Source organism: Orbicella franksi, chromosome 8 (assembly GCF_964199315.1).
Source record: "Orbicella franksi chromosome 8, jaOrbFran1.1, whole genome shotgun sequence".
Taxonomy (NCBI): Eukaryota; Metazoa; Cnidaria; class Anthozoa; order Scleractinia; family Merulinidae; genus Orbicella; species Orbicella franksi.
In genome coordinates this window covers 7394646-7610793 of record NC_138152.1, presented here as the reverse complement: position 1 = coordinate 7610793, position 216148 = coordinate 7394646, and the positions used below count along the sequence as shown (strand labels likewise).

At 38.9% G+C, this 216148-nt stretch overlaps 9 protein-coding genes, 1 non-coding gene and 1 pseudogene across 20 annotated transcripts; 6 read left to right on the top strand and 5 right to left on the bottom strand.

Moving 5' to 3' along the window:
- Positions 1–1076: 1076 nt before the first annotated feature.
- On the bottom strand, positions 1077–1158 carry Trnal-uag (transfer RNA leucine (anticodon UAG)). The gene has a single exon. It is a non-coding gene; the product is annotated as a tRNA-Leu (tRNA).
- A 1712-nt stretch (positions 1159–2870) lies between these two features.
- LOC145495474 (dyslexia-associated protein KIAA0319-like protein) lies at positions 2871–27085 on the bottom strand. Of its 2 annotated transcripts, XM_081475099.1 has the most exons (29): positions 26728–27081; positions 26340–26639; positions 25044–25074; positions 24815–24865; positions 23385–23782; positions 22657–23036; positions 21894–22062; positions 21095–21127; positions 20331–20372; positions 20092–20196; positions 19588–19685; positions 18373–18466; positions 16557–16649; positions 15796–15940; positions 15078–15142; positions 14672–14772; positions 14092–14151; positions 13386–13550; positions 12881–12972; positions 12244–12392; positions 11181–11332; positions 10762–10900; positions 10373–10443; positions 10080–10171; positions 9121–9257; positions 8335–8457; positions 8011–8101; positions 5770–5864; positions 2871–5283 (listed from the first exon to the last, which is right to left on the bottom strand). In XM_081475099.1, exons 1-29 carry the CDS (start codon positions 26834–26836, stop codon positions 5153–5155), a joined length of 3711 nt encoding a protein of 1236 aa, XP_081331225.1. In that variant the 5' UTR covers positions 26837–27081; the 3' UTR covers positions 2871–5152. The 2 variants fall into 2 exon arrangements, with proteins under 2 accessions (XP_081331225.1, XP_081331224.1); XM_081475098.1 differs by lacking the exon at positions 2871–5283 and having other exon boundaries at positions 5290–5864; positions 26728–27085.
- A 586-nt stretch (positions 27086–27671) lies between these two features.
- LOC145495577 (meiotic recombination protein REC114-like) lies at positions 27672–30128 on the top strand. The gene is made up of 5 exons (XM_081475216.1): positions 27672–27977; positions 28087–28176; positions 28600–28683; positions 28954–29235; positions 29870–30128. The coding sequence occupies exons 1-5, from the start codon at positions 27867–27869 to the stop codon at positions 30035–30037; spliced, it is 735 nt and encodes a 244-aa protein (XP_081331342.1). The 5' UTR covers positions 27672–27866; the 3' UTR covers positions 30038–30128.
- A 7192-nt stretch (positions 30129–37320) lies between these two features.
- Positions 37321–76211, top strand: LOC145495481 (uncharacterized). Of its 2 annotated transcripts, none has more exons than XM_081475107.1 (16): positions 37321–38090; positions 44049–44257; positions 44851–45161; positions 46061–46203; positions 46297–46385; positions 46729–46911; positions 47638–47945; positions 48507–48649; positions 48748–48836; positions 70013–70320; positions 71334–71476; positions 71571–71656; positions 72241–72450; positions 73578–73885; positions 74715–74851; positions 75324–76210. In XM_081475107.1, the coding sequence occupies exons 2-16, from the start codon at positions 44059–44061 to the stop codon at positions 75436–75438; spliced, it is 2772 nt and encodes a 923-aa protein (XP_081331233.1). In that variant the 5' UTR covers positions 37321–38090; positions 44049–44058; the 3' UTR covers positions 75439–76210. The 2 variants fall into 2 exon arrangements, with proteins under 2 accessions (XP_081331233.1, XP_081331235.1); XM_081475109.1 differs by having other exon boundaries at positions 38004–38094; positions 75324–76211.
- LOC145495551 (uncharacterized) lies at positions 64209–68213 on the top strand (annotated as a pseudogene). Its single transcript, XR_014050433.1, has 4 exons — positions 64209–64809; positions 65503–65812; positions 67716–67858; positions 67943–68213. The product of XR_014050433.1 is annotated as an uncharacterized LOC145495551 (transcript).
- A 1820-nt stretch (positions 76212–78031) lies between the features above and the next one.
- LOC145495545 (enoyl-CoA hydratase domain-containing protein 3, mitochondrial-like) lies at positions 78032–85605 on the bottom strand. Its single transcript, XM_081475185.1, has 9 exons — positions 85136–85605; positions 83724–83830; positions 83250–83382; positions 82801–82872; positions 82382–82415; positions 80403–80487; positions 79783–79892; positions 79000–79165; positions 78032–78830 (listed from the first exon to the last, which is right to left on the bottom strand). The coding sequence occupies exons 1-9, from the start codon at positions 85187–85189 to the stop codon at positions 78716–78718; spliced, it is 876 nt and encodes a 291-aa protein (XP_081331311.1). The 5' UTR covers positions 85190–85605; the 3' UTR covers positions 78032–78715.
- A 3319-nt stretch (positions 85606–88924) lies between these two features.
- LOC145495505 (endoplasmic reticulum-Golgi intermediate compartment protein 3-like) lies at positions 88925–105576 on the top strand. Of its 4 annotated transcripts, XM_081475139.1 has the most exons (17): positions 88925–89315; positions 91009–91079; positions 91671–91758; positions 92388–92428; positions 93000–93078; positions 93223–93263; positions 93662–93796; positions 95967–96050; positions 96696–96753; positions 99169–99216; positions 100622–100653; positions 101591–101687; positions 102358–102422; positions 103159–103237; positions 104029–104086; positions 104337–104392; positions 104854–105576. In XM_081475139.1, the coding sequence occupies exons 1-17, from the start codon at positions 89219–89221 to the stop codon at positions 104931–104933; spliced, it is 1209 nt and encodes a 402-aa protein (XP_081331265.1). In that variant the 5' UTR covers positions 88925–89218; the 3' UTR covers positions 104934–105576. The 4 variants fall into 4 exon arrangements, with proteins under 4 accessions (XP_081331265.1, XP_081331267.1, XP_081331264.1 ...); XM_081475141.1 differs by lacking the exon at positions 99169–99216; XM_081475138.1 differs by having other exon boundaries at positions 104337–105576.
- Positions 105577–105764: 188 nt separating this feature from the next.
- LOC145495562 (uncharacterized) lies at positions 105765–118204 on the bottom strand. 2 transcript variants are annotated; one of them, XM_081475202.1, is made up of 7 exons: positions 118130–118204; positions 114060–114100; positions 113107–113194; positions 110148–110279; positions 108728–108871; positions 106847–106989; positions 105766–106316 (listed from the first exon to the last, which is right to left on the bottom strand). In XM_081475202.1, the coding sequence occupies exons 3-6, from the start codon at positions 113183–113185 to the stop codon at positions 106847–106849; spliced, it is 498 nt and encodes a 165-aa protein (XP_081331328.1). In that variant the 5' UTR covers positions 113186–113194; positions 114060–114100; positions 118130–118204; the 3' UTR covers positions 105766–106316. The 2 variants fall into 2 exon arrangements, with proteins under 2 accessions (XP_081331331.1, XP_081331328.1); XM_081475205.1 differs by lacking the exon at positions 114060–114100 and having other exon boundaries at positions 105765–106316; positions 118130–118195.
- An 8123-nt stretch (positions 118205–126327) lies between these two features.
- Positions 126328–147781, bottom strand: LOC145495482 (potassium voltage-gated channel subfamily KQT member 1-like). 2 transcript variants are annotated; one of them, XM_081475111.1, is made up of 15 exons: positions 147321–147781; positions 143109–143211; positions 142421–142547; positions 139649–139718; positions 138708–138804; positions 138221–138346; positions 136833–136943; positions 136152–136247; positions 135450–135573; positions 131807–131858; positions 130961–131036; positions 130529–130623; positions 130121–130158; positions 129495–129553; positions 126328–128297 (listed from the first exon to the last, which is right to left on the bottom strand). In XM_081475111.1, the coding sequence occupies exons 1-15, from the start codon at positions 147653–147655 to the stop codon at positions 127308–127310; spliced, it is 2499 nt and encodes an 832-aa protein (XP_081331237.1). In that variant the 5' UTR covers positions 147656–147781; the 3' UTR covers positions 126328–127307. The 2 variants fall into 2 exon arrangements, with proteins under 2 accessions (XP_081331237.1, XP_081331236.1); XM_081475110.1 differs by having other exon boundaries at positions 135255–135573; positions 147321–147780.
- A 33296-nt stretch (positions 147782–181077) lies between these two features.
- On the top strand, positions 181078–185919 carry LOC145495520 (tribbles homolog 2-like). Its single transcript, XM_081475161.1, has 2 exons — positions 181078–181982; positions 184969–185919. Exons 1-2 carry the CDS (start codon positions 181462–181464, stop codon positions 185432–185434), a joined length of 987 nt encoding a protein of 328 aa, XP_081331287.1. The 5' UTR covers positions 181078–181461; the 3' UTR covers positions 185435–185919.
- A 5050-nt stretch (positions 185920–190969) lies between these two features.
- Positions 190970–215580, top strand: LOC145495475 (arf-GAP with SH3 domain, ANK repeat and PH domain-containing protein 2-like). 3 transcript variants are annotated; one of them, XM_081475102.1, is made up of 36 exons: positions 191746–193461; positions 193492–193590; positions 194371–194443; positions 194813–194899; positions 195174–195208; positions 195972–195998; positions 196447–196521; positions 196776–196825; positions 196974–197049; positions 197426–197479; positions 198141–198226; positions 199144–199219; positions 199596–199679; positions 199989–200086; positions 200666–200735; positions 201974–202021; positions 202895–202934; positions 203034–203082; positions 203508–203580; positions 204014–204052; positions 204371–204443; positions 205198–205331; positions 205444–205532; positions 205649–205736; positions 206221–206313; positions 207482–207567; positions 208125–208246; positions 209027–209094; positions 209931–209999; positions 210459–210554; positions 211064–211413; positions 211915–212418; positions 212705–212763; positions 213285–213394; positions 214128–214256; positions 215002–215580. In XM_081475102.1, the coding sequence occupies exons 2-36, from the start codon at positions 193504–193506 to the stop codon at positions 215074–215076; spliced, it is 3372 nt and encodes a 1123-aa protein (XP_081331228.1). In that variant the 5' UTR covers positions 191746–193461; positions 193492–193503; the 3' UTR covers positions 215077–215580. The 3 variants fall into 3 exon arrangements, with proteins under 3 accessions (XP_081331227.1, XP_081331226.1, XP_081331228.1); XM_081475101.1 differs by lacking the exons at positions 191746–193461; positions 193492–193590 and adding an exon at positions 190970–191342 and having other exon boundaries at positions 196447–196512; positions 196788–196825; XM_081475100.1 differs by lacking the exons at positions 191746–193461; positions 193492–193590 and adding an exon at positions 190972–191342.
- The last annotated feature ends 568 nt before the right edge of the window (positions 215581–216148 follow it).

Sequence of the window (216148 nt, the reverse complement as noted above, 5' to 3'; positions counted from 1 at the left end):
AAACAGCAAGAAGATCTGTCATCCATTGCGACGCTCTTTTAACACCGTTAAGAAAAGTACGCGAGGCACAACTAGGACATTGCCATAACGAAGAACAAATATAAGCGACAAGCAGGAATAACGACATTAGCTGTTCAACTTCCGGCCTGTCATTATCATTTAATTCATATTTTTACGCATTTATTTCAAGATAAAAGAATCACTTCTATGAGTGCAATTGTAAGTGCACAGTAATAGCCAAGGAGACTAGAGATACGTAAACTAACTTTAGGGAAACATTCAAGTCGATGAGTCCTTACTAGGATGAAACAGCTGCCTTAGGGGCCGACACTATAGCTTTTCTTTACAGTTTTAATACAGTTTTAAGACAGGGGACGAGAATAAATGAAATTGTCCATAACCTACAGACAATGTTCCCGAAGTAACACAAAATTATCAGAAAATTACTCAAGAAAACATGTGTGAACCGGTAAGGAGAAGATATATTATGATAAACACTGCTATTGTTACTGACCATTTTGAAGTTGTATCTGTCAGTTGAGACAGATAAATTAACTTCCTCGTTTTTGCCTCTCATTGGTTGCGTAGGAACGCGTGTTCGTAGAGCAGCAACTCGTGACAGCACGTATAGGAGGCGTGGCACTGACGCGGGACACTGGATCGAATTATTACTACGGTAGTAGAGTAAAATCCCGCATGTGTAGTAAGAACCTGGCCCGTCTGGAAGTTTAAGAACCTGCTGGCAGAAATTTGCCATTTTAATACCCCAAAATACCCAAAATACCCAAAGGAGGTGTTTCAATAGTGTCCCAATTATTTTTTTTTTATTTTTTTTTTAAGCTAAATACCATTGAGACTTAAATAATTCACTCATTCATTCAATAGGTACCTTTTTGTGCAAAATTTATGCATTGCAGCAAAATTACGACGCTGAGTGCGAAAAAATACTACTTAAGTTTCTAAAGTCGATCATTGCATTTCGCTGCTGTGTATCTTACGACAACATTTCTACAGGCCTATCGGATTTTTGCAGATGAGTTTAGATCCCGAACGACTTTTCATAAAATATGATTTTGTGGTAGCGGTGGGATTCGAACCCACGCCATCGAAATGACTGATGCCTAAAACCAGCGCCTTAGACTACTCGGCCACGCTACCAGCTCTTTTCACAATTTTTTGATAATATTTAACAATCGTGCTACGACCCCGAGTTTTCTAATAGAAAACGAAGGCGAGTAGTATAATAGTTGAAGTACGCACTCTTACGGATTACAGCACAAAACCTACAGTGCGCTGCTCTTGAAACTCTTAAAATACACAAAATTGCAGGTTTGTGCTGCAAACCTTTAGTCTGTTGTCACAAGAGGCTGGCGCGCGTACGGTTGTATATGGACAAAGTGAAAATCACAACTTTTTGACTCGATGGAGTGCCAAATTTTCTTAGCCATGGGGCTCTGCTGTAGTAGTTAACAATAAGATTTTGTGCTCGAGATTTCTTTCGCGTGATGGTTGACGAGGGCGCAGTTCTTAAACAAATCAAGTTAGCCCGATAAAGAAGATGGAGGGCTTATATGTCGGTTTTCGGAAAACATTTGGAAGAACAACTTTCCAGTCCCTATAGGCCCCTTGCACTGGCCACTACTATTTTATTCTAATGTTTTTTTTTATTAATATTAATATTATTATTATTATTATTATTATTATTATTATTATTATTTTTGTGAAATGATGACGAAATTGATAAACGATTCCAAACCATTCTGAACACAAGTAAATCAGCCAGCCAGTGTAATGCTTATTTCCTAGCCGTTCATCATTTTTTTTTAGTCCCTGCAACCAATCCTCTCGTATAAAATCTTCAAAGGACATGTCGCAAGGACTAGTCCCGCAGAATTTTACCCTCGTGTGTGTGCATACCTTCACAAAATGTAGTCGAGGGTTGATAAACTGAATTTCTTCCATGTTTATCCTGGAACTTACAGGGAGGAAGGGCGGGAAGAACTCCACTTCCTGTTATACTGTTTGGCGTGGGTCTCCCTACTTCTTTGATCATATCCAATTACAGAAACTGCATGCGCTTGGAACGTTGGTATTTTTATACCGCCAAGGAGGCCTGGTAATTGGTCACAAACAAAGGTGGGTACATTATTGGCAAAAAAAAAATAAAGACGATTTTAATTTCGGACAAAAATGCCCGAAAATAAAACCGTCCGAAATTTTCAAGCGTCCGAAATATTTAGTGCAGTATATATCTTGGAAGTAACCCCAACGCTCTTACTTTCCTTCATACTGGGCTTTAGGGCGCAAACTCTAGTGGAGTAACGGCATGATAACATTTGTGTTGTTTTCTCTTCATTGTATTGAGTCGCAAAACCTTCAAGGTGCAGTAAAACTATTATTTTCACAGATGCTGTTTCAGTCTAATTCGTGTTTCGTTTCGCAAATTTCCTTAAGCTATGTTTCAGCAAAATCTCCGAAATTGTTGTCCGAAATTTATCCGACATTAGATAAAAAGTACCGCAAATTTTACGTCCGAAATAAAACGTCCAAGAATTTTACGTCCGAATTTTTTTGCAAGTAACAGCAGACGACAACAGCGAAACTTAGGGCGTCTTACAATTATGAACATATGTTGTTATTGATATCTCCTAACGATGTTTTAGTAACATTAATTTTCCTTGCTGCTTAAGAGTTTCTTTAAAACTAAATTTTTAAAAAAGATAGACGATGGATGATGTTTCATCCGAAACATGTCTTGTTAATACTGTTTATATGAATTTCAAACACATCGTGTGGTTTCCAAAGATCTTCCCAAAATGGCATACAAAGCTTTGAAAATGAACAAGACATGACAAAATGCTAATATTACAAAACTCTACCTATTTATTCATTCATCTTTGCTAATTTATTGTAGCAAATTATCTTGAAATTGTCCCGAGACAAGAACAATACATAAATATATGCTTGCCTATATCCTGACATGCACAAAATTTCCTTCGTGTATCCGAGACGCTTAAGCCTGGTTTTCACCAGCGACGCTAAGCACAAGCGCAAACACGATATTTAGTCTTATTTCACCGTGAAAACGGCCTTGTCACAGGCATAAGCACAAGCGCAAGCACAAGGACAAGGTTCAAAATGTTTCCTTTTTCTTGTGCTTGCGCTGATGCTTGCGTTTGCGCTGCAACAAGTGAAAACGAAATACCGCTCAGGCATAACACAAGCACAAGGATGTTTACTACACGTGGTTGTGTTTGGTCACTGAAAAACACTGGATCCGGATTACCGCGCGCGCCTAAACCGGATGATTTTGTTTGTACTTGTGTTTGCGTCGAACTTCGTTTTCACTATAGGGTCATCCCTATTGCTTGCGTTTGTGTGCTTGTGCTTGCGCTTGTGCTTGAGCTTGCGCTTGTGCTTGCGCTTGTGCTTGTGCTTGTGCTGAAAACCAGGCTTTAAAGTTCTCCTTGTTTCATCTATTTTACGGATATACCTTGTTCTATAAAACGAGTTTTAAAAGTAAGAAAATGCGTACTTTTATATATAAACAGTCGAACTAGTGATTATTTTAGCATACTGAGTAAACTTACTTGGTAAAATTTTAATGAAACACCATGACAACTCCTCCTTGGTTATCATTCACTTAAATCTCACTACCGCTTATGCTTCGTACGTATTGTTCTAAGGGCTAGCTTCACTGTTTCTTTAGTTTGTTTTATTATTTTCTCAGCCAATCCGGCTTACCCTTCTGAGAAGTGCGTGACGCCTCAAACAAGTTAAACAAAACAAATTAATTCCGTCATTTTAGTTTTAATGCACGGCTATGAAATGAAAAATGAAAGTGTATGTTACATAAAAGCCATGTGATAAGAGCAACATTTTCCTACAACTTGTCGCACAACAATGCTTCACTGTAAGTTGAAAAGCGTTGTTGTGCGTATTGCCATTCGTGTTGCATGTTGTGTAATAACTACTCTTGTGGAATAATTACTGTCTCTACGTTAAGGAGCTACGTCACGGTTTGCGCACCTTGAAACGTTTAGCCTAAATTTTCCAAGTCTGTCGTTTACAATCCGTGTTAATCTTCTCCATCCTTCTCCATCGCTGTTTCTTTATGATTTATTATTATCTCTTTGGTGTTTTTTCATCTTAATAAACTACAATTTTCGTTTTTTTCTTCAATTAAAAGGTAATTTTGTACGTTGCCCAAATAACTCAAAATGCCGTGACTGAGCCCCTTCAATTAATTTCCATGACTGTTAAAAACACGGAAAAAATGTTTGCAAATGAATGTAAACGTTCATTATTATCATTCTTGCCGCACAACAAGAACCACTTTATGCAAAGGTACAAGACGTAGGTAGAGAGTTTATAATATTACAAACAACATTATCCTTGCTGTGTTGCACACTAATAAATTAATAATTTCAAACTGCTGTTTGTAATACGGCGAAATATCTCGCTGGACATTTCATAGGTAAAATTTGTATAATTATAATAAACATTCCTCTCGTTATGTTGTGTACAATTCAACTCAACAATTCAATTCAACACTCTTAGGATACGAAATTTGACACATTTCTTAGGTTAAAACAGTTTACCAAATTTGAGAGTAGTATACCCACAGCAATGGAACAACGCTTTAAGTAAACTGTTCATTGTGGTTACTTTTCTTCATCCGTACTTTTAAAATCATTCATTGTTCAGTGTTCAATCCCCCTAGAAGTTAAAATTGTTTGAACAACGAGTCGTAAAATGTCCTCTAATGCAAGACTTTTTAGGTGCAAAGAAAAATGTCTCATTTAAGATACGCGGGGGGTGATTTACAAATTTGAATGCATACAGTGAGTGTTTGCGGTGAAAAGGGCCAAAGATGTTTTACCATTATCGGCCAAGTGATCTTTCCCAGCCTTCTTGATCGAGGTCGCAGCATATTAATAAAATTTTCTACGTGAGAAACACAGCAATGTTTGGTTCTTATGGTGATCTCTCTTTAAGTTTCTTTCTACAAGCCAGGCAAGTCTGTAAACTTAATGATTAAGTCATCACTGCCGTTAGATCTTGCACCACTGTCAGAATGCGCGTTCCTCTCGTGCTGGGATGTTCACGCTGACCACTATGTTATATATAGGATGCCCGTATGTACTCTATATCACGTATCTTTCCTTATATAACCATTCACCGAGCCGTTCATGTGCCGCTTTTTAACTTCAAAAACAGTCGACTCCGCATCGCTGTCCTCGTCCGTATCGCTTAACATCAAGCTTGTACTCAAGTATTTACCTGGAGGAAAAATAACTAAAATTGACGGATGATCTCATACCAACGTTATTACTGAGCCGATAATTATGGCGGCAATGACGTGATTGACAATTCAGAACTCAAAACAAGCATGAAAACCAATGGCAGGCACGAGAAAACATGAGACTAGAGGCAAGCAAGCGCGGGAAAACGTCTCAATGGTGCTAAGCGCGGAAAACACGTCACGGATGGTGAGCGCGGGAAAACGTTGATGAAGAGGGCGGGAAAAGTGCAAAATCACGCATGATTGGTCGAGGGAAAACAATCGATACTAAAAATGATTTTTGAGGTTGAAGAAGTGATCATAATGCGAAGCCCAAAAATAAAAATACTATATGGTTATCTTAAGAGATTCCCGTGAGATACTCTTAGCGGTATTTGCACAGGCTGGCTCTTGAACATATTTGAGAGTGAGGTCAGCAAACGAAATTCCAGCAGCAAAAGGGACAAACCCTTCGAGTCGCTTACCTCCTTTTGGTAGCATCTCCATACTCTCAAGCTTGTCATCTTCGTCCTCATCAATAACAGCGTACCGATGGCGCCTCTTCCCACGACCACGCCTCCTAAACAAAACCACATCAAAAAGTAAGCTCCTCTATCACAACCCAAACAATAACTTCTAGTAAACCTTTAAGGCACTCAAAGCGCAACTGATCTAAGTAGGCAACTCTGTTCAGTTTTGGAGACTACAATTTGCTGGTTCTCTCGGAGGCGTGATTCACATTCCCAAGGCTTTTAAAATCTTTACCATTCCTGCTTGTTTTTTGTTTTGTTTTATATTTTGTTTCATTTTTTTTTTCTTTTGTTTATCACAACCTGTTTGGGGTTTTCTTTCTTATTGAAATAACAACTTGAGCTCATCTGTACGAAGCCAAGAACGACAGTATCATTATTAACAACAACGACCAAGAGAAAACAACAAGAAAAGGAAAAATGGAAAGACTTGCAAAAATAAAAGAAATGCAAGGGAAAAAGAAATATAGCGGATAAAACAAAGTGACAAAGTGCAAGAAAATAAAATATTTATCACGAGAAACAAAGTCGGAAATAACACAAGAACGGTTAGAAGATAACCAAGGCATACAAATCTAACTCGACCTCTAGATGGTCTAAGGAATAAAACAGAAAAAAAATCAAATGGAAACAGAACTGTGGAAGAAGTAAATAGCGTTATATTTCATGCAAGTTACAAGATTAAGTAACACCATTCCCCACGAGAGCGACGTTGTTGGAATAAAGCTGTTGTTGTTGACGCCAAGACTGCGGTCCAGAAGGGCAAGGACAAGGACACAAGACATTTAGTCTTGAAGATGATTGTAAGACCTAGTACACCAAGCTAGCGGCGTCATGCAGTTTAGTTCCCTTTATCCAATCAAGTCAGCTTATATAAATTCCCAGACGGCGAGGGTAGAGGACTAACACATCAAGCCAGTTTTGTCATACAGTTTATTACCCTGTACCCTGTGCTCAAGTAAGTCTTTAAGTAGTTCCCAGAGGACGAGGGTAGAAGGAGCTAACATTCTTAAGGACGTTTAGAGCATCTGGCACACCAAGCCAGTTTTGCCTTACACTTTACCACCCTGTACCCAAGAAAGTCTGTAAGAAGATTCCCACAAGACAAGCGTATAAGAGGCTCACAATCTTAATGACAATTACAAGGTTTCGCACACCAAGTCAGATTTGTCATGCAGTTTACATGTAGTACCCTGTACCCAAGCAAGTCTGCACATACATTCCCTGAGGACAAGGGCAGAAGAGGCTTGCATTGTCAAAGACATTTCAAGCCAGTTTTGTCATGCAGTTTACATGCAGTACCCTGTCCCCAGGCAAGTCTTCAGCATACCTATGGTCAGTTGAAGAGGCATCCTCTGTACTAGCAGGGTTAACAGAGACTATAACCTTCTTACGACGAAGTCTAAAGATAGAAAGAAACAGATACAGGAAAGAAAACAAGGCAGACGACAATGGAGGCGTTGAACAATGAAGGCAAGGAGAGGAGACACGTTGAATGGAATAGAGTAGAATAGAAAGGAATGACCATGACAAAATTTGGATCAAGGGAATCCCATTTGTGACAGAGTTCCTAATTCGGGCTCTAGTAGCAAGACGTCGTTAATATCACAACTGGATGTTCTAACAGGCGAAAATACATCATTTTATCACTTCAAAGCTAATCAAACATTACTTGGGCAACGGTGATTTATTATGCTAGGAAGATTCGTAGAATTGAGCTTTTGTTTCAAGCACAGTATAGATAGGTCTAAAGAGTGATTTGAGGACTGTGTATGTACACTGTATGTTAGGATCCCAAGCAGCGTGGACTGTAAGAGTCACAGAGAACTCACAAGAACAACAAACTACAATTAGTGTCTACATGCCAGCTAAAATCGTTTAAGAGATGGCAGAAAAAACAAAAACAATGTACTAACAGAGAAGAACGGCAAGGAAAACTGCTTCGTTTAAAGACTGGAAACTTGCGACGCCTACCATCATAAAAAGGAGAAAGTTTTATGAACATATAAGACAACAATTACTCAGTAAATGCATGCCAGGATATAATTTACCTTGGAAAGAAAATGAACCAAGGGTGTTTGTTAACAGGGTAAAAATTGACCTCCTAAGTGATCTATCGTGAGCTTTGATATAACCGCAGTCATCTAAGGTCACACTCATATGAAACACATTACTAGTGTTGCATGTGATACGTACCTTCCCATGCAGAAACATATTGCCCACACTATTCCGCCAATAGCCATGATGATTCCAAAGATAATCACAGTTACATACAGTATACTCCAGTCTGCGAAAAACACAATCACTCTTAACAACAAGGAAAATATTGTGCAAGGCACTTCTTACACAAACATAATTTTGTCACGCAGTCTCACGAAAACAAGAGGGAAGGCGTTGCGTGACACCGAACGGCTCACAGAAGAGATAGCATACGACAGAAATTCTAGCAGTGATGTTACCTTTAGGAACATGGTTTACACCAAGCTTATTCTACGAACAAAAGACAACAAAACGTCTTACCACAATTGCTCTCTTTAGTGCCAAAGTGAACTTTGAAAAAATCCTGCATCCAGAAACTCTCACAGACACACAGCTTGGTGCTACGATCACAGTAGCCATGACCTGAGCAGTTATTCCTGCAAACTGAAAACATAGGAAACAGTGAGAAACTAGAGAGCGACATACAATATGACTGTGCAGTACAGTGGAAACATAGCTCTGGGCCACGGAGGTCCATCTGGAAACGATCTGTTATTCGTTATCCGGCTCAGTGTTTTTCAACAGTGACCATCCCTGTTCTGTTTTGGTTTTCTGTTATCACTGCGTATTGCCTTCCTTTGTAAACGGAAAGGAGAAGTGGGGGGGGGGGGGGGGTAATTCTCTTATATAAACTAAAGAAATATCTGCGGAGCTAGAGGGTATGGTTTTTTAAGCTGTTTACTGTGAAATATGGCATAAGCTTTAAGCATAATTTTTGTGTGAAATAGAATCTGCTCTGCCCTCTTGCCTGAAATTGGACATGATGTTTGAAGCTCTTCTCAAACGTTTATGCAAATGGAAGCTGATCATGTATTAAGGAAGGAATTCGCTCTCGAAAATCGCATAATTTTCGACTGAAAGAGGATAACAGGGTTAAAGAAGCAGGCTACACACCCCCACCAAACACTTTAAAGTAATCCCCGCTTCGCCTTGGTAAACCTTTACTTTGAAATTCAGTTTGATTTGAAGGAAAGTGTACGATTTACGTCCGAAAAAAAGAGACTTTGGGTTGCTGGCCATAACGAAGCTTATAACGTGGACACTTACTGTAAGGTTCAACTTTCAACATTCCAAATTCGAAGAAGCCTTCCTCGTTACCAATCTTGTCTTTTAACATTCCAGCGACTTCATAACCGTCCTTAGCTTCGAAAACTTTGTCCTTAACGTAAAACATCACCATCATACTGTGGGGACAAAAAAAACAACAACAAAAATTAGGAATCTCTTTTAAAAAAGTTGGCACACAATAATCCAGGCATTCTCAGGTACACTGCTGAAAAAAATAATTTCTGAAACTGGCCAAACGAACATGAATCGTTCTTAGGCCTTGTCCACACTATGCCAGAGGAATTTGAAAACACAGCTTTATTTCTAGCGTTTGGCCTACCGTCTACACTAATCCATCACGAAAACGGAGCTTTTTGGTTTTCCGTTTTGGCGTGGGCGGAAAACATTTCGAAAACGAAGCTCTTCGAAAGCGATGGCATGTGATTTCCCTAACCGAGTTTTCCTCAAACACAAATCTAAAATGACCGGTGATTGTTGCGCTTTCAAATTTCTCTGGCGCAGTGTGGACGGAAAACATTTGATGCGTTTTCAGAGTGAAGCCTCCGTTTTCAAATTCTTCCGGCGGAGTGTGGACGAAGCCTTAAGCATAGTCACAGAAAACTGGCGCTGCAGCTCCTTTCACTAAACCAGTTCCAGGTTGCATTTGGTCTCTGTTTCAAAAACATTCTTATGAAAATGTGTTTCGCTCACAGATTCATTCTCACGCAAATCAAACTCATTTTTCATGTGAAAAGTTTTGCACGAGAATTAGTTTTGAAACAGAGGTTCAAGGCAACTCGGACTGAAATGCCCCATTGCCTGAACGCTTCAGTACACGCTTTGTCGATCTCTAAAGGAAAAATACTCTGCAAGTCAAGAATCATTGTCAGATCTCTTCGCCTTGAAAAGCTTGACTCCTTTCAGGGATTTTTATGTGCTAAGTGGTGCTTGCTGTTTACCTGTGTCCAACTCCAGCTTCTTTCAAATGCTCCACTATGATGTCTTCATCCTGAACGTCAAGTATCACCGCCAGTTTACGAATCAACTGTTCCTGTCGAACCGAAAAAGATAAACCGAAAAGAAATTAATTTAGTGGTAAATAAATGCTCAGTTACCACGCTTCAATCTGGTTTCATTCTAAATACATGTGGGTTCTAAAGAGGCTTTAATTCTTTACAGTAAAAATCCACGCCCAGATACAAATACAAGCACAAGTATTTATTGTCATCTCGGAGTCTCCTGTGTCTTGTACCTTATTCTCCTCTGTGAACTTGGTGATATCCACGTCCAGATATAACTCCACAAGATGAGCACTGTTTTCATCTGCAAAGTGAGAAAATGTTAAGCTTCCAGGCATGAACAGTCGGATTACATCGAAACAGTCAACTTGGAGAAATGGACTTGGTATGCGTGAGGTTTTATATGCGCTCTTACTTGGACCAGTACTTCAAAACTTTGTTGTGCCGCTTTCAACAGCCAATAACCGCTTGTTCAAGAAAGCGCCTAGCAAACCCTTGGTCAACGTAACGTTCTGTCTTGATAACAAAAAGTTATAAATCTGCATGGGGAAAAACGCACTTTCTCTTTCGTGCAGGTCTATCAAACCTTTATCGTGTAATAATATCGAAATGAGCCTCGTACCTTCCTTGACAGTAAGTACCACGTGATCATTTCCCTTGAGACCCTTCCCATCAGCCACAGTGAGCCTAAACTTGTACATTCCTTCTACTAGGTTGGACAGGCGCAACACAGCTTGATGGTCGCTGTTGTTTATAACATCCTACAATGTGTCGACAAAAAAAAACCGAATCAATAGTGGACAATGTCTTAAAGGAGTTCAGTCACGTTATGTGGACTTATTTTAACCTTATACAAAATTAGCTTTAAATTGAAAGAAACTTGAACTTAGCGTTTTCTTAGGAACAAAAAAAACACTAAGGAGATAATAGTAAATCATAAAGGAAGAAGGATGGTTAAGGATGGAGAAAATTGACGCGAACTTAAAGAATTTAGTCTCAACTTTTCAATATGTGCAAACCGTGACGTATGCTAACACTTACACCAGCTGCAGGACTCTTGGGGTCACGTGACCACTCGTACTCGACAATCCCGTGATCATCATAGGACTTGGAACCATCCAGTGCAGCAGCTCTGTTTGGAAGATGCACAACAACATCTGGGCCGGCATTGGCTGTGGGCGGCTTATTGACATCTGGAAAGCCAATGTAGGATGTTGCAGAGTTAAATATCGTTTACATGAAGTAGGAAACAAAGATAACTATATCGCCTTGTAACTTTTGTACAATAACTTGCTTCAGAACATGACAAAATTTGGGGATACGTCTTGCTCGAAACAAAGTAATTGTTCACAACAAGATTACCAATTAAACTTCCAGCGAATTGAAGGTATTGTAACAATTTTTTGCCATCTAAACACTTTAGCCTGCATGGAAGGTACATACAGCGCGGGTAAAAAAGTAAATGCGGGAAATGCAACGAAAAGGCATGAAGAAAAGAAAACCATTCCCAGTATGTCGAAAAGAAAATTTGCAAAAAAAACGCAAGGATCTGTAAATCAGTGGTTTTAAATTTACGAATACCACGTGAATTGAAAGAGCTCAGTGGCCAAACGTGATTGTTCGGGTAAAGGCAGGCCTAAAAGAGTACTACTGAAAAGGGCTATTGTCAGTGGGTCAACAAAAGCAGTTGTTATACCTCCCAACTCAAATACGTTTTTCGACTGGAGGAGAACGTGTCACGTGTCATGGCTCAAAAACTCCTAAGGGCGAAAAAAATTCACTAACTCCCTAGGGAAACAACAACTTGCACTTTCGACTCGCACGTGATCAGGCCCTGTACCTTGTGATACCGCTGAAAAATTGTGTACTAGCCAGTATGAAACGAATAATTTTTTAGTAGTTTGTTCTATTTTTTAGTTGGGAGGTATACGGGAAACAGTGAGTTTTGTTTCTCTTCGACACTCAATGACTCGGGGAAACAAAACTCAATCTTTCCCTTGGGGCAAGTCATTAAGTGCTTATCAATCACTGAGTCCTAGTCAGGACTGCCATCCCTTAGACCATTACAGTAGATTAACTACCGATGCTTTATTTTGAACTTCACCTTTTTTAACATTAACAGCCACTGTATCACTTCCTGTGAGTCCTTTGTCATCAGTAACTGTCAGTTTAAACACATAGTGACCCTCCAGGAGTTTCTTTACTGTCACAATTTTCTCGTTGACTCCTGACATCTCAGCTTGGCGTGGACCGCTAGACGAATAGAGAACTAAAATTTAGTACAAAGACTTCTAAATCTGTATTACTTCTGGGAGTTTCTATGTACTACATTTTCAACAGATCTCATCAACTTGTTCGACCAGTATCATTGCATCTGTGTGATGTTGTAATGACATGATGTACATGTACTGTGTTCTAGAGGATTTGTTTAAATTTTGTCTACTTTATGACATTTCAAAGTTGTAATTGTTCCTTTGCATTACCGACACAAGTAGAATGTAGACAATGATACAGTGAGCTGTGCTAACAGTGTGTAATAAAAACAAAACCATGGATTATAATGCCTGTAAGCAATTAAACCCAACTTCTTTGAAATCCTGGTAGTTACATGCATGATTTGAAACATCTAAACAACATTCTCAGGAAGATATACAGCTGTAGATGTATCTGTAGGAAGTGCTCAGTAAGCAGACTGCAGTTACGTCAAGCATCAGACATGCTCTCTATACAGTTATAGTCACCTTGACTGCTCCCAGTGGTAACTCACAATCTTCTGATCATCACGACTTGCCGAAGCATCAAGGACTGTAGAGTCATCAGGAAATACCAGGTCCTAATCAAACATGGAGGAATTTGAACGTAAAGCATCTTCTTCCTTTTCCAAGTATATTACAAATAAAACTGGTCGTACAAAAATATTTGAAGCAGATGGCTTAATGGGCAATTCCTTCAATTAGACCCACCTACTGGGAATCATGCTACAAAACAAATATCCAGTCTAAGTTGATGAACACAACTACCATGATTCCCAGCAGGTACGTCGCAAAGAGGGGATTGGCCATTGTTAGAGAAGGCAACTGATTGTGCTATCTTTTTAAAGAATCTGGTGAATAACCCAGAAGAGTACCCAGTCCCAGTCATGAAGTGCATTGCTGTAGATAGTGATTTTTGCCAGTTGTTGCTGGCTACGTTTTTAAAATCCTGAATTAAACAAATCCATAAAGACCATAGGACATCCTTCCTTACCTTATCTGAACCAGCCACTGCCACGGGTGGTGCATTCTTCTCAGGTTGAACTACCACTGTCACACTGGAACTGGCTGTCTGTCCCCCTGTATCTGTCACTTTTAAAACAAACGTGTAGTCACCCACCACCATGTTGGACACCTTAAGAGTTGGCGAACTTGTACCCTAAACAAACAGAATTCATGTAACCATCATCATCTGTTCATGTAATCACACTGTCCACGTAGGCATGCAAGGCTTTAACCTAATTTACACAATACAGTAATTAAGATAGGAAACGTGTACCGTGTTTCTACCGAGCTACATGTATTGAAACAGGAGTGGAAGTTTGGGAGAGTGAGAAATGTTGTGGGAGTACGGGCTGAAAGGCAAGGATTTCCACAGCTTTCTTGAGTTCTCCCAAACTTCCACTCATGTTTTTATAACTCGATAGAAACACAGAGAAGAGGTTTTCTATTTCTTTTAGAAAATTCGGTGACAAAAAATGAAAACAACTTGTTTACTTTGATCATCAAAATGTAAATTGTCTTTCCTCATGCCATCATTATGTCAACAGCTCACGTACGAGTTCACTGTTTCTATCGAATTATTATTAGATTAAACATAATTTTAAACCAATCAGCATTAGCATTTTTTTTGAATGGACTATTTTTCTAAACCCATTCGGATTATGATGTATACTTCAACTTGATGGTACTGTGCATACCTGCATGTCCCCAACTGCTGGACTAGAGGGGGTCTTGCTCCACTCATAGCTGACAATCCCCTACAAAAAAACAGCACAAATGGTCCAGATCAAACAACAGTGGGATTATACAGTGTACTGTGTACATCAGTATACCAGTACTCATGTACAGTGGAACGCTGTTAATCCGGTCACCAACGGGTCACAAAAATCTGCTCGGCCCCTGGACATACTGTTCATGTATTAAAAGTATAAATTAAATACGAAAATGACTGACTGAGGTTTTGGACCAGAATAAACTGACTGTAATACATGTAACAAGTTGGCGCTTTTAAAAGGATGGCCGTAAGGCATGTAAGAGGCACAGTAGCCTGCATGACGTGCCCAACGAGCGTCTGTGTAGGAGGTTAAGGGCCACTGTGGCCTGATGGTTCATGTGCTGGACTGATGTGCCTGATGGGCCACCAGGCTCAAACACAGACTTGACAATGTACATACTTTATCATTGCTCATAGCTCACTGCATGTACATGCACATGTATTTGAATTTGTAGATTGAAACATAAAAACTGCATTGCAACAAATCATTTCAATCAGTCTACCTTGTCATCAGTACTTCCATTTCCATAAAGTGTCACATGATCCACAGGGAGTACAATCACAACATCATTCCCTGCACGTGCAACAGGTGGGTAATCTTTCTCTGATAAGAAGAAATATGAAAAGCGACATTTGTTCAATGTGGATGTCTGGCAGGCCTTTGCAGATAAATTCCAAGCATGACATCAAAATAATTATAAATTAACATATTTTCCAATTATCAAAGTAATTTCTAACTATTAACAGTCATGTTAAATACATCTTCCTATTTGGATAAATTCCTTTTTAGTGTTCACCTTCTCCTGAAATGACCAGATCCTTCTTTCTCACAGTACACCTGCTTGTATTTGTCATAAAAGAGCTAAAGAGAAGTTACTGTACATGCAGGAATCGGAGACTGGTCCTTACCATCATTGACAGTAACTGTCGCTGTTGTGGAATCTGATTCACCATCTGAGTCGGTAACAGTCAGCCTAAAATTGAAAAGCACATTTAACACTGAAATTAATTTGCAGTAATTAAAGCTTGCAAGTAATAATATTTTTGTCAAATTGCAGGCACTTGAAAACTATTACTCATTGCGTTCTGGACTGGAACCAAGATTCATAGACAAACCCCAGCAAAACCTCCATGCACGATGAACATCTAACTTACAGACTGTGGTTAAAGGGTTTGGGTAGGAAAACTGTGTTTCTTAGGAAAGATACTTTACCATACCCCAGTACATCTCTCCACCCAAGAAAATAAATGATAACTGGCTAGCAGTTAGGAAAAGTAGACAATTTTTTTTTCCCCAAGAGCTGTAGGGGAAGGTGAGATTTACAGTCAAGAAAAGTACATAGATCTACATTTGTACACGTAACACTGCAATGTGCCATTACTCGTAACCATCCACTCTTAGAAGAAAACAACGTACTGCACAGCACTGTAACTATTTTTTGTTAATTTGAGATAATTGCTGCAGTTGTTCTCATTTTACGTCTGTCCTCAAACCTACACTTTTTATACATGTACACCACATGGACATGTACATGTATGGCAACCACTTGGTGAGCACGGTTTTGTATTAAACACCATACAGCTAAAAGCTAAATAGCCCACTTGGTTTACCAGAGAAAAGACCTACTTGAATGTGTAGATTCCAGGCACAAGGGACTTGAGCTGAAGCACAGGAGTGTCCACTCCAGAACTCATCATCTTTGTCTTGTCATTAAGAGGACCTTTCACTTCTTCCCATTTGTACTGAGTGACTTTGTCATCATCAGAACTCTCTGCAACACATACATGTAACAGGGAATTTAAAAAGTTACAACATTTGCAGTTAGTTAGTCACTTAAGCATTTTTTTCAAATAGCCTAAAAAAATTCAAAGTTGTGACACATTGCTCTAATTTTTATACCCATTTTCCCTGGCTACCAAAATTGGTCAGTAAAGCACATTATTTTCATGTTGAGCTGCACTTACAATGCTTTTCATATATATTTACTATGCTACTACACTGTATGTTTGCAAAATGTGTGCCCTCAGAGAGGGAAAAGGGCAACAACCATCAGAAAACCTGTTCACGAGTCTACAATAAAATGCACCTGCAGTACATGTACATGTAATGTTCACTATATTATTAACATGAGTCTGCAGAGTCATACAAAACATGTTCAGCTATGATACAATGCATCTGCAATACTAGAAGTGTTCACTGTACTTGGGAGTCCAAAAGAATTTGTAACTTACATGAAATGACTTTAAAATTAGTTCAGTCTAGCATCATATAACTTAATGCGGTCCTGTTTTAATACAACCAGATGTACCGTACAATGAACATGTTACATATATGATTAAAATTGCAACTACAACAATGAAACTGCTTTATTAAATTAATACACTCACTTGAGCCATCAAGAACCACCTCGTTAGTTGGGAGAGTTATAGTCTGTTCCTTGGGTGAGATGTCAGCACGAGGTGGCTTGTTCACTCGAGGAGCTATAAAGAAAATCACAAAAAAAGTTGCAGTGATCTGACTCGATCCACATGAAGCTATTCGAGGAAAAGGTTGTTGTTATTCATCGTAGTGGATGCAATAATAAAGTGTATTATCGTTTGTCTCACGATGTAGTCACTTGAGATGTAGATCATGACGTTTCAACTGCTTACTGCTAGTCTTCTTCAGGCGATAAGGTCGACTGATTGCACACTATCATTCATATCACAAAGGTCGGCTGTGATTGGTGCATTTCAATTCTCCTATTGTTCCATTGTTCCGGTGAGTAGCTGTTCCCTCAGTGGTCCGCTGAGGGAACAGCTACTCGCCGGAACAATGGAACAATAGGATCAAAATGCACCAATCACAGCCGACCTTTGTGATATAAATGATACCGTGCAATCAGTCGAACTTATCGCCTGAAGAAGACTAGCAGTAAGCAGTCGAAACGTCGCTATCTACATCTCAAGTGACTACATCGTGAGACAACTGATAATACACTTTATTATGAAGCTATTCTCTAAGTAGACATTTACATAATCCACGCATACTGGAATGCAATCCATTTCAAACTCAACTCGTAAATAACAACTTTGACATTAACACCTCAGTCTTCAGAATGATGCTTGATGCATCAAAACATCAGTTAACAATATTTTTAATAGATTATTACCAAATAATCAGAATCCCTCTGTAATATAAGTACGGTGTGTATACATTGCAAAAATGTGAAAATGCATCAAAATGTTAACACAATCATTTGATAGTTCACAAGCATTCATATAGTAACTTAAGTCAAACAGACCTTTTTACCAATTCAGCGGTCATTTTGAATTCCATTGTAAGTTTCAATTAGCCATTACTTACATGTACATGTATCGGATACTAGCAGGGCAAATACATACTAATTTGCACCCTGAGCATGCCATAATGTCTCTCAAAACAACAGAAATCAAAATGGCCCCAAGTTCAAATCCTAGGTCACACTTTGTAAATAGCCAGCTGGTCTGCCTACTGCCAGTTGGGATTCTTAACTATGTTACGTTTATTAATTTTGAAATATTTGTTCCCTTTGTTTTGGTGGCATGTCTGTAAATTAGCTAAGCTTAGTGCTTGTATACAGTAGCTAAGTGCAGGACCAAATAAGATTTACATTTACATTTACAATGGTAAAAAAGTCGTACTATTATTTTTTTTAATGGTTCTAACTTATGATCTATTGAGTACTGTAGATCTACATGTATAATTTCTTTTAGATACATGTAGACGATATCATTAATAATGTTTTTTGTTGTTGTTGTTGTTGTTGTTTCTCTAAATATTATATATAGTAAAACAGGTTCATTTACATGTACATGTATGTAGATTCCTTGTTGCTGTGTATCTGTTCAGTAAAAGATCACAGTCGTAAGATGTCAAAATGTGGTAAGAACATCAGTGACAGTGGGCTATTGCTTTGTGTGCCATATTTTGTTCTTACCACATACAATGTCATCTGTGATCTATTACAGAAAAGATGCATGTCAACATGGAACCTATTTGTTAAGGGCAGTACATGTAGATGTACCGTACATGTATATCTGACAAGTACTGGCAGCATTACCAAAACTAATGTGGCTTCACAACATCACCAAAATGTATGTACAGTAAAGATGACATACTGTCAGTAACATGTACATGTATATATGAGGTATTATAGCATAAATCATTCGACTCAAAACCCACCTGGAAGAACAGTGACATTGATGAATGCAAATCCATAAGCTTGATTTGTTCCTGAAACCTTCACTTTGAACTGGTATGTTCCTGACTGATCAAGCTGTTAAGAATTAAGATAATTAATGGATTAATTAAATAACATTTAAGAAATAGAAAACATGTACCATGTTTCTGTCGAGTTTTGGTATAAATCTACTAGCGTTCTATCACGAATGCCATCCTCTGATTGGCTATGCTACTCACGTTCTATTCTGTGAAAGATAGTGAGTTGCGTAGCAGCGTGCGCTAGGGGCCGCTTCTTTGTGTTTTCGTAGTGTCTGTGAAGAGGATTTAGATGAAAGTTTTGAACGACTAGTAGATTTATACTAAAACAATTAGATTATTTGCTTTCGGTTTCTATGCGTGATAGTTGACTCAGTCTGCACCCTCATCAACTATCACGCGATAGAAATCTCAAGCTCATAATCTAACTGTTTAATAGAAACACGAGTGGAAGTTTGGGAGAATGAGAAATGCTGTGGGAACACAAGCCGCAGGCGAATGTTTCCCCAGCTTTTTCAAGTTCCCCCAAACTTTCACGAGTGTTCTATAACTTGATAGAAACACACAGAACATGTTTTCTATTTCTTTTAGAAAACACTGTTATGAAAAAAAGGAAAAAACTTGTCAACTTTGATTATCAAAATGTAAATTCTGTTTGCTCGCACCATCATTACGTCAACAGCTCATGCTACAATGTAGTTCTGTGTTTCCATTGAGTTATAGAAACACGATTTTTAACCAATCAGTGCACATATTTTCTTACGACTGTTTTCTAAAAATAATTAATAATTGTATATAGTAGAATGCTAGGTATAGTTGTAGCAGGGTATGTTTTGTAAAATACAAAAGAATGTAATCTCTTTCCATAAATGCATGACAGCAGTCGTCCCTTTGTACATAATATCATGTAATATTTGATGTTCATGCACATAATTAATTTTGTATTCACCTAATGTCTGCTTATTATCTTTTGTCAGGAAATTTTCTCCAAAAGAATATCATCTTCTTAAAACAAGCCCAATTTACATACATGTACACCGTACATGTAAAACTACCACATATGCTCTTGCATACATGTACATCACGTGAATGTTTTGGTTTCTTGTAAATATGTGTTTATTTGCTTGTTTGTTTTTCCATTTGTTTGTTTTCAATATTTTCCAAATAATTATTATGTACCTGACTAAGTATGACTCTCCTTGAGTCCTGTCCTTCCATGTAGCCATGACTGCCTTCAGGGGCTGAAATTTGCTGCCAGTGATACGAGTATGGATTGTCTAATGAAACAAAATCAATTAGAGAAAAAAAAACTTTCAAACCTTATTAAAATGTTCATCCACATTGTGAAGGGTTTTAAATTAGTAATTTACTACATGTAGGTACATGTATGATTTTTTCTAAATTCATTTGAGTTAAATATTTCTCTTTTACATGTACATGTAGTATTTCACTTTATGATAAATAACACGAGAAAACACCCAAAGATTTAACTGCTCTGCAAATCTTCTAGCACTACACATACATGTGCAGGTCAACCAACAGAGAGAGTGATTTTCAAAAAAAAATGATAAAAATGCACAATTTACTGTAAAATGCTTTTTGTGTACTATACAGCTATATATTTTATTATTATTATATACATTGTACAGTAGCCAAAAGCATTCCTCTCAATTTAGTTCTCACCTGAGGTCTCCTTGGGCCAGGCACTTGCATACAAGCTTACTGTGTTCACAGGCAATGTTAACACTTTGTTGTCTCCAGCAGAAACTTGAAGGGATGGCCGTGGTGCTAGGGGAAGAAAAATTAAATCTCAGTTCAAGATATGACAATAACTAACATGCACATAGTACATACGTGTACATAAATTTATTTAAAGCTGATGGACAAAATTTACTTTAGAACACACCACAAATTTAACTGACCTCCAGTGGGTGGTTTTAATGTGTTTTTGGACAAAGTTGTTTCTGTCAAAAAAAAAAAAAAAAAAAAATGGATCAGTAATCAGAACATGTGTACATGATTTTACAATGTACTTAAAGATAGATTTAAACTAAGTTCATGACTGATCATACTTAAATGTACCACAAGAAATTAATTGTCCAAGGGAGACAGAGTAAGAAAAAACATACACAGCTCTGCACTTTTCTCTAGCATGCACAAAAATAATTCTATTTCAACGACATGTTCAATAAAAGGGTTTCAAACAAGTCCTGTGGTTGTACTAACTGCCAATAAGCTAACAAAGATAACCAACTTGCATCAAACAAGCAAAATGTTTTGAAGATCAGAAAAGGTATACATATGTATATCGTCACTGATTAAAATGCATGGTAACCGTTTTCAAAAGAGCTCTTGAAACGATGTATACATGTACATGTACATGTTTACTAATGTTCCTAATTTCTACTTTTTTAATATACATACACGTACATGTAGTCTCAGACGTCTCATGCAGTGTGAAAGTGGTAATATTTTAAAGCAGTGTTCATATAGCAATGAAATAAAATAAATGGGAGCTTCCCAATAATTATAACACCTTACTGTTTGTATAAATGTACAGCCACAGTAATATATTTTTTTAAATATTTTGCATTCATGCTAAATGTTACTAACTTACAGTAAACACTTACAAATAAAAGTACATGTACAACTGTCATGCAGCTTAAAAACAAGAATGACTTCTTACCCAAATTATTCTCAGTGTGATTAGTGATCGGCACTGAAATCATGTAAAGCAGTGTTAACAGACAACCCTCCTATATTACTTTACGTATGGTGTATGTTGTACATGTAAACCTTAAGCTAAGAAAAACTTGTACAAAAGGATGCAGTTTTCTTATTGTTCTTCTTAAAAAAAAGAAAGTTTAGTAGACCTGTACATTAACTAATTTATTAGCTATTTACAAGTCTACGTGATCTGTATCACAAAACTTGGCCCCCCCAGGGACCAGTCAGAATGCTGAATAATTATTTTAGCTTATTAACCATGTGTGAGGTCTGTATTGGGAAAATATCTAACCTACAGTATGTGACAGTCTTGACAGCAGGGGTCAAACAGTGATTAAGGTCCATACAAAAAACACAGAAGGCCAATAAGAAATTACATGTATTATTCTCTCAGTATGGTCCTGCACGGACTTGCTCAATTGCAGAAACTTACATTAAGAAAGTCCAAGATCTGGATAACTTATACGTGTACTACAATGCAGTGCTGTATGTACCATTCTGAATAGCCTTACATGTACAGGGTGTTCATTAGGCATCGGGGATCGGAGAATTCTCCGGCTACTACGTAGAATTCTCCGGCTAAATTTCAAAGGCCTGTAGCCATTTTTTTATTTTTAAAAAATCATTCTCCTGTTACTTTACACTACTCTCCTGCTATTTCAAATATTAATGAAAACCCTGCATGTACGTGCATTTAAAAATTGCCCCCACTTCCCATGTTGTAATAGCAGAGATAACAAGTACATCTGTACACTTGCCTGCAGTAACAACTGGAGGAAGTGCTGAAGATACGTTGTCACTGCTTTGAGCCAAGTTAACATGATCAGTGTCACTAGTGACGTTGACAAGTGTTGGCTGGTTCACTGCACCTTGCAGTATGGAAGAAACAGTCGATACAGGGCTGGCTGGTGAGGGCAGTGGGCCAACCTACAATAAAACACACCAACAAAAATTTATACATTCAATAGGCCACTTTCAATACAGCAATTAAAATTTCTAACTTGGCTACAAGGCTTGGGGAAACAAAACAAAGGAAAGTAATTATTTATCCCACAACCTTGATGTGCTTTCTTTTGCTTTATTACCCCCAGCCTAGGAGCCACGTTAGAATTTTAATTAATACATGTATATCAAAATGCCCTATTACAGTATTATAGAAACTGTATAGCACAGGAATATAATTTACAGTACTGAGCTAGATGTAAATGTAGAGTAGACATGTACGGATCACCTGAGCTTACAAACTTTGATGAACATGTACATTACATGTACATGAACATTTTTTTTCTTTTTTGTTACTCATTCCTCTCTTTAGAAGCTAATCTATTTTACTAGGGCATTTTTATAAGAAGAAATTAATTTTTGTGTTTCAGAAAGTTTGGGGCTATAATTAATAAAATTAAACAGGACCAAATTTGCATTATCCTAAATCATAATAATTATTATGTTACAGCACTTGTGCACTTATAGCTAGGTACCACAATAAAATAAAAACATTCTTGAAAATAAAATGTCACTCACTTTTTCTGTAACATTACTTTGTCCATCCTGAGGAGGTGTTAGAGATGTGTTTTGAGGAGTAATGTCTCCAATAACAGATGATAGCTGAATTTGCTGCTGTTCTGAAGGGCTTATCTCTCCTAAAGAAGCTTGCAGAAAACTTTGATTTTGCACGGCTTCATTCTGCGTCATTGGTGTCAGTGATGAAGACCTGACTGTATTTACAGCACTTGGTGGCCTTGTCACTGAAAGTTCTTTTGAAGTGTTTTGTAAAGAATAGTTTGTTACAGGTTTAGCAGTTGTAGTTGGTCCAGATTCATCATCGCTATGGGTGAGTAATTTCTTCAGGTCTTTGGAGCTGTTAGCATCCAGTGATTTCGTTTGCTCTTGTGTACTTGATTCTGAAAGAAATCCGTAACCAAAATGACTAATTAATGCAGATGTTTACAACACAAGAGAAAAAAGACATTCAGCATCAAAAAAAAAAGAAAGATGTTTTCTCTTTCCTAAATTTTCAAGCTGTTGTTGTGCACCTCTTTGTCAGAATGGGAAATTAAATGATAATAAATTGTATGTACATGTTTTTCATAATTTAGTAATAAAACAGAAAAAGTCTTTAATCTCAAAGTTTGACTGCATGACTTGTACATCATACAAGTATTTAAAAACTTTTTAAGGAGTTTGTTGTCACAAAACTTTCCAGAAAATGGAAAATTTCTTTCTTAATGTACATAGTAGCTTATACATACCTAATTCAGAAATACCAAGCTTGACACATCCTTTTGCTTCTGCAGATCCCTTGGGTGGTAAAGATGTGCAGTTCGGCAAAATAACAGCCAAATAGTCAAACTCTCTTGCGACCCTAAAATCTGATTCACATACAGTACTTTCCAGCACTTCACAGTCTTCTCTACAAAGCCTGATTGGCTTAGGTTTATTTGAACTTGAACAATAGGGGTACGTACTAAGGCAAATAGCTTTCAGCGCATATTTTGCACAGACTTCCAGAAGTCGTGGCTTGAGAAGACTGAAGGGACTTCTAAGGCTCTCCTCTAGTATCTTGGGATTTTTGTTTATGTACAATAGTTTGTTTTTATCTAAATAATTGTTGCAGATGTGACCATGGTAGTGATGGCAACTGGCTTGTCTGAGGAAAAAGAAAAGAAAGCTTTGATTCAAAAACTACATGTACCCTCAATTGAAAATGTCTTATGCTATGCAGGGCAGGAAAAAAAAGCTGAAACAACAAATTTCAGTCTTCACTTGTCCTCACTTACATGTAAATATAATTACTAGCCTGATATATTTGCAACAAAGCATCCAAGAAAGCAGCTATTATATGACAATCAGAGGAGAACGCAAACAAAGTACACTTGGATTTTAAATCCATCCCTGCTTTCAATTCATTGTTTCGCTCATCTGAAAGTCTAAGTTTTTCTAAGTTTTTGTTTTTTCCTGACTGCGCAGGACCCAGAAAAACCAGACTGATATAATGTCTACAGGTTACTCAGTCTATGAATTCATGTATTATGGACAGCTCCATAAAACAGACACTGTCCGTTTGGAGAGCTTAGACTGTACTGTAACTCTACCATTCTTCACTGATGAAATCCCTACTTTATGCATACATTGTACAAGTTGTACACTGCATGACACAACTTAGCATTTTCATTTGTTTTATATTACTACAGTTTTTTAATATATAATTAACACCATACCCCAAAACTAAGGAAATTACCAAATTGTACCAAGGGTAAAATTGAATCACAACCTGTATAAGTAGGATTACTGCAAAATGTAAATAAATACTTATAACTATAAATACAGTCCAACTTATAGCAAGCAGCCACCTACATGTATTAAGCGGCCACCCCTTACTAAGCAACCGGTTATCAAAGTCCCAAATTTATTGTCAGTAAAATACTGCCAATAAAATCCCCTACTAACTGGCCACCTTTGGGTCATACCAATGAGTGAAGACATATAAGCGTCTGTAATAGAAGGTGACGAGTGATAAAAACATTCAAATGCATGTTTATAATGATTGTCTTAAAGTGACTCAATGTTCACTAAGAAATTACCCTGATGTTGAAATTATTCAAAGTAATCAAACCTCCATTAAGTGGCCACCTCCCATTTCCTGGAGGATGGCCACTTAATAAGGGTTCATCTGCAATACCTTTTCTCTCTAATAAGTTCCTTGTCTGGATCATAATCCAGGGCGTTCCTACTATAAACGAAACAAAAAAGTAAATTTAAAGTACATAGTAAATATTTTATGTATGCAGATGTCAATTCAATTTATGATCAGAAAAATGGAAACACTAAAGAAATTATGTCTTGTTGGTAGAAAAACCACAAATAATTAAGGTGTGTGTTGCATAGAAAAGAGAATGTGCAATACCAACCTTTCACGGTCCCTTTTCTTTAAAAACTTGGCTGAAAGGTAAACCAGAATTAATTACTTGATATTTCATATCAGAGGAAAAAACAAAGATCACTGCTACCAAAGGTATCATAGATTACACCTTTGTGGTAGTGGGGGGGGGGCAGCTATATAAGGTCCTGTGTGTTTTAGTAAATTTAAAGAGTTAAATGAGTTATAAATACTTGTAAAAAACAAATAAATCTTGGTCTATGTGCACGGGACTTTTCTGAGGTTAGAATGTTTTTCAAATTTGACATTTTCAGGCACCATAGTATGGCAGACTTTGTTCAAAATGCATTGAACATGAAGGTTAGTGAAAACAAAATTCATGATCAGGGGTGTTGAAAATGCAACAGTGATCTGCTGACCTTCCAAAATGATTTGAAACTCAGACAGGCGACAAGCCTACAGCAGCTCAATATTACTGCCAGTCATGTCAACATTCAATGATACAAACATGTCACAACTTGTCCCTTAAAGTCAACTATATAAACATACGGCAATGAAGAAATATGAGACTTCCCATTCATAAAGAGATAATGATCTGATGATAGGTTGCTGCTTGCACAATACTTCTACATTCGATTTTTTTCATTTTTCATTTGCTTACTGTCAAATCTTCACCTGAAACTTAAGATTAATAACTAGCTCCAAGGAAACCTTTCTCCCTCAAGAATTTAAAAGAAATAAATAATTAATTCTCTTGTTAAGCCGTGATCTTTCAAGCATTTCCTTAACTTGAAACCACACAAGCATAAAGTCTATTTAAGTTGACTCAGCTGCTTTTAAGATTTAGATGAAGGCAACCATAAATTATAAAGACAAAATATTTGATCAACTGGCTTTTGGATCGCTTACAACAATTGCAAAAAGCTATAACGGAGATTGTCTCCTATACAGGTACCAAGAGTACAACGAACAAATATGAACAGGGCTTTCAGCTGACCAGACAAAAGGCGCTATATTATGAACTTTTTAGTCTTTGATCACTTCGATTTTCTTCCAAACTAAGAAAAGTACATAGCTCCAGTAGAGATTAACAACCTGATTGCAACAGAGGTGTCAAGAAGCTAAAAACTTTCCATCAGAATGCCACACTTTAAGTAGCTTTTAGTTAATCGGATTCAAGCCTACGTTGCAGGAATTCAGTTGTCTCATACAATCAAAACCATTGTGATCTCTCGCAATTTCCAGCGCTGATGTGTGAAAACAGCACTTTCGATCGCTACTTTCCGTGGGATATTGCTAATCTGAGACAAAAATAAACTCAACTTACCAATGTTCCGCACGAAAATTCGAGGAGCCACAATCCCCGATCGCTTTACAACTTTCTGCGGCATACACGCATCAGCGCTTTTACACTGAACAGAAAAGCAACCACCATTGACAAGCAAGGCTAGTTCGCATGAGTCATTTGCACAGCATAGTTCTTTGCATGTTTTCATACTCGTAGTGTGTTTGAGAATTGAAAAATCGCCAGCCCTGGCGCCTTCTCGAAGAGTAGCTCTGTACCATTCGCGGCCATCTTTGGTACACTTTTTCGCGTCGATGTTACTCGACTTCGAAGCCACAATTCCTGCAATAAACGTTAGCTTGGGTTAAGAAAACTGCACCAGAAACACAACGAATCAACGAATTTTCCATGAACACAAATCCACACTAACCTAGAAATATTAAGACATATAAAAAACGTAGACCAGTTTCGTGTCGTGACTTCCAACAGAGCGCGCACTCCACAGAAGCCATTGCATATCCAACCAAGCTGAGTTTCATTCGAATTTATATCGCTAGAACTCCAAACGACACTGTGTAGCACCAAAACTGTTAACTTGAACGATATAACGTTCAAACGCTTCCTTGTAACTGATATCCATCGTTGTAACCCGAAGAATGAAATTAACAGTGCCACATAACAATTCAAATTCCCGCAAATCTTCACTTCCTTCAATACACGGCCGCCATCTTGATCGGAAGCTGTTTATGGTTTATTGATAACGATGACGTCACCTATACGGGAATCTGTGGATATTCGAAGCTCATTGGTTTGAAATCAGCTGAGTTCAGACGCAGAGTGAAATATGATTTTTGGATTTCAGTGGTGCATATTTCAAAGCATAAATACATGCTAGGTAACGTGCTAAAATAGTAAGATTTTTCTTTCATCGGTCTTGGTTTTGGGAGAATAATTTCTAAAGAGAATATTTATAAAGAAAGTCACGCTCTGGTTGATCACGTGACACTGACGTGGTCAAATCGAGCACGATTGGAAAATTAAGAGAAATTTGTGCTCAAATTAAATATTCTTCAAAAGAAACACCAAAAAAAGGCTTCTTATTTTAATCGTTCTAGTTCCCAGAGCCTTCGGTTCTTTTGGTCACGTATTTTAAAAAACGTAGCACTGGGGACAAGAATCATCCCCAGTGATCCAGGTACGGTCGCTACGGTCGCTTCGAAAAAAGGTTCAGCGGCGATCGTTGTGAATAGATATGACGATGGCAGCAATTATATATGGAAACTGGTAGTCGTGATTATAAGGATCGCTCAACATTTTTGGAGCAATCGCTACAATATATATCGCAGAGATCTTTGCAGTCTAGCTCGGCAGTCATGCGTTTTGCTTTCAGTACATTTTGGCGGCAAAAAAGCCCGCCAAAAGTTAGCAGACGCGCTCAACAGACGCGCGCCGGGGACTGTAGAAAACAAGTCGCTCAGAAATAAAAAAGAAACCTTGCAGAACTTGCGACTAGATTAGCTTACTGAATGCTAGCTGATCTTTGCATTATTAAATTGATTTTCAAACAAGATGTTATGTGGAAATAGAACTGTACAATCCTGGCCCGTGGATAAATATGCTAAGTTTATTATGACAGGCACAAACCAAGGACAACAGACAAAAGATCAGGGTCACTGGAAGGTTAGTTGTTCGCGTCGGTGAGGTGTTTTATAGATGTACAAAAACAGAGTCAGTGAAAGTTGATTTCACTTAAATTGTATTTTATTTTTCTTTAATGTACTCTTTGCAGCAATTTTTGCCCGCCGAAGATGGATCTAGCAATTTACAAGTGTCTCTACTAGAATCAAACATGGTCGTAAGCGATGGAAAAGTTATTCACGTAGGTTTTCATTGATCTCTCTTTAGTCTTACTAAGCAAGTTATAAATCTTGTGTTAACTTAGCACAGTTTTGAGGCCCCATTAGGCGTGGGGGGGGGGGGTCTGAATATCCCGTATCCCATTAATTTTTGCCCCAAATGTCCCGTACCCCATTAATTCCTGTAGTTTGTATCCCTATAATTCAAGTTCGATATCCCACTATCTCTTTTCTAAATATCCCGTATCCCTATAATTTTTCCCCGAAATATCCCGTATCCCTATAATTTTTTTCGCAAATATCCCGTATCCCTAAAACCCCTAATGGGGCCTCAGTTTTTATGTTCATAGTTTCACATTTTGCACTATATGAGCTTAGTAAGTACTCTTTGAAGAGCTTTAATATATGACCTGTAACTCTGCTGTTTATTCGTGTTTTCTCCATAGGAAAGTTTCTCTTTATTTAATGCCAACAAGTGGTTGAGAGCTGTGGTTAAAGGTGACAGTATGCTGTTCATGTACAAGATGAACGTAAGTTTTATGTAGTGTCACTGCTTGTTTGTCTTTAGAAGAGTGAGAGACCGTATTAATCGGGGGTGGGGGGCAATTTTAACTACCAATGAAAATAATAAGAATCAGAAGCTCCTTGCACCAGCTTAGACTTTCCTCACTTAATATTTGTTTTCGCAACAGGAGTGCATGTCTTCATCACTTCGGTTTTTGGTAATGCTGCTTTCTGACTAATAACTGGTAAACACTTTGGCCACTATCATTTGTCTCTTTGTTGTCTTATTTCAATAGAACGACTGCCGAAGATTCAGAGTGAAATTCAGCAAAACCTCTGACCGATCAGCGATGGAAAACTGCCGTCATTTCATTTCCGCCGTCTCTCCCCGAATCCCCGTGCGAGAGATGCCAGTAGCTGCGGGACCCGAGTCCGACTCCCAGATGCAGATGGAGGATTCACAGGTTATTTCTCCCGACTCGCAGCAAGTCAGTAGAGGAACCACACGCGGGGCCGGCTGCAGCTCTATAGCAAGCGCTGCTGCGAGTGGATTGACACTGTCTGACTTAGCGCAGAAGGTAGCCTATCTCCTTGATAGTCGTGATAGAGAAGGAGGAGGGTTGGGCGTTTGTAAGGGTTTTGTGCAATAATTGGCTATCCCACAGTCGCTACTGACGGCCGAGGTAACGTATTCGAAGCTCAAAATTCGGCCTTTCCGTTTTTCCTGCATCTATAGCTACCCAAATAGCATCGATATTGCAAAGAGAACACGCCAAGAGCTCTTGAAAATACATATCGTCTACCCATAAAAATTCAGATTTTTAAACATCGCAAGGGGCGTTTTCCATTCGACAAAATTTCTAGTTTGAACTCCAGGAAATTTCTAGGGGCATTTGGAACATTCCAGAAAAGAAGATAACCCAGCGAGGTATACCTAAAATTTAAAAACAATTTTGCCTAGAATTTCCTGTATTTTCTGCCAAATGAATGCTTCGCATCTCGGAAATTCAACAATATTCAAATTTTCCGGAAACTTTTCCAAAACATTTCTACTACATTTTCCTAGATTGTAAAAGTTATAGAATATTTGGTCGAAAAGCACCAACAGATTGACAAAATGATATCCTCATGCATATTTGACGATAATCAGACTTATAAAAACTCAACAGATTAAGTAATCAGTCTCATTCCCTGAATGCTTTTGTATTTCAGGTTACTTCATCAGAGTCACACAGGGATACCAACCAGTCCAGTAGCCATATTGATATACCACAGGATCAGCTAAGTCTGATGATAAGACTTTGTTTAACCGACAGTAACTTCCCAGCCTTTGTTGAGGCTGTTGAAAAGGAGCTGACAAACTTGACCTCTTCGGAATAAAACTAAACGTTTGAGTGTTGCATTCTCCGTGTTTTACATAAGCTAAGTGTACCACGCGATAGAAAATATGGCCTGCAGTGCAGACGGATTCCAGCTGTTGATTGTCTCTGCAAAAAATAACGTGTTATTATTTTCGGCGGAGACAAATGACAGCTGGAAATACGACGGCGTTCGCAGGCTATAGAAAACACAGACAAACAGAATTTAGAAAAGCCGTTAACACTCGTCAAACAATCGAGAATACAGCCGTTACTGAAATACTCGCACAGAGAAGCCCTTGAATCATCAAGAGCGTAGGCGTTAAGTACTCGACAACAGTATTCTCCATTCTCCAATTTTTGGTTATATAGTTACGGCAAACAGATCGAGAAGAGGTCACACTGCCAAAATAGCTAACTAAAGTTATCGCTGTCTTGACTTTAGTCATAGCCTTTTTGATGTGATCACAGCCAAGATCACGTCCATCCATTGAAGCTAGACAAAACAAGCTGTTGTAGATTCTTTTACCTTTCGTGCGTTAGGCTCCGTCCACACTACGCCGGAGGAATTGAAAACGGAGGTTTAACCCCGAAAATGCATCACGTACATGTTTTCCGGTCCGTCCACACTACTTTGGAGGAATTTAGAAACTCAACAATCACTGGTCATTATGGATTTGTGTTTGAGGAAAACTCGGTCGGGGAGATCACATGATTATCGTGATGTTTTCGAAAAGCTTTGTTTTCAAAATGTTTCCCGTCCACATGAAAACGAAAAGTCGTCGTTTTCAAATTCCTCCGGTTCGAAGAGCGTTTCAGAAAGCTCCATTTTCGTGACTGATTGGTGTGGACGGTAGGCCTAATCGTGGTTTTATAAAGCTGCGTTTTCAAATTTCTCCGGCGTAATGAGGACGCTGTCTTAGAATTCGAAGAAAACAGAGATAGTACTAATGCACGGTTTTAAAAGTACAGAAAATGTTTGCAAGGGAAGTTAAAGAAATACAGCGGTGGTAGAGCATATTTTGAATTGGGGGGAGGTGGGGGGTTTACAAGCGAGCGCCAGCGGCGCTAACTTGTAGGGGGTGTGGAGATATTTGTATTTTTTGCTTGAAATTTGGGGGGCTAAACTCCACCCCACCCCTCCCGGCTCCTCCCTCCCTGAAATAACCGTAAACGAACTTTACTGGATAACTCGGAAATAATATCAAGGTGACGTGTAAAAATAAAATACAATTAAGTTATTAAAATAATTAACAACAATAACAAATCAGGAAAGTGGTGCAAATTTTCAGAATATATAACTTTCATCACTTCATGGTCAGAGATATCCACCTCCTTTCAAAATATATACAGTTCTTGATCAATATAGTAATGTTTGCCAAATATAAATAAGTTGCAACTTTATTTAAAATCAGGATGTGTCATTGTTTTTTTGTTTTTTTTTTTTGTTTTTTTTTTTTTTCGCAACCAATCATGACCATTGCCATATGAATATGATATCATCGAAGCTGAAATCAAGTCCAATATTGCGAATCTAAAAAAACTAATTTTACAATCTATTATTGTAAACACGGAAAACTTTATATATCTAAGTCTCTTTTAAAACCATCATCTCAATAGACCATTTTACAGTTGTCTGCTCTGTGACCTGGCCTTTGTATGGCAGCGAGGCTAGAGTTGACCTTGTTTTGATACAGACCTCACTGCTTTTGTCATGTAAATGCACCTAGTTAGCATCAGAACAACTTGTTTTACGCAACAAAAGCAGTGAGGTCTGTATCAAAACAAGGTCAACTCTAGCCTCGCTGCCATACAAAGGCCAGGTCACTGAGCAGACAACTGTAAAATGGCCTATTGAACTTATTTGAAACAAAAAAACCTGCTGCTGCCGGAGGTGAGTGAAATTTGTTACATGAGACCACCAAGTGAATGCTCTTCATGATTCAACTGAAAACAAAACGTCGAAAAACTTGAATTGAAACAAATAACATGGCTGCTGTATGTAAAGAGACACTTGTACACTCCTTATTAGCGTATTGAAACTTAGACAATACCATGTGCACTAAAGGAAAGTTGTTAAGTTTCAGTTAGTGATCAGAAACAGCGTGATCGAATCGAATAACAGAAGTACTGAGTTTAACTTCTTTACGATAAAAACGTCTTTCAAATTTGTCTCGTGAAAACCAGATCAATACACAGCAATCAGCACATCGAATATTGTATGTTTGTCCACAATGACAGTGCGGAAGTTTTTTTGCTAAAAGAAATCTAAATTTAACATTGTAAGTTAGTTAAAACAGTGTACGCATTGTCTTTAACTAACGGTTTGAACTTACACCTTTAATTTTTTATACTTGGCAAAAAATAATAATTTCACTTTAGATATATGAAATCTCGCAGTCGATTTTTCGAACCTCCAAGTGAAACAAAAATTGGTTTTAAAAGTTGGGTAGTTCGAGAATTCGAGGGTTTGAAAATTACAGCGTTTGATTAGCGAGAATTTTGATTTCAGTTTTATTATTTTTCGATGAGGTTTTCGGTTTATATTGTTTGGCCTTCAGTTTAAGCCGAAAAAAGCATTATGCAAGAAAAATTAATTCCTCGGTTAACTTTTAATCCTGGGCAGGAGCCTGGGTTAGCGTTAACCGCTGAACAACCTGGCCCTGTAATTGCGCGAAAAAATCACCCCCTGAAACTTGACCGAAACTCCTCGTTGCGTTCTGAACAACGCACACAACCGTTACTACAGGTAAGTTAATGAAGAATGGCGGTATTGCGTGGTTCTAGGGTGTCAGACATCTTGAATAGTTTATTTGAACTTAGTTGTAGCCCTTTTTTAACAGTTGGCTATCAAGAATGATGTACATGCACATCTTTTGTACTTTTATCGCCCTTTTTATCTGCTTAAGCGATGTTTCACGTCAACGGCGGGAGTGCTTGGGCAACTCCAACTATTGTCCTGGCCAACTTGGAGCCATGGGCTCCATCTGTAGGGACAGATATTGCCTGTGTACTGGGTTTTAGTTCCTACTCCTCGCTACTCCTCCTTTTCGGGGAGTAGCGAGGGCCTAATTTCTAGAACAGCGGTTCGTAATCAAGCCGACGAGCCGCCCTGCTGTTGTATTTTCACTGGCCGTTGTGTGTTCATGTGGTCGGGCCATGCTTCTTTCTGCTATAGCTACGATGACACATTTGCCAGGTGAGGACATTACAACAGAGCTAGGTAAGGAAAGACAGATCAAAATTAAAGAGTGGCTAGAGAGTTATAGACCAGTACGCCAACGGACGGTTAGGAGCGAGACTGCAAAAGATATGAGGCTGGGGCCTTGCCGCCAGCTGTCTCCGCTGTTCATCGCACCGACAACGTATCTGAAAAATTTGAATTTGAATTTGAATTTGTGAGTCTCGACATGTGACGATAAGAGGTAACAATAGTTGTAAAATCATTAAGAGCCATTAAACGGTGTAGATTGATACGCATGGCAGCGAAAAACCCAAAGAAACCCTAAAGTAAAGCCACGAGAGCCGTTGAATAATATTTGTAATAAGTGTTCGTGGAAGTCTTGGGAAAAAAAAGAGACTTCATAGCTGACAAAATTACGTATCCTAAGGGCTAGAGTGGGCTTTTCATTCTTTGCCTAATTTACCTCTCTTGAATTACTTCGATGCCCTGATATCGACAGGAAAACAATTTCACATCTAGAATAAAAGGTTTGGAGTTTATCGGTATACTAGATTTGCAAAATAAGTGGGGTAGGCAATCATGCACGTTGCTAAAAAAATAAGAGTTAACGAGGTTCAAGTGTAATCAAATAATGAATATTATAAGTTTTACACTTCGTCTAGAGTTTAGTCTTAAAAGTGCGCAAATTACATAACAAATTTGAATAATTAACTTCCATTTTTAACTATTAACTGAGATTTACCGACAACCGACAAAGTAATGAAATTTTAACCAACAACCGACATATGGACTCCCCAATTCAGACCCTGAGCGTGTTTCATTCGAAACATAAACCACGCATTTCTATGGTTCATAATTCTTAATATAGAGACGTTACACACGGCGAAACGAAGATATAGATATGAATTTTATTTCTGAGTGGTAATAACAGTATTTTACGAACGAGCGCTGCGTTGAGCTGCGAGTGAGTAAATTGTTTTACTAAAATATCTTTTAAGACGAGAAAATAAAATTTTTATCTTTAAGCCATCGAGTAATTTTCTCTTTATTACATAGACAAACTGACTGTTTGCACGTCATCAATATCCTTAATTTCGAATGAATTTAACGAGTGTTGTATTTCCTAGTAAAACACTCGTATAGTAAAAACGCTGGATGTTGGATCGACGAGCACAAGAAAAGACCAAGTTGACCACTTGATACCGGGTGTGTCCCCTCAAAACATTGTGACGTCCTTCACCTCCACTCCACCATGCATCTCTTCGGCTAATACGTTATACACTAGTCAACTTATTTTTATTTTATTTTAGCTGATACATACGGATTTAAAATCGTTGAGAATAGTGATGCAGCCTTTGCCAAACCACAGTATAACAATCAACAGCCCCAGGCAATCTACAGCTGCGCGCCTGCTAGCAGTTCCACACAGTACGAAGTGCACGTACTGTCTGTGTACGAGGTTATTAACACACGTCCGCCATCAGCCGGTGATGCTAATGGAAATATTGTCAGCAGCGGCCAATCAGGCCGACCTATTGTACTCGTGTTTGCCAGTTACGAGCCTGTTAACTGGATTCTTAATGTATTAGCAAACATTACCATCAGTAAAATTATCTTGGTGAGTACACCACAGGAACTTAAACCGACGAAATCGTTTCAGATTTTAAGAGGGAATGCACCAGAAGTTCGAGTAACGAGTGGACAAAAACTTTGTAACAAGATTGTTTACATTCTGTTGCAAACTTCTGTGCGACTGTGTTAAATATCTTCTCAAAAGGAGTAATTTTTAACAACACCAAATGTCGAAAACCAATTTTGAAGTTCATTTGAAACGCTTGAAAGTTCTAGTTAAATAAAGACGATGATGAAATTTTATCTGTGTTTCCAAATGTCTCTGACCTTTGAAATTAATTTCCTCGAGTTCCCATGGGTAATTGGTATTGGTGTTGTTTCAAGCGACTATTCATATATTGAGCTCTTAGAAATGCAAACAGGACTGTAATATACTTGACATTATTCCGGTATAAAATTTTTGTCCGCTTAAAACTAAAATTGCTCGATTTCCTATCGGATTTTGTCTTGATTAAGACTTGAAGACATTGCGCAATCATGCATAATAAGCAGAAGTATTATGGATCTCTGACGCAATAAATTAGATAAAAGTAAAATATTTAACAACAAACAAACCTTCTGCGGAATACTTCAGAATTTGCGGTTCAATAACCAATAAAATCAATAAATCTACTCTTACTTTTCTTAACGAGATCTATTCCTTTTTCAAGTCTTTCTCCAATTGGCTCAACCAGTGATTTTAACATTATTAGCCTATGTTCACACTTGGTGCCTTTTGGTGCCTGAGTACAACTTAAGCTGGGCACTAATGTGAACACACCTCTCTTCCAAGTAATTACACCAGTGATAATTCGGGTTCAGACACGGACTGTGTTTTTCCTCACATTAACTTTGAGTAGAGTTCTCGTTAGTAATCCAGAATACCGTGAACACTAAGTAATCTTGCTAATCAAAGTCCTATGTGAGCTAAAAAAGAGTTGCACTCTACTTTTAGGTTGCTTACTACATAGACGAAAGGTCTGTTAGTGAAGACGTGAACCAAGTGTGAGTTGTTGACAGTAGGGGAACCCGTACTTCGGAATGGAGCTGAGCCGGAACATGGCAGCGATTCAGGGGGAAGAGATACCGTGGGACTTTTGCAGTAAGTAGATAGCAAGTGTGTTGGAGTTTGCGCAAAGGACTGCAAAGCAGAACAAAGACCGTAGACAAAGATTCCATCCATCCATCCATCCATTTATCTATTCATTCATCCGTTCGTTCGTTCGTGCATTCATTTATTAAATCATTCTTTAGTGGAAAAGGTTTAGATGGGTGCGGTAGCAGAAGACGCTGTATATCATTCTCCAGCAGCTTCCAGAACAGCTAACAATTTTTATTTCAATCCATACGGCCACAAATACCATAGCGGCTAACCCTGGAAGAGCTGTGGTAAGCATGATTAAAACATGACGCACTGATAGTCGTATTGATGTAGCTCTCCATGAACAATATACGTGCACGCATGTATTTTCTTTTTTTCCTGCGTTCTGTAGACAAGTGTATGACAGGTAGCGACGTTATTTACAGGAACATACAGAGCGGATAAATGGTCCCTGATGGTATCTTCACACACTGGTACATGTACATAGCTAACAATTTATTTGTTGCCAACTTATCAACTTTGTTAGTATAAAACATATATTTAACGTATTTTTTTAAAAAAAACATATTTATGTTACAGGATGTATCTATATCTAACTGAAAAACAACCCAGTTTCTAACCTGTTACTCACATTGTGCAACTAACCAGAAGGAGAATATGCCCTTGAACCAAGTTAATCACGTCATTGGTGCCTGGTATGTATTATTTTTCAAGGCCTATACTACCTCCAAAGACGAAATCAGCTGTAAAAGTTTACTTAATATACATGTAGTTGTGTTAAATTGAGTACCTTTACCTGATCTCAATTTCATTAGCGTAACTTCATTTCTTGCTCGCTAAGATCTTCTTAAAATAACGAAAGTTTCTAAAAATGCGGCGCCTTATTTCGAAAACGAGCACGGTGGCCCCACATTTGTTATGTACTTTGTCTTATTACAGGTTCTCAGACGTTTGAAGACCTCAGTAACAGCTCCACCGGCAACAGCTCCACCGCCACACCCACTGCACCGGAGCGTCACCAAATGCATTCCACTTTCTTGAGCTCAAGCTAAGACGGCGATTATAAAAATGTGTGCTTTCGTAAGTAGCTTAATCATGGTCGCTTGCTGTGCTAAGTTAATAACAAGTCTGGAAAGTAAAAAAGTTATCTCCTGATTCGACCTTAAAACGTATAAAAGTAACAAGGGAGACTGCTTAGCTTATTACCTAAAGTGAAAGATATTAAACAAATATAGCTATTTTATCCAAAGTGTTTACGGAAAACCAACGTTCGTAGCTGCGGAGCGGAGCACCATGCTCATAGGAACCCGTAAATTGCTTTTCTCATGATCATCATGGCTAGCGGTATTACCCGAAATATTGCTTGTTGAAGCTATTTGATCCAAAATGTTTACAGAAAACCAACGCTCGTAGCTGCTGGTGTTGTAGTTAACTAGAGGACTAGGTGTTTATTCTAACCGGTTTGTTGTTATTTGTCGTAGTATCCTATTCAGCAGCACAAATGAGAAAATACATGCATATTTCCTCATGAGCTGCAAGTTGCAAACGAACACGGAAATTTCCCGACGTACAATTATAAAGATGTTTTAGCTGATGTAAAGGTACATGGAGATTTCCAAGTATGTTTAGTCAGCCAAAACGTAATTTCAGAAGCGAAAACAGTGATATAGAGAACCACGGAACTTTCCACTGAGGTATTTTTCGTCCGCCCAGATGTTAAGTATTTTTACATTTCGGCAGTGACTGTAGCGAAGCGAAGATACATAGAATTTGTATGTATCAGGTAAACACAATTAACACTATGAATCGAGAGACGTGCCTCAACTTTTAAACCACGAACTAGGAATACTATATCGAGATTCCCGACCTGGGGTTATTCGAACAAGGTTAATTAGAATTTTAAATGCGGTAGCACATGTAAGCGATATTGTCAGTATCTTGTGGTTGCCTTAAGGACAAATGTTATTTTACTTGCGTCATGGATTTTCACGCAGCCAATCAGAGCGACGCGGAACTGTCGAGTTGAGTATTGCGAATCTTGAAACTGAAATTTTGCGCTATTCGTTTGACTTGTTTGATACATTACCTAAAAGTTTGGATGTTTCATAGCCAAAAGAAGGACATTTTCTCATCAGCTGACTCGACTAACTTATCTACCGAAGCTTGGTACTGACTCAGGTAGGTGAGTAACACACCGTTCACTAGCTAGCGCTTAACGAGCTTAAACGCTGTTCTTAAATTTAAGACCACAACATGTAAACGCTTGCCGTGTAGACATCCCATAGATAAGCTAATCAAAGTGGCTATGAACTACTCAACTTTGAAAACGAATCGTCTGTAAACAGCGTTGTGATGCCACTGAACTGAGTTTAATCCGTAGGTCGTATGTATCGAGCTAGCAACATAAACAAGACGAGCCCGAGGATTTTTAACATAATTGAAAACCAGGTTTTGGTTTATCAGTATTACAATACAAAAAGATTGTTACAATATTCTGGCTCTCTTTCAGAGTCATGCCAAGTTAGATCAAAAGAAGTAGACAGCTTGTATATCAAGGCTAATTACGCTATAAACAAGCTATGACATAACATGAGCTATCGGGCTGGAAAGGCGATAAATGAAATTAAAGACCACTGGCACTGTTAACAAATAATTTCAAACGCAACAGTAAAAGAATAATTGACACCATTTAGGACATTTAAAGCATTCATGAAGTCATGCTAGTCCGAGACGTTACAACAAAGAAAGCACTGCTTCTATCTGCCAACGTAGTAGATTAGTACTCTACGCGTGACCAAGTGAAAATCCCTGCATGGCCATCCCTGTGGCTCTCAGTTTCCTACTTTAAGCATAAAACCAGGAAGTACAAGTCAATTCTCAACTCCCTTTTACTAAAGATTCCGTATCGAAAAACGTGACATTTCCCAGGCTATTTACGTTACGTTACCCGTTATTCATTCATTCATTATTAATTCGCGTTATTTATCAATTCATCACTTTTCAAAAGGTCGAGTGCAAACTTAACATGCATATAAATTTTGTCAAACGTTTTGTTCCTTAAAACTCAGAGAAGTAATCAAATAAAAGCTTTTCTTTTTCCCGTTTCTCTGTTGCATTAGCTCTTTCTTACTATCCAAACGTGTTTAAAATCTAAACATACTCACTCGGTGACCGGATTCGCAGAAAATCTTACAGTAAACGAAGGAACGATGTCGTGCAGGATTTTTTCGAAATTAAAAGCTACGCGTAAAAACTACTGCATGAATACCTTGAAATACTGAATTCTATGTATCTCCGCGTACGAAAAGGTCTTTCGATCAAATGCATTTGTCTGCTGAAACACATTTTAATGGACGAAAGTAAAAAATGTTGCAGTGACATGCCAAAGCATTTTGCTCACAGACGAATTCATCGTGACGTTGATGATCGATTCTTTAGAATACTAAACAAAATAATATTTATAGGACTATAAAAAAAACTTTTTTTAGACTTTGTCACAACAATACAACTGTTGTAGGTTTCTGTCCTGAATAAGTTGTAGGCCTGACCTAAACAACAAAACAATTTAAGATTTGTGTTCTTCTACTATAACTTGTGTCAGTTGACAAGAGCATTATACGAGTTGACATCTTAGCTTGTTCAATTGTGCGAATCTAGCAGGATATTCTTTTTTTTTCGTCCTTTAAAACGCACGTGCCTGACGATGTTGTCGAAACTTTACAAATTATTCTTTGATTCCTTCAATTAAAGTTTCAGTATATAAGTTAGTCGCACTGAAGGGTTTATCACGATCTACAAGCTCTTCCACCCGACCTGATCAGCGTGGTTAACAATTGAAGGGGTGAGTGCAAAACCATGCTAAGTGACGATTTGGGTGAAAAAAAAAAAAAACTTCGCGAAAGGGCTTGAATTTTTGCATGTGCTCTTCAATGTAATAGAAAAACGTGGTTCTGTATTTTTCCCGCTGGGTTTTGCTTCGCTTTATAAAGACGCCGCCAGGAAAACCGAGTGGTTTTTTGGCATGCGCAATATCTCGAAAACGAAGCGAAGCTTAGCGGAAAAACTACGGGACATTGCTAAACATACCTAAACAAAACTGCATGCGAAATTTGGAGCGTTTTCGACAAAGTTCACTTTTGATTAAAATACCTAATGCCCTTTACCCGCCGAGTCCTTCAAATAAACGAAGCCGGGCCTTTGTTATGATAAACAGAGCCGATCCTTTGTTATAATAGCCAAGCCAAGCCTTTGTTATAAGTCGAAGTCTCGCCTCGGTTTATCATAACAAAGGATCGGCCCGCCGCGACCGCAAGGACTTTGATTTCACTTAGAAACCAGCAAAATGTCAATTTCACGCAGCGCATAAGCTCAAAAATGTTGATTTTAGGTCAAAAAAGGTTTAAATGTTGATTTCACGTTAACGCGTGACGGCAAGGAGGTTGATTTCTCTTAGAAACCAGCAAAACGTCAATTTCACGCAACGTATAAGCTCAAAAATGTTGATTTTTATAGGTCAAAAAAGGTCTATATGTTGATTTCACGTTAACGCTTGACGGCAAGGATGTTGATTTCACTCAGAAACCAGCAAAATGTCGATTTCACGCAGCGCATAAGCTCAATGATGTTGATTTCAGGTCTAAATAAGGTAAAATGTTGATTTCAAGTTAACGCTTGGCGGCAAGGATGTTGATTTCACTCAGAAAACAGCAAAATGGTAATTTCACGCAACGTATAAACTCAATGATGTTGTTGTTGTTAGGTCTAAATAGCTTAAAATGTTGATTTGACGTTAACGCATGACGACAGGGATGTTGGTTTCACTTAGAAAACAACAAAATGGCAGGAGCCCATGATGGGCTCCTGAAAATGGTAATTTCACGCAACGTATAAGCTCAAAAATGTTGATTTCAGGTCAAAAAAGTGTAAATAAAAATAAAATAAACATTTCAATAAGCACTTTTCCAAATACGGCAACGCCTTAAATGGCTAAAAATCACGAGATAAATGCATAGTTTTCGACAAACGCGATCGTAGCTTTATGTCACGCACCGCCATAACTTCGAAGTTCAAAATGCGCTGGTACCTCTTATGCCTGATGAGGATAACAACTTTGGTGGCTGTTTAGTTTTGGATTTAAGAATTTGATGACTTCACGTGAATAAAATCAACGCAACGTGGATCACAGATCTATGTTACAATCGATCGCCACTTGTTGGCCATTATTATGTTTAAACAATCTAGTTACCAGTTCGAGAAACGTCCGCAGAACGTAGTCGCAATATATGCCGGGAAGGGTCTTTACACCTCGTGCGCGGAAAAACATGGCGGTGACAGTGATATGTGTATCCCCGTGATATGTGTATCCCCGCACACATATCACTAGTGATATGTGTATCCCCCGTGGGGATACACAAAACACTGATACGCGCCTGGGCATTCAACGAACAAAATGGCGGCTCGGTTGCGAGGTTCCAGCGAGCACTGTAAGGAGTAGGCGAAACCAGAAATGAATTCACGCCCAACGGAGCAGCTTAGGATTGCTTGAGTTTGGTCGAGTTCCAACCGACTCGATTGTATATCTGACTAAAACTTCGAACATCGGATACACATAGCACTAATTATTTCATGGCGCAGTGATATGTGTATCTCCTAAACACAGCCGTTACATTGGCTATCTACCTGATCGAAAAAAGGGCCAATTATCGCCGAAACGTGCTGGCTGCTTATTCGCGACGACGTTTATACCCAGGTTGAGGTTTGCGGAGTTTCCAACTCGAACGTCTAAATATCTAAACTGAAATCGCGTGCAGGGGATACACACATCACTAATTATTTCATGGCGCAGTGATATGTGTATCCCCATAAACACAACTGTTATAATATAGCGCATCAACCTTGTCAAAACTGCAGGCAATATTAGCACCCGACGTTTTTACAGGGCTTGGGTTTACTGGAGTTTGAAACTCGATTATTCCACTAAAAACGCGTGCACCCGTGCACGGGATAATAAGGGTTCCACATATCACTGATTATTTCACGAACTAGTGATATGTGTATCCCCATGGACACAGCTGTTATATTGGCTTTCTACCCAAGAAGAAAAATGCCCATTACATTTGCATTGTCAAAACTGGCTCGCTAGAAATATTCACACCAGGCATTTATTCATAGCTTGGGATTTCTGGAGTTTCACTGACCTCGTTTGTATACGACGGCATGCAGGGGGTACACATACCGCTAATTATTACATGGCGCAGTGATATGTGTATCCCCTGAAGACAGCCGTTATCTAGGCTATCTACGGAAGAATAAACGTCGATTATTATGAAACTTGCTAGCAATATTCGCAGTATAGCAATGTATACAGCTTAAGACTTAACATATCTTACAAAACGTCGAACTGAAAAGCGGGTGCAGGGGATACACGAGTGCCACTAATCATTTTATGGCGAGCGGGTCGAAGCAGTGATATGTGTTTCACTCCACGAATAATTCAGATGCAAACAAGGCGATGAACAGTAGAGAATATGCGTTACTCGAGGGGTGAGAATGCACCGCGCAATTAATATCGTCCTAGAAATCCCGTGCCGTGAAACTCAAATTGAAATATATTTATTGTAGATCCATTTGCTGTTCAACTTTAAATTCATCATATCCTGCTCACAGAAAACCAGTTAGGATCAAGAACACAATTCCAGCAGCAGATACGTAAGCTCTTTCAACTACAAAATTGAGATTTGTGTTTAAAGTCTGTTTGGGTGATGAGTCGTTCGTCCAGTAAGCGACCGGACGACGACAGTGCTTTCAAGGAGGATATTGCTATTTAAAGTAGAGGGGAGGGGGATGGGGGATACACATATCACTGGTCGCCATTTTGGAGGGGATACACATATCACTAGTGATATGTGTGCGGGGATACACATATCACGGGGATACACGGTCGATACAAGACAAATTTTATAAGTCTTAAACCAGTTCTCGCTTTCCAAACGCTAGCAACGCCTGGTAAATGGGCCACAACTCATGAGAGGGTATTTTTCTTGGGCAAGAACTGCTCTTGGACTTTGCTTACTGGCTCGATCTGACTTCGAACGCCGATAACACGATTACGGTATATCAGCTGCCTTCCAAGTCTCAGAACACATTTTGATTCTATAAAACGTGCTAATGACTTACGGGTTTATCGAGACTTTACGATGCCTCTCAACGACCAGGCAGGCATACAAGGTACTTTAAAACAATGCTTAAGATATTAGTTGACAGAGCTCTAATGCGGCACATCTCTTTTTTGTTAGATGTATTTCGTTTGACGCTCGATCGATTCACGTGTTGTGTTCACGTCACAATAACCGATGTAAACTATCTGTTCCCAGATTTCAACTCTATATATGCTGTGAGATTTGATTTTGACTTCATACACTATAAACAGTCTGCCTGTTTGCTGTTCAACAAATTAACTCCTAAAGACATGGCTAGGAAAAGCCAAGTATTTTTGCATACGTTATAACTCGAAACTAAAGCAAAAACCAGCGACAAAAATACAGGACCACGTTTTTTTATTACATTGAAGACCACGTGCAAAAATTCAAGCCCTTTCGCAAAAATTTTTTTTTCACCCAAATCGTCACTTAGCATGGTTTTGCGCTCACCCCTTCAATTATCCTGAATGAGGTACGTAGGTACTGGTAAATCCAGTAAATGCATGGTCTTTTGTAAGATACAGACCAACTAAACCCAGTGATAACTTTGCCCAGATCCATTTTTAACAGCTAGTTCCTAGCTCTCTGAAGTTACTGCGTTTAACCATTTAGCTTGCCACCCAAGGGTCCAATAGTGATTGTTCTGGTTGTTAGACCACAATGCAGAAGTTGTTTACTCGAAGAAAGAATATGTATATGTAAACAGTAGCCTCCATTTGGCGCGAAAATATACTTGGATATTTGTTCGCGGACACTATCTGTTCCGAGAAGTGAACAGTTTTCCCACAGCGCAGCTCGAGGAAAACTGTGAGCATTGAGGAACAGATAATGTCCAAGGACGTGGGAGCGTCAGGGTCAAGCTCTCACCCCTGCCAGGGCTTGATTCTTAGGGACTGCATGGTATTGTTCCTAAACTTAAGCTTTCGTTTCTTCAAAGCAAAACACCAATGATCATGCACTTGAATTCCTTTGCCCTTGGTATTTTGATCGCCCTAAGTTTGTGTCTGGCCAACGTTGCAAGTCAGCGGGAAAGGTGCTTAGGCATCCATAACTACTGCTCTGGCCAATTTGGAAACATGAAGGCGGTCTGCAAAGGTGGATACTGTTATTGTACTGGACAGGACTACGACTATAACACTTGCTTGCGTAAGTTGTTTTATGTAGAAATCTTGGTCAGATAAAAAGCATTTAGGGTGTCTCGAAATAAATGCTTGTAGATAAATGCTTGCTGGGTCGCATGGAGTTTAGAAACTTAAATCTAGGGCAAAAACAAGGCATTTTTATGCGTTACAATTCCGTTAAACATGTTAGAGTCAACAAAGAGAGAAGAGGGTAAGCCTGTAATTTATACGAGCTAAGTGGCCCATCAGGCTGGAGCTTATCCCGACTTCTGTAGCATGAAGCGGGGATAATCCCCCCTGGATGGGATGCTAGTCCATCGCAGGATTTCCCCCAGCATTAAGTTCGCTGTTACCCGTTTGTACACCTGAGTGGAGAGAGACACTGTGAGGGTAAAGTGTCTTGCCAAAAACACAACGCAACGTGCCCGACCAGGGCTCCAACCCGGACTGCTCAATCCAGAGACGAGTGCACTAACCATGAAGCCACCGCACCTGCCACAACTAAGTGCCTCTCACTAAGCGCGAAAAGAGTACTGCCAACAGCTCATGGCAATCTTTAGATCACGCCATGGCCTCTTCGCCCAGTCAGCTGAGGCATTTGAACTTTCTAATTTTCAGCTAATGTGCATGGTTGTCGAATCAAGGTCAATGCTGATACAGCTCTTGCAAAACCACAATATAAAAATCAACAGCCCCATACAATCTACAGCTGCACGCCTGGCAGCAGCTCCACACAGTACGAAGTACACGTAATGTCTGTCTACGAGGGGAATAGGCACACACGCCCTCCATCAGCCGGTAATACTCATGTCAATATCGTCAGCAGTGGCCAGTCAGGCCGACCTATTGTACTCGTGTTCGCCAACTACGAACCTGTTAACTGGATTCTCAATTTACCAGCTGGCATTACCATCAGTAAAGTCATCTTGGTGAGTATACGGCGGGAACTTAAGCCTACGAATCATTTTCAGTCTTATAAGTAAGAGACTTGAGTCATTTTAAGCGTAAATATGATTTGTTTCTTTCAGAGTGCAGTGATAAAGATTAGGAGAAAATAGTTAGCTTCAAATCACAGAGACGGATCCAGGGGTGGGGTTGAGGGGGCTGCACCCTCCCCCCTCATTTGAGCAGCTTTTTTTGTTATTTGTTTGACTGTGCATAAAAATAATAGAATAAAATTGTTTTATACGTAGTTGTTTCACTCTCACCAATTGACTGTCAAGTTAGGAAAAGAAAATGTACATTTCGCAACCGCATTACTGATTATTTTTTGTTTTCTTTTAAGAAATGAGGCATACTCCAGATTTTATACCATATCTTCACAAACACTTTTCAAATGTCAGGAATATCCGAAATGGTATTTTAGAGGGTAAAATCAGATAAATATTTCCGGGAAGGGAAGGCCTCGAACTCCACCAAGAAGGGCACGTGGAATCGCGTGTGCGGCGCTCGTCATCCACACCAATTAAGGTGAACAACACGCCACCCCCCACCCCTTTCAAGAATTCCAGGATCCGCCCCTGAAGAAACCTGGTGTGTACCTTCTGCGATGTACTTTCAGAATTTTCAGCTGTATAATCAAAAACTAGAAAATAAAAGAAGTCATACCTTTTAAAAACGACTGTTCAATTTAGGCACTTTTTTTGGCTCACTTCGCCACCGCAGCCATATTTTAAGACTTTGCTGCCCACCTCTGAATGTGAGAGAAGGACTGTTTAAAAAACTACCCAGGGTGTTAGAAACCGGCTGAATATGCATACTGAAATGTGACTAATTTCACTGTAGTGTTTTTGTCAGGTCTAAATAAAGAATTTTTTTCCATTTTTAGGTTGCTTATTACATAGATGAAAGTTCTGTTAGTGGAGATGTGAACCAAGTGCAAGTTGTTGAAAAACAAGGAACCCGTAATTCACAGTGGAGCATGGGATATGGTTCAGATACAGGCGGGGGAGATACAGTGGGACTCCTGAGGTATGTAAACAAAGAAGTTCTGCTTTCTGTTAATTACAGTTATTTCGCACAGGTTTGCATGTGTGAATTTATCGACACTTGTCCTTTTTTTAGACGAATACACAACATTTATGGTGCAGTGACGTCATTTACCGGCACTTACAAAGCAGATAAATGGTCACTGACGTTATCTTCTTCACAAGGTAAAAATTCTTTAGTTAAATTACCAACAAGAAGCGGCACCCGGCAACATTGCGAAAATTATGACGTCAAACGGGAAACAGCTCGCTGTTACCCGCAAAATGTTGACCGCTGTTGCACGTCATTTTTCAATTAAGTACTTATTTTCTTTTTCCACCGGTTTGACCGATTTGTTTTTCTACATAACAAATCGCTTTTGTTTCCCTCGAATCTCAATGAGAAAACATTGAGATTCTCGGGAAACAAAATTCACCGTTCCCCAAGGGACCAGTCATTAAGTGTCAATTATGCCCGGGCAGTATGTAATATCTACGGTTTAACTTGTTCTTCTACTGTCAATTTAAGGCCTAAGTAACAACTACAGCAGCCTCATAGTCACTACCACAACCACACCCACACCCAAAGCAACTCCTCCCAGACAGAAATGTCTCTCCAATTATTGCCCTGGAAGTTACAACATGAAGTCTGTCTGTAAAGACGAATACTGTGTTTGCACTGGCAAAGGCTACGACTACAATACTTGCTTGCGTAAGTTGGTTTTTTTTTTTTTTTTTTTTTTACTCTCCCAATAAATTACTTGGTTCTCTGGCTGGCTGGCTGACTTGCTGGTTTGCTGGTTGGTTGGTTGGTTGGTTGGTTGATTGGTTGGTTGGTTGGTTGGTTGGTTGGTTGGTTGGTTGGCTGGTTGGCTGTCTAGCTGGCTGCCTGTCTGCCTGCCTGCCTGCCTACCTGCCTGCTTGGCTAGCTGGCTAGCTGGCAGGCTGGCTGGTTGGTTGGTTTGTTGGTTGGTTGGTTGACTGACTGACTGACTGACTGACTGCCTGATTGGTTGATTGATTGATTGATTGATTGATTGATTGATTGATTGATTAGTAGCGCAGGTCCACATCAGCCAACAGCTGCCAGATCTTTTCAACCTGCGAAACCAAATAAAGTATGTATCTATGTATGTATGTATGTATGTATTGATTGATCAAATCCCTTTTAATAACTCAAAGTGAACAACTCAAGATAAAGTGCAGATAATACCTCGCTTGAAGATATAAAGCAAGTTCCATTGAAAACTCTAATAACCCAACTCAAAAGGCTGGTGCTGTTACTATACCAGACAAGACTGCGACTGCTATGCGTTATAAACTCGAATGTTGAATAAGCACTAAAAGAATAGGTAATCTCTGAGCACTGCAGGCTCCACATACCTCACACCAATTTCGGTCTTCGCCATGCATTTATACTAAGTTTCCTCATTTTTAGCTGATGCATATGAATGTCGAATCGAGATAAATACAAATAAAGCCCTTGCCAAACCACAGCATAACAACCAGCCCACAGGGACAATCTACAGCTGCACGCCTGGGATCAGTTCTGTAGAGTACGAAGTCCACGTATTGTCTTTGTACGAGGTCATCAACAGACGTCCGTCATCAGCTGGTAACGCTACTGTCAATATTGTCAGTGGAGGGAAATCACACAGATCTCTTGTACTGGTGCTTGCCAGCTACGAACCCGTTAACTGGATTCTCAATTTACCAGCTGGCATTACCATCAGCAAAGTTATTCTGGTGAGCACACCACGCGAACTAAAACCAACGAATCATTCAGACATACCGTTTAAAGACTTGAAGACTGTACACATCGTGTCATTCCAAGCAGGAATATTATGGAATTCGTTTATAGTTAATAATATTGAGAGAAAATACAATGTGCATATTTTTTGAAGAAGCCTTAACAATCTATAGCTAGACCCTTTTTGGCCAACTTCACCACCTCAACTATTTTTTAACATTTTGCTGCCCACTTCTTGGCTAAAGGAGGGGGAGGATTGTTTAGACGTAGACCAGTAGCGTGTTCACGAATGCAGACCACGAGTACAGATTTTGAAGTAAGAAGTAGCATCCGGAAGATATATAATACTGAGGAAACAAATACTGTATTATGTATTGTCTGCTTCACAACTTATTACAGTCCTTTCTTAAGGTCCACTGCAAAATTTTCTTAAATATGATTAATTCTATTTTAGTAGAAGTTTAGTCAGTGACTATAATGAATCCAGGGAATCGCCTTAATAATTATGAAAAAATAACCCTTCCAGATATAAATGAAGGCCTGTGTTCTATTTTTAGGTTGCATATTACTTGGATGAAAGTTCTGTTAAAGGAGATGTCAACCAAGTGCAAGTCATTGAAAGAAAAAGTACCCGAGATTCACAATGGGATGCTGGAATTGGAAGCGATTCAGGGGGAGGTGATACAGTAGGACTTCTGAGGTAGGCAAACAGAAAATTGTACGTCGTCGTAAAAGTGTATGGTTATCACTCACAGTTTTGCATGTACGCACTTATCTGCACTTTTCCTTCTTTTTCAGACAATTACACAACACGTTTGGTGTAGTGACGTCATTTACCGGCACTTACAGAGCAGATCAATGGTCACTGACCTTATCTTCCCCACAAGGTACAAACTTTTTAGTTATTGCAGACTTCAACTGTCATAGTATTATGGACAAATAAAGACCAATCAATCACACTCCGGTTCACCGCAAGACAGCCGCAACATTAGTGACAACATTTCTTGGCTTCCACATTTAAGTCGAAGGATAAAGGGTGTATGGCCTTACCGTAAGTTGTACTTATATGTTATTTGCCGTCTGGAAGGTCCGTAAAGTGACAAACTGTGAGCGAGGTCTTGAAAGTGCTGCTCGAAGCTAACGCCGAGGGCAGTATTTTTAAGTCCGAGGTCACAGTTCTTCTCTATACAGACCGACCCTAGTCCGGTAGATAACTTTTAGTACTGGCCAAGACTATGATTAGAATATTTGCTTACGTAAGTTGTTTTTCACTCTCGCAACAAATCAAGTGAAAAAACCTTGCTCGAATTCAACACGAAATGTTTGAAGAACAAATAAAAGGCGAGCAAAGAACACAAATTGCTGCAGTTATTTTGTTTAAAATGTTCAAGACAAAGTAGTTGTGAACATTTTAAAACTATCAATTCTGATAAGTTTAGACTGTAATTTTTTCTATAGTTGCCTGTCTCGGATTTTGCAGGAAAAGAAGGGCTTTTACAGGTGTTGTTTGGAATCTGGTCCCTGTAGTTTTTTAAGAGTAGACTCTCAGTAAGTTACCTGAACTGACCCAAGTTAAAGGACACGTGATATGTCGCCTGAAAATACTAATAACTGAAAAATATATATGCAAAATAAATGTACGATCTAAAGTATTAAAGCTGAGGTCCCGACCACACTGTAGCGTGTTGTTTTCTTCTATAATCTACACTAAAACGCCCGAAAACGCTGATGAAAATGGAGGTTTTCGGAAACGGTTTCGAAAGTGGAGCGTTTTGAAAACGTTCCGTTTCTAGTGTGGACAGTTAAAACGGAGGTTTTGAAAACGGTGCCGAAAAGAACGCCAAATACTGTCATTTCCATCAGCGTTTTTGGGCGTTTTCTAGTGTGGACGATAGACGAAAACGTATTAAAAAGTATCTGTTTCCGAATGAATAAGTGTGGACAGGTGAAAACAAAACGAAAATGCTGGTGTGGTCGCAAATATTTTCGTTCGTTTTCGCATTGGTGAGTTCGTAGCCTAAGAAGACAGCGTAATATTGTTATATCACGTGAAATGTTCGGTCTTAGCGCTAGCTTTTTGACAACTGCACACGTACTTCTCTTTAGCTGACGCAGATGGGTGCAAAATCTTCCTGAATAGTGATAAAGCCCTTGCCAAACCATGGTATAACAACCAACCCGCCCAGACAGTCTACAGCTGTACTCCTAGGAACAGTTCCCCACTGTACGAAGTGCACGTCCTATCTGTGTACGAAGTCAGCAACACACGCCCTCCATCACCCGCTGACGCCACTGTCAATGTCGTGGGTCGAGGAAGTTCAGACAGACCAATTATAATCGTGCTTGGAAGTTACCATCCTGTCCACTGGACTCTCAATTTACCAGCTGACCTGATTATCAGTATAGTTATCCTGGTGAGTAGCAAATAACTGCGAGGTATAGAAATAATCTAAGCTGATTCCAGACTTGCTGGCGACTCCGAATCCCTTCTACAAATAAGAGCAAGGACGCCACATTCTGCCTTACGTTAATTCCAGAGTTATTTACAATACAGTAACTATGTGTCCTCAGTTATGTAGTAAAACATGTTACCACGAGTTCTTATACTCAGGCCCAGTCACATTCATCAGATCCCACAGGTGGTATTCATTTACACGCGCTACGCGTAACTTGTCTTTGAATACAGAAACAATTTTAATGTTTCAGTGGATGTTTTCCTTTTAGTAAAAGTTAGTCTGCTAGCAGGCTCACCTCTGAGTCACGCGCGCGAGCGGCGAAGAGCAAAGCAATCCGACGGGAGGGATTTCGCACTCGCGGCCACGCCGCGCACGCTTGTGCTCCAACGTGAGCTTACTCGCAGGCTAAGTAAAATTATATTCTAATTATCCTGGGCAATCGCGAGGAATATCGGCTGATACTAATTTGCAGAGCCACCGGGATTAAATCAGAGGATATTCTACAGAAATGAGTAGGATATAATTGTTTTGTTGTTCAAAAATTTGTCAATGTAGAGCACGTGTACCGAGGGATGAACAGTAGTAGTATTCAGTGCTGTGGAAGTTGTCCGACGATTCTTATTAGCAAACTGCGAATATTGCAGAACATAGACGGAAAACAAATACCAGGCCCGTCCACACCACATACTGATGTGCTGAGTTTTAACGAGAGATATTGAGGAATTTTAGCAATGACGATGACGACGGCGAAGACGACGCCTTGTAAAAACTGTATTAATATTTTACCCTCGAATGTCGCAACTTTGTAGATCTGTTCAGTACGCGAATGGCTCTAAAAACTTGCTCAGGTTAAATATGCAATGAAAACGTTCAATTCCAAAGGAAGAAACGAAGTATTAGCCATTGAGGTACACGTTCTCCAAAATACGTACGACTTTGTCATTTCACGCGTTGTTGTTTTGCAGACGACGGCAAAGATACGTTCAAAGATTCAAAACGCACGCGCAGGACCATTGTTTTGTTCATTAAACCTTTTGTTTGGTGACGTTCTCGTTGCCGTCGCCGTCGTGGTTTGCTAAAACTCCCTGTCCTCATTTTGCGCGTTATTTGTACCGTATCAAGAAGAATTGGATAATACGGGCAAATATTTCATGAGAGATTTACAGTATTGTTTATTCAGTGACCCTTTATCCGCCAGTCTTTCAAAACCACAAATTAAAATTATTCTCTAATCCTCCAAATAAAAGAGGGAGCTTAAACAACGACGACGACGACGACGACGACGACGACGACGACACCAAGAACGACGCCTGGTAAATAATGAATTTATATTTTGCAAGCGAAATTCGCTATTGTCTAGATCTTTGCAGTACGCCAATGGCTCTAAAAACGTGCTCAAGCTAAATATGCCACGACGGGGTTCAATTCTAAATGGAAATACGAAAAATTAACCGTCGTCGTCCACGTTTCACGTTAGGGAGCTTACTTTCGCACGACGGCGCCGTTGGGTCATCTTATAGTCTCGCGTCGTCGTCCTGTAGAAATTTGAATTTACGATTCGCAGTAAAGACGACGACGTTTATGCGCGACCTGCAAATTTTTTTTTGTCTCAGAAGATCGAGAAAAAAAACTACACAAGACAGACCAACAAAATGTGCTAGCATGGCAGAAAAGAAAGTACAGCTGCACGTTTAGAGAAATTTGTGTTCTAAAAGATTAGGCTGGCTATAAGACCACTCAAAACAACAGAGGAAAAATCGCCTAGCTCTGTAGTTGAGCAATTTAGTCCTTATTTGTAACTGTCGACACGAATGCTAAAACTTATTAGTCCTTTCAAATTCATTGTACTCTAGAAAATGTCTTATATTTCAGTGAAGCGTGATTAAAATGGAAGATTTTTCATACAGCAATTTGCTTTTCATTCATACCGTGTCGTGCTTTGACCGCTTTCAGTGTTGGTTGAACTCATAGCGTTCGCCATGGCACTGTAGAAGGTCGTTTCCTGAACGAAAACAGCTCAGGCAAATAAAATTAAAATCAAACATCAATTAAGGACATGCCCCTAATGTGATACTTAAATTATCTGGCAAAAATACCCGAAGTATCGAGGGAAAACTTTGAAAACTAATCTCACGTCCTCCTGTTTCCAAGACGCCGGCAAATCGCTCTCACCAACGTCGTCGACTTTGGCGCGAAGCTGAGAAGTGCTCAGAAAGGCATGCGCAGTGAGCATGTCACGCAATCTAACGGCGGCGTCGTGCAAAAAGTCGTCGATTCGTAAGCTCCCACAGCTATTGTTTTACTCATAAAACCTTTTGTTTGGTGACGTTCTCGTTGCCGTCGTCGTCGTGGTTTGCTTAAGCTCCCTATTTGTATTTGTAGGTTGCTCCTTATGGCAATCAAGGTCTCATCAGTGGAGACCTGAACCGCGTGAAAAAAGTGGGACACAATTGGCATTGGGGTGTGGGATATGGTAGTGATTCTGACGGAGGAGATACAGCAGCATTTTTGAAGTAAGTCAGTTTGAACGTTCAGTCAACCATCCAGACTTAGAATTTTCATCAGGGTTCCAGATTTTGCAGATTCAAGTCCTGCTCTGACCGCTTCATGCAGTTGTTTCACACTTGACCCAAAGCTCCTCAACCATGCTGGTAAACAGCCAAGTGCCGCTACCAGTTTCAGTACGATCTCTTAGCTTGCCATGAACTATAAATCACTTACAAAGAGTAAATAATTATGTCTCTTTGTTCTTTCCCGGTACTGTACGTAATACTGAACCAACTGGACGTTATTTGAATTTCTAAAACAAAACTTATAGGAAACGGCATATAATTACGTTCTTTTTGTTTTGTTTTTGTGTATAGACAAGTGTACAACAGGTTTGGTGAAGTTACATCATTTACAGGCACTTACAAAGCAGATAAGTGGTCCCTGGAGTTATCTTCTCCACAAGGACAGAGCAGTCCTAATTGTTTGTCCCAGGTTAGTCCGTCTTGCGAATTACACTAGGACAAAAGCAACGCGAGCGAATTTGTTTCGAATTCTGGCGAACTTTCAGCGAACGTTTGCTAAAATGCCGGTTACATTTCCATGATACTTCGCTTGGCTAAGTGAAAAGAGTGCTGCTTAATTTCGCGAAGTTTCGTTTGACTAAACACGAACTTCAGCTTGGACTAAACCGAAGTTCTACTTGGCCAAATGGGAGTAACGAAAGCTCGCATACGGTGAGAGAAAATTATAGTTTACAGATGCCAAGCGCAAATTTGTCTCTATACTGAACTTCCATGTAAGAGTACCTCTTATAATGAGACACAAAAACGTTTTATAATATAAAAGTTTCATTTGCTTCTTGGACGTTGCATCAGGAATTCTAAGAGCAGCAGTTTACATGTGTATCTGCTTCAATTTCATTTCACTGTTTTGATGATGTTGCTTCAAATAATACCAAAATCAAAGCTTACCCAACAAATTATTATGGGAGTGACCTTAAGAAAAAGTCTCATCGGTGAGATTACCAAAAAGAATACCAACGAAACTTTCATGACATCAAAACATAACTTCAATACGCAGTTTGGTGTTATTTGAAGCAAAGTCATCAAAATAGTGTTCAACTGTAGGTTTATTTATTATTATGAGGCAACAAGTATGATTTGAGATGTTTTTACGATTTACTCGAGATCAAATTTACATAATTTTTTAATTCTTGCATATTCTACTTGCCATACACAATAGTTTAAGGCACTGGTATTTGTTTTTTTTTTCATATCACGTGCATTTGGTTGGGACAAAATTCATAGTTTTCGATTCTTTGGTTTATTGTTTTCATGGAAATATCGATTGCCTTAAGAAATACATTATGCCAATCTGCAATCCATTTCCAATTATTGGTGTAATTTTCCTATCGATCTGATTAAGGCAAGATTGGTTAAAAGCTGTTTGAAAATGCTTGGGATGGTCCAGAAATAGCTGTATCGGGAAAATGAAGTATCATTTTGTCGCGGGTATCCAGGTTTGTAAGTGGTTTGTTTAGAAAGTAGTAACTCATTAGACTTTTTAGCTAGTTTCGCAAATATCACAATCAAACTCGCCACACATCAAAAATATCCAGTTTCTATGGTAATCACTTTTTTCTCCTATCGAGTAACCATTTAATAACCTCAGGAAATCATATTCAAATAGACATAGCAAGTTCCATTGAATTATTTTGTTGTACGCTTTTACGTGTTGTTAACAATAGCTCACTTGATTCTTTTCACGTCTGTTTCAGGAAATCGATCAAAGGTGTTCCGGTGTATCCCCGCACAGGACCCTGGAGAAATTGTTAGCCTTTCTCGTAATGCTAACAGTGATAACAAATACCCTGTATATATGATAAGCTTCGATTCCCACTTAACCAAACTGTAGTCACACAACTCAATTCCAGAGATTGCTGAATTAGTTTTTGTTCAGCGACTTTTGGTTGCATACATAGTCATTCGAGCTTTAGATTTAATAACAGTAGTTAGTAGAATTCTACTCGTATACTAATGCATATGCTACAATCTGATTGGCTGAGCTACCGGATCTCTATCTCCATTTTACAGAAACCCTCATGATATGGACGCTCAGCTTCACCAGTACGGTATACCTGTATTAAACAGGTTATAGAACGTGTACCTGGTTATAAAACCTGCACCTGTATTAAACAGATTATATGGCAAAAAATAATAATTTTAATAAGTAACAATACTGAGCTACTGCATGACTTACACTGCCTAGCGTATACTTAGAATTCTTAATTAGGGACTAGGATGCGAAGGAAAGTCAAGGCGTCTTTTTTGAATGGATCGAACCATGGCAAAGGTACTAAAAATCCTTGTCGGACAATCACTTTTCATTTCCCTGTGCTAGCAATATATGTGTAGCGTAAAATGCTGTTTATGAGCTCCTCCTTTTTAAGCTTGGTCATAGCCGGATTGCTTGGTTATAGATTGCTTTATATAACTTATACATGAAAGTGCCCTGCGGGAATAACCTGCCCCCACTGTAGGCTCACTCGAACTGCGCTTACGAGGTTGTATAAGGAAAGTTTGCGTACGAGCCAAGTGGCCCATCAGGCCGGAGCTTATCCTGGTTTCTGTAGCATGAGGCGACTAAGAGTATTACTACACCCCCTGGGGCCCGTTTCTCGAAAGCCCCTGAAACTTTTCGGGCCCAGAAAGCCATAGTAAAATCTCGAACCCTACGATTACAGAGCTGTTTTATTCGCATTTTCTTAACATGAACATAGGTTCCCTTCATACAAGAAGTTTCAGGCTTATACACTTCTCCGTTTTTAGATACGGATGAACAAAGAATGGCTTTACGGGCCCGAAAAGTTTCCGGGGCTTTCGGAAAACGGGCCCCTGGATGGGATGTCAGTCCATCGCAGAATTACCCCCCAGCATTAAGTTTGCTGGTATCCATTTATACACCTGGGTGGAGAGAGGCACTTTGAGAGTAACGGGTCTTTCCCTAGGACACAACGTAATGTCCCCGGACAGGGCTCAGACCCGGACTGCACGATCCGGAGACCTAGCGCACTAACCACGAGGCGATAGCTGAGTGGATCCGCGGACTACTTTGACAATGTTATGACGAAATTCATTGTCAATAACAGGACAGACGCATGAAGAACTGACGTCAATTTGTTTTTACAATAACAAATTGTTAAATTAATTGTGCGCTCTCGCTTGTTGCGTGAACATTTCATAAATTATAAATTCATGCGTCTGTCCGCTTATTGACAATAAAAATTATCAAATGAGCGCGCGAGTATTTCTGCAACTCTGTAAAAAAGTTATTTTCATGATAGTATTGTATTGTAATGCATGGATTTAAGTTTTTTTGATTGTGGTGCATGTGGGCATGAAGTCAGGAGAAAAGATCATTGTGAAAGTATACTGTTAAAGTCACTAATTTTCTTTTAAAGAGGCTTACGTTATTGCTTACTGTAAGTTTTCCTCTTTAAAGCACGGGTGACTTTGTTTTTATGAAGAGAGTTATATTTCGCGAAGGTCAGCACATAGTAGTAGTAATAGTAGTAGTAATAGTAATGGCATTTCGGGCAGTATATCCACAGGGTGGCTCTTCGCCTGCCCGATGCTAACTAAATTTACAATTGTAAAAAGGTTAAAAGATATCTAAAAATTTATATCTATATGTAAACGAGATAAAATTGTGTTTTAAGATGTACAAAATAAATAAATGAATAAATAAATAATTAAAATTATGCCAGATGTTCTAAAGCTCTCCTTTAAAAATATTGTTTTTGGTGTCTTTACAAAATTTAATATAGTCTTGGCAGCACCTCACGTTGCTGGGCAACGTGTTAAATAAACTTGCAGTCTGGTCCTGTAGAGTATTATTAATTAAAGATCTCTCTAACTGAATGCTGTTACTAGATCTTAAGCATCTTTCGTGTTGAAATACATTAAGTTTCAGATAACTTGGCCAATATGGGTTGTGAAGGGCTTTGTGAGTTGCCTTAAGTAGGTTCCATTCGCGTTGTTCCTTTACGGGAAGCCATTTGAGTTTCGTAAGGATGTCTTCGGATGACACAAATCTACCAAGCACAAAACTAGCTGTAACCTTTTGTACTCTCTGGAGACGTTTGATTAAATAATCCGGGAGTGAGTGGTATATTATGTCATTATAATATAGCTTGCTTAGAACCAGTGCCTGTGCCAGATTCTTTTTGATATGGAAAGGCAGGATGTTCTTTAACTTCCTTAGGGTTGTTAGAGTAGCATAGCAGGACGCGGCTACTTGTCTGACATTTCCTTCCCAGTTCAGATGCTCATGGATGTGAGACCCCAATAATTTAGTGGTGGTCACTCGTTCCAAGGTGATGCTGTTGATTGTGATGTCGAACTTTTCAGTGTTTAAATGATGGACCTTTGATAACTGCGGAGTAGATAATAACATCAGCTTAGTCTTGGAAGGATTAATGACTAAGTTTGCTTCACGTGACCACACTTCCAATTTGCCTATGCTTGCAGAAAGTTCAGTTAGAGTTGATTGAAGATCTGCTGGTTTGCAGTGTGTGTACAATGTGGTATCATCAGCATATTAATGACATTTAACTCCGCGTACATATGACTGAAGGTCAGCCACGTAGAGATTGAAAATGAGTGGCCACATGATAGAACCTTGAGGTACGCCGAAACTCACCATACAAAGCTCTGACGTTTTGTCGTCGACTTGCACAAAGTGTTTCCTTCCTGTAAGATATTGGATCGTCCATTTAAGATATTCCTTGGAAAAGCCCAACAGGCTAAGCTTTTCAAGAACAGTTTTGTACTTGATGGTATCAAACGCCTTAGAGAAATCGGCTAGTACCATGAGGGTAACTTCTCCTCGCTTCATGGCGCGAATAATGTCATCTCTAATCCCTAATAGAACAGTAGTCGTTGAGTGTCCTTTCCTGAAGCCTAAGATATTCTCTTTTAACAGGAAGTGAGAATCAATGTAATCGATGACTTGGTGGTGTACGAGTCTTTCAAAAACTTTTGAAAGGACCGGAAGTATTGATATCGGTCTCACGTCTGATACACTGAAGGTAGGGCCACTGGTCTTAGGGATTGGGGTTATCCTCGCAACTTTCCAAGCGTCGGGAAATGTTGATGTGACAATACAGGAATTTATCACGTCTGTCAAAGGTGTTACAATCAGGTCGGCTACAGGCTTTAGGAGCTTAGCTGGTATTTGGTCAGGTCCTGTCGATGTATCGGAACGAATTGATTTGACTTCCTTGAGGACCTCTTCATATTTAACGTGGCGCAAAGTGAATGATCTTTCCCCCATCAGGCATGGCTGCAAGCTATCAACAAAGTTCAGTAGGTCTTCTTTTACGTCAACGTCTGCATTTCCGGTGGTGCGTTGGGCAACTTCGGCAAAATGCTTGTTAAGCTCATTGACATCCAGACGTAAAGGCTGTGGACATGGGTTCAAAGTACGGTGTATAATACGCGAGACCTCTTTCGGTTTCGTTGATGATAATGCCGTATTGATGAACGATCGTTTCGCCTCTTTGATCGTTGTTTTCAGACGATTACGGACGTCGCGAAAAGCTTGCCAGGCATCGGGTGTTTTTAACGAGTGTGCCTTGTGTCTTAGTACATTTCTCTGATTTTGAAGACCTACAATTTCCTCATCATGTAACCAGGGAGCTGGTGGCCGTGTGACCTTTGTGCGTGTCAGTGGAGCGTGTCGCTCAATACAGTCAGAGATGAGTGTAGTAAACATCTCTAGCTTTTCTTCAGGATCATCTGTTGCCTGAATGACACTAAATGGAAGGGATGTAAAGTCGCGAACGAACTCTTCTTCCTTGAACCCACGCTCTTTTCGAATCCTTTTAAACCTTGGAACAAAGCGCTCAGCACGAATGTTGAGGCACGCGTAAGGTGCATCATGGTCGCTCACATTTGAGCAAGGAAGAACATCAACATGTGTAACACGCTTAGGATCATTTGAGATTATGTGATCAATCAAGGTCTCACTGTGAGGTGTAACTCTTGTTGGCTTTTGCACGTGCTGTGTTAGGTTAAATGTGTTCAATAAATCTGTATACTGTTTTGTCAACGGCGCATTTGGCTTCAGCACGTCAATATTTAAATCCCCAGTAACAAGCAATAAACCGTCCCACGAAGTTGACAGATCCGCCAACATGCTCTCCATTTGGGACATCCACTGCGGTTGGGTATCTAGTATTCTTGTGGATCTGTATATGGTTCCCATTAATAAGTGACTATGTTTATTGCGTCCTTGAATTTCAAGCCACAAGTGTTCTAATTCAGGGTATCTGAATTCAGGGTGGCACATGTAAATCAATACGGATTTGCTCATAGAGCACTTTGATTTTTTGTTTCTGCGTGTTTAGAATCTCGACTACGTCACGATCAATAAACAGGCAAAAACGAACTCGGCCAATACCAGCCATCTTGACCTCACGCTGGGGCAATAACCTAAATTTCTCAGAATGTTTTGATATTAATGCATCAAGTAGCATAAACAAAAAGATACATGAATATTTTCTTACCAGTTGCAAGTTGCTAAGAAGCAGGGATATTTCAATGTGCAACCGAAGAGATGCAATAGCTGATGAGGAGGTAGATGGTGGAAATTTCCACATATGTTTAGTCAGCACGAGTGTAAAGTAAGTAATTTACTGTTCGTGAGCAAATATAGTGATAAACAATGTTAGAGATACTCGGAAATTTCCATGTATTCTTAGAAAGAGCTGATGTAATGTACTTTCACATTTCAAGACCAGAAGTTCGAAGAATTTGTTTTCTATTATGAACGGATACAAAGATACATGACCATTTTCACTTATTTTTATGCAACAAAGAGCTGATAGAAAGTAAAGAAGAATGGAGAGTTCCTTGAACCTTTATGCAGCACTGGAGTAATTATACGTACATAGGAATTTCCAAGTGTTTTTCTCAGTGGAGTGCAGATATACAGATACGTGGAAGTTTTCGTGTATTTTTAGGGAGCAGTGATGCAGCGCCGATAAAAGGAACACAGAAATTTCCCAATACCTTTTATTTTATGCAGCACAGACGCCCACAATGTCAATATCATGAAGTCACTATCAATATCGTTACTCCGGTAAAATATTTAATAGGTAAATAGCTACGAAAATTGTATCAAGCTATTTTCGTATTCTCATGCAGGCATGAAATTGAGCTAGCCTGCGGAAGAGATAACGAAAAAGACCGACTGGGACCGCAGTTTACCCACAAACAGTACAATTAAACAGCGCTATCACCTTCTAAGTGCAAAACAAGAAATAATGAAAATCAACTAACTCTATATTTCTTCATTATCAGTTACTAGATCAGTATAGATAGCCGCGTTCATTTACTGTAAAAAAACCGTCGCTACTCAGAATTTTTATTGAATCGCAGAATATTTAGTTTTAGTTTTAGTTAGTTTGCTTGTTTGTTTGTTTGTTTGTTTTGTTTGAAGACACCTAAGTTAATAGCATACAACATTTACAAGCCTCTACCGTCAGCTTTCAGCTTTATTTACTGGTAGTAAAGTAAACTAAAATTTATTTTTAGTATGATTTTGTAATGAAATAAATACGAGTACTGAAGGAAAATTTATACACGCGCACTCACGCAAGACAGAAACAAAATATTCCTTTCCTTTAAAGAATATTGAGTTATGTAATAAAATCTCTAGCAAATAGCCGGTATTGAACCGGGCACAGAATATTTAATTTACGTTTTTTGTTTGTTTGTTTTTTGAAGACACTTAAGTTAATAGCATACAACATTTACAAGCCTCTACTTTCAGCTCTCAGCTTTATTTACTGGTAGTAAAGTAAACTACAATTTATTTTTAGTACGATTTTGTAATGAAATAAATATCATTACTATGGGAAATATTTATAAGCACGCACTCACGCAAGACAAAAACAAAATATTCCTTTCCTTTAAAAAATATTGAGTTATGTAATAAACTTTAAACAAAAAGTAGTTTTGAACCAACCGAGGCGTTGCTTCTGCCGCAGCGTATAAGAGCCTGGTGGCAGGCTATATTGAACAAGTGCATTATGTTTCATACATGCTGTTCTCGGAGGCTAAGGGGCAGGTACACGGATGACGATCCTGAAGAGGTCAAACGAGCGAAAGCAGTACGGACGAACGTTAAAGTGACTATCTGTCCTTGGTTCTCTCGGAAAGGATACCTGAGCGCAGTTGTCAATTATCTATTAAAGATTTACATTGCCTTAAGAAGAGTGATTTCCTTTTTGTTATCCACTGGAAAGCTACCTTTTCAACAAATTCATTTAAAGAGAGTTTTTTTTTTTCAAAAGAATTTTAAGCATAAAAATATAGTGTTGGACTGATGAGTAATCTGCGTGAAGTAATTCATCTGCGCGGGAGAGCGGAAACCAATTTGTCAGTTGACGTATATTTAGTTTTAGTTACTATTTTTATATTTTTTGGTTATGTATTGAGCGTGTTACTAAATTGCCCTGCTGCGGGTATATTACGTAATAAAACTTATCTGTCCACACTACGCCGGAAAAATTCGAAAACGCAGCTTTAATTTTTTGGCTAGGCCTACCGTCCACTAGTAATCCGTCACGAAAACGGGGCTTTTCAAAATCGCTGTTCAAACAGGAAGAATTTGGAAACGCCGGCTTTGCGTTTTAGTGTGGACGAAAAAAATGCATTTTGAAGACGGAACTTTTCGAAAATTATGACACCAAGATGATAATTTGATTTCCCTGACCGAGTTTTACTCAAACACAAATGCAAAATGACTAGCGATATCTCAACTTTTTCCGGCTTGGTGTGGACGGAAAACAGTTGATGCGTTTTCAGAGTGAAAACGCCGTTTTTAAACCTCTCCGGTGTAATGTGGACGGAGCAATAAAGTCCGGTTTATTCCACGATTCCAATAAATCATGCTGTATGTATTTTCGAGATGATGTGTTGTACGTTAATCGTGTTGTGTTTCATTATCGTTATCGATGATATCGGATGGTGGGAAATCTAACCACGAGGGCTGAGAGGAGCACTCCCAGAAATATTGGGTGCGACTCAAAGTCGGTGTATGCGCCCTGACAAGCCGTTGCGGCACGTGCATGGTTGGAGTCATGTAGCTGTCTTGAAACATACCCAATTAATTCACGTGCACGATTGGCGTAAAAATTAATGATAAAGAAATAGCTTCTTGAAACAAGACCAGAGCGCAAAAACCATACCCTATTTCAGATTAAAATGGCTAAAACCTATACTCTATTCAGACCAATATAGCTCATAAACCATAGCCTTTGAAGCCATACATACCTATATAACCTATATATAAAGCGGTTTTCAATTGAGTGTCGAAACTAATCAGGCAATTAATTTGGTTTTGGTTCTGGTTTTAGTGCGGCTTGAGATTGGCTGAGTGGTCTAATTGGTAAGTTATTGGTTTGGCGTTCGTTTTACAACACTCAATAAAAAACCGTTTTATAAAGGTAACAACCATCCCGGTAGGAAACTATGTGGCTGAGAAAATAAATGAAACGCCACAATTCGTGAGGGACGTGCCACGAAACTAGAAACGCTATATCAGGATCGATTGCGGGATTCATGTTTATTAGAGTTCTTATCAATGCGGAAATAAGTTATATTGTCAGCTTGTGGCTGCCTTAAAAGTGAATGTTATTTTACTGACCTTAGTCATCGTCAGCGTTTGTTTTTCGTAACCAATCACGCGGTACAGAAGATTGTCATTCATCATTCTTCATGCTATGTTGAGCCTTATAAATCTCGTGCGTTACTCGTTTGGTGCAAACTGCACAAAATAACAGGGCTTGTCACTGACTGAGGTAAGTGAGTTTACGTGCATTTGAGTAACGAAATGAGTTTAAACGCTGGAATGACAAACTGCAGCAACAAGTAAACTCTTTCTGTGTAGACATTTCATGGACCAACTGGAAACTGAAAAGTTTTCAGTCCTCTATAGACACGAACACCTGGAAGTCAGTGCTAAATTCTATGTATTTATAGCGCGTGAACATCTTTTAAATGCATTTATCTTCTGAAACCATTTTCAGTGGACAGAAACTGAATTGAAAAGCTTGTAGAGACATGATGCAAATGTTTAGCTTATGAGCGAATACATCGTTTATGATTCTGCAGAAAGCTAAACGAAACTGTAGGATTATAAAATAACCCTTTTGTTTTACATAACAACGTGGGTGATACTAACGTTAAGGCGTAAAGGAAAGGTATCCCTTACAATATTTGATTGCTAAGGTTTATAGATATTACGCCAAACAATTTGTAAGTTGAACCTAAATTGCAACAATCTAAGTTGTGTATTTTTTGTATTAGGCTAATTATGTTAAGTTTTGAGGGTAGTAGTTTTAGACAAACAATTATTTTTTTAGAGGGAAGGTTGGGATTAAGGAACTTCTTAGTAGAATTTTCCGGTAGATGGCAAACGTTAACGTTCTCATGTGTTATTGGTTTCTATGCAACCAATCAGAGCTATTGAAGAAAACATTATACGATATGACGTCTTGTTCAATCTTGCAAATCTAACTCAAGTGTTTTTACATTCTGTAAAACGCACACTAGGCTCGTCGAGTTTGTTACAATTTGCATTATTTGTCTAATGTAAGTTTGCTTCTAGGTCTGATAGGAAACGAAAGATTCCAGTCTCCAAGCTTATTATTATTTTTTTATTTTAAATATTTTATTATTATTATTATTTTAAGTCGTAAACGTGGGGTGTGGTTGCCCAATCTCCCGAGCCAGGGGATGATTTCTCCATCAGACCTAACGTGCCGTAAGCTTGGAGTACTCCTACATAAGGCAAGAGTCAAACATATTGTTTGAAAAGAGACTTGTATTCGTCTTGACAACGAGCTCGAACTCAGTGAAATTCAACACCCAAATCCTGTTTAAGTTTCACAGGAAGTTTTAACCATTAGGGTAGAAAACACAAGGTCGAATATATGATTGTTAGTTGACCAAAATATAGAAATAATTTGCTCGAATAAGGACAATATAAATTGCCCAATATCTACTGAGTGTGGTAAAATGGGGGTCGAGATCAGGTAAGTTCTAGTTAGCAATATCTTTCTTTTTTTCATGATATATACAGCTGAAAAGAATGATATTTTGAAACTTGATGTCCAAAGCTTCTTTTCTGTGGCAAGCAGCAAAAAAAAATCGCGTTCCACTGAAAACTAAATGCCAAAGGATCGAAAGAATTGGTTCTCGCGATTATGTAATAACGGGCGCAGAATAATATATAAAGCATAATTCATGATGAATTAAACTTTTATTTCTCATTTCACAACAAAATCTTCAGTTTGAAAAATCGTGTTCTTGGCTTCTAACGAAATCACGATTCATGAGAAAACAAATTAGCTGTTTCGCATTTCACGGGTAAAAAAATAAGCACCAGATGATTACGAACCTTCATTCTTGAGCAATGTTTATTACCATAGGAATTCTTAATCCACGGCCAACTCTAATTCTTAGATCTGGGAAACGACAGAGCCATAGCTTCTAAATACCCCACTGTGGTTCAATTTAACTCTAACTGAAAGCATGTACAAGGATCTGCTTTCTGACAAGCGTTGACTTCGTTCCTTGTGCAGTGCATTGTGTTGTTTCTAAACGTTAACGTTCGTTTCTTCACAGCAAGACACCTAGGATCACGCCGCAGAACATGAATTCCTTTTCCCTCGGTATTTTGATCGGCCTACTTTCCTGTTTGACCGGCAACGTTTCAAGCCAGCTTCGGAAATGCTTGGGTAGCTCCAACTACTGTCCTGGGCAATATGGAGCCCTGAAGGCGGTCTGCAAAGCCGGATACTGTTTCTGTACTGGACAGGACTACGACTATAACACTTGCTTGCGTATGTTGTTTGGTGCAAAAATCTTCGTCAGATAAAAAGCATAAAAGATGGCCCTTTGGTGCGGGATTATATATAAGTTATTAACCAAGCGTGAGGTCAAGATGGCTAGAGATTGACCAAGTTCTTTTTTCCACTCATTTTTGCGTGTTTAATGGCCGAGACGGGGTCGAGGTCCAAAAACAGGAAAAAAAAAACAAAAGAACGAGGCCAATATCCAGCCATCTTGACCGCACAGGCTTGGTCAATAAAGGATTTGTTATATGGGATAAAGAACAAGTTTTTCTTGCGGCACACAGCACGTAATCCCGAGCGGACAAGATATCGCCATTTTGCCCGCCCTGGTAGCCAATCACAGCGCAGGATTTGGTTTATCTTGCCCGCTCCGCAAGCTACTAGCTATATAATAATAGTTACTATCACCTGTAGAAGTGTGGAAAGCACATCGTTGAAATATTTTAGTTTTAATTGCAGTTACACTGTACTGTGAGCTGATCAAAGGCGATTATCTCGGACTTTGTTAAGAGAAGAAAAGTTTTACTGTAAATTTCTACCGCCTGCCGGTAAAATATGGAATCAAATGGAAACCACGTCATCATTATTGCGGCCTATGCGCGCATAAAAAGGGGCCTTGTCCCTGCATCGAGTTCCCTTGTGTGTGCCGACCCTAATTAAGACATGCCTTTTGATTTTCAGCTGATGCGTTTGGATGTCGAATCAAGACTAAATCTAATACAGCCCTTGGCAAGCCACGTATAACAACCAGCAGCCCAGCGTTATCTACAGCTGCACGCCTGGCAGCAGCTCCACACAGTACGAAGTCCACGTAATGTCAGTGTACGAGGGGAATAGACACACACGCCCTCCATCCGCCGGTGATACTAATGTCAATATCGTAAGCGGCGGCCAGTCAGGCCGGCCTATTATACTCGTGTTTGCCAGTTACGAACCTGTTAACTGGATTCTTAATTTACCAGCTGGCATTACCATCAGTAAAGTCATCTTGGTGAGTATACAAGACGAGAAACTTAAACCAACAAATCATTTCAGATACAATTTAAAGAAGAACAAATTAATTTCGGACAAGACTATTGCTGTATATTCTCAGAATTTGCAGCTGAATAATCAATAAGTATCGAGAAAAATAAAAGAAGTCATATTCTTTTAACATCTGAGTTTTTTGGTTCACTTCATCTCAACCATATCTTAACATGTTGCTGATTCCTTCTGAGTAGAGGAGCAGAGTTCTTCAGTCGTAAACCAGTTTGTTTTTGTTTTTTTATTTATTCCATTCTAAAATTACAACGATAGATATAAAGTAAACAAGTAGAAGAATAGAAATGGAAAAGGTCAAAAATATAGCAAGCTAATTAGATGCCCTTGTTTAGATGACAATAACAATTAGGATGAAAAAGTTAACTTAACATAGGAGAGGAAGAAGTATGAATTAATTAACACTGAGCAAAATAATACTGGTAGAGTACTTTTTTAAAACGTTTTCTAGTTGCCAAGTTACGTATAGATAAAGGAAGGTCATTCCAATAGTAACATCCAATAACAGTGGGGCAAAATTTCCTTATATTTATTCTGGCAAAACCGGGATTTAAGTGTTGTAAGGATGCACTTCGAGTAGCGTAGTTATGTTGCTCAAATACCAGAGATAAGGTGTGATTAGACGGTTTTTCATCAGTTAAGTGGTCATATAATTGCTGGCAGGTACATAATTTAACAATGTCAGGAAGCTTAATAAGACCAAGGTTTACATAATGGGGAGTAATATGATCACGAAGTGGCACATTGTTAATTATTCTAATAGCTTTGTTTTGTAGTCTCACCAATTGTGACGATGGAGCCTCGTAATTATTACCCCACAGTACGCAGCCATAAGTTAAACAGAGATATATAAGTGCATACTAAATACTTGTTAGGGATTGGGATGTCACATAGGGTTTTAGGTTTGCAATAACATTTACACTTTTGCTAATTTTATTACTTATATAATCGATATGGTCGTGCCAAGACAGTGAGCAATCAATAATGAGTCCTAAATAGTTAACACTGAAAGACTGTTCTAGGTACCGGTCTGCTAGTTTAAGAGGGATATGTAAATTATAATTTCTTTTTTGTCGTGGTTGAAAAACCAGATATTTTGTCTTACTTAAATTCAAGGTCAATCTGTTTGAGCATAACCATTCATAAATAGCAGGCAATTCAGAGTTTATTCTCTGTAAAAGTACGTCTAAATCTTTACCAGTCGCAGTTAAAGAAGTGTCATCAGCAAATAGTCTTACGGAAAAGTAGTTGGTTGATTTAACAATATCATTAATATAAATTAGAAAAGAAAAGGACCTAAAATCGACCCTTGGGTACACCTGAGCTTATTAAAAGAGAACGTAAACGAAGAGTATGTGTAACGTGAATCAAAGAGTCGTAAACCAGTGTGATGTTAAAACATGTCTAGCAGTGGGAACGTGTAAAGTGTTCATGATCATTAGAATATTTGAAATATCACGTTTCAACCAGAAGATATACAATGTATAATACTGAGGAAACAAAAATTATATCAATAAAGTACTAGGTACTCGACCACTGCACGGTCAACAAGGCAATAAGCCTTTCTAAAGACCGACTGAATATAAAAAATATGATTAGTTTTCAGTGAAGTTTCTGTCAGTGCTAAATACTAAAACCACAAAATCATCAGTATTACGAATTACAGCTCTTCAAAATCTTGTCAAAGAGTTGTATTTTACTTCGTTGAACATCCGGCGTTCTTAAAACTGATGACGACACGTCTTTAGTTAATGTTATCTATAATACATGAGTCGGTGGCACAACTGTTACAAGGCGGATGTCCTGTCCTCACTGTCTCACTGTAGCTCTTCCATATTTGTGTCTTAATTTTTTAGGTTGCTTATTACATAAGTGAAAGTTCTGTTAGTGGAGATGTGAATCAAGTGCAAGTGGTTGAAAAACAAGGCACCCGTAATTCACAGTGGAGTAGGGGATATGGTACAGATACAGGCGGGGGAGATACAGTGGGACTCCTGAGGTTGGTGAACAGGAAATCACTTAATTTTCGTTGAAGTTATTGAGCGCAAATGTGCATTAATCTGTACTTTTCCTTCCTTTGCAGACAAATACACAACACTTATGGTGTAGTGACGTCATTTACTGGCACTTACAAAGCAGATCAATGGTCACTGACGTTATCTTCTTCCCAAGGTACAAGCTTTCTATTTATGGCCGACTGTTATAGTATAGATATAAAGTAATAAAACAAAAGTTGAATGATTTAAAAAGAACCGTAGCCCGCCGGAAAAAGTTTTAAAATTTGAAAGAAAGATTTTGCAGCTTTGTAATCCAACAAATACTTTTTCTCACACGCGACTGGTCTGAATGCGACACATGACAGAATATGTCCACCTCTAAAACTGAGAAATTTCCAAGTGGTATTCTTCAATTTTAAAAACTCTTTGTGTTAAGAAAAATATTTGAAGCATAATAAACACAAAAGCCCGCATTTGACTATAAAAATATGCTCGGATATATGTCCTGTTATCTGTTCCTCGATGCTCACTTATAGGTTCTCGGAGAAGAAACTTTTCGCGACAAATTAATATCCTGGCTTATTTTGGCGTCGAATGAAAGCTATTGTTATGTGTGCTTTGACCTGAAAACTGTTTCACCTCCAGACTGCAACACCAGTGACAACAATTCTTAGTCACTACCCTCAAGTCGAAGTATGAGGATAGTTTTTAGCATGTATTTTTTTGCCGTGAGTTTTATAATCATGTGTAGTTTGCTAAAGTTCTCTCTGTGTTTTTTCTTTTAATTCAAGGGCTTGGATTCACAACCACCGTAGTCACTACCACAGCTACTACAACCCCACCTCCACCAATACCTACAACCACACCCAAACCAATTATTTCCCAACAGAAATGCATTGGTAGCATTAATTATTGTCCTGGGAAATATGGAGCCCTGAAGGCCGTCTGCAAAAGCGGATACTGCTTTTGTACTGGACAGGACTACGACTATACCACTTGCTTGCGTAAGTTGTTTTACTCTCACAACAAATCAGGGGCTCAGATGTCAAAGGCTAAAAATAAGACACAATCAGTTATTATCATCATCCAAAATGACGAGAAAAAATTTTCGCCATGTGGTCTTTATAGTTTAGATAAAAGTAAAGATGGAGTTCTGACTGAAACAGAGCATCAGCTGTTAACTTTAATTTGACAAGCTAACACTGTACATAGTTTTCACTACAGTCGCCATTATTGCCAGAGAGAAGTGTGTTTTTTTATAAGTTCTGTTCGCAATCTAATCCCTCCTAGAGCTTTCTAAGGATAGGCACTGCGAAAGTGATTAAAACCCAGCAATCCAATATGAAAGGCATAAGATGCGCCGCCTGAACAAAGAGAAATTGATGAAATACACTAACCTTTACCGAAAGACCGATATTGTTTCTGTAACGAACAGGATTAAAACTGTAACACTACCTTTTGTAAGTTCGTTTGTGCAAAAATTTTTGCCAGAGAAAAGAGTGGCTCTTTGATGAGGCAAATTATCACACTTTTCCGCTAGAACAGAAAAGCACATCGTTGAAAATTAATCAATTAGTTCATTTTACCCTGGCTGACTAAAATCTTTTGGGGGAAAAATAAGCCCCAGTTTTCAGGCTTTGGAATCAGAAATCTCCTCTGGTTAAACATTTATGTAAAATATAGCAAAAAATGTACAAGACAAGTTTTGAGCTCTTTTTGAGGTAGGGAAAAATTCATATTTTTTTAGTTTGCAAAAAACTGATTTTTTTTTTTTTTTTTAAGATTTTATGCTATTTTGCATAGATGTTTAATCAGAACAAATTTCCAGTTCTTGAAATTTTGAGGTAGTGTCTTGAATTCTTGCCCCAACATGATTTTGTTTTTGTCTCTTAACAACAATTTTTTTCAAAATAAACATTCGAAGATAGAATACTACAGGTCGTTCGAAGGTAAAGAAAGTTTTATCTGATGAATAGAGCACGCAATTTTATCTAAACGTCGACGACGCAAAAACACGTAAAGAGTGAGTAAATCACTGTGAACTGCAAGCACTCCGGCATTAATTAATACGCATAAACTCAAACACCAATACCCCGTTCCCACCCTTGCCGGGGCTTCTTTTGCTGATGCATTAAAGCTTCCTTTCTCAATTTTAGCTGACGCATTTGGATGTCGAATCGAGGTTTCTTCTAATACAGCTCTTGGCAAACCACAGTATAACAATCAACCGCCCCGGCAAATCTACAGCTGTACGCCTGGCAGCAGCTCCACACAGTACGAAGTGCACGTACTGGCTGTGTACGAGGTTATTAACACACGTCCCCCATCAGCCGGTGATGCTGCGGTCAAGATTGTCAGCGGCGGCCAGTCAGGCCGACCTATTGTACTCGTGTTTGTCAGCTACGAACCTGTTAACTGGATTCTTAATATTCCATCTGGCATTGCCATCAGTAGAGTCATCTTGGTGAGTACAGTATACAGCGGGAACTAAAACTAACGAATCATCGGCGATGTGATAAATTAGAGACTTAAGACAGCAAGTAGTTATGACAGTTGCAAAGAATACGAGATAATATTTATTAACAAACTAACCGGGTTTGTACTTCTCTGTAGTACACGTTCAGAATTTGCAGCTGAATCATCAATCAAATTCGAGAAAATAAAAGTCATACCTTTTATAACTGACTGGAAGAAAAGAATGTTTAGACGAAGTTGTTAGACTAGAATTTTATAAAAATAACTGAGATACTACGCGCGCGCTCATTGGTCGATAGCTGTGTTTAGATGAGAGTATGTAAACATGTATGAAATTATGAAAGTATGAAATTTCTGATTCGGGCTTATTTTTGAGAAATATTTTATAAAAGCAGTAGAGCACATTTTCTTCGTGTTCACATTGCGTCATCTAATTATAGACACTTGGTGGGGTTGCGAGAACTCTTAAACGTTATGCAAACCCTCGACTGCATGCGTCTCAGGCTTGAGTAACTGTCTCGAATTCTTCGAACTCCCCTCGTGTTTAGATGAGGCCATGAAGACAAAAGAAAAGTGCTTTATTGCTTTTATAAAATATTTCTCAAAACTAAGCGCGAATCAGAAACTTCATAACCATATTTACATATTCTCATCAAAACACATCTATCGACTAATGAGAGCGCGCTTAATAGCTCAGTTATGTTATAAATTCTAGTCTAAAACCTACGTCTAAACAATTTTTTTCTTCCAGTCACTGAAGCAGTGGGAACGTGTGCGTGCAGCGTTCATGATTGCAGATCATTAGTGCATATTTTATAGCGAGAAGTTTAATCCAGTAGATATTCTATACTGAGGAAACAAAACTAATATCGCGCATCAGGTACCGAAGCAAGTTCAAAAATATACTAAAATTAAGTGAATTTTCAATAGACTTTTAATCCTTAATAAAACCACAGAATCATCTTAGTCAGGTCTAAATAAAGAATTTTGCTCAATTTTTAGGTTGCTTATTACATAGATGAAAGTTCTGTTAGCGGAGATGTGAACCAAGTGCAAGTAATTGAAAAACAAGGAACTCGTTCCTCGCAATGGAGCATGGGATATGGTAAAGATACAGGCGGAGGTGATACAGTAGGACTTCTGAGGTAAGTGAACAGAAAGTGTAGGTCATAAAATTATATAGTTATTGAGTACATATTTACATGTGTATACTTATCTGCATTTTTCTTTCTTCTGTAGAGAAGTGCACAACAGGTTTGGTGTAGTGACATCATTCACCGGCACTTACAAAGCAGATAAATGGTCACTGACGTTATCTTCACAAGGTGCGCCAATTCGTTTGTTATTGCCGACCTGAAATTTCATAGTATGGACATAAATAGTTAATAGAGGGGAATAGCTATCAGACCTGACCCAGTTCTTTGTTGTATGTCTTTTTGGTATTAACTGTCCACAAAGCACAATAATCATTTACTACTGACTCGGAAATAAACATGATATAAACGTTTTTATTACGTAATTCATGCGAAGTCCGTGAGCGCAAAACAAAAGATTGTGCATGGTCGCGGACCTTCCGACATAAATCCTGGCATCTTTGTTTGCACATTTTGATGTTTGCCGGGTTCATAACCAGTCTCCTCAATCAACAATGGTATGGATCAATTAAAATAAATAAATAAATGAATAAAAAATTAAGAACCGTACGTAGCCTGTAGAGAAAATGTTTGGAAGCGTTCTCTAGCTATGTACTTTGACTAGACAAGTTCACCTCAAGGCGGTGACACTCATAACATGATTAAAAATTATTGGCCGCTACCTTCGATTTTAGGATGTATTGTATCGCCCTTAGTTGTATAATGTCATTATTTAACATGTATAAGTTGACAGGTTCTTTTATTTTGACTTCAAGGACTTGGATTCACCACCACCGTAGTCACTACCCCAGCTACTACCACCCCACCTCCACCAATACCCACCACCACACCCAAACCAACTTTTCAACGACAGAAATGTTACTCCGGATCCAACTCTTGTCCTGGAAGTTCTAAAATGAAGTCTGTCTGTAAAGACGGATACTGCGTGTGCACTGGACAAGATTACAACTACCATACTTGCTTACGTAAGTTGTTTTTAATGCCCACGACAAATCAGGTGTTGCTTGTAATGTATGCGCTTCGGTTCCCGCCTTCAATAATTATGTGCGCCTCGTTTTGTTGTGTGTTTACAGGACCGCCATTTTTGAATGTTGTAGTTTTTGAGATATGTTACAGAAAAGTAAAGGTTTAATTGCAAGAATACTTTACACTGATCAGAGGCAACATAACGTGCATCGGTCAATAAGACATTTTCATGTACTGTCATCCAAAGACTAGTGGAAATGACATGAAAAGTAGCAATTGAGTTCCAATTTAAAAAGAACATTGATCGACTATCAATTCTGGCAAGGTCATCGAATTGCGGTTACGTTTTGAAACAGATGAAGTGGGTTATTTGGGATGTTGCAAGGAAACAAGGGTTTCTTATGCATATGAGTGCTGGTTTGGGATCTGGCACTTTTCCGAGAGCTTTTTAAGGTCAGGCTCTCGGCAAACTTACTAAACTGAGCAACCCAGGTTAAAAAGCATGTTATATACATCTCCTGAAAATAGAGTTTAATTAATGAAAAATGTAAGAGTATAAAAGCTAACAAGTAACGCGTAATTTTTGTTAAATCACGTAAAAAGTGAAGTTAAGCTCATTACTTGCATATAATTTCGGACGTTGAATTTTCGGACACTTTTATTATCATTTCGCACAAATTTCAGACAAGATTTTCCGAAATTTTGCTAAAACATAATTAACGCAAATTTACGCCCACAAAACACGTTTTAGACTGAACCAACATCTGTGAAAATTAAAGTTTTACTGCGTCCTCAAGGTTTTACACACGCATCGACGAGAACTTAAAAAAATTCTGTCAAGCCGTTGCGCATCTCAAGCAGTGTCTTAATTAACTAGGGTTTTCTCAAAAAAGGAAACTAGCGGCTTTGGAGCTATTTCAAAGTTTTATACTGTACTGTAAATATTTCGGCACTTAAAAATTTCGGTCATTTTCATTTCCGGACACTTTTGTCTGAAATTAGAATCGTCCGAAATTTTTTGCAAGTACTGTACCACTGTCCCCTTTTTAGGCTTTCATACGTGTTTCCTTGATAGATATATATATATATTCTTGATGCATCAATATAGCAACTTTCTTATTTTCAGCTGATGCATATGAATGCAGAATCGTTGCGAATAATGCTAAACCTCTCGCCAAAGCACAGTACAACAAGCAGCGCCCCCAGACAACCTACAGCTGTAAGCCTAAGTTCTGCTCCCCAGAGTACGAAGTCCATGTACTGTCTTTGTACGAAGTTATAAACACAAGTCCTCCATCCGCCGGTAACGCTACCGTCAAAATTGTCATCCGTGCAAGCCTAAACAGACCTATTATACTAGTGCTTGGAAGTTATGAGCCTGTTAACTGGATTCTTAATTTACCACCTGGCATCGTCATCCGTAAGGTCATATTGGTGAGTACCAAGAGATCTCTTGTGAGTACGCGATAGCCAAAACGTGTCAAGGAAATCATGTAAGCTTATTCCATGACATTCCAGACCTATCGACAGGTCCGAGCATTTTCTTCAAATACGGACGTGGTGTAACATGTTGCTGCAGGCTGTTAACCTTCCAATGATTGACTATGCAGCACATGGAGTATGTCCGTTCAGTTATGTAGATAAATTTGTCACCCTTACTTCATAAGGACTTTTTCTCAGACTGAGTTGTATCGGCTAAACCAGCGTACGGTTAGGAACAGACAGGTAACGTTCGCTCACATAAGTTACGGATAACTTTCTTTAAAACACAAAACCATTCTTACTGTTTCAGTGCATGCAGTTTTGAATGCCATTTAATTAGTGGGAATGTTTAACAATTATCTTGCCCGCGAGTCGCCAGAAATATCACCGAATATTTAGTCTACCAAGCCGTAGGCCCACTGGAATAAAATCAGAAGATATTCTTCAGGATTGCAAAGATAATTACTTTTGATAATTATTCAACAACGTAAAGAACATTTACAATGGAATATTTGAACAGTGGATATGCGGCCGGAGCCTTGCAAGACGTCGAAAGGGAGGTTAAAAAGCCCCATGAATACGGCCGACCCGTCACTGATGTGCCCAGATGTTTGTGGCCTGTTTGTGGACGGGACGGCTATCCATTGTATTTGGTGATCCACCCATCCTTAGAACGGAGGTTGCACCAAATTCAGAATGTCATTTACATTTTCCACCGGCATTGTCGATTAAATCTAACAAATTCTTCTTCAATCCTCCAAATGAAATTTGTCTTTTGTAGGTTTCTTATTACGTGGATCAAAGTTCCGTGAGTGGAGATCCGATGAGGCAAGTAAAATCAGTTGAAAGACACAGTTGGCAGTGGGGTATGGGATACGGCACTGATTCTGGTGGAGGAGATACAGTAGCACTTTTGAAGTAAGTTTGGTTAAGTGTCCATATCTAATCAATTCTCTCCTCCTGAGAGGTTCCAAGCGTTCGTTGTAGAAAGCCGCTGTGGGTGGTGAGTGCAGGTGCCAAGTCGATTCGTTCAGCGATTTTTCCCCACTCAAAAAAAAAACACCTTTGAGCCTCCGCAGAGGAAAGAGTCCAATCAACCATTCGAGCTTAAAGTTTTCATCTTGAAACCCGAAGGGTCAGGGATTCAAGTACCCTTTTGGCCATGAAGTTAGAGTCGTTTCACAGAACATTGACTCGAGTTCAACTCCACTATTACTAAATAGCCAAATGGTACTGCTATTAATCTTGTTACGTTTATGCTTTTGTTTGCCAATTCTTCCCTGGAAAATTATTTGTGCACAATATTGCATGAAACAGACGTTATTATAGAAACTCTTGTACATGTCTGAGGTGACATGAAATTAATTTGTTTCTTTGTGTTTGTTTGTAGGCAACTGCACAACAGTTATGGTGTAGTGACGTCATTTACAGGCACTTATAAGGCAGACGAATGGTGGCTGCCGTTGCAGGGATATGCATCTCATGCAGTTCCTTCTAATGACTGACACCTCCCCAGTCGGTCTCCTTCCCGACATCACGGCAGCCATATTTGTGTACCAAAACAATGAAACGGCGGCCATGTTAGTGTACCAAACCAATCCTGTGGGAGTTAAACTCTTTTTTTATGTAAACACTTTTTTTCAAACTAATAAATTTGCATGGCTGCTCGCCACGTGAGTGAAAACGCCCTAGATTAAGTTAAAGCCGTATTTTCTCACACGAGACTGCTAGGAACGAGTCAGTTTTTGCGTCACGTGTCCCTCGCATGGATGAAATTGAAAGACACCTGCAGAAGCACCCCAAGTTTGACGACATTGTCATTATTTAATTGAGAATAACGAGTACATCCCGTCAAGTGCAAAGTCTGGAGAGCGACAAGGATTAAGGATTAATAATTTTACATGAAGTATCATTTCGTCGAGGCTCTTTAGACGCCAAGGTTAGTTTAGAAAGGATAACTTCTTTAGGCTTTTCATCTAGTTTCTCGATTTTCAGTTTAATTCAACTAGATTTAAATTAATGGTTATTAATTTCATCTCGTCAAGTGCAAAGTCTGGAGAGCTTTTATAAAGCGACAAGGATTAAGCGATAATGTTACATGAAGTATCATTTCGTCGAGGTAGTCCAAGCTTCTTTTTACAAGCCAAGGTTAGTTTAGAAAGGATAGCTTCTTAAGGCTTTTCATCTGGTTTCTCAATTTTTGTAATTAAACTTGCTGTAAATTACCGGTAATTATACTTTATGAATAAGAATTGTCAAGCTTGGTTTGAAAACCAATAAAAACTCTTTTAAAAAATCTATTTTCTCAAAAAGAACGGCGAGAATCGCCATCCTTCCAAATTTCCTTTGTAATTTCTTTTCGTTTTTCTCGTATCAACTTGTCTCCCATTGAATAACCCCACAAAATCATCCCCAAGTTGGCAACAAAAACTCTATCGATCTTTTGCATGCTGTGAACAGTAACATCCGCGCTAAATTAAGAATATATTTATTTATACATCTACCAGTGTGCAAAAGTTAATTTCAATAGACCATTTCTAAGTTACCTATAGCCTCTGTCTCAAAACGAGTCTTGATGTAAAACCTGTCGTATGAAAATGAGTTTGATTTGCATGAAAATGAACCTGTAGCTGGAGCTAATTTCCATATGAATGGTTTAGAACGAAGACTCATTTTGACACCGGCGTCGACAAAAGTTGAATCGGACCGGACCGGACTGGATCACGGACCGGATCGCGGATTGGATCACGGATCGGATCACAGAAAAAAAAAAAAAAAAAAGTTTTAAAGAAAAAAAACAATCAAATCGTTTATAAGATCATAACAAATAAAAAATAAAAGTAGAAAACTAAAATATGTTAAATACAAATAAGAATCCCGAATTTGAGGCAATGACATGTTAATTACAGAGAATGACAAGAGGTCATTTAAAAAGCCACATAAGCGCCTAATTTAGGACAAATTTAAATTGTAATGAACAGGCAGCTGTAGTTATATTTGAACGTTAGTTGGCTCGAAGCTTGGGTGAACCTCCCATTCTCGCTTTTGAAATTGCTGTTAGTATCAGTAGCTAATTCTCGACTACTTTTTCGTGTCAGATGTGAGTTACAGTTAGCGTTACAGTAAATGAGAAAGTTTACGTACGAAAGCTTAGGGACATGACTTGCTTTAGAGGAGCTACGTCACGATTTGCGCATCTTGAAAAAACTAGCCTAGTTTTTCAAGTTCGTCATTTGCAGTCCTCGTTAATCTTTGCCATCCTTAACGATCCTCATTCCGTTTTGATTTGTTCTTGCCTCTTAAGTGCTTTCTATCCTAGAACACGATCATTTTAGGTTTTATTCCACATAAAGGCAACTCTTTACGACCCTAAAAATGACTCTAAAACTCGTGACGTAACTCCTAAAATGTTGTTTATTCTCGGGTTGCGTTATCGTTCACACTATCGATGTTATTCCTATAATTTTTTGTAAAACAGGTATATTTCCTTGAAATACAAATGGTTTGTTTCATTTTATTCCAGTACGAAATATCGCATTCCAAACTCACATCTTGTAAAAGTATAGACCTGTCTCAGAAACGGACAGGAAATTGTTTGAAATCATCAGGTGTTTAATTTTTTTAGTGTTTTTAGTTTTTGTGTTTCGATTCATACGTTCGTCCTATTATTACCATGCTGACTCGTTTCATGACAGTTTACCTTTGATCAAAGCGAATATACGAAATATCATTTATCTGAACTGCGGAGAAAGCTATGAAGACATGATTGATCATCGCAATCAAAACCCAACAGCCTGAAAAATATTCGTCTGTGACCAGCTCCCAGTTGGCTTGATATTATAAAAGAATAAAGGAATATCACAGCTGAATTAAATAAAACGTTCTGCTCACAGTAGTCACTCTAGTGTAATTTGCTCAACAAAATTTTGAATTTTGAATCTTGAATTTTGAATTTTGAATTTTTTTTCCTTGATCCGATCCGTGATCCGGTCCGGTCCGGTCCGATCCTGGTTTTGTCGACGCCGTTTTGACACAGAGACAAAAGGCCACTCGGAAATGGTCTATTCAGTGCTTATCGTGAAAAACCAAACACCGGGCTTAATTAAAACATATTTATTAATATAGACGTATTTATTATTAATACATTTACCAGCACGCAAAATTAAAGTTAAAAGGTCAAACCTCTTCAAGCGGCCTGTTTTCTACAACGACCAAGAGCAAGTCAAAAGCGACGAGCAAGGATGACCCTTACAATATTTGATTGTTAACCCTAGAGCTGACACGAGAACTAACCCGGTAACCTAAATCTAATTGTCCGCCTAACCCTAAACTAACCCTAAATTGCTGAATACTGAATCCACACTCCATGTCCGTGAGGTAGTATTTCCGGAGCATTTTCACTTATTCTACGGCTCTTCAGAACGACCGCTTCATTCTACCCGTGACAGCTGTTTGAGAGTTTCAACTGCACTCTAAAATTAATAGCAAAGGTACATTTACAGATTAAGATGTAGCGGTGATGAAAGTGTCTTAGAAGCATATAGCCAACCTATTGGAGAGCAGGAACTTCTTTTTGTCCCCGGGCAAAGAGAATAGACAAAGTATTTTATTCCATTTAGTACTCCTGAGAAAATACAAATTTCCTTAGGGCAACTATGGTTTATGGTTTACGGACGCGTCTGCATTCACTGTAACTGTAACGAACTACCATTTTCAATTTCTACTTCTCTGTGAGGCGTCTTGAATCATTTAAAACATTATTCTTAATATAGTTATTGTAAGCTAGCGACAGTCCGTTGTATGTGTCCAGGATGGATTCCTTTTCTGAAGAAATGCATTGATTCCTTCCTGTCCATCGTGTAGTTTCAGATTCTCGACCATTACTGACTCAGCCTCCCTGAGGAATAAAAATCAGTATATTGATCAAAATCAGTATATCCACAGACCCCCACTATGGACCGGGTCAGTGGCACATGGCAGGATCATGCGGGCTGGGGTTAATACTCAGTTAATACTGACAGCTTTACAGTACTTAATGAACCTTTTTGTGTTGATTTGACACTCACACGTAAGCCTCATCACGTCCCTTCACAGTTTGTGAGTAGAAACAGGTCTTCCCCAAGGCTACAACAGGCTGGCTTAAGGAAACAATCTTATTTGCAATTGCATCGACTTCTTGCTCCAGTTTATCCTCTGATACAACCTTGCTGAGGAGGCCATGCTTGAGAGCCTCTGACAAGAAAGAAAAACACGACAAGGTAGGTAAGGTAAAAACTGCATGCAAGCCAAGTGGCCCATCAGGCCACTTGGCTTGCATGTTCATCTCTGGTTTATGTTGCAGTGCTCATCTCTGGTTTACGTAGCATGAAGTGACTAGTAGTATTTCTACTCCCCCCTGGAAGGGATGCTAGTCCAACACAGGGTTACCCCCAACATTAAATTCGCCAGTGCTCATTTATACACCTGGGTGGAGAGAGGCACTGTGAGACTAAAGTGTCTTGCCCAAGAACACAACACAATGTCCCCTGCCAGGGCTCAAACGCGACCGCTCAATCCTGAGGCAAGCGCACTAAACATGAGGCCACTGTGGCTCCACAAAACACAACAAGAGGAATCATTAATTTTGTTAAAGAGCAAAATTTATGAATAGGGTTAAGTGTATTTACTTTGAGTGAGCATAACTGATGCTATTTGTTTAACTTGTTTAAATGGCAATTCTATTTGCACCAGTCCATTTAGCCTGGACCAAACAATTAGTTAATACCTTTTCAGTTTTTTTTTTTTCTTTTAATACCAACATTGCTACAATGAGATTTTCATGCCATGAAATGTGAGTCGGGATTGATTACCTTCTGCACTGATGGGACTGCCAGTAAATAACATTTCTAATGCAACTTTTCTTGGTACTGCTCGAGCCAGTGCAACTCCAGGAGTTGAACAAAAGAGGCCAATATTAACTCTGGTAAACAAAAATTAATAACAAACGCTTTGAATAACACACAACGTTGTACCTGGACCAGCCTGTTCTAAGTGTTCTTTTGGTCTGAGCAGCACAAAAAGCGGCAAGAGCAAAACAAACTGTTCAGAATTGCAGAGGACCCTAAATTTTTTCTTCCATGTGAAATCTCATTCCAAATGTCATGACATTCTGCCGTAGTAACCCTAGGCAGCAATGCAGGCATCTTATCTATAGGGAGTGCAAGCTACCGTTCTGACCTCCCAATCATTTACCAAGCTGCCATTTTTGATCTAGGGTGAGTGGGAATGGGGTGGGGTAGGGGAATTATTATTATTTCTTATTATTTCTTCTCCACCTCCTCCTTCCTCTACTACCCTCCCACTTTGTAGAAATTCCCTTCTCTCCCAAACCTTCCTCTGCTTCAAAAATTCAAGATGGCAACCAAGCATTTCGCAAATAGAAGTACTGAGCTCCAGCTAAATTAATACACACGCACTGCACTGCACTAACCCTGGAGTAGCAAACTGTGACTTGGTGGAAGCTACTGCAATATCACAACTAGCCACCAGTTGACATCCTGCAGCAGTCGCAAGTCCTACATGTGTAAAGAATTGATAGACGAGTTTTGTTTTGATTTATTTACTTAATACTACACATAAGAAATGAGCACCTAAAATTGCCTTCGAAATTTCAGAAGATCAGAGGAGACTAAGCTGTCGAGAAAGAAGAGATTGGGTACGTAGTATAACATAACATCCCATGTTAAAGCCCCCTCGTTATAGCACCACCCCCCTCCCGGATATAAGCTCTTCTGTTTGGTAACAAAGATATTATTCTGGATATAAGCCCATCTAATGTTTAAGTGCGTTTCTTTTAAGTTTCTTTACAAACATCAAAATTTTTAAATTAACCGAAAGTTATAGGCTACTAGGGCAATAAGGTATAAATAATAGGGTAAGTAGGGTAACAGCCCTAAATGTAATGGTATGTTAGCTTTAATTTGTTTCTCGTATACGTTTTAAGTTGTTGTTCCACAACATTTTTTTCATTCCGCTTAATATATACTCCCCCCCCCCTCCCCGGGTATAAACTTCCCCCATTTATAAGCCCACCCAAAACCCCTCATGAAGTCAGGGCTCGAGACTAACGGTAGCCAACTAGCCACAGACTAGTGAAATTCCATTTTGGCTAGTTTTTTTTTGCACTTCACTAGCCATTTTGGCTAGTGAAAATGAAAATTTGTGAGCACTGGAGGCCCAGAAGAAACCAATTAAAAATTAATTTCAAATTTTTCACAAAATGAAATCCAGTCAAAGCGTGCAGAATTTAAAACATCGGCTGTAATAAATATCATATATAATTTATTGGCCCAAACAAGAACTTTAAATTACTAAAATGCGAAAGAATGATTGATTTTTTTGTTTGTTTTTTACCCTAATACATGTAAAAAGCAACAAACGGCAAACAAAATGCCAGCCACTAATGATAAGTCATGTGTGAAATCATGTGGAACTCTAGGGATCGTGTTTCATGCACGCAGCATCTGGAGGTCGCGTATGCTTTCAAACAATTAAAAAATTCGCAGTTGTTCAAAAATTTGAATGATGCCTAATAGATAACATCAATGCCTATGTTTGCAACTTGTACATAAAGTTAAGATGGAACGAATTGTTGTGTTCATGAGAAATCATGAATCGACATTTTGAAAGCAAGGAATGTTTTTCGGTGGCGAGTTGTGAAGTTCTGTGGGAATTTCTCACGGAAGCGGAAACTTCGGTTTTCATTGTTGAGCGACGCCTAATATTAATTATAACAGCGATGCCTGTGTTTGCAAATGTGTACATCTGGCTAGTGAAAAATTTGTTTGGGCTAGTGAATCAAACCTGTCACTAGCCACTGGGCTAGCAAGCTGAAAAGTTAGTCTCGATCCCTGTGAAGTTACATGTATATAAGTCCAGTGCTTTAATGTGGGATTTTATGGCACTTTAATCAGTCAGGAAATCAGTGCAACTTGTACATATCTGGTAGGTTGACTCAGGTCAGTTGGTTACATATAAGGACAAGTGTCCTTTCAAATTCTATTTTGATGGACATTATACCAATTTGGTCCGATAAAATTAGCATTTGCATGGACAAATACATTGTATACTGATGACTCAATTCATCGTCACACATGAAATGATGCTTAGCAATTCATTATCTGCTGCTCAGACATGATGTCAAGCCATATTTTGTAAAATTAACTAGTCAGACAATAGTAAAAATTTGGCCATGCAAATTCCTGTATTTATTGCTCCTGAGTTAGCGGACAAATTTGCCAGCAGCTGGATCATAGCAGCATCCCTGTAGTCGGCTGGGGGAGAGCCAGGAAGGGGGGGAGGGGAGGGAGAGCCAGGAAGGGGGGGAGGGGGGGTGGGAGGAGGGTAAAAATATATGAGGTACCATATAGCATAAAATGTGGTCATTGCTAGTACATAATGTAATTTTACCATTCACTTGAGCTATAACTGGCACAGGGATATCCTGAAAATTTCAATCAAAATAGTTAAGAGAAGCACTTGTATTTAATAATTATTGTTATTATTTATTCAATAAATAAATTTATAAATGAAAAACTATCACATGTACAGGTTTTTTGCTTCTTTAGAAAGTAATATACGAGATACTGAGTCACAATTTACACAGAGTTGCAGCCCCAACTGAAAGCATTCCAAGTCCCATACACATATTTTCTGTTCTAACTTTTTACTAAATATTATGAATCTTAATATTCATCCATATTGCATGCATATACTTTGTCTTGACTTCTGACTATCTCTACTTAAAATAATCAACTCGTGAAATTAGTGCAATAAATTAAATATTGTTAGTACTTAAATAGTCAGGTTATTTAAATAACACAATTTACCTGCACAAGTTTCATAACCTCTGTACAATGATGAAATACTTTAGTATGGTATTCTGTTCCATCCTCCTCAGTCTGCAAAAGATAAATTGTGGCTGTATCACCCTTGCTTGCAAAATTATACTTATCAGATAGTGTAACCACATTTGAGTGATGGTCGCAATTCTCAAATACGAGTGATGTTAAACCAGGGGTTTCACTATATAAGATTTTCAGCAAGAAGGAACTTTCCTCCATGTGGTCGAAGTAGGCAGGTAAAATCGCCCTCACAGCTTCCAAATTTTCCTGGTGCATAGCCCTAAATAATAAAACAGCTTGGCAACTCAACTGTACCTGAATATATGCTGACTCATAAACAACTTTAGCTCATAATCTAGTATCATAAGAGGTAAGTTGCTTTGTGTCACAACCAAATTACTAACAACTACATGTATAAGTACTAGCTGCCTTACCAGTTCTTTAAGGTCATGCCCAGAGGAAAAAACTCCTCCATTAGCAGACAAGATGATTACTCTTAAATCACAGTCAACATTGTGAAGCAAGTTTGACCTGATTGCTGTTAGCATTGACAAAGAAAGGGCATTCCTGAAAAACAAAAGGCTGGATTTAACAAGCATTAGATTTTAATTAATGGTTTTTTTTTTCCTCCTTTTCCTTTACTTGGATGTAACTTGCAAAGCACGAAAATCTTAATATATCATTGATTTTTCTGAAAGACTGTAAAACATTTGCCACTCTATATGAAGTGTTTTAATTTGCCTTCATAATAAGCATAACAATTTATCAAAAGCATCATTTACAATCAAGGGTGTAGAGGATTAACAAGTCCTTTCTCACTAAGCACGCAGTCTCAGTCTTTGCTGAGCAAAAATTAAAATTAGCACCCAGCAGGCTGTTAAATATTATTAATTTATCGCAATTTTTACCTTTTCTTGGGATTGTTCAGCACAATTCTCCTGATGCCATTTTCTTGGGTACAGATAGTAAGGCCTTCATCTCCTTCTTTTCCTTGACTCAGAAATCGACTGCATAGCTGAAGGGAGCCGTACAAAAGTTATTATTATAGCAGATCTAAACACCATACATTTGATGTGTATAACCCAAGGGGAGGGGAGTACTCCCTCATATGGGCTATATAGACCTGTGCATGTGGTCCCATAGGGTATGGTATTCAGCTGTTTTAGTCATAAATAGGGTATTGATTTTGGCCATTTTGGACTCAAGTAGAGCATGCATGGTTGTTACACTCTAGTCTTAAATTTGGAATGTTTTTAAGAAGAAGCTACTTTTTCATCATTATCGATAAGACATATCTGAAATAGGGTATTGATTTAAGGGTCAGGTCTTAAATTATGGAGCGTCAAATTTTTGGTCAGCTCATAAATTATAGGGTAGGGAAAATCACAGGTTTTGATCTTAAATAAGGTAAAGGTTTTGGGAAGTGGGCCGCACACTCCCACCCAATTTTTCTGGGAGTACCCCCAGGGTATATAACATTATCCATAACCAATGCAAGGTAATCCCTAATAATAACATGATAAGAATATGCTGCTGGTTGGGATCACATTTTGATTAGTGGATTCACAGACAAAAGCCCAGAGGGGGGACTCCAATATGAAAAGACGGTGGAAAAGATTTGTTATGCACACTGGATAATTTGATAATTTTCAAATGCTCCCCTCCCACCCCCTCCCTAGCAAAAGCTCACCTAAGACCCCTACCCTTCCTCTTTGGAGCAGGGCAAGGGGAAGGAGAAGCCAATAACACACATTAGTATATGCTAGCTCCATGAGCGGGAAAGATGAACCAAATCCTGCGTTGTGATTGGCTACCCAAGCAGGCAATACGGTACTGTTGTGCCCACCCGGGATTACGCACTGTGTCCTACAAGAAAAAATTTCCCAACTCCATGTCATAAATCCTTTATTGACCAAGCTTGTTAGGTCAAGATGGCTGGATACTAGCCAAGCTCTTTTTGCAAAAAGGAAAAAGAAAAAGAAAAAAAGAACGAGTCCAATATCCAGCCAAGTTGACGGAACAAGATTGGTCAGTAACCCATACGTATATGTCTAGAAGTATGATGGTTAAAGGTTTCTTGAAAAAGACTTCCTTCGATGTTCGCTAAAAACTTAAGAGAAGAAAACTGAAGAAGAGGAGTGAGTGGAGGTGGCACGGGGGACGGAACATGTTAGACGTTTGGTTCAAGCCAACTAGGATCGGGTACGCAAATAGGCAACATTCTCGATCGGAAATCATGTTAAATGAAATTTTATTCTAAAAAGAAAAACTAAGACACTAGCTATTTTTATGGAATGAAGACAAATGTGGATGTAATTACCTGAGCCGATGGAGTTCTTTTGCTGTAAACTCGTCTGCACAAACTCTGCAACATCTTCGTGTAAATTTTTATAATGTACGCTGTGTACGCGCCATAAACTTTCCATCCTGAATGTTCTCCTACCCAGTTTCCCAGCGCGTCAATTTGAACTGCTTTTTCACATGCGCCAAACAACCAGTCACGGGCACTTGCTCACCGGGCCCCTCCACGTGTACACCCGATTTCTCCAGAGTTTCAACACAGTATTGAAGAGGGGAGGGGGAGACAGCAACGCATTTTGAAAAGGATAGCAGTGCTTTTCCAAACTCCGTTTTTAAAACACAGATAATTCATGCTATGACACAAGTGTTCTCCACCATTGTAGATCCATCATCTTATTTGCACTTTACAACCACCTGAAAGCGTCGAAAGTTGGAATCACGCAAAACTACCTGACTAGGTGGTTAGTTATCGAACTGATAAAATAAAGATTCAAATAGCATAAGTTTCAAACAGCCTCCTTCGATTGTGACGTACATCGGAAGAAGGCCTTTTTTTTTCTGGCTCACAGATGGAAGGCTTTTTGTATCTTTGATAAAAAGCGTCCAAAAGATCTGTTTTAAAATTTCATGTGGACAGCTAAGAACCAGTTAAGCACTTACATTTTATTCTTTCGTCGCATACGTTTGATCATATTTTCAAGAGGATGGCAAAGGTGGGGTACCAATCACGTATCACGCTGAATTTTTCTATTAAATCAAGCATCACGGAGAATTTTTTTCGCCAATCACGCGTCACGTAAAAAGAAGTAAGTACATCGTCAATTTTACTTTCTCGACCCTTAAAGCGTCGTTAAAAGAAGAACTCTCCCGATTCAACCACAAAAATGCATCGGCAAATATGTGACCTCTCACGCGAAAGGGCAGTTCAAATTCATCGACAACGTCTACCGTCTACGAATGCCTACGAGCAAAAACAACCTCCGGTGCCTCGCCGCCTAAAGCATCACAATTTTCAATGTTATTCCACCAGATATCATTGTCTCCGCAACATTTAGATTTGAGGTCAATTAAGTGGCGAGATCCTCGAGAACTGGAAGCTATGGAAAGAGAAATACTGTAATAATTACCTAGTTTGGAGCGGCAAAGCCCCGAGTATCAACTCGCCATGTTCAAGGACGTTATTGACGACGACGGCTTTCAAGTGTTCAAAGCCTTAAGCTATCCTGAAGAAGAAGATGCAAACGATTGCCGTGTAGTAATGGGGAAGATGAAAAGGTATTGCATCGGCGAAGTAACGAAAACGAGATTAATATTGTTTCAGCAGGAGGGAAAAACTTCCTACCAAAACGCTCGACAACTTAATCGCTGAATTAAAAAGAACCTTGACAAAGAGCTGCAATTTATGTGATTTTTTTTACGGTTTTTACACGATACTCTCATCCGCATTCGATTGGTCTTGGGATAAAACATCATGCAAAGCAAAAAGTAGCCACAAGACCAGTGGGTGCCACAGATTAGCCAGCAAGACCAGTGGGTCCCTCAAATCAACCAGCAAGACCAGTGGTATAGACCAGTGGCTATTGACCCGTAGCTCGCAAGGCCGTCTAATCGTTAATTATTCCAATAACTTCCCCCCGAGAATAAAAGTGGCAACCTGTACGGGAGACCGGGAGATTTGGTCTGTATCTATGAGGCTCCTGGATAATCTGGAAGCGTTTTCAACTTCTGTAAGTGAACAGGCTCCCCACGAGCGCGAAAAACATAAAATAGGGCGAAACGTACGGCGTTCAGACCTTTTATACGGTAGCCGGATTCGGATATGGTATGTCATATTCTCTTGGTCTGATGCACTGCCAAAAATGATCGGTCGACAAAATGGACAAAAATAACACTGAAGCTCATAGTCCTTTAATGCAAAGTTTAACTATTTTCAATTTGGCTTAGTATAGGTAATCATACGATTTCGAGTTCACTTTGGAATTAATTTGCACGAGTGAGTTTTTCAAAAAGCTGAAATTGTACGAGCCGCTTCGGCGAGTGCAATTTCAGCTTTTTGAAAAACTCACAACTGCAAATTAATTCCAGATTGAATGAGAAAAACCGTATGATTACTTATATATTAATAATATACACATGAAAAAATTCGCGTGGAGGAAGTGCCGGAAGATCTTTCAAAGTTTTTCAAAGTTTCCGCACAAAATTCTCGTCACCATTTTAAGTGATATCATTGGCTTAGAAAATTTCCTATTGTATTTCAGCCAATCATAATCCAGAATTTCGATGTGTAATTTGCACTGGTGTTACAATTTTTGCACTGGTATTACACTTGAACTGCACTGCTCTCAGCCAATCAGAATTGAGTAATTTTTTCATGTATATTGTTATTTCTATAATTTATATTACAATTGTTTGGACCTATAGTACCATGAAGATCCACGAAGACCAAAAACATCAGAGGTCAAGAAAAGGAAGAAAAAGACCAGAAAATGGTGTCACGTCTCCCACAATTTGATGATCTTGTTTAAGACTTTATTTACTATTTACTTTGAATGAATGCTATCCTTCTAGTTCAAAGAACGTTCACTTATCACGGAAATCTAATTGGCAAATCACGCATCACGTGCTTGCATTGTAAAGTAGCAAATCACGCATCACGTTATGATGTCCTGTCCCGCGCCACGCGGATAATTTGGTCTCAATCACGCATCACGTGCACGCTGCTAATTTTGGGGCGATCACGCGTCACGCAAAAACCCTTTGCCACCCTCTTTCAAGAAATTAAATTTTTCATGAAAATCGCCATATTTTCGGGTACCATTCCACCTCAAGGCTCCATTTTTGCCGGTCCTCGAGTCTGGTCCACTAGAGCGGGATCCTTTTCTGAACAGCGACTGGTAATCGCGCCTATTCCGACCACACCCAGTTTGGTCTCCTTTAGGGATGTAATTCAAAATTTCCGACGAGCATTCCCGACCTTTTCATATGGAAGTCTCCCCCAGGGTGGTCGCTTCGGCTTTTAGCCATGACATGTCTCAGCTGTCTTTTCATTTCCTGTCCTTCTCATTGCGTCCGTCGCCAGCTGGTTTCTTCGTTTTTGTTTTACGTTATTTTTAATGGGAAAACGCTAAAAGGCTAAATAACGACGTTTCGATGTCATCTTAACATCATTATCAACTTTAGAAATAAAAATAACGGTTGGCCTGTTTATATACTGTACAGGTGAGGTGTGAATAGTTTCGTGAGTTAAATAATAATATCGGAATAAAAATTAGGCGCAACGGGTGCTAATTACGACACATAGAGAAACGCAAACAGACTGGCACGACTGATGAACTCTTTTCGTGCCAAAGCCATTGTTTGACATTTCTCTCTGTTTTGAAGTTAGCACCTGTAACGCCTTAGTTTTAATCCGATCTTTTATTTTTTACTATATGTATTCATAAATAATGTATTACTAAATTTTCACTTATTTACTTAAAAGAAAAATACGAAAAAATACAAGAGAAAAATGATTAACATGCTAAAAGAGTAAAAAAGAGAGAAAAATAAAGAGGATTCCCCAGCCACGTACAAACTAGGGAAACCTAGAAGACGTCTTGTCTCACACCAGACCCACCCCCACGGTCCCTAAACCTCCGAAAAACAGACCCCATCGTAAACGTATCTCCTGCGATTGCTGAATATGTAAATAAATTGGTAGCCTACCTAACAAGCGTTCCCTTACAAAGAGCTTTTCCGCATTCTGACCGCGCTTATTAAAATTGGAGCAAGAGCAAAAATTCGACGAAACAGGGGGTAGTGGGGCGAGAGAGGGAACGTTTGCCCGTAAACCCCTCGATTTTTGGCAGCAACTAACTTACTTCCAAGGATGGTTCCTTATTGGTTTTTCTTGGCTATGGTCCCTACCGAATTTCAGAAATAATTGATTTTTGCAATTCTGAAGATAGTCAGTAGGGAGGGCTGAGATGATCTTTTGACACGGAAACGAGATAAACGGCGCATGCGCACTAAAGTGACTCATCGCCGGTGAATTTACATTTCGTACGGATGGATAAAGCTACGAAAAACAGCTAGAATTTCCCACACAAATCGACGAAGCATAATGCAAACTAAAGACTTAGTCAGTACGTTGAAGAAATTCGACGCCTACCCCAAGACACTTGAAGATTTTCGAGTGAAAACTTTCGGCGGTGCTGCAGGTAAGTTCACGCTAATTTAGACGTTGTGGCTGTAATGAGATTTGTATAATAGTGACAAATTTATTATACAGCCTGGCTAATGGACAAAAGACAAGATCGGTAATCTGTTTAGAGTATGAAGAAACTTCAAAAATAACCTGTAGTGTAAAAATAAACTTTGTTTCATTTGTGGAGAGGCTATGGGCATTGTTGTTTTATTGTGTAAACGTGGCAAGATTTTCCGGTAAATTTGCAGGATGCATGTGTAATTAAAATCTTGTCACTTAAGAAAATGAAGTTTTTAACTCGGGATCATTTCCTGTGACTTTGTTGTAATTTGAAATGCATTTTCAATGTAGTTTATTGTGGGCATGTTTCGGTTGATGACTCTAATTTTGAATTTAACCTCTAAAATGCCCCTAAATTTGTGACAAGTACGATTGTCCAATCACAGGCATCCATGTGTTTCTTGGACGGTTTTATGTTGTTGTGGTGCGTTAGAGGTTGTCAAAACAGGCGTCTTTTAGTTTTACAACATCATGCTTCTTGCCAGACATAAAATGACAACAAAAGATGAAAACATGCTAGAGAAACAGGCCTCTTAAAGATTTATTTACATGTACAACTTGTGTTGTGTTTTCTTGTTCTGTAGCATCAAGCTACAGTGGGTATGCTTCCATTAACCATAAGGGTTTATGAGAATTTTAAGTTCTTGTTGTCATTTATTGGCCTTCTCTCTTGTGTTATAGTCAACTTGTGCACTTTTGTCGAATTTTAACCTCCTCACATTTTTTGATGATCAAACAAGATTTTCTGCTTGAGTAAAACATATAGTTAATAGAGGGGACTGGTTATGAAGCCCGGCAAACATCAAAGGAGCAAACAAAGATGCCAAGATTTATGTTGGAAGGTCCACGACTGTGCACAATCTTTTGTTTTGCTTTCATACACTATGCATGAATTATGTAACCAAAACATTTCTATTGGCTAGTTCCTCGGTCAGTAGTAAACAACTATTGTGTTTTGTGCACGCTCAAGGCCAAAAAAAGAGAACAGAAACATACAACAAAGACCTTTGTCTAGTTTCATAACCATTCCCCTCTATTAACTATGAGTGAAACAAGAGTTACTTGACAATTTTGGCAAAGACACTGACTTTAAAGTTAAACTGAAGTGAAATTTGCATATAAAGTAATCCGTTTGGTACCCATGGTTTCATGGCACTCAGTCTCAAAGCATAATGAACTATTATTCCACAAGTATGCATTAGATGTATGAGATGATACTGTAAATCGCCAATGTGTAACGCTGAGTTGGCTATAATCATCTCATATCTAACAAGCATGTGTGGAATGATTGTTTTAACAAAACTATCCCACAATATAGAAAACCAAAATAAAATAGAAATATAAACATCCTCCCCCCCCCCCCCAAAAAAAAAAATGCACACGTTTACCATATTTGTAGAGCATAGTATAACTGCTCATACATGTATAACATGATAGCTAAGCCAATGAAAACCCTTGAACTGCATTATCCAATGATCCAGTTTTTAGTAATTAATTTTTGTAATGATTCACTAGCCTGACCCCAAAATAAGCTTGCCCCAGGCTATCGGACATGGCTTTCTTTGCACATTGTGTACATGTAGCATATTATTTGTACAAGAAGAGTTCTGCTTATTTAGTGACTTTCTCTTTTGTTTTCTTTACAGTTACAATTGTTAGCGGACTTTTGATGTTTCTACTATTTGTCTCAGAATTAAGTTTCTACTTATCAACAGAGGTGAGTCAATGGATTGTAGAGTGAATGTTATAATTACTATGAAGTCAACCCTCCCTCTGCCACTAAAATCTCTCACTTTTAATTTTTGAGTCAAACCTTTGGTTCAATGTGCAGGTTAAAATTTTTTATTCCGTGAAGAGAATCCTGTAGCAGCTGTGACCATTTAATTTGAATCATTATCTTGTGTGCGGAAATTTACTTGTAAATTAATGCAGTAACTGTTGGAATTATGTTGTATATGATACAGATGAAATTCAATTCAATTTTTGTGAAATTAATTTTAAAAATGTTTCAAATTAAAACTTGCAACTGTAGCCCTTTTGAAAGACAAACAAAAGTTTGCCAAGAGAGAAAATCCTCCCCCTCAATCTCCTCACTTGACATTAAAGTTTATTTTCCCCATGAAATTAAAAGGTGCAATACTTACCATTAGTATAATTATAATGATGTAAACATAAATTTTATAACAGCCAAGCTAATAATTATGACAGCACCCAACATATCCATACTCGTTGCCTCAGCAACATACAACTGTACAATCATGTATTTCTATCAGTTTAATGATCATCAAAATAATGTTTTTGTTTTCAGGTCACACCTGAACTCTTTGTCGACACAGCCAGAGGAGAAAAGCTTAGAATTAATGTAGATGTTATTTTTCCAAAATTGCCCTGTGTTTGTAAGTATATTGTCTTTGATTACATTATTAAAAAAAATTATAATATATAGAACATGTACATGTAGTTATTAGATACAGGCCAGGTACTGAAAGTCTATTATACCATACATGTTTATTATTTTCAGGAATCTGTGATGTAACTATGTGAAGAACTTTATGAAATTGGTTGACTGGCATTAGTTTTATTTTAGTTACAAATAATTATATCTTTGGTGTTACTTTCAAGTAGACACGTAATTACATGTATAAGAAAGAAAATAGTCGAACCTCTCCTTACATCTGTTACATACAGTGGAATCCCAATTTTGGTTTAAAAAATCTGGATCTGAAATCTGGGGTAAAATTACGGTGTTTGACTGAGGAGGGGAAACGACAGTTGTTGGTTCAAGTTATCGAGAAATTGGAATTCCGCTGTACGGTTCTCTTGTTTTCAGAGAAACCAGAATTCTCATGATCTGGACCTCCATAACATGGACATCCATCTTTGTCTAATGGGTGTCCGCAGGAGATGTTGTCTTGATCTGGCACCAAATCTCCGAACTAATATAAAAAGAAATGTATAGCATTCAGTGAAGAGAATTTGTATTTCAAACTTGCAACTGAAAATGGCAACATCAATGTTCTTTCAGATTTAAGTATAGATGCAATGGATGTCTCTGGAGAGCAACAGGTTTGTACATGTATATCTTACAGTTATTCATAGTAAAGTTAATGTGGATTAATAGTAATAGTGTTATACAAGTTAGTTTTGGTAACTTGGGACGACAGATTCAGCAAAGACAACACAACAACAAAATTAATAGCAACACAACAGCACATGGAAATTAGTCTGGAGAATGTAGCAACTGATTATTATTTATATGGGTTTTGAACATGTAACAGTGGTATTTTGTGAGTTTCATGACATAACGGGTCAGAATGTGACAGCTTTCTTAAATTGTAGACGTATGACCCATTGGAAGGACATCACATTGTGATGGTCTGCTAAATCTGACTACAATGTACATGTATGACTGATTCTGCAAATGAAAGATTGATGGAATATGATATTGATTGCATTGTTTATTTCAAGTGCCATTCTCCAGTGAATGAAACCAAGATTGAAACTCTGACCTAAGCTCTAATTGAAATAATGGCGTCTGGCTTGACTTGGTCATTTTAAATGGCCAATTTCTCAGAGTACGCCAATTACAAGTTGTAAAATGTATACATAATTATGTGATTTCCTTGTTGTTTCTTAGATTGATGTGATGCATAGTATATTTAAAAAGAGAGTGGATCTAGATGGGAATCCAATTGATGAAAATATAGAAAAAGGAGGTTAGTCAACAACAGTTTGCAGTTTGATGTAAGTTACTATGAATCTCAGTTGTTTGTAATAAATAAATACAGTATACAATGTACATACTAACATTATTATACATGGTAAGTGTTTCTGAGTTTTGTTTTCTTTGTTCTAAACAGATCTAGGTGATAAGAGTCATGAAGCTAAAGAATTACTTGAGGTGTGTGTTAAACAAACAAACTTTCATGTGGATTATGAAAAAAAAGGAAATAGTTAAAGCCGTCTGCAGATACTTGTCACAAGTAATTGGAGACAGCTTTAACTAAGTCAGTAAGGGCTCTTATTAAAGTGTTTAAATGCACTTTGAACCCTGTTCATACGGTCACCAATGGGCCATGAAATTTGGCCATGTTTACAGGGTGGCTGTATTAATGGGGTAGGATCAAATTTCATGACTGTTCTAAGCTGAGGAATTTAGCAGGGTTTTCTTACAAGAAAATGTATCCATGGCGTTTCGCCATGACATAAAATGTGGCAGTAGTAACAAGTTAACCGCATTAGCAAGGTGACCATAAGGTGGGGTATCACCGTAACAATCGGGTTTTTTTTCTTCTACAGCTTGATCCCAAAAGATGTGAATCTTGTTACGGTGCTGAGACACCTGAAAAGAGCTGCTGTAACACTTGTGAAGATGTTAGAGAAGCTTATAGAAGGAAAGGTTGGGCTTTATCTGACGTTGATGACATCAAACAGGTACTAATGAGCAGCTTACTCCTAACTTGGAAAATCACTCATGAATCATGGTAGTCTTTTTTCTTTCTTACAATTGGTTAAGAGACCATGACATCACCTGAGAGTTTAAGGTTACTTCCCACCCTCAGAGGCCAAAAAAATCATTTTTTCTTTTATTTGACAAAATTTAAGTTTGTCATTTTATCTTAGTGTTTCCAAACGAAAAATGTTAAAAATCTCAAAAAGCGGCCAAGTTATGTAGGAAAAAACGTATTTTCAAATGAAGTTAATTAACTAGGAAGGTGTCATAATCTAGTCAACTGGCGAGAACCCTGGGGAAATTTTCGCGGCAAATGCTCATCGCTCGTGTTTCATGTCATTTGCATATTTTTATATACGTCACGCACTTGACAAAAATTCCCACATGAAAGCTCTTTAAGCTAACTCCTATGGAAAAATTAAAAGCAGAAAAAAGTCATTGGGTAAAGAAAACGAAAAAAAACTGGCCCAAAGAAGAAAGAAAAAGCTCCATATTGTCAAGGAAAGAAAAAAAACCTTGGCGAAAGCGACAAAGGCTCTTGGTTTGGCCAAACGCCTTCGACAATCTCAGCATCTGCTGAAGATCCAGAGCATTCAAATATCCTTGGAACAGGTGGCTTAAAAATCAAAGTAAATGTCAGTGCAGGCTGCGAACAAGATTCTTCGTTGGAATCTGGCGGAAGCGATGAAGAAAATGAAACCTACCCAAGGGAACTCATTTCAACAAACAGGGTATTCATCGATACCAATAGGCTGTCCGTCGATTCCTTAACATCTTGTTTTTCAGCGGCAAGTGTTTCATTTTCCACCTTTAACATTTTTGGCACAGGTTTTGCCTTTGCCTTTGCCTTTGGCATCTTTGCCCATTATATTACATCGCCATCCTAAATTGAACTCCACTGAGCGAGATAAAAAAACATGTTGCAATGCGATGTTTTTCCCGGGAAATCTTGATCTATTGTCATAGACACTAGGAGGTCCTGTTGTTCCATTGGTTTGTGGTTTTATTAGGCGTGATAATCTCCAGGCGTGGCCCGAGTTGTTTGCAAACCTTTACAAGCTAAAATCTCCCATTTGATTTTTGGAGGAATATATCCACTTTGAGCGAATTTATAGGGTATGCACATTTGACGGATTTTCATGAAATTTCGCCAGAACATTCCAGAGATAATGACAAACCAAAGTGTGTTGGGAAATTTTGATATTTAACACATTTTTCCCATGGCGTCCATTTACGCAACACGTCTCGCATATTTATAGCTACTCCAACTTTAGATATGGATATCTAGACAGTACCAATCAGAATATCGAAAAAGCCTGACACACTTTTGTTGATTGATGCCTTGTGAATAAGACTGTGCAGCCATTTTGCTCATACTGTGGAATCCGATACAGGATAAATTCAATAGAAGAAGCCTTGGTCGTTTCACGCCTTACTGCCTCCTGACACTTCCTAAAAGAAAGTATTTCTGAAATTGTATTTTTTTGTCTTAAAGTACATTTATTAAGCTTTCTCATGGTATATAGTTTGTTTGGGTTTTATTAAAACTGGCGCGTGTAAAATTTTTTTTTCCCTGAAGGGCACCTGCCAAGGTGGGAAGTAACCTTAAGCCAGGATTTGAGAAGTGGGTGTGTCAAAATTTTCCACAGTGCATTGCATTGTGCAGTACAGCTGTACATACATGCACATGTACAACTCTGTAATTCTTTTAAGAGCCTACATGTACATGTACCCTCAAGGTTCATGTGTTATGGGTTAATCTGGCATCTGGGGAAGTGCTACCCACCCTAAAACAATAATTGCAGACTTAGAGCAATTGAGGTGCAATTCTGTAGTTTTCAGATCTATGAGAACAAATTTATGTTTATTAGTGATGACTTCCAAATTTATTATTAACACTATGCCCACCAGAAATTCAGCAATCCAGATGTCAACAAAATAATAATTTATTTTCTATTCATAGTTTAAATCTTGTGGACTCCCATTTGGCTTTGCCTGTATCACCTGCAAATACATATGGACTTGAATGATTACATACTTGCTGCTGCTGCTGTTCACATGCAACTGTAAACCTGGCATATCAAATGTTGCCGTATCTAATTTTCATGCATGTACAGGTAGTAAATAAACATGATATTATTGTTTTGTCAGTGTTTGAGAGAGGGCTGGAAGGACAAACTTCAAGAACAGAAAAATGAAGGTTGTGCTGTAACAGGGCACTTGGAAGTTAATAAGGTTTGTCATGAAATACAGTGTATGCCAGAAATTCAAAATAAAATGTTTCAGCTACTGCTAACACACTTCACTGCTACCTCCACAACTACATGTACATGTATCACCATCATACATGTATATCAGGGACATTACGCATGTACGATGGCGACAGCGAGGATGGCGTATTAAAAAGTGTATTATATTTTCCTTTGGAATTTTGCATTTACTTAGTTTTAATTATTCAGTGTGTTTGTCCATATTAATTAACTTGCCCCTGCTGAATATGCTACAAATTACAAAAAATTAGTCGTGGTGAGTCCCATTGTCAAAAAATTGGAAAATTGGTCATTTTACGTTGTTGTTTTGCCGGGGATGGCAAAGAAATGTACCAAGAATGATAACACATGTACACAGCTATTGTTCTGCTCATTAAACCTTCTGTTTGGTGATGTTCTTGGTTCTGTTGCCATCGTGTTTTGCATAAGGTCCCTATTGTTTGTACCTCATCTGTGCTCTAAAATACACCTTTCTTGTCTTGAGAAGATCAGTTGTCTTGATTAATATTGCTTTAATTTACTGAACCTGCAATTTAACTATTGGTTAACTTTTAATTACATTTAACACAGGTTGCAGCACAAAACTCAGTCAGGTGTTTTCTTGTTGTAGGTTGCCGGAAACTTTCACTTTGCTCCAGGAAAAAGTTTTCAACAACATCATGTCCATGGTAAGGTTAAAATTCATGTACAGGAAGTAGCGAATTGATCATTATGTAGACCATATAATTTTTGGTGTGATCTTGAAATGGGATGTTCTGATCAGTTTCAACAGAGCACAGTTCAAAAGATTAAAATTAGATACAATACTTAGTTTACTTCAAGTTACAAAATTTAAATGAAAGTTATTTGGTTATAGATTTGGATTGCGCTAAAGTGGCAGTATACATGTGTGTGAATTTAAAGGTTGTATTTCACAACATCTAATTAGTCAAGATTGCATTTTTTAAACTTTTCTGTAACATGCAGTACTTGAGTGCTAATTTTACGGAAATTGAATACATCTATGAGGTGAAACCCAATTGCAGTTTCTGGGGTGAAAGTGAACTATTAACAGGGATCAAAGCATGCTCTCTTTCACTAATTATCAGCTCCTGTTGTATGCCGACTCATTGTTTTGCTCTTCACACATGACCAAAATACGAGCCTGCTCACTCACAAGTGTTTCAATGCATCATATAATCCATTATCAATAACTATACTGTCTCGTTAATAATCATTAATAATTAATACTGGCTTAAAACACTGATAGCTTTTAAATAGATCTTCATGGACTTGATAAAATAATATAAAATAACAGATCAAAGTTTTAAATATTTTAGACAAGTAAGTAAAATGAGTAAATAAATTTTTATATTAAAATTTATATTAAATAATTTGTAAATAAACAAATAAGTAAATTATATTGTGTAGTTCCAGAAAATATCCATACCCTCCCCACAGAAGGAATTTTTTCTAACACCTCCCCACCCCTCTGGAAATTCCAGTTAAGCTTCATACATTTCCTTAAATTTTGTTATCTCATAGAGCCCCCCACCCCCCCAGGAAATTCTAATCCCTTCTATGGAGGGAGTATGGATATTTTCTGGAACCCCACATTTAAATATATATAAATGAAGGTACTTGTGTACATAAATCAGTAAATATTGAATGTTTTATGAATGAATAACAAAATAACTGCATGTCAAAAACGTTTTGTCTGACTATTGTAAGCAAGAAATGTTTGACACTATCCCACACATTTTTATTTCATATGATGCTGTATGACCCCTCACAGCATCTATTGATTACATGTGGTGATCAGCTCAGTCTGAGCAGAACTCAATAAAACTTTAAATAACGTAGTTGACTTGACAGTGTTCACTTTATAAGAAACCTACATTACTGTACATACATGTACCCACTCATCAAAATATTAGGCAAATTGTTTTGACCGTTTTGTGCAAGATTTACCTGTAGAATTGAAATTGTCCCATTCCCATTTGTTTTCTCAGTTGCACTACATGTATTAATACATGTAACAGCAGTAATAATTACGCTTGAAGCAGCAGTAATTTATGTGCTAATTAATTTAAATTAATATTTAAACACTGGCTTTAAACTTTAAAATTGCATGCCAACTGTAAGCTTGGAAATCTTGAGTATTTTATCACTTCTTATATGCTGATACCTGTCATGATGGATTTACTTGCATCACTATGTCATGCATAATTGTTTTTAAAAACCTTTTTTTGCATTGTTGTGTTTTTGACTTTTTTCCATGTCAGTGTGTCGTTGTACAGTGGTTTTCTAATGACTGCAGCCATAAATTAAACTTAAATCAATTTACACTGTATAGAATCACCACAACAACTAATCAATGTCACTAACTTATAGTTAGGACTTGAATATCTAAAATGTAAGCACTAAAACACCACATTGAATAAGACAACTTCAATACTTCTTTACAGTCAAAACCGGTGAAGTGCACCTCTCCACCCGATAGTGGAGTAAAGAATTTACAAGCAGAAATTTGATTATTCCATTTTGCTTTCCAAACTTTGACTCTTCAAGTGAGACTTGACAGAAAATCTACATTTTGATTTCAGTATTAATGTCTGGCTGAACCCTTTAGGCTGTTGATGGTGTACATCAAAAGCTATGTGCTACATGTATGTGCGCAAGTGTGCTGGTCGGCATGCATGCAGAAAATTCTCAAATTTCTTTTCACCACTGGCCATTTCAAGTACACTAACATGTCTTGCCTCTGTCTTTATGTTGAGAGTAAAACGTGGTGTGTTGTAGTCACTGATATTGGTAGCCAAAGTTGTTCAAATTGAAGGCAAGTTTATGCATGTGTGATCACGTAGAGTCAAAAATCACATGTAGACCAATCACTGCTAAGTCTTGTATTTAGTCTTCAAATAATGAACTCTTCATTTAAAGGTGGAAGTTTAAACAATTTAATCATTGTAGTCGCTTTGTTGATTTAGCCCATCATTTAATTGGCAGGAAAACCCTTTAATTTAACTGGTTTTGACTGTGAAAACTTAAACTTCTTTGCAATAAATTAATCACCTCTCTAACTGCCATTTTGCACTTTTCAGTCGCCATTCTCAAGTTAAGCTCAGGGGGAAATGTTATAAGAGTCAATAGTAAGTAAAGGAGTTAATGTCTTGTTAGCCTGAGGTGAAGGGCAAATTATCTTTTTGTGCCGTATAGCCGTTGAAAACACATGCCTGTTTGCATTGACCTTTGAACGAAGAAATATGAGAATTTGAGCAAGTTGGCTACATGTATAATCCCTTTTTCACCTTTGAACTTGCTTAATTCTCTTTGCTCTTCCACGATTGATGCAAACAGACTAATTAACTCATCCCTCTTTGGCACTCAGCACTGTAGTATAGAAGAGACTCTTTTCACAGAGCTGCAGAGTGTGTCAGAAAAGACCAGATTCTTAGTGATTGCTGGTCATTACGAAAGGCCTTCACAGCAGGTTACCTACACCTGTATAGTAAATTAAATTAAAATCACATCACTGTAAGGTGCTTTTGTAAACTTAAAAAGCTTGTTGTGATGAGTAGCTAAACATGTGATTAAACCATAAACTTGAAAAGAAATTTTAAAAAAAACCTTTTTTTAATGCATCACCATGTAATGAAAGCCCAAGTTAAACTAAAATCTGACATCTGTCTTATTGTTCTGTTATAAACCTGAAACATGTTACCAAGACTTTATTGTAAATTTTGTAATATTATTTAATTTCTACGTACATGTAAGCAACCGTTTTCTGCTCAGACTGGGTAACCTTGTCGTTAAGGCGCATTAACTTGTGTTCTAAAATCTCAGTTTAAAACAAAAGTTAAGGTAATCAATCGTCTGTATGCATATCCTCGGCTGAACAGTCCTCACTGTTCTTGGTTTGTTTTGTGTTCCCAAAGAAAAGAAATGTATGAGCAACATGCATTTAAGTGATAAACCAGAACTGACCTTGTACAGCTTGTGTGCAGTACTGAAGGTTGAAAGCCATTAAACTACTGTTCAACAATTTTTTTTTTTTTTGTATAATTTCAGAAAACCAAGCGACTCACATTAGAGCCTTTCTTCATGCACTGTCTTTCAAATGAATAGTGTTTAGTGTTGCGTTTCCCTAGCTCTACAATTATTGGTTCAAAATTTCTAACCAATCATTTGATCTCTTTTGACCAATCAAACTCAATCTTTACGTGGCTTTCACTTGTTTTCCCACACTTGGCACCAGTGGCACAGTTATGCTGTCAAGTCTGATTGGCTCATTTTCTTTTTTCCTTGTGTGTGTGAACACTATGACCTTATTTTTTATGGCAGTCTTTTAAAAAACTGTTCTATTGGTAACTGGAAAACAAGTGGAATTGTTTTAACTATTCCAAGAAACAAGCCATAGTGGCTGTTTTCTGTCAGCTAACAGTTTGAGACAAAGTATTGAAGATTGAAGGGTCAAATGTGAATCTTTTTACAAGTATGAACAATTTTTGTTTGGTTATTTTCATTAATTGTTCACTATTTTTTTACCGTTAACAGTGCATGATCTTCAGCCGTTTGGATCTACTCAGGTAAGCTGTGTCCTATTTTATGTCGTTGTGGCATGATGTGCAGAAAAATCATTGATTGGTCTTGTAGTGGAGGGCAAAATCAATAATCACTGCGTTGAATCAAGAATAAAACACATAAAAGTATGCTGTGTTGCTTAGCGACATCTCAAACCAATCGTCGCCTCGTTCAATAATTATTTGTGACAGGATCTTGCCTTTTCTTTAAAAAAAAAATCAAATTTATATTTACGGTGTCTTTCAATAACGCGCGAACTTCCTCAATCAATGGTTTCGTGTTCTGCTGCCGTCAATCAACGTAGCGGACGTCTCGGGAAGCAGAAGTCCAGAAGGTCACGTCTGTGGCTTGTGATTGGTAGATTTCGATCCATTTTGTTTGTTTCTCTCTCTCATAGTTCATTGCCTGTCATTGTAATCATGATTGATGTCAGCCAAAAACGTAATCCTTAGGTTTTGAACGTCAGATCGAGCGGTCCGGGTTCGAGCCCTGTCCGGGGATATTGTGTTGTGTCCTTGGGCAAGACACTTTACCCTCACAGTGCCTCTCTCCACCCAGGTGTATAAATGGGTACCGGCGAATTTAATGCTGGGGGGTAACCCTGCGATGGACTAGCATCCCATCCAGGGGGGAGTAGAACAGGCTTTTAGCCAGGATTTGAGAAGTGGTTGTCCAAAATGTGCTAAAAAGTCTGCGCAAATCAACAATTTATAAGGCAACAAATGAAAGATTAAACAATTTTCTTTAAAAAGTGGCGTTCCACAGGACGCCTGGACACCCATCTGGCTAAAAGCCTCAATAGAAAGACTCCTAGTCGCTTCATGCTACAGAAACAGGGATTAAGCTCCGACCTGATGGGCCACTGGCTCATACAGTATGTAGACTTTAATGTAACTTACCTAATCTTCCGTTTGTCATAACCGTACTATGTTTTACTTGCAGTTTAATCTGACGCATCATATTCGCCATCTTTCATTTGGTCATGAATATCCTGGCTTAAAGCATCCTCTGGACAACACTTATGTTGCAGCGGAAGATGGTAAAATGTTTTTGTTTGTATTCTGGATGTGCTTGTACACTCTTCGTACTTGTTTCATTCATTTTCTAAAACTCTTCCGTGGAGAATGAGGTTTTGCACCACTTATGGCCTGGTCTTAAATTCTCATGACCCCCTTTCAAGATGGAATGTCTGATGTGAACTTGTTTTTGAACAAGAAAATTCAGTCACTATTGTTAGTAAAGGGGATGTAGGAGTAGAAATTGTCCCTGACTGGTGATTCCCTTTGTAATTCCTGGCCTTGTTCTCCCAAGGGGGCTATGGAGAGAGAGAATGTTGGTCTCTTTTGCAGCCATCGTTTGGGGTTGTCACGCAACACGGCCCGCAGCACCCTAAAGCAATGGCTACAGACCAGACTTGTTGGTGAAGTAGCGTTGCGGGACGAACCCAAAAAAAGGCTGCGAAGGAAGACTAAGACAATGCGAGCTTGAATTATAATCAGAAGTCGGCTGAGTGCATTTTTTGCGCAGCGGTTTTGAAATTCGCTTCGTGGTTTTAAATAAAATGCTCCATGTAATTTTCCTTTGCAGAAAATTGTTTGCTTAATTCTATCGAAAAAAGAGTGGGCTAAATTGTTGTCATCCATTTGAACTTGTAACGTTTATTCTGAATAAGATCTGTGTTGTAACTGTGTCGTTATTGTTATTTCTAGCCGGGAGTATGTACCAATACTTTGTAAAGATTGTTCCAACAATGTACAGAAAGTTAAATGGCGAGGTGAGTCCAAAAAAAACACGCCGCTTAACAGAAGTTGAAGAGCGCTGTAGCTCTTGTTACCGTCCGTGTCGGAGATTTGAGCTGTATTTTTTGCAAGATGTTGCTTCAACTTGCAACGTGGATGGTAACGCGCACAGCAATGCTTTTAAACTTGTATAGTACATATGCATGTAGCAGTGCAAGAAAATGTTTGCCGTATGTCAATGAGTAGTTCATTAGTTCCGCACGTGCGTTGTATACCTTGGTACGGTATATTTCTTTTCTGTCCACTGAAGCACAACATGAAATCACCAAACGATCACCTTTGCTGAAAATTTCCAGTAAACCTTGGCTTTTTGTTGGCTGATCAGAAAACGCTGATTCAGGCGACGATAAGCATACTATTCGCGGCAGTCCCTTTTACGCTCGCTGAATAAGAGATGGAGAAATGCGGCCGCGCTGGAGCGAGTTGGAAGTGTAGAATGATTGGGAAAGGGAGGGACGGGAAACGAGAAGCGCAGTAGTGTGTAGAAGCAAGCGAAAAAGAGAGACAGTATGTTACGACTGCCAACAGCCAAAAGATTCTTACGCGAACTGGACTGAAATGAGATGCAGAGCTCGCTAAAAATGCTAAAGTAAGGGACTGGTGCGAATATAACTGTGTTTTGTTTTTATCCCCGGCCGCTTCATAAACATCTCAGTCTTACCAGTGTGTTCAAACTTGTCCTCATACTTGCTTGAATTTGTTTGTCTGCAGGTGGTAAAAACGAATCAATTCTCGGTCACAAAGCACAAGAGGGTCATCAGACAAGTGTCTGGTGAACACGGTCTGCCAGGTATCGCTTCGCTTATTCTATCGTCAGTAAACTCTCTCTTTATCCAACGATCAACCCGGCCACCAAAATCCAAATTTGCTCTGAGTTAAGAGTTGAGATTATTAGTTTAGTGAAGCTTTGTAGAACTCAATTAGAATGATTTTCACCAGTCAGTGATACAAGCTTCCTTGTAAAAACAACCGGCTTTCTAACAATAGACCTTGAATATCTGAATGTAAGCTCCCGCATGACTTGTAAAGCTGGTAACCAGGCGTTTCGCACAATGTCAGTTTGCCCGGTCTAAAAGTCCGTTCGTCCGGACTTTAACTAAGTTCGAAGAAAGATATGCTTAAAATTTATCATTCTCTAACCGAGCGAAAAAGACAACATTGTGGGCAAATGGAAACAAAATTGTTTATTTCTCGTTCTTTACTCCATTGACCACGGAGAGTGTGCACTGGCATCGGGCGAAACGACCGCAATTCCTAAAGCTCAGCCGAAGACTGTCACGCGAGTGGAACGCCTGTCAGAAAAGCTCGCAATTTTTTCCCGAGTATATTGCGTTGCTAACCCTCAAACTAACAGGGTCGCCATAGGTCAGGAAATGGTCAAAGTGAAAAAATTCTTCAAGGTCAGGGAAAAAAAGACATTTTGAAGAAAAGTCACGGCAAATTTTATTTTTACCAGGGAAAAGTCAGGAAATAGTCAGAATTTGGATAGTGATGTCTGTGGCAGCCGTGTCGAAGTGTTTTCAATTTACCGTCGAAGTAGCGTGACGGTTTCATTCTGTTGCTATTGATTTTTCTTTGTAGGTGTCTTTGTATTGTATGAATTCTCTCCGATGGTCGTGCAGTATACAGAGAGTAGAAGGTGAGAAGCGTGCTACATTCGCTGCTTTTGTGTGTTTGTTTGTTTGTTTGTTTTAATTTTTGATCTTGTGCAGAAGAGAAAGAAAACAAAAACAAGACATATCTGTCTGCTGTGATCGGTAAAACTTATCTCACGTGACGAGTTTCAGTTTTAACCAACAACAAGATCTCAGCGAAACAAATTTGAGCTAGTTACTGGCGAGAGTAAGTGGTATCAAGTCTGTTGATCTCTGTTCTCTGTTGAATTTCAGATCCTTCATGCATTTTCTCACTGGTGTTTGTGCAATTGTCGGCGGTATTTTTACAGGTAGGAAGTCATTTGAGCCGATTCTGGGTCGTGTCCTGGTGTACCGGTACACAGAGGGAATAACCATTGTACTCCTTTCTTTACAAACCTTTGTTTAGCTGTTGAACATTGTTGGGTCTTTTGTTATCGGTTCTTGTGAACCGGTACACGAGGACAGAACCCGATTCTGTCTACATGTTGTTCACAACAAAATTAAAGTAACTCCCGATGAGCGCAGCTTTTTTACGCAGCTTTGTATCCTTAGCTATCGCGAAGGCTACACCGTGTATTTTCCATCGTTGTAAGAACCCAGTTTTTTATGAATTTTTAGCTACATCCCGCCATGTGACGGAAATATAATATATCGCGTCTCTGTTTCAAAATTTCATCCCGAGATAACGGCTCAGTTTATATAAGTTTATGTAAGTCTTTACTGTTTCCTCTTTAATGCTAAATGCACATTTCATTTTTGGTCTTTACAGTGGCTGGCCTCGTAGACTCCATGATTTATCACTCCGCTCGAGCACTTCAGAAGAAAATAGATTTGGGGAAAGCGAGCTAACAGGGAGAGACGAACTTGCGTGACTGGCTGATGCATATCGCGTGACTTCGAGGTGTTCGGTTGCGTTACGCGACACTGGAATGTTTAAATGCCTTCTGGTACACCTTTAAAACTCAAGGCTGCGGGTTTTAGAAAGATAACTTAAAATACAATTATCAACCTAGGAACAGTTTTACAAGCATACACAATTCGCAATTCTTTCGCTGGTCCTTAAACTGGTCATGTTTATTCATGACAAGACAGTTATGAGAATCAACAAAATCGATGAACAACGAATCATATTGTAAGAGCGTTCAATTTTTCTTCAACACGGCACTTCTGTTTTTTTTTTTTGTTTTTTGTTTTTCTTTTTTTGCTAATGTAGCCGGCCTACGTGTGTGTTCTACTGTTTTATTGTGGGAAAATTATTTTAGTATATCTATGGTCCACTCCAAGAGCACTGGTAACTACTTGAACACAGGACATAAAACTCGATTTTCGGCACGCATCGTCCCCAAGAACTTTTTGAAACGGAAAGCGTTCGTCGATATCAATAGAGCAGTGACATTTTTCGCCGCTTGGAGCTGGCACGAGACTTTCAGGAACATGTATTTGATTAAATGTTTTCCCTTTGTATTTGTTAATAAAGGGTTCCTAAAACGGTGATGAGATTTCATCTCTGCTCGATTAAACCACACCATTTAGAACATGACTCAAATGCTCTCATTTATCCCCTTCCCTGTCAAGTTAATGGGGTACGTTCCTTTGGGATAATGTGGATCAAGATCCGTGATCCAAGATCACTCAGATCATGGTGCATCAAAGCAACCGGTGAATCCACTCTTGTCAGGGATTCATCCGCCTGATCTGAGTGATCTTGGACTACTGATCCTGATTCAGATCATCCCAAAGGAATGGAGCCAAAAATATGCAGTTAAGTTCTAGAGCAAGTTTTGTTTTAGACCTGTTCTGGCATCACCAATGTTCTTTATCTCTTTTCCCATGTATTATTTGCCATCTCCAGTAATTCGAGAAAATCCATAGAGTTTGACCTGGTCAAAAGCTACCAAAATAGTGGCCGCCGTGTTGAATTTAAACTCGCACGCCCTGGCTACGAACAGTTGCCGGGCTCGGTAGAGATTTAAGACATGCGCAGCATGCCCTCAAAGGTACTGCCTTCACAGCTCGCAAGCCCATTATGTATCCAACGGGATATAACTGTATTGTACGTAAATTTAATTCATTAAGAAAGCAAGAATATTTCCCATCGTAGTCTTTCTATTTTATTTCTTCCCATTCACAGCATGTTACCGTTTAATCTAAGAGTTAACGAACTAATCTCTAATTTAAGTTTTCCACTTGATGTAGGGCAGCTGTTTAATAGTTGGTATGCTCAGCCTTGATCTGTAAGGAAAACACAAACATCGATCAAGAAACGATGCATTTAAAATGATAATTGATATTCTGGGTTATTTCTATTATTATTATTATTATTATTATTATTATTATTACTATTACTATTACTATTATTATTATTTTTTTTTATCGCACAGTAGACTATTAAAAATATAAAACTCAGATTGGGCTGCTTTGCAAATACGGATGCTCACTCGATAACTACTTTTTTAGAATGCTAATCAAGGACGAGCACGGCATTTTAGACATATATATTTGGCGGTCGTTTTGCTGTTAAGAGATGTTGGCCAACATCTAAACGTACTGCGCTAGAGTTCTTGTAAAGTTTAAAGCTCAGTTTGCAACAGACACCGTTTTATTCGAGTACTAGCTACTTCTAAAGTTTGATGCTAACTGTTTTTAGCAGACACCGTTACATACAGACTTCAAGAAAAGTCATTCGTCCTCAGCTTGCCTCTCTTGCTTAGCTATTCTTCCCTAAAACTTTTACGTTAATACAATGAAAAACGTTTGCTTACTCATTTTGATGGGTAGCCATGGTAACAGCAGATGCGCCCCTGGCACGCTCCCATTCCGTACATTTTTTCCTCGTCCGGATCACACACGTACTTACAGGTGCCGTATATACCATGATAGATGGTGCATCCCAGTGGCTTCTCCTCTGACAGACACAAAGGATTGCCAGATTTCAGTAAAAACAAAAAGCTGAACAGCACAAAACATAGCATAACCTCAATGCTTGGTGTGTCCACTGATGAGATTCTATGAACGTCCAGGGAAACATAGTTAATCAATGTAGCAATTTATATCACCCCTGTGGATTGTACCTTAAAGTACAGTATTGTTGTAGTATTTAGCACTGTGTTGCGACCTGGTCCCCAGGGCCTTCGATTCTCCAGTTTTTAAATTTAGGAAATCGTCGAGGAGAAGGCCCTGGGGACGAGGTTGCACTGTGTTGCTAATGATGAAGGCAACCATGTCAGGGTTTAGGGCTGTTTATGGGTTGAATCTTAAATCCCTCCATTCACGCAATGCTGTTTAATATAACCTTTGTTTCCAAGTATGCATATGCTGAGAGACGTGAAATGACTTCCACAAACACTTCCGATTTAATGTACAGGCTATTAAATAAGATATTGAAAGATATAACAGCTTTCAATTCAACATTAGTTCTTGATCACATATTTTTCCTGGTTTTTATGTTTTGTTGCTTTTTTAAATTTAAAACAGACTGTGAATTAGTTAAAAAGTAAAATTTTGCTTGTCAGACAGCGTAAATCTAACGGGTTTTTTCTTAACTTTTCCTAAAAACTGGGTAGATCGGGCGACTGGAAACGAAACATTCTATGGGGATGGTATAACTTTAAAAGTAGCTCTCTAAATTACAAATTGTAACACAATAACTTACTGAAAGGCTGATCACCAACTTGATTCGTGTTAAAAGTGATCTTAGGCCACGTTTACACGGGTCCGGACAAATTTTTGCATGGACAAAAACTTGCACGGTTCTACCATGCGTTTACACGGGACCGGCGGAACTGGACGAATTTTTGAACGGCTGATGACCACCAGTGTAGGCCCGGCTAGGGAAATGGGATACCAATGTAACGCGCGCGGGCGAAAACAACTTCCAGTCAAAGAGTCCAACGGCCAACGGTTTAATTACTCGACTCTTAACGTTTAGCTTACTTGTACATGGCAAGTCTACTAACACACACACAGGCCACTGCATGACGTGAGTCCCCTATATATCCTGTATTACGAGTACATTGCGCATCCCGTACTCACCATATAACCGTTTCTTAGTTTTAGAACTCTTGCGAGTATACATTCAAATACAACCGTTATACATCTTAGCGCGCACATCATAGCTCGTGCCATCACTATATCAATTTCATTACACCAATATACCCAATTTTTATTTCCCTTAACATACCATTATACCTCAAAATAATTATGATAAATATTTAAAATAAACTTGACCAAACTTATACGTTTAATTAAAGTCTGTATACCGAATACGTAATTAAAATTCAGGGAAAACAAGATACTTTATACCCGAATATATCGTGACAAAATATACCATAAATCCGAATTAAAACGACTCTGGATACGACCGTATACCCAAAACCTCTGGCCGAGCCTGAAAATATTAGTTTTTGAGAGCAATTTTTACGTTTTTGCTATCACCGAAATCTGGCTTGATCCTAGACGTCGTACAATTCAGGGAATATTCGTGCTTTAGTGTAATTTCAATTCGGCTTTGGGCTGTACGTTCGTCCGATTTTGAAATGAACCCGGCGCCAGATTACTCCCTGAATTGTTTATATACTAGGCCCAGTTACTATTACTTATCAAAAAATTAAATATATCGTGTAGTATATTAGTCCTATACTCACTTGGCTGTTTGAAACACCACTTAGTGTTAGGAACTGTTGGGTCCCAACAACAAGATTTACCCAGACACTCCTCCTTTGTTATTCCATAATAACCGCATTCCTCGCGTTCAGAAGGAGCAACGGGGCAAAGTCCATCAGGGAGATCTGTATTAATTGTAATGTTTGAAACGAAGTAAAGGTAAAGACAGGTACAATTGTAATATTTGATGAATTCTCGTAAACCTAGACTGTTCAAAGCCCTCTATTATCTCGTATTTTTATTCGATCGTTGAACACGAGGGTAGAATCGCCAGAGAACTGGAGGCCAGCGAAAAAACGAGAGATTTGACAGGGTACCATTCTTAGTTTGGCTTGCTTCGCTCACCTTCCCGCCCCCACCTCCACGTGCTTCGAGCTCACTTCACTCGCTTTTTCTTTTGCGTGCGTTGAAACATAGAGAGGCTGCAAACAGTCTATCTTAAACCACGATTTTAGGATTGTATTGACTGGGGAATATTGATTATATGTAGTGAGAAATATCCGGTTGATGTCAAGAATGGTCCTGCTTCCAACTGTACCATTGGTCTAACAGTAGATACAAATACAGTCAACTTTCTCGTAATCAGGCACCCTCGGGAACTGGAAAAACTGTCCGCTAGTAGAGATGTCCGCTTACGAGAATTATTCCCAGCGGACACCAAAGAAAAATAGGGTGGATGTCCCCATTACATGTTTTATTACGTAGCCAAAAATAACAACCGAAACTCTTTATTGATGTCAAATGTTCAAACTCAAAATATATATATATATAAAGTTTAACTCCTCTATGTTCATAGCCAAGAGTCAATTTTTATACATTGGGTGTCCGCTCACGAGAAAGCGTAAACAAAAGAAAAATCCAATTTTTATTTTCAGAAGTGTCCGTGTCCGCTTACGAGAGTGTGCGCTCAGTGACGGGTTTGTGTAAATACAAAGTTCGACTGGGAGGTAAAACGGGAAATTTAAATAGTGTCTGTAAGTAGAGCTGTCCGCTTACGAGAGTGTCCGTTAGCGGAGAGATGAATATACTGCAAACAAAAGACATTCTATAGAAGGTAGAGCATGGAACTCTCACGAATTGCCGTGACCAAAACCTTCACATATGTTTTTTCTAGGTATTTCTTTTCTTCTGCCACGTTTGAGAACTCCTCTTTGCAAGGGTGCTCGTCGGAAATCTTGAGGTACCAAGATCCTGTTCTGTGGGCGTGGCTTCAATTTTTTTTTTTTTTTTTTTTCACTACAAAGAGGTAGCAATTTTTTAAAAACCTATTAACTGACACTTTCATAATTACTTTTTTTAGCGATAAATACCACTGAAGGGTACGACGAGTACTTCCATCCTTTTCATATAGAGTGACAAGAAGAGAACCAAAAATGTACATGTAATTTAAACAACTCTTACGTGTGCCTTTCTTAACGAAACAAAACTTCTTGGATGGATCGCTGTTATCCCAACAGCAGTTTCTTGCCAAGCAGGTTTGTTCATCTATTCCGAGCCACCCACACTCAAATCGGTAATCTTGATCACAACTGCCTGTAAAATAAAAACCAATCATTGCTAAATCCCCGACGCGTTGCATTAACCACAAGACTGTGATGTTAACCTGAACTGCTTGGAAAGATCCATTGCTGAACTCAAGCTTAGGCTTCTTCGGTTGATTAATACATATATCTAACCGAATTCGCAAAAACATGCCCGCATTGACTCAAAGACAGTCCCAGCGGCCAGAAGTTCTCTGACCACCCCCCTGGCTAGTCTTTCTCGACTGGGATGTTGCCAGCTGACTGGAAAATAGCAAACATAACACCGATTCACAAAAAGGGAAACAAGCATAAAAAAGAGAACTATCGTCAAATTTCCTTAACATCTATTGTCTGTAAAATAGCCGACAAGATAGTACGTTCTAGAATTACAACCTTTTGGTCCACCCACCATGTCTTAAACCCAAATCAGTTTGGCTACTTGGAAGGAAAGTCGACGCTCGCACAACTTTTAAGTTGTTTCCACGACTGGTGCTTATCCAGAAACAACTCGAAAACAACAGATGCCATTTTCCTAGACTTGTCGAAAGCATTCGACAGTGTGCCTCACGAGCGCCTTCTACTTAAGCTTAGCCGCTACGGTATTGATGGGCCACTGTTGCGATGGTTTAGAAACTTTTTAACAAACAGGCATCAGAGGGTCGTAATACGTGGCACCTACTCTAGTTGGTCCCAGGTAACATCTGGTGTGCCCCAGGGCACAATTCTCGGACCTACTTTGTTCCTGATTTATGTCAACGACATACCAAACGTCGTTACATCTACTATCAAACTGTTTGCTGATGATACAAAAGATCTACCGTGAACTCAACAATGTCGATGATATGTTTGCACTACAGTCTGACCTGGATTCCCTAGAAAACTGGACAAAGAGTTGGCAAGTTAAGTTCAACTCTGAGAAATGCGAAGTAATGAGAATAACGCATAAGCAGGACAAAAGTACACATCCTTATTACCTGTCAAATACAGGATTAAGATTTGTTGACTCATATAAAGACCTAGGTGTTAACATGTCAAGAGACTTATCCTGGTTGAATCACGTGGACGTAATTGTGAACAAAACAAACAAAGTGCTGGGCTTGTTAAAGCGTACAGTTGGCAGTAAGAACAAAGAAATTTTCTCTATGCTTTACAAGTCATTGGTGAGACCGATCCTAGAATATGCATGTCCTGTATGGTCACCGCACCTAGTCAAAGATATACTAGCTATTGAAAAAGTACAACGAAGAGCATCAAGAATTGCTCTTGGGCAAAAACTCCGTGAGATGCCATACGAAGAACGATGCAAATTACTAAATTGGAACTCACTTCAGCATCCACGAGAGTACCTGTCCTTAGTAGAATGTTATAAAACAGTGTTCGGATTAAATGGTTTAGACTTTAACGATTATTTTGAGTGTTGTAGAAGCAAAAGCACTAGAGCTAACCATGCGTTTAAGATCCAAACGAAATCAGCAAGAATTAATGCCTTCAAGTATTCCTTCTTTGTTAGAATTATTAAGGAATGGAATAATTTGCCAAACCACTTGTTCGGACACGACATCAACAACATTAATGCAAACAGGTTCAAATCAAGCCTCAAAAAGTGGATGAATATTCATTAATTATATGCCACAGTACCTAGATTATAGATATCATAGATATTTTAGATTTTAAACTTTGGACTGTTAATTATTTACATAATAGATATTTCAAACTTTTAAATTTTAGATTGTCAATTATTTACTTAGCAGATATTTCAAATTTTTAAATTTTAAATTGTTAATTATTTATGTAATAGATATTTTAAAATTTTAAATTTTAGATGGTAATTTTAGTTAGGGGACCTAAATAGGGATAACCTCATGGTCCTCCTTTTCAAATACTCTTTGCACTCTGTATTTGTATAAAGTATTATTATTATTATTATTATTGTTATTATTATTATTATTATTATTATTACTATTATTATTATTATTATTGGCCCCTCACGCATGCACGTGGCATGGACCACTCCAGCAGGGTGCCATGTCAACACAGAACCCTCAAACAAGGTCAAACAACTGAGTAAAATACCCAGAAACACAGTCAATATCAAGCTTATTTAACACTGAAAACACAAATTCTAGCTAGTTGGGGGGGGGGGGGGGGGTCAGTAAAACAACTCAGTGGACGGAAGCCAGCATGGTTGTGTGTTTTTTGACGTTTTTTTTACTTATATTTATTCCAAATACTGTAAACACCCGCATATAAGAACAAATGGATTAAAAACATCAGGCTGAAATTTGGCACATAAAGCACCATATATATGAGATCCATTTAAGCCTGGTGAATAAAACATGTTCTTATATAATAAAGGAAAGGATGTCGGAATAAGAAAGCAATGTAACAATGGTTGCTGCCAGACAATCACAAAACTGATTTACTGATTTACTGATTTGTTTACTTACTCATTTATTTATAATAAAATATGCTAACTAAACCTCTAAGAACATGTTATGTGTCGTATTTCTGAAACAAAGTTTCAACATCTTAAGAATATCTTCAGGCTGATTTCTCACTGAACACCTTATAAACAAGAACTAGATCAGCCTGAACCCCTGTAGTTGCTTGGTACCATTGAGTACCATGCCTTGCCTGATGGCATTGATCTCAATAAATGACCTGCTCATTGTATGATATTTACGTGTTTTTATTATAATTCTTTTAGGATTTAACTGTAGTGTCCTGAAGCTAGCATAATGTCAGTTTCTCCCTAGTGATCATGATCTCTTGATCCACACTTTAGTCGTCACTTTGAAAAAATACTAGTTTATGACAAGCCTGAAGTCTATAAATACCTTCATCATCTAATGGTGAGTTTCCCATCACAGCAACTGCACCAAAAAGTAACATGACAACCACGAATTGTCCTTCCATGTTGTTGTGCTATTGATAGAATAAAAGCATTTATTTCTGTATGTTTATTTTATTGCGTGCAAAAAAAAAAGCAATTATAACATAGAGTGCGCGCGGGTCCCACTTAATTCCTATTGATCTATCATGGTAAAAATCTCTTTATAAAATAACTAACATACTACGCGAGCTCTGATTGGTCAATAGAGTTGCAAAGCCTATGTTCTATTGTACCGGTAAACCACGGTTAGCGATTGGGAAGCTATACGCGGGAACTAGAGAACTCAGAGCAACTGTAATAATCAGTCTCGGCTTTCACTGGCTGAGATATCAATAACGCGAATATCTTTTCATTCAACATTAACATGGAAATTTACAAGGAAAAACAGAACCAGGAGTTGGTCGGCACATAGTCTTAAAGCTTTATGTTTTTTTCCACAACAAAAATTTTACACTGACTCCCGTTACGCTTGAGTTTAAAATTAAGGACGTTTTAAACGTTGTTTTCGGTGCCTTCCACGGTCTGTGGAGGACCAAGTCAGCTGGGCTTGACTGATCAATTTGGGTTGTTAGAAAAGTTCTTTCGATTTAAGTGTCATTGTCAGAGAAAACAGGGCAGGACCAAAAGATCGAGGTCGGCCGTTTACCTTCATCTTTTCACAGTATAAAAGATATCCGAAAAGATTAACTACCATGGCGTTTGGCGAGATAAGCGTTCGTTTTTCTTCAAGATATCATATCATGATCCTGGCCTCTCAAGCGGTCTAAAATGGCCGAAATTCCGGGCAACCTTAGGTGAGCCTAAACGATACTTCCTACAAATTCCAGAAATTCTTATTTTCGGTGCGATAATGTTTGTCCCCTAATTAGTTTTACTGAGATATATTTTAGGCCTTACCTTTTGGAATTTTTGCGTTAGATAATTGTGTAACAAAATACCTAAAAAATCAAATAAGAAATGCCAGTGAAAAAAAAAAAAAGAATTTAAAAGAAAATTTTAAGAAACCGTACGTTACCCAGTCAACAATCTTGACCTAGGTAGTGAGTGCAGACCAAACACAGTAAGGTCTGTACTAACGACCTCGGTCAAGGTTCTCCCATACAGATCGACCAAGCACTAAAAACTAAGAGGTGGAACATTTGAAGTTTGGGAGGGCTCGAAAAAGCTGTGGAAATACACACCTATCGTCTCATGTTCCCACAGCAATTCTCGTTCTCCCAAACGTCCACTCGTGTTTCTATAACTCAATAGAAACACGGAAAATGTTTTCTATTTCTTAGATAGTATACCGTTCAAAACCAGTGTATAAACAGATCTTCTCATTCACTGCAGGGAAGTGTGCTTTTGAAAACTTGCGCAACTGATGTCACGCCAGAAGAAAAAGTTTCGTGTTAAAGACGTTAAGTGATTATTGACAGAATGACACGTCATTACCAAAAGAACAATCAACGACATCACCAAATAATTTTTAAGGTCATTCCCCAGTATTGCATTGCGCATCCCTACTGCGCATAATTTCGCGCGTAATTAGTGCGCCCGCATTAAGAAATGGCGGCTTTTTCTTTACGGCTGGACCTCGCCATAGAGGTAAATCGTCATTTTCTCTGAAACGAGTATGGTGATCTATCATTTTTTTTTTTTTCTGTTGTTTTGAATTGAGTTATAAATTGCTCTGTGTAAAATAGACTGATATGGACCGATTCTCAGTGTAGAACAAAAAACAATCGTTGGAAACGTGAATTTAGCAAGCAATTGTGACTACAATCATGGTGCTATTATAAGGATTATTGGGTATAAACAAGGTGCTGTTGCTCCTAAACGAACACGGGGACCCCTCATTTTTATTTCAAAATTTAAGTTCCCATAATATAAACAATCATTAGGCAGTTTCACAAAAATCTCAGTGTAGGTTCTATTTCAGTGGAATGACCTTAAAAGACTTCTGTTATCTGAACCAGATTAAGAGATAAGCCCTTGTTCTAATAAGGAGTCAGTTATGTATGGCTCAATTTTACGGAAAGTGGTTTCCGGGGGGTCGGTTTCTTACTGAATGTTAACAATAGCTCTGTTTCTACCGTTTAAAAATATGTATGAAACAATTAAGAATTGGTTCATGCTTAGCGAGCGTATATCGAGTTATGGATGCACGTGGGAAGTTTGGAGAGCACGAAAGAAGTGTAAGAGTTGCTCGAGGCGATAGCCGGGAGCAACTCTAGCTTCTTGAGTGCTCTCCAAACTTCCCAAGTGCATCCATAACTTGATATACGCACAGCTAAAAGCATGTATGAACCAATTCTTTTATAACATGGCGACAACAACTTGGGTGCTAAAACATGTTTTATTTGTGATTGACTACAAATGCAATCACGGGAAGATAAACATAGTTCATTGGGATCCTAACACGCCACAATCAGTTGAACAACGGTTGAGCGAAAACGCTTAACCTGGTTTCTAAAATTGTCAATGAAAAATTGGCTTCTTCGAATTAATTATAACGAAAATGTAGGCAGACAAAGTCAAAAATACTCGATGGAAATGTAGACAAACAGTCAAAATACTCACGTTTAAGTAAACATCTTAGCTTGGCAAAAGTCAAAGGCTCGAAGTAGAGTTTGGATTGTTCAGAATAATTTTCACATTACCGAAACTCGACGGAAATTTTGCAGCTAAATTGAAACTGCACACGTCATGTTATATACGCACGGCTGTGCGCACATAGGGATTTCGTTCATGATGGCTCAATAGGAATTAGATAGGACTACCGCGCGCTATGTTTTAATGGTTTTTGTTTTCGCGCGTTTTTCGTGTTTACTGAAAGAATACTATAAGTCACAACAAAATTTCAATCTTTCAAAAATATATTATCTTGGTTAAAACAACCAGAAAAGTACAGCATGAAAAACGTTTGAATACATTCTCTAGACCTGCCAACCTGGCAACCGTTAAACACACAAAAATGTAATGGAAACGGCTTACATAAAGAGTTCCAAAATCTTCGAAAAGTACAACGATTATACAGAAAAATAGGAAAGTTAAATATGTTTGGCGGTTTAGATATATCAATTTTGCTGTTTCTACCGTTAGGAGTTGCTTTTTTAAAGTCGTTTTGTGGTTTATTCGAAGAATAATTAGCCATGTCTAATCAACTTAGTTTGTAAACAATTTGGACATTATATTACCATAACCTACCATGAAATGGGCACGTAAAAGGAATGGAAATCCTACTGTAAAAATTTCAGTCTGTTGATAATATTTTTTATATCTAGGTAAAAACAACTTGAAAAATCAGCTTGCATGTTAAACGTTAGGATATATACTTTAGCCGACAAAACCTGGTAACGGTTGAACACAAGAGAAGAATTTAATGTAAGCGGTCTGCCAAAAGAGTAACTGGTTTTATCAGTTATATCAATTTCTCTTCTTGTACCATAAAGGATAAAAAGGCGCTGAGTAAAAGAATCATTAGCCAAAGCTAATCAAATAAATTTGTAAACAACTTGAACATTGGGTTGTTTGTCATGGCCTAACATGAAATGCCCCCGTGAAATGATGGGGTTTTTTTAATTATTTTACTATAAGAATTTCAGTCTTTTAATAATATTATATATGTGTAGGTAACAATAAGTGGAAAAATTCAGCATGAAACAATTTTGTATACTCTCTTAAGAAAACACACTAGTTTTCCCTGGTAACGAATTAAACACATGAAAAACCTTTTAATAGAAATTAAAGGTCTGCTCAAAGACTTTCAAAATCGTTAAAAGTACAAACGCTATACAGAAAAATAGGAAGGTAGAATATATTTGACGTTTAGATATATCAATTTCGCTTTTTCTACCGTTTAATTAAAGAATGGCTTTAAATGTTTTCAAATCGCTTAGTGATTGTTCACAGAATTAGTAGAATAATTATTCCACGAGCGTGCGTTGCATATGCATAAGTTAGAGCTTTATTCATCTCATTTTCAACAAGCGGGTGTGGAATAATTGCTTTATTAAAAAAAAAGACACCAAAGTAGAGAAACCTAAAATAAAACAAAAATAAAAACGCAAAAAAAAAAAAAAAAAACTGATTGTAGGCTTACCATATTTGTAGAGCATGGTGTGATGGCCCGTATACCATGATAGCTAAGCCAATGAAAACTCTTGAATTGCATTATCCAATGATCCACTTTAATAATAAGCCATAACTAATCAACTAAGTTTGTAAGCAATTTGGACATTATATTGCCATAACCTAACATAAAATGCGCACGTAAGATGAATGGAAGATAGGCTTCAGGTTCTGCTGTAAAAATTTTAGCCTCTTAATAATATTCTTTATATGCACTAGAAAAGTCAGTTCAGTATAAAAAAAAAAAAGTCTGTAAACGTTCTTTAGACAAAACCTGGCAATGGTTAGACACAAGAAATTATTTTAATAAAGGCGGCGTAGCTGGGTAACGGTATGAACTACGAAAGCTTCAGTTTTAATTTCTACCATGCAAATGCATTTAAAATGCGGTAAAATGGAGAAAATGTTTGTGGTGTTGTGTCAGTCTTAATGAATTAAACGAGCTGCATGCGAATTTCGATACAAATACTGACTGTTGATTTTCTGCCATATGGATCAGTTTATTGTCTGGAAAAACCGAACAGTGAAAAACGAACTGCGAACAGCTGTGACGAATAGTTATGTTACACATGAATGGTGGCTGAAATATCGTTTCGGATAACCTAAAAACGGTGGTTGGCTTTCAATAAGGGTGACACCTTTGAACCAGGAATGTGAAAATATAAAGTGGCTCTGACCGATAGTTATAAAATTTCACAGTTTAACCTTGTGGAAAGTGAGCTAACGTCTTGGTTTCTTTAAATTGTATTTTATGTGGTTATTTAAAGTGCAATTGCGTCAGGATAACATTGTTTTCGTTTCTTGTTTCAAATATTATTAAATTCCATGGTTTATCAATATGTGATGTAGCTTACCGTTCAAAAACAGCGTGTCAACAGGTCTTCTCACTCACAGCAGTGATGTGCTCTTTGAAAACTTGCTCAAATGAGTCACGCCAGAAGAAAAGCTTTTGTTTTAAAGGCGTTAAGTGATTATTGGCAGAATGACACCTCATTACCAAAAGAACCAATCAACGACATCACCAAACATTTAAGGCTTCTGTTATCTGAACCAGTTTAAAAAAGCTCGTGTTCTAATAAGGAGTTATGTATGGCTCAATTTTTCAGAAAGTGGTTTCTCGGTTACGGTTTCTTACTGAATCTTGTTACTATCTATAATATATAGATATCTATCTGCCGTTTAAAAATATGTATGAAACAATGCCGCGTTTTTGTTTTCGCGCGTTTAGTGTTCACTGAAAGAATAATATAAATCACAACAAAATTTCAATCTCTTAAAAATTTCATCTTGGTTAAAACAACCAGAAAAGTACAACATGAAAAACGTGACAAAACCTGGCAACGGTTAAACACAAGAAAATTTTAATGAAAGCGGTCTGCACAAAGGACCACAAAGAGTTTCAAAGTCCTCAAAAATACAAATATTACATAGAAAAATAGGAAGGTAAAATATATTTGGCAGTTTAGTTACATCAATGTCTCTGATTCTACCAATGGAGGTTTGGTTTCAAAGCTTTTGGTAATTATTAAAAGAGTAATAATCCATAACTAATCAAGTTTGAAATTCCGCGAGGAAAATCAAATCTTTCTAGATCTGATTTTATCGTAACAAATTTCAGTCTTTTAGTAATATTATATATGTGAAGGTAAAAATAAGTAGGAAAGATTAGCATGAAAAAAGTTTGTAGATATTCTTTAGACAACACACTAACTTTGCCTGGAAACGGTTAGACGCAGGAAAATTTTAATGGAGGCGGCTTTCAAAAAGAGGTCCAAAGTCGTCAAAAAATACAACGATTATACAGATATATTTGACTGTTTGGTTATATCAATTTCGCATGTTTCTACCGTTTTTCAAGTCGTTTAGCGATTATTTAAAGAATTATAAGCCATAACTGATCAACTAAGTTTGTAAACAATTTGGGCATTATATCACCATAACCTAACATGAAGTTCGCTCATAAAATGATGTTTCTGGTTTTACTGTAAAAATTTCAGTTTTTGAATAATTTTATATCCCGCAGTTAGGAAAGTTCAACACTGGTGAAAAACGTTCGTCTACATTCTTTAGACAATACCTGGTAACATATTAAACACACACACAAAGATAATGAACGCGGTCTGCGCAAAAAGTTCCAACGTCGTCAAAAAAAAAATACAAAGATTATACAAAAAAATGGGAAAATAAAAGATATATTTGACGGTTTGGCTTTTTCATTTGTTTTTTCTCTTTCTACCGTTGAAATATACGTCGGGAAAGAATGGCTTTTGCATTCCAAGCGTTTAGTGATTATATTGGAAGAATGGTACTTGTCAACTAAGTTTGTAAACAGTTGGTACTCTATAATGCCCTAACCCAACAAGAAATGCCAAAGTAAAATGTTTCTCTTTCAATAAAATGGGAAGTAGGTAAACACAACTACACGAAGAGATGTTATTCATGAAAAACGTTTATATACATCGATTTTTCACACCGTACAATTCTCTGTTACGTTTTGCCTGGTTACGGTTTAACACGCGAAAGATGTTGATAGAGGTGGTCTGCGCAAAGGGTTATAAAGCCGTCAGAAATAAAAAGATGATTCAAAATATACGGAGGTAAAATAGGTTTGTTATTTCTTCGCCGTACAAGAAAAATACATGTACAGGAGCAGTGAAAAAGAGTTATTGTTACAAACTATTCCACTTTTATTCTTTTCTTCAGTGTCGTTAAAAGAAAAGGGTGAGATATTTTGGAAAAACTAAGACTGTTTGACATTTTGGTTGTAACAAATGATAATAAGGGCTTTTCATTAGAATAATGGGATTTAGTCTGCATGCGAAAACCTTCTTCTTGAGAGAGTTATTTGTAAGACGCATACGGTGACAGTCTTTATAGGTTAATTAGAGTTACCTTAAAGAAAAGAGGTTGTCTTAAAGAGAGGTTCAAAATAAAATTTAAACTAAAATGTTTAATCCTCATCCAACACAGCTAGATGATTTCCATTTGACGTACAAATAGTATTGCGACCAATAACAATTATAGCGAAATTTTTGCCTAGGAAGGAAAAGTTAGCTTTTGTAGCGACAAAAACAATCGAGTATTAAGCTCACATCAAACTGTTTTAACTTAAACTTTATTTTATTAAAGAGAAAAGCCTACTCCCAGTAACGGAATCCTTCACGTCTTAGAAACAACTGATTTTCTTAGAAGGTTTTCGGGTGAAGACTGAGTTCATTATTCTAATGAAATTCTGTCCTTCATACAATCGCTTTTAAAAACCTGAAGTCTTATTGACTTTCCCAAAATCAAAGCTGACCTTTTTTGGTACCCAAGACGTATTTTTATTAAACCGAAAACAAAAAGCTTCAACATTTGTTAAAATTTCTCATATCACGAAATTAAGTTCGAACAGAAATCGGAGCAGGATTAAACGCCTTACGAGCAGATAATTTACCAAAACGATCCGTTGGGTGTCCCTGATTGCTAGAACCACTCTCTTTAAAACGGTTGCGGGGCCCGTTTCTCGATAGCCTGTGAACAGGCTCCCAGCGAGGACGGAAAGAAAATTCGGCCAACAAAGTGAGCCGAAGGGCGCGAAGGCTAGTTTCTCGAAGGTCGCGAAAAGTTTTCACACTCTATAGCCAGAGCAAAGTCTTAAGCCTTAAGATTACAGAGCTGTTTTCTTCACGTATCCTTACTGCTAACAGAGGTTTCCTTTATACAAGACGTTTCAGGCGTATACGCCTCTCTTTTTTTAAATACAGATTAATTAAAACTGACTCTTCGGGCCCGAAAAGTTTCCGGGCTTTCGAGAAACGGGCTCCTGGTGTGTCAAACCGTTACCGGGCAAACCTGTGTGCTGTGTGAAAAATCAATGGATACAAGCGTTTTTCATGTAAAACTTTTGGTTTGCTGTATTTACCTAGTTATGAAAGTTGTGAAAGAATGAAATTTTCAAGGTTGATCAGAAACAATTGTACGTCGGCATTTCATGTCAGGTGATGGTCTCCGGGTTAAGGCAATATTGAATTCGGATTGTTTTCAAACTGAGTCAACTTGTTATGTTTTATATATGCTTTATTATTTTCTCAATAATCGCTAACAGCGTTCTAAACAAAAGGCATTCCTTCAAACGTAACCTCTTACAGTAGAAACAGAGAAATTGATAATTGCCAGTCAGAACGCAATTTTCTTCCAAAAGTTTGGTTAAAACACAATCTAATATCAATGCCAGGACTGGAAATAAAAAGATTTCTCATTGATGTCTGAAAAAATCATCCACATAAGTTCTTAATGGAGAGCTCACGTTGGACAAACTGATATTATATAAGCATGGCAAAAATGGTTACTGCAGTAAAACTACAACCATGCCGATTGCACGTGGGAATCAGGCGGAGTTGGAACTTAGGCACGCGCTGTTGATCTAGCACATGCGCTCTTTTACTTGGTCCAGAATTAAATTGTTAGCTAAGGTCCTTGATTGGCTCCTTTGGTAATGACGTGTCTTTCTGTCAATAATTACTTAACCCCTTTAAAACAGAAGCTTTCTTGTAACGTCACGGTGCCATCAGTTAAGCAAGTTTTTAAAGAACGCACATCTCAACAGTGAGTGAGAAGACTGGTTTTGAACGGTAAGCTGTGTCACATTTTGACAAACCACGCAATTTGACATTTTAAACGAGAAACCGGGCCAATATTATCCCACAGCGATGGGACTTTTAGAGCTTCATGGAATAATCAGTCGTAAAACACAATTTCAAAAAACCCAGATATTATGTCCTATTGTATGAGGTTAAAAGGTAGCCTGAGAAATTTGTAATTATTGGTCAGAACCACTTCTAGTAGCCCTCAGCTTTATGAGAGCTAACCACTGCCGGGACAGTGCATTTTAGGCCAACCGGAACGCTATTTAAGCTGATATTAATGACAACCGTAACCATTCGTCTCTGTTCGCAGTTCGTTTTTCACTGTTCTGTTTTTCAGGCAATAGAATCTCAGAGCTATCGAAAGAAAATCAATAGTTAGTTTTTCCATCCAAATTTTCCTATAGCTCGTTTAATTTACCACTGACGTGGACACAAAGCAAAGAAAAAAAATGTTAACCAATATTATTTCATATGCAGGTCATAAATTACCTGGCAAAGCTGCATCTTACATCTTTTGTTTACGTGGTATGTTTTAGAGCCTGAGGGTTTTGCGTGTCCCTCTCTTAATTAAAAACTGAGGAGCGGTTAATTTTAGAAAACATTACAGCAGCGCCGTCATAACACCGCAGAAACATGCAAAGAGGCTTACCTGAACAAATTGATAGCGATAAGAAAAGTAGCTTTTTATCCACTGCAGAGCCGCGACACGGATACCATAATGTTCCAACTTGGTGAATAAGATTTGATCGATGGTATCAAAAGCTTTAGAAAGATCCAGAAAGATACCTACAGTGGTTTCATGTTGGTCAATTGCAGACGAGATTTTATCAAGCAGATGAATTAATGCGTGTGATGTCGAGTGATTTTTACGAAAACCAAACTGACGAAGATAGAATACTTCGTTTGTTTCGGCAAATTCGAGTAAGCGATTATGCATGACCTTTTCAAAGAATTTTGAGAAATTTGGCAGCAAAGAAATTGGTCTATAATTAACAAAAAGACTCGGATCCTCTGTTTTGTAAATTAATGGGAATTACTTTACCTGTTTTTAGTTTTTCTGGGAAGATACCTTTTAGGAGGGAAAGATTTATAATGTTTGCGAGAGGTGCGGAAATCAGGTGAAATGAATGCTTTATCACGCATAGAAATATTATCATAACCAGAGACCTTTCTCGGCGAAAATAAGCTACAAATGCTTTCCAATTCACGAGTATTGGTGGGTTTTAGAATAATTGGAGGATGATCTTTGCTACCAAGAAATGAGCGAAAAGTAGCCGAATTTACGGTAGGTATAGCACTCGCTAAGTTGGGGCCAATATTGGTAAAGTATTTACAGAATCTGTCAGCGATGTCCATGGGATCCGTGATTGTATTGCCATCGGATTTAAATGACGAGGGCAGGAATGAATAAATACTGCACATTAAGTAAAAAGGCAAAAAAAAAACAGAATGAATGAATGAAAAAAAAAAAAAAAAAACCATTCATGTTGCTGCCGTCCTGAGAGCACCAATTAAGTCCCGTATCTTGCCAAGAGCTTAAGGGTGTCTAGTGAACGTGTTTCATATGTTTTGTTACTTTACTGTAGTGCCCTGTACAATAAGACACAGAGCATGTTTAAAATTAAAGTTTGTCGACCTCAATTCTTGCGCAATGCAAGACGTTTACCCCTCCTAACTCTTGCAAAAGTTCGCTTGTGTAAGGCTTTCTATTGTTCCTTTATATTCTATATTAATAATATTACAATTTAATATTATCCTTTTTTTGCACACATCAAAATAGACATATAACAGTAACCCTTATTCTCTCATGCAACAGCCAGCAACATGGAAGGAAAATTCGTGGTCTTCATGTTAATCTTTTATGCCGTTGCTGTGATTGGAAAGTCAATAATGGAAGATTATGGTATTTCAATTTTTCTTTATAGCTTTTATACTTTCACAAGATCAGTTTTTAATAGCAGTTAGGTTCGGTGTTGGTTTTTTTGCAAGTTAGAGATACACTTTATAATTTGAAGTCATCTTCGTTAGTAAGTAAACACGGTCACCTATATATTCAACGTCAAAGCAGCTCTAATATAAATAGCCAAGCAACACACTGCGCTAGGGCTACGAGGATACTGTACACTAACAGACAATTTACAAGAGTGCTATACGTTAATACATTATACACCTTTTTTCTTATCTCTGGAATCCTTTATATCTGTCAGAGGAAGAGTGGGATACGTGCTACATATATCATGGCATATCTGGGGTCTGCAAGCCCGAGTGTGATTGGGGCGAGAGAGAAATACACGGAATGGGAGAGTGCCATGGACTAATTTGCTGTTACCATGGCTACCCCACAAAATGAGTAAACAAATTGGCATTCTTCTTTTCGTTTCGTGTGTCTTACGTCTGGTGAAAACTGTTAAATAAAAATAAAAATAAATAAAAATTACAATATTTACAGAGGAAGCCAAATCAGCCCCAGCTGGTTTTCACGAAAATCTTTTATCCTGATCGAATTGGAATTGGAAAACGATAGTTCCACAGGAGGCAGGAAAACCGGAGTACCCGGAGAAAACACCTCAGAGTAAGGCGAGAACCAACAACAAAATCAACCCAAATGTGGCACCGGGCCAGAATCGAGCCCGGGCCACATCAGTGAGAGGCGAGCGCTCTCACCACTATGCCATCCACACTCCCTCGGCTTTCAAAATTTGCAGAACCCGAGCGGAGTACGGTTGGCCATAGCATTCCAAAAAAAGTAGTTATCGAGTGAGCTAGCATCCGTATTTGTAAAGCAGCCCAATTTGCGTCTTTTTGTTATTTTTGTAGTCTATTTTGCGATAAAATATCCCAAAACATCAATCATGAATACATCGTTTTTTTAAATCAATGTTTGTATGTTACTTTACAGGTCAAGGCTGGGAAACAACAACCATTGAACAGCTGATATGTCCACATCGAGTAAAGAAGAACTTAAATTGGCGAGTAATGTGTTAGCGCACTTAATTAGGGTAGTATGTTGGGAATGGAAGAAACAAAGTAGCGACTATGACCAGAAACGTTCTTGTTTGCTTTATGAATTCATATTCAATGCAATACATTTAAAATACCGTTAGATATAAAAATTTCTTATAAGCTGTGATTGCATATTCGAAGGGGAGAGGTAGTACTAGAAAAATTGGGTGGGGGTGGGGGTATGCGGTCCGCTTCCTAAAACCCTTACCCTATTTAAGGCCAAAATCTGCAATTCTCCTGCCCTATTTATGACTTGACCAAAAATTCGATGCACAATTTATGACCTGATCCTTAAATCAAAACCCTGTTTCTGACCTGCCTTATAATTAGCTCCTAGGTCAGACCGATGTTAAAGGTATTGTAAAGGGTTTTTGTTAATTGTCTTATCAAAAAGTGATGAAAAAGTAGCTTCTTCTATAAAAAAAAAAAAAAAAAAACCCCACACAATTGAAGACTAGGGTGCTAAACCATACCGTCATGTTGAGACCAAAATGGCCAAAATCGATACCCTATTTCTGACCGAAACGGTTAAAACCATACCTTTTGGAGCCGCATATACCTGAATATGCGCATATACCCCGGGACTGCATGTCCGCAATGTCTCTATGAGGACAAATGCTAGGAACAACTGGTTAAAAGCTCAAACTGTTTTAGAACTGCAGTCTATTTGAAACTTGACAGTGAAGAGGACGAATGAGATTATTTGAGAAAATATATAAATTTCTAAATGGTTTGGCTTCATTCCGCAGATCGATGGAGAGAATTGCTCATCGCCTTTTTAAGCACCCAGCTTTGTAAAGAAACACAAAGGGATATATTCACTTAAACACGTTCCTGAAGGTCCAGTGGAAGCTCTATTGATTAAGCGGTCGCGGCGAAGAGCATCACCGACTCCTCTAATGAGAACTATGGCGCGGGCAAGTTCCCGACAACCTTGGCGGCCATTTTGTCGGATGAACGAGTTATATGCATTGCGTAATAACGTTGATACTGCGGGCGCAACGCAGAAATCCGGAAATTGGCCATTTCCACTGGTAATTTGCGGAAATACAAACTGGAACTTGGAAAGCACCCCATGAGATGAGTCGGAGGGTAGGGGAAGTCTGGGTACTAACATGTACTTTTTGTCGCCATTGTTTTACATTTTTGCTCATAAACATACGACGTTGATGCAAGTTGACTCCAGAGCTTGTGAAACTTAGTAATTGGTGAAATGTTTGGCTCTTTCTGGGTGCCACAAGCGCTAATAGACTTAAACATTCTTTGTAAAATTTTGAGTTTTTAAACCCGCGTCGCACAAAAAGTAATCAACACATCGCGCTACAGTTAATCGTGCTGTGCCCTTTCCATATTTAGATATAACGTTGTGTAGCTCCTTCAGAAATGTTATCGCTTATGCTAATGAGGCAAATATTGTAAACAAAGATCCTCCTATTCACAGTCGCTTTATTTAACTGTACATCTCCATCACTATTATACAGATAAGTTTCTATAAAAATACACCTTTAACGAGAAAAATCTCAGTAATATTGATAAAACAAGCCATTTGGTAAAACAAATAAACAATCCAGCTTGCACTTAAATAAAAGATCTGCGAATTTCTCATCAATACTCCCCGTCAAGGGACAAAACTAACGCAAACGTTCTAACGCAACAGCGTTCAAAATTACTGCCCTATAAAACGCGCGCAACGGCGGCCATGTCAACTCCTTCATAGCGATATTTTGTTCGCGAAAAGCAATGCTATCCACAAGCAATTGTGCGCCAAAAATCAGTGCCTTCAAAAAAAAAAAAATCATTAAGAATCGCACCACCTAAGAGTCCAGCTTCAGAGAAATCTTTCATCAAGAAGATTTCTTGTGGTGCTTTAAGTCATTGCTAAAATTACTTGGAGCTAAGAAATTTTTTGTTTGCGAAGAACTTTTGTCTTGTTGCGTGTCGAGGCAATACTCGATCTTTAGCGGAATTTGTTTTCTTGAAATTTACTTAAAACCTGAGGTGTTCCTTTTTCTACATAAAAGAGTGAGTAGATATTGAGCGATAAGGAAAAATGGCGCGTTATTATTCTCCTTATTCCTCTCACGTTTTCTTTCGACCGGAGCAGGCAATCAGGGGAAGAAGTACTAATCATCTGCGAGAATTGTCGAGCCCAGTTCCCTTTGTAACAGTCGGAATCCCGGCGAAGGAAATCCCGTAGGGCTCTTGCAATTTCTTATTGGACGACAAAACAATCGGAAACTCTTCTAATCTAGTCCTCGACTGGGCTTCGCGAAATCACTGTTGGAGTTGATACTCTTTAAGGCGCAGTTTCTAAAAGCGGGATAATTGCTGATGAAAATCCCTGGATGATCATTGCCCAAGTCTGGTCATATATTCTTGGCATTTTGAATTTCAACGCGTTCTAGACCTCCACAGGATTCGATTTCACCAGAGGACGCCTCTTTGCCGACATCCTCGTCGGCGCAGACCTAACTGACGAATCATAATGTCCTTCTTCAACCGCACGAGAAGAAGGCTCACCGTCAGACTGTCCTTGGGCATTCTTCCGTGAAGTGCCCTTGTCTCCGCTGGGAGAATCTCTTCGCTCTGGTGTCCCTGTGTACAGTTCTGCAACATTCCATGTCTCTGGATCTTTTTCTTGGCCTGTATCGGAGGGATTTTTGGCGTCCCATGTCTCTTCATCATCTGGCAACTTTGTCTCCGTTTCTCCTAAATTTAAAAGACTCCTTTTCCGCCGTCGAGATTCTAAACCTGTATCTTGTTTTTCCCAAACTGGTTCTTCATCTTTTTGTTCAGTCAAGGAGCTATCTGCACTCCCCGGACCCGGCTCACAATCAGACGCGGTCGAGTTCTGTTGAGATATTGGTCCGGGGGGTGTCAAACCGCCTACATTTTCTTTCGAATCACCAAGACTCTCTTCAGTCACGTCAGACAACTGTCTCTTGTCGTTAATAAGAATGCGTGACAGAAGCGGTGCGCTAAGAGCGCCGGGATCACTGAGGCAAACGTTGTCTATCTGGTCCACGTTTTGATGTTGCTCTCCGCCAGAAACACTCCCGTGTAACGACTGCGAGTGCACAGAACTCAGCGACAGCGGCCGTGAACCCGTACTTGGAAACGATTCAGGATCGCTAAGAGTCACGCAAGGAATGTCTGAGTTGCGCACCACGTGAGTAGTCACGCCGTGCGCTTCTGAGCTTATTTGCGTTCTGACGTCTAACGGATCTGAGTGCGCGCGTGACACAGATGAACGCCTGGAAGATACGCCGTCGCCGTTACCGCGAAAATGCAAGTCGTACGAGTGGCTACCCCCTGAAGGAGAGCCTCGTGTGTTCTGAATATTCTGTAACATCTGCAGCACTAATTCCAGTTTCGAGTCAATCACGGTCACCTGAAAAATTAAACAGAATGAAATGACAACAAACGCACGTAACATGTAGTAAGAAAACCTGAGCAAACATACATCTCTACTTGGAAGCTCATCTTTCCCTCGCTCGAGATCATGGAGCTATCTCTGATTAATTGCTGCCGTTGGCTTTGAATTTTTGGAACCAGCCATCTTCGTTCCCAGGATCTCTCTCGACGGCGGGAAGAGAGACCCTGGGAACGAAACTGACATCACGCAATCAAAATACAGTACACGTTTTTTTGCAGAGCTGTGTCAAACAGTCGCTTGGTGCTACACAAAACGAGATGTGCTCCGGCTGTATGGGCCCTTACACCACCTTCTTATGGGGGAAACACTTCCAGTCTCGGTTGTTTCTTTCGAGCGAGGTAAGAGTCGACTTGTTTACTCAGGTTTAAAAGACAGTTGCTGTAAGCTGTCGACTTGGTGCTTTTGTCAAATGTCCAAAATGTCACGTTACCATACACATACCACTGCAGTATTTAACTAGATGTAATTCGCATTTTCCACTTTTCAATAACTGAAATACAAATTTATTACGGTTATTCCCGGACTCGTACGTGTTTTAGATCCAACGAAAAACAACAGGCACAAAATTCACGGTCCACAGAAATCCTGGTTTACCTTTTAAGCGAAGAAACCTGTCCGTCAACGGTTTGTGCAAATAGTAAGCAAAATCCCTGGTGATACGTTTCGTCCGGATTGGCCATTGACCATTTACTTATAACAACCCCCAATTTACCGAAAGAGCCGAAGATGTGTTCGACCTGATCATAATTTAAAGATGGCGGCTGGAACTGGTGAAGAACTGCAAATGGTAACGACATTTTTCATTCGGAAATTTCGGTTGGAAATTTTTAACTGACATTCCGTATATTGCGGAAATTTTCCGGCTGGTCGTGTCAAAATTGTCTTACCATTTACATTCTGACCGAAATTTCCGGAATTAAACATGGTTAATGGTAAACAACTTTTGTCTACAAGAATGAATTGACGTCAGTTAAGTTGTCAGGGAACATGACGCAATGATATGACGTCATGCCGACGTAAAAACTTGTGGAGTAGTCGCGAATGCTCGGGCTGTTTTTACTGGTTAATAAAAACCGGTGCTTCAAAGAATTTGCTATGTGGACTTTTTTTACCTGAACGATACTCTTCCCATAAATTTATCTGTTTGTTTACCTGATGTTCCACCCGGGTGAGTCTGTGGCTTATTCCTTGTTTCCCCGAGCTTGCGTGGTCTGCAAAACAAAAAAATTTATCAAAGGATGCAGATACATGTAAGTCTGAGGCCAGTGAAAAGAGCAAACCAGTACGTAAAAGGATCATTGCAGCACGGGCAAGGTTTGGTTGCGATTTCTAGTCGACCATGAAATGATGGATTCACCGCGTCTCGAATTTTCAAAACACTGTTTAACTCATTACTGAACAATAGATGGGAAGGTGGAGCCACGAGAAATCTGAGCCGAGCGCATAGGGTACCCATGAAAACCGTGTGATCAGCAACCACCAGACAACATCGCACTGAACAAACAGTAGAAAGAAAAATACTTATGAGAAGAGGGAGGGGTGAGCAGGGAGAAAAGCTCTACGAACACAGTCCGGCAGCGAAAAACACATGAAATGAATTGACATCGGCGGCAGAGCTGTAAACTACAAGAAGCCCTGCACAACTCCCTTCCACCCGGCCACCCTACATACAACCCTGCGGGAAACTGTTGACCTGCAATATTTTCTCGCGTTTAATTTAGCCTAACTAACATTTATCCACATTAAAGTCTTCATGCAAAATTAGCGTAAAAACCTACCTCCTCCCTCGATCGTGTTGTTAAAAACTTTGTCCATCCTAGAATGAAAGAAAGGAGACAAACATGTCAACACAGACTACAAAAGAATATTAATGTGAAAAACACCAATCCCGGTAGTGATATTTTAGAAATCCTTCGGAATTCGCCGGCTGATAATCAATGTCTGCAAACTTATTTCTCTTACTGGGCGCACGGCCTATCCATTCCCATGCTTGAGGTACGCCTGAAAATTCAAACTGATGACGTCGAACTAAAGAGATCGGTGATTGGTTGTTACCACCTGTAGTGGTCAATCAAAGACGCTAAACAATACACAAACTGTCAAGCGGCGCGGAATGGAACGAGCGACAAGAGAATGGCTGGTTATGTCAGCTCGCATTCACACAGTATAGCTGAGTACTGACTTACTTGGCCTGTAGATTCTTCACTCTTGCTAACATCTCTACATGCCCTGCTGAGTATTGCTCTATCACATCCTTAACATCGTAAGGTCTTCTTGCTTCCTGCAAAAACAGTAAATAAATTCAAGATATGAAAGGAGTTGTATTTTGTTATTTAATTACCTTAGCGTGGCTGAGTGGTTAGGGCGCCGGACTTGAAAGCGGAGGTCGCGGGTTCAAGTCCCGCTCTGACCACTAAGCCGGAGTTATTTCTCGGTAGATTCTGGTTCAGCTCCTCGGTCACGCTTGTAAATAGCCAAGTTCTTTCTTTCAGTTTAAGTGGCATGCCTGTGAACTATCTAGGTGTAAATTCAACATTTGGCGATTATGCACCACTGTATCGAGTGAGGTAGAAAACTCGTTTATTCCGCTGCGCAATTATAAAGAAAAGTTCTCTCACCTTGAATTTTCTAATCGCTACCCTGAGCTTTAAGATACGAATGAGACGAATGGCCAGTTTTTGAGCATTAGTCAACCTGTGAAATACAAGCAGTAAGTTAATTTAGAGTAAAATCTGTATGAGTTAAACGTATGACGGCACAAAAGAGACAAGTGCGAAATTCCTCGCAGTTCGGAATTTGACAAAACCTCATCTAACAATTAGCAACTCATTCAGCAGTCTTGTGTAACAAGAGTTCTCATCGATCAATGATTTTTTCCCTTTCTCTTAGAGTTTTTCCACAGACTTCCCAGAAAACTGTAGATAACTTTAAAAAATATATCGTCTGAACGACAGACCTTCGTTGCAGCAGTACGACAAAAAAAGGATTGCTATACATTTTTGAAGAAAGTTTACATGTAGTTCAGGTAGCTAATATTCTGTACCGTTTATGTGACGGCTAAAACAGTTTTTAATAAAGGGGTTCATTCAGCCGAATTCACGATGACAGTGATAACACTGAAATTAAGATGAAGGAAAAACATTGGGGATTGAAGGACAAGTCATTAAATCAGTAAAGATCGTGGGGAGCGAGTCGCTCAGTCACGGTATTTTGAGTTATTCTGTCCACGAAAAAAAGTACCTTTTCAGGGAAGGAAACCTCAAAATAATAGTTCACTAAGATAGAAAAACACCAAAGAGATAATAATAAACCATAAAGGAACAAGGATAGTTGAGGATGGAGAAAACAAACATGGATTACAAACGACGAACTTGAAAAAATTTAGGCTAAACTTTTCAGTTAATCGAATGATCGATTGTGAAACTTTTACTCATGACAAAAACAATTTAATAATCACAACTTACGCAATGCAAGGTCTCTCCCCGTCTTGCTGTAAAGCTAACAGTGCGTTTTCATCTGCAAATAATGCAACGAAGGTAACTACGTTAGTATAAAATACTCACTAAACAAAGCAACGCCTTCCAGAATAACTTTAGAAAACACATCTCCCTCTTCCCGCGATTCAGTACTTTCCCGCTCGAGAAACGTCTGAAGACTGGGCCCGAAATCTTCAATTCTGATAACGTGGCTCTATAGAGGTCCATGTGGCGTCTCTGATTGGTTAATGCTCGATTTTGAATTTTCCCGCGCTAATAACAACCAATCACTATACGTCACTTTGTTGAGTACGTCATCAGGGAGTCTTACTCGAGCGGAGGAAAGTGCTAAGCCTACAAACAGAAAAGCCTTCTTATGTAGGCTCTGCGAACTATTTATTATAGAAACCAACACAAGTCCTGTTCATATTTTCGATTAATTAAAAATTGCTGCAGGCTCATTTACTTATAAACTAACTTCTGTGCTTTGTACAATGTTTGTAAAGACCTAAAGTTGCCTACTTACTAAGCGGCGAGAATTACAAAGTTTTACGTTTTTCATTATACAATTTTGTAGCTTATTACATTTAACAAATATTACAACTGAATATCAAATTCTCTCAGGTTAGTAAGCAATTAATTATCCCTTTTTGTGACTTTTTAAAGTTAAAACTAAGCAATTACTTCCACTTTAATTTAGTCATTATATTTGTTATCTCCATAAAATTTGCAATAACAAAGAATCTCACGCTGGCCAGTTTTACAAGTAAGAATTAAGGTTGACTATTAAACGTTAACTTAATAAGTTTACAAAATTAGCTGAAATGCCTTCATTCTATATTTGTAATTAATTCAAGTTTAGAACTTTTAAGGTTGTTGATGCTCCCCACTTTCACTTACCACCCCAAAGCGAGGTTGAATTAGCTCGTTTTCTTGGATGCACAATAGAACAGTGAATATTACTGGATGAGAACATCGTCACAAGAGCGTCACTACTGCTGCACGAGCCATACCTAGGTCGACCGTCTGCTAAAGACAGAATTATCTCACACGTTTATTTACCTGCAGGTTTACAATACTACATTTCCTCAATTAAAACCCACGGGTGGTTATTTCAAAAATTCACATCTTCCCTTCCAGACTTTCGCAAAAAAAAGTTTAAGAAATAAATTTGAAAGGAAGTCACATCAGCGCTAGTTAGTTTTCATGCAGGTCCTCTATCAGGGTCAAAATGAAATTTGAGACTTTTACTTGAAACAATTTATTTTAGAGCAATTTAAAAACTCTATAGAATTTCTTCATTCTTCAAACTCATAATTACAGTTATGCTAAAGGAAACTCGGGGGGGGGGGGGAGGGTTATATTTCAATTTTACGCCTCTAACGCGAAATTATCAAAGGGGCTTTATATTGAGGAAATACAGTGTTAACTTAAAAGTGCCTTGATTAATTAAAGTCATGTTTAAAAAATCTAAGACCTTGTATCAACATTCAACATGGTTACCATTCATAGTCATAATTTAATATTGAAGTATTATTACTATTACAGCATTGTCATTTCATTATTAGTGTGCCTTTTTTAACACAATTCGCAATTCGATTTTGTTAACTGGAATTTATGCCATTAGGTTAACAGGAATTATTTCTTAGAGAAAAAGAACTGTATAAAAAAATATATTTCATAAATCAGTGACTTTAAAGTCCTGCAACACAATGTTTACAGCAATATGACTTGCGGTAAGAAATAACACAAGTAACAACATTTTATCTTACACAGATTAACATCACTTGAGACATATTAACAAAACTTAAGAGCCACTAAGAAATAAACAGTACAGTATTTTGTTTGGAGTTGGTCAAACTTCCTCCTTTAAATTGAATAACATTTACTTTGACACGATTATAAATCTCTTGATTTAATGGAAAGCATTATTAATATCTCTGCCTACAGAAATCTGGTCTAACTATACAGGGTTATTTTGGACTGCTATCAACTGCTACTATAAGCAACTGTCGTAATAAATGTTTTAATAAAGTCCATGACTATGATGAGAGATCAAGATTCCTTTGAACAGATTCTTACGGCGTAAGTTCCTGAGTTTTCCAGGAACTTGAAAATGTTTTCCAAACTTTTTTTCCGACTTGATCTAACCCTATTATTAGTATTTGTACCACTGAGCAGTAACTATCACAGTACAGCCAAAAGTTTTGTGCAAGTTATGGGTGCCTAAGAACACTTTTTGTTCTAACTGTTACTCCTTGCAAATACCAAAGATTGTGTAAGTGCTTAACATCAGAGGTGCAAGGTTACTGACAAAACAAAAGTAAAGAACACAATATGAGATATAATTAATTAGTATCAACATGTGTAATAACTCAATATTGTTGTTATTATCATATGTTAACTCTTCCATTGCAAATCCCTGATTGCAAGCGACTGCGTCTAGTCTATTAATTATCCAGTGGACAGTTATTTAACCAGTCGATAGCAACATTATCCACGACTCAGGTCAGACAGTTTGAGAGGAAAGAGGCTTAAACACTAGTAGGTTTTTTCAAATGGCAATGTTTTAAATAGTGATACAAAATATTGACATAAAACTCACATTTAAACCATAAAAGGAAACAATCTGATGCATAACAGTCATTTCAAATTGTAAGACTTATTTCATTGAAAACAGAACTAACAAAAAGCATTGAAAGCTCTGCTGTTCTCTTAACATGACGATATCAAACAGACTTGTCACAAAGTGTTGAAGTAGATGGAGTAGGACCTGATTTTGCCTTCTTTTTCTCTTGAATCAGAAGAGTTACACAGCAGAGTAGATCATGAAGGTGGTAGATGGTCATAGGTGATTTTCGTCTCCAGCCAACCATTTTTGATAATGTAACTCTGATGGCACAATGTTCTAAAAATACCCACATCACTTCATTCTTGCCTTAATTCTTTTCTTGAAATGTCTTATTAACACCAACACAGTGCAGCGGCTGTTATCTTTCAAAATGTTGCCAATATATTTTCAGCTAATTCCTAGAACTGTTTACTGCAAAACATTCCTTTCTAACTTAATGCCACTGTCTTAACCTATATGTAAGCTGTTTCTGTTGATGTTCTCCTGGTTGTTTGCCAGTCTATTTTCAAACAGTATATAATAATTGTGTTGTATGTTCATAAATGCTTACAATGAGTAAATTCTTTGCCTTCCTCTCTTAAAAAAAAAAAACGGTTTTTCACTGCAAAATTTTGAGCTCAGAATTTCAGACAATGCCATTTTAAAACCCACCACTGTGTACTGTAAGTCTCTTTTTCAATCACAAGCATTGAAAGAGTTAAATATGATTTATGTGATGTGCTGGGGTTAGATTTCTCAAAACCCATCAACATGCAACAGTGGTTTCCCTCTGCTGTGATGAGTATTAAAGTAATGACATCTCACCAAAATAATAATCATGATCTAATGTGCTTGCGGTGCTAGTCTTTCTGTCAAAAATGCCTGTCAAAAGGGACTCAGATCTACTGCTTCGCACATCATATGATTCCCGTCTCAAACCCTTCTGCTTTGACCACATTGAACGTTTCCTTTTACGCTGTGTATCTGACAGCTGAGGACTGTCATCTTCCATTGCCGTACCTGTGGTCCCTGTTTTCTCCATGACAGTTTTCAACAGGTGTTGTTGACGATTATAGTAGATGGATGGTAGCCATGTTGCTACCGACTTCGAGTCAAGATCAGCACAGAACAAGCGCCAGTATGACTTCAGGAATGTACATGAAAACAAAATAATAAAGTCAGTCCCCCACACTCAATCAAGACCATGGATTTTAACTTCCCACCCAAAACGGGGATGTTTTTGGCACGTGACTTGGTCAACCCAAGCTCACATGACAAATAGATTCCTGACATTTCTTCACTTGAGAAAGATGCTGTGACAGCGTCAAAAGCTTGTGACTGCTAAACTTGTTGACTCTGTTTTGATATCTCGTTTCTTATTATGTCTGCCACAGAGTCGGCAAACAATATCTGTAATCAAAAAGAGTAATAGAGAACTTAAAGAAGCTCAGTTAAGCTTTAAAACATCATAATAAAACAGCTTCAAAACAAGGAAAGCAAGAGGGGGGCTTAATTATCTGGAGGGGCTTTTAACAGGAGGAATTTTTTTGGTTTACAAGTAGATGGCCCTGTGGGGGGGGAGGGGGAGCTAATATTAAAGTGGGGGGCTTATAAGCGGCAGTTTACAGTACTCCTTTGTAACATGCAAAACTAGACATCTACAGCCTTTTCTAAGAAAAAAAAAGAAGAGTTGCAATCTATATACATTGTACGTGTAGTTACCTGGAGGAGAACTGCTGCAGGCCTTCTTCTCCTGTGAAAGTGTTTCTGGCGCTGTTGTTGAGTGACTTTTAAAGCAAAGCCAGATCCTAAAATGCCCTAAATTGAGGAACATGAATTAATGCAGCATTTTGTTAAAAAGAGTTTTGTCAGCCACATGTAAGTTGAGATAATATTCCGCAACTGGCAATGGACTGCAACACCATGTGTGTTTATCACTTTGTTTCAGTTTTAACAAAATAAACTAAATTGTAAACTAAGATTGACATAATTTATTAAGTTGAAGAGAATATCACAAAACCTTTCATTTCATTGTCATTGACATTATCATTATTGTCATCATCCAGCCTTACTGAACCATTGACATACACGTAATCTTCTATTTCTATCTACCATTCAGGCTTGAGAAAAGTGTTATCCAGTCATGCGGGACAAGTAGATTTTCCTGCCAGGCAACCAACTTTTCATTCTCACTTGCCCAATGGGCAAGGGCCCAGGCCAGACTTCTGCCAATTACTTAAGTCAAAAAACGTACACTAAGATTTGCTCTGGACAAGCAAATTTTGCAAGCTGCTCGTCCAAAAGGGGCCAAGCTTGAAATAATTTCTTTTAGCTCTGCTAACCATAATTTCAAGACCAACAGCAAACAATTATATCAAATGATCCTGAAAAAAAAATTCTTACCGCAGGCAGCGCAAAAAACGAGATTCCACAAAGAGCAAACAAGGCAGCACAACACTTGCCATACCACGTGACAGGCACAGCGTCACCATACCCAACTGTAGTAAGAGTGACCTAGAATGGAACCAAATAATAATTTATGCTCCCTCACCATAGGTCTGCAATGCGTGCAGAGAGCTAGATAATAAAGCTCTGAGAGAGATAATTTATGCTCCCTCATCATAGGCCTCCAATGCATGCAGAGAGCTAGATAATAAAGCTCTGAGGGAGATAATTATTATGGTAAGTCTTCACAGGCCGTGTGTTTCAAAACAGTGGGTGCTTACAGCCAGCTCCAGTTTCTCAACATGTTTTGGGAAAGGGATATTGAGGGCTGTAAGTATTACAACTATGCCTTATGACCACTCCATTACTACTGTACATATAATCAAGTTAGGCACTTTTTTGGCCTCCTTGTTAGAACCCATTAAACATGACCACAATTTCAGGTGTGCAAGGTGCAGGGGTCTAATGGTTAGGTTCAATGCCCTGACCAGGGGTACGGTGTTGTGTTTTTAAGCAAGACACTTTGTATGGGTTATTGACCAAGTGTGAGGTCAAGATGGCTGGATATTGGCCAAGTTCTTTTCTTGTGTGTTTATGGACCGAGACAGAGTCGAGGTCCATAAACTCACAAAAAAAAAAGAACGAGGCCAATATCCAGCCATCTTGACCGCACAAGCTTGGTCAATAAAGGATTTATTATATGGCTTTCGGGGAAATTTTTCTTGCGGGACATGGCAGGTATTCCCAAGCGGGCAAGATGGGGCTATCTTGCCCGCTCGGGTAGCTAATCACAGTGCAGGATTTGATTCATCTTGCCCGCTTACAGAGCTAACCATATAATAAACTCTCATAATGCCTATCTCCACCCACGTGTATACATGGGTACTGTCAAATATAATGTTAGGAGGTAACCCTGCAATTAACTACGTGCAGTAGTTTCTGAAGGGGAAGTAAAAACACCCCTAGTCACTTAACGCTATGGAAACTGGAATAAGCAGCAGCATGGACCACTTGGTTCAACAGACTTAATAACTTCAATCTACTTTTACAATGCTAGGAGCCAAAGGTGACAGGGTTCTGCTGCACATGTAAACAGCAAAGGAAAGAAGATAGGAAGAAAGTAGTACAGACCGAAAGAAGGATTGATGGTGGAGGGAGGGAGGGAGGACGGATGGACAGACGGACAGACGGACGCAGGGAGGATGGACGGACAGATGGAGGGAGGGAGGGAGGGAAGGAGGACAGACAGACTGACAGACAGAGAGAGGCTGGATGGACAGACAGATGGAGGAATGGACAGATGGATGGAGGGGGGCAGTGTATTGTACTTATTAGTGAGTACTTACAATTCCCCACCAAAAGGAACTAGGCCAGCTTTCAAATTCACTATTTGAGTCTTTTTCAACCATGTAAAGTACAAAGGATGCACATATCAAACTGATAAAACCAAGGTAAAATGTTGTAAGAAGTTCCTGAAAAGAGTTAGACAGAAAAATGGCAGTGTTAATCATATAAAGTAAATTTGAAATAAATAAATATTATTACTAATTAAATATTTGTACAATTTATCACAATTTTGTACACAAATGTACAGAAGATCTTAAATTTGAACCAAAGAGAAAGATGTTTATGTAAAGACATGACTTATTATCACAGTTGTGTTCACAACTTATTATTGTGAAAACAACGCCTGAGAAAAATTCAGGCTTGAACGGGATTGGAACCCACAATCTCTGCAATACCAGTGCAAATGAAAGTGCCTATCACAATTTTGTGACAACTTTTTGTTGAATGTAAATATGAGAAGAGAAGATTCTGTTCTTTCATTCACACCTGACGATGGACATAGATCACAGAACCAAGGAGTTTCCATGTACCGCCCTGCCTGTCAAATCTCAAAACTCTAAGTAAAGGAAGAAATCTCAACAACCTGAAAAGCAAATAAAAACAATTTCAAGAACATATATGTATCTATATACATGTACATTTTGGTGGACATATTTATTCCATTTTGATACCAACAGTCAACTCTTCATTTGTTACAATGCCAAATGAAAGCATAAATTTTACAAATTGTCTTACATTTTCTAGCACTTTTACACACTAATAGAATATTATGGGTGCACTAAAGATCAGCTTAGTAAACTCTTCAACTCTTTCATAATGTCATTATTTCTGTATGGATTAGAAGTGTGGGGCTGCGCCTATCAAGGCAAATATTTAGATCGGATTGACACTTTTTTTCGGAGAGCCTATCATTTTGGCTATACAAATAAGATCATTTTGATATCTGATGTTATAAAGGATAGGGACAGTGATCTTTTCAAAAGAATCACAAGTGACACTGGCCATGTATTATATGACTTGCTCCCACCCAAATGTAACAGAGCTCTTAGAGAAAGGGGCCATGACTTCATGCTCCCTAAAGTAAAAACGGAACGATTCAAACGGGCTTTTGTAAATAGATGTCTCTTTAACTTTATTTCTTAAAATATTTCTTGTAATACATATGATAGGTTTTTTTCTAGTTTAGCTTAGTTTGTTATTGATTGTAAAGCCACACGTATATTGTGACTGATTTCTTAATAAAGACTTCTAATAAAGACTTCTACTAATAGAATTCATCAGATTATTCAGTAGAAAGCTTGCACCTTGAACAGCATAATAACTAATGCCACACAAAAGAACCTCTTGCATACACTACTCACAACCTTTGTCTAAACCGCTGTATACATGTACAATGTATGCTATATGTAGCTTAATTCTTTAGTTACCTAATTGGAGAGGTTGAAACATTACTAGCCAATGACACAGCAACAATTGAAGAAATAATAACTATCATATCTGTGAAGGAAAAACAAACAGTTTCTATGAAAAAGGCAGTTCTTGTTGATGTCATTATTTACAGCTTGGTTTTTGAAATCCTTCTGTAAGACTGCATGCACTCATTACTTTTTCATATAAAAAAATAAACTACATTACATGTACAAAAAATGTTAAAAAATAAAAAGATAATAAGTTTTAAAATGTATGTGAGCACTTCAAGCTACATGAGTTGTGTACTTCTATAAAAAGACAATAACAGTGTGTTCATTAGGTGCATGGAGAATTATTTTACATACAGGGTATTTATTATTTTTAAAATCCCAACAAATGAATGACTTTTCTTTCTCTTACTCTCAGTATCTTCTAACAGAAATTGAAAACCCTCACAGATGTCTGAGATCTAAAACAACTGTAGTTGAGGTACTTGTAGTGTTTCTTCCAAAACTTTCACTTGACAGGTTACTAGAAATTAAGATGATTTCCGCAGAACATTCAAACAATAATGGCAAAAATGAAGTTACCAAAAAACCTCATGGCATGGTATTATTTTGAATACAGTTATTTAGAACTTAGAACTTATCGAGACTTTGGCTCTCAAGCTGACCCCACGAGAGAAAATTTAACTTGTCAAAGTTATCTATATTTCAGACTTAAAACACAGGTTTTGCTTTAGTGAAAAACACAATAACACACAAGGTTTGACATCAACTTTCTCGAGAATGCTCGAGAATTTACCTGCGGGGTCACTTAGAGAAATGAACTAAAGTGAGTTGTTTTAGATAGTACAGTGGAACCTCAATTTAACGAAGTCGCTAGGGACCAGTCAAATTTGTTTGTTAAATCGAGGGTTCGTTATATCAAAAACCTCGATATAACGAATTTGAGGGGAAACGACCAAAATGCTCGTTACATTGAGGTCATAGTTAATGACTCATTTGTAACACAGGTGACTTCTGTCACACAATTCAATGCAATTTTCATCACCCAGAAGTGCCACGTTTTGAGATGCAATTCATTAGGCATGGTGGCTTTCAGTATCAATTATTTTCACTTTTGAGCAGATGCGCAGCTTTTGTTTACGAAAGAACGACACTTTCAGAGTAGCAATTTAAAAATGTTGCAACATAGAGGTTATACAGAAACTGTCTATGTAAACAAAGAAACAGGCTTTAGTGCTGTTATGTTGCACTATCCAACATTTCCGCATTTCAAAGAAGATAGAGCAGAAGTTAATTGATGTCAAAATACTATAGTGCCAATGTCTATGACATATAATAAGCCGTTGACTGAAAGGTTGCTGTCTCTTTACCGTAAGGATTACAAGGATTTGTTGACTGTTGATCTGTTCAGCGTTTATCTTCCGTAGGGTGTTGACATTGTAATTCGTTATATCGAGGTAGATTTTACATCTGGGCTTCCGGATTATGTTCATTATATCAAAGAATTCGTTATATTGAGGTTCGTTATATCGAGGTTCTATTCCATACATTTTACTGTAACTTTGGCCAGGACATAGAATATCGTTCGTTACATCGAGGACTTCGTTAAATAGAGGTTCGTTAAATCGAGGTTCTACTGTATTCCAAAAGTTACCGTGATATGAGTGTAGATTTTTAGTACATAATTTTTGCACTTATTGCTTGGACTTTGAGCAGAATCTGTCTTAAACATAGAATTTATGTTTTCAGAACATGCAAACTTTGGTTCATACCAAATTTGAAAGGAAACAGGTCAAAATTAAATCTACTTGAAATGATACAAAAACAGCTGCCACAATGAATATTTGATTATTTGTCTCAACTCATATTTGCACAGTTACTCAGTTGTCATGAATCATATTTTCATATTTACAGTTGTCTAGACGATAAAATTTTTATAAAGTCATTGTAATGAGGTGATCAAAGATTGCCGATAGACAACCAGATAACACGATGAAAAAGCTCTTTGTGAGAGCATTGTCTGAGTGGACGCTTACTTAAAAAATGTTTATCACATATGTATTGTACATGTTCATTTATTTAGACATATACAGTTAATACATGTATAGCCATGACATATAAATCAGCACCTGTCTAGAATGCAATTAAGTAGTTCTGATCGCAAAATATTACCATTTAGCAATTTCATAAAACAAGTGACTGAAGTAGATTGCTAGCTTTCAAACTACAAATTTAAGATGTCTGTCACTTGCATAAAAACTTCCAAAAATGTTGTTGTCCAGGCCAGAGAGTTGACTAAGATTTTTGTTACATGACTAAAAAATTCATTTTTAATTACCAGATAATTATATGTCTGTTAAGTTGTGGCTTAAGATTATAAATTAAATTCCATTTTGTTATATATTGTCTCATTTTCATTATCATAACCTAAAAAGAGGAAACTAAAATTAAAACCAAGCTGGGTTCAAAAAAATTAAAACCAAAATAAAGCTAAGCCACAACATAAAAATGCAGTAGTGACATCAAAGGAAATTGTTGTAAAATGTTTTCAAGACATACATCTACATGTGCATGACAACCTTTTTGCTGCTACAGTATAATAAGGAATTGGCTTCAAAATTTGAAACACAAACCACTTCATTGTGAAAAGTTCTCCTAATAATTATGAATTACACAATGCAGTGGTAATTATTAAGACTGAACAGTGAAATACACTTTCTGTTAGCTTTGTCTTTCTTTCACAACAGACCAAAACGTGACAAATAATATTAGGAAACGTACCTATAATGGAATAGAGCTTTACAGCAAACCACAATCTTCCTTTTAGTCCTACATATGCACTGCGACAGCCCGCTGCCCACAGTCGTATGATGTATTCTATCACAAATATTACTATTAAAATAACCTCCTGCAAAAGAGTTGGAAAACTCAAATTAATGTGACAACATTGACGAATTCCCCTTAAATAACAAGGCTACAGAATTTTTAAAGAAAACCTCCTCAAAAGGGACATACATATAAATTTTTGGACGGTGGATACCTTCGGCACCAGCCACAAGTTAACAAGATGATAAAATTTTATTAATTTTGAGGAATAAAACATCAGTGCCTGGTACATGTATATGTTTGGAATTTTATACTCAATTGCTGATACAACTCAGTTTAGAGACAAGCTTCTCTCAGTCTATCTGAAGGAAAGGAATGAAAACTTTTACTTTTAACAAAACTCAAAAATACAATTATTTCCCTGCAATGTTTGGTTGCTTAAGGTTGTCGTTGTGGACAAAACATACAATCATGTAAATGAGGCATGACAAAACATTGAAAGGGGAAATGTCTTGGGTAAACAGGTAAAGTTTTGGAGTCAAATTATCAAAAGTGACTCAAGTTTTGTCCAAGATTCTAGCTTCTCCACGCCTCAGGTTTGGTGCAAACGTTACTAGTATTCACTAAAATTAGCAACACTCACCACTGCTAATATTGGTGTTTGTAAAATTTGTTCATAGTTTTTATCTGTAGTTTCTACTGTGCTCAACACAGTTAAAACTAGGCTTGCGATTACGAGGAAAAATCTGCAAATAGAAAAAAAACAAATGAATCTTGGTGCTAAATGTTTAAATAGCACTACGAGAGGTGCTGTGGCCCAGTAGTCATTTGCATTTTATCATTTGTCTCAGGAAATTCAAGGTTATTTCTCCAAGCCAGGATTGTCATGTTGGGGGCGGCAAAACAGATTATGTGTGCTAAAGGCAACCGCAGTCAAGTGTCAATTGTCAATCGACATCTTGATTGACATCCCGACCAACACTTGATTGACATCTCCACTGATACTCCGTCAACACTCGACTAACATCTTGGTTGAAGGTCACTCAAGAGTCAACAAATTGTCGAAGACATGCCATTGAGTTCCGATCGATACACATGAGTGCGATCAATACTCTGCCAACCAGGACCAACTGTCAATGGAGTGTCAATTGAGATGTCATTCGAGTGTCAGTCTAGTTTCAACCAAGTATCGATCAAGATGTCAATCAAGTGTCAGTCAAGATGTAGTTGGAGTGTCCATGGAGGATATCAATCAACACTCAACCACGGATGCATTTAATACACATGATCCACAAAAACAATGAGTCACTCAAAATTTTTGTTGAAATGCACAGGTCTCAAAGTCTCATTCCTTTGGTGGTTACGAGCGTCTGGCAAGCTCAAAGTCTCTTGTCTTCTTGCAAAGTTTCGCATTTACCATTCACTGCCCCTAAATGCTGTGTTCGGTCATTTTGGGTAGGACACGCTATAGCTGTACAAGTATATACCGTACTTGTGCATCTACCCACCCGGACCCCAGTTGTTCAAGGAAAGATAATTGACACCATCCACCAAATCAATCACTATCCAGTGGATAATGTGGTTTGCCTTTTTGACACTCACATGTAACCACTGGACAGCATTTTACAGCTATCCAATGTATCTTGTGGATTCCTCTACCAACACTTTGAACAACTGGGTCCAGGGGTATTGCCAAATTGGCCTGAAAAGATAAGTTAAGCTTTCTTCATCACCATATTGAGTAATGCGTGTACAGTATCTTGTTTCTTTGCATTCACTAATTGTATGTGTATATTCCAAGGGATGAAGCAAATATAAATGGCCCCATAATACTGAACACTCACAACTACAAAAATTCAAATATTCATATTCTGTAATCTATGCAAAAATTAGAGAAGCTTAAAATGACATGGTTTTTTTTTTCAGTAAAAAGGGTTCCTTGTACCACAACTTTACAGTGATAATGAAATTCCAGTTATGTCAAACCTTTCATTTGAATTAAGCTGTCCTACATGAAGCTGAATCACACAAGGATACATGTTGTAAATTTGGTTTGTCAAATTTGATTACAACCATTATTTTACCAGAACAGTCTGAAACTTTTATTAGCCATTTAGATGAAGGTCCTAAAGGGCATGTAAGTCGATATCATGCCTAGCACCTTCACTTGTGTGCCCCTTCATATACACTGTAAGTTATGTTAATGTTATAATATATGTTAATTAGTCATAATTAAGATGAAACATGCTACGAGTGCATTCCTTTTAGATTTTCAAGCCAGATCTAAAATTGTACTCCTAGATTACAAAATAAATGTGGCACAAAATGGCTCTTGGAAAAACAATCTTTTCCCTTTATACTTGGTGATTGCCTGAAGTACATCCATGGCCAAGTGCACAAAATAATCACAGATTTTATTCTGACTTACTTATACTAGAAATGCAGCAAGTCAAGGTGAGTAGTTTGATAGCTCACACATTCAATAGTGGTTTTCTCTCAGCTGGTTATAAATACACATTTAGCAAACAGCCTTGTAAAGTTAAAGCCAGGTGAGCAAAACAAGAAAAACAGATTTGTGAGTGTTCAGTGATAGCTGTATCAGGTTGCAAATATATCAACCCATAAGGTGATGATATGGACTCCAGCATTTAAGTATATTGTCTTCTACAAGATTTAGCGCCTAGTGCTGAGAGGTCAAATATCAATTTTCTTACTCCTCTAATTAATCAGCCGCCATTAACACCATGAGCTCTTTTGTTTTCAAGGATGAAAAACACTTGGGGTTCTGTGATGGTAACCATGACGATGCCAGATATTTCAGATGTCACAACTACAGCAACAACAAGAAACATGAACCTGACTGACCTTGAGTTAAAGATAAATTCTTGTGCGTGTTTGTTAGAACTCCTGATAATACAATAATTATCTGTCTTGAAATAATTTCATTCTAGAATGTTCTTTTTACATTTAGCACTTCTAATAGACAGGATAATTTTGGATAATGTTAATTAGATGACCTGAAATAATGAAGTGCCATTGATAGTATAATCGGATTTCCATCTTTCTGCTTTGAATGTCATTCATCAACTTAAACCTTACTGAATTTGAGAAGAAACCCAAGCAGCTCTAAGAAAAACAAAGAGTTTTCGTAAATATCGCCGCCAGAGGTCTCCATGCCCCCTTACATGTACATGTAAATAACATCCAGACAGCTGTTTCTGTAGCATTTCATATGAAATTTATTTTTTTGCTCATGAAACAAGTTTTGACAATACTACGATAACAATGTTCCCTTTGACTTATTTCATTGCCAATTAATAAACATTGAGTGCTGTTGTTGACTTTAACCCTGCTCAACCTACAGTAGAGTTGAACAAATCAACACTCTTTTGTACTTTCCAATCTTTTTTCTCATAATGCCAAACATTCCCAGCAGGGTCACATGCCATACATTTGAGCAATCCAGTTTAAAGACCTGTTAACAGGAAAGCATTATTTCTAATTGAGAACAACTCTTTTCTACAAAAGACTGCAACTTGAGCACCTTGACGAATTACATATTGCTGTAAAATCTTCCATCTGTAAGGGCACCCAAAGAGTTGTTTGTGAAAGATGTGTGCTAATATATACAAACTGAGTTGAAAGGGAAATCCTGTGCTATTGATTGGTAGATACTGGAAGCACGTAGTGTAAATTATCTTGAAAATGTCAACTTGGCAAAATTTTGGGGGTCTGAAAAATATTACTTCCAGTGAATACATACATACAAATGCATACATGTGGGAAAGAGATGATTGAAAATAAACCAGTGCATATTGAATTGCTTTACAACTTTGACACAGAAACAATACATCAATTAAGTTAACTTTACTGATAAATGATTGGCAATGCAACAAGGAAAAAAAACTACCCTTTTTACAAATGTATTCAATTATACTTAGACTATGGCAAAAATAATGTGCCCCACAGCAAATGCTGATCACAGATTAAACGGGGTTTGTGTTAAAAACCTGTCTAAGTGATTCAAGAATTGATGAGTGGAGTGGAAGTAAACAAAATTCCCGATTCTGTGCCAACATAAATCACTGTACTCCCACTCATAACAAACTCAAAAATTAAATTAGCAAGCAAAATAATAATTATTTGGCATAAAACTACTTTGAAAGAAAGCGAAAGGTTGGTTCAAAGTTTTGCTGAAGCGTTATTCACGAAGCCTGCCAGCTGTAAAAATAAATATTAAAAAGATAATCTCTCGACTTCGACCTCTAATTATTTAATTTCGCTGCTCGCAGGAATTCGATTCTCACGCTAACCTTGTTGTAGAAAAATAATAATTCAAACTGAAAAGAAGAGAGAAGTTCCAAGTGACCTAATTACTGTTTAATTTCAGGCATGATTGATGCAAATTATCTCGGCGAAACGTAACGAACATTTTGACACAAAGCAACGACCTAAACAAGCTCATTGAGAGAAATCGACCACGCTGTAGCTGACAATACACGTATCAAAAACTATTATACAAGCTTGTGTATTAACTGTTAAAATTCGACACGGTAAAACACGAAAATAATCAAAACAAGGAAATATTGCATTACAGAACCCCAGGGAAAACTCGATCGCACTAAAAATGAAAACAGATCAGCGGTACGGAATAATTTAGTACCTTCGTGAAAACGATCGTAAACACTAATTTCCGTAGTAAAAACAATAAAAAAGTGCGAAAATCTAAAGTCAGTTTTCGCCTGAAACGGTTTATAAACGCAATAGCTTGTTATTTTTCTCTTTTTCCGATCATAAAATATTAATAGGCTAGCGACTAAGTAAGATCAACAAGAAAACTATACACAATACTCACAAAAGAGCATGGTACAGAATTTCGCCGATTCCTCTTGGCATCTCGAGAAAACGGTAACAGTAGTTTTGTATTCTTCGATATTCATCTGAGCGAAATCCCCACGTCTTTCCAGTGCCATATCCCGATCGTTTATCATCTTTCGTTCTTCGTCCATTCTGTACGGTGAATTCTCCATCCTTCTTCGAATCTTGATCTGGTTGCAAGCCAATTCTTCTCAACGGTACAGTTTCTCCGTCACAAGAATTACTTGCTGAGAGCTTTCCTGCGAACTGGCCACCGACGTTGAGGATATCTATACTTTCTCTTCTTAAATCCGCCGTTATGGGCCTAGCCATGATTCAACAGATATCATAAAAAGTCCACGCATGAGAAGAAATCAAGCGATAACCCTTGAACAAAAACATCACCTAAAGAATACTCAACAAACTCCGGCAAGCGTCTTGAGTAATGGAATGGGAAGAGTCACGTGGTATCCAAGCACAGCGAGATTTTGATTGGCTCTTCGCCATGGCGGGAAACGTGTGTTTACATCGGCTAAACCTCCTCCTACAGTCTATGCACGATTCATTTTGTATTATTTTAAGGCGTTTAGCAACTCTTTTGAGGTTGAAACTCTATTTGTCGCCATAGCTGTTTAATATTTTTCGGGGATTAGAAGCATTGATCTACTGTTCCTTCATCGTATCCGGTCAGATCGCCGAATCCCAAGGGATCATCGTATCTCTTGGAGGGAATGGTCATATCTCCAAATCAGATCGTTCCACTGTATGGTCAGATCGTTGCACAAAAAAGTTAGATCGTTCCACAAAAATTCAGATCGTTCCACAATATTAGTTCAATAAAAGATCTTTAAAATAGTAAATAGATTGCTCTACGAGTGAAATTCGCCGTGTAAGTTCTGAATACCGCTCACATCATGCAGATGATCGATCAGAACGATAAAAAGTTTCTAGGATCGATACTAAGTAAATGTGTCTAGGTCAACTTGAAGTTCGTTCTTGTATAACCAGCCTAATTGTCAATAAATTCGACTTAGCTAGTGCAACAAACTCACAAGTACATGCGCTTGTAAGTTTAAACAAGGTGCAGTATCCAAGAGGGAAAAGTGCTTCTCAGTTAAAATCGGCTTTCAAACCGTGACCGGTGAAGAAGTAAGTTTGATTATTATATGGCTAGCTCCATCAGCGAGCATAATAAATCAAATCCTACGCTGTGATTGGCTACTCAAGCTGGCAAGATGGCGCTACCTTGCCCACTCGGGACTACCCGCTGAGTCCCGCGAGAAAAATTTCCCCGAAAGCCATATAGTGAATCCTTTTTTATCCATAAGCTACTGGAGTGCTGTACTTTGGAACACTATATCCAGGTACTATACTGATGATTTTAAGCAATGCTATGCCAAAGTTAGAAAAGACGTTTTTATTAAACAGTTAGACTTTAATGCGACCTCGGTTAAACGCAAAGCAAGAACGTGGCGGATTTTAAGTTTTATTAGAATTATGGAATTCAGTTTTATTGGAATTCTAAATTATTAGAATTGTAGAATTATAGAATTGTTAGAATTGTGGAATTATTATATTATTACTGTACATATTTCTGTTTTTCTTAAACTTTTAGCTAGATACACGACCCCACAAGAAAACCTATTGCTTTAAAACCAAATCTTGTTTAAATAAAGGATTGTTGTTGTTGATGCTGCTGCTGTTGTTGTTGTTGTTGTGGCTGTTGTTGTTGTTGTTGTTGTTGTTGTTGTTATTGTAAGGTCTTCGTCAATACATAGACTGATTGACTGATTGATGCAAATAGTGAGGCGAGAACGCTAACCTTGCAAACGCCATGATCATATATTGAGTTTGATAATAAGGCTTTAAATTGCTACTATAATCATAGTTAAATTTAAAACCGTTCCTGGCTAAAAACAATAAAATTATAGAAATAAAGTTAAGAATTTTCGTTAAAATATTGTATTGTCCTCTTTTTTTATCAAAATTCTTAAATTTATTGCCATTATTTTAGTTTATTTATTTCTTTTATCAGAAGAAACTCCGGCTTGTGTTTTAACAATATTTTTAGCCAGAAAACGTTTTCAAATTTTATTATAATTCATCCTGGCTGCAATCTCTAAAACTTTGCCTATTGTTATGGTTGAAATTTTTTAAGACAATAAGCTTTTTGTTATTTGCACGAAGAAGGAAAATATATTGAAACTTCGACAGCCCGCGCGTCATGAAGCAAATTTTCCCTTCCGTACCCCCGGTAAAATTGTCGTTGTTCTGAGCGAAATTTGCCTTACCCCACCCCAAGAAAGGTGATATTATCAACATCTGGTCGTCAACGAAGATTTTGCATCTCGCGCTCGGAAATTTGCTACGCATCGGTTCTTTCAAACTTTTGTTCTAGAAACAAAAGAGCGTCGAAGCTGCAAACAATAAAAATGCCCACAAAAGGAAGTTAATCCCAGAGCCATTGTATATATATTGAAACTTCGACAGCCCGCGCGTCATGAAGCAAATTTTCCCTTCCGTACCCCCGGTAAAATTGTCGTTGTTCTGAGCGAAATTTCCCTTACCCCACCCCGAGAAGGGTGATATTGTCAACATCTGGTCGTCAACGAAGATTTTGAATCTCGCGCTCGAAAATTTGCTACGCGTCGGTTCTTTCAAACTTTTGTTCTAGAAACAAAAGAGCCTCAAAGCTGCAAACAATAAAAATGCTCACAAAAGGAAGTTAATCCCAGAGCCATTGTCTACCAAAGATTAAACATAAAGTTTGATATCTTTCATAATCAGGACTGCTTGTGACTTCAAGTTATCAACTCAAATTAGTAGATAAAATAGAGCAATGGAACAACGTTATGCAAAAGAATGCTGTACAAGTTGTGCCCTTTTCCACTCCCAGGACGATAGAGCATCGGTTCTTTTGAGCAAAAATTCTAAAGTACATCTCCATTATTTTCTCTTGCAATCACACTATATTTTAACACTTTTAGCAGGTGGCGCCTCTTTCGTCATTCAACCATTGAAGACCGCCGTTTATGCAGCCGAAAGCTTGTGCTTTTATGATATTTTTAGCCGAAAACGTTTTCAAATTTATCTACATGTGATGATACTGGGTGCGGTCCCTCGATATTTTCATAATCACACTTGTGACTCCAAGTTATCAATTCTAATCAGTGTCTTTATTTTCCTTTGCCTTCATTGTACATATACAGGGTTAAAACTTGGCAGTCGCACGGTCGCCAGTGGCGATGAAAAAGAAACCAGGGCCACTAAGAATTGAGGTTTGATCGCCCGAAGGACGACTACGATTTGAGAAGTACGCAAAGGATAACAATAAAGATGAAATAAAATGCTCTTTCCTTGGAGGACCTTTCTTTTCTTTCTGTTCTTTCCTGAACTCTAAGTTCATCAATCTGTAGTAAAAGTTAGTTCTAAATTGCAAAATTTAAAGCCGTTCGTGATCGAGTTTTTAGATCACTCCGATATGTAGACGCCATTTTGATTTTATTGAAATGTGACTCCAGACTTACCCAGAGGTCTGTGCGGTACATTTGGAAACACGAATATCGGCAAACTGCTCGAGTTTGGAATACAAAATGTGGAAATACCTCTCTGGATGTGGACAGCCGCCGCCGAAAAAAGCCAAAAGCAAGGACGATGTTCTGGAGAGTAACCGACTGTACGAGAAAATTTGAGGGCCACTTCATTTTGGCCTGGGCCACTAAGAGTTCAGGGATACTGACCCGAGTGGCGACCAAGCACTGAAGTTAATTTTTAGCCCTGCATATAATGTCAAGTTCTTTTGCAAGGGTTTCGACCGTTTCAAAATCCTCCCATTGTATTTTGCGTCCTTTTCTGATGTCCAACCCAACTTGTTTGTAATGGCGATCTAGGACTTTTAAACAGTGGTCAGTTTTCTTGTTACCAATGCACGGTGTTTCACCTGGAGTGATCCTTTGAAGATCGTGGTAAAAAAGAACAAAGTTATCGGCTAGTGAAACTGAATAATTGGAGCACATGGCCTGTGGGTTTCCCGCTACCTCGTGTGACAGACAATAACTGCTAAAGATGTTTGAGAAAAGGGGCTCTTTTGCGTAAGGCACATGAAAAGCCGTTTGCGGCTGGGACAGAATATCCTCTGTGTCTTGTGGCGTAATTTTGTGGCCGACTGGGAGCCGTCTATTGTATGACTTCAGCTCACTGCATATCTTTAGGTTCCAGTCGTATCGATCTCTCTCGAAGAACCAAGCGTAACTAATCACTACACTGACAGGCGATATCAAATTGTCACCATGATATATCTTCTCAAAAGCTTCTTCAAAGTTGCTTGTATTAAATCTCTTTAGAATGTACTCTCTGCAGTGCGTGAAAGTGTCGCGGTAAATGTAGACAGGAAAATACGTCATGAAATCTGCCACCATCGGTAACCCAAGTGCGCTTTCGGTAACACACGCCCAGTTTCGCACCCAGCTGATTTTCACAAAGGCGGCCCAGACGTTGAATACGATTAATACGTGACATTATGCTGTTGGCGATTGCGTTACAATTTTAGCCGTTTATAAGACAATGTATGAGAATGCTTCGAAAATTACTCTAAATGCTACGTGTAGAAAATAATTTGAATAAAATGGCTTACCTTGTGTTTGCATTGCGTTATTTTGATGTCTCTGGGGTCCTGGAGGTGGTTTAGAGCCATTTAGGCGAGTTTCACTTTCTGGCGGTTTGCTTCCCGTAAAGAGAAACGAAAGGCGGGCGACCCACTAGCCCGACGGCCCGCACTCAAAGCTCCGTTAATTCCACAAAAATGGTCTTATCTCGTCAAAATTGTCTCATGGCAGCCGTCGATAACTCTTCTTCCCATTCGCTTTCTCCCAAGGTTCCAAAGTTTATCTTAACCGCCCGAGAATCGCTGGTTTTCAAGCTCTTGCTTTCCATTTCTGCCCCGTCTCGATCCGTAACGGATTATCTTGGGCACAGAATTTGAATTTTTAGCTTAACGACCTCGCCATCGCGACAAAGTCGCCTCCAACCGTCGAGAGGCACGGGGCATTGGTCAGTTACTCGTTACCATCTCTCGCTGCAGTTAACAGTGCTTTTAGGCGCTAAATTCAGCTGAACATTGTTTGCTCCTTGTATTTTTGCAGTTAACAGTGCTTTTAGGCGCTAATTTCAGTTAACACCGCGGCACGGTGCAATTTGCATGATCAAAAAATGCCCCGTGCCTCTCAACGGTTGGAGGCGTCTTTGTCACGACGACGAGGTCGTTAAGTTAGGGGAAGCAAACCGCCAGAAAGTAAAACTCGCCTTAATGGCTCTAAACCATCTCCAGGAACCCAGAGACATCAAAATAACGTAATGCAAACACAAGGTAAGCCATTTTATTCACATTATTTTCTACACGTAGCATTTAGAGTAATTTTCGAAGCATTCTCGTACATTGTCTTATAAACGGCTAAAATTGTAACGCAACCGCCAACAGCATAATGTCACGTATTAATCATATTCAACGTCTGGGCCGCCTGTGATTTTCATAGAGCACTCAGAACCCAGGATGCGTATCCTTGAGCCGTAAAATATGGTTGCTTTTGTTACGGGTGTAAGAAATGCAACATCGTTATCCATCCATGCTATAATGGGATCGTTTGTGTATAGATCAATAAAGAAACTGCTCCAGAGTTGGCGGTTGTAACCCTCAGATCTTTGAGCACCCTTGAACTTTAAAACACTTGCGTCGTTGGGTAACCACTCGAAGGCCACCCCAAGTTTGCGATCTGGAAAGTGTTGTTTGATTTGACTTGTTAAGTTATTTGCATAAACATGATCCTCCACTGATTCTTCGTCAAGAACCACTACGGTCCTCCCAAACGATGCAGGCCAGAAGAGAACGGCAGTCCTGTAAAAATCACAGTAAAAACGAGTCCTGTGTTCTTTTAGTTTGCCTGCCATCCTCACGAACATAGTTATCGAAGGGATGCTTGGAGTTGGACTAATGTTTTCCGCGTAAGCATTATTACGAATTTGACTTTCTTTGGCAGTGGTGTCAAAATACCAATTTTTCTCACTCTCGTCCAGCATTTTTATGCTAAAAGCAATGCAGATGAGAGCGAGGAATCCATAGCTCCATAACCGGAAACCTCCGATCCTCCCAAATATTGGTCGCATCTTTGACCGTTTCTTGCGAACACGTTACAGTAATGTCAAGCAACCTCATCGGTTATGGTTGGCGAAATGGTGCAAAATTCACAAAGTTAATATTCATTCACATTTAATGTTGTTATTATTATTATTCACGAATATATTTATTCACATTCAACAACTAAATTTATATTCAAGAAATATATTAATTCACATTTAACGACGTATTTCGTATTCACGAATATATTTACTCACATTTACGGGATGTATTCATTCACATTCAACGGTTTATATTCATTCACATTCACGATCGAAATATTGGCTCAACACGGTGCAATATTCATTCAACATTTTCTGCGCACCGCCTTCACGCATCATTAGGTCCCAGCTCCCGCTCTGTGGAAGAATTTCACAAACAAGAATCAATGAGACTTGAACAAGAAAAACTCAGACGACTATTGGAACAATTTAGTCTAAAAAAGAAGTCCATGGGTACTATCTTTGACACATTAGTGAAACACGCATACGACACGATGGAATCACAAAATAAAGACGTAAACACTCCCAAAGCTTTGCGCGAAACCGAAAGAGATTTAGATATCGCGCTCGCGGGCTGTAATACATTGCACAACACAATGCTCGAGCTACTTGACCACGAAAACGTCGAAAAGGAAATCGAATGGATTCGAAACATGCACGCTCGCCATCAAGAGATCAGTCGCCGTATCGAAGCATTTATCTCGACTAAAAGAAACGATAACAAGGTGAAAGACAAAGGCAGTCCGCTACAACTCGAAAAAATCAAGATGCCGTCATTTCACGGAGATGTAAGAAATTATCCACAATTCAAAACAGACTTTGAAAAACAAATCATGCCATCAATTAATACATACATACATACATACATACATACATACATACATACATACATACATACATACATACATACATACATACATACATACATACATACATATGCCGAGAACGCACCATATGTTCTCCGATCATGACTTGGAAAGGAACCAGCCGATACGGTAAAAAGCGTCGATGACGATAATAATGCGATGTGGAAGAGACTGGACGAAAAATACGGCGATCCTGCAACAGTCGCCGACGTCGTAATGTGTGCAATTCAAAACATGAAACCCATCAAAGAAGGCGAAAACAAAAAATTCGTCGAATTTATCGACGTCATCGACGACGGTTACCGAGACTTGAGAAGATTGGGTCTAGGGAAAGAAATGACCACAACCAGTTCTGTGAGCATAATAGAAAGAAAATTGCCAAATGATGTGAAAAGAGAGTGGGCGAAACTAGTAAGCTCCGAACACTGTTCCGTCGATAAAAAAGACAAATTTCCAAGTCTGTTAAGATTTCTCCTTGAACAAAAACAAGCAATAGAATACGAAAACGCAGAACTACGCTCAAACAGCAACCTTCCAGTAAGGGGCTCACTTCATCATCTAGAGAAAAGGATTGACAAAGTCACCATCCTAGAAGGACAAGATACATCACGCTACAAGCGAAACAAATGCCTATACCATGAAGGTGCTAATCACTGGACTAATGAATAGAATATAATCTCTCAAAACCAGTACAAGAAAGGCGTGACACATTAAAGGAAAAGGGAGCATGCTGGTACTGCTTAAAACGGGGTCACAGATCTCGAGACTGTAGAGGCAAGAAACCATGTGGCGTTAACGACTGCAAAAGGCTTCACCACAAAACACTACATGAAGAAGAACAGGACAAAATATCCCCAACTAACATTGTTTCCGCAAGCGGTACTGCAAGTGTATGCAATAACGAAATTGAAACGTGCTTACTCCAAATACAGAAGATACCTACAAAGAATGGATTCGCAAACGTCTTGTGGGACACGGGGGCGTCATTATGTTTTATCACAAACGCAAAAGCAAGAGCTGAAAACCTCAAGGGTATCAAAACGCAACTGTCAATTATCAAAGTAGGCGGAGAAAGTGAAAACGTGAACATCTTTAAGTACAAGCTCCCACTTATTGACAAGCAGGGCAAAACAGTCGTATTCGACGTTTACGGAATCGACAAGATAATCTCCCCCATTCAAGCAGTCGACATAAAAGGGGTCTCTAAACTATTCAAACACGTATACGAGGACGAATTAATAAGGCCCACCGGAGAGATTGACACCTTAATAGGCTACGAATACGCAGACTTCCATCCTTTAAAGGAACAAAGTTCTGGGCATCTACTTTTATTGAGAAATCAATTCGGACGATGCGTAGGTGGAACACACCAAGTTCTCAAGGGAATCAACGAAAAGTCCCTCATTAGAACTATGGACGCCCATCATGTCAAGATGGCAAAAATCGAAGACTTCTACAACATGGACAACCTCGGGATACAATGTAAGCCTCGCTGCGGTGGATGTAAGTGCGGTAGGTGCTCACTCGGTAGCAACACCTACACAGTCAAGGAAGAAAAGGAGTTAGTATTAATTGAGAAAAATATGGCCATGACGCAAAAGAAAAATTCTGGACTGCAGAATACCCTTGGATCAGAGATCCTTTTGATATCCCAGACAACAGAAGAGCAGCATTCGGCATGCTAATATCAACCAAAAAACGACTTTCTAAAAATAAGAAACACGCTGAAATTTATCAACAACAGATACCGGACATGATAGATAGAGATGTAGCTCGCTAACTAACTCGAGAAGAATTGCAGAAATACAAAGGACCTGCTCACTACATTTCACATCACGAAGTGCTAAAGCCAGACTCCAAATCCACATCAGTAAGAATTGTCTTTAAAAACGGTGCCAATTACATGGGTCATGTATATACTAAACGAATATTGGGCTAAGGGACCCGACCTTTTAAACAGTCTACTAGGAATACTCATTAGATTTAGAGAGAATGTATTGGTATTAATCGGCGACATCAAGGAAATGTATTACACAGTCAGAACGGGAGTGATAGAACAACACATGCACCGCTTCCTCTGGAGGGATATGGATACAACTAGAGAACCAGACACGTACGTTATTCAGAGGGTTTCCTTTGGAGATAAATCTTCTGGAACTATAGCAACTGTAGCACTACGCAAAACAGCAGAGATGGCTAAAGAAAATTACCCGAAAGCATCTGAGCTACTCATAAACAATACATACATGGATGACATCATTAATAGCGTTGACAACGTTGAAACTACCAAAAAGCTCACGAATGACTGGCTCCCGCCAGTTGGGACTCAGAATTTTTTCTTTGTCCCACGCTCGTGTCATGTTGATTAATTCACCTTCACATTGCATTACCGAGCTTAAAATTCACCATCTTTATTAACTTATGGGCTGATAGTTGCCCCGCGGAAATTTGATGTTCTGAAAACAAATGTGCTAATTTTCAGAACATCAAATTTGAAGGGGAAGCTATCAGACCGATAGTTCCGCGGTTTGTTTATATTGTTCACCAATAAATTTACTTCCGCGCCCCAGTTCAAAAATCATCTCTAATTATTTTCAACTTTTTTAGACTGTGAAAGCCGTGAAAGCCAAATGTAAAAAAGGAAAATAAACAAAACCCACTTAATGTAATTTCATTCACTATGCGTGATATATAGTTGAAACAGCCCGCGTCAACTATATCACGCATAGAAATCGAGAACGAATAATCTAATTGTTTTACTAGAAATCTACTAGTCGTTCACTTTATCTAACTCCTCTTCACAGACACTTCGAAAACGCCAAGAAGCGGCCGTCATTTTGTTAAGAAGGGCACATTGCTACGCTACTCACTATCTACTGACCGAGTTACTTGTTGTCGAAGGCTGAGCGGATCTAAGTACATACAGATTTTGAAAGCCAATATTTCCATCAATGCTAAGAGCTAAAGTTTTCTTCATGTACTACGTTTCACAAGTTCTTTTTAGCATACCAGTGACGTTCGATTTTCGTTTGGATTGATATTGTGGTGCTCTAGTCGCTGAAAGTTGAACAGTATCGTTAGTCAAAAATCCGATCATTAAACCATTACATCAACCTTCTGTGAAAAAGCACTGATTACTGACACCACTTTGTCTCTCAACTCAAATACGCATTTTTCCGATTGGAAGAGAACTTTTCACATGTCATGGATCAAAACTCATTACATCTCCTGGGGCAAACAAAACTCACTAACTTCCTAACAACAAATTTTAACTTTTGACTCGCACGTGATTTAATTTGGTCCTGCACCTTGAAACTTCTCAAGGGCTTCAGTAGTGTTACTAAGGAACCCATTCACTCATCGCATCTTGAAGCCGAGGAAAATTTGTGTGTCAGCCAGCGTCAAGCAAATTTCTTTCTTTTTTTTTCTCAAATTTTGTTTTCTTTTTGAGTTGGGAGGTATAAGAAAACTTAGGTTTGAGGAAAACAGCGAGTTTTGTTTCCCCTCCGCCTCGACCCTTAATTTTCCCGGAGGCGAAGCTTCGGGGAACTTGAGGATCTCGGCGTCAAAAAAGCCTACTGTTTCCATGGGGTCCGTCTTTAACTGAAGGGCGTAGTGTTTCTAACAACCCATTGAATCACTCAACTTCCTGTGTTTCTAAAAATTATAAATATAATTGTAAGAACTTATGTGAGAGTTTTTTTGATGTGTTACGACGGTAAAAGATAAATATTTCGTGATGACGGCGCGAGCGTGTGTGTATATATGGGTATTTAACTCGTGAGTTTCGATGGGTTAATTATCCCCTGATTTAGGCGGTTGTTGTAAATACTTCTTTCAATATTGATTAAAAAAAAAACCACTGCAGATTCGTGAGAACAATATGTGAAGTAGCTCCTTGGAGAATCAAATCAGAGATCTGGCACAAGGTTTCAAAATCAAAATTGTGCAAGTTCTCCAATGTCCTATATTCATCACGTAGGGCATATAAGCACATTCTAGCGACTCCGATGGGGTCGCTAGGTATCAAACCAATTAGCTTTCATACCTAAAATTTTATGACACTTGAATGAAGATTACTATTTTTTATTATTATTTCTTCACAACTTCACAAGAAACGCTCATAAAGATGGCGAAAATTTTTTTGAAGATCGTAAGGTTTAAATGGAGGCATGGATTCAAAATAATCGCTCTCATCTGTTTGATTTTTAGCATAAAAATGCTCTACGAGAGCGACAAAAATGGGTATTTCCACACCGCTGTCAAAGAAATTCAAAATTGTATTCATACTCGAACTCCTAGCATCTCATCGATCACACTGTTCGTGAGGATGGCGGGCAAGCTAAAACAACACAGGACTCGTTTCTACTGTGATCTTTACAGGACTGCTGTTCTCTTCTGGCCTGCATCGTTTGGAAAGACAGTCGTAGTTCTCGATGAAGAATCGGAGCAGGATCATATTTTTGCCAATAACTTAACAACTCAAATCAAACAACACTTTCCAGACCGCAAACTTGAGGTGGCCTTCGAGTCGTTACCCAAAGACGCAAGTGTTTTAAAGTTCAAGGGTGCTCAAAAATCTCCGGGTTACAACCGCCAACTCTGGAGTAGTTTCTTTATTGATCTATATACAAACGATCCCATTATAGCATGGATGGATAACGATGTTGCGTTTCTGACACCAGTAACAAAAGCAACCATATTTAACGGCTCAAGGATACGCATCCTGGGTTCTGAGTGCACTATGAAAATCAGCTGGGTGCGAAACTGGGCGAGTGTTACCGAAAGCGCACTTGGGTTACCGATGGTGGCAGATTTCATGACGTATTTTCCTGTCTACATTTACCGCGACACTTTCACGCACTGCAGAGAGTACATTCTAAAGAGATTTAATACAAGCAACTTTGAAGAAGCTTTTGAGGAGATATACCATGGTAACAATTTGATATCACCTGTCAGTGTAGTGATAAGTTACGCTTGGTTCTTCGAGAGAGATCGATACGACTGGAACCTAAAGATATGCAGTGAGCTGAAATCATACAATAGACGGCTCCCAGTCGGCCACAAAATTACGCCACAAGACACAGAGGATATTCTGTCCCAGCCGCAAACGGCTTTTCATGTGCCTTACGCAAAAGAGCCCCTTTTCCCAAACATCTTTAGCAGTTACTGTCTGTCACACGAGGCAGCGGGAAACCCACAGGCCATGTGCTCCAATCATTCAGTTTCACTAGCCGATAACTTTGTTCTTTTTTACCACGATCTTCAAAGGATCACTCCAGGTGAAACACCGTGCACTGGTAACAAGAAAACTGACCATTGTTTAAAAGTTCTAGATCGTCATTACAACCAAGTTGGTCTGGACATCAGAAAAGGACGCAAAATACAATGGAAGGATTTTGAAACGGTCGACACCCTTGCAAATGAGATTGGCATCATATGTAGTAATCTGGTAATGAATGATGGCAAAGTAGAAAGGCACTAACCTGATTAGAGTTGTTAACTTAGAGTCACAATTATGATTATGATTATTATGTTGAGAACATATCTTTCATTTGGATTAGCCCACATGTGGAACATGTTTTAGTTGGGTCCGAACGTTACGACTCCCTTCCCCCGCCCCCTCCTACTCAGGTGCTAAATAGGAATCCAAAGTAACCATCGATGATTTCGGAGATGGGTAATCCGTGGAGTCAGGATTTAATCAGCAAAATATTTAGTCTGGAAACTGTAGAAAGGTTTTATTGATCCAGGATCAGGAGTTATTTACTGATGGGCTTTTGAGACTGACTGTTCAACTATTTTATTTAATCCGGGCGAATTATGATCAGAGATGTCCATGCTCCGAATTGACGCAATCTGTGGCCTTAAGCGTTTTTTTTCATACACTTCCCTGTGGTGCTGAATCATGTACTGTCAGCCCAGTGAATGTTTTTTTTGTTGTCAATCGGCCGTGGAACCTATTCACCTATACTGTAGGTGTTTGAGAATTGACTCAGCTACTCTTTCAAAAGACAACCGTTGCTCCCTGACCCTAGAATGAAATCAGTTGTGCGAGGGTCACGCAAGCAAGAAAGTATATCTGTTTTAATTTCTTTAATTGAGAGACATCAACTCAGTTCTTTTGTTTATTTCTCCTGAATTCGTTGTGATTTTTTGACGAACGTCCACTGGGACAGCGATGAGTAGGTACAGTGTGTAGATACCTTCCGCTATCCGGAAACTTTTCCCTGGGATCAAAGATTAAGTCCAACCAGATAATAAAGGAACAAGCTAGATACGGGCGTGGACAGCTGGTCGACTTTTCCGAAGGGAGTTTCCATCAGGTGTTTCCTGTTGAACACTTGCTTTCCCGGATACAACCTGTGATCAGGCGTTCTTTTTGTTCGAACGGGGAAAGGGGTTTCCCCCGTTCGCCCACCAAAAAAACACCTGATCACAAAATTTCCCGGATAGCGACACAGACCGGCCACGGGAAATACAATATCTTTTATTCCTTTGAATATCGGAAAAACCGATGTCTGTGGTCGATTTTTGCCCCAGGCTCTTTCACGTGCGGTATGGTCCGGTTATTTGTCCTGGCATAATGGCCTTGAGCTTGATCCTGCTTGGACTCTGCTTGGCGAGGTTACGAGTTCTCGAATTTCCAGCTGCAGATGTTATTTTCATAAAGTGTTATGTCTGGATCATTCGTGTTCTCATTCAAATGTAGCTCTGCCGTAAAGCAGCTTTATAGGTTAGAGAGTTCCCGTTTCCCGTTCTCTCCGCCCCGGGAACCTAGTCGAAAACACTTCACGTTATTTTTGGAAATCGTCCTTTTTTAATACCAGGTCTTTAGAACTGGAATGTTATCGCCAACAAAACGTTTTCAAATGGAAATTAACCAAAATTAAATTTAAAAATCTGATGAACTTTCATTTTGACTATAATCCTGTATTTTGACTGTGTCACGTAAAATAACTTCACCCGACCAAACATGGCATGAAGTTGTCACGGTTAGGATGATACAACCATTTAAGCCCCCAGCTTAAACAGTCATGTCAAAGGAAAAAAACAAAGATTTATATCAGTGAATGAAATCTTAAATCTTATTACTTTTTTTTTCGCCTCCTGTCATTTAGAAGGGCGAATGAGCGAAAGAGGGCTGGAATAATCTCGAACTGAATGATGCAGCCCATTACATTTTCCATTTTCTATTGTTTACACCCTTCACAGAGTACAATTAGTTATGGTTGTTATGTAGTGGGGGACGTGCACTCGTAAACTTTCTAGATTTTTTTGGGTCCGGCTCGGCCAAAAACAAATTAAACTTTTGACTCGCGCGTGATTTGGTCCTGCACTTTGAAACTTAATTCTCAAGGGCTTCAGTGTTTCTAGGGAACCAATTGACTCATGGCACCTTGAAGCCGAGGAAACTTTGTGTGCCAGCCGGCGTCAAGCAATAATTTTTTCGCATTTTATTTTATCAAAAATTTTACCAGCGACGAGCTGGAAAAATCTTGGCAAGGACTGGGAGGATTCCGTCCGGATCCAGGATTTGTCTGAGGCAAAAGAACGAGATGAATCGAAACGACAAACGATGTTCATGTCCATCGTCATGGGGGCATAGCTGGCCAAAATACCGATTCCAAACCGCCTGTAGCAGGTCTTTGACCAGGTGGGAAAATCTTTTCCAAACTACAAACCTTGGACAAACTGGTGCACTAAATGCAAAGTCGAGGCGGACAAAAAATTCAAGAAGCACGGAAAATGCATACCGCGGAAAGGAAAGACCTGCAACAAGCAGAAGGTAGAACAATTTTTAACTCTTATTTCTGTTAGCTCTCGTTGTGCAAGCTAAAACACAAACAAATATATAAATAACGAGGACAATGTTACTTATAGGATGTCGATGACCCACGAAAAGAACAAGGTTATGAAAATATTTTGGCTGCCTTTAGTTGCCCCATAGCTCGCACATGCGCAGACGTTTGACAGCTTTGTTGTTTCCAGCTTACTTCAGTGACGGGACAACAGCCCTTTTGTGTCGTCATTGATTATAATTTCACATAATTACGCACGCATAACGTGACAAACGATGATTGCCTAATTACTGTATCACTGACCAATTGACACAGAACCAACATGCAAAACGAAGCATAGATAAACGAATTACAAGAATTGTACGAAGAAGCAGCGACTACTCACACGCAGTACGTCAACGATCAAACCTTACCCGAGCAGAAACGAGTGGAAGAATTTCACAAACAAGAATCAATGAGACTTGAACAAGAAAAACTCAGACGACTATTGGAACAATTTAGTATAAAAAAGAAGTCCATGGGAACTATCTTTGACACATTAGTGAAACACGCATACAACACGATGGAATCACAAAATAAAGACGTAAACACTCCCGAAGCTTTGCGCAAAACCGAAAGAGATTTAGATATCGCGCTCGCGGGCTGTAATACATTGCATAACACAAAGCTCGAGCTACTTGACCACGATAACGTCGAAAAGGAAATCGAATGGATTCGAAACATGCACGCTCGCCATCAAGAGATCAGTGGCCGTATCGAAGCATTTATCTCGACTAAAAGAAACGATAACAAGGCGAAAGACAAAGGCAGTCCGCTGCAACTCGAAAAAATCAAGATGCCGTCATTTCACGGAGATGTAAGAAATTATCCACAATTCAAAACAGGCTTTGAAAAACAAATCATGCCATCAATTAATGCCGAGAACGCACCATATGTTCTCCGATCATGACTTGGAAAGGAACCAGCCGATACGGTAAAAAGCGTCGATGACGATAATAATGCGATGTGGAAGAGACTGGACGAAAAATACGGCGATCCTGCAAAAGTCGCTGACGTCGTAATGTGTGCAATTCAAAACATGAAACCCATCAGAGAAGGCGAAAACAAAAAATTCGTCGAATTTATCGACGTCATCGACGACGGTTACCGAGACTTGAGAAGATTGGGTCTAGGGAAAGAAATGACCACAACCAGTTCTGTGAGCATAATAGAAAGAAAATTGCCAAATGATGTGAAAAGACAGTGGGCGAAACTGGTAAGCTCCGAACACTGTCCCGTCGATAAAAAAGACAAGTTTCCAAGTCTGTTAAGATTTCTCCTTGAACAAAAACAAGCAATAGAATACGAAAACGCAGAACTACGCTCAAACAGCAACCTTCCAGTAAGGGGCTCACTTCATCATCTAGAGAAAAGGATTGACAAAGTCACCATCCTAGAAGGACAAGATACATCACGCTACAAGCGAAACAAATGCCTATACCATGAAGGTGCTAATCACTGGACTAATGAATAGAATATAATCTCTCAAAACCAGTACAAGAAAGGCGTGACACATTAAAGGAAAAGGGAGCATGCTGGTACTGCTTAAAACGGGGTCACAGATCTCAAGACTGTAGAGGCAAGAAACCATGTGGCGTTAACGACTGCAAAAGGTTTCACCACAAAACACTACATGAAGAAGAACAGGACAAAAAAATCGCCACCTAACATTGTTTCCGCAAGCGGTACTGCAAGTGTATGCAATAACAAAATTGAAACGTGCTTACTCCAAATACAGAAGATACCTACAAAGAATGGATTCGCAAACGTCTTGTGGGACACAGGAGCGTCATTATGTTTTATCACAAACGCAAAAGCAAGAGCTGAAAACCTCAAGGGTATCAAAACGCAACTGTCAATTATCAAAGTAGGCGGAGAAAGTGAAAACGTGGACATCTTTAAGTACAAGCTCCCACTTATTGACAAGCAGGGCAAAACAGTCGTATTCGACGTTTACGGAATCGACAAGACAACCTCCCCCATTCCAGTAGTCGACATAAAAGGGGTCTCTAAACTATTCAAACACGTATACGAGGACGAATTAATGAGGCCCACCGGAGAGGTTGACACCTTAATAGGCTATGAATACGCAGACTTCCATCCTTTAAAGGAACAAAGTTCTGGACATCTACTTTTATTGAGAAATCAATCCGGACGATGCGTAGGTGGAACACACCCAGTTCTCAAGGGAATCAACGAAAAGTCCCTCATTGGAACTGTGGACGCCCATCATGTCAAGATGGCAAAAATCGAAGACTTCTACAACATGGAGAATCTCGGGATACAATGTAAGCCTCGCTGCGGTGGATGCAAGTGCGGTAGGTGCTCACTCGGTAGCAACACCTACACAGTCAAGGAAGAAAAGGAGTTAGCATTAATTGAGAAAAATATGGCCATGACGCAAAAGAAAAATTGTGGACTGCAGAATACCCTTGGATCAGAGATCCTTTTGATATCCCAGACAACAGAAGAGCAGCATTCGGCATGCTAATATCAACCGAAAAACGACTTTCTAAAAATAAGAAACACGCTGAAATTTACCAACAACAGGTACAGGACATGATAGATAGAGATGTAGCTCGCAAACTAACTCGAGAAGAATTGCAGAAATACAAAGGACCTGCTCACTACATTTCACATCACGAAGTGCTAAAGCCAGACTGCAAATCAGTAAGAATTGTCTTTAAAAACGGTGCCAATTACATGGGTCATGTATATACTAAACGAATATTGGGCTAAGGGACCCGACCTTTTAAACAGTCTGCTTGGAATACTCATCAGATTTCGAGAGAATGAAATAGTATTCATCGGCGACATCGAGAAAATGAATTACACAGTCAGAACGGGAGTGCTGGAACAACACATGCACCGCTTCCTCTGGAGGGATATGGATACAACTAGAGAACCAGACACGTACGTTATTCATAGGTTTTCCTTTGGAGATAAATCCTCTGGAACTATAGCAACTGTAGTACTACGCAAAACAGCAGAGATGGCTAAAGAAAATTACCCGAAAGCATCTGAGCTACTCACAAACAATACATACATGGATGACATCATTAATAGCGTTGACAACGTTGAAACTGCGTGTACGTCTACCAATTTCTAACTTCAAATTCTAATTTTAAAACGACATCAAATCTGCAAAATTTCCTATTTCCATAAATTTTATTAATCCTTTGAGAAAAACTATTTATCCCCAAATATACCCAAAGATCACCAAACAAAATTACAAAACAGCCTAAAACGTATCTACGTGAAATGAGGAGAGAGATTGTTCACCGCTTGAAACGTGAATGGGATATTTACATTCAAACCATAATACCCAGCAAAAATACGGCCTTCATGTTAACCCCCGCCTTAAGTAGAATTCTACTAGTACACGAATGCAAATGCTGCAATCTGATTGGCTGAGCTACTCATATACTATTGTGGTTGGAGGTCGTCTGTGAAATAGCGACGTTTTCTCGTTTTTGCGAGGTTTCGGAAGAACATTTAAATGCAAAAGGATAATTAAATTCCTGAGAAGATTAAACTGAACGGCTAGCTTTCACGGTTTTGTGACTTAAAAAAGAAAAAGGAAAATGTTGAAAAAACTGATGAGTGCTCGTACACAACAGGAAATTATAAACGATAATTCAGTCCGCGCGATTTTTCTCAAGCGTAAAGTTAAATACGATGAACAAAAACAATTGGAAATGGTAAGCTGAAGCAAATTTAAGAAAGAGTTCTACTAAAACAATTCGATTATGAGCTCAAGATTTCTATTTAAACAATAGAGTGTTTCTGTCGAGGAACTATGGGTTGATACTTGCCCCGCGGAAATTTGATGTCCTGAAAACAAATATTTGCCTGTGAAGCGAAGCTTCGAGGGCAAATGTGCTAATTTTAAGAACATCAAATTTCAAGGGGGCAACTATCAGACCGATAGTTCCTTTTGTTTACATTGTTCACCAATAAATTTACTTCCGCGCCCCAGTTCAATAATCATCTCTAATTATTTTCAACTTTTTTAGACTGTGAAAGCCGTGAAAGCCAAATGTAAAAAAGGAAAATAAACAAAACACACTTAATTCAATTTCATTTACTATGCGTGATATATAGTTGACGCAGCCCGCGTCAACTATATCACGCATAGAAATCGAGAGCGAATAATCTAATTGTTTTACTAGAAATCCACTAGTCGTTCAAAACTTTATCTAAGTCCTCTTCACAGACACTTCGAAAACGCCAAGAAGCGGCCGTCATTTTGTTAAGAAGGGTACATTGCTACGCTACTCACTATTTACTGACCGAGTTACTTGTTGTCGAAGGCTGAGCGGATCAAAGTACATACAGATTTTGAAAGCCAATATTTCCTTCAATACTAAGAACTAAAGTTTTCTCCATGTACTACGTTTCACAAGTTCTTTTTAGCATACCAGTGACGCTCGATTTTCATTTCGATTGATATCGTGGTGCTCTAGTCGCAGAAAGTTGAACAGTATCATCGTTATGCAAAAATCCGATCATTAAATCATTACATCAACCGTCTGTGCAAAAGCACTGATTACTGACACCACTTTGTCTCTCAACTCAAATACGCATTTTTCCGATTGGAAGAGAACTTTTCACATGTCATGGATCAAAACTCATTACATCTCCTGGGGCAAACAAAACTCACTAACTTCCTAACAACGAATTTTAACTTTTTGACTCGCAAGTGAGTTAAGTTGGTCCTGCACCTTGAAACTTCTCAAGGGCTTCAATAATGTCAAGTTACTAAGGAACGCATTCACTCATGGCACCTTGAAGCCGAGGAAAATTTGTGTGTCAGCCAGCGTCAAGCAAATTTCTTTTTTTTTTTTTTTTTCAAAATTTTGTTTTCTTTTTGAGTTGGGAGGTATAAGAAAACTTAGGTTTGAGGAAAACAGCGAGTTTTGTTTCCCCTCCGCCTCGACCCTTAATTTTCCCGGAGGCGAAGCTTAGGGGGAACTTGAGGATCTCGGCGTAAAAAACCCCCACTGTTTCCCATGGGGCCCGTCTTTAACTGAAGGGCGTAGTGTTTCTAACAACCCATTGAATCACTCAACTTCCTGTGTTTCTAAAAATTATAAATATAATTGTAAGAACTTATGTGAGAGTTTTTTTGATGTGTTATGACGGTAAAAGATAAATATTTCGTGATGACGGCACGAACGTGTGTGTGTATTTAGCTCTTATTAACCGAGCTGGAGGTCTGTATGGGAGAATCTTGACCGAGGTCGTGAGTACAAACCGAACGCAGTGAGGTCTGTACACACGACCGAGGTCTAGATTCTCCCATACAGACCGACTTAGCTCCGTTAATAAGATGTTTATTATATGGCAAACAAGGAAACTTTAATTCGTTTAATGTACCTGGGTTGCTGACATTTTGCTTGCGAACGGCGATGAGCTTAACTTAAACCTGCCGAAATTTGTTCGTCTTCTTTAATTTTTTTTTTGTCATCAGGCTTTTTGGCACTTCCATAAATGATTGAGAAGAAAATAAAAGAAAATGGTGAACATTTTTGTATTTTAGTTTGCTACTTTTTCAACGCAAAATAAAACCGGTCTACAGATGCCGGTCTAGATGGGAAAATATAGACCGCGGTCAATATCGATTTCAGCCAATCAAATGCGTGAATTTGGTAGTTCCCAGTCCTTGTGAGACACAGCCATATAATAAATATGGATATTTAACTCGTGAGTTTCGATGGGTTAATTATCCCCTGATTTAGGTGGTTGTTGTTGTACTTCATTCAATTTTGAAAAAAAAAAAACACCACTGTAGATTCGTGAGAACAATATGTGAAGTAGCTCCCTGGAGAATCAAATCAGAGATCTGGCACAAGGTTTCAAAATCAAAATTGTGCACGTTCTCTAATGTCCTATATTCATCACGTAGGGCATATAAGCACATTCTAGCGACTCCGATGGGGTCGCTAAGTATCAAATCAATTAGCTTTCAAACCTAAAATTGTATGACACTTGAGTAAAGATTACTATTTTTTATTATTATTTCTTCACAACCTCACAAGAAACGCTTATAAAGATGGCAACAATTTTTTTGAAGATCGTAAGGTTTGAATGGAGGCATGGATTCAAATTAATCGCTTTCATCTGTTTCATTTTTAGCATGAAAATGCTGTGCGAGAGCGACAAAAATGAGTATTTTGATACCGCTGCCAAAGAAAGTCGAAATCATAAATGTAAGCCAACTCCTAGCATCTCATCGATCACGCTGTTCGTGAGGATGGCGGGCAAACTAAAACAACACAGGACTCGTTTCTACTGTGATCTTTACAGGACTGCTGTTCTCTTCTGGCCTGCATCGTTTGGAAAGACAGTCGTAGTTCTTGACGAAGAATCGGAGCAGGATCATATTTTTGCCAAAAACTTAACAAGTCAAATCAAGCAACACTTTCCAGATCGCAAACTTGAGGTGGCCTTCGAGTCGTTACCCAAAGACGCAAATGTTTTAAACTTCAATGGCTCTCGTTTATCTGCGGGTTACAACCGCCAACTCTGGAGCAGTTTCTTTATTGATCTATACACAAACGACCGCATTGTCGCATGGATGGATAACGATGTTGCATTTCTTACACCAGTAACAAAAGCAACCATATTGAACGGCTCAAGGATACGCATTCTGGGTTCTGAGTGCTCTATGCAATTCGGCTGGGTGCGAAAGTGGGCGCACGCTAACGAAATGGCGCTTGGGGTACCGATGGTGGCAGATTTCATGACGTATTTTCCTGTCTACATTTACCGCGACACTTTTACGCACTGCAGAGAGTACATTCTAAAAAGATTTAATACAAGAAACTTTGAAGAAGCCTTTAAGAAGATATACCATGGTAACAATTTGATATCACCTGTCAGTGTAGTGATTAGTTACGCTTGGTTCTTCGAGAGAGATCGATACGACTGGAACCTAAAGATATGCAGTGAGCTGAAATCATACAATAGACGGCTCCCAGTCGGCCACAAAATTACGCCACAAGACACAGAGGATATTCTGTCCCAGCCGCAAACGGCTTTTCATGTGCCTTACGCAAAAGAGCCCCTTTTCCCAAACATCTTTAGCAGTTACTGTCTGTCACACGAGGCAGCGGGAAACCCACAGGCCATGTGTTCCAATCATTCAGTCTCACTAGCCGATAACTTTGTTCTTTTTTACCACGATCTTCATAGGATCACTCCAGGTGAAACACCGTGCATTGGTAACAAGAAAACTAACCACTGTTTAAAAGTTCTAGATCAACATTACAAACAAGTTGGTCTGGACATCAGAAAAGGACGCAAAATACAATGGAAGGATTTTGAAACGGTCGACACCCTTGCAAATGAGATTGGCATCATATGTAGTAACCTAGTAATGAATGAGGACAAAATAGAAAGGCACTGATCAGAGTTGTTAACTTAGAGTCACAATTATGATTATGAAAATATTGAGGGACTGCAGCCAGGATAAATCATAGTAAAATTCGAAAACGTTCTCTGACTAAGAATATCAAGTTTCCGACTGCCTAAACTGCAGTCTTCAACGTGCGAAATACACGTGGGTGGAGAGAGAAGCACAGTTAGAGTTTAATGTCTTGCTCAAGAACACAACACAATGTCCCCGGCCAGGACTCGAACCCGGACCACTGGATCCGGCGACGACCGCGCCTCCACTTCATTCCCGAGAACCCTGAGGTATTTGTGTGCCTATAGTTCTGCTCACGTCCACCTCTTTCACTATATACCTCGTCCTTGCATTAATGAAGATCTGCCTATTAATTGCAGACAGCCTCCTTTCTCAGTTGGGCGTCTGGCGAACTAGACACACGCTGACAGACTAATGAATCGACTCTAGCAGCATGCACTCCTTTGAGTGCCTATTTTTCTACAAACTAGTGTCGCTTACCCTCGTCCCAGACCGTCACTCGGCTTCTGCACCTGCCTCTCCCAGACGCCGTTGCCATGGTTGAATTTCGTCGAAAAGGTGAGTATCAGGAGACGCGGATCTTGTTGGTTAGGTGGCGAAACACTGAGCAAGGTAATATACTCCCTGTGCTCGGGATCAAGCAATCCGGGTTCGCCAGCCCTGGCCGGGATCGTGGTGTTGTGTTCTTGGGTAAGACACTTTACTCTCACAGTGCCTCTCCTCACCCATGCCAGGTGCATTTAGATGGGTACCGGCGAGTTTAATTCTGGGGGTAACCCTGCGATGGAGGGAAAAACTGAAAATAAACGATATTCACTATGTTCGTGTAACAAAATTTGTTCCTAACTTCTCTTTATATATATTGAGAACATGTCTTTTATTTGGATTGGCCCACATGTGGAACATGTTTTAGTTGAGTCCGAACGTTACGATCCCCCCCCCCCTCCCCGCCCCCCGCCCCCTACCCAGAAAGGCTCAGTGCTGAATAGGAATCCAAAATAGCCTTCGATGATTTCAGAGATGGGTGATCCGTGGAATCAGGATTTAATCAGCAAAATATTTAGTCTGGAAACTGTAGAAAGGTTTTATTGATCCAGGATCAGGAGTTATTGACTGATGGGCTTTTGAGACTGACTGTTCAACTATTTTATTTAATCCGGGCGAATTATGATCAGAGATGTCCATGCTCCGAATTGACGCAATCTGTGGGCTTAAGCGTTTTTTTTCATACACTTCCCTGTGGTGCTGAGTCATGTACTGTCAGCCCAGTGAATGTTTTTGTTGTTGTCAATCGGCCGTGGAACCTATTCACCTATACTGCAGGTGTTTGAGAATTCACTCAGCTGTTCTTTCAAAAGACAACCGTTGCTCCCTGACCCTAGAATGAACTCAGTTGTGCGAGGGCCACGCAAGCAAGAAAGTATATCTGTTTTAATTTCTTTAATTGAGAGACATCAACTCACTTCTTTTGTTTATTTCTCCTGAATTCGTTGTGATTTTTTTGACGAACGTCCACTGGGACAGCGATGAGTAGGTACAGTGTATAGATACCTTCCGCTATCTGGAAACTTTTCCCTGGGATCAAAGATTAAGACCACCCGGATAATAAAGGAACAAGCTAGATACGGGCGCGGACAGCTGATCGACTTTTTCTGAAGGGAGTTTGCATCAGGTGTTTCCTGTTGAACACTTGCTTTCCCGGATACAACCTGTGATCAGACGTTCTTTTTTGTTCGAACGGGGAAAGGGGTTTCCCCCGTTCGCCCACCAAAAAAACGCCTGATCACAAAATTTCCCGGATAGCGACACAGACCGGCCACGGGAAATACAATATCTTTTATTCCTTTGAATATCGGGAAAACCGATGTCTGTGGTCGATTTTTGCCCCAGGCTCTTTCACGCGCGGTATGGTCCGGTTATTTGTCCCGGCATAATGGCCTTGAGCTTGATCCTGCTTGGACTCTGCTTGGCGAGGTTACGAGTTCTCGAATTTCCAGCTGCAGATGTTATTTTCATAAAGTGTTATGTCTGGATCATTCGTGTTCTCATTCAAATGTAGCTCTGCCGTAAAGCAGCTTTATAGGTTAGAGAGTTCCCGTTTCCCGTTCTCTCCGCCCCGGGAACCTAGTCGAAAACATTTTACGCTATTTTTGGAAATCGTCCTTTTTTAGTACCAGGTCTTTAGAACTGGAATGTTATCGCCCACAAAACGTTTTCAAATGGAAATTAAGCACAATTAAATTTAAAAATCTGATAAACTTTCATTTTGACTATAATCCTGTATTTTGACCGTGTCTCGTAAAATAACTTCACCCGACGAAACATGGCATGAAGTTGTCACGGTTAGGATGAACAGCCATTTAAGCCCTCAGCTTAAACAGTCATGTCAAGGGAAAAAAAAACAGATTTATATAAGTTAATGAAATCTTAAATCTTATTACTTTTTTTTTCGCCTCCTGTCATTTAGAAGGGCGAATGAGCGAAAGAAGGCTGGAATAATCTCGAACTGAATGATGCAGCCCATTACATTTTCCATTTTCTATTGTTTACACCCTTCACAGAGTACAATTAGTTATGGTTGTTATGTAGTGGGGGACGTAAACTCGTAAACTTTCTAGATTTTTTGGGTCCGGCTCGGCCAAAAACAAATTAAACTTTTGACTTGCGCGTGATTTGGTCCTGCACTTTGAAACTTAATTCTCAAGGGCTTCAGTGTTTCTAAGGAACCCATTGACTCATGGCACCTTGAAGCCGAGGAAAATTTGTGTGCCAGCCGGCGTCAAGCAATAATTTTTTCGCATTTTATTTTCTTTTTTAGTTGGGAGGTATAAGAGAACTTAGGGTTTGAGGAAAACGTAAGTTTTGTTTCCCCTCGGGAAGCTTGAGGATCTAGGCGAAAAAAACAAAAACCACTGTTTCCATGGCGCCAGTCTTTAAGGGCGTAGTGTTTCTAAGAACCCATTGAATCACTCAACTTCCTGTGTTTCTAAAAATTTTAAATATAATAGTAGAAGCTTTTTTGATGTGTTATGAGGAGTAAAGATACGTATTTGATGACGGTGTGAACATGTGTGTGTATAAACTAGGTCCAAACAGCCCAATAACACCTAGTGTTTAATAGAGTCATATAAACAGTGCTTACCCACTACACACTTCATCTAGAGCGAAAAGGAGATGACACTAGAATCTCTCGGCCACCTGTGGATGAATTCAGGCTTACTGTTATCATATCAGATAAAAGCTCTTTGCAAGCATGCGTAAATGACATCAAACTAAACTGCCTTGAAATCTCCCTCTCCCCCTGGGGGCCAGGTACCACTCCGCACATATCAGCCCCTTCACGACAATAATGCAACCTTCTGCCAAGGCAATAATCCCACTCAGCTTTGGGCAATTCCATGCACTTTAAGGATTGTGTCACGTTGGACAGCTAATTACATACCATGTTCTCCACTCAACAGCTGTCAGAGTGACTTGAGACTATGGACACAAGTTCAAACCGACCCCACCCCCCTAGATTAAGGGCCAGGGCCCCAAAGAGATGTCCACAATTAGTCCCACTCCTGTAGATGTCTCTCCAGACTTTCCGGTAAAGGAGCCCCCTCTGGAAAATAATGACCTGCGCTAAGCTAAGCTAAATCGTTGCCTGCGGCATCGATTTCAGCACAGCTCGCGGAGTAAAATTAGGTATGCGTTTTTCAAAGCTTCAGGGAAAAGTACAATTGTAATGGCTCTATGTTTCGATGTCATACATTTTCTTTAAAAAAACATGTCCGTTTGCACTCAGATTAAGTCACTGTCTGAGCCCATGTAAGGTTGACCTGCCCGTCGGCTTGGAGAGGTAAGATCAGGACATTATATAACAACCTTGTTGTGCTTACAAAATTTACCTTTGCCTTCAACTTTATAACAAACCAGTTTGATTTTGGCAGTGTTGCATCTTTATGATCTACAGCCCCTATCTTCATCTAGAAAAATCAAAGTCAAATTAAAATCGGAAAGACTACTAATCAAGTCAAACTGGTTTGAAAAGTTTCGAACAAAAATAACTTCGCAGCAGAATTAACAAACCCCTTTTCGAAACTCCAGGTATATATATATATATATATATATATATATATATATATATATATATATATATATGGATATTTAACTTGTGAGTATCTTTTCGATGGGTTATCACCTTATTTAGGCGGTTGCTGTATTAAAATGCTTCATACAATTTTGAAAAAAAAAACGGCTGTAGATTTGTAAGAATATTAGGGACCGTTCATTTTTTATCAGGTAGGGGGGGCTGGTGGGATTTGGGGGGGGGGCCATGCGAAAAAAAAATGGCTTTCGAGGGGGGGCCACCCCAAAAAAATAAGGGAAAAAGGGGGGGTCACGTGAAATATTTTAGTAAAACTTTAAAATGGCATAATGTTTGAATATCAAAAAAATTGCTATAGAATAAACATAGAAGGTAGGATACAAATTTATTACAAACTTTCCTTCTGCTTTAAAAAAACGTTTGGCGACAAAAAAGCATTTGTAGCTACTGAAATGAAGTATTTAACACTGTTATTTTCGAATGCAACTTTCACTGGCACTCATCTTCATCTTCGCTGTCGTCGAGTTCTTCGTTGCCGCTTGTGCTGCTATGGGAGTCTCTTTCACCGATGCTGCAAGAAGCAGCAATGCTTTCCGTCAGAGTGTACTCTTCAGGGTACATGAAGGTGTAGACATAATCTCTGACTTCCTGCTCAAGGTTGGTGGTGATTCTGCTTCTTGCAGCATTGGTGAAATAATTCCCTTCCAAGAGCTGTGCGACGTATGGCCCATCTCTTCTAAATAACGACGTGGCAACATCCTCAACTTTAATAAACCCTTCCGGGACGGCCGTTCTAGGAGGGTACACAAGGCATTGTGGAAGATCATTTCCTAGCGGGTTTCCAACACAGATTCCATAAACTCGTTGGACGTTGTTTTCAGTCCGCTTCCTCTTTCTTGCATTTGACTTTCTGCGGTTTTCTTTTTTTCTTCTCGTTTTGTTGATGTGGTGTGCATGTTTGAGTATGCCCTTGAATATGCTGTTATAATTGCTCTTATTTTCTAGTGCTTCCATGTCCTGCGTGACCTTCGTCAACTTAGCTTCTATACATTTGATCTGTTTTACATTAAAACTGTGGGCATTCATCAATTCAGATGAGGGAGATGCCAATGAGAGGCCAAATGCCACACGCTCAGGGCGAGCCATAACTAGGAGATCCGAAATTGACTTCTCTTTCTTTTGATTTGTTTTTCAAACAACAGCTCTCTGTAGTATAGGGATTGTAAATATTGTCTTCACAGTGAGCACAAAACGCGAAGTAGGGGGATAATAGAGAAATATTAAAAAAGTTGAAATCTAAATATTGTTTGTTCAAATTTTTTTTTTTGGGGGGGGGTCATCCCAAAAAATGACCGCTATAAGGGGGGGGGCACGTGAAAAAATTGGTAAGCTGAGGGGGGGTCATGCGATTTTTAAATGGTGCTTCCCAAATCCCACCAGCCCCCCCTCCCTCATAAAAAATGAACGGTCCCTTATGTGAAGTAGCTCCTTGGAGAATCATTTCAGAGATCCTGCTGGCCTAAGGTTTGAAAATTGAAATTGCGCAAGTTTTCTAATGCCCTATATTCATCACGTAGGGCATTTTAGCACATCATGATTCTAGCGACCCCGATGAGGTTGCTAGACATCAAACCAATTAGCTTTCAAACTTAAAGTTGTATGACACTTAAATTAAGATTACTACTTTCAATTATCATTAACTTCTTTACAACTTCATAAGAAACGCTTACAAAGATGGCAACAATTCTTTTGAAGATCGTAAGGTTTAAATGGAGGCATGGATTCAAAATAATCGCTCTCATCTGTTTTATTTCTAGTATCAAAATGCTGTACGCGAGCGACAAAAATGGGTATTTCCACTCCGCTGCCAAAGAAATTCGAAATCGTATTCATACTCGAACTCCTAGCATCTTAGCGATCACACTGTTCGTGAGGATGGCGGGCAAACTAAAACAACACAGGACTCGTTTTTTCTGTGATTTTTTCAGGACTGCTGTTCTCTTCTGGCCTGCATCGTTTGGAAAGACAGTCGTAGTTCTTGACGAAGAATCGGAGCAGGATCATATTTTTGCCAATAACTTAACAAGTCAAATAAAACAACAGAAGAAGCTTTTGAGAAGATATACCATGGTAACAATTTGATATCACCTGTCAGTGTAGTGATAAGTTACGCTTGGTTCTTCGAGAGAGATCGATACGACTGGAACCTAAAGATATGCAGTGAGCTGAAATCATACAATAGACGGCTCCCAGTCGGCCACAAAATTACGCCACAAGACACAGAGGATATTCTGTCCCAGCCGCAAACGGCTTTTCATGTGCCTTACGCAAAAGAGCCCCTTTTCCCAAACATCTTTAGCAGTTACTGTCTGTCACACGAGGCAGCGGGAAACCCACAGGCCATGTGTTCCAATCATTCAGTTTCACTAGCCGATAACTTTGTTCTTTTTTACCACGATCTTCAAAGGATCACTCCAGGTGAAACACCGTGCACTGGTAACAAGAAAACTGACCACTGTTTAAAAGTTCTAGATCGTCATTACAACCAAGTTGGGTTGGACATCAGAAAAGGACGCAAAATGCAATGGGAGGACTTTGAAACGGTCGACACCCTTGCAAATGAGATTGGCATCATGTGTAGTAATCTAATAATGAATGAGGGCAAAATAGAAAGGCACTGATTAGAGTTGTTAACTTAGAGTCACAATTATGATTATGAAAATATTGAGGGACTGCAGCCAGGATGAATCATAGTAAAATTCGAAAACGTTCTCTGACTAAGAATATCAAGTTTCCAACTGCCTAAACTGCAGTCTTCAACGCGCGAAATACACGTGGGTGGAGAGAGAAGCACAGTTAGAGTTTAGTGTCCTGCCCAAGAACACAACACAATGTCCCCGGCCAGGACTCGAACTCGGACCAATGGACCCGGAGACGACCGCGCCTCCACTTCATTCCTGAGAGCCCTGAGGTATTTGTGTGCCTATAGTTCTGCTCACGTCCACCTCTTTCGCTATATACCTTGTCCTTGCATTAATGAAGATCTGGGAGTAGAAATATCGCTACATAAATTAAAAATATTGATAAGCGATACTCACTCTGTTCGTGTAACAAGATTTGTTCCTAACCTGTTTTTGTATATATTGAGAACATATCTTTTATTTGGATTAGTCCATATGTGGAACACGTTTTAGTTGGGTCCGAACGTTACGACTCCCTTCCCCCGCCCCCTCCTACTCCGGTGCTAAATAGGAATCCAAAGTAGCCATCGATGATCAGAGATGTCCATGCTCCGAAGCGACGCAATCTGTGGGCTTAAGCATTTTTTTTCATACACTTCCCTGTGGTGCTGAGTCATGTACTGTCAGCCTAGTGAATGTTTTTTTTGTTGTCAATCGGCCGTGGAACCTATTCACTTATGCTGTAGGTGTTTAAGAATTCACTTAGCTGCTCTTTCAAAAGACAACCGTTAACCCTGACCCAAGAATGAAATTGTGCGAGGGTCACGCAAGCAAGAAAGTATATCTGTTTTAATTTCTTTAAATGAGAGACAACAACTCACTTCTTTTTTCTTTTGTTTGTTTCTTCTGAATTCTTGACGAACGCCCACTGGGGACAGCGATGATACATTTCCGCGGTATTTTGCCGCAGAAGGAACCCACATCGTAAGATCTTTTGTGTTGGGTGGTACAAGATACAATATCCTAAAATGGCAGTTCATTAGACCCCGCTCAATGAATGGCAAGCCGTGGGTAGTAATAAATGTGCAAGGAGCCGCGCGTCCACTTTTCAGCAACATCGACTCTTTGTTTGCTTTATATAATTAAAATGTAAAAACTTTAACGTTAATCAAAAACTTTGGTCCCAAAATTTTAAGCGCGATCATAATAATTGTACGAAACTTCAGAGAACTTACAAACATGACGATCGTCCTAAGGCGAAATGTTAATGCGAATTTAACAAACAACAAATGCGAATTGGAAAGGAATAATTATCGTCATTTGCTTTAGACGTGCCAAGAATAAGTTAGCATATAATTTAGCGATTCTGTTGGCTCTTGAAAAAATAACCACTCATAATTCTGTGCACGATCACGCAGCGCATGTACACGTACAAGGAGCCAGAGCAAAAAGCGTCGATACTGTACTACAAAAACCAAAATAACAACATCCAGGGGCACCCAGCCGATCGTTTCGGTAAATTATCTGTTCGGAAGGCCTTTAATCCCCTCTGAATTTCTTAAGAGAATTTTCACCTCGAACTTTCGTGATATGAGAAATTTAATGTCTGTTGTTTTCGGATTGTTAAAAATGTCGTTTTGGGCACCGAAAAAACGTCAGCTATCATTTTCGGAAAGGGGATAAGACCTAAGGTTTTCGGGAAATGGACAAAAAAACCCTAATAACTTCGAGAATACTCAAGTTTCCCTAGAATAACGGAACAGATAAAATTTTTTCAGCGCAACCTAAAATTAACCCACAGAGCTTTAAAAGCACTCCAGATAGCCTAAAACAGCGTTTAAAAGCATTCGAGAGAAAACAGTCGTTGGGTGCCGCCCTGAACATCGATTTTCTTTCAAATTTTCTTTTCGTGTAGCTTGCGTTGCTAGGCCTAGGTGATTGTTAATATTTTTGTTCGTTACGCCTCGTCGAATTTGTTTGATTATGTAGAGTGCTTTCCATAAACTATAGCGCGCTACATGTTGTCAACCTCTGTATATTGTCCTTTTGCTTATGCCAGTAAAGTTGAAGTTTCGCGCTGCTGGTTGACAAAACTTTAGCCTCTTCCAGGCGCATTTGCCCAAGTTTTGGCCATTTCGGAAATAAGGGATAGCACAGAAAAAATAACTGAGCTTTCAAATTCGAAAAAAAGGCAACAACATAACTACAAAACTTCGGCTAGGTCTAGTTTCATTTCAGTGATTTCAGAAGAGTCCAAGCTCGGCCGGAAGTAGTTCAAAAAGATTATCATGTTTTTCAATATTCACGTAAAAAGAATTGTTATGTTTTGAATACGTACTGATTTAAAGTGTCTTATCTTTAGATGACGTGTTACAAATCAGATCGATTCGATCCTCATAGCCGGTTTTGTTGAATCAGCGTTTCGGCTCTATCTCTCTGTATATATTTCTATCAGTTTTAGCGATCCGCTTTATCGGAAAGGGGATGGCCGGATCCGTATTAAGTCTGTTTCATACTCAGGCTCCCCAACGGCGACCACTTTTATGATATTTGCGTGGTTTAAATTAAGCACATGTTCGATAGAATTAGTGGTTTAAGCTGTGCACAGATCCCACGTGAAGGTTCTTTTATATAACCCATGAGAGATTCGACTGATGACCTTCAAGTTCTACTACACTTATATTTAGCTTTAGTTTCCAGTAGGTGTGCTATGTAACTAATTGCATGTATTTCCCATCACCGACTGGTGTTTAACCTAGAATTTTCTTCTGCGAGGGCAGCTTATTCGAAGCAGTGAGTAGATCCTTTCCGGTATCCCGAAACTTTTCCCTGCGGTCAAGGATTAAGACCATCCAGATAATAAAGGAACAAGCTAGATACGGGCGTGGACAGCTGATCGACTTTTTCCGAAGGGAGTTTGCATCAGGTGTTTCCTGTTGAACAGTTGCTTTCCCGGATACAACCTGTGATCAGGCGTTCTTTTTTTGTTCGAACGTTCACCCCCAAAAAAGAACTCCTGATCACAAGATTTCCCGGATAGCGACGCAGATCGGCCACGGGAAATACAATATCTTTTATTCCTTTGAATATCGGAAACACCGACGCCTGTGGTCAATTTTTGCCCCAGGCTCTTTCAAGTGCGGTATAGTCCAGATTTGCCCCGGCACTGAGTGGTCAGTGGAGTTGAGCTTGATCCTGCTTGGACTCTGCTTGGTGAGGTTACAAGTTCGTGAATTTCGAGTTGCAGATGTTATTTTCATAAAATTTTATGTCTGGATCATTCGCGTTCTCATTCAAATGTAGCTCTGCCGTAAAGCAGCTTTATAGGTTAGAGAGTTCCTGTTTCCCGTTTTCTCCGCCCCGGGAACCTAGTCGAGAACATTTCACGCTATTTTTGGAAATCGCCCTTTTTTTAAATTAGGTCCCGAAACTGGACTGTTATCGCCCGCAAAATGTTTTCAAATGGAAATTAAACAAAATTAAACTTAAATCTGATGAACTTTCTTCTTGACTATAAACCTGTATTTTGACCGTGTCACGTAAAATGCCGTGACCTGACGAAACATGGCATAAAGTTGTCACGGTTAGTATGATACAGCCATTTAAGTCCCCAGCTTAAACAGTCGTGTGAAACGAAAAAAAAAAGAAAAAGATTTATATGTGTGAATGAAATCTTAAACTTCAATTGTTGTTGTTGTTGTTGTTGTTGTTGTTCTTTATGGCCTCTTGTCGTTTAGAACTGGAGGGCGAAGAAGCGAAAGAGGGCTGGAATAATCTCGAATGATGCAGCCCATTACATTTTCTATTAAACGAGAAACATTTTCTATTGTTTACATACTTCACAGAATGAAATTAGTTCTGGTTGTTACTTTAGTGGGGGACGTGCACTCGGAAACTTTCTAGATTTTTTTGGGTCCGGCTCGATCACAAAACAGAACTATCACGATGTTTGCCTTTTATACCTGCAGCCGCTTGGTTCCTAATCAAAAGCTGTATGCTTTGCAAATAAATTCCCACTCAAAGTTAGAGACATTTCAAGAAGAATAATCGAGAAAAAATTTTCAACGAATGCTTCATAAGCGTTCTCGCATGTTACTTTTCACGTGGGATAAAATAATTAATTTCTTAGAATTTTTTTGTTCCATTCATAGCAAAGCCCACCGACTCTAAGCAACTACTGATTAAAGAAATGATGACTCCGATCATACCCAATGGAGTGATTAGCACTATTATTCATCTTGTGATCTACTTCCGTGACAGCAACTGACTCAGCTTTCAAATATTCGTCATGAGAAAAATATAGCGAGCTCATGCTCAAATCCTGTGACTTGAAACACAAAGGAATATCTGATCGCAAGTTATTTTAGTCTTTTACATCGGCAAGAAATTAAAGTAAGGCTACATCTTTCGCGGAATACAATAAATTCTCAACGTGATGCAATTTACTGAACATTAGATGTCGTGTTTGAATATGAGTTGTTGCACGAATATGCAAATTTCTGCGAAAATCGAAAGAAAAGCGACCGGAAAAGAGCCACTCGCAATGAACAAAAGCTATTGTATTTTGAACCAATCATATCTCGTAAATAGCATCATATGACCTTATGATGACGACATACTTCCTTATATGGAGCGGTTTGCCTTCTGGGAGTCTCAACGCAAAACCATCATTGCGTCAGGTTGAGTTGATGTGTCTTCATTTATAATTTTCGTTGCGAAACTTCACCATCGAATTGAGTTGAGTATTTCACCATCATGGCACTTGTATTCCACCTTGATTGTTAGAAGGAAGGCCAAAAAGGCCTTCCAGCGAATCAAACGATCGCCAAAGGTAAGAACGTCGAAGTACACGACGAAAGGACCAAAATTTTTGTGTCCCTGCGAGTTGTCTTACGCCATCACATCGCCACTTTCGTGCAACGTCATATCTCTTACTTGGCAAAAACGGAATACACGTAAGGCCGTATACGGACGCGTTTTGCTGATTTGGTCGCCTCCGTTTCTCTTTATTCGTACAACGAAAAAGAGTTTACTTGAAGGAAAATTGCGTTGCTTTAAATGAACTCTTCGACGACTCGGTACCATCCCTATCAGCGCAATGCATCCAAAACAAATATTGAATCTACGCCATTACCAAACTTGACTATAACTCATCAAGCGACGAAGCGAACAAATGATTTACCGCAGATATGCAAGGTTGGAAAATACCTTTTATTGGAACGTCCCGGTGGAAGTGCTTTATACAAAGCAGTGGACACTGAAACAAGAACAGAACTTGCTTGCAAGATAATAGATGTCAATAAATTCCGGGAGACACTAGCGCCGACCTTTCACTTGCCACCACACGATGGCATCAACAAGATTATCGAAATTTTGGTCAGTGACTCCTACGCATATGTATTTTTTGAGCGATCCTTCGGAGATTTACACTCGTACGTTAGAACGAAACGCAGACTTAAGGAGGAAGAAGCTAGCAAACTGTTTCATCAGGTCGTCAGTTCAGTTGCACATTGTCACGAATCGGGTGTTGTCTTGCGCGACCTGAAACTCAGAAAGTTTGTGTTTCAAAATCCAGAAAGGTAAGCGTTATTTTTACTCAATCTGCAGGGGAAGGAGGTTTTTGGGAATCTGTAGTGCTCACAGATGAGAGTAATTGGCATTTTCCATGTGCTTTATTGCTAGATCTATTCAGTATTGTTCGCTCGCTCCTCGTGGCGAAGATTGTGTGAACAGTACAGCGTGGCTAAGAACGGGTACTGGTTTGTTTGGGTCTCGTTCGCTTAGCTACGAGGCGGTTTTATTCAAATTACTGGACTTTTCTATGATAGAATAGATAGATAGTTCTAGCTTGATTGCGTTCATCGTGTCCGTGGCCAAAGGCTTTGGGAACTGGCACGTATTTTCTGTTTTTTCATGACAATAACATTTGTGTTTCGTTTGTGGCAGTCCATTTCCGGTTCGCAGCGTTTTGTAGGCACCTGCACTAGGAATGCATGAAATCTTTCTCGTGGCGTAGTTTTAGCAACAGAGTATCGAAAAATCGAAAAAAAATTCTTGAAATACGAGACAGGATTGAGGGGATTCTTGGAAGAACCAGATTTTTTGATGCGACAATTCGTGTATGTGGGCCGATGTTTTATCATTCAACTTTCGTCATTCGCGTCGCGTCGTTGTGGGATGAAAGAGAAATACCAAAAAATCGCGCGCGTAGTGTAAATTGAATCCGCAACCGAGGGAAGTTTGTTTGCGATCGCTTCTCGTTCCCCTCCGCTTTTTTTTTCCGATCCCGGAACTGGCGGGCTTTTGCGGCGGGAAATTTTAATCTTCATTGTCATTCAACCCGAAAATAAATCATGAAATCGTCGCTAGGTAAGGAAATGGGATCAATTTTGACAATTGGATTTTGCCGAGAAAGCTTTTAACATCGTCGGATCGTATTTGATTTTACACGCCGTTGATGTGGTGCCTTACAATCGAGTCGTTGGCAGATGAAATCATTCTCCACGTGGCATCGCAAAATCTCAAAACGTTGCAACTTGTTCAAGCGGAGGTAGCCACGTGGAAGCGTGATCCTTCCTGCTTTGTGCTTTATTGTGGAAATATCTGTTCGTTCCACTACAAAACAATCATTGTGGAAACAATTACTTTGCACGCTTTTATTCTTTAACGGACAGCGTGTTTCGATGATTGCCCATTGTTTTCAACGATTTCAAAAGACGAACGGCGGGATGACATTTCGTTGATTTGTGGACGGAAACGTTTAAAATTGCCGCGGGCAGAAAAAAAGAAACTTTTCAAATTAAACACTGATTTTTCAGTATTATATATTGATATTATACTTTTGACCACAATTGCTTGAAATTTCCTGTCTTAAAATGTTCAATATTCCTCCATAAGGGCACACTGGGCAATTTACGATGTCTATTAAACTGCTTTTTGACACTTAACCATATCCAACAATCGTTCTGGGTTATTTTAAGTTTTTATAACAAAGGAGTGTGGGTGTTGCACTTTACTTCCTTGTCGCGTCGTTTTCACTACTCTTTGGTTAGATTTATGTTTTAGCGACATCTGCGGTGATCTCACTTGGTCTTACAGCACAAATGACACAAAAAATTTTGGTGGAGCACGCTCAATTTAAACACAGCTGTCCAAAGCTATCAGTGTTTCCTTTTTTACCTCTAGGAAATCGTGGGCACCCTAAAAATAATACTTTAAAAGCGATGAAATTCCCTATTCTTCAGGCATGATATTTGTTCATTTCTCAAGGCACGTTAAGCTACCTTGTAGCCTGAAGTAGCATGTCAACTCATATAATCTATTAGAAATGTATTCAGAAACGATCATATGATTCCAATCAGAAATTAAAAATGCAACGAAATGAGCTACACCACTCGAGTCGCGTTGTTTATCTTGCACGAGTAGAGGTATAAAATGTATATTGTTACTTTCTGCATGAGGCAGTTGTGAGGTTTTCTTAATAAAGTTGTGCTTATATGCGGTGCAGATGTTTTGAACAAGTGAGTTTGTGAGCGGAAATCCCAGCTTAAATTAGAATTGAAAGACTAAGAGTAGATCTCTTCAACAGAAGATCGGCTTTTGAAGGGGGAAAACGCTCTTTCAGAACACTTTGAATCACAACTCTTTTGTTAGGTTGCACATTTACTTTCGAAACCCATGCTCCCAAAATATCGTCCATTGATCGGGCTCGTTACAATGTAAATTTGATCTGTTTTTAAGTGCACCAGGGAAGCCGTGCTATCGCCTTTTGTTTGTCTTATTTGTTAAGAATGTTTAGCGGTAAGTGGTCTGGATTTCTTAAGCAATACCAGCAAGCCTTCGGTGAATGTGATTCATGTGAATCAAAGCGAAAAGTACACGTGCTTTTTGACGCGCGAACATGTGGCCCCCGCCCAGTTTGTTGCTTCCTTCAGGGAATAATCGGCTTCGAAATGTACTTCATTTCTGGGATTCATACTAGAATCGTGCAGCCTTCTTGTTTACATGGAGAGCGATTGTACTGTAGACGTTCTGCGCTTTAATGGTCCGATTTTTATTTTTCTTCTTCTGACGGGGAACTGACTACCATATGTCTGATATTGAAATGAAACCGTTTGTTCACGGACGTTCCGGTTTGGTCTTTTGTTTCTTCACCCTTCAACCTCTTTTCAGCTCTTTCTTTGTCTGTGAAATAAATAAAAGACTACGGCATTCAGGATGCTTAAGCGCCTCAAACCGGAAAAATGAACTCGAACGATCTATAAGAGAAGTTTTATGCTTGAGGGAAAAAACCATTTGAATGCTCTAGAAAACCATTTGAATGCTTTTCACGTGCTCAAATTACCCACGTGGCTCGCGGATCACGGATCCCTTCTTACCGCTCCCTTTGTTCTTTGTTCGATTTTGTGTGCTTTGTCCTCGTTAGCCCTAATTGCCTTGGAGGTATCTTGCGAAACCCTGAGCAGTCCGACACTTCAATATGGTTTGCGATTCTTCGTAGGAAAGAAACGCGACAAGGCTGTAATATTTTACGTTTGTTAACATACCTTGTTTTATTTCTCGCAGAACTACGGTGAAACTTGAAGGATTAGAGGACGCTTTTCCTCTTGATGGACAAGATGATACGCTGGAAGACAAGCACGGGTGTCCGGCTTATGTCAGCCCAGAGATCTTGCAAGCAAGCGGCGGTTACTCTGGCAAGGCCGCCGATGTCTGGAGTCTAGGTGTTATGCTGTACACTATGTTGGTTGGACGGTACCCGTTTCACGACACAGAACCCAGCGTGTTGTTCACGAAAATCAGGCGAGGACATTTTACAATTCCGGACACGATCTCGTCGAAAGCGAAGTGTCTAATTCGCTCTATGATGCGCCGGGAACCGACCGAGAGACTCTCGGCGCGGGAAATTCTCGAGCACCCCTGGTTCATGTCCAGTTTCCATATTACTAGTCCTTGTAAGATAGATCAGAAACTTGCCGATCAAACAGTGCCAGACTTGGCCTCGGACGACACACCGTCTTTCTTTCTCTGAATGCCGTAAATAATAGCAGATTATTTAATTTACCTGTATATAACTTATATATATGTAGCTACCTGACGCATTTAATAGTGGCGAGACCACACCGAGAGTACGTTTTAAAATATCGTAGAGAATTTATCACTGAGATCGATTTTTCACTTCAAAATTATCATTCTTTTTGGCTTTCTTGATGTAGATTTTTGACTCGTCTACATCTTATATCTTGTTCTTGTGTGTACATTCTGTTTTTAGTATGAATGGCTTTTTTTGTGCAGATACTATTTCAAGGAGGGTGGAACATTTGAACAGCATTCATTTTCCATGTTTTCACCTCTCAGTGCTTTTATTAAGAAGGGAGTTATTCTGCGAGCGCGCGCGAACGAAGCAGGGTTGTTGGTTTGAAAATTACTTAGAGAAGGTTGGAACGTCCCAACATTTACTGTGCTACAGTCACGGTTTATAGTTGTGATTAAAGACTGATAAAGCGTTGATGTGTTCGTACGTGTCTTGACTTGTAGCTCTGAACAGATAAAATTACTTTTCATCTCAATGTTACGAGCTGTGCAGTAGCAGTCTGCCCCCCCCCCCCCTTCCCCCCTTCCCCCCTACCGAAAAAGTCGCTTCTTATCTCTTGTGTCGAAGTGTATAAAATGGGGCAACGATAATCTTGATATAAACCCCTCACCACCTCCGGCCGGATGTAAGCCCTCTCCATTAAAATACAGAAGTAGGCAATGAGTAAACTACCAACGAGATAAAAAACGTTGAGTGAACTCCTCTATTTTGTGATATCTCGCACGCTTTTACTGCGCTCACTAAGATCCCACATGGACGTCGCTAAGCCTTACGCTTCTAACCGTAAAGGCGCATGGAAAGCGAGAGAGGGACTTCGTGCGAGAGTCGAACGAGACGTCCCGCGCTGCTCGCCGTTTCTGGCGCTGTTCCCCAAACTAACCGAACGCCTTGAAAAGGCTATATGGGACCAGTCGGAATACTGAAGTCGCTTATATGCCACTTTTGCCATATGAAACTTTGCGGTCAATGCAGTGCAGTGCGTTGCATGGTCTCTTACCTTCATCACACCTTTCGCTGTTATTCCTATCCGTTATTTGATCGAGTTGCTTAGATAGATTCCCGCTTCACGGACACCGGCACTGAGTATAACTTCAGAAAAAAACTGAACTTTCCAGGAAACTGACTCAACCCATTTTTACGTACACGTACTCTTTTAACAGTATTTCCGCGGCTTGACAAATAAACTGATTTTGCAAAACTTTTCTTGTAATTATTAGTTACACCTTTTTTTTTTTTTTTTTTTTACTTTTTTGTAGGAATAAATTCTTGAAGAATATCGAGGCTGAAATTTGCGAAATTTGTAAGAAAATTTTAAGAATAAACCCTAGGCTGGGATTTGAAAACAATATAATCTTTTTGGTTGAAAATTTGAAAATACAATTTAATTATGTTTTAAACTAAACCGTATCAAATTTTTCCTTTCTCTAAACGCCAAAACTAGTCAAAAAACAACAAACTCAGCACTAGACGTATGTTCGATTCTGCTTTATTGCCTGCAGTATGGCTCAAAAGTTACTTAAATGCATCAAAGTCATCATAGGACAGATATTCTGACGTTGTGTTGGCATAGTCCACTTCGTATTTTTTTTATCTAAACTAAGAATAATCACAAGAATGTTTTCAGGCCAAAATCGGCAGAAAAAAAAAAAGAATATTTAGCTCGAGCCGGAAAAACAGTAGTCTCAGTTATACAAAAATTGCGAATTACACACTCATCTTTCCGTCCAACTTCACCTTAAAAGCCCAGTTTCCTGTTGGATAACTGATGTAGAATCATCTTGTCAAATTGCGGCTTTCAGACCGACGGATGTTTTGGTTACTGAGCGGTTCAACTATGTGGAATGAGCTCGGAATCCATCGTGCCCTCTTGCGGTTTGCTGGGATTGTACGGAACTAACGGAAGAGTTAATGAATATGGCTTACTTTATATGCTTCCTGTTCTTTTCCTGTTCAATCAACACACGAGATGAAAATAAACGCAATCAAATGTCCGCTTGACCAACCTGAAACAACATTTACATATCCGTTTCTCCAAGCCCAATAAACGACTGAAAAACCAAACCAATGCGAGAGTTAAGGCATTTTTTCCCAAGGGGGTCGTGCGTTTTCAATGGAAAAAAAAACCAAGGGCATTGTTTCGATCTTGAGGTCGGGCTTGTAACGTACGGCTAAACTTTTTTTCAAATTATAGTTCCCGAACATTGGTCCGAGAGAAGATCACATGACATAACTCTTTCGTTGCTCTGAAAACATATTCAATCAATTCTGGTACACTCATTAGTACTTTTAAATGTTTGACCTACCGTGACGCGTTAGTATTTATTCTGAGAACAGGCTAGTGGGAATAGCGGTCTGTATAAAAGACAATTATAGTGCCCTAGTGATGGTTTTCTCTACTCTCCACGCTTTTCTGCTTGACTACGTCTGGATTTTATAAAGAGAAGTTAGAAATCGAAATTGGTGCCACGGGAATTAGAAATTTGTCAGCGCCAAACCCACCGATGACGTCATCGCCTATGGCCACTGTACTAATAGTGATGAGCAAGCAATACCAAATTATAGAAACACATTCTTTGTCTGTTCAAAAGGCTTGCTGGCTTTTCAAATTAGCGGTGTTTTTAAAGGATTGAGAGCAGTTTTAATACTTTCCTTCTTTACGATCGATTGAATCGGCTTAGGTATTAAAGTTTTAAAAGGCGCCATGTATTCGCATACCTCTAACAGCAAAACTTGCTGATAAAAAATTAAAGCGGTATCACTTATCACCAAGGTAAATGCCTTGATTTTCTCTTGTTTATATCTCTCATCGCATTTCATACATATGAATCTATGAATGATATGAACTATACAGGTGGATGAAAAGTGGTCTTGGCGAGCTAATAAATTTTGAAATCTATATATAAACAAAGTATTAGTAATAACCTTCATTTTTCACAAAAAATATGCCGTATATTCGTCCGTAATAGATGTATACATAGCGCCGTATCTGTTTCGACCATTCAAGAAGTGAGCACAGCCTTCCAGAACGAAGCTCAACCGAGGTAATCTGTGGGTTTTGAGGAACAGATGTGTTTTCCATACTTTCAGTTTTCCTCATCTTAACCCCAATTCATGATCGAAAAATCACTTGATTATTCGACCGAAGAACGTAAAACTCAAATTTTGCATATTAATGTTTGTTTGTTTCGGAATAGGTGCTACCTAGAGATGGAGGGAAAAAAAACAGTGTTTATATTGCTTAAGTTTCGTGTCATCTGCATTTTGCAATACAATATTTAACAGTAAAAGCGTCGAAAACTTTTTCTATCATATCCGACTGAATTTCGGTGGAAAAGGGGGTAGGAATTTGGCTGAATACAAAGTCGCTCAGGGATTCTTTGCCGGGGTGTGGCTAGCCTGCGAACAGGCTCCCGGCGAGCCCAATGTCAGCTCGCTCTGTTTGCTGAATTTTTTTTTCTGTCCAGCCATCTTGACGAGACAAGCTTGGTAAATAAAGGGTTTACTCACTTTATGGAAAAAGAACACCAGGATGAGTTTTTGATAACACTATTTTCATGCGGGAAACAGCGGGTAATCCCGAGCGGACAAGATATAGAGCCATCTAGCCAATCACAGCGCTCCGCTCGCGGAGCTAGCCATATAGTAAGAAAGACTGTAGTATAATACTTCTAGGACAAGAACAGTGTAAAAAATGGTTTAGCTTTAGTGACATTGAACAAGAGAAGATAAAGATCTTGTCCATTGAGGACAATCAGGTCACTTTAAAGAGGACAATAATAATTTCTCATGTTCGATCGTCGATTTGTTATCTTGTCGACTGAACATCTTAATTATCTTGTTGTGCTCTCCTGAAATAAATTACATGTCTCTTGTAATTTGTAACTCTTTCGCGTATATTTAAAAAGGCAATCGTTGCTATATGTGACTCAGTAGTTAGTTATACGTTTTACCCTGACAGATTTTGTGAGGAAGCCAACTGAATGAGACGTAATTAATTTGGTGACCTAACTCTGTCCTTTTCCTGACTTCAAAACAACTCTTTTAAAAAATGTATTGCGGTAAAAGTATTAGCCTGCGTAGCAAGCGTTTCTGTGGGGTTCGGGAACAAAGAATTACAGCGCCAAAAATGGACCGAGTAAAAGAGGGGGGAGGGGGAGGGGAAGGAAGGAAGGGTTTCCTTCCTTCCCCTCTCCCACCCCCCTCTTTCCTTTTTTTGGTTCTCGCCCCATTTTCCGCGCAGACAAAACGCCGAAAATCCCGTTCCTCGGTCTTTCTTTGCTTCCAAACCCCACGGAAACGCTTGCTACGCAGGCTATAAAGTATTAAAAACGGCAATAACACAAAACATTCCTGCGTGTACCAGATCACTTCCGGTGGGTGCCGGTGTGATTAACCACTAGTTTCTCCAAACAACATTGTATGAAATAATTTAAGAGTACAAGTGCGCGCGAAGCCTGGTAATCAGGAATTGGTATGCTATGTTAATCTTTGTTTTTTTTTAAATGTGCGGTTCATCGTTTGTTGACTGTCCTTTCAACCGACCTCCTCCACCCCCCACTCCACCTTTCAGCGTTGTTTGGAAACTAAATCGCATAAAACAAGGATCGATGAGAGCGGGTACATTGCACTATCCATGATTGCATTTGGGGGTGGAGGGGTGGGGGGAAGGAAAGGGTGTGTGCGACACTCAATTGTGGGTGAGGCGCGACTCAATCTTGTTGAAAAGAGATGATACAATTGCATAGCCATCTGTGAACCTGTTTCCATCAATGTTTTGTTAACCCCAATGGCAAACTTTCACATTACTTCATTAGGCACGACGTTAATTTGTTTTTTTTTTTACATCGATCCTAAAATTAAACCGGTCTTGCGCCCGCCTTTAACACATTTCGTTGAGGCCGGGTCAAATTATGTGAAGCAAGCCTTCTCTGTCGCCAAATTTGATCGCAACTCCTAACTAAAAAAACAATCGAACAAGCGTTCAGAAAAGCTTAGTTACACAACCATGCATAAAAAAGTCAAGTCAAACCGTTTTGTTTCTGAACATTATTAACCTGCGTGGGGATTTTGCTCGCCTCTGACGCCTGGAAACGTAAGTACTGCGTCGCAACATTATGGAGTTTTTTTTCTTTTCAAATTTTCCCATAAACCAAGAGTCAGACTGTAGTCACAGCAGTCGTTTGAAGTCGTCACATAACGCTCGCTCCTGAAGCGTTGCGTGACAACTTCAAACGACGAAGGGCAATGGGCTCTTGAATCAAATTTATAAGTACGAACCAATTTGGGATCATTCGGTAGTCGGATCATTCGCTGCTCGCTTCCTCTATATTGTTGACTACACTCAAGAGCAGTATAAGTCAAATAAGAGTTTCTACCAATTCTGTATACAGAGTCATTCAAATCATCAAAAAACACTTACTGCACCCAACAGTGATCAGACAAATAGTGATTACTTAAGATTTTATTGCTAAAATTTTACTTTCGTAAATCTATCGCTAAATTAATTAAAACTTATAGCAGTAACACACTGGTTTCTGGCTTCCGGAATGGAGTGAAGAAATTCCAGAAGTGTGGGAGTGTCAAACCCCGAGGACCTGGGCACTAATCGCGTAATTTGCCGGAAACTTTCGAGCTCATGTCGCCAAACTTTGACACGATAGTCGCAAAAATGTCCGCCAAATGAGCCTTTAGATCAGACTACTTTCCAAATCCAGCCATCATGCCGGACAGAATAACTGTCAGAAGCTTCCTAAACGAAGCCAGGGAGGACGTGTCCTCGCCAACAACCTCGAATTTCATGTCTACGATGAACGCTTGCCGGAACACCGTAGGAGCGCTGGAGGAGGTGAGATACACAGTGTAATATTTACGAGATGGACCACAATTCGCTTTCGTTATCGCTGATTTCTTATTTCCTTGAATGAAATACACCTGTTAATTAAAGAGGGAGTGATACACCGTTGTTAGCTGCGGTAATAACCGAGAGTTAGCTGTTTATAATAGCTTTGGGTCTAATTTGAAGTAATGGATATTCTATTATCGCTAACTGTTTTTGAAAACAATTCATGGTTTTCTGGATCAATCGTAGCGAGAAAACTGCAATGTTTTACTTCGGATTAATCGATATCCGCTGTGTCATTTCTTAAAGCAACCACACGTTACTGTACTTTTTTAGCTGTAGTTATTATGTCGCTTTATGTGAATAACTCCTAGGACTGTCAAATCGTGTTTATAAATTAGCTTTGAGTTTATACTTCAGTTGTGATGACGGTATGTGTTATTAAAATCTTTGTATATCATTTGCTATTGTCTAAAATTTCCATTGCTATTTGATTCAATGACATCGTTGTATTATTTTCCAACGTAAAGGTCTCGATATGGTTATTTACAACATGTAATAGTGGCTTGATTAGAAATTGATTAGTTTGAGGAAGCCACAACTATTGACATCAGAACTGTCACTTTCATTGTCTTCTAGTTCTCGAAACACAAAAATAAAAATCTGCTGCCTGCTCAATAAAGTACTTAATAAATGCTAGTGCAATTCACACTGTTCTCGAACTTTCTTTAACTGAACTCCATATTTTAGTAACAGTTTAACTGTTTTTCTCCCCTTATGTTATCATAACTTCAAAATTCTTGAATCTGATTGGCTATCAGGGGCTTTATTTTAGCATTTACTGGACATGCAGTTCATGTGTCACATCTGGTGTTATTGTACAAATTATTCATATCATTTGCACACACTGTTGTAGGACAGTTGCACTTGACTGGATTCCCTTTCTTGTCCCAACATTACTAATCAAAATGTTTGGTAATCGCACTTAATTGAACCCAGTCAAACCTAATCAAATAATTGATATAGATTAGTTTGATGCTCAGGCACAATCGAACCCAAAAATTTGTATATGATTTTGATTGCATTTGATTTTCCGAACTAATGGAACCTTATTGAATGCAATTGAACACACTCAGATATTTGAACAGTCTGTCTTAGTAACAGCTACAAATTACATAATCAACCAGTAATGCCTTTATTGAAATAACCTTAGGGCATAGAAAATACATTGATTTATAACAAATCATCATAGTTCAGGACTAGCTCTCGTCTGGATGAATAGGGCCATTGACTTGTCTCTTCCAATCTGCTCTGTCTCTTGCAATGGTGACAATTTCATTCCAAGTGGCAAAACCCATCTTCTGAGTGCCTCTCTCCTGCGACAGTTTTCTCCATGTCCCCTTTGGTCGTCCTATACTCCTCTCTCCCTCAGGTGCCCAGGTTAGGGGAATGCGTGTGTTCTGGTGGTCCATATGGAATATGTGCCCTATCCAGTGTCACCTTTATCTCCTAATCTGCTCACTGATGGTACAAGTCCTAGCTCTTCGCCTTCATGTACTGTACCCCTATTTCCAGTCGAACAGAATTTGACTGACCATAAATTCAAACTCGACTGTTGTTTTGCAATCACCTGAACGCAGGTCGAACTCAATCAAAACCAATGAAATACAATCAAACACTTGATAGAGTTCAGTTGCTCAAATTCTTATGTGAAATTCCGATTGTGTTTGATTACCGCACTCAGTGGACTGAATCGGATGATTGGGGTTCGTTTGAGTGCAATTGAGTTTGATTAATCGACCGCTCAATTTGGATGGATTAGTAACATCGGGTCTTGTGGAAAAAATCTTTTGACTTTTTTCCTCCCAGATTTGCTATATATAGTTAGGTTTGATAATTATTAACAGGACTTTGTGTTGTACTGTGAGGCTAGTGTAATGATATTTGTGATTTAAAAACAAACTGGACTATTGTTTAGTGGTCGTCCAGTTTTGTCAATGTGTAGTTCCAGAAAATATTCATACCTCTCGGAAGGGAGTTTTTTTCTAAGACCTCCCCACTCTTCTGGAAATTCCAATTTGGTCCTCTAGAATCCTGTACTCCCCAGGAAATTCCAATCCCTTCTGTGTGTGTGTGGGGGGGGGGGGGGGGGGAGGGGACGGGGAGTATGGACATTTTCTGGAACTGCACAATCACTCATGATTACAGACTAAACTGGACTCCACTTTGTCCTATTGCTACTCCTTCCAGGAAAGTAAGTCCAAGGTTGAGCCTTGCTCTAGTTGTGGTGTTGTGTTTTGGGGAATTTGCTTCACTCCTGAGTTCTCACTGTCTCTGTCTGTCTGAGAATGGTACAGATAAATTGTTTTAATCACAACCAGACATCTCATCCATCTAGCGGAGAGAATATGAGTAGCTGTTTTACATGTCGGAAACAAGCAGTTAACATCAGCCTTTTGGTTTAGTACAACAGTAAAATCCTGATTTCTCAAGCCCTTGATTTCTTGAATTTTCTGTTACCTTGTACTAAAAGTTGTTTCCCTACAATTGTTGCATCATGATTTCACCCCAGATATCTCAAATTCCAATTTCTTGAATCAATTTTCACTTCGCTTGCTGCTAGAGGTTTAATGACAGATTTTGTTAGTCCCATGCAAGTGTGAGCCCTAACCATGGTTGATTTTTTTTTGTTCTTGAAAATACACTACTCTTGTGCAGTAGCTCTCTTCAACTAGGTGTAAATGGGTACCAAATTATAATTTAATGCTTAGAGGCAACTGTTCCTTGGGCTAGTATTGCATCCAGAAGTGAGAAGAAATACCCCTAGTTTCTCCATGCTAAGGAAATCAGAGATATGCATGGCCACTAAGCTTGAAAACAGATTGGCTTTACATGTCTCAAAAAGACAGTATTGTGTGCATTTGATTGCACATTACAAGTGTACAGGATATAGGTCCATTTTATGCTCATGCTTTCAGTTGTGCAGGCCTTATGCTGAAACTTAATATTTATTTTCCTTTCAACTTTAATTTAGAGTCTCGATGAAGATTACAATATACTCAACAAATTAAAGAAATCAAGCAAGGCTGTCCATGCTGCAGGATTAAGTATGACTTCATTTTTTCACTATTATACTTACTTTTATGTAGTAGACATTCCTCAAGGTCTATAAATTCAAATCCTTGAAGCTTATTGGTTCTCTCTCAAGGTTAACATTATTTGCTGAATGGGCCTATTTTCCAACAATTGCATGAATGGAGTGCACATGCATTTCTAGTTATTATTTTGTCTTTAGTTGACTATTAATTTATTTATTCATTGCCAATAATTGAAGATTGATAATTTTTGTGTAAAATTTTACATGTATTTGTTGTTGTCGTACATGTACAATGTATTTTGGCCTAAATGGTTCCAATTTTTCACAACAAAGCTTAAAATTAATATTTAATTTACTATTTTTGTTGTGTGATTCTCAGATTATTCAACAAATCAGTTGTCTTTAGCAGAAAGTCTTGAAAAGCTGGGTACATCTTCCCTGTCAAAGGAAGCAGACACTGGGATTGGTAAGCCATAACTTAATGTACATGCCACGTGCTGTACAAATGTATGTATGGCATTAAATTCTAGTGGTACGAATAACGATAGGTGTGACCAAGGTTTTCTTGATCTTAATATGAATTATCATTTTGAAGATAATAACATAAAAATATGTTATTATCTTCAAAATGATAATTCATATTAAGATCAAGAAAACCTTGGTCACACCTATTTATTCTATATATGTTCAGTTATTTACATTAAACATGTTTTAATTCGAACTTTGATCACTCTCTCCAGGTACTGCATTCCTAAAATTTTCTGTTACAGCCAAGGTTGGTGGTAATTGATGCTATTATTTTTATTCATTGGATTGTATAATTCTGGGAACAGTTCAGTGCTGGAAACACATGTAATGTCAGTCAATCATTGTACATTATCCTCGAACCAAGTTTAGGGAATTGTCTGACTAATTTTACATTTTGATCAAATTTCATCGCCAGGCACCAATAAATTGAAAACTCTTTGCATGTGTAGCTAATTGTTGTGAAGATCAATTTCATCATTCTCAAGTAAAGTAGTAGTAAACTTCAAGGAGTCTTTTACTTGTGATATCTTCCAGCAGTAGGTCCCCAGTAAGAGCGATATTGGCCAGTGATAGCTACTCTTGATAACTGACAACTGACACCTTTCTACTGATAATACCACTTTAATTATTCCCCAGTCTGTAATAAACATTTACATATAGGGGAAAATCCCTAGAGATAACTATTAGTAAGCTCCCTGTGATAAATCCCCCCTAGGGATAATTCCTGGTAATAAAATTCCCACAATAAGATTTTAAGGATAAACCCCAAGTGATAAGATCTCAAGTCATGTCTAAGCTCACAGTGTGATAACCTATTAAGATAGACCCCCTGCTTTCAATCAAGCCTCACCGTAATATGAATCTCCCAGTATTAAAGAAGGTTGCTATATTTAGGGATAATTTGCATACATCTCCATAGGCAATGAACAGGTACATGTAATACACACTGTTTGCATGGAGGACTGTTCAAACTGTGAACTAGTTTGTCATTCTACTTTTCTACTCCACAGGAGCTCTGTTCAGCAATGAAAACATTGGTAAGAAACGTTTTTGCTATGTTTACTATTACCGGTAATAATTTAAGTCTAAATTTAGGCAAGGAAAGAGACAAGCTAAGGTCGCAATGTTCCTTTTACCTTTGTTTCAAAGCAAGTCCTCATGCAAAGATACAGGCAAAACACATTTTCATACTCTGAATGTTTCGCATGAAGACTCATTGGTGATGAAAAATGCACGCTATGCCCCTGGCTGTCATGACATTGATTGGTCAATGAAAGGACTTCTTCATTGACCTCCCTTTCGCTTTTGGTTTCCCTTACCAAACAAATGTCTATCGTGCAGTCTAGCTGTAGGTTCAGTTGTCTGTTGCAGCAGAGGTGCCTGTAGTGGAGGCTAAAGATGTACATGTAACTTACTTATATTTATTAATTATAAGTAATGGTAATATTTTTATTAACCACTATTTTTCATTATGAAAATGTATAGTTTACCAACTACCACAACATGGTTCTGTTTCCTCTTGACTCTCTATTGAAAGGAGATATGAAAGATGTGAGAGGAGTAAGTACAATTTAAGTTCTACCATCCTGAGATACAGTTGTAAGCTTGAAACTTGTCATGAATGAATGAAAATTTGAATTAGAATCCTGCATTTACAGTACTTGCATTCTTTAAACATGTTCTTTCCTGTAAAGGCAGCCATTTGTTTGAATTTATCAGATTTTGCCTAAGTTTAAGTTTACCTTGTTGTATACAGTATATGCGAATGCTTGTAAGTTTTACTTTAGGTTTATCAAGTGTAATCTTTTTTGCAGGATATGAGAAAGCCATTTGACAAGGCGTGGAGGGACTATGAGGCTAAAGTGTAAGAAGGCTGTGCTGTAATTTTCCCAGTCTGTGAATTTCTGCTGAACATAACATGTGAAGCTAAAGCATGCTTTCTGTTTGTTTTCTTTTGATGTGTTATCAGACTTCAAAGTTTAATATTATTTTGACTTGTTTCAATTATTCAGGGGCAAGATAGAGAAGGAAAAAAAGAAGGCAGCTCAAGAGGCTGGATTTCTTAGAACAGAAGTAACAGGTGGTGAGGTAAGAGTATTGTGCTTGACTGAGAAACTTTGAAGAAGAAGCGTGATGGCCTAGTGGGCCAATGACATTCTCATCCCCAGGGGCTGCGCTCCTTTTGGTCAGCACCAAGAATGATGACTTCTGGCTGGACCCAATTTTCCGAGCATGTGCAGAGTTTTCATTTTGTATTCTCAGCCAATCAGATTTGTCAGATTTGATGGAAAGTCCATGAATTGCGGACTTTGGGTGTTGGACCAGCCCAGAGGTCACAATTCTTGGTGTTGACAAAAGGAGTGTGGCCTCTGGGGACGAGAATGGGTCATTGAGAGATGGATAGAGATGCCAAGTGGCTCATTTTGATAATTGTGTTTGGCTTACCTTTTCTTACGTACTTCAGATGGCTGAAGAGACAGAAAGAGAGAGAAGAGTTTTCCAGTTACAAATGTGCGAGGTATTGGTGTATTTTAAAATTTTAAGTGATTGTAATTGTTTATAAAAGGCTAAAAATTACTACAATTTTAAAAAACATAACGTTTTCAACCATACAGTCATCATCAGTGGTACATGATGGAAATTTACATACAACTTGGTTTTGTTTGGTTAAGTCATTCCCAAGGAGAACAGTTTCGCGATGAAAGAATGTACTTGTTTGTTTAGGGTTGGTTTCTCGCAAGCAATTTGCAGGCTTTCCATTACTGTCCTCCGAAAAGTAGTTTTCTCGGTGCATGCAATGTATATGCGCAGGTTGGGTGTTTTGCGAGGTGACGGGCCAGTTCGGAGTTGTGAGACTTGTTCTCGTGTTCTGCCTTTCGTACTGCGAAGTTTCTTTTTGTTTCCTCATTGTAGGTTTCGCCACATGTGCACTCGGCATGATAGGTGACATTTGATTTGCGCTGGTTTTTACTTTGAGATTGAATAAACTTTTGATTTTCCTTGTTTGCCACAAGATGATAAACATAAATCACCCATCCGTGAGAGTATTATTTGTAATTCTACATTAATTTATTTATTGACTGCAAAATGAAGGACATAGCTTGAGTCCTTTCACCACTCACCATCTGTAGTTATAGTATGTAGTTCTTACTGGACGCCAATTTTTTTTCTCTTTCAAGTGTTTAATGAAAGTTAATGAAATAAAAGTCAAGAAGGGAGTCGAACTGGCTCAGCATCTGGTGGAGTTCTATTATGCTCAAGTCACGTAAGTAACTGATCTGTAGGGGCAGGGGTGCTTCTTTGAAACAGGAAATAGCGAACTGACTAAATGGCACTGCAGTTGGCTTAAATAGCAGGGACAGTGGGGCTGCAGGGGCCCCCCAACTTCAAGCAAAAAATACATAAAATAATTATAATTTTACTAATATCTCCAGACCCCCTACAAGTTAGTGCCTTTGGCGCTTGCTTGTAAGCACCCCCTCCCCCCCAATTCAAAATATGTTCTGCCTTCTCTGAATAGCCCTCAGTTTAGCCTAAATATCACTGACTCGACAGTGGTCAGCTCTCAATAACTGTAAGGGTTGACCCTTACAGACACCCGTATCCCGCTTTGACTCTAACTTGTAGTGCCATTAATTTGTGCTTTAAACATGCCCAGAAGGAGGGATTACATGATACAGTGAAAAAGATGAAGTTCTGCAGTTAATCTTAAGCTGTTTCCTTGTTCCATATTTCTTTACCAGATACTTGTAAGTGCAGAACATTTCATTCATACCAGAATGAGACATACTGGTGCAAGTTCATCCTCACTCCTGGTTGCTTTATGAGGTCAAGATTTTTGTTGGGGTTTAAAAACTGAACGCTCAGTGAATGAATTCAAATCAGTCTCCTGGTAGAATTTTAACTGCATGCACAGACCCAGTTTTGTCATCCAATCCAAAATGGTGTTGGATGTGGATAAAGAATGAGTGGCCTTTTACGTTAAACATGGTACATCTCTGACATGCACATACACTGTATATACATGTACGTGTATGTAACTTGTTCTAAATTACAATTTCTTTACTTGTTAACACCCTGAAAAATAGCAGCCTGTATTGGCTCTAGTTGATCTTTTTGATCACAAGTATTTTTTGGAAGATCTTAAAATAATTTTAAAGCAGAATCTCATTTGTCTGGCAGGTATTTTCAGCTGGGATCACAGGTTTTGGAAAGCATGAAGGGTTATTTAGAAGAACTTGTTGTAGAACTTCAACAGGTTGGTTCACTGTACATACATGTAGGTTTAGTTTTATTTGTTTTTCTTTTGTAATAATATTAATATTTAATTAGGGGGTATTGAATGATACAATGTAATATTCAAGGTTATCACAAAGTTTTTTGGTAGGCAGCTTCATTGTTGGAGAAGATTGTTGATTTTGCCATCTTTTCTAAAGAATCACAGAAATAGCCCAGTACAGAATGGGATGAGACCATGAAGTAGATGGTGATTTTCAACAGCAACTGGCTACTTTTGATAACCCTGAATATTATTGTAAGGAGATTGTAATACAGTGTACTGGGATTATGAAATGTCAAGTAGTAATCATTGAAAATGTTATCAGGAGTTTTCATTTGTTGGTATTTTTGTTCAGTTAAGAGCCCAGCAGGATGAAGAGAGAAAGGAACTCAGTGAATTGAGGAATGAAATCAAATCCCAATTACAGCTCAATAAAGATGTGAGTCCATCTACAGTTTATTCTATTTTTTAAATCTGAAAAAAAAAATTAAAAACACCCTGGACTATATAAGTTCGCAACAACCTTACAACACGTTGCTCAAATTTTAAATGTGTGGGCTGGCCATCATTGTTGTATGACAGAAAATTTGCTTTAAAATGATACATGCAATTGCACAAGACCAGGTGTAGATTGAAAACAAGACTTAAGTCTTCTTAATTTATACAGTGCACCAAAGACCTGCATGTGCTTCCTTCATGAAGAGTTTGTAATGACAGGCTTAACTCTTGTAACACACTTAAATTACAGACCGGTGAGAAGAAAGGAAGCTATAGTTTACACGGACAGCAAGGTGACAAAGTTCATGGGAATGAGAGGGCTGGCTTCCTTCAAAAGCGAAGTGAAGGGTAAGTCTTATTACAAGTGATAGATTATTCTGATAGGGTAACCTGAAAAATACTGACCCCCTGGTCTGCAGACCCGCACTACGGACTGGGTCTACAGACTACCCTACAGACCAGTCCACAGACTACCCCTATGTACCCCCTCTATGCATGGACCACTCCCAAAATACAATGAAAATAATAAAGAAAGATTTTACTTACTGGTTGTCTGTGTCAGTGTTTTCGGGTTGTAACTCGCTATAGTGACATCAGTGAGAAATTTTGGGTTGTTTTCTGGCTCAACTGAACATTGGTTTTATTTCAGTATTAATTGAAGTTAATTAGATTTAACTGTGTTTTGTGCCTACTGTAAGTCTTATAATCATCTAAACTGTTGTCATTATTTTAACTCTGCCCAATAGAGCAATTTCAGTATATTAAAATTCAGCCTCATACAATAAAGGGAGGCTCTGGGGAAAAAACCCCCCAAACTCTGTAGTTGTTCCCCAGAGTCTCGCACTGAGGTCTTTTGTGTTAGGCAGAATTTTAATATATCAAAATTGCTCTACTGTGAAACTTTAAATTGTACAACCTTTCTTCCAGATTGAGAAAAGTTTGGCAAAAGAGATACTGTGTAGCTAAGGATGGTCACTTTACATTAGCTCACTCACCAGTAAGACAGTTGCTTCACAAATAAATATCTTATTAATAGTAAGACTATTTTACTGTTGTCTGCTTGGTGACCTGGCCTTTGAATGGCAGCAAGGCTGGAGGTGACCTTGCTTTGATAAAGACCCATCTGCTTTTGTCACGTAAATGCACCTACATGTACATGTACATGTAGTTAGAATGAGAAGAACTTGATTTACACAGCAAATGCAGTGAGGTCTTTATCAAAACAAGGTTACCTCCAGCCTCACTGCCATTCAAAGGCCAGATCACTGAGCAGAGAACTGTAAAAATGGTCTATTCTGCATTAAATGTCAGTTCTATTTAACAATTAGATTATGAGCTCGAGATTTCTATGAGGCCATAGCTGATTCGGCCTACGGCCTCATCAACTATCACAACTATCAATCTAATTGTTTTAGTAGAATTCTAACTCAATTATTGCAAATAATGGTTTCCAAATATTTTTCGACACATTATTGAACTTTACGCTTTAACAAAATTGCACGTATTGAATTGTCCTTAGTAAATTTGCAGTTGTTTACATGTGCGCACTGGTTTTTCAATCATTTCAAGTTTTTAAAGTCAAGAATCCGTTTATCTCCTCCTTTTAGTCTTCTCAGGAATTTAATTATCCATTTACATCCAAACTTTCTCCCAAAACTTCGAAAAAACGACAAAAATGTCGCATGTCGTGGACGACTGACAGCTACTGCATTCTAATGGCTGATAGTATATGAGTAGCTCAGCCAATAGATTGCAGCATTTGCATTAGTATACTAGTAGAATTCTACTAAGTGCTATATGATGGTTCGTAAAGTCTGTAACCCTAGTTGATTGGGTTTTTTGCATGCTCATTAACCATCTGCTTAATGTTGATTACCATTGAGGTTTGAAATTTGATTTTTGATTTGAAATATATGTAGAACTCCACTGTTTTAAAGCTGTGATAAAAAGCGGCATTTTTGCAGACCTAGTGCTTTGGCAAGGTTAGTCAACTTCTAAGCAAAGGATAAAAATTAAAATGATTTTTCATTTTTGCCTTTACTTATTAGTCACTAACCTTGCCAAAGCACTAGGTCTGCAAGAAAGTTGCCTTTTTATGTACAGTGTCGATCGTAAAAATGTGACCACTCTATAGTGATCAGTCTACAGTTTAAGTTTTTGGGCAGTTTGCTTTTGAATTTTGTCATTTTGCTTTGCTTTTTGTAACCTTGTGCATTTACTCTTTTTTCTCTTCAGACCAGTAGACCAACCCAAACACTTAACCTTCTTGTTTGCCAAGTAAAAGTAAGTATACAAAAACCCACATGGAATTATAGACTGGTGTGGTGGTGCAATGGCTACATACATTTATATGGGTTATTGACCAAGCTTGTTCGGTCAAGATGGCTGGATATATTGGCCAAGTTCTTTTTTTGCATGTTTATGGACCTTGACTGCGTCTCGGTCCATAAACACGCAAAAAAAGAACGAGGCCAATATCCAGCCATCTTGACCGAACAAGCTTGTTCAATAAAGGAGTTATTATATGGCTTTTGTGGAAATTTCTCTTGCGGGACTCGGGTGGGTAGTCCCAAGCGGGCAAGATAGCTCCATCTTGCCTGCTTGGGTAGCCAATCACAATGCAGGATTTGATTCATCTTGCCCACTCACAGAGCTAGCCGTATAATAAATGTACATATAAACTTTATTTAGTCTTGAATTTACAGAGTAGCACCCAGATACTAATATCTTCCAGCTACTGTAACTAAGTTAATAACTAATCACAATAAATAAGTTACTTCAGTGTTAGTGCACTGAACTGAACTTTGGATCCAGCGGTCCGGGTTCGAGCCCTGGCCAGGATCATTGTATTGTGTTCTTGGGCAAGACACTATACTCTCACGCTGCCTCTCTCCACCCAGGTGTATAAATGGGTTCAAACAAACTGTTAGCCAGGGCAACCAACAGAATGTTGTGGGTATCCCTGTGCTGGACTTCACTAGTGTCCTATCCAGGGGAAGTAGAAATACTGTTGGTTGCTTCTTGCTATGCATGTAGAAACTGGGTCCATATGGTCTTGACTGGTGTTGTTTAGTAGCCCAAGTGCTGATTTAAGACATTATAGCGATTTATCTGAAAACAGTTAACTATCACTAAGTGAAATTTATTTCCTTTCAGGAGGAAGATGGAAAGAAACATACTTTCAACATTGTGTCACGTAAGTTGATTCTTTGCTATGGAAATCACCAGCATAACAGCTGGAATGTTAAATCTCTGACTCAATATTGACTAAATTTGCCTTTTTTTTACTCTCCAGACAACAGAACATATTTATTTCAAGCTGATGATGAAGCTGATCTGGAGGCGTAAGTGGTTAAATTAATCGTTTTTTTCCTGATTAGAGGATCTGATCTCAGGCTAACACATCTTTTTTTACCACACCCAAATTAACAATTAGCCAATCAGAAGTAGTGTCTACTGTCCTGATATCCTGTGATATCAAGTCACTGACCTGATATCATGGTCAGACTTGGCCGAATTAGGGAACGTTAAATAGCTAATCATACCGTTTTTGGCATGCTTTGATGGCATATCCAGCTTGTTTCCAGGTCTCGCCCTGGGTATTTTGGCCAGACTACTTATCTAGCTAAAATTCAAACCATGGCTCTACCAAACTTGCCTGATATGCCACACATTGTTACCAAAAAGGTGTGATTAGGTAACATCAAAAGTGACATTTAAAAGTGTAATTCTAGTAAGAACTTTTCCTGATCAGAAATTTTCTTGGCAGATGGGTATCTGTTCTTAATAACAGCCGGACTGAAGCCTTAGAGAAGGCTTTTGGTGACAGTGATAAAGCTGAGGTAATAAAATCTAGAATTAATTACATTATGTGATTGAAATTAAATTTAGAACTTGTGGTGCATACTGTAATAAGGTGCAAAGTGTTATTAAAAGTAATTTATAGGACTGATGTCAAAGGCTGTCCTTAATGTATTTTTCAGAAGCCCATTTTTTTGAAGGACTCTAAATATAATTGAATACAGCAAACTTTGAAGTCAAGTCCTCTGAAATGAAGATTGGTGACCACATGTCTTGTATTTTGTGACTGATCAGTTTTGGTGAATTTCCTCAAGTACTTTTTGGATCCAAATTCAGGAACATGCAAACTTAAATGTCTGTGACGAAGTTTGGCCATTGAATTTCACATGCGCTATGTTCATTTAGTGCCATCTTTTCTGGGATAAATTGCAGATTAAAATAACTTAAATTGATATTTTGTTTCTTTGTTTTCAGTCTGAGGATAACAATTCTGTAGTTAGCAATCTTAAAGAGGTAACGTTTGAATTTGTTGTTGCTTTGTTTCATTTGTAAATTTTATTTGTGCGATTCACTTTAAAAAGGACTTCACATTGTCATTTGACAACCACCACCTTATACCCCAGCGTTTAAATATTCGGTTCAGCTAATAATATATAATTATTACAAAAAGTAAAGAGAGTTATGGCTGCCCTAATTGACAATTCTTGTACCTATGGAAGTACAACCTCCAATTTCCACTATGTAGGACCCAAATAGGATTTGTAAACGTTGATAGTCCCACATGTAAAGATGAATTAACTGAGTATATTTTTCTGTTCTCTTTTTCATTAGCTGAGACAGAGAATTGTCTCGCAAGTTCGAAGATTACCAGGAAATGAGTTTTGTGCTGACTGTTCTGGAAAAGGTACTGTCCAATACAGGGTTAGCCAACAGTTATGTAAATCCTGGAAAAAATTCAGGCCTGAACGGGATTCGAACCCATGACCTCTGCGATACCGGTGCAGTGCTCTACCAGCTGAGCTATCAAGCCAACTGAAGAAAAAAAAAAGAAAGCTCAGAAAAAAAAAAAAGAAAAAAAACTTTTGAAAGCGTATGCCACAAGGAGTTAATTTTGTGGACTGTCCTTCCATCTGATGGGATGCAGGGTTCGTACAGAATCTGGAATCCTTGAAAAAGTATGGAAATCTGTTAATTAGTTTTGCAGATCTGGCAAAAGTATGCAAAATAAATATTAAGTCTCGAAAAAGTGAAAAAACTGTAGAGTTTCTTCCAAGCGTAGCAGGTGCTGGACATTTTTCCATCTGCAGTACCGCTCAGAGTTAAGCGAGCATGGCACGCGTATTTTTAAAGCATCCTTAACGCGAAGGAAATGGCCTGCGCGTTTCCCGTAACGCGTTAGGTGCACGCGTTTCTATTCTACGCGTTGGCCTTTGTTATTCATGGCTATTAATGCGAAGTTTGGTTAGTCCATCGCAAGTTTACCCGAAGCATTTCGCCGGTACCTATTTATACACCTTGTGTAGAGAGAGGTACTGTGAGAGTAAAGTGTTTTGCCCAAGAACACAGCACAATGGGCTCGATCCCGGACCACTCGATCCGAAGTCGAGCGCACTAACTTTAAGAAAAGCAATAAATTTTTGGTTGTAATCTCTCTACAGATCCCACATGGTTAGCGACAAACCTCGGCGTGTTACTGTGTATTGAGTGTTCAGGAATTCATCGAGATATGGGAGTGCACATCTCTAGAATACGATCCATAGAACTCGACAAACTAGGCACTGTTGAATTACTAGTGAGTTCTCGTCTGTTTTCACGTTTTCACGTTTGGTTTTTGTGTTCTTTTTGTGTTTCTGTTCTGTTGTACAAACTGAATTGCTTATGATGGTATTCTTTCTTGTTTATAGCAAGCAAAAGCTGTAGGAAATGGCGGATTTAATGAAATAATGGAAGCAACTTTAAATGACGATCAAAAGCCCACAGCTTCAAGTAAAATGTGAGTTGGTCATGTTCATGTCTGTTGTTGGAAGTGTTCACACATTTAGCTCTCGTTCACATTTCCCATTAATCTCTGAAGCAGGCAAATTATGAGCAAATTTATTTTTTTTTAAGGGATGAAAGAAAGGAATTTATACGAGCGAAGTACATTCAGCATAAATACGCAATCAAATCGGGCGATAATACAGAAAAAATACTCCAGGTAAGTGTGTTATTGTATCTTTCCAAGGTTAGATAAGCACACGCTTCAGACCTCGCGTCGTGCATCAGCATGTGAGTTGAAGTAACCTGCGTAACAAGCGTTCCCCTTCGAATGAAGAGCTTTTTATGTCTTCTGGCAGCGCGCAAATTTGAGCAAACACAAAAAACAATCCATGAAGCAGGAAGCGGGACGAGCAAGAAAACGCTTGCCAGCAAACTCCTCGCTCGTCCCACCACCCCCGACTCCGTCGATTTTTGCTCTCGCCCCAATTTTCGCGCGACCAGACTTTGCTCGTTCGGTCTCTCCTACACGGAGCGCTTGCTAAACAGGCTAGAGTTGAAGTCGCTGTACGATGTTCCCACTCGCCGACGGTTTTCTTTTTGGTCCTTCAATTTTCTTCCCTCAATTTTCTTCCCTTGTCGAAAACCTACCTTGTAGATATTGAGTGATAAAGTTGACTTTTACTTGTCGTTGTCCTCCGCAGGAGCTCCACCAAGCTGTCAAATCAAGGGATATTTTAGCTGTTTTACAAGCGTTTGCCGAGGGAGTGGAGCTGTCAACACCACTTCCTGGTCATGTAAGTGTCTAATCTACTCCTTAGTGCACATAGGTCACGTGTAGTTGTAGCCTGGGTACAGAATCTTGGTTGCTTGGGTTATAGGGCGAAGAAAAGAAACTAGGGCGAGAGAAGCGTGCCGAGAGCGCCTTGCACACGGCTGGTACGCCTGGAATTTGAATTGACCAATCAGTGTATTAACAGAAAAGGCATTTAAGTCGGGCAACTTTTCTCGTTGGAGATGGCATTGAATATTTACCAAAAGGGATTTATAATTCTAAAAAAAAAAATAGATTTAAAAAGGGAAAAATATGTAACATTTTTTGTCTCTAAGCTTTTAATTTGGCGCCAAAAATGGGTCGCCCGTGCCCGCACTTCACTCGTAGTTCGTCAAGTGTCGTCAGGTAGGATAATAGTTGTGTTATTTTGAACAAAAATGTTGGTCCTTATCAAATTAAACCCAGAGAGTCGAGATAAGTATTAAAGGGGGCTTAAGTAACTTAAGCATTGTCTTTATTTTTTGTTTGCTTCGAATAAAAGACTATTTTCGTGTCGTTCCGGTAGGACAGCTCGGTTTTGACCGCCTGTCGTACTACGGGCGCAGCCACCGTATGCAAGGCGGCCCGTGGAGGAAATGGTAGCCTGCTCATAGACTATGTATAGTGGTGACTGTATACAGCAGAACCCCAGCCTGCGATCAAGTTTCCTTGGTACTGTAGCTATCCTCTGGAAGTAGTGGTTACAGGGAAGGAGTATCTCAGACTTTTTCAGCCTCTACTCTAGGAGGGCTTGCTCGCCGCTTGCTTAACCCATTTAGCTTCTGACACAGTGGTCCATAACCTGTTAGCTTATGCTCCGAGACTCGGGATGTTCATCTAACGACTGAAGAACTTGGATTGTTTTTGATGTCGTTATGTTAAGAGGTGTTCTATTATGCACCCAAAATGTTTCAGACAGACATAACATCCCTTTCAAATGTAGTCACATACGTTTCCATAAGCAAGCAAAAATAATTAAAAATTTTAAATTTTACGGTGTTCTATTATATTGTTTGTTAGAACACAAACGTTTACCCTGTAAAGCCAGACCGTTTTTGCTAAAAATGGGTCGCTCCGAAAGAACAAGACTTATACAAATTTCCAAACATGTAATAACCTTCTGTTTTCCCTTTGATTTTGTTTTTGTTCAGCCAAGTAATTCCACAGCACTCCATGTAGCTGTTGAGCAGGAAGACTTAACTTCACTTCATATCGTCGACTTCTTAGCGCAGAATTGGTAAGTTACAGTTTGCAACATGGAGACTGAATGCTCTCTTGATGAGTTCCTCGCGTCTCGTAACTCGTCCTGATGCGTTTTTATTTTGCAACCATTACCAGAAAGCAGTCACCACCACTTTGATTTTAACGCATCCATCCGTATTCCTTCCTTCAGTTCTTGGACTTAAATAAAGTAAATAAAATAAACTACAGTATTTAGAGAGGAAGCCACATCAGCCTTAGCTGGTTTTCATGCGAGTCCTCTTTCCTGTTCGAGTTTCGGTTTTTGTGGAGAGAGGAAAATTGTAGAACCCGGAGAAAAACCCTGCGAGCAAAGCGAGGACCAACAACAAACTCAACCCATATATGGCACCGGGCCGGAATCGAACCCAGGTCACATTGGTGGGAAGCGACTGCGCCATCCCTACTCCTCGTCAAGGGTCGTTGAGGACTTGTCTTTATAATTTTTTGACCCATCCTTCTGGCCAAGTGTCCTTACTAACTAGTTTGTTTGCTTGCTCTCTACCTTACCTCCTTGCTTCCACTCACTTCTGTTGTTTCATTTTTTCGTTTCAGTAATGATGTCAATGTAACAGATCAAGATGGAAACACAGCGCTCCATTTGGCGGCCATTTCCAGTAAAACAGAATGTATGCGAGTTCTGTTGAGAGCTGGTGCCACAGATAGTCTTGGTTTAGGTATGTTCACTATAACAACTAGTTGCCCCTTGTAATCGGAATTAGTAGAATTCTACTAGTATACTAATGCAAATGCTGCAATCTGATTTGGCTGAGCCATTGAACACTATCAGCCATTAGTGTGCAGTGGCTGGAGGTCGTCTAGGAAATGGCGACGTTTTTTCGTTTTTCCAAAGTTTTAGAGGAAAATTGTGATGCAAATGGGTAATTATATTCCTGAGAAGTCTGAAGGAAGGTCATCTACGGTTTCTTGACTTTTAAAAAAGTTGTGCACACAACTTCAATTTTAGCGTGCACACAACTTCAATTTTAAATGACAACTTAATCCAAGCTATCTTTTTCAGGCGCAAAGTTTACTAATACGTAAAGAAATAATTGGAAACCGTTATTTGAAGTAAATTATAGTAAGAATTCTACTAAAACAATTAGATTATTCGCTATTGATTTCTATGAGGTGATAGTTGATTCGGCTTTCGGCCTCATCAACCATCATCTCATAGAAATCTCGAGCTCATAATCTAATTATTAAACAGTGTTCTCGATAGAAATGTCGCCTGTGAGAATCGACTGTGAGCCCGCGGTCTTCAGTGAGAATGTTACCTAGCAACAGTGACGTATACTCAGTTGATAGCACCCAACTGGACACCCAGCTGACGTCATGGTATTCGTTCAGAACTTCGGTAACAATCGCGGGCTCAGAACGCTTTCTAGTTTCAACTGATACTTATTGCCCCGACCGTCTTTTGAGTGTGATAAATAACAGTCGTGTTTCATTTTCAGAAAATAACGATGGTAAAACGCCAATTGCTATTTCCAAAGAATTGGAACACACAGAATCTATAGACTTGGTGAGTGACACAACTTGCTTAATAATATACATGCAAGCATGCTGATTGGTTGAGAGCACGTCAGTTAATCCCAAACTGTGCAGAAAGTTGAAATCGAGTGTAAAAAGTTGAAGTTGAGAAAGTCTTTTAGAAAATTTACTCGCGATTATATATTTTAAATTGTACTCGAAATCATTTGATTACCTACACAAAGTGAATGATATATTACCCTACGGAGGGCCCACCTAACTCCCTACCTCCTCCCCGAGGTGTTATTTCTCGCTCTACATCAGCATCTGTTAACTTACTCATGCAAGTTACAGTATTATCTTTGATGCGGAAGAATGAAACTTAAAACTTATGCATCGCAACTTAAGGTACAAAAGCACCAAACAGATGAATATAAATTAAAATGACACAAAATGTTTAAGATTGAGAAAGATTTGGGAGGATTGCGAACGGCAAACAATTTCTCAAGATGCAAATTTGCTGTTGAAGCTTCCTTAATGGCGAAATAGGAGCTGTGATACCTGAAAAATACCTTGAAAATAATAGTTTGGTTTGAGTGAGTCAAAAGAAAAAAATTGACCGACTTTAACCCTTTCAGTTCCAGATCTGATTTCAAATTCTCCTTATTGACTGCTATTAAGTTAATTTGAAGTCGGTTATGGGAATTTACTGTTGACTCCAGACAACATCTCATACTGATTAGATGACTTCCTTTATTCTTACCACCTATCTCTTTGAAATGAAATGGCATTGTAAGGAGAAGTTGCACTTTCATCAGCGCACTGCCTCGTAGTTGTCCTTGTGTAGAGTTCTATTTTACAGAAGGTCCTGTTTTTGTATTTTGTCAGTTGAAATCAAGTGCTTCTGGAAAGATGGTGCCATGCGAGAATGTCAAGATCGACTGGGGCCTCAACGCGGTAAGAATTCATTTTCATTAAACGTGGCATATATCTTCTTTTAAAAAGTGACTCGTTAATTCATATCTTGAAGCATAACTTATGATTGTACTGCGGAAAGAGTGAAAAATGAAATGAAGAAATGATTCTCCGTTGCGAACAAGCTTGAAACAAATTCAGGACCTCAACGAGATCTAAACCCATGAACTCTGCCTTACAACCACACACATTTGGAGCAGTCCATAATCTCAGTTCGTTTATATGTTTTCGTATGAGGTATAGAAGGAAAAGTATTGAGTCTTGTCATAAATATGCCTTATGTATTGTCACAACTGTTTATAAGGTAGGTATTAAGTCTACAAAAGATAAAAGAATCGTGTTTTTGCGAAGAATGAACAACAACACTTTCTGCAAAGATGGTTTCCCTCTAGTTGATAGTCTGTGTGCCCAACAGTTCTTCATGAATTGTCTATTTTTCAGGTTGATGGAATCTACGATAATCCGTTAGAACTACTGGACATAAAACCCGAGTTTAGTGATGATGAAGGACTGAATGACTCGAAAGCGGAGGCAAAGGTAAAATTAAACGAAACACACAGGAGATGGAAAGTCTGTTAAAATCAAGCGGGCAACTTTCGGGGCTAATGAAACGGTTGCTGGTATTAATTAGTCTACCTGAAATTCGAAGTCCCGCTCTGACCACTAAGCTGGAGTTGTTTCTCGGTAAACCTTAGTTCAGCTCCTCGGTCATGCTTGTAAATCGCCAACTGGTCTGCCTCCCACCAGTTGCTATTTTAAAGCTATAAACAACATTTGAACATACAAAGCATTGAAAAAATTTAGGGATCTTGGTGACTGAAGGCGCCTCGCTTCTCAGCAGATTCGTCGAGGAAAGACTGGTACGAAAGATTTGCGAGTGCAAATCCTCGAACGATGTTGCACAAAATAGAATCAAAATTAGATTTTGCAAAGTTTGCAGCCAGCCTGCAGGGAAATTAACGTGAATATTGATTTCGCAGATTTACAACTCTTCTCTGGTAAAATATTTTTTCTTCAACGATAACTTTTGTGTGTCTTCATCTTAGGCTCGTTCCAGTCCTCCCACTCCTCCGCGTCATCGCCGCCACTTACCGACACGGCCTGTCAGTCAAATGATTCTGCCAGGAGGGGGGTACATGAAGGGAATGCAGGGGCTTTCAGGGATGAGTCCCTTGGTATCAGGTCTAACACTCCTAGGAAGTGAATCATCGGCAGCTGACAAGGTACCCGGGGGGTCCCCGTCGGTTGTGAGGCGCAGAGCACCCACCCGCCCCTCGGGAACAAATGTGGAAACAGTAGCTGTGAACGTGCGCGCGAGCATGTTCCTTCCCTCGACGGCGCCAGAAAGCACGTTCAGTTCTACAAGCACGTTTGGTCACGGACCTAAAAACAAAACGTGAGTTTGAAACATGTATATCATAAAAAAACACTCGTTTATCTGTTCCCTCCCCTTCCTAAGGGAAATTTCTTTTCGAGGTTTACAGGTTGAGGGCGAGAATTTATTTCAAATCTAAAATCAGTTTGCCGACAGGTATACCGGGAATGCATTACGCTAAGCAAAATTGACATTGTTTGCCGTATTTTGACATTGATAGTTTCGACTCTTGGTACAAATTGACATCTCTTTAAAAACTGCATTTTCAATCAGTTTAAGCTCGAACTGGGGACTGTTTCTAGGGAACTAGTGTTTCGATCAAATGCCAAGCCATTAAAAGTCGTAAAAGCTTAAATCTTTGTTGTTGTTGTTGTTGTTGTTGTTGTTGTTGCAATTAATGTAAATGATAGTTGTTTGTAAAATTTCTTTTTGCTGTTAATAGAAATGTTGTAATGATTATTTGAAAAGTTAGATTTAAAAAAGTTACGAATCTTTTACGGTTTTGTGTTCCTCTCTTTCCAGGCCTGACGGAGCAGGTGCTGACCAGTCCGACTCCCCTCCTCCAATCCCTCCAATACGCTGCTCCTCCGTCAGTCGGGAGAAGCGATTCGGTATCGATGTGCCGCTACCCCCATTACCTGCCAAACCAAAGTTTGATGATCCAGACGCAACTTCTACCAAACCCTCGCCTCCTGAAGTCAAGAGCCGGCCTTCTGAAGCAGCGAATCGACGAACCCCGCCTGTTCCTCCCGCCCCTAAACGCGCTGGTGCGGAGATAAAACCTCCCGCGCCCCCTCTCCCCACGCACCGGAGGTCAAAATCCGAGGGGAGAGCACCCTTTGGCGAGGACATCCCTTTGGGAAAGGAATCCAAGCCCCCTTTTGAGAAAAAGCTTTCATCACCTATTGATAAGCAGGAAGAGGCTCGACCTAGTCCTCCTCCCAGACCTTTGAAACCTGGGTCTTTATCTGTACGAGTAAAGTCATCATCGCCGTTACTGGAAAATGGGGAGATAACATCATCCAGGTCAGTGGTTTATGTCACGCAATCTGTGGTATTCCTAAGTCACGCAATACTATCACACGTAAGTCACGCACTCGTGGTACGTGCGCGTCAAGTAATTTCCATTAGATAATTTTAAACTGTATGTGTCCCTCTCCGCGGTCAGAACCAATGACATGTCCACAGAAAACTTTTTCAACCTGTTTTTTGGAGTATAAATATCAGTGACTTTTGTACTCGTGTCTTGTAGAGTGAAGTTTAATGATAGTTATCATAATTATAAGATGTTGATGGTGGTTTGTGATGATAGGTCTGCCAGTTTGCCTCGTCCTCCCCCTCGAGTGAGTTCAGAACTGAGTTCTTCTAAAGGTGGGTGGCACTTTTTTAAATTTGAAATTTGAAATACGTGAGAAAAATAAAGAGTATTGTTTTGAGGTAAAGAAGCCACTTTGTTTTAATGTTAAACGTACTGTCATAAACGCACTGTATGTTACGCCACACAATTTTTCATTCAATATGTCGTGCAGTTTTGATGGAATACAAGTTGAGCGAGAACTTACTTCGGCTTGTGTTCCATGCCCTGAAGTGAGTACGTCATACAACACTTCTGTCACAGCAAGCTTTGCCCGAAGTAGAATCAAACGAGATGGTCGTGGCATCGCGTTTTTATGCATAAGATCGAGGTTTTTACACTAAGTGACGTTTCGCGCAACTTGTAACGCACAGGACCAAAAAAAAAATTAGCTTCGAATATCTCGCGTGACATGATAGTCCAGTTCTCGCCCTGTATCTATCACGTAACGCTACGCGCGTTGTGTGACAGTGAGAGCTACAACTGGACTACCCTAAGAATATATTTTATCACGACTTTTTTATGCTTGCATCTTCAGCAAGCGTCGAAACAGAAAGCGACGATAAAACGGAACCTGTCGACGAATTGGATGCGGCTGTTCCAGAAAGTCCCATTCCAGACCTACCTCCAAGAGCACCCGGAGTGGTGGTATGTAATATATCAAACACGAAAGACCGTGTTTGACCACATTTCCAAACACCGAGAAGAGAGTGAAAAATACGACGCGCAGCGGAGTATTTTTGACGAACTTCGAGGTGTTTGGAAATGTGGTCAAACACTGTCTTGAGTGTTTGATAAATCTTCTCAATCGAAACTAAACCTAGGGAGATAACGGCGAAATAAAATCGTAAAAATCTATGCCAATTAAATCACATATCCAAACACCGTCACGGTCATGATTTCCATTGTTTAAACTTGATGAATTATTAATGAGTTTGAGAGGTGCAGAAGTAATGGCTTGACAAAGAAACGTTTTGGAATTACAAAAGCCCCTTTATTAGTCCTTAATTCTTAGGTCTTCCGCGACACAAAGTTTTTGCCAATTGCGTTTATTTTGAGTTGTCACGCAACGCCTTAACTTAACCTTACATTTAGGACTTTACACAACGTCTCACCACGCGTTTCCTAAACGTTGCATTTCTTCCCTAAGAGAAACGTTGTGCTAGAGTTGTCACGCATTACGTCACCAAGAGATAAACGTTGTGTGACGACCCAAACAACTTCCATGAATTACAAAAGAAGAGGACAGGCAGTTTTAATTTCCAGGCCTTTAGAACTGATTAAGCATTCCTTAGCTCGTCACAGCTGTTGGAAATGACTGGTGTGTTGGCCAGTCATTTCTTCGCAAGCTTTAACATTTTTGTTATCTTTCGGTGTCCAGGTTGCGTCTGGCTTGCCTCGTCGAGTGCAGGCACTGTACGACTGCGAGGCGGATAACGATGACGAACTTACATTCAAAGAAGGAGACATTCTTTTGGTGAAGGGGGAGGGAGAGGACGCGGAGTGGTGGGTGAGTACAACGACGCATAATATGTGGGGAAGGGAGAGGACGCCGAGTGGTGGGTGAGTAGAACAACGCATAATATGTAGGGGAGGGAGAGGACGCCGAGTGGTGGGTGAGTACAACAACGCATAATGTGTGGGGGAGGGAGAGGACGCCGAGTGGTGGGTGAGTAGAACAACGGTTGTATTTGTGGGGGAAGGAGAGGACGCTGAGGTGGTAGGTGAGTAGAACAACCATTTTATTTGTGGGGGAGGGAGAGGACGCCGAGGTCGTGGGTGAGTAGAACAACGGTTGTATTTGTGGGGGAGGGAGAGGACGCCGAGTGGTGGGTGAGTAGAACAACGGTTGTATTTGTGGGAGAGGGAGAGGACGCCGAGTGGTGGGTGAGTGGAACAACGGTTGTATTTGTGGGGGAGGGAGAGGACACTGAGTGGAAGGTGAGTACAACGGTTTGTGTGGGAGGGTGTGGGGAGTACGCCGAGTGGTGGGTTAATATAAAAACGGTTGTATTTGTGGGAGGAGGGGGCGGGGGGTGATCGTGTTCGCTGCTCTTTACATCTCTCCACTCTGCTTTTTAACTTGAAACTACAATTCCCCGGGCAACCAGTAACAAGAAGGACCTCAGAGTCTTAGTGATGGAGAGATAATGGAACTTGACTGTTGTTTAACGCTTCGGCGTGAACACGCGGCCAAGTCAACAACTGCCTCTGGATTTAACTGTATCTTTCCATTTCTTCCTTTTTTTGTCCAGGTTGGCGAAGTTGAGGGCCAGCCAGGAAAGAGTGGAGTTTTTCCAATTCGCTTTGTCCGGGTCCTTACTGATTAATTCTACACAAGGGGCAGCTCGCCAGTTTCTCTTTTTCAAGACCCCTACTTCAAGACCTCGCGCTTCTGGAAGCATTGCGTGAGCGTGACACACAATTGGCTTCAGTCCTGTGTATCATTCAGTCTTTACCTCACATTCGTTCGTCGACAGAAAGAAAATATCTTCTAGCAAAGCATTTCAAATTATTCTCAGGAGCTTGTATTTTTTTTAAGAAGTATGGTTAGTAAGTCTTACGTCGTAGTTCTTAAGCTTGTTATTTGCTAAAAAAAAAGTATTTTGGCGTCCACACAAGAACCTTTTCATACAAGTTTCTTGACACAGTTTAGATATTCTTTTACAAATATTTTCCCTGTAGTTAACTCCTATAGCTTTTAGATTTTTCTTGCCAGATTTAGAACTTGTTATTCACAACCACATAATGTGTTTTTATGAATTGAAATTGTTCTTGTTCAAAAGGATTTTACGGGTGAGTAAATTAACATAAGTAAACGATAAATTCGTTTTCTTGGTGGATTTTTATTGGATTTTATTTAGGACCAGGTAGGCTGAAAAGGGATGTGTTGTCAGATTTCCATAGAAACCAAGTATTTGAATTCACCATCACAATTGTAATCTTATTCATCGTGTGTGACCGATTCTTTGTTTGTTACTGCTAATACAATTTGTATGAAAACTGTGGCAAAAAGTCAAAAGGTTTTTTAAGACTCTCAAGTTTGTCAGTCACTTGAAACCACTTTTTTGTTTTTCGTGGTCATATTTCACCACTTATATAATTGTGATTTCCAGATTTGTAAAAAACAAATTAAAAAGTCTGGTAAACAATTTAATTTACAAGTCGAAAATCTGCAGCAATTATTTAGTAGAAATAGCCTGTTACTTTAAATTTATGATGTATAATGTTGTAAAAAAATGTCTTCAGTGCCAAGTTCCACAGTAAACCGCATTTTAACAATAATTTCTTTTTTACAAGATTTCAAGACGATGTACAACTCCTTGATCACGGGACGCCCAATAATAATGGTTTAATTTTGTAGCGCAGTCATCGAATTAAAACGGAACACGGTAGAGAGTG

Excerpts from the sequence above, each read along its gene's own strand:
- LOC145495505 (XM_081475138.1), top strand. The coding sequence starts at position 89,219 with ATGCAAACTAAAGACTTAGTCAGTACGTTGAAGAAATTCGACGCCTAC. Across the intron at positions 92,429-92,999 it reads ATGTCTCTGGAGAGCAACAG|ATTGATGTGATGCATAGTAT; the intron begins GTTTGTACATGT and ends GTTGTTTCTTAG. Across the intron at positions 96,754-99,168 it reads TCAACAACATCATGTCCATG|TCGCCATTCTCAAGTTAAGC; the intron begins GTAAGGTTAAAA and ends TGCACTTTTCAG.
- LOC145495475 (XM_081475100.1), top strand. The coding sequence starts at position 191,217 with ATGCCGGACAGAATAACTGTCAGAAGCTTCCTAAACGAAGCCAGGGAG. Across the intron at positions 196,826-196,973 it reads AGGGACTATGAGGCTAAAGT|GGGCAAGATAGAGAAGGAAA; the intron begins GTAAGAAGGCTG and ends TCAATTATTCAG. Across the intron at positions 202,935-203,033 it reads TACTTTCAACATTGTGTCAC|ACAACAGAACATATTTATTT; the intron begins GTAAGTTGATTC and ends TTTACTCTCCAG.
- LOC145495474 (XM_081475098.1), bottom strand. The coding sequence starts at position 26,836 with ATGAAACTCAGCTTGGTTGGATATGCAATGGCTTCTGTGGAGTGCGCG. Across the intron at positions 23,037-23,384 it reads GCTTGGTATTTCTGAATTAG|AATCAAGTACACAAGAGCAA; the intron begins GTATGTATAAGC and ends GATTTCTTTCAG. Across the intron at positions 14,773-15,077 it reads GACAGTTACTGTCAATGATG|AGAAAGATTACCCACCTGTT; the intron begins GTAAGGACCAGT and ends TCTTCTTATCAG.
- LOC145495562 (XM_081475202.1), bottom strand. The coding sequence starts at position 113,185 with ATGGAAGGACAATTCGTGGTTGTCATGTTACTTTTTGGTGCAGTTGCT. Across the intron at positions 110,280-113,106 it reads CTCACCATTAGATGATGAAG|GCAGTTGTGATCAAGATTAC; the intron begins GTATTTATAGAC and ends TTTATTTTACAG. Across the intron at positions 108,872-110,147 it reads TTTCGTTAAGAAAGGCACAC|ATCTCCCTGATGGACTTTGC; the intron begins GTAAGAGTTGTT and ends CAATTAATACAG.
- LOC145495482 (XM_081475110.1), bottom strand. The coding sequence starts at position 147,655 with ATGGCTAGGCCCATAACGGCGGATTTAAGAAGAGAAAGTATAGATATC. Across the intron at positions 135,574-136,151 it reads CTGCAGCAGTTCTCCTCCAG|TCATACTGGCGCTTGTTCTG; the intron begins GTAACTACACGT and ends ACATTCCTGAAG. Across the intron at positions 129,554-130,120 it reads CAACACGATCGAGGGAGGAG|ACCACGCAAGCTCGGGGAAA; the intron begins GTAGGTTTTTAC and ends TTTGTTTTGCAG.
- LOC145495545 (XM_081475185.1), bottom strand. The coding sequence starts at position 85,189 with ATGTTGCAGAGTTTGTGCAGACGAGTTTACAGCAAAAGAACTCCATCG. Across the intron at positions 83,831-85,135 it reads AAAGAACTCCATCGGCTCAG|CTATGCAGTCGATTTCTGAG; the intron begins GTAATTACATCC and ends GGCTCCCTTCAG. Across the intron at positions 80,488-82,381 it reads AGTTATAGCTCAAGTGAATG|GACTTGCGACTGCTGCAGGA; the intron begins GTAAAATTACAT and ends TTACACATGTAG.
- LOC145495577 (XM_081475216.1), top strand. The coding sequence starts at position 27,867 with ATGTTATGTGGAAATAGAACTGTACAATCCTGGCCCGTGGATAAATAT. Across the intron at positions 28,684-28,953 it reads TGTTCATGTACAAGATGAAC|AACGACTGCCGAAGATTCAG; the intron begins GTAAGTTTTATG and ends TTATTTCAATAG. Across the intron at positions 29,236-29,869 it reads TGTCTGACTTAGCGCAGAAG|GTTACTTCATCAGAGTCACA; the intron begins GTAGCCTATCTC and ends TTTGTATTTCAG.
- LOC145495481 (XM_081475109.1), top strand. The coding sequence starts at position 44,059 with ATGATCATGCACTTGAATTCCTTTGCCCTTGGTATTTTGATCGCCCTA. Across the intron at positions 46,204-46,296 it reads GATACAGTGGGACTCCTGAG|ACGAATACACAACATTTATG; the intron begins GTATGTAAACAA and ends TCCTTTTTTTAG. Across the intron at positions 46,912-47,637 it reads CGACTACAATACTTGCTTGC|CTGATGCATATGAATGTCGA; the intron begins GTAAGTTGGTTT and ends CCTCATTTTTAG.
- LOC145495520 (XM_081475161.1), top strand. The coding sequence starts at position 181,462 with ATGAACTCTTCGACGACTCGGTACCATCCCTATCAGCGCAATGCATCC. Across the intron at positions 181,983-184,968 it reads GTGTTTCAAAATCCAGAAAG|AACTACGGTGAAACTTGAAG; the intron begins GTAAGCGTTATT and ends TATTTCTCGCAG.